The sequence below is a fragment of the Caretta caretta genome, chromosome 9, assembly GCF_965140235.1.
Source record: "Caretta caretta isolate rCarCar2 chromosome 9, rCarCar1.hap1, whole genome shotgun sequence".
In the NCBI taxonomy this organism is placed as follows: domain Eukaryota; kingdom Metazoa; phylum Chordata; order Testudines; family Cheloniidae; genus Caretta; species Caretta caretta.
Window position 1 is genome coordinate 1,507,548 of NC_134214.1, and position 256,942 is coordinate 1,764,489.

Genomic DNA, 256,942 nt, shown 5'->3' on the forward strand with positions numbered 1-256,942 from the left:
GGGGACGGGCAGGGAGCCTCTGTCCCAGCAGCTATCTGCAAATCAGAAGAAAATTCTAGGAGTAACAGAGCATGGAAAGGTGGTTTCCATCTCCTGGGCTGCGCTGTGTGGGAATAGCCAGCAAAGATGAGGGATCGGTTTAGCCAAGACAAACTCCCATTTCTGCCACTCATTCACTGCGGGTTGGACAAGTCATTTGACCACCCCGTGCCTTAGTTTCCTCATCTGTAAAATGGTGGGAGAGCTATTTACCCTCCTGTGTAAAATGCTTTGAGAGTCTCCAGTGTGATGTGCCAAGCAATATTATTAAAAACACTGCACGTTTTAAAGCCCCTACGCCCACATCAGAACAGTCCCCCAAACACGACACAGCCTGCTTCAGAAGCAACCTGCAGGGGAAAGAACCCACATAGCAGAAGATGGGTGCAAAGAGGAGTGAGGAGCCAGCCCCAAAGGGTGCTGGGAATGCACCCAGAATGCCTTGGGCCCAAAGCACCAATTCCATTCTCCGCACCCCCTGCTGGTTAAGTGAACGTTCGTTGCTCAGCCATGAGCCACGTGCTTCTGTTCTGTGGTGGTGCCGTTTTTGTCTCCTCACTTTTTTGGAACTAAAGATCAGAGCAGCTGCTTAAAGCTCCGCTCCGCCTGCTCCATCCAGGAGCGTGCAGCTTGCCCTGACGCACACCTCCAGGAGGGCAGGCATGCGGCTCTCTTTGCCATGCCCTCGCTCAGTGTGGGCACTCCTGTCACTATTTAGTCTCTTGCCCCCTGAATTGTTTTGCTGCCTCAATGAGTTTTTGTTTGTTGTAGTTATGGAAAATCCCCCGGTTATGTTATTTGCAAAGCTGCAGCTCAGACTTCACCGCTGTGCGCGATCTGGGCAAGACCAGTGCAAATGTCTGTCCCTGAATGACCAGGAGGTCTAAACCTTCCCACCCTGCTCCCCCAGGGCAGGCCTGCTGCATCAGAAGGGGCTGGTTTCACAAAGCCCCATTTTAGAGCAGAACACTGTTTCAAAGAGGGATTTAAAAGAGGACAGAGAAAAGCGGAACAGATTCAAGACTCCAGACTAATCTCCAGGGCATGAAGCTCAGGGAACCAAACTTATTATGGACATTAGAGTGGAGAGCATGCTTATAAAATTCTCAGATGACACTACACTGGGAGGGGTTGCAAGCACTTTGGAGAGCAGGATTAGAATTCAAAACAGCTGTAACAAAGTGGAGAATTGGTCTGAAATCAACAAGATAAAATTCCATAAAGACAAGTGCAAAGTACTGCACTGAGGCAACTCCATAACTACACAACGGGGACTAACTGGCCAGGGCCAGCACAGCTGGACAGGATCTGGGTGTTCTAATGGATCAGAACTTGAATATGAGGCAACAAAGTGATGCCGCTGTGAACAAGGCTAATATCATCCCAGGGTGTATTAACAGAAGTGTCATATACAAGACTGTGACTGAATGCACCCCTGTATTCACACCCTACACACTACTGGAATACTCTTTGTACAAAATATGCCTTGTGAGGTATCATTCGAATACTACTAACTCACTGGTCAATAACAATACCATGATGAAAGGTGTAGTAACATTCTATGTAGAGTTATAAACTTAAGCCGAAATTGGGTCTGCAATGTGGTTACCAGACAAGCCTGGGGAAACCAGTTTCTCAAAGACAAAGGACAAGCTGTTGCCTCTAGGTGTCATCAAAGCTGATGGGCCACCACCTGTCAAGTGGCCATTCTTTGGCAAGGAAGGGGGGCGAGAACAGACACATCTGCATCTTAGCAAACAGCATGGAACCTCTTTCACGGTGAGACTCCATAACTCCAGCCTCACAGCAGGAATGAACTTTATCTCGGAAAATGCATTTCAAAAGGGGGACTGGACTATAAAGTGGGGGGCAAAACCATCTCAAGGGTCTCTCTCCCCATCCGTTTCTCTCTCAGCTAAGAAGACAGAAGAAAGAGCCTTTGGGAGCTGGCCTGAGACTTTGGGCATCAGCCCTGTTACTGGGAACACGTGGTAAGAATTTTACCTCGACCCAAGTCTAGCTTGTTAAGTTTGAGCACTAGAAAGTGTTTTATCATTATGTCTCTTGTAGCCATTTCTGACTTCAATGCCTTGTGCTTGTGCTCACTTAAAATCTGTCTTTTTGTAATTAAACAAACATGTTTTATTCTTTAATCAAACCTAATCCATTGTTGTTTGTGTGCATTGTATGGGTCACTCCCTTTCAAGTAGCAAACTCTTGGATATTTATCCCCTTAGAGGGACAACAGACCTGAAATGTGTGACCTGTCCAGGAGAGGGCTGGACAGCGCAAAACGCACATTTGGGGGAGGGGAATTGGAGACTGGGAGTGTGTTGGGGTCACCCCACAAATAGTAACCAAGGCTGCTGGGAGCCAGGATCTGGCTGGTGTTTGCTGACAGGCTCCTGGGGTCAGAGTTGCTGGACCAGGGCTGTGGCTATCCACAGTCAGGGGGTGACCTGCATGGTGGCGGGCTGGTTATGAGCAGCAGTAAAGCATCGTGACAGCAGTAAAGCATCGTGAGCAATGTTCCCTCTACTTTTTTCCATCCATGTGCGGAATGAATTTTGTTATGTACACCAATATCGAGGTGATGTGCGGATGTGCACCACCAGGAGAAACAAAAAAACCTAGATAAAATATAAATTTTTAAAAAGTTACCATAGGGATAATTACTCCAGCCAGAACAGGTTAGGCATTTTAGAACTCACTACTCAAATAATTAAATTTAAGTGTAAGAGAGAAATAAAAATTATAAAATGCATAGACCAGTCAAAAAACTCAAATAACACCACTTTGAAAGAATAAAATTACAGAGAATATATGTGCATTGCAGGAAGTACCAAGAAGTAACAACAGTAATGTGTTGGGAGGTCAGTGTGAAAGACAGAGAGTGTGCGTGTGAGAGAGAGAGACAGAGAGACATTGTGTGTGTGAATGTGTGAGAGACACGTGCTGCTCCTTTAAGTAGATTGGCACTCACCAGTCTGAAGCCTGCTTGTTCAGACACAGCAGCAGCTGCCAGCAAGCTCCATCCCACGTCCCACTCCTGAGCCCTGTCATGCCCCCGCCCCAGCTCTCTAGAGATGGGGTACAGGGGCGGGGACACCCTGACATCAGTGCCCCCCTTCCCTCCCCCCTCCACTCTGCACAGTGAGCAGGAGGCTCCTGGGAGCAGCTGGCCAGGGGCTCCAAGGCAGAGGGCAGGAGGAGTGCGGCGCGGGGGGGAGAGGCACCTGAAATGTGCAGCACTTGATAGACTGCTAGGCGGCCGCACAGCCGTGCAGCTTAGAGGGAACTTAGATTGTGAGGTCCCCCAGGTTGCAGGGCAGGGATGACACAGCCCATCTCTCGTCTGGTTTGTACCCCAGAATGTCATAAAGACACGGGAGGTGATTGTCCTGCTCTGCTCAGCACTGGTAAGGCCTCAGCGGGAGGACTGTGTCCAGTTCTGGGCCCCCCTCTTCAGGAAAGTTGTGGAGAGAGTCCAGAGGAGAGCAACAAAAATGATGACGGGTTTAGAAAGCCTGAGCCTGCGGAAAGGGTACGCATACTGGGCTTGGCTCGCTCTCAGAAAAGCACCCTGCGAGGGGACCCGAGGAGACTCTTCAGATATCAGAGGGGTTGTTATGGAGAGGACAGTGATCAATTGTAGGACAAGAAGAATGGGCTTTATCTGCAGCCAGGCAGATTTAGGTTAGACATTAGGAAACAACTTTCTAACTCTCAGGGGAGTTCAGCTTTGGGACAGGCTTCTAAGGGAGGTCGTGGAATCCCCGTCCTGGGAGGTGTTTAAGAACCGTCTGGACAAACCCCTGTCAGGGATGGTCCAGGTTTACTTGGTCCTGCCACAGCGCAGGGGGCTGGGCTTGATGACCTCTTGAGGTCCCTTCCAGCCCATCACTTCTGTTCAGTGATTGATCAGTCATCCCCTTCAGCAGGTCACACGCATTGCCTGTTCCATTCATTGGCTGTAGTTAATCCCATGCGGTGTGTTAGTGCTTTGCACATATGGAGCATCTTCCATCAGAGGAGCTCACAACGCCTCTGAAAGTGGATAAACATTGTCCTATTTACAGCATGGAAACATGGTGTACTCCCGACATTTCATGCCCCTGGGACAAGTGATTCTTAGGGCCAAGAAAGGTTTCTTATCATCAGCCACCCGCACACTTTTATCTCGCTCTTCAGGCACAGACCTGCCAGCAGGACACACCTGTGTGTACCCAGCCAAAGCTGCTGCAAGTCCCTCGATAGACAATCCCACTTCGCCGCTGCTGTGCACGAGCCGTCCTGAGAGCCCAGCTGCGCTCTGCTTGCGATGGGGCCACTAGGACCCTCACATGCAGGAGAGCAAATGGCCTTGTCGTCAGAATCCAATTTCTGACCCTGAATGTCTGCCAAGGACGTTGGCTTGTAATAACACAATGGGTGGTGACAAGCCGTTCTGTGTCCTAGCACAAGCCTTTGGGATTTGCAGTTATCTGCAGTTGGTTTTCTCAGGGGGATAATGCCCAGCCCTGCTGCTGAAGGCATGGCCATCTGGCGCGACTGTGGCCTACTGTGGCCTCATTTTCTGCGGGTTGAATTCTGGCATATCATTATCTTCGTGAGCCACGGTAACTAAACTGTTGACGTGGCCCTACACACGCTCCATGGCAAAGTCAATCTAGCAGCATTTACTGGCTAAGTTTAAAAGATCTAGTTTTCCTTTTTCCTGCCTTCTCACCCCCACTCGATGCCCTGATGATATTTTCCTGTCCTTTCTCCAAACAACGGCCTGGGGTGGGAATGTGCTAGGCCACCTTCATTTTGAAGAACTCTTTGCAAAGGGAACGCCGCTCTCCTACGGCCTCTGCCTCTGAGCAGTGTGTGCAGCAATGCACTGAGCATGGATGTGCATTTCACGCTGGGAGCCAGGCGTGGGCTGACAGCGGGATTGGGAGCCAGGAACTCCCACCGGTACTTGCTGGGGCTCTGACGCAGACTTTGGTGAGTTACCTGGGTGCACTCACAGGCAAGCTGCTCTATGGGCTGACGGATTACAGCTGCTGTGCTTACATAGCTCTGGGATCCTCTGGTCCTAAATGGCTTTGAGCACTGGGGGCAGACCTTTGGGCTGCACCATTGACATTCACTCCTGTTCATTGCCTCCAGGCCCCACTCCTGCACAAGGCTTTCCCTGAGCCAGGCGAGACTGACTTTGGATGTCAGTGTCCTGGCCAGCTGCCGCCTGCTCGAAGCTCCCCGTTCTGCGGATGATTGTGAGGAAGCTGGTGGCTGGCCAGCTCCAAACATCCTCAGGGCCCTTGTGCCCGGGCAGTCAGCCGCAGCGCAGGCTGTGGGACAGGAATGGAGCCAGCACCACAGCTGGCCACCTCCGCAGACAATGGACAGAGGCTAGACCTCCTTGAAGATATTGCCCACGATCCCAGCAGCTCTTGGCACTGACGACAGCCTGGTGCCGTGACCTCAGGCCCTCGCTGTGGAGGGGCAGGCCCGGTGCTTTTAGGGGCACTGATCCCGCCCAGTGCTGAGCCTTCTCCTCCCCTGGGGCCCGCTTCCATCAGCTCCTTGTTCAGCAACTGCTGGGCAACATGGTGAGACGATACAGGCTGCAACGCCCGCGGTGCAGGTACTGAGCTGCGACCCTCTTGCTCAGACAGCGCAGGGCTGCACCGCTGGACCCTCGTTCTAGCCCACTGGGGAGGTGGCAGGCTCAGCATGCAGGTGACGATTTGAGTCCTTGGGATGAGCTTCACCTGACAGCAACCTTGAGCATGTCAAGTGTCCCCCTCTTGCACCTGCTCCACATAGTGGGTAAGGGCCTACTACTGCTGCCAGCTAATCTGGGAACTGCTTCAGTGGAGGGAGGCCTGTGGTTTTGGTGCTGAGGGTCACAGTCTCAGGCACAGTCATGGTGGTGGAAGTGCTCTGTTGATTGAGGCATCTACCCAACCACTGGCCTGCAGGCTCAGGCTTATCCTCGGCTGCTCCCTGCACTGCACTCCCAGGTTGTTTGGTCACCAGGAAAGGATTGTTTTTACTTATGGGCTGCAGGAGACTGCACTGGTGCCTTTCCTGTGTGGATCTGGCCTGACCAGGGCCTTTGTTACCCCTTGGTTTAGACTCTTGCCTGGGACAAAGCCGCCTCGTTCAGAATGCGGCTGCCCAACTTCTGGGGGGCTGGGGTGCTGAAACCCCTCCCCAGTGTGCTGGCTGGCAGGCGACTGCCCGGGATCTCAACAGACTGCTGCATACAGGTGCCAGGTTCTCCTAAGGACTGCCCCCATCTCCAACTCCTTGGGTGGCTGGAGCACCACATCTCAAGGGGGAGCTGGTGGGAAGTGGGGCTTAGGAGCTCTCACCAGCAGGTCTGCCCCTCGTGGATTCCCTTCCTGGTCACAGGCAGGACGAGCTCTAAGTCACAGTGTTTCTAGTCTCTTCCCGCTGAGTGAACGATGGACTCCAGGGTTCCTAGCTGGCTGGTTGGTTAAAAGTTGTGGGCAGCAGTGTGTTTTGTTCATGGTCTTTGAAACGTTCGTTGATCCAATTTAAGGGTTTCACATGCACCCCGATAGTGTGGTGATGGGCACCCACTTAGGGCCGGTCTATGCTGAAGACATACATTGGCACAGCTATATCTCTCAGAGGTGTGAAAAATCCACAGCCCCGGAGCTGTAGCTCTGCTGACCTCACCCCAGCGTAGACAGCCCGAGGCTGACGGAAGAATTCTCTCAGGAGGTAGATTAACGGCAGCGATGGGAGACGCCCTCCCATTGGCGCGGGCAGCATCTACACGGAAGCTGCAGCATCAAGGGCCACTAAGAGGACTGAAAAAGGCGTGTCACCTGGGAAGGGTCCTGGGGCCATGCTAGGTTGTATTATATCAAGATCTCACTGATGTATATTCATGCTTCCTCTCCATCTACATGAGAACGACTCTCTTTGTTTCTTTCTGGCTCGCGAAGTGAAAAGCTACTTTGTCCGAACCCTCCTGGACTGATCAGTGGCCGTGTGACAAGGGGCTCTTTCCCTGATTTCTCAGGGAAGCTGAGCACCTTTCTTTATAATCACTCAGTCGCCTTTTTGATCTGTCTTGATTTTTGAGCCTCTGCCCCCCTTCCTCTCTGTGTGCGTGCGAGAGAGACAATTAGCGTCGCCCCCTCACCCAGATTTATTAAGGAACTCTCCTTCCCACATCTGCCCATCACTGATCCTCCTCCTGCATTCCAGGGACTCTTCTCCCCTCTCTGCCCTGGCCCAGGGTGGGTGCTGCAGGGCTGGAGTGGGGAACAGAGGGTCTCTCCCCACTGCTTACTGGAGCAGCTGGGCTGTTTCTGCAACATCCAGAAGTGATGGTCTACTCACAGTTGCCTACAGAGCTCCAAGGTCTTTGGTGCATCATCTGCAGCTGCAAGGCCCGTGGCCAAGGTGCTGGCCACCTCCCTTCAGCACACAGGGCCCCAGGGCACCTCACATGGAAGCACAGGAAGGGATTCCTACTGGGGGCCCACAAAGGTGTCCCATAAAAATACACCTGGACTTTCCTCCACCCCTGCTCAGGCCCTTGGGAGCGCACCCCGCCAGGCAGCACCACACACATGCAGCTAGATGGGGCGGAACAGCTGCCTTGGCCCATCGCTCGGTTAGAACGCACCTGGGCCTATGCAGGGCTTATCTGGAGTAATCCTCCCAGCAGCTGCAGGCCTGGAAACTACTTAAGGAGGCAGAAGAGTTTGCTTCTGGCAGGTGTAATTGCAAAAGGAATTAGTCATTTCTTGTGTTCATAAGGGCGGGGCAGGAGGGCTGCAGAGGACCCCCGGGCCTCCCTATGCAGAGCCCTGGTTTCACCCTACAAATGGGGACTTTGCCAGTGTGGGGAAAATATCAAAGCAGCCTGATCTGCTGAGCGGTCCTGCTTTGTCACAGCTGTGTCTGGGGGGGAGGGGCCATGTGTTGGTGGGGGCCTGGGAAGAGAGCAAGAGACTCAAACAAAGCTCACCATGACTGGCCATGATCCTGCCAGCTCCTGGGATTTTAGAGCAAGTCTGGTGATTTGCTGAAAGCCCCAGCGCCTGGCACCAAGCGAGCAGGGGAGAGGCTTAGCCTTTCTGGAGGAAAACGACATTTCCAGCGTTTGTGGGGAAAGGTGACCCCTGTGTGGCCGAAAGGCTCAGACCGCAGGACAAGAGCCAGGATTTTCACTTATTTAGTTCATGGTTTTGAAGCCAATGCCTTGACTGCGGGTAGCCTGACTCCTGATATTTGAGCAGGGGGAGGCCAGGCTGCCCTCTGCACCAGGCATCTCCAGGAGGCGTGCGCTGGCTGCGGGCGAGCTGTCTCCTAGCTGGCTGGTTGAGAGGCGAGCTCCCAGCAGTGTGGTGAGGCGGTGCCGGTGAAGGGCTGCCTCGCTCCGGAGATGAAAGGTGCCATCAACATGCAGAAAGCATTGGTGGTTCCCAGTGGGGTGAAGAGCACCTCCCTGAGGTGGCGGACAAGGCCTGGAGGGAAGGCAATTCCTGAAAGTCTCCTTAGCAAACTCCTGCCAAAGCGCTTCAGAGGTGTTAACTAATTAACCCTCACGGCTTGCCTGGGGGCTTGAGGCACAAGGAGGACAGGTGACTTGCTCAAGGTCACAGAGTGAATGGATGTTGTCACGGAGTCCCTGGGCGATGCTCTGGAACTGCTCCCCATGAAGCCAGTCAGGACTCTGGGGCAGTCGCCTTTCTGTGAGCAGCCTGTCTTCAGGACACGCAGCTCACTCAGCTTCCACCTTCCTGGGTCTGACCTCGGAGCATTCAGCATCCTCTGCCCCTCCGTGCGCTTCCCACAGCGAGTCCGCTCAGGCGGGGCTCCTGGGGAAGCCAGAGGGTCCTGCACCCCAACTTCGCAGTCAGACGTGACTCTCAGCCAGCCAGTAAAACAGAAGGTTTATTAGACGACAGGAACATGGTCTAACACAGAGCTTGCAGGTGCAGAGAACGGGACCCCTCAGCTGGGTCCATTTTGGGGGGCAGTGAGCCAGACAACCACGTCTGCACTTCACTCCATGTCCCAGCCAGCCCCAAACTGAAAACCCCTCCAGCCCCTCCTCCTCTGGGCTTTGTTCCTTTCCCGGGCCAGGAGGTCACCTGATTCCTTTGTTCTCCAACCCTTCAGCTCTCACCTTGCAGGGGGGGAAGGGCCCAGGCCATTAGTTGCCAGGAAACAGGGTGTCGGCCATTCTCTGTGTCCAGACTCCTGCATACACCTGCCCTCTAGGGCTCTGCAATGATCATACACCCTTACCCCACCCCCTAGATACTTAAGAACTGCCTAGGGGAAACTGAGGCACCCCCACACTATTCAGAGGAAACATTAAGAACAGTCCCACTTCGTCACATCTCTCTCCCCTTCGAGATCGAACTGAGTGGGGTCACTTTAGCCGGTGACCTGGGGAAGTTCGAAGCCACCAACGTTCCCATGGATGCCCCAGCATCTCTCCCATTCCTTGGTAGGAGTTACACCAGGCCCTTCCAGTTTCACGCCCTCCCTTAGGTCAGGGTGGTCGATAGCACTCGCAGGCCGCATGTGGGAAGGTTTATGCAGCCCATGCCCTTTGGCCACCCCAAGAATGTCTCCCCATTGACCATCACCTTCTGCTCCCACTGGAGGTCCGGGGGGCCTGGCCCCAGGAAACTCCACACAGACATATAGGTTGGGGTCAGGAGTGGGAGCCTGTCCACATCCCCAACCACCTGGCTGACGGAGTCTGTGGCCTTGGGACCCAGCAAGGGAGCTAGACACCGGGGCTTTTCCGCAGGGCCCCCTTGGTTCAAATCGCCAGCCTGCTCAAAGGCAGTGAGGTGGGCATCCACACCCCCCCCCTCCTTAACCAGGGGCAGCAATTTACTCTCGAGGTTCCCTGCGGAACTGGCCCCCCGGGATCTATCCCCACTCACCCCGGGGAGGTCCCCTAGGCCTCTCCACCCCACCACCGCCAGTTCATGCTGCTGCTGCTTCTGCAGGTCTTTCTCAGGCTCTCGCTGTCTCTCACAGTCCTCTTGCTCTCTCGGACTCAGCTCCACTCCCGTCCGTCTTGATCCCCCGATGGGGAACCCGATCGTGAAGACCCCCGTCTGGTCGGGGACAGGAGTCTTGGCGATGCCTGGCTCCCGCTTCAGCTGCTCCCAGATCCTGCTATAGCCCCAGTTGGGGTCAGGAATCTGTTCCTTAGAGCGGTCATCCTCCTCCAGCTGCACGATGAACTGTGCTTTGGTGAACTTTCCAATGCTCAACCCTCTCTTTTTGCACAGGGTTACAATGTCCTCCTTAAGGAGACGGTGACAGGCCATCACTCCGCTCCTCCCAAGTTGTTGTGGACTCACAGGCTCCCCACGGTTTCCAGGGAGAACCCCTAGTGTGCCAGCCCTTCTCGAGGTCACCACCTCTTTGCCAGGGTCGAGCTGCAGACTCCTCCGCCCCTTGGACTGCTCGCTGCAATCCCCAGGGGAACCCTGTTACTGCACAGTCCTTCTAGCTGGTCACACACTCCCAGGGGTTAACCGCCCCCCGAAACCGCTCCTCTCTGAGCCTTCAGCAGGCCTGGTCCTCGGCAATCCCCCTTCGTGTTACTGCTCCCCAGTCACTTACTGCAGGAAGCGCCATCCACGGGGTGCAGTACATCCCACCGCTGCCACCAGTTGTCACGGAGTCCCTGGGCGATGCTCTGGAACTGCTCCCCATGAAGCCAGTCAGGACTCTGGGGCAGTCGCCTTTCTGTGAGCAGCCTGTCTTCAGGACACGCAGCTCACTCAGCTTCCACCTTCCTGGGTCTGACCTCGGAGCATTCAGCATCCTCTGCCCCTCCGTGCGCTTCCCACAGCGAGTCCGCTCAGGCGGGGCTCCTGGGGAAGCCAGAGGGTCCTGCACCCCAACTTCGCAGTCAGACGTGACTCTCAGCCAGCCAGTAAAACAGAAGGTTTATTAGACGACAGGAACATGGTCTAACACAGAGCTTGCAGGTGCAGAGAACGGGACCCCTCAGCTGGGTCCATTTTGGGGGGCAGTGAGCCAGACAACCACGTCTGCACTTCACTCCATGTCCCAGCCAGCCCCAAACTGAAAACCCCTCCAGCCCCTCCTCCTCTGGGCTTTGTTCCTTTCCCGGGCCAGGAGGTCACCTGATTCCTTTGTTCTCCAACCCTTCAGCTCTCACCTTGCAGGGGGGGAAGGGCCCAGGCCATTAGTTGCCAGGAAACAGGGTGTCGGCCATTCTCTGTGTCCAGACTCCTGCATACACCTGCCCTCTAGGGCTCTGCAATGATCATACACCCTTACCCCACCCCCTAGATACTTAAGAACTGCCTAGGGGAAACTGAGGCACCCCCACACTATTCAGAGGAAACATTAAGAACAGTCCCACTTCGTCACAGATGTCAAAGCTCGAAAGAGAACCCAAGCATCCAGACTTATATGTCCTTGCTGTAACCCCTCGATCGCAGAGCGTCTGTAAACCAGCCACCAGAACATCTTTGGATGCTTGTGTCGCCAGGCTCCGTAGCACGTCCTGGTGAGCAGCTCACTGGCCCTGCTGTGGAGTTGCCTACAGCCCAGAGGCACCGAGAGACAGGGTGGGATAAATACTCCTGCATCGTGCCGGCACAGGGGGCCATTAGCTCCAAACAGGGCATACGGGGGTTGGGAGCCTCGCTGTGGGGCAGAGGTAGCCCTGGAGGAGGAGCTCAGGGAAGCCAGGCTTGGGGAATAAGGTCAGAGCTCCTAGTAAAGCCAAACCTGTGTGTGTGTGTGGTGGGGGGGAGTTTGGATGCTCTGGGCCTGGATCCAAGAAGGGGCTCAGGTGTTCCAAAGCCCAGCATCGTGGCACCGAGTTTTTAGGGGCCTAGATAACCACAGGAGCAGACTGTAATCCACCCAGCTGAGCGGGGCTCCCCAGCGGGGCAGAGACAGAGCCCTTTAGAATGGGATCCACAAAAGTCAACAGGCTTGGCTGGTGGAAGCCCCTTAAGCTAGCCAATGGGAGTTGCTGACCGACTTGGGGGTGCTAAGCCCTGCCCCTTTTGCAGAGGTCGGCACCCACATCTGGGGAGGAGCCTGGCTCTGAGCCATGAATGGAAACCTGCCCCTGGAGCCAGGCAGCTCGCGTGTTTCTTGTGGGCATGAGGCAGGCGCTTGCCTGGCTCCACGCAGAATGGCTGGAGGAGAGGGAAGAGGCGCTGGTTTCTGGTGCCCATGGGACAGCTTTTAGCCCAGTGGTTGGGATGTGGGAGACCCCTGTTCAAATCCCGTCTTCCCCTCAAGCAGAGCAGGGAATCAGACCTGGGGCTCTCCCGAACCAGGCAAGTGCTCTAACCCTGGGGCTAAGCTGAGCACCAGCAGCAAGCACCTCCTCCTGCTTGGGCAGCAGCCTGATTTACACGGGGCCCTGGTCCAACAGCAGCCTCTGAGCACACCAACTGGCTCAGGCCCCGCACGCAAGACAGGCTAGTGACCACCCACTTCCCCAGTGGGTGAATTAGGCAGGCCCCGGGCCTCCAGGTGCTAATGGGAGCAGCAGCGCGTGACCAGGACACAGGTGCCGGGGGAGCTTGGACCGTGGTCACTTGGGGCTGAGCGAGTGTAGGGGCCGGCGGTGTCTGACGGGAGTTCTGTGGATCGCAGCAAAGCCTGAAGCTGGGACTTAAGTGCCTCGCGCCCAGACTGAGCACTAAGGTTCAGGGGGAGAGAGAAGGGCTTGGACACAATCAGCTACAGACGCTGCAGCTACTGCATCATAGTCTGCATCGTATTCAGAGGGTGATCTCAGCCCTGCTGCGCTGGTGGTTTTCTCGCAGTGAGTCCACTGGACTGTGGAGAGGTCTCCCAGGATTGGGAGGGGACTTAGTGACTGAAATCAAGACTGGACCAAGCACTGGAGAGAACCTGGGGAAAGGGGATAGATGTAGGCAAGACCGGTGAAGGACTACGATGATCCTGCATTTACCACCCCCCTCCCCTTCTTTTACCTGGGGTTTGATTCAAAGCTGGCAGAATTTCAGCCCAGAGGAAGCTGTAACTACAGTTAGCTGTAGGATGGGCCTTCATGTTGCTCTGCAATAGCAGTTTAATTATTACTGCGCAGGGAAGACTGTTCTCTTTTTGCCCAACGCATTCTGTCCTCCTTTCTAGGAACACCACAGTCGCTGACTGGCAACACACTGAAAATGCCGCCAGAGTTCATGAGACTGCTGTGCTTTGAAAGCCTTCTTCCTTTTTACTCCCGTCCAAATCCCTGAGGAGTTTTTTCTCGCCCTGCCCAATCCCCTTTCAAGCACCCAGGAGGGGCTTCTCTCAGTGAGCCGTAGAGGAAAAATCTCTTTCTGTGAAATTTGCTGGTAGAGATGAACCTGCCTATATGGGTCTAACAGAGAACTCATTTCTGTCACAACCCTTCCAGCCTCAGTTTCTGTATCTATCTATGCTCAATTTTGGGGGGCAGCCAAGCTGAAACCCTGTCCTCCTGATACTTCCTCAAGTGGTCTTTAGGGGTAATTTCAATTTAGTCCTGGGACCCAACTATATCCTGTACCCCACTTCATTTATTTGGGCTGGGATGGGATAGACCAGCGGCTCAGTCTCAACTTTTCCAGACAACTGTACCCCTTTCTGGAGTCTGATTTGTCGTGCGTACCCTCAAATTTCACCTCACTTAAAAACTACTTCCTTACAAAATCAGACATGAAAACACAAAAGTGTCCCAGCCCCTCTATTATAGAAACATGTCTGACTTTCCCATTTTTACCATATAATTATAAAATAAATCAATTGGAATATAAACATTGTACTTACATGTCCGTGTATCGTACAGAGAGCAGTAGAAACAAGTCATTGTCTGTATGAAACGTTAGTTTGTCCTGACTTCGCTAGTGCTTTGTGTGGAGTAAGTTGTAAAACTAGGCAAATCTCTAGCTGAGTTGATGTAAGCCTGGAAGAGCCCTGCCTACCCCCAGGGGTACCCGTACCCTGGTTGAGAACCACTGGGATAGAGTCTGTCCCAATGTTTCTCCAGATTAGGGCTCCAATCCTTTCTCCTTGGATTGTTGAACCAGACCAGGGTGCTGTCTTCCATCACAGAGTCTGATCATTTTACCAGATGCTAGCCTCCATTTTCTCTAGCTAAATGGTGAGATTTTTCAGTTTGGGATTGTAGCGTATCTGTCGTTCAAATGATCTAGCCCAGGGGTGGCCAACCTGTGGCTCCGGAGCCCCATGCGGCTCTTCAGACGTTAATCTGCGGCTCCTTGTCTAGGCACCGACTCCGGGGCTGGAGCTACAGGTGCCAACTTTCCAATGTGCCGGGGGGTGCTCACTGCTCAACCCCTGGCTCTGCCCCAGGCTCTGCTCCCATTCCACCCCTTCCCGTGCCCTCCCCTGAGCCTGCTGTGCCCTCTCTCCTCCCCCCTCCCCCCCCAGCCTCCTGCATGCCATGAAACAGCTGATCGGGAGAAGGGGGGAGGCGCTGATCAGCAGGGCTGGGAGGGCTGGGAGGCTTTGGGAGCAGAGTGGGGGTGCTGACAGTGGGCGGGAGGTGCTGGGAGTGGGGAAGTGGGGAGCTGATGTGGGACTGCTGACGTATTACTGTGGCTCTTTGGCAATATACATTGGTAAATTCTGGCTGCTTCGCAGGCTCAGGCTGGCCACGCCGGTCTATATTCTTATGTCCCTCTTCCAGAATACCGTACAAGAGATGTGTTGGGGTCCTTCGCTCAGAGCCCAACATGAGGAGTGCGGGGTACACATTGTCCTCTCATTGACTGCTGTGTATGCTGAAAATAGGCCTCAAATCTTTCTTGTTTCATGCTTTCAAACCTCCTTCAGTCACTTTTGGATAGCAGCAGGGTGTGGTGAACTGACCCATGACGTGTGGCTTGGTGGCTGTGCACTATTCTCACTAGATACACAGCAGCAACATCCTGTGGTGAATGAAATCCTGGCCCTGATTTCGATACATGGGTGTAGTTGTGCTCTCTTGAATTAAAATTCTAGAAGATGAATAGTGCAATGTCAAGGGAAAATGAGCCCTGCTCTTCTACTTTCTCCATTAGCAGCTATGGATGGAAACCAGCTTGAGAGCATTGTTTGCAATCTCCTGCCAGGACAGAATCGAGTTACTTCCTCTGTCAAGGATCATCTGTTAAAATGATACCTCTCTGGATCTTGGCCAGCAGGCTAAACATGTCAGCAGTAGACATTAAACTGGGAAGTGGGCGATGGTAGAGGGTAGCAATTTTCTTCCTGGCTGCACAATTCCCCTGCCAGACTATTTATCGCCTTTACTGGTAGCAAGAGATGGAGCTGGATGACTTTATTTTCAGACTGGCAAATGGCACAATGTTTGTAAAGTTCACTGTGTTACACCTCTGAGGCCAGTGCAAAGGATCTCTCCGGCATTAGATACTGCAGTTATTCAGCACATATTTCTTTCAGCAAGCACATGAAGATATTTATCTCCTTCTGTTATAAGGGGTGTGTGTGTGAGAAACAACAAGAAACTGCAAGAAACACTTCCTAGGAGCAGTGTCTGAACTAGGAAAGGTTTCAGAGTAGCAGCCGTGTTAGTCTGTATTCGCATCTGATGAAGTGGGCTGTAGCTCACGAAAGCTTATGCTCAAATAAATTTGTTAGTCTCTAAGGTGCCACAAGTACTCCTTTTCTTTTTGTGAACTAGGAAAGTTTCAGGAAGGGGAATTTTATCCCTGTAGCATGGGGAATGTGGTCTGAGGAAAATTCCATCCAGGAAAAAATTTAGGAAATGGATGCCACTTGGTATAGTCTAGTGCAGCGGTCCTCAAACTGTGGGTCGGGACCCCAAAGTGGGTTGCGACACCATTTTAATGGGGTCACCAGGGCTGGCCTAGACGTGCTTGGGCCCCAACCCCACCATCCAGGGCCAAAGCTGAAACCTGAGGGCTTCAGCCCTGGGTGTCAGGCTCAGGTTACAGGACCCCTGCCTGGGACTTTGGATTGGTCCCTGCTGCCTGGGGCGGTGGGGCTTGGGCTTTGCCCCCCGCCCACACACACCTCGGGGGCAGGGCTCGAGCGGTCTCAGGCTTTGCCCCTCCCCCCCCCCCCCGGGTCATGTAATAATTTTTGTCAGAAGGGGGTCATGGTGCAATGAAGTTTGAGAACCCTGGTCTGGTGTATTCCAAAGGCAAAACCATGCTCTCCAAAAGCACTGTTATAAAGTCATCCTTGGTGGGAATGGGGATGGTTTGACACTAGCTATGGAGAGGAATGATCTCTGTTAGAGACAGCTAAGCCCACTTCCCCACCCTACTGTCCCCTTTCAGCTTGAATACTGCATGGGGAAAAATGCAGACAACGGTTTCCTCAGGCTCAGCCACGGTGAGTGCGTGTCTTCAGGAGGTTGCTTCAGCAACAAAGGCAGTTTAATGCCATTCAATAAAATGAAACCACCACCCTGCATTGTGTGGGTCCTGCATGTCCTGGTCTCGTAAGGTTGGTGGTGAGCATGGTGGGCGTGCAAAGTACAACAGGTCAAACTCTGTGCTTACAATGGGATTGCGTGGGCTGTATGTCAGCATGGGAGCTGGCTCAGTGGGTTTGTGTAGCTTGAAGTCCAAAAGAAAAATGAAGCCCCTTAGTGAAGAGATGACTGGGTACTCCCTCTCTGGTGGAGGTGACCTTCCCACCACCTGCTTCCTGGATAATTACTAATCTGGGCGATTGCCACAGCCATGGTGTCTCGCAGATAGTAACTAGGAAACACAACAGCCCGGGCAGGTAGCTAAGGGTACGTCTATACTGCAGCTGGGAGTGAGCCTCCTAGCCCAGGGCCACAGGTTTGTGTGAGTCGGGCTTGTGCTAGGGTGCTAAAAATAGGGGGGTCGCTTGGGCTGGAGCGTGTGCTCTTGGCCTGAGGAGAGGGGGTGAGCTTGAGCCTGAGCAATGTCTAGGCAGCATTTCAGTGTGCTAACACAAGGCCTACTCGTGTGTGTGGGCCTGGGCTGGAGGCGCTCTCCCATGCAGCGTAGACATGCCCTAAGTTCTTACAGATGGGGCACTGAGAAGAGAGGTGACCCTGGGTAACTTAACCCCAAGGGAGACACCGGCAGAGCCGGAGCCGGAACTCAGGAAGTCATGAATCTCAGGCCCCTGCTTAATCCACTGATCAGCCCTTTCTACGATACAAAGACAATTCGGTTTTCTAGTGAAGTGGTGCCTGAGGCTGACGGAGACTGCATTAGAGTGTGTTTCAAGGCCCGGGGTGGGGGCAGGAAGACTGGAAGGGGAGGCTTAGGCATAAGAGTCCAGCTACGTGGGGACTGTCCATGCAATCAGTAAGTGAAAGGTCCTGGATCTAGAAGGCTGCGTGGGTGACACCAGTCCTAAAGGCTACTTTATTTAACTACGGTACAAAAATGAAGATGTAGAGTATATATACAAGGAAACAGTGTCCAAGAGCCGCGCGTGTGGGATTATTGGAATGGATGGAAATAAAGAAAGGCACAATGGCATTACAGTAGCAGGCTGAGTGGGTAGGTAGATGCTTAATAATCGACTGTCCTGTTTGTATAAAAACTAGTTAGGATTACACAACCAGCCTTAGTCAGCTGACAAAACCTTTTAGCTGTAGTAACTATAATCCTTCTTGCTTTGTTCCTTCCCTACTGTTAAAACCACAGCAGGTATTTACCACGGGGGGTGCAAGAATCGTTTCCATGACCAGTGTAGGTAGGGATGGCTTTTGATCTAAGAACTCTGTGAAACTTTGGGGATCCAGCATTTTTCCATTGAAAGCAAATTTGCTTTGCTTGAGCAAATTTCCTCTGCAGGAGTTAAACCACTTCTCGGCACCTGGCACTGCATTACGTTTTTAAAATGTGCAAAACTGGGGCATAAGCAAGGCTCACTTAGGATTATGTTTGATGCCTGAGCTGTCTCTAGGCCCACTTTTTTTTAATCATCTGGAAATGTCTAGGATAAATGGGTCCCAAGCCCTTTTAAGCTAATCAATAATGTTGCAGGACTGCTGCAAAAGTAAGGGTCAGGTTCCATCCCCATTACTCATGTGGTACCCATTGGTACTGCCCATTGTGAGTAAGGTGTGAGAATGTAGCCCATAATAAGGTGCTTCGCTGCTTGAGTGTGGGTGGCTGCATCAGTCCCCAAAAGCAAGGGGACTCCCAGACATCAGGGAATGGGGCAATGTTATGCCTGACAGGCCTAATGCTCAGCAGTCTGCCTGTGCTGCCCTCTCACTTGCTCTTGCCTCATGAATATTCAGTTATTTCTATAAAGCAGAATAGCTTCAACAGGCAAGAGTGAGAGACCTGTCGTCCCAGTTTCAGGGTAACTGCCCATGTCTCTCCCCCCGGCCCCCACACACTTTGTGGTGCACTCCAGATGTGTCCACTCACGTCTCCAGCTGTCACTTGTCTCTGGGCAGGGACCCTGTCCCTGCCCCACTCCCTTAAAACCAGGGCTTAAAGGGTGCACAGCCCCCTGCCTTACCCTAAAGGCTATCTTACATTAGCCAGTCTGCCTGTGCTCTCTCTCTCCAAGGATAATCATAGAATATCAGGGTTGGAAGGGACCTCAGGAGGTCATCTAGTCCAACCCCCTGCTCAAAGCAGGACTGATCCCCAACTAAATCATCCCAGCCAGGGCTTTGTCAAGCCTGACCTTAAAAACTTCAAAGGAAGGAGATTCCACCAACTCCCTAGGTAACCCATTCCAGTGCTTCACTACCCTCCTAGTGAAAAAGTTTTTCCTAATATCCAATCTAAATCTCCCACACTGCAACTTGAGACCATTACTCCTTGTTCTGTCATCTGCTACCACTGAGAACAGTCTAGAGCCATCCTCTTTTTCATAATGACCAGGGTGTGCCAGCAACTGCAAGTTACCACACAGCTCTTCCAAAGCAAAATACATTTATTCATAGGACAAAAGCATCATAACAGAAACATATATATAAAATCCCTACACAGTTACTTAACATACCAGAAATCAGCCATTTTCCACAACTCACCTTAATTAACCCCCCCCCCCCGCCCCCATGGATTTTAGTTCCTGGAGGAGCTGTGGTATCCCTCCCCATGGGATAAAACACAATCATACATCGTTGGGATTATTAGTACCAAAACCCAACCCCATCCTTCCCCAGAGAATCTGCTAATTCTCCAAGCCAACAGCATGCACTTTGGGTATTACCATGGTACGAATAGCTGAAGACCTCAGGTGGTGGCCTGTTGTTTGTGCCAGATATTGTGCAGACAGGAAGTTGCAGTACAGTCCCTGCTCTACAGAATGTACAATGTGACCTAAGACCTGACACTACAAGTCAGTGTAACAAATACCAGCAGGGAAGGGGAAAGTGGGTAATGCTAAGATCACACTCTTCCATAGGCTGGCTACAGCATAGGCATACTTTGATAGGCCCAAGTAGTTTAAAAGCTTTTTAAAAAAAATGAGTAAATATGAGCAAACCCCATTGGACCTCTCCCCAGCCGCTAGCAATTTCCAATAGGCATCATGGTAGAAACAAGTCTTGTGGACTGGCTTGAGTGGGGAGAAGGTGGTGGCTTTAGAGGAGGGTATTCCATGTGCAAAGGACACCGAGAAAGAAAGCGTGAAGACACAGGCCTGATCTTGTTTATTGTCTATTCTCAGCAGCTCCTGAGAATGGGGAAATCACCTTTTTTTTTAAAGCTATTACGAAGCGTAGCTATTTAAAACTTTGTTCTAGTTAATGGAGTAGTGAATTCCCCCTTCCACTATGACTGCTTATAAAGACATGTGACCTATTAGATATGCCCGTGTTCTAACAGCAATAACTATCAAGACTATTTTAACCTAAGAAGAATTGGGTGTCAGGATAAGGGCGCGGGAGTCAGGGTGATATGAAGGGGCAATGTCTGGCATCTCTGGGTATTCTGTACAATTTACTTTGTTGCTGTGATTATAAGCTGTTCTGGCAAAAAAGCAGTAATAAATCATTTAACAATTCAAGATTTTCCAATGTGGCTTAAGGAGCATTATAATGAGATTTTAAAGACTTGTGTTTTTCAGTTGTACATGACCTCTTTTTTTAAACAATAAAACTGTGATTGTAAATTATTCATTTGCATTTTCACATGGGATATGCCATATTCCTTCATGAATGCAAGTGGCCTGATTACATCTTGACCATCAAATTCCACATTTTCCTAGGCATTTTTCATCTGCACTCACTCCCAGGAGGATGTATGAATTTCCAGTATGTTTCACCCAGCGCCTGATATCATAGAACATTGCTGTTGCCAACCATGGAGCCTGAAAGACACAGCTGATAGAAGGTTCCATTGTTATGGTTATGTGCAAGGGGCTTAGCTCAGGAAAAACAATTGGGGTATTGTGGCCCCACATCTGACCCTCCCCCCTTTTTAGTTATGGAAAAAAGTAGAGTCAGTCATCTCAACAGAACCACTTTTCTCCCCTCCCCCCTTTTCACTGGATCCTGCCAGGACTTCTCTGCTGGTCTCAGGAAGTGCAGGAAGTACGCAGGGATTGGGCAGGTTGTGGAGCAAAAGGGGACAGGAATACACATTGTTGCCTTGCCCCCTGGAGCTTGTATAGAAAAGGCAATACTGCCTTGCAGTATGGGGCTTTTTAAGGAGGGTCCCGTAGGCAGCTGCAGCCAGGGGAGAACCTGGTAGTGCAGTTCCAACAGAGCCACGTTTCCACCGACTGAGACGAGACCATGGCCTCTGGTGCATCCGCAGGCCTGTCTGATTTGGAGGGGGGTCACATGGCCTATTCTACGCAAAGGAGTAAACCCCGCCCCAAGACGGACTGATCAGGCAGGAGCCTGGTCCACTTTTGGATGCCACCAACTAGACTGCAGGGGGCAGACCCCAGAATCTACCCAGAGCCCCGGGATATGCTCAAGCTCATCCGTACAGGATCTGACCCTGGAACAGCAGCTTTCAGTCAGACTCCAGCACCCCTGCTCAGGACAGGAGACACTAACAGGTGTCTGAAACGACTGAATTTTTTTCATATAATTCTATCAGAAGAGGCATGGCAGGATGTGCTCACCTACAGCCTGAAAAAAGTTTGAAAAAGTAACACGTGTATTTTGCTTTACTCTAATTTATGAGTATTTGAGTGTTTACTTGGTATAAAACTTGACAACTTGTTACTGATCTCCTTGGGTGCCGATATAAGTTATGATCTGAGGTGTAATAGGGTCCAGGCCTTACAAATATTCTTAAGGCCAAATGATTTTTCATATTGCAGTACCACCTAGAGGCCCTGAACACATATACAAAAGAGGTGGTCTCTGCCCTCAGAGTTTACAATCTAAGTATGAGACTGTGACATACCAGGGTACAATCCAGACCAGTAGGGTGGGGGTGGAGGTGGTTTGGTAGCCCCTGCCCTTACAATGCCTTGCTGAATTAGCTCCCACCTGGGCCGCTCACAAACAGCCTTTCAGCATGCGTGCCACACCTTGAGTGTCTGTGTGTAACTGCAGTTTGCCAGCCACTCCTGAGTTACATTCTGACTCTCACCAGTCTCGGTTATACTGCAGCGTGACCCCAACACACCCCAAGTATTAGATTTCCCCCCAGAAATGTATGTCCTGTACTGCCCAGTCCTCTCCTGGAAAATACAAGTTACATTAAATCTGTTATTCCCTTTAATAGAATAATATGCACAAAACTTGCCATTCCAAATGGAGTTTCCCAGACACTTCAATTTAAACACACTGGATTAGATAAAACAAGTTTATTAACTTCAAAGAGATTTTACGAGAGTGCATGTAATGAGGCATAAAAGTCAGAAATGGTTAGAAGAAAAATAAAGATAAGACGTTTATTAACACATAACTTAAACTATATCACATTCAAGCAAAATTTCTCACCAGATGCTTTCTGCAGTCTGACTCACCCAACCCCATAGGTGAGGGGTCCTTCTCTAGAGTCCAATGCTTTCTTCCTTGGTCACTTCAGGCGCAGTGAATGCGATGGGCAGGGAGAGGGTGGGGGGGGGGCCTTGGGGTGTTTGTCCCTCCATTTTATAGTTTCAGTCCCTCTCCTGAAAAACATTCCCAGCTGGACACCAGGAGACAAAGAATCTATATGGAAGAATGTTCTCTGCTGCTTTTCCCCCTCACCGGTTTGCGCTTTGTTTCCCTTTCTGCTTGATGACTCTGTTTACTGCTTAAATGCAAATTAAGCAGAGTGCACTTTTTTTTGTTTAGGGCAGACCTGTTTGCCAACCTCAGGTTGGACAGGGCTCTGGGATTTAGAACATGCATTGTTAACACCATACAGTGGAATCTTATAACTCACATACAGTGTTGCCACAAACATATTTTACCAAGACAATAATGATCAGAAAATTATGAGTTTTCAAACAATACCTTACAAGGCATACTCTGTACAAAAATTATTACAATAATGTGTGAATACAGGGGTACATTCTGTCAGAGACAAGAGACAACAGGTGGATAAAGGCAGATGGGGGACCACAATAACAATGAAACATCATTTGTCAGCATAAGCAGTGTGTGCAGTGTGCACAGCCCACTGGCAGCCTGACCATTGTCTTACGGCATGCTAGTGCGTTCACCAGGTAAAAGACAACGTTGTGTGTGGGAAAGCTGGAGTTGATATATAGTCTATGAATTACCTTAGGGGAGAGAAAGTACATTTCCGGGAGGAAGAATTTTTATTGTTCTGTAAGACGGACTGGCCAAGATAATTCACAAGTAAGAGAATGCTACATTTAAAGGAACTTGTGAAGGGTATGGTGACAGACAGTGACAAGATTAGGACTGGTCTGTGTAGGGAAAGAGCCAAAAAGAACTTCCTGCATGGAAAGCATATTTAGGAACAATACTAAATTTAAGTAGAGAGACTTGAATCAATTCAGATTATTTACAGACCAGATCCAGATGGGAAAGTGTGTGAATCTACGATCATAATATCCAAACCCCGAGCAAAGGATATTAGAGAGATAGGTGGAACGTGGTCCCACATCTGGTCTATAGGCAAAATTCCACAGCAGATCATCTCTGCCTTTGTAGAGACGAAGGATGGCATCACCAGACCAGGGCAATCGCAGAGACACAGGCCAGGCTCCCCATACAGAGTCTACAAGGAAAAGAAAAGCAGAGGTCACCGAGCATCCGATGTATGTTCCAAGCGAGGAAAGGGAACGAGAGGCAGAAAAATCACAGTAAAGTTGGGTGTGGGTGGGGTGAGAGAAAAAAAACCTTAGTGCAGGGGAAGATTCACCAAGCAGAAACTCCACAACACTACAGTGTGGCATGGAGATGGCCAGCCGGAGCCTACACTTTGCTCAGCATGAAGGTGGCAGCTAAAGGAAGAATAGAAAGTCACAAGAACCCAGTTTTGTACCAGTGTCTCCCAGGGACAAAGAAGTGTGACAGCTCTGAAGGCTTTTCCTTGCAGTCTGAAAAGATTCTATCATCCCCAAGTGGGGGCAAAGCAGAACAGTCAAGGTCAAAATATTATATGTAGAACAGTCAAGGACGATACTCTTCCTGCTCTTTATGCTATGCCGCCCCCAAACGCCCCCTCCCCCATCCCAGACCTCCCCGTGCCGCCCCCCAACACCCCCTCCTCGATCCCAGACCCCCCCGTGCCGCCCCCAACGCCCCCTCCCCGATCCCAGACCCCCCCATGCCACCCCCCAACACCCCCTCCCCGATCCCAGACCCCCCGTGCCACCCCTACAGCCCCCTCCCCGATCCCAGACCCCCCCGTGCCACCCCCCCAACGCCCCCCTCCCCGATCCCAGACCCCCCCGTGCCGCCCCTCAATGCCCCCCTCCCCGATCCCAGACCCCCCCATGCCGCCCCCCAACGGCCCCCTCCCCGATCCCAGACCCCCCCGTGCCAGCCCCCCAACGCCCCCCTCCCCGATCCCAGACCCCCCCCGTGCCGCCCCTCAACGCCCCCCTCCCCGATCCCAGACCCCCCCATGCCGCCCCCCAACGGCCCCCTCCCCGATCCCAGACCCCCCCGTGCCACCCCCCCAACGCCCCCCTCCCCGATCCCAGACCCCCCGTGCCACCCCCCCAACGCCCCCCTCCCCGATCCCAGACCCCCCCGTGCCGCCCCCCAACGGCCCCCTCCCCCATCCCAGACCCCCCGTGCCGCCCCCCAACGCCCCCTCCCCGATCCCAGACCCCCCCGTGCCGCCCCCCAACGGCCCCCTCCCCCATCCCAGACCCCCCCGTGCCGCCCCCCAACACCCCCTCCCCGATCCCAGACCCCCCCGTGCCGCCCCCCAACGGCCCCCTCCCCCATCCCAGACCCCCGTGCCGCCCCCCAACGCCCCCTCTCCGATCCCAGACCCCCCCGTGCCGCCCCCCAACGCCCCCGTTCCGCCCCCTCCCCCACCCCAGACCCCCCCGTGCCGCCCCCCAACGCCCCCTCGGAGCCCCGCGCGGGGGGCGGGGGGTGTTTCCGGCACCTCCCCCCGCGGGTAACGGGCTGACGTCACGTCCTGCCCCCCCCGCCCGCTCCGGTGCGCGGAGCCGGTTGGAAGCGGTTCCCGCCCGCGCGCTGCACAGGAGCCGGCCCGCGCGCGCCGCCGCGGCCATGGGGCTGAGCTAGGGGCCGCCGCGCCGCCGGGTGAGTCTGCGGGGGCGCGCGCGGGGAGCACGTGCGGGGCGGGTGGAGCCTCGCGCCCGCCCCCGGCCCCGGCCCGGCCCCGCGCGGCTGGGTGGGTGGCTTCGCGGGCCGCCTCCGGCTCGGGCTCGGGCTCGGGCTCGGGCTCGCCGCCCCCGGGGGCCGGGCCTGTCCTGTCCTGTCCGCGGGCTCCCGTCCCCAGGCGGGGCCGGCCCCGCGCGGCCTGTCAGCGCCCCGGCGCGGGAACACCGAGCCTCGGGCCCCGCCGGGGTCCGGCCCCCTCGCCCCTGCCCCGCCGGGGTCCGGCCCCCTCGCCCCGCGGCCGCCCCTCGCCTCTTCCCCGCCGGGGTCCGGCCCCCTCGCCCCGCGGCCGCCCCTCGCCCCTGCCCCGCCGGGGTCCGGCCCCCTCGCCCCGCGGCCGCCCCTCGCCTCTGCCCCGCCGGGGTCCGGCCCCCTCGCCCCGCGGCCGCCCCTCGCCCCTGCCCCGCGGCCGCCCCTCGCCCCTGCCCCGCCGGGGTCCGGCCCCCTCGCCCCGCGGCCGCCCCTCGCCTCTTCCCCGCCGGGGTCCGGCCCCCTCGCCCCGCGGCCGCCCCTCGCCCCTGCCCCGCCGGGGTCCGGCCCCCTCGCCCCGCGGCCGCCCCTCGCCTCTGCCCCGCCGGGGTCCGGCCCCCTCGCCCCGCGGCCGCCCCTCGCCCCTGCCCCGCGGCCGCCCCTCGCCCCTGCCCCGCCGGGGTCCGGCCCCCTCGCCCCGCGGCCGCCCCTCGTCTCTGCCCCGCGGCCGCCCCTCGCCTCTGCCCCGCCGGGGTCCGGCCCCCGCGGCCGCCCCTCGCCTCTTCCCCGCCGGGGTCCGGCCCCCTCGCCCCGCGGCCGCCCCTCGTCTCTGCCCCGCGGCCGCCCCTCGCCTCTTCCCCGCCGGGGTCCGGCCCCCTCGCCCCGCGGCCGCCCCTCGTCTCTGCCCCGCGGCTGCCCCTCGCCTCTTCCCCGCCGGGGTCCGGCCCCCGCGGCCGCCCCTCGCCTCTTCCCCGCCGGGGTCCGGCCCCCTCGCCCCGCGGCCGCCCCTCGTCTCTGCCCCGCGGCTGCCCCTCGCCTCTTCCCCGCCGGGGTCCGGCCCCCGCGGCCGCCCCTCGCCTCTTCCCCGCCGGGGTCCGGCCCCCGCGGCCGCCGCCAGACGCTGGGCGAAGCTCGTTGACTCGAGCCTGAAGAGCTGTCCCGGCTGCGGCTCCCGGCCCCTCACCTCGGGGGTTTCTTGCTCCCTGCCTGCCCCGCCCCGACTCTGAGTTTCGGGATCCTCTGTCCCGCCCTCGGCGTGTCCACACGGCCTGTGGGCCGGGGCTGCGGCGGCGCTGCGCCCTGCCCGAGCAGACCAGCCCTGCGGCCGGGGCGAGCTCTCCCGGCCATGAAAAATAACCAGCCCTTGTCGGGCTCCCGGGCCAGGGGCGCGGCTCCCTCCCGGCCCTCGAGCGCTCTGCCTGCTGGCGCCTCTCAGCACGAAAACTTCTGTCACTCGCGGGCTTTTCCACACCCCTGAAAGACTACAGTTTCAGCTTCAGTCACGGATGTAGAGCAGTCCTAGGCTATGTTGATACAAAGTGTTCTGGTATCAATTTAAGAGGGTCCACTTGGGGGCTACACTGATTTAATTAAAACAGGTTTTTTGTTCAAACTGAGTACCGTTTTTGTGGGTAGTCAAGACCTGAAGTGCTTACATAGTCTCCCTCATCCTGAAGGATCACAAACCATTTTATAACTGCTGCATGTTCCACTTCTGGGCTGAAACATGTCTTTGATAACCGTACACAGTAACACCTCACCACAATTTAGGACGGGCAGTGAAGAAAACGATGTCCATTTGAAACTTCCTGGGAATTTCAGGTAGGCAGAATGTCATTAGCTAAAGTGAGATTTAGCCAGGGCTTTAGTTGCTTATGCTCTTTTGCATAGTGTCAGCTGTAGCTCACGAAAGTTCATGCTCAAATAAATTGGTTAGTCTCTAAGGTGCCACAAGTCCTCCTTTTCTTTTTGCGGATACAGACTAACACGGCTGTTACTCTGAAAACTGTTGTTTTAGTGACCACAGGGGTCAAGACTTTGCTTTTACGTCTCATTCCAAAAGCATCTCGCTGCAAATCTGGCACTTCTAACCACACAGTACTCCTAACATCAAGCACAGACACTAATTCAGAGGGAAGAACACCACTTCCTGCAGCCCCTTCCATTTTCCCCATCCAAGGACTGCTGAAGAAGCTTGACCATGCTTTTTGAGGGCTGATAAAATCAGAACTGGAGGTGGTATTCAGCAGCAAAACCCTGAGGAAAACTGCTCTGATAGTTTGTGCTCCTGTGAAGTGCTTTTCAGAATCAACAAATTCAATCAAAAGTACGAAATAGCTACATGAGAAACACAAATTTGAAGAATGCAGGCTTCAGTAACACCTTGGTCTTTCAGCAGCTTGACACAGCTGTTAATAAATGTAAAATGTTTTCAGTTTCGCCAGTGTCATGAGTTCAACTACATCTATTAATTATTAAATGACTGCACTCTTAACTAGGGTGGCCAGATGCCCTGATTTTATAGGGACAGTCCTGATATTCGGGGCTTTTTCTTATATAGGTGCCTATTACCCCCCACCCCCTGTCCTGATTTTTCACACTTGCTATCTGGTCACCCTATTTGTAACCCCAGATATAACCTGCATTAGTGTCTGGCTCACTCCTTGTAGGATAACTAGTATTCTCATTAACAAATCCCTTGAATTTTCCTCCTTGATAAAACCTCCCCTTTACGTATAACTGCAGCAGTACTGCCGCTTTCCTATGACATCGGGGACATTCTTACAGCTCAGTAAACCTGCAGTTTATTCCTAGGCAACTGTGAGCTGATAACTTTTGCAAGAAATGTATTCCATGTAAGGAACCTTCACATGTGTGTCAGTTCTGATAGGGTATGGTTCAGCTGAGTTTAAGAACTTAAAAATTCACCTGATGTTCAGGTTTTCCAGTTGTATTTAGACCTTTCATTATTTTCTTGTATGTTTTCAAATTTATTTAAAAGCATCTGTCCCAACTGGCTCCTAGTAGTTATGTAATTGAAGTAGATAATCATGGATGATAATTCCAAACTATAATGACTTAAATTTAACAGACTAAATCCCGTTAGCAACAACACAGCAAAATAATCTCTCTCAAACATCCACCCTCTATCCCTCAACCCATCTCTTTGGCGAAGGCCTGGGAATGAGCTTGATGTGAGTGTTGCAGCATCTTCTGAAGGTCAATAAATCAACGTTTTGTCAGACCGTGGAGGAGATCATGTTCAAGCATTGAGGACCCTCCAAGGGAAATGCCCAGCCACCAGCACTTCAAACAACCTCTGCTATTTGGAGTTGTTGCAGTATATCACAGGGCAGAGAGAGGCATTAGCTAGGTTCCAAACTATTTAGGGTTTTATGTATCTAAACTAACAATCTAAACTCCATCAGAAAACTAATTGGAAGCTAGTGGACTCATGGAGCACTCAGTGTGCTCTCACTGTGGATGGCCACTGGGCAGGCATGCCACTGCATTCTGCACTAAAGTGTGCCAAACATCCATACAGCAGAAGCTTAAGATGTTTGTATCTGAATAGTTCTCTCATCTTTTCCATTTTATTTTTCAGAACAAATGGCAAATCTTACTCTGAATTCTTGGATAGTATCTTCAGCAACTGAGACAAAATTGTCTTCTATTTTAACTCCTTCAATCCACTCATTTGCTTCTTTCCCTTCCTTCTCTGTAGTTATGTTTGGTAATCACGAGTCAATCACATATCTGGATTATGGATCAACAACTTTCACATTTACTACCTTTATAGTCTGAAACAACCACCAAGTGAATTCAGCATTGTGAAAACTGAAAAACAAGATGAGCTAGGTAGCTTTGCACAGAACCATATTATCAGATACCCTGTTCAACTTCCAGAAGTTCCCAAATTCTAGAAAGCCAAGGCCCCTCACAAGTTACAGCTTTACCTACTGCATCCCCCCACTCCACATGAACATTCAGTGATAGTTGGTTAACCCACTAGGCATGCCTTTGTCATCAGTAATGACTCCATCCATTTCCTCTTCTCTTCTGGGCTTCTATCTACACAGTTCTAAATCTTTTGTTTCCTCATAAGCAAAAACAGGATCTTGATGTTTTATCACTTCCCTTTTAAGTTCTTAGACTAGTTAGTTTTTATTAATAAATTAGGTTCTAATTTTTGTTTCTATTAAAAATAAAAAGATTTCCAATATATAGTCATGTAATTACTTCAGAATGTCACAGAAGTACTAACAATGAAAAAAGCAATAACATCCCCTGAAAAAATCCACTGTGCTGGGTTTTTAACAACATTGCTACACCTAATAATAAGTTCTATGCTTAGTGATTGTAGGATCAGATCATCTGATCATAGTTATCCAAGTCTAATGTTTTAATTGTTTTTCCTTGTGGTTTATTAAAATATTATATCTTGAACACTGAGAAGTCTGGTCCAGTTGTTGCGTAGTTCTAGCAAAAACAGCTGCTAAGGCATCGATCACTTTGTATTGTCAGAGTCGCGTAGTGTTTAGCCTCATAACTTTCTTAGCCCTGGTCTACACTGGGGTAGGGGGGGATCGATCTAAGTTATGCAACTTCAGCTATGTGAATAACTTAACTGAAGTCGATGTACTTTGATCGACTTACCGTGGTGTCCTCACCACAGTGAGTCGACTGCTGCTGCTCTCCCGTCGACTCCACCTCTTGTGGCGATGGAGTCGATGAGAGAGTGCTCGGGGGTTGATTGATCACGTCTAGACCAGACACGATAAATCGATCCCCCCGGATCAGTTGCTGCCTGCCAATCTGGCAGGTAGTGAAGACATACCCTTGGTTTGCCAGTGCAACTGAAACGGTACATTTCAACTATTATTGTAATCCCCCTGTTTTTATTGCAGGGGACTCAGCTGCTGGATCTAGTCTGCACTGAATTTTGAGACAGGTTAGCCATGCTTTTCTGTGAACAGCTGCATCTGAAAGCATTGCTGCTTTTCTTCAATTACCTTTTAGAATAAAGTTGACTTTTATAAAACATTGTCCTCTCTATGGTAGATGATGAAATTACTTTTTAACTTGTAAAGAACAGCTGGCCACATCTGTGTTACTTTTTTTTTAGCTTCTTGAAGAGTTAGGTGCTGTAAATTGCAATTACTTATGCTGCTGCTGTTCTGAATGTATGGATCTTTACTCTTTTCTTCACTTTGGGTTTATCTGCACTTGACTTCTTTACCTAGGCTGAGCCCTAAAATAATGCTCAAACTTCTGAAGAAAGGAATAAATGTTTGGGGACTTTTCAGGGTAGTTTACTACCCTGAGTTAATTGGCAATCAGTCCATTTGAGATTTTTTTTTTAAAAAAAGTCTAGTGTAGACATATCCTTCAAGAGCCAAAGAGAGGTATTTCACTTGTGAACTTAATGATATCTGGTTTAACTTCTCATTTTCTGCTGATAATTCTGTAATCAGCTAGGATCATCTCTCCCTTTTCCCCCTGTTCCTTTTGATTGTTAAGGTGGCATGCTTGTGTATAATAGATGTCTAGCATTTTGTACAGTATTGTGCCTGGTCTACACTAGAAAATTAGGTCCGTTTAACTATGTTGGACAAGGGTGTGAAAAATGCGCACCCCAGAGAGGTGAAGTTAAGTTGACCTAAGTCCCCGTGTAGACGGCGCTAGGTTGACAGAAGAACTCTTTCGTTGACCTAGCTACTGCTCCTCGAGGAGGTGGATTACTTACACGGATGAAGAATCCCTCCTGTCGGCAGAGGTAGCGGCTATACTGACTCACTACAGCGGCGCAGCTGTGCTATTGTAGTGTTTTAGACAAGTCCTCAGTGTACCACCTATGGGGAGGAACCTCTGTGGCTGTTTAATAGCACACAGCAATGCCACCCAACAGTTTAGGGCAGCAAGTGAAAAATGCTGTACTAATAACAATACTGAGCACTTCAAAAAGTGGTTAGGCATTATAATATCTGTGTTAGATGGGGACGCTGCGGCACAGAGGGGCTAAATGACTTGCCCAGGGTCACGCAGCAAGGGGTGGAGCTGAGAGAAGAACTAAGGTCTTCTCTCAGTCTAGTGCCGTATCTAGTGGCCCATGCTGCCTCCTGTTACTTGTATGCTGCCAGCTGTATATGAAGTGCCTTAAAAATAGGTAAGAAGGCACAGACTCCTTGTCTCAAAGAGCTAAACAGTCTAGCTAGATAATGCAGAAACATAGGAACGGTGGAGTGAGAGGTGACAGAAGCAGTCTTGTTTAGAGATCTGCTCAGGTCTAATTTTATAGCCCAACCCAGAAGCCGACCCAAACTTGACCCAAGAGTGTCGAGTGTTTTCCGAACCCACAGGACCCAAACCTTTGTCAGCGCTGCTGCCGCCTCATCCTTGCGGCTTGGATTGGTGGGGGCTTCCTGCTCCCTGTGTCTGTGATCCATCTCTGGTCACCTCCTGGGGTGTCATGGCCGTGGCTGCATGCCCCGCTTCTGCCGGATGCTGTTGCTTTGCTGAGCTTTGTGTGCTGTGGAGTGAGAAGTGTTGTCACTCATTGGCACGCTCGCTCTGCAGCACACAAAACGCGCACAAAGGTGGGTGGTAGTTGGCAGGAGTGGGGCACTCAGCTGCCGCTGTGCTGACCTCCCCAGGCAGGAGGAGATTAACAGAGATGACTCACGGGAGCTCAAGAGGGTCAGGTTATTTTCAGTTCTGACCCGACGCTAGTATGTTTAAACAGTGAAGTTTAGAATACATTTTGCCTTGGTTTTTTAATATTCAATAGCAGTTGCAGGGGAAATTTTAGGAAGGCAGAATGCAATTACCAAAATAGGAATTTGGTTAGCATAATTTGTTAGTCTCTAAGGTGCCACAAGTACTCCTTTTCATATTAGGGTTAGCATTTTTAATCTTGTGAAAAATTCCACAGGATCTGGACCTTACTTTTTCTTCTTATAGAGAGCACCTCTAACAAGACAGTTACCCCAGTCACCTGGCTTGGACACCAGTTCAGTACTGATTCAGAGAAGACGCATGCATTGCTGTTTTTATTATTTGTATTATCATAACTGTACAACCAGAACAAAAGAGAGTTCCTGGCCAAAGATCAGGTCAAGTCACCAACACAATTTCTTGTAGAAACTGATTTTCCTTGCAGGTCTTCTCTCCCAGTACTGAGCTGGGCTGACCCTGCTTAAGCTCTGAGATCATGGTCCAATTTAATAAATGGTTGTAGAATACACCTGTTGTACTAACTTCAAGAAGTCTTCACTCCCATCTGGCACTAGAAGTAGTAGAAATTATAGTGTTGGAAGTATGAACCATGTCACACAGCCAACATAGTGTTGAAAAAGCCAAAGGTGTTGAATTGTTCATTTCCCTATCCAGTCACCAGTGCTCTAGCTTCTGCTGCTCTGGAAGTTGTTGGTTTGGGGGAAATGTCACTTTCCATGTACACTCTTTCTTCCACTCGGCTTCCATACTACGCGTTTCTAACTCTCATGCTTCTCATCCATTTCTAGTCCCTTCTATTTCACTGGTTACTCAATGTTTTTGGCTTTTCCAATGCTTATCTCAACAACGAATAAACAAATTGTTTTAGAACATTAGTCTGGAAGGTGAGGTACAGATTTTTTCAAGTGGAATAGTAATTTGTCATACCTATCTTTTGTGCACTGATATTGCTAGGCCTTTGACTTCCTTAGGTTCTTGTATGGCCCCGTATTGTAGTATCTGAGTGCCTCGGAATGTTTTAATGTATTTATCCTCCCAACATCCCTATGAACTAGGAAAATGCTATTCTCCCCATTTTACAGATGGGGAACTGAGGCACAAAGACACTAAGTCCCATATGTTTAAATGTGTTTAGGCACCTAAATACCTTCAAATATCTGGACTTGAGTGATTTGCCCAAGGACACATAGGAAATCTGTGGTAAAGCAAGGAGTTGAACGTGGGACAATGCAAGAGCTGGGCTAGCGACCTAACCACTAGACCACCCTTCCTTTTCTGGAGGACTTCAGATCCTCGTGATGCTGCCTCTTTGTCAAATACAAAAAGGAGTTAGATTTTACAGTTTTGCTTGGTTAAAGTTCGTTTTAGGAAGTAGATCTAAGCTGGTACCGCTAGAAGCACTGAATTCAACAACTTGTGCTTTATCAGATTTAAAGAAAACCCAGGGGGAAATGTTCTGAAACTTTCCTTACTGAATTTCAATCTGCTTTGACTTTCTTTATGTTAGAGAAAAGTAGAAAAAAAACATACTTCAATACACTGTAAAAGGAGGCACTTCTTAAAGCAAAAGCAATTTTCCTGAAATTAACAATTCAGGAAGAATTGTCTAAAGATTTACTTCCATTTCCATGATTAGCTTGATTTCTTTCCACTATCCCACCCCGACACACACATTACGTAGCTACTGCTTAAGTACACACTACACTCTTTAAAGCAGTCTCTGAGGCCACAATCATGCAAACACTTGAACTACGCCCAGTAGTCAATTAAGTGTGTATGTTCGGGCATACCTACGCTACAGATGCTAAGCGACACAGGTATGGAGCTGCAGCTGTGCCGTTGTAGTGCTGGAGTATAGATGCTTCCTACGTTGATGGAAGGGGTTTTTCCGTTGATGTAGTTAAACCATCTCTCTGAGAGGTGATAGTTAGATGGAATAATTCTTCCATCGACCTAGCCGTGTCTACTCTGGTGGCTAGGTCAACCTAACTACAGCACTCAAGGCTCAAAAATTTTCACAGTGCTGAGTGACATAGCTAGGCCGATCTAATTTTTAAGCATAGACCAGGCCTAACTATTTGGAGGATCAGGGCCTTAGACTGTGAGCTCTTTGGGGTGGTGACCTTTTTTTACTACAAATATGTAGGGTGCCTATTACAACTGGTCCTTGAGATAAATCTGTATATGCAGTTGACATGGTAGGTCTTAAAAGTTTAAATAACCTTTCCCCGCCCCCCAACTAAAACCTATTGATTTTGTAGCTAGTTACCTAATAGTCTTTCCTAGATAATTGTGTTTGAATGTTGAAAATTGTATGCTGAAGTGTTTCCTGTTTCAGGTTGTTGTACAGTAAGATAAAAATAAAGAGTTTCATTGAGGAAAAGCTACTTCCTTTGTTAAGTAACCTACATATCCGAGAATAAGGATCAGTTGATGTTAATCTGTGACTCTAAGTCCTCAGGGCTGTGGTGGGGAGAGATGCCTCTCAACCAGCCCTGGACCTGCCGTGGTGCCCCTCCCCTGGCCCTGGCCCTGATCCAGCCCGCCCAATGCTCCACTTCACTTGCACTGCATTTGTCTCTTCTCCGGACCCTTCTCCGTGCTCCTATGGGCCCTCTGGCCCAGGGCTTCTCTCCATCCCGCTCCTCTCTCAGCCCCCGCTCTCCCTGTCACTGGCAGGCAGCCGGAGCCTGAAGTGGTAGATCATCACTGGCGGCCTAGACCTTGGACGGACCTGCTGTGGCCTGGGGAGAGGAGCCCCAGCCCAGCTCCCCTCCCCACCCCCCCGACCTGCTGCAGATGGGGGTAGAGGCGCCCCAGCCCAGCCCTGGACCTGCTGTGGGTGGGGGAGAGGAACCTATCCTGTGGCCCTAGCCCCAGTGCTGCCGCAGTGGGGAGAAGCATCCCCCCCCCCCACCAGGTGCTGCTGTGGGGAGTCCTTTCTCCCCGCCGTAGCCCCCGGCCAGCCTGCACCCTAAACCCCTCACCCCAGCCTGCACCCCCAGCTGGAGCCCTCACTCCTCCTGCACCCGAAACCCCTCATCCCCAGGGCCCACACAGCCAGCCGGAGCCCTCACCCCCAGCTGCACCTCAACCCTCTGCCTCATCCCTGAGCCCCCTCCCACACTCCAAACCCCTCAGCCCCACCCCCCGTCGCATGAATTTTGTTATGTGCACCAATATGGAGGTGATGTGTCATACATCACCTCCATATTGGTGCACATAACAAAATTCTTTCTGCACATGTGTGGGAAAAATTAGAAGGAACACTGCCGTAGTTATATTCTGCTCGCAACTCTGAAATAGTTCAGTCCTAACAGAAACTCAACTCTAGGCTGTGAGCCCAGCAGAGGAAAGATACCAGTAACAGAGTGTACATGATGCAACAGTTGGGGAGAATTACTGCTTAAGTTTCTGCATTCATTTAAAACTATTTTAAGAATAACTTATTGGAGTGGCTTACCTAATTTAAAATTGTGTTTTGAGTGATCCGTATGTCAAATGCCAGAGGCCTATGTGGTCATAAAAATACCTAGTTTTGTTACTTCTGATTCATTCACTTTTAAAACTGTTCGCATGATCCTTAATTCTCTATCCTTTCGAACCTTCCTTCTCCAAAAAAAAAAAAAAAAAAAAAAATCACAATATATGTCAGTGGCCTTTTATTTAGTTGAGAAGTAAAGTGACTTCACAGTAATCTGTGCTCTTAAAAAAGCACTGAATCAGAAAAGCATGAAGTGTGTTTATCTTTTATGGAGTGAGAACACAGAACATAAGAATGGCCATACTGGGTCAGACCAAAGGTCTGTCTAGCCCAGTATCCTGTCTTCCGACGGTGGCCAATGCCAGGTGCCCTAGAGGGAATAAAACAGAATAGGTAATCATCAAGTGATCCATCCCGTCGCCCGTTCCCAGCTTCTGGCATACAGAGACTAGGGACACCATCCCTACCCATCCTGGCTAACAGTCATTGATGGACCTATCCTCCATGAACTTATTTTTTGAACCCTGTTATAGTCTTGGCCTTCACAACATCCTCTGGCAAGGAGTTCCACAGGTTGACTGTGCCTTGTGTGGAAAAAATACTTCCTTTTGTTTGTTTTAAACCTGCTCCCTATTAATTTCATTTGGTGACCCCTAGTTCTTGTGTTATGAGAAGGAGTAAATAACATTTCCTTATTTACTTTCTCCACACCAGTCATGATTTTATAGACCTCTATCATATCCCCCTTAGTTGTCTCTTTTCCAAGCTGAAAAGTCCCAGTCTTATTAATCTCTCCTCATACGGCAGCCATTCCATACCCCTAATCATTTTTGTTGCCCTTTTCTGAACCTTTTCCAATTCCAGTATATCTTTCTTTGAGATGGGGTGACCACATCTGCACGCAATATTCAAGATGTAGGCGTACCATGGATTTATATAGAGGCAATATGATATTTTCTGTCTTATTATCTATCCCTTTCTTAATCATTCCCAACGTTCTGTTTGCTTTTTTTGACTGCCGCTGTACCTTGTGGATTGTTCTCTGAAAACATCCACTCAATGACTCCAAGATCTCTTTCTTGAGTGGTAACAGCTAATGTAGACCCCATCATTTTATGTGTATAGTTGGGATTATGTTTTCCAGTATGCTTTACTTTGCATTTATCAATATTGAATTTCATCTGCCATTTTGTTGCCCAGTCACCCAGTTTTGAGAGATCCTTTTGTAGCTCTTTGCAGTCCGCCTGGGACTTAACTATCTTGGGTAGTTTTGTATCATCTGCAAATTTTGCCACCTCACTGTTTGCCCCTTTTTCCAGATCCATTTTGAATGTTAAATAGGACTGGGCCCAGTACAGACCCCTGTACAGACCCCACTATTTACCTCTCTACAGTCTGAAAACTGACCATTTATTCCTACCCTTCGTTTCCTATCTTTTAACCTGTTACCAGTCCATGAGAAAACCTTCCCTTTTATCCCATGACTGCTTACTTTGCTTAAGAGTCTTTGGTGATGGACCTTGTCAAAGTCTTTCTGAAAATCTAATTACACTACAGCCACTGGATCCCCCTTGTCCACATCCTTGTTGACCCCCTCAAAGAATTCTAGGAGATTGGTGAGGCATGATTTCCCTTTACAAAAACCATATTGACTCTTCCCCAACAAATTATGTTCATCTATGTGTCTGACAGTTCTGCTCTTTACTATAGTTTCAACCAGTTTGCCTGGTACTGAAGTCAGGTGTACAGGCCTGTAATTGCCGGGATCACCTCTGGAGCCCTTTTAAAAAATTGGTGTCACATTAGCTATCTTCCAGTCATTTGGTACAGAAGCTGATTTGAATGGTAGGTTACAGACTACAGTAAGTAGTCCTGCAATTTCACATTTGAGTTCCTTCAGAACTCTTGGGTGAATACCCTCTGGTCCTGGTGACTTATTACTGTTTATCATTTTGTTCCAAAACCTCCTTTAATGACACCTCCATCTGGGACAGTTCCTCAGATTTGTCACCTAAAAAGAATGGCTCAGGTTTGGAAATCTCCCTCACATCCTCAGCAGTGAAGACTGATGCAAAGAATTCATTTAGTTTCTCTGCAATGGCCTTATTGTCTTTGACTGCTCCTTTAGCATTTGCTAAACTTTTGAGGTGGTGCAGGACCTTATTCGCCTGACTGCACTGCCTTCTCCACAGAAGGACGAGGCACCAGTGATAACCCGGCCATCTATTTCATCTAGGGACAAGCTGGTGATGATGTCACACAGCTCCCCATCTCCGCTGCGCCACTCTCTGCTGCCGGCCGCTCACATAGGGGGACCGCACCAATCTCCAGAGGCCTGGCACTGCTCATCGGCACCACCCGGTACTGCTCCTCCATGGTCTTCCTTTTCGGAGACCTCGGAGTCTGAGGAGGAGTCCTATTGTTCAGATAGGTCCAGCGGCAGGAGGTCTAGATCTCGGCGACAATGCCAGCCTTCTCCAGCGCCGTGGCCACCTCAGTGGCAACCACCAGCTCAGTGGCCCTTTTGGACTCGCTGGGACTAGCATCAAGCCCAGGTTTAGTGCCAGGCTTTGAGATCCAGGTCAACGTTGGTCGTGTCAGCATCCTTCGCCCTCTCGCAGGAGCTGGCACCAGAGATGATGCCAATGCCTCTGCTTGCCACTCTGGACTCGGCACCGGCAACCACCTTGGCGCTGGCGATTCAGCAGCCCAACGAACAGCATGACCCACTTGGTTCTGAGGGCAGTGTCCAAGGCCATGTGCTGGTGCTCTCGCCCTCATCCTCCCCAGATGAGGCTGTTACAGGCACTTCAGTGGCCCCGGCCTTGGAGGACAGCAGGGTCCTGCAACTGTTGTTGTGCATGGTGGCCAAGAGCCTGGGGATCCAGGCAGAGGCGCTGGTAGAGGATTCCGATCCCGTGGTGGACAGGTCTCTGGACTTCCTCATGAAGTCCAACAGCCCATTCAAGACCTACCCTTTGAAGGTCAGGCCCTATTCTCTGAAAAGACTGACAGGAGACTGCACAATTTAAAAGACTTGAGGGCCACCCTCAAGCCCCTGACCATACATCCTCCCCGCTACACAGCGTAGGCATTTCAGACCGCAGCCTCCTCTGCCGTTTTACCAGCAAAACCGACAGGACGGTTCCCGGAGGAGGAATAGGGGCTGCAGGAAGAGGCTGCATCTGTCCTCAGGCCAGGGCTCTGGCCAGACCAAGCCTCCCTTGTGCCAGAAACAGGCCTTTTGAAGGCGCGCACAAGGACGGCACACCAGCTTGGGAACTGGATCCATCCCGCCTTACCTTCTCATCATGACTATCCCCTTTCTACCCTGCGTTGGCCTGCATTACATTGGACTGCTGGGTACCATGCACGGTAGAAAGGGGCTGTTTGCTCCAGTTCTTTGCCCTCCTGCCCTTCCACCCCCGTTCCCCGTCCTCCTTCAGGGACCCTCCGCATGAGCAATTCCTTTATACAGGAGGTGCACTCGCTCCTCTTGCTGGGAGCAGTGGAAGAGGTTCCTCAGAAGTTCAGGGGAAAGGGTTTCTATTCCCAGTATTTCCTAATACCAAAAGCCATGGGTGGGCTAAGGCCCATTTTAGACCTACATGAACTCAACAAGTTCATAAAGAAACTCAAGTTCCACATGGTCTCTCTGACCTCCATCATCCCTTTCTTGGATCCAGGGGACTGGTAAGCCATCCTCGACTTGAAGGATGCGTACTTTCATATAGTGATAACTCTGCCCCACAGAAAATACTTCAGGTTTGTGGTGAACAGCAACCACTATCCATTCATAGTCCTCCCGTTCGGCCTGTCAGCTGCACCTCGAGTGTTTACCAAGTGCATGGCAGTCGTGGCCAGGTTCCTGCACAGGCGGCAGGTACAGGTGTTCCAGTACCTCAACGACTGGCTCATCAGGGGCCGCTCCGGGCCTCAAGTGGAGGCACAAGTTGACTTCATAAGAGTGACATTTAATGAACTGGGCCTTCTTCTGAATGAGGCAACATCACTGCTGTCTCCGGTTCAGAGGATAGAGTTTATAGGGGCAGTGCTGGACTCAACACAAGCCAGGGCATACCTCCCGGAAGCGAGGTTTCAGGTCCTCGGTGACATCATTCGAGGTCTCAGGCAGTTTCCCACCACCACAACAAGGAATTGCCTGAAACTTCTAGGACACATGGTTGCCTGTACCTACATGGTGCAGCATGCCAGACTCAGACTTCGACTCCTTCAGTCGTGGCTAGCATCAGTGTATTGTCCAGTCTCGGACAGCTTGGACAGGATTGTAACCCTGCCTTGTCCTGTTCTTGATACTCTTCTGTGGTGATACTCTACTCGATCCACAGGTGGTTTGTGCAGGGATCCCCTTCACCAGCCCACAGCTATCTCTCTCACTAGTGACAGATGCTTCAGCCTTGGGCTGGGGACTTGGGACTCAAGGCCTCTGGTCTCAGGCGAATCTCACTCTCCACCTCAATGTCAGAGAGCTGAGAGCGGTGTGCTTGGTGTACCAGACTTTGAGCCCACTTAACAGGGAGATATGTATCAGTATTGACAGACAACACCATGGCAATGTTTTATATCAACAAGAAGGGGATGCATGCTCCTCTCCCCTGTGCCAGGAAGCCCTCATGCTGTGTGACTTCTGTGTAGAGCATTTGATATACCTGCAAGCATCATTCCTCTCTGGGGTACGGAACGAGTTGGCGGACCATCTCAGCAGATTGTTCCACAACCACGAGTGGTCTCTATGCCCAGACGTCACAAACTCAAACTTCCATCGGTGGGGATTTCCCCAAATGCATTTGTTCGCCACATGACACAACAGGAAGTACCAACAGTTTGGTCCTTCCTGAATCACAGCCCAGGCTCCATCGCAGATGCGTTCCTCCTTCTGTGGGGAAGCCGTCTCCGCCCATTCCACTCGTTCACAAGGTACTTCTCAAGATTCGGAGGGAATGAGCTTCGGTGATATTGATAGCTCCAGTCTGGCCCTGCCAACACTGGTACACATCGCTTCTGCAAATGTCTGCAGACATTCCAGTCACCTTGCTGCTCTTCCCAGACCTGTTAACTCAGGATCGTGGCTGTCTCTGGCATCCGAACCTCGAGTCGCTACATCTCATGGCATGGAAGGTCCATGGCTGAACCCGATGGAGCTCTCCTGCTCGGACCAGGTTAGATGTGTCCTTAGCAGTAGGAAACGCTCCACCAGAGCTGCCTACCTTGCCAAGTGGAAAAGATTTTCAGTCTGGTCAGCGCAGCATCATTCGTCCCTGACGCTCGCCTGTATGCCACTCATACTGGATTATCTTCTCCCTCTCAAGCAGCAGGGGCTATCCATGTCATCAATAAGGGTTCAGTTGGCTGCCATTTCTGCCTTCCATCCAGGTGCAGAGGGTTGGTCAGTCTTCACCAACCCTATGGTCAGCCGTTTCCTCAGAGGTCTTGACCGGCTATATCCTCACGTCTGGCAACTGGTCCCAGCCTGGGACCTCAACCTGGCCCTTTCCAGACTGAGGGGGCCACCTTTTGAACTGCTAGCGAGGTGCTCCCTGTTCTACCTCTTGTACAAGGTGGCATTTTTGATGTCAATAACCTTGGCCAGGAGAGTGTCTGAGCTAAAGGCCCTAACATCAGAGCCCCCTTACACCATGTTCTACAAGGACAAGGTTCAGCTCAGGCCACATCCAGCTTTTCTCCTGAAGGTTATCTCCCAGTTTCACATCAACCAGGACATCTCCCTCCCAGTGTTTTATCCTAAGACTCACTCGAGTGGCAGGGAGCAGAGGCTTCACTTGTTGGATGTCTGCAGAGCACTAGTCTTTTACATCAAGAGAACAAAGCCCTTCCGAAAATCCATTCAACTATTTGTGGCTGTGGCGGACAGAATGAAGGATCTTCCTGTCTCTTCTCAACAAATTTAGTCATGGATCACGTCCTGCGTCCGAGAGTGCTACAACATGGCAGGGGTGCCTGCCCCCTCCGATCACTGTGCATTTCACCAGGGTACATGCCTCTTCAGCTGCGTTCCTGGCTCAGTTTCCTACCCAGGAAATAGGCAGGGCAGCGACATAGTCCTCCATACACACTTCCACCACACACTATGCGATCACCCAACAGGCCAGAGATGATGTGGCCTTTGGTAGAGTGGTGCTCCAATCAGTGGACAACTCCGACCCCACCTCCTGAAGTTGGACTTGTGAGTCACCTGATTGGATTTGACATGAACAAACACTCGAAGAAGAAAAAACGGTTACTCACTTTCTCGTAACTGTTTTTCGACATGTGTTGTTCACGTCCATTCCAATACCCTCCCTATTATCCCACTGTCGGAGTAGCTGGCAAGAAGAAACTGAAGGGGGGTCGGGGCGGCAGGGCCGTTATTGGGCGCAATGAAGGCGCGACTCCAGGGAGTGCCCAGGCCAACCCTACGGGTACTGCTAGGGAAATCTTTCATCTGTTGTGTACGTGGTGTGCACACACCTGATTGGAATGGACGTGAACAACACATCTCAAAAAACAACAGTTACGAGAAGGAGAGTAATTGTTTTTTAGAAAGATTGAAAAATAGATGGATTTTTAAAAAAATCCATGTATAATTTTAGTGTTTCCCCAATGTGAAAGTCATGCTCTAAAATTGGACTTTACAGTATTCTAGGGATCGGAGCCTTATTTTTGTTAGAAGATGGAGGATAACTTCTCCTTACCTCTCAAAGTATATTACTAAACAAAATTCATTGCTCAGGATGCAGAGTCAATCACATACTTTCTCTCTGCTGGATAACTAAAACTAATTTTATTTACAAAACCTAAACAAGAAATGCAGGTAAATATACCTTATGGAATTTTGCTAGTTAACCATTCCAACCCACAGAGACATTGAGACCCCACTCTTGTGAAACCTGAGACCAAAAAATCCCTTCCAGAGCCAATAGATCACCTGTGCCAGTAGCAGATGAGAGAGGCAAAAGAGGGTACTAATGTTAGCCCTTGTTTGGAGATGAGTGGAGAGAATTGTGCAGCATCCAAAATCCTCTGTGTCCACAGCATGACCCAATCACATGAGAGAAATGAGACCTCACACAGACAGTTGAACAATACTGCTTGTATTTCTTCTGCTCTTGGACAACTTGCACAGGTGTTAGAATCAGGAGACTATATCTTCCACCCTTCCCTCCTGGCCAAGGCTGCTTGTTAAGTAATTTTAGTTAATGCGCACTCAGTTGAGCTGTCTCCACGTGATGCAGAAGTTGAAAGCGAATTAACTGGCCAGTTAATACATATTCTGTAATCTACTTTAAAGTGTATTAAGATTGTTGTGTTTTGAGTTAATGTGGACTAATGTAGTTGCAGAGATGCATGTGGCTGGAACCCAATACACAGATATAAAACAGACTGCGCAATAAATGGCTGTAATTGTTCACGTTATTAATGGATGATGAGTCTGACATGTACCGGCTCAGGTGTAAATTAAGTTGAGTGTTCCTTTGGAGCTGACCGATTCTCTACAATCTTTTGGCATGTACTTTGGGATAGCAGATTGAACCTTTAGTATGGTCTAGAACAGCCTTTTATGGGACTTCAGTAAGACTATTGGATGCAGCCTAGCACACAGATCTAATGTGAGACATTTGATTAGTTGTGCCCATTAGACTCCCTTATAACTGACTGGTAATTAGTGGCCAGTACATCATTGCTGGCAGCATTAGATGTGCTGGACCCTGCAGCGTGATCCATGGCAACATCTGCAGTCGTCAGAGATACAGAAGGTGGTCCAGACAACAGTTGAGGACCTCCCTTTTGAAGGTTGTGACCTGTTTAATGCAAAAACAATGTAACTCTGTACTCTCTGAAGGATTTGATGGCCACTCTGTGATCCTTGGGAGTCTGTATGCCAGCTCTTAGGAGAAACCTGGCTGGGTCACAGAGTTACTTGAGACAGTAGCTATCTACCTATTTCAATGCAAAAAGATTCCTGGAACCATGAGGAAGAAAGAGAGGTTTCAACAAAGGAGGCCTTCTGGCTGTTTGCCTGCAGGTGTACAGCTGCCCATCTCACTGCAAAATTGATATAATCATTGAGAGCGGCACAGAGGATTTGGAGAATCTTTACCTTCTCTCTCTCTCTCTCTCTCTCTCTCCCAACCCAAAATTGTTGGCAAACAGATCATTCTCCTATTCTGACCTAATATAACTGTCAACTCAGCCCCTGACATTACCTGTCTCACCCACTGGGATCTCTCAAATGAAGGTTAGAGCCTACATCCAGACCCAGCTTTGTTGTATCTGGCAGAGTGGATGCTGGCTGGTTAACTATAATGAGAAGAAGCTGCTCCGCTGAAGTCCAGCATTTATTGTTGCAGCACTGGAAAGACTGAAGTAGGCTGACTTATGCAGCCAAATGGAAGAGGTTTTCTATTTAGACATCTCAGTGCTACCTGTTTCTCCTAGGGTTTGTCTATATTGCATTACAAGCCCAGAGTTTTACCTTGCTTCCATCTGCACACAAATGTCACTAAATCCAGGGTTCAGATTTGGGATCCCAGAACTCCACAGAAGTGGAGGGTCTGAGCCTGAGTCAAGCTGGGACCCAGGATTCAAGCCTTATTGCTTTGCAGTGTAGAGACAGCCTCTCTGGACTCATGCTCTGGGAATCCACCAAAAAGTATCCCACAATCCCACAGATCAACTTTCTCTGTCCTTTGGACAGTCAAGTTTGGCAGACAGTCATGTTTTCCCACGCTGCACCACAAAGGGCTGGAATGGCCAGATTTTGGGAGGCGCTAGGAAGTCTGGGATATGGGCGGTGGGACTTAGGCTCTTATAATACAGTGTAGAAGCTGGAGCCCCAGTTTGGGACCCAGGCTTCAACAATTCTTAACTTGGGGTTACAAATGAGAGTAGACTTCTCAAGCCCTAAATTAACAAACCACGGGTTTGCTAGCTTGAGATTTACTAACCCTGGCGTACATAGCAGAGTAGACGTACCCTAAGAGACCCTGATTCCTGGTATTCTGGACTGTCTGCTGTCCCTACTGAATTCAGGGTTATCCGTCAACACCATGTGGGTACACCTAGTAGCATCAGCACATCATTCCACTGCTCAGGATTACAACATAGTTCCCGTTGCTAGATTCCTTAAGGGAATCCTTCATGAGTTTTCCCCGTTCTGAGAGCCCCCCCCCCCCTGAGATTTTTAATGTAGTTTTATCTGGGTTAATGGGTTCTCTTCTTGAGCCCCTAGCAATGTTGTCACTACTATATCTATCAATATGGCCTTTATTATTATTTATTATTTTTTAAGCTATACGAACCCATTCAGAGTGTCCGAGAAGTACAGGCATTTACGGCTGGTCCCCCTGACACGTTTGCGAAGGATAAGGTAGTCCTTAGGCCTCATCCTAGGTTTTTACTTAAGATTGTTTTTCACTTTCATTTGAATCAGATAATTCACCTGCTCATTTTCTTTGCCAAGCCCCACTGCAACTAAGGGAAGGCTAAACTACCCACCTTTGGTGTAGTTAGGACTCCTGACAGAACAAAGCCATTCAGGAGTTTCCCCAGACTGTAGCATTTGCAGGCAGAGGGAAAGACTGACTAAACGGGTTCTTAGTTGCCTTAAATCGTTCTACGAGTTAATGTGACTTTATCTCTTAGACAGGTTAAAGCTTACTCCACCATGGGTCAGGCAGCTTCTGCGGCTCTCCTCAGAAACACATCAATTTCAGAAATCCGCAGGGCAGCTACATGAGGGTTAATTCACTGTTTCACACGGCATTATTTCCTCCTCAAGATCTGATGCCTACTTTGGCAGAATTATCCTCTAATCAATATGTAAATACACACAAGGTACTCACCTGCTGTCCATGAGGTTGCTGTTTGTAAGTCATCAGAAGTGGAGTATGTGTGGCCAGTCACTCAGAGAAGAAAACTGTTACTTACCCTACAGTGTAACTGGTTTGAAATGTGTTGCCTGCATGTATTCCAAAACCCGCCATTCTTCCCCACTACAACAGTCCAATAACACCTGGATTCTGTATTGGCAAAGGAACGGAGGGACAGTTGGGCTCATTATGTCCTTTAGTGATGGTGTGCAAGCTGAGCCAAGCTGCAGGCATGAGCCCAATAAATACTGCTGGCCAAAATAATTGGATTTGGTGTACATGTGCACAGAGTGGACAACATGATCTCAAAGAACCACAGTTATTGCAGGTAAGTAACATTTCTTTTAGGTTTGGTATTAATAGTAAATCTGTAGAGCTCATGCCATAGTGGTATAGTGTCCCTTAAAGATCTGGGACGTGTGGATGTGCAACTGAAGGGATGGTCAGTTCCTAGTGTCTCATCAAAAATGAGGAAAAATACTCTATTTTAGAACAATTTGCCTTGCAAGTCTCATAGTTTGTTTCTTTTCCTTTATTCTTTGTTAGGGACATCTGCCTGTGTTGTGGTTTGTTTGTTTTTAATGGAATATTTCAGTTTTCATGATGTAGTTGGTGGTATTTAACAGGTTTCTTTTTCCATGGACATGCTTACTTTCTTGCATCAAAATATATGGGACAATAACTAGAAAGTTACAGAAAATACATGCAGCTTTTCTTGTGTTGACTTGCAAGGACCAAATGTTATCAGGAAGATATCAGAAATTCCTGTCTGTAATCTGAGTTTATTACAAAGCGCTGTCAGACACTGTTACAGTGCAGTCACTTTAGCACTTACAGTATTCTGTACAGAATATTGTATTCTTTTCCCAAGGAACCGCAGTGATGGAAAAGACCTACTATGTCATCCAACCAAGCTCCCAAAGGGATAATTCATTATTTGTTTGTATTCTAATAGCACCTGAAGTCCCCAACCAGGACTCTCCTTCATGGGTCATGTTTTTACCCTTCATTCAGATCATCCAATGGTCTTGATGAAGGGAGTGTAGAAGCTATTTGTGTATTTCTCTCATGTGAAGGATGTGTAGATCAGTGTGCATCTTATTTTTAAAAATAGCCTCCAACTTAACTTTGCTCAGGATTTCAAGTGCTCAGCACCTCTGAAAATCAGACCCCAGATAACTCAAGTTGAGAATAACAAATAGAGGTGTCCAAATATAGAGGTTGCTTTTGAAAATTTAACTATGGATTGGTATCCCTGGGTGAATAAGTTATTAATGTGGACAGCAGAGAAAGAACCTTACTGTCCTCTGCGCTTCAGACTGTTTTCAAGAAGAAAATTTTTTGTTCTAGCAGCAGCAAAGGAATAAAATTCCATCTTTAACAGAGCCCATGTGAAGAGGAATTTCTTTCCTCCTGCACACAAGTTTTCTAAAGTTAGTTAGCCTTAGAACTACAAAATCCTTATATTAGAGCAGTTAATATTTGTAAGGACAGTTTCACTACGTACACATTTGAGTATGAGGAAGAATTTAAAAGAAGTGGAGTTGTGATTAATAGCTCTCGTTCTGAAAGAAATAACTATTCCAGAGCTGAAACTGAAGGGCCCCTTACCAACTGTAAGGATTCACTAGTTTGGTGATAGAAACTGCATCAAACTCAGACTGTTAATAATTCAAGTTCTGAAGTTTTAATATTTCAGTTTTACAAAAGATGATTATTTGCATAGCATCAACAGCATGAGGTACTCCACAGATGTATCCACTTACATAAATAAACAATGACAGAAGTCAGATTTAGAAATAACCGTTTAAAGGTGGGGATGAAATGTGAGTATTCCAGCAGGTTTCTGTTAGGATTTAATTCCAGCTGGCTGTAAAATCTAAGGCTTGGTCTGCATGAGAAAATTAGGTCGGTTTAACTACGTTGGTGAGGGATGTGAAAAATCCACACCCCTGAGCAGTGTAGGTAAGCCGACATAAATCCCTACCTAGACAGTATGCATCCGATGAAGTGAGCTGTAGCTCACGAAAGCTTATGCTCAAATAAATTGGTTAGTCTCTAAGGTGCCACAAGTACTCCTTTTCTTTTTGCGAATACAGACTAACACGGCTGTTACTCTGAAACCTACCTAGACAGTGCTAGGTCAATGGAAGAATTCTTCTGTTGACCTAGCTACTGCCCCTCGAGGAGGTGGATTACTTATGCCGATGGGAGAATCCCTCCTGTCTGCATCAGTAGTGTCTACACTGAAGTTCTAGAGTGGCAGAGCTGTGCTGCTGTAGTGTTTTAACTGTAGGCAAGCCCTAATTGTTTAAGATGAAGGATAAGTTACTGTTATGAGCTGGGTGAAACCCTGTTATGGGTTGAGTTAAAATCACATTGCGATTGGGCGTGAATGCCCCTTTCAGTTAACATACCTATTAGGATAGATTAATCACAGCCCCCTCCTAGGACAAAGCTTTTGGACTCTGTGTGTGTGTGAGTGTGTAAACCTTGGGGCTGTAAGCTAAGAAACTGCTCCATTGGTTCTTGTTTCCTCCTCTGTTTGGAGAAGCAGTGCTCTGTACATTCCTTGCAAATAAAGAAGATTGCATAAAAGAAAATATCAGATTCCGTCAATTTCTACTGCCAGCTGCAACATCCCAGGGCCTTGGACTTTGACTAGCTGGTTGGGTGAAAAAGGGGTAATGTTACTTAACTTATGAAGCAAATCCAGATTTGTATGACTACTCTGAATAACTCAGAAGCAGCTAGATTGACCATGGCTTGAACCTTGGCAGCAATGTGATGGCACTGAGGGTAAATTTCAGGATGATGAGTCAGATCTGTGTTCTCTTCCTGTCTGTCAGAAACTTGCACTCTGGACATGTACAAGTGACCTTTTCCTCAGTTTCCCCATCTGCAAAATGAGGCTATTTTCCCACTTCATGGGGCTGTTGTGAGGCTAAATTATATAGTCATAGCCATATACATTCCTGTAAATAAGTAAATTGTCATCAGCAGCAATCTCTCAACTGATTTATGGACTGGTATTTCAGTGGCTTTTTACATACAGTAGAACCTCGGGAATGGAGGTTGTTCATGACTCTGAAATGTTTGTAACGCTGAACAAAACGTTATGAACATTAGCTGAATACAGCTTTGAAACTTTACTATGCAGAAAAAATGCTGCTTTTAACCATCTTAATTTAAATTAAACAAGCACAGAAACAATTTCCTTACCGTGTCATTTTTAAAAAAACTTTCCCTTTATTTTTTAGTAGTTTACCTTTAACATAATACTGTATTTTCTTTCTTTTTTGGGCGGGTGGCTGGGTTGTCTCTGCTGCTGCCTGATTGCATGCTTCCAGTTCCAAATGAGGGGTGTGGTTGACTGGTCAGTTCATAACTCTGGTGTTCGTAACTCTGAGGTTCTACTGTAGTTTGTTTGCTTACATTTAAAGTCTAATGTGGTGGTGGTGAAAGACAAAGGGGGTAGCTTCAGCTAACAAGCACATAAACTGTGTGTAACTTAAACTATATAAGCCTACTAGTTTTAAAATGTATAACATTCAATAAAATGACTGTTTACTGATGTTAAAAATGAGCTATCATCACTAATTCCCTTAACATGTTATTTGAGGGCTCAGTGTGCTAGGCGTATATTGAAAAGACAGCCCCTACCCCAAAGAGTTTGCAGTCTAATTAAGGTGAACATGACCCACACTTCAGGGTATTGAGATATCTTTCATATACTTATGTTGCCGGCACCCAGTGCCAGAGGCGAACAACAGCAGGGGTTCGTTGCCCGGTGTGCGTCACCCAATAATCACAACGGGGTGGAGAAGCAGAAAAGTTTATTTGTAGCTGCAAACAAGGTACAGGGAGAATAGAATCTCAAATCCTGCACACAGAGCAGGAAGTTACACAGGCTTTTATACATCCTTTCTTCAGCATACTTATCCAATAGCAAGCTGCCCTAAGTATCCATATAGCCAGCCAATCCAGTTACCAGCTAGTTCCCTTGTTCTCTGTACCATCTGTTAAACCATACATAAAGCTGCTTTATTCAGCATTGTTCTTCCATATCTGCCCTGTTTGGCCTTGCGGGGGGGGGGCGCGCAAGGACACTTGGGCCTAGTGTGAGGGGGCTTCATCGACACTTGTGGTCTTCCATCCCCTCAAGTTACCTAGTGGTCATGCCCAGTGTCCCCAACACTTAAATTTAGATTACCTTGGTTTGAGTGGGTAAAGCATTCTCTTAATGGTAAATGTAAGAGGTTTTACTAAAGTTAAAAACTTGTTTTCAGGATTCTAGAACAGAAAAATAGGGCATGTTTAAAATCAACTAACACACCATATAGTAAAACATATTACACATACTGTAATCTGTGCAAAAAAAGTCTTTTACTCATCTTTCAGATTTGAATGCTGTGGTGTGGCTGTGTGTGTATTATAGTACCGTGACGTCATCATTTAGAAAATATACATTACATTTACTAGTACTGAAATAACATTCTATAGAACATATAGGAAGCCATGTTCTTTCTTCCCCTTGGAGTTTATGATCTAAATGTCAACAGCAAAACTACAGTTATCAGTTATTGTCCCTGGTTGTTTATCTTGTACTCTTTGTGATTCATGATGGATCTTCTGATTGGTGCAAATTAGTGAGGCTTTACGGTATTTTAACAAAACTATTGCGCCTCCCTAAGAAGTCTGAGCTGTGGATATCTTTGTTTCTAAGAGTTAGTGACATCACACGTACCATAGAAAAGAGAACGCAAATGTGGGAGGGAGGATTAAAATCACACCTGGTACCATAAATGTATACGAAGTATTTTAAAACATCTGACAGTTTCCAGGTGCATATTCCTTTGAGAGGTCATCTTTTCCTGCCTTGAGTTTATAGATGGCTAAGGAGGGTTTGGGATTGCTGCACCCTCTCCATTAACTTTTTTCTTTAATTTTTGAGTCCTTCTGTTGGATTTTATTTTGTTGAAACTAATGTGAATCCATTGACTTCACTGGAGTTCCTTCAGATTTATACCAAAGTATCTGAGCTCAGGATCTGTCCAATAAGTTCTTTAAGTTCAAATGAAAAATTTAAAGTTCTCAAAATGACACATTGTGAACGACAGCTTGTACACCGAGAGTGACAAGTCAGTTCATTTATTTTCATCAATACTGTTCCAGCTGATTACAATTGTTAGTTTATCTGTTCACTTGTGGAATCAGATGAGTAGGTTTAAAAATGTAGTATTTTAGCATCACTACTGTTTTAGATTGTAGTTGGATTTGTATAACAAAACCCCAACCTCTGCATTCCAAACAATAAATTTGTTAATGCATGTCAGTTTATAAAATAGGTGTTACAATCGACTAGTTCTTTCAGACAATTGCATTTGGTACTTGTGATGGTTCTTTGCTTTGGCAGAGAAATCAGGATGTCTATGGCTCACATATTTCAAGATCTCATGGAGGTGCAAATTTTGTCTAAAATCTTATTGGAATACCACACTAATTAATTTTTGTAAACTGTGCCAATGTCCTTTAGAAAATTACAAACCAGTTTTGTTTTCAGCAGTGACTTTGGTTTACCTTATAGGGTATGTCTATACAGCAGTTAAACACCCATGGCTGCCCTGGGTCAGCTGACTGGCTTGCGCAGCTCCGGCTGTGGGACTGTTAAATTGCTGTGTCGACATCTGGGTTTGTGCTGGAGCCCAGGCTCTCAAACCCTCCCCCTCACGGGATCCAGAGCTCAGGCTCCAGCCAGAGCCGAACGTCTACACAGCAATTTTTAGTCCTGTGAGCCTGAGCCCTGTGAGTCTGAGTCAGCTGACCCTGGCCAGCTCGGCCATGCCACGAGTCTTTTACTCCAGTATAAATGTAACCTAAGGTTGTTTGCCTGCTCATCACAGCAAACAAGATTGCTTCCATAGTACAGATTAAGAGATCACTGGCAGGTGTTTGTATCCTGATGATTTGTTGCCAGTGACCCAATGTTCTTATGTGATTGCTTTCTTAGTATTTGATATTACAGTAACTAGCTGCTGCCTGGGATATTTTCAGTGTATAGTGGGGGTGCCCACTAGAGGGCACAGATGGCTTTCTTTCTCTTCACTTCTTCAAAACAAAAAAAGTGTACATTCTTGGAAATGATTTGTAAGATTAACTCATAAAGACTTGAGTCACACTTTGTGATTACTCTGTGCATAGATTACCAAATAATAGTATACCGAGAGTCAGTAGTACATACAGAGGTACAAATCTCCCTGAAGGGATATCATCTTAAACTTCTTGTTGCCTCAACAGTGGATGCAGTTGTGAGCACAACTTATTCAAGGCAATTGGTGACATTCATTACAAGTGGTCCTTGTCTCATAGCATAACTATTGGAATTTTCAGAATGTGTTTTGTAAATAGATATTTGTGTTTGTTTCAGAAAAAGAGGTGAGGACAGCCAACTTTTCATTTTTTCTGGAAAGACTCTCCTAGTTGATATTAAGAGGGATGTAAATCTTCACATTCTTAATACTGATGACATAGACCATATAACAGTGTTTCTATACTTGGCGTTTACTTTGGAAATGTCACCTGCCCTCGCCTATGGAAAGTTATAGGGGTAGGGGATATGTGTGTGTGACTTTTTAGTATTCCCTTCTCTCTGGAAACTAGGAGTTATTTTTAGATTATTTTTAATAATGGCCTCTTGTGGCTGTGACACTTGTTGATCTGCAACTAGTTGGTCCAAAATTTTTGTTTTATCAAGATAATTTTAAATTAAGCATTCCCTTGGAAGTACAACACTTAGTATATTATATAGTGATGTTTTCTTTAAAATCCTTTTACAGTAGGGTAACTTAAACAATTTTAAAGCTAGAAAATTAACAGCCTTTCTAAATATTCGGGAGCCTTGTTTCAAAAAGACAGTTGCTCTCTTGTATGCAGTGTTGTTGTAGCCATGTTGGTCCCAGAATATTAGAGACAAGGTGGGTGAGGTCATATCTTTTATTGGACCAACTTCTGTTGGTGAGAGAGACGAGCTTTTGAGTTTACCCAGAGCTCTTCTTCTGGCCTGAAGAACTGTGTGAACTCCAAAGCTTGTCTCTCACCAGCAGAAGTTGGTTCAATAAAACATATTGCCTCACTCACCTTGTCTAATTGCTGTCTTGCACATGAGAGCACCGATATTTAAATAAGAGAAATAGCTTTTAACAGGAGTTTATGTGTACATTCCCATGGAAGCCTGTAGATACAAATAGATGCTAAAATACTGTCACCTTGAGTGGTCCCTTAGAATATGTGTTAACTACTTATGCTAAGTTGTCTGTTCCGTCTTGTATTTAGCTGTGACATCTCTGTACCTTTCCTGGACCTGAGGAAGAGCTCTGTGTAGCTTGAAAGCTTGTCTCACCCACAGGCTTGACATGCAAATGAGGTGGTATGGCTATAGGGAATTAAAGCACAGGCTGATGTTCAGCTGGTACTTTGAGCTTGTTTTGATATCTAGGAAGGAGACTTTTCATCACTAGATCATTGGTGTAAATCCAGACTAGGTCAGTGGCAAGCAGAAATGAACTCATTATCTGCAATTCATTTCCTAGTAGATTATTTTATACAAAAACTAAAAGCATCACTGTCACATATGGTATGTTGGTGACTCTGAGATGAATGGGCATGAGAATGTCTCAGTATCTCATAGGTTCAAAAATTCATAGCGTTTAAGGCCAGAAGATCATTTAGTCTGACATTCTGTACAGGGAGTCCTCGGACTTACAATACAATCAGTTCCTCAGAATTGCGTTGTAAGTCAAAACCGCTTTTCCAATAGGAATCAATGGTATGAAGGGGGGATTGGTTTCTGAACTAAGGCTTGATACACTATTTTCACCACAGTAACCCAGATTTTTGAACTAAATGAATTATAGATGACTAATGTTGCAAAATCAGTGTATTTACTGTACACTGTATTTTGTAAACAGCATTCCGATAAACATATAAACTCACATATGCTGCTCAGAAAGCCAGAGAAAGCCTCAGCCAATCACTGTTCAAGCTTTCTGATTGGCTCTCGGCCCCGAGCTTAGCCAGTCAAAAACAAGTGGCAACCCTACCCGGCAAAAAGCTTCCCTGCTGCCTCAAAGCCAATCAGAAGCGACCCCTTCCCGCTCCCTCCCAGTACAGACGCTCCCCGATTTACACAGTTGTTCTGTTCTGGAACGCCTTGCGTAACTCGAATTGTGCGTAAGTTGGAAAAGTATACCCAACCACGCCCACCCCCCCCCCCCCGCCCTCGAAAAAACTCTTATTTCTAGCTTACGGAACTTTTTCCGTAAGTGCGGATTTGCATAAATTGGGTCTTGTGTAACCCGGGGAGCGTCTGTATAACGCAACTAGGAGGTGATTTCAAGCGAACTTATGCAAATCAAGCATCGTAAGGGCGAAACAAGCGTCGTGGGGGCGAAACGGGCAGTCAATTGAAAAGCGTCGTGTCATCTGACATAAATTGGGCATCCTAAATCCGAGGACTCCCTGTATATCACAGGCCATTACATTTCACCCAGTTACCCCTGTATTGAGCCCAGTAACTTGTGTTTGTTTGGCTAATTCAGATCTTCCAGAAAGGCAGAGATGGAGAATCTACCACTCAGTGGCTAATCAACCTTGCAGTTAAAAACTTCTTATGGCTTATTTCCGGTTTGAATTTGTCTGGCTTCAGCTTCCAGCCATTGCTTTTTGTTGTACCTTTTTCTGCTAGATTAAAGAACTCTTCAGTACCTAGTATTTTCTCCCCATGAAGGCTCTTAGATACTGTCATCAAGCCACCTCTTAGTCTTCTTTTTGATAAACTAATCAGATCGAGTTCTTTAAGTCTCTCACTGTAAGACATTTTCTCCAGCCCTTGCATCATTTTTGTCACTCTTCTTATCCCCCTCTCTAATTTTTTAACACTTTGTTTAAAATGTGGATACTAGAACTGTACCCAACATTCTAGTATCGGTCTCACCAATGCTGCATATACAGGCAAAATCCTGTCCATATTCCTACTTACTACTTCCCTGTTTATACATCCAACGATCACACTAGCCTTTTTTGCCACCTGGTATTGGGAGCTCAGGTTCTGTTTGTTCACTGTGGTCCCTCTTTCAAGGTTTTTCAGGTAGGCTTGACATGACCTGTTTTCTGTAAAACCATGTTGACTGGCATTAATTATATTCCTATCCTTTCATTTGTTATTAATTGAATCCTATACAATCTTTTATAATTTGCCCTGTCTTAATATCAAGCTATTTGCCCTTTTAGAATATTGTGACATTAGCTCCCTTCCAGTCTTCTAGAATTTTGCTGATATTCCAAGATTTATTAAAAATATTCATAAGTGATACAGACATCTCCTCTGCCAGGCAACTGAGGGGGGATATGATAAAGGTCTATAAAATCATGAGTGGTATAGAGAAAGTAAATAAGGAAGTGTTATTTACTCCTTCTCATAATACAAGAACAAGGAGCCACCAAATGAAATTAATAGGTAGCACGTTTAAAACAAACACAAGAAAGTATTTTTTCATGCAATGAACTGTAAACCTCTGGAACTCCTTGCCAGAGGGTGTTGTGAGGCCAGTACTATAACGGGGTTCAAAAGGGAGCTGGATAGATTCATGGAAGGTAGGTCCATCAATGGCTATTAGCCAGGATGGGCAGGAATGATATCCCTAGCCTCTGTTTGCCAGAAGCTGGGATTGGGTGACAGAGCATGGATCACTTGATGATAACCTGTCTGTTCATTCCCTTTGGGGCACCTGCCATTGGCCACTGTCAGAGGACAGGATGCTGGGCTTGATAGGACCTTTGGTCTGACCCAGTATGGCCATTCTTATGTTCTATGCCAGTTCTGTTAGGATTCCTGGGTGCAGGTTATCCAGGGCTGCTGATTTAAAAATCTTTATCCCTAGTAGATATAGTCTAACTTCCTCCGTTACTAATGGACTGGAAAATACATCATCATTCCGCTTCTTTCTAAATACAGGACAAATATTTATTGAACACTTCTGCCTTTTTTTTCTTTTTTCTGCATTATGAACAATTTTACCATCTCCATTTAGTAATGGGCCTATACCATTGCTACAATTTCTTAATATAGTCTCTTATTGCCTTTCAGTAATGTTGAAGTTGGATAACTCATGAAGCTGAAGCTAAAAATTTAATACTTGGTTTGTTTTGTAAAAATTATAACATTAAAACAAATCAGATTGGTACGTTTTGTAGTTTTAAAGCTATAAACATATGAAGTTGGCAAGTTCACATGTGCATGAGAGGAGAGGATAAAACTCGACATCCCTCTGCTGATTTAGTCACTTAACAAAGGTAGCCATTAAAATTTTTAACTGTTCAGTTATGATTCAAGAAACTTTCATAAGATCCAGGGTCAAAGCAAGCAGTGCTCATGGGCTCCACGGATTAAAAAAATGGGGAGGAGGGGGATTTCCTTGTGTGTACGTGTGGTTGGTTTTAGACAGCCCCAGGAACGTTTAAGGAAAAACTGTTGTTTTTCTACGTAGTTAACCTTTGGAATTTAAATGTGATTTCTTAACGTTTGATCCCATGACATTTACTCTGCCACACTTCACATCTGATGGTGGAGAATAATGCATTTAATAGGGAAGAGAGGAACAGAAATACATATGTCTATGCTGTGTCGGTCTCAGGATATTAGAGAGACAAGGTGAGTGAGGTAATATCTTTATCAGACCAACTTCAGTTGGTGAGAGAGAGTTTTTGGCAAGCAGAAGTTGGTTCAGTAATAAATACTATCTCTATATATGTCTAAGCATTTGGGAACAATCTAACTTTAGGAATTTTTAGCTTTGAGTGTTGGATTTCTCAACCACAGATCTGCATTAATATGTGACTGTCTGCAGTTTAAAATAGTAAAAATATGAGAGTTCAAGAACTGCAGGTGATAATTAGATACTTCCCCAGTTGATAATACTATTTTTGTTTTTCCCAAGTTACTTTTCTAACAAACGTTAGCAAGTTGTTGTTAGGTACGGTTATAGTTAACAGTAAAAGTTTTTGAAACTGAAGATATGCAGGCAGATACACTAGAAATGGGTTTTTCAGTACAGCATTAATTATAGAACTTTGTTTAGTTATGATGTGTATGGTTTTGAATGTAACATAGGACATAAAATTATCTTGACTGTGGCATGTATTTTACTATAAACATTGAAATCTCTATTGCAGCCTACAGACAAGTATAATTATACAAAGAATACACTTTACAAATATAAACACAGTTTTGGTTTAGTATATGTTGGATACAATGGTCTTCCTTAAGCCTAAGCACAGAAACAAAAGCCTGCATTATTATAACAGAAAGCCCAAGATGGGAAGTGATAAAATCGGTATTGAGTAGAGGGCTTTGTTAAAACTTAGCTGGTGTACTTGTGAAATTTCCATGTATTCATTAAATTCTTATGTCATTCTTATTGTTAGGGGTTGGTTAGTTGACTAAAGCGTTAAGCTTTGTTTGCCGTGACAAATTATAACCCCAACTCCTTTCAAAATGTAGTTGGAAGATTCTGAACTTGAATAGTTCTTACAAATTGTATGCATTATCAAATATTTATTCTACATTATGGAGATAAAGAATGATATTTAAGGGTGTCTATCTCCCTTAAATCTCCTTCCTTAGAGGTTTTTAAGGTCAGGCTTGACAAAGCCCTGGCTGGGATGATTTAACTGGGAATTGGTCCTGCTTTGAGCAGGGGGTTGGACTAGATGACCTTCTGGGGTCCCTTCCAACCCTTATATTCTATGATTCTATGATCTACAGAAGAAATGTTGCAGAATTATAAATGGCAGGGCCTTAAATTTCTGTAAAGATGTATTACTCAGTTTAGAAATGTCTTTCTGTAAGAGTCCCATTTGCTCTCTTTATTTTAATTTAATTATTTTCTCTGGAACTTGAGACAAAAATCAAGATGTTAAAAACAACATTTTTTGTAATGCACCGTAAACAAAAAAAAAGGCATTTAATTTAAATTTATAACAGGGTATATTGGACTGACATTGCACCTTTTGGCACTAGAAGAGCATCTTCTGAAGATGAAACATCACAGGAATTTCAGCTTCTTGTGATAAGGAATATAATGGAAGTGAGGAGAAGATGACCTCTAGTCCTAGATCTGAAGTTTCTTGAACGTCCAACCAGGAACACTTACTTTTCTCATACAGTATAGTGGACATCCACTGATACTGACCCTATGGAAATAGCATTGGAGCATTGGTGATCAACTCTACTTCAAGTCAGAGCAAAAATTCTGGGTTAGACATTTGTACTAAAGGAGTGCTGCTTGGAGAAGGCATGAGGGAGGTTTTGGAAACAGCTTTTCCTTTGCGGACATCATAGGCAAGGGATTTGAGGAAATTGACAGGTCCCATAAAAGAGAGTGGCTACAAAGAGAAGGGGCATGTGGAATCCAAGTTTCAGTGAACGCTTTTTAAAATATCTTTTGGTATTGAAGTCCTACCACGTGCAGTTCAGAGTTTGTGTGCAACTGTCATATAATCAAGCCTCCTTAGTTTAAAAGGAAAAAAAAAAGATTTTAAATTTAGCTGCAGGCTCTGCCAGCTATTCCAAAGTCAGTTAATAGGGAAAATAGGCTTCTTTTTACTTGGAAAAGATGCTGTATAGTTCTTTTGCAATATAGTTTCATAAGATTGTGTTTGCAAATGTTTCCATAGTCTGTCTTCGGGCCTTATGTTTTTTCCTTTCACCCTCTTCCATGATTCTGTTGTGCAACAGTTTTTAATAATAAAACTTGACAAAGGTTTTGTTTTATGTACCCAATTCTCCATCTGTCCTGTATGTAGAAGGCCCACTGGAATTCTGTGTCTGCAGGATCAGGCAGTAATTGCTGATAAGTTTTCTTTTCTTTTCTTTTTCTTTTCTTTTCTTTTAAACAGAAATTAAAAAGAATAGTCACAAGAGTGAAATGCCTACAAGCTGCATGGAAATTATTTTAAAAATACCATAATAGAGAGACAAACTAAATGTATACCCCAAATACAAAACAAAACAGTAAGAGGACCAAAAAAATGCCACCATGGCTAAACAACAGAATAAAGGAGGAAGTTAGAGGCAAAAAGACATCCTTTAAAAATTGGAAGTCAGATCCTACTGAGGAAAATAGCAAGTCAAATATAAGTAGGCAGGCCAAAAAAGAATGTGAAGAGCAACAATTTGTGTGTTTTACTAATCAGGAATTTTTTTTTTTAAAGTACATCAGAAGTAGGAAGCCCATCAAACAATCAGTGGGGCCACTGGATGACCAACGTGGTAAAGGACCACTCAAAAAAGACAAGGCCATTGTGGAGACACTGAATGAATTCATTGCATGGGTTTTCATTGCAGAGGTTCTGAGGGACATTCCCATACCTGAACCATTCTTTTTAATTGACAAATCTGAGGAACTGTCCTGGATTGAGGTGTAAATAGAGGAGGTTTGGGAACCAGTTGATAAACTAAACAGTAGTTAGTTACCAGGACCAGATGGTATTCACCCAAAAGTTCTGAGGGAACTCAAATATGAAATTGCAGAACTACTAATTGTGGTATGTTAGCTATCACTTAAATCATCCTCTGTACCGTATGCCTAGAGGGTAGCTAATGTAATGCCGATTTTTAAAAAGGGCTCCAGAGTTGAACCTGGCAATAACTGGCTGATAAACCTAACTCCAGTACCAGGCAAATTGGTTGAAACTATAGTAAAGAACAGAATTATCAGACCCTAGATGAACATGATATGTTGGGGAAGAGTCAACATGGCTTTTGTCACCAATCTATTAGAATTCTTTGAGGATGTCAACAAGGGTGATCCAGTGGATATAATGTACTTGGGCTTTCAGAAAGCCTTTGACAAGGTCCTTCACTGAATACTCGTAAGCAAACTAAGCAGTCATGGGATAAGAGGGAAGGTCCTCTTGTGGATCAGTAACTGGCTAAAAGATAGGAAACAAAGGGTAGAAAGAAATGGTCAGTTTTCAGAGTGGAGAGAGGTAAATAGTGGTGTCGCCCATGGGTCTGTACTGAGACCAGTGCTGTTCAATATATTCATAAGTGATCTGGAAAAGGGGTAAACAGTGAGGTGGCAAAGTTTGCAGACAATACGACATTACTCAAGATAGATAAGTCCAAAGCTGACTGCAAAGAATTGGAAAGGGCTCTCTCAAAATGGTGAGTGGGCAACAAAATGGCAGATGAAATGCAATGTTGATAAATGCAAAGTATTGCACATTGTATGTATAGTTGGGATTATGTTTTCCAAAATGATGAGGTCTAATTTAGCTGTTACCACTCAAGAAGGAGATCTTGGAGTCGTCATGGATAGTTCTCTGAAATGTCTGCTCAATGTGCCTCAGAAGTCAAAATAGCGAACAGAATGTTAGGAACCATTAGGAAAGGGATAGATGATAAGATAGAAAATACCATAATGCCACTATATAAACCTATGGTACACCCACACCTGGAATACTGTGTGCAGTTTTGGTCACCCCGTTGCCAAAAAGACATATTAGAATTGGAAAAAGTACAGAGAAGAGCAACAAAAATGATGATGGGTATGGAACAGCTTCCAGTGGAGGAGAACTTAAAAGGACTGGGACTATTCAGCTTAGAAAAGAGATGACTCGGGCGGGGGGATATGATAGAGGTCTAAAAAAATCGTGAATAATGTAGAGAAAGTGAATAAGGAAGTGTTATTTATTCCACATAACATAAGAACTAGGGGTCACCTGATGAAATTAATAGGCAGCAACTTTAAAACAAACTTAAAGAAGTGCTATTTCACACACTGCACAGTCAGAGCATGGAACTTTTTGCCAGGGGATGTTGTGAAGGCTGTTGCCTGATTCTGTAGTGGTTATTGATTATTATTGATTTCCAGTTAATTACTCATTAAAGAGCTGGGGACTGTAGGGTTCTAGGCCCAGAATCAAGGTTATCAGGTTCAGTGTCTGGTTGGGAACCCTCATGTGCACAATGGAGACACTCACACTGAGGACAAAGCAAAACTTTGCAATTTTATTAGTACAATTAGTAAAGACTCAAATGTTCCATCCAAACCACATAAAAAGATAGCAGTAGTGTAGAGTTAAGGTAGTATCTTGTTATAATTACTTACATATGTTCACACCCTTTCTTGGGGATTTGGTGGTAAGAGACGAAGGTCCTGCTATGTCCCTGGCATGCCAAATGAATCTTATGGTCCAAATCTCCCATTTAATGGTGGTCTGACCTATTACCGGGACTAGGGGTTGTTATGAATATTCATAGAAATGCCCAGCCTCCTTTGTCCATATCTAACTTCCTCATCCTAATAATGTTGGGGTGTCCTTATCCTATTGGTTAGTATATTAATGATCTTAACCTATTATTGTATAAATCAAATCATTCCTAAGGCAAGTTCGTGGTTAAGCATCTGTCAACCTTTCTGTCCTAAAATATCCAGGCCTTGTATCCGTTCAGTGTTTCTGCAGTTACCTGATATCATTTTGTACAGACTGCTGCCTCGAGCCCCCCAAAGCACAATGTTCCCAGTTCCCCAAAACTCAGAGTGACTCTTGGGCCAGGTATTTATGCTAAAGTTCATCGGCCTCAAAGCCTTTTACTAACTGCTTAAGTTAATGTGTTACAGGATATAGGCCTGTAGATATCTTGCATTACTGTTAAATAAAATACTAAGTTAGCTCTATGGGCTGCAAGGCCAAAGGTATAAGTGGGTTAAAAAAAGAATTAGGAAAGTTCATGGAGGATAGGTCCATCAATGGCTGTTAGCCAAGATGGACAGGGATGCAACCCCATGCTCTGGGCGTCCCTAAACCTTTGACTGCAAGAAGCTGGGACTGGACAACAGGGGATGGATCACTCAGTAATTGGCCCTGTTTTGTTCATTTCCTCTGAAGCATCTGCACCAGCTGCTGTTGGAAGACAGGATACTGGGCAAGATGGATCATTGATCTGACCCAGTATGGCCATTCTTACGTTCTTATAAATAGACTTTTCTAAAGACTGTGGCATTGTATTAAACATTTCACTATACCTAAATGGATGATGTTTTTGCTGCTGCTAGAAACTGCATGTGCGATGACAATGTCCTTAAGTGAAATGCCTTTATCAAATACATTAAATAAAGCTGTGTTGTGTGCTATCTGGGACGCTTGGCCACATGAGACATGCATGCATAGTGAGTGTATCTTGTTTGGTAGTGAAGGAAGTCAGAGGTGCAGTGCAGACCCTCTTGTTACTGTGGAGAAGTACTCCGGTAGCCAGGGTGGAAAGAGGTCTTCATACTCTTCGTGCCTGTGTTTGGTTTTTGTCGGTCCTGTTGTAAATAAGGGTGACACGCTAACTTTTCTATCTTGGAATCTCTCACAGATCTGGCAATATTACTGAGACCTGATTGGATGATGACAAAGGCCTTGTTCTGGCTGAGGCTGGTACCAGCTAAATATTTGATCCGCTGGCCTTGTGCAAAATGAAATGGTCAGGAAGTAACTGATACATATTTATTCCAGATGCCATGTGCAAGTTTGCAAGCCACAGAAACTAGTTCGTTGTTTTAGCACTGTCCATTCCTATTTTCCTTTGGTTAGGATCTAAATTTATGCTTCTCTTGGTCAATAGTCAATGGAGATGATAACACCAAATATGAGCCCCAGGAGGATAGGGGATGGGTTGCAGAGGATTGCAATGGACAATAGGAATCAAGAGGACTTGCGGCCAGATGGAACAGGGGATAGACTGGAGAATCGCACCATTGCCAGGAAAAGGCAGGTCTATGTAGTCGGGGACTCATTACTGCGAAGAATAGACAAGCCTGTAACAAGAGCTGATCCAGAGAACAGGAGGGTGTGCTGTCTGCCAGGTGCTAAGATACGGGATGAGGACCTGAGGCTGAAGAGGATCCTAACGGGAGCGGGAAAGAATCCATTGATTATCCTTCATGTGGGAACAAATGATTCAGCTAGATTCTCGCTGGAACGTATCAAGGGAGACTATGCCAGGCTGGGGAAGACGCTTACGGAAATCGAGGCTCAGGTGATCTTCAGTGGGATTCTGCCTGTTCCTAGAGAAGGGCAACAAAGGTGTGACAAGATTATGATGCTCAACAGATGGCTCAGGCAGTGGTGCTATAAGGAGGGCTTTGGGATGTATGGCCACTGGGAAGCATTCATGGACAGAGGACTGTTCTTTCGGGATGGACTTCACTTGAGTAAGGAGGGAAATAGACTTCTAGGATGGAGGATGGCACAACTGATCAAGAGAGCTTTAAACTAGGAATTCGATGGAGATGGTTGGGAGATGTCCAGGTAATCTCCACACCAGATTTTCTCTTTGAGAGGGAAGAAAACGAAGTAAGAAAGGATACAGCCATGGGTAGGAGAATGGACATAAGGTGGAAGGGCAGTGTACATACCAGTCTAATAGGTAATATTGGATATAGAATGACCGTGCCTAATCGGGTAAAGAATGTGAGCGAGGCCAAACAGCAAAAATTAAGATGTTTGTACACTAATGCGAGGAACCTAGGTAACAAAATAGAGGAACTAGAGCTACTGGTGCAGGAAGTGAAACCAGATATTCTAGGGACAACAGAAGCAGGGTGGAATAGTCGTTACGACTGGAGTACAGGTATTGAAGGGTATGTGCTGTTTAGGAAAGATAGAAATAAAGGCAAAGGTGGTGGAGTAGCACTGTATATCAATGATGAGGTAGACTAAAGAAATAAGAAGCGATGGAATGGATAAGACAGAGTCTGTCTTGGCAAAAATCACATTGGGGAAGAAAACTACTAGAGCCTCCCCTTTGATAGTGCTTGGGGTGTGCTATAGACGGCTGGGATCCGATCTGGATATGGGTAGAGACCTCTTTAATGTTTTACTTATGGGAATTGTGTGATCATGGGAGACTTTAACTTCCCAGATATAGACTGGTGGACAAGTGCTAGTAATAATAATTGGGTTCAGATTTTCCTGGATAAGATGGCTGATGGATTCCTTCACCAAGTAGTTGCTTAACCGACAAGAGGGGATGCAATTTTAGATTTGGTTGTGGTGAGCAGTGAGGACCTCATAGAATAAATGGTTGTAGGGGACTACCTTGGTTCGAGCGATCATGAGCTAATTCAGTTCAAACTAAATGGAAGGATAAACAAAAATAGATCTGTGACTTGGGTTTTTGATTTCAAAAAGGCTAACTTTAAAAAATTAAGGAAATTAGTTAGGGAAGTAGATTGGACTGAAAAACTTGTGGCTCTAAAGGTGGAGGCGGCCTGAAATTACTTCAAGTCAAAGTTGCAGAAACTATCAGAAGCCTGCATCCCAAGAAAGGGGAAAAAATTCATAGGCAGGAGTTGTAGACCCAGCTGGATGAGGAAGCATCTTAGAGAGGTGATTAAGAAAAAGCAGAAAGCCTACAAGGAGTGGAAGATGGGAGGGATTAGCAAGGAAAGCTACCATACTGAGGTCAGAACATGTAGGGATAAAGTGAGAAAGGCCAAAAGCCATGTAGAGTTGGACCTTGCAAAGGAAATTAAAAGCAATAGTAAAAGGTTCCAGAGCCATATAAATAAGAAGAAAACAAAGAAGTGGGACCGCTAAACACTGAGGATGGAGTGGAGGTTAAGGATAATCTAGGCATGGCTCAATATCTAAACAAACACTTTACCTCAGTCTTTAATAAGGCTAATGAGGATCTTAGGGATAATGGTAGCATGACAAATGGGAATGAGGATAAGGAGGTAGATATTACCATATCCAAGGTAGAAGCGAAATTCAAACAGCTTAATGGGACTAAATCGGGGGGCCAGATAATCTTCATCCGAGAATATTAAAGAAATTGGCACATGAAATTGCAAGCCCATTAGCAAGAATTTTTAAAGAATCTGTAAACTCAGGGGTTGTACCGTATGACTGGAGAATAGCTAACATAGTTCCTATTTTTAAGAAAGGAAAAAAAATTTTATCTAGTTTGGCATCTGTAATATGCAAGGTCTTGGAAAAAATTTTGAAGGAGAAAGAAGTTAAGGACATTGAAGTCAATGGTAAATGGGACAAAATACAACATGGTTTTACAAAAGGTAGATCGTGTCAAATCAACCTGATCTCCTTCTTTGAGAAGGTAACAGTTTTTTTAGACAAAGGAAACGCAGTGGATCTAATTTACCTCGATTTCAGGAAGGCATGTGTTAGGGTTCCACATGGAGAATTATTAGCTAAATTGAAAAAGATGGGGATCAATATGAAAATTGAAATGTGGATAAGGAACTGGTTAAAGGGGAGACTACAGAGGGTCACACTGAAAGGTGAACCGTCAGGCTGGAAGGAGGTTACTAGTGGAGTTCCTCAGGGATCGGTTTTGGGACCAATCTTATTTAATCTTTTTATTACTGACCATGGCACAAAAAGTGGAAATGTGCTAATAAAGTTTGCAGATCACAGAATATCAGGGTTGGAAGGGACCTCAGGAAGTCATCTAGTCCAACCCCCTGCTCAAAGCAGGACCGATCCCCAATTAAATCATCCCAGCCAGGGCTTTGTCAAGCCTGACCTTAAAAACTTCTAAGGAGGGAGATTCCACCACCTCCCTAGGTAACGCATTCCAGTGTTTCACCACCCTCGTAGTGAAAAAGTTTTTCCTAATATCCAACCTAAACCTCCCCCACTGCAACTAGAGACCATTACTCCTCGTTCTGTCATCTGTCATCTACCACTGAGAACAGCCGAACTCCATCCTCTTTGGACCCCCCTTCAGGTAGCTGAAGGCTGCTATCAAATCCCCCCTCATTCTTCTTTTCTGCAGACTAAACAATCCCAGTTCCCTCAGCCTCTCCTCCTAAGTCATGTGTTCCAGTCCCCTAATCATTTTTGTTGCCCTCTGCTGGACGTTTTCCAATTTTTCCACATCCTTCTTGTAGTGTGGGACACAGTACTCCAGATGAGGCCTCACCAGTGTCGAATAGAGGGGAACGATCATGTCCCTCGATCTGCTGACAGTGCCCCTACTTATACATCGCAAAATACCATTGGCCTTCTTGGCAACAAGGGCACACTGTTGACTCATATCCAGCTTCTTGTCCACTGTAACCCTTAGGTCCTTTTCTGCAGAACGGTTGCCTAGCCATTCGGTCCCTAGTCTGTAGCAGTGCATGGGATTCTTCCGTCCTAAGTGCAGGACTCTGCACTTGTCCTTGTTGAACCTCAACAGATTTCTTTTGGCCCAATTCTCTAATTTGTCTAGGGCCCTCCGTATCCTATCCCTACCCTCCAGCGTATCTACCTCTCCTCCCAGTTTAGTGTCATCTGCAAACTTGCTGAGAGTGCAATCCACACCATCCTCCAGATCATTAATGAAGATATTGAACAAAACCAGCCTGAGGACCTACCCTTGCGGCACTCCACTTGATACCGGCTACCAACTAGACATGGAGCCATTGATCACTACCCATTGAGCCCGACAATCTAGCCAGCTTTCTATCCACCTTATCGTCCATTCATCCAGCCCATACTTCTTTAACTTACTGGCAAGAATACTGTGGGAGACCATGTCAAAAGCTTTGCTAAAGTCAAGGAACTACACGTCCACTGCTTTCCCTTCATCCACGGAGCCAGTTATCTCGTCATAGAAGGCAATTAGATTAGTCAGGCATGACTTGCCCTTGGTGAATCCATGCTGACTGTTCCTGATCACTTTCCTCTCCTCTAAGTGCTTCAGAATTGATTCCTTGAGGACCTGCTCCATGATTTGTCCAGGGACTGAGGTGAGGCTGACTGGTCTGTAGTTCCCAGGATCCTCCTCCTTCCCTTTTTTAAAGATGGGCACTACATTAGCCTTTTTCCAGTGGTCCGGGACCTCCCCCGATCACCATGAGTTTTCCAAGATAATGGCCAATGGCTCTGCAATCACATCCACCAACTCTTTTAGCACTCTTGCATGCAGCGCATCCGGCCCCATGGACTTGTGCTCGTCCAGCTTTTCTAAATAGTGCCGAACCACTTCTTTCTTCACAGAGGGCTGGTCATCTGCTTCCCATGCTGTGCTGCTCAGTGCAGCAGTCTGGGAGCTGACCTTGTTCTTGAAGACAGAGGCAAAAAAAGCATTGAGTACATTAGCTTTTTCCACATCCTCTGTCACTAGGTTACCTCCCTCATTCAGTAAGGGGCCCACACTTTCCTTGACTTTCTTCTTGTTGCTAACATACCTGAAGAAACCCTTCTTGTTACTCTTAACATCTCTTGCTAGCTGCAACTCCAGGTATGATTTGGCCTTCCTGATTTCACTCCTGCATGCCCGAGCAATATTTTTATACTCTTCCCTGGTCATTTGTCCAATCTTCCAATTCTTGTAGGGTTCTTTTTTGTGTTTAAGATCCGCAAGGATTTCACTATTAAGCCAAGCTGGTCGCCTGCCATAGTTACTATTCTTTCTACACATCGGAATCGTTTGTCCCTGTAACCTCAAAAAGGATTCTTTAACATACAGCCAGCTGTCCTGGACTCCTTTCCCCCTCATGTTATTCTCCCGGGGGATCTTGCCCATCAGTTCCCTGAGGTTGTCAAAGTCTGCTTTTCTGAAGTCCAGGGTCTGTATTCTGCTGCTCTCCTTTTTTCCCTGTGTCAAGATCCTGAACTGGACCATCTTATGGTCACTTCCTCCCAGGTTCCCATCCACTTTTGCTTCCCCTACTAATTCTTCCCGGTTTGTGAGCAGCAGGTCAAGAAGAGCTCTGCCCCTAGTTGGTTCCTCCAGCACTTGCACCAGGAAATTGTCCCCTACCCTTTCCAAAAACTTCCTGGATTGTCTGTGCACCGCTGTATTGCTCTCCCAGCAGATATCAGGGTGATTGAAGTCCCCCATGAGAACCAGAGCCTGCGATCTAGTAACTTCCATTAGTTGCTGGAAGAAAGCCTCATCCACCTCATCCCCCTGATCCGGTGGTCTATAGCAGACTCCCACCGCAATATCACCCTTATTGCTCGCACTTCTAAACTTAATCCAGAGACACTCAGGTTTTTCTGCAGTTTCATACCAGAGCTCTGAGCAGTCATACTGCTCCCTTACATACAGTGCAACTCCCCCACCTTTTCTGCCCTGCCTGTCCTTCCTGAACAGTTTATATCCATCCATGACAGTACTCCAGTCGTGTGAGTTATCCCACCAAGTCTCTGTTATTCCAATCACATCATAATTCCTTGACTGTGCCAGGACTTCCAGTTCTCCCTGCTTGTTTCCCAGGCTTCTTGCATTTTTGTATAGGCACTTGAGATAACTTGCTGTTTGTCCTGTTTTTTTTGTATGAGACAGGAGCCCTCCCCTTTCGCGTTCTCCTGCTCATGCCTCCTCCTGGTATCCCATGTCCCCACTTACCTCCGGGCTTTGGTCTCCTTCCCCCGATGAACCTAGTTTAAAGCCCTCCTCACTAGGTTAGCCAGCCTGCTTCCGAAGATGCTCTTCCCCTTCTTCGTTAGGTGAAGCCTGTCTCTGCCTAGCACTCCTCCTTCTTGGAACACCATCCCATGGTCAAAGAATCCAAAGCCTTCTCTCTGACACCACCTGTGTAGGCATTTGTTGACTTTCACAATTCAATGGTCTCTACCCAGGCCTTTTCCTTCTCCGGGGAGGATGGACGAAAACACCACTTGCACCTCAAACTCCTTTATCCTTCTTCCCAGAGCCACGTAGTCCACAGTGATCCGCTCACGGTCATTCTTGGCAGTATCATTGGTGCCCACGTGGAGAAGCAAGAAGGGGTAGCGATCTGAGGGCTTGATGAGTCTCAGCAGTCTCTCCGTCACATCGTGAATCCTAGCTCCTGGATGACACAAAGCTGGGAGGTATTGCCAATACAGAGAAGGACTGGGATATTATACAGGAAGATCTGGATGACCTTGTAAACTGGAGTAATAGTAATAGGATGAAATTTAATAGTGAAAAGTGCAAGGTCATGCATTTAGGGATTAATAACAATTTCTGTTATAAACTGGGGATGCATTTCTTGGAAGTAACAGAGGAGGAGAAGGACCTCAGAGTATTGGTTGATCACAGGATGACAATGAGCCGCCAATGTGATGTGGCCGTGAAAAAAGCTAATGAGGTCTTGGGATGCATCAGGCAAGGAATTTCCAGTAGAGATAAGGAGGTGTTAGTACCGTTCTACAAGGCACTGGTGAGACCTCATCTGGAATATTATGTGCAGTTCTGGTCTCCCATGTTTAAGAAGGATGAATTCAAACTGGAACAGGTACAGAGAAGAGCTGCTAGGATGATCCGAGGAATGGAAAACCTGTCTTATGAAAGGAGACTCAAAGAGCTTGGCTTGTTTAGCCTAACTAAAAGAAGGCTCAGAGGAGATATGACTGCATTCTATAAATATATCAGAGGGATAAATACCACAAAGGAAGAATTATTATTTAAGATCAGCACCAATGTGGACACAAGAACAAATGGATCTAAACTGGCCATCAGAAAGTTTAGACTTGAAATTAGACGAAGGTTTCTAACCATCAGAGGAGTGAAGTTCTGGAACAGCCTTCCAAGGGAAGCAGTGGGGGTAAAAGACATGTCTGGCTTAAAGACAAAGCTTGATAAGTTTATGGAGGAGATGATATGATGGGGTAGCCTAATTTTGGCAATTAATTGATTTTTGACTATTAGCGGTAGATATGCCCAGTGGCCTGTGATGGGATGTTAGATGGGGTGGGATCTGAGTTACTACAGAGAATTCTTTCTTGGGTGTCTGGCTGGTGAGTCTTGCCCACATGTTCAGGGTTTAGCTGATCACCATATTTGGGGTCGGGAAGGAATTTTCCCCCAGCACAGATTGGCAGAGGCCCTGGGGGTTTTTCGCCTTCCTCTGCAGTGTGGGGCACGGATCACTTGCTGGAGGATTCTCTGCACTTTGAAGTCTTTAAACCATGATTTGAGGATTGCAGTAGCTCAGACATAAGTTAAGGGTTTGTTACAGGAGTTGGTGGGTGAGATTCCGTGGCCTGCGTTGTGCAGGAGGTCAGACTAGATGATCATAATGGTCCCTTCTGACCTTAAAGTCTATGATTCTATGAATAGGCCACTGTGGCCTATAAGGGATTTCACGAATGGGTTTTCTGCTCTGGTGTCAGAGGTGCTTTGAAGTATTAAAGGATCACTGTCTGTTTTATTCCATACCTGTATTTTAGTGTCCACACTGGTGGCTCTGTATAAATACTGTCAAGCTCTCACTTCTTTAAGCACCTAATTGATTTTGCTTAAATGTTTAGATGGACTCATTTTATTTTAACATGAAAATACATTTTATTTTTTTAATTCTATACCACATTGATAGGAGGTGCTTAATTTATAAAGTTAACATTCTAGTATTGGAAATATGAAGAAAACCTTACTTAAGTTAGACACACTTTTAACACTCAAAACTTCTCATGAAGTACCTTTTAGTATAATTTACTTTCATGTTGTCTTCCCAACTCCCTCTCATCCCATCTCAAGTGTTGTACCAGGTGTCCTTCAAGGGGCTCTATGCTCCCGTTTGTGGGATTGCCACTGGTGTGAGTGGCAGAACCTGCTTCTAAAGCCATTTTCCGTGGGGTGTGCAAGCACTCTCATGCTGCATTTTATGCCATGACCATGATATAGTGATTGCGAAAACCGGTTTCTGAGAAATGTTGTGCGGAATAGTCTTTCCCTCCTTTAAGATTTAATGGCAACTTTCCTTTGCTAGCTCCCACCCTCCATCCCAGCCCCCATGAAGTTACAGAACCACAGATTTGGTTCAGCAGCTTTACCGCCTTTTCAGGTGCAGCCTAGCATTTTGATCTCTTTTAAGAACTTGAATGTGGGACTTCCAGAAGACCTTTTACCACAGTCAACCCGTTATGCCAAAGATGCCATCTTTGGATGCTCATGACTGCCTTTACTTTGAACTTGACATCCATTTGCAATTTTGAATTTCACAAAAGTTTGAACAGCCATCGTGGCATAGGAACTGAGCACTAATTAGTTTTTTGCATATGCATTAGTTTTTTGCATATGCATCCATTTTGCTGCAGGTCCAAATTTTTTCTGTCTCTCAGTAGGTCTTTCATTATATGTTTTTATATAATGTACTTAGTTTGCTAAAACTGTCCTCAGATATTTGCAGTAATCTTATGGGACCTAAACAGGAATAAAATCTCATAATGGCTGTTTGTAGCATTTGGTAGCTGGTGGTAGGTTACATATTTTGCAGGAAAGTAGTCAGAACCATGTCTGAAATTCCTACAAAACTCAAGAACATCTCTACTTTTTGTATTACACCTCGAGAAACATATTCAGTCCTCAATATTTGGAGCCTGTCCAGTCTCTAGAATACTATCACTTACTAGAAATCTGCAAGACTTTTAATGACTTCATGTCCTTGGCTCTTGAGGAGTGTTGCTTTCAACACCTGGACACCCATCAGTTTGTTTTATTCAGAACCATCCTGTTCTTTATGTTCATTAAGTCTAGGAGTAATTCTTTAGCTTTCGACCTCTGCAGCCAAGAAATGTGCCAGTTCTCCAACAGCTGGAATACACTATCATGTCATTGCTTTCCTCCCCCATGTTTTACTGAATTCAGAAGACTTTTAAAAACCTTCAGGATACCAACATCCTATTGAATCCATTTGGATCCAAAGGCAAGGATGGACCAGTGGTTAGGGTCTCGTGATCTCGGCCTTGGGACTCTGGTTCAATTCTCTGCTCCACCACAGTCTTCCTGTGTAACTTGGGATAAGTCAGTTAGTCTCTCTGTGCCTCAGTTCCCTATCTGTAAATGGAGATGATAATATTACCATACTGAACAAGAGTATTGTGAGGATAAATATATTAAAGATTGAGGTGCTCTGATACTTCAGTAATGGAGGCCACATAAACACCTTAAATCATCCCCCTCCCCACGTTTAGAAAGAGATCCAAATCACATTCAGTGATCCCATTTGAAAACACAGCTTCAGCTATGATCTCTATACTGATGACTCCATTATGGACCTGTCTCCTTCAATCCAAACTAAGTTGTTGGTCTATTTTTCTGACATCTCCTCGTGGATGTCCAGACATCAGTTAAAGTTCAACCTGCCCGAAACAAGAGCTCTTAATCTTTCCCTCCAACATGTCCTCCCTCCCTCTCTCCCTCCATTCTCAGTCACCATAGACAACATCACTGTTCTCCCTGACTTATAGGCCCGTAATGTGGTTGTTATATTCTACTCTGCCTTATCTCTAAATCCTCACACCCAGGCCTTGTTTAAATTTTGCAGCTGCTTTCTGCATAATACACCGGACCCTCGCTAAAATGCAGGATTTGGGATCCATGCGCGGTACCGCATTAACGCGGGGACCTCATTAAAATGAATTCCAATTAAAGTAATTAAATTTGGGATTCATGGCCGTGACTGCGTTATATGCGAATTTGCACTATGTAGACGTGTGTTCTAGTGAGTGTCTGGTGTATCTCTAAAGTCTAGTTTTCTCTCACTGCCTGCAAAGCTAAATCTCTCATTCATGCCTTCATTTCATGTCTTGATAACTGCAACATCCTTATGTTCAATCTTGACAAATCCAGTCATTACCTCATTTATAGGCATTCAAAGTGCCGATGCAAATAAGTTTCCTCTCTCATTGCTTTGACCAGATCACCTCCCCTTTGCGTCTTTCCACTGGCATTTGCTTCTCCTCTTGAGTCATTTATGTGCATAGGCCCTTCATGTCCTATCCCCATCCCACCTCTCATCTTCTATATGTTAGCAAGACATCAACCCCTGCTTCTGCTCTGACATCGATGCCAGCCTAAATTACCCATTTGTTGAATTTTCAGACAGGCATCTTCATGCTGTCTCTCATGCCACCTGCTGTTCACGGGAGAGATTTCCCGTAAACATTCACAAAGCCCTCTACTAAAAAGTATCTCCTTAACGTCTTTGACATTACGCTTACAAAAAAAACTTGACTATAGTTATTTGCAGCATTATTGTAGCTATGTTGGTCTCAGGATATCAGAGAGACGAGGTGGATGAGGTAATATCTTTTATTGGACCAGCTGCTGTTCATGAAAGAGACAAGCTTTTGAGTTTACACAGAGCTCTTCTTCAGGTCTGGGAAAGGTACTCAGGGAAGATCTACACTTAAACGGCTGCAGTGGTGCAGCAGCAGCAGAGTGTTAGGGAAGACACTACTATGCCAACAGGAGAGCTTCTTCCATCGACATAGGTTATCCATTGCTGCGAGAGGCAGTAGCTATGTCAAAGGGAGAAGCCCTCCAGTCAACATAGCACTGTCTACCCGGGGGATTAGGTTGGTATAACTGTGTGGTTCGGGGGTGTGGCTTTTTCACACGTATGAGCAATGTAATTATACCAGTGCAAGTTTATAGTGTAGACCTGGCCTCAGAATGTCACAGCTAAATACAAGGTGGAACAAATAAGGAGTTAATGCATGTTGTAAGAGACCATTCAAGGTGCAGTGGGCAATTAACGCCTCCACAGTTGTAGGACAAGGGAAGGTTAGTGGGTTTTAGATAGTTGTAGTGAGCCATAAATCCAGTGTCTTTATTGAGTCCATGGTTTTGTCATCTAGCAGGGTTATGAATTGAAGCTCCCAGGCTTGACTTTTGCAGGTGTTGTGCAGGTTTCCTTTGAGGATGAGGACTGAGAGATTGATATGGAAGTAATTATTTTATGGAAATTTTTCACTCAGGGGTAATATAATGTTTTTGTCTTATCTCATTTTTCTGTGTAAGTTCATTTGAGAGCATAGTGCCAATATTCCAGGCAGGACTGAATCTCCATTAGACAAAACTTAAAGAAGAGAATGACCTAAATGGCCACCTTTGAATGTTCCCTTAATAATATTCCCCCTTTTCAACCAGGTGACCATGAATGATATCACTCTCCTGAGGATAACACAGAGAGATAAAGAATGGATGTTGCTTGAATGCCAGCAAACACCGGGACCATACGCTGCCATGCTTCGTTACGCAATAATTCCAGACTACGTGCTGCTGGCTTGCCGTGGTAAAGTGTCCTACCATGGAGGACGGAATAAGGCTGCCCTCCCCAGAAACCTTTTGCAAAGGCTTTGGGAGTACATCCAGGAGAGCTTCATTGAGATGTCCCTGGAGGATTTCCGCTCCATCCCCATACATGTTAACAGACTTTTCCAGTAGCTGTACTGGCTGCGAATACATCCCAAGTCTTCAGGGCAAATTAATCATTAAACACGCTTGTTTTTAAACCGTGTATTATATTTACAAAGGTACACTCACCAGAGGTCCCTTCCCCACCTTCTAGGTCCGGGAGCCCGCCTTCGGTGGGTTGGGAGGGTACTAGATCCAGGGTGAAAAATAGGTCCTGGCTGTCGGGGAAAATGGTTTCTCCGCTTGCTTGCTGTGCTTCAACCTCCTCCTCATCTTCCTCGTCCCCAAAATCCACATCCCTGTTGCGTGAGAGTCCATTGACAGAGTCCACACACAGGGCTGGGGTAGTTGTAGGGGCACCCCCTAGAATGGCATGCAGCTCATCATAGAAGCAGCATGTCTGGGGCTCTGACCTGGAGTGGCTGTTTGCCTCTTTGGTTTTTTGGTAGGCTTGCCTGAGCTCCTTAAGTTTCATGCGGCACTGCTGCGCGTCCCTGTTATAGCCTCTGTCCTTCATGCCCTTGGAGATTTTTTCAAATATTTTGGCATTTTGTCTTTTCGAACGGAATTCTGATAGCACGGATTCGTCTCCCCATACAGCGATCAGATCCACTACCTCCCGTTCGGTCCATGCTGGAGCTCTTTTGCGATTTTGGGACTGCATGGTCATCTGTGCTGAAGAGCTCTGCATGGTCACATGTGCTGATCAGCTCGCCACGCTGGCCAACCAGGAAATGAAATTCAAAAGGTCGCGGGGCTTTTCTTGTCTACCTGGCCAGTGCATCTAAGTTGAGAGTGCTGTCCAGAGTGGTCACAATGGAGCAGTCTGGGATAGCTCCCGGAGGCCAATACCATCGAATTGCGTTCACACTATCCCAAATTGGACCCAGCAAGGTCGATTTCAGCACTAATCCACTCGTCAGGGAGGAGTACAGAAACCGGTTTTAAGGGCCATTAAAGTTAGGGAAAAAATGGCTTCGTAGTGTGGACAGGTGCAGGGCTAAACCAATCTAATGCTGCTAAATCCGTTTTAACTCATAGTGTAGACCAGGGCTAAGTGGTGGTTGGATGTCTAGTACTGCATAGCTGTCCGCTAGGGAATGGAGCGATTGTGGCAGCTGTGATATTTAAGGATTTCACAGATGATTTTTTCCCCCCCCTGAAGCAATCGATGTAATGATCAAGCGTATGGTTTCGTCTGCTGTAGGGTGTCCAGTCAGGTGGTTCTTTTTTCTTATGACTGTTCATAGGGACATGGTGGTTGTGGGTGGTAGTGTCTTTGTTGTGAAGGAATTCTTTGAGGTGGAGTCAGTGAAAGAATTCTTCTAGTTCTCCACATATTAGTATGCTATCCGGTTCTGTGGTGGGGCAGAAGTACTGTTTGTTTGAGAGAACAGATAGTTCAGCTCTGCTGAGGGGTAATCTTGGTAAGCTGATGATGTTGCAGTGCCATGTAATGTCCATGTGCTGAGTCCCAATGTCATGGTTTCTCCTGGAGATGCTGTACTGTAGGTTGTGGAGTTGTTGTCGTTGTTGTCGTTTATGTTTTTGTGTTGCATGGCTGTTATCAGGGTTTTTTGATAGTTATTTTAGGTTTACAACAATCTGTAACATACTAACCCTTCTTTGTCCTATGACTTAGAGATGTTATCTGCCAACTTCATCTTGAATGGCCTCTTGCAACATGTGTTAAGTTCTTATTTGTTCCACCTTGCATTTAGCTGTGACTTCCATCCCAAATCCAACTTGTATTGAGCTCCACTTCCATCCCAAATCCAACCCCTGGCTATTTTCCAATTACCTTTCTCAGATCTAAAGAAATAGCTATGTTTATGCTCAAAAACTTCTCTCTTTCACCAACAGAAGTTGGTCCCATAAAAGATATGACCTCACCTACCTTGTCTCTCTTAACGATAATTAGACAGGTGGTGTTCTGTGACACCTCCCCCCCCCCCCGCTTTTCTTGCTGACCAGTATTCTTGTTGTTTTGTGCTCTGCCTGTGTGTCATAGCCACCTATTGTTTTATTTTTAGGTTTAAATAGGTCGTCTGTTATTACATGCATTCAGCCACGAACACAAGTTAATACCCCTGCCTTTTGGTGTTCCTTTAGAATCTATTGACAGGTTTCAGAGTAGCAGCTGTGTTAGTCTGTATTTGCATAAAGAAAAGGAGTATTTGTGGTATCTTAGAGACTAACAAATTTATTTGAGCATAAGCTTTCGTGAGCTACAGCTCACTTCATCGGATAGTAACTTGACTTTTATATGTTCTATGAAAAGTGCACTTCCAGCAAGCACAGAGTCCTTTAACACCATGCTGGTTTATTTCTGACTCCTAAGGAAGAGTGCTTTGTAACCATTTGAATTATGAACGCCAGTTTTTGCAGCACTTTGAAGGTCTTCCTATTCAGGCATTGATCAAGCCAACTCCCATTTACCTCACTACAAGATCTAATGGGTTTCTAATTGGGTGTACCATGGCCATGTCATTGATTAACTTTTTTTACAACATTTTTGTGGAGCAAAGAATAATAAAAAATATGTATTTTTCGACTTCACCTGTGCCCACTGATGAGTTGTGTGTGTGTGTGTGTCTTGTATTGTGTACTTAGTCATATAAAAATGTTGAGCTCAAAGCTGCTCACTGTAAATACAAGGAAGGGTTTGGTCAGAAGCATAATATCCTATATGTGTGTAGCCATGCAGATAACATCAGGGCTCATGCATGCACATGAAACTACGTCCTAGGACCCTAGTGAGCTGTTGTACTGGTTTGAATAGAGTGAGCTGTACCAGCAGTCTGGTGGCTGGAGGCATATCCTCTGTACAAATCCAATTAAAGTTTTTCAATTGTTCCCCTTCCCTCCCTTCCCCCCCCGCCAAAACCCCCCCCATAAAAAAACCCAAACCCAAGCAGTGCCAAGTGTTCTGTGATATTTTAATCTTTTGATAACACAGTTTGAAAAGCCCTTGGAGACTTTTTTAGATTTTAGACAAAATAGTTCATTGGCAGGACTTCCCTTGTAGATAGGGTCTCGGTTATTAAGAACTGCATCGTGGAACTTGTGATAACAAAAGCATTTGGAGTTGACGGTTGATAGACTGCTACTGGTAAGAGAAACTTTTTTTTGTTACTTAGATGTTGTTCCAAAGATCTGTGAAGCAGTTGAACAAAAGATGTTTAAGATTTAACTACTTTTTTTCACCATTAAACTAAGAAAATAAAAATACTTACATAATTAAACAGACTAAGAAGGGGATGATATTGGAGGATCTATAGTAAGTAGACCTAACTACATGGCAAAACACTTCAAACAAACAAAACGACACCCCCCCCCGTCCCCATACTGGTGTCTATGTTGCTATCTTAGAACGTAGTATTGTATACATCAAGGCACTGGGAATGTCTCTCTTCAAAACTTCATTCTTTCCTCTTATGTAGAGATACCCTTCCCAAGATTAGGGGTTCTCTCATTTTCTCCTACCATTCTGCAATTTTCAGTGAGCTTGGTTTTTCCAGTTCTTTAACTTATGGCAACTGCTCATGCTTTCAGCAGAAACTTTTTTTTTTTAAGGTTTACTCATACGGGTGACAAATGTTCAGCATTGTTGACTTAAAATCCTTTCCATACAGAATTGTTACAGATGTTCTCTAAAAACTATACAAAATCTTAGAAGGTTGATTTAGAACCAAAGGAAATAGTCTAATAATGGTCCTCAGGAATCTCATTCATTTCTAAATGAGTAAAAAAGTGTTTTTGAAATGTATAGTTTTTTATATTTTTGTTATGTGTCTAGTTTAAAAATATGCTGCTTTGTTACGTTGATTCTAGCAACTTTCATCAAGTGCTCTCTTCAAACAGTTATGCAGTTAAGTAAGAAAAATCTTTGTTATTTATACTATTTGAATGTTTGTAGCTTTCAGTTATTTTATTATAAATTGCCATACTGGCCAGTGATCTTTCCGTATTCTGTCTACAGCCAAGGTTGAAATCTGATGCTTCAGAAAGTGTTTCACCCCATCCATCCACCCCCAGTAATGCACATAATTTTACTATGTGAGAACTTTCTTCCTGACCCCAGTTGATAATTATTTTTTGTCCTGAAGAATGGTTACTAGGCCTTTTACCTTAATTAGTATAACTGCAGATGTCATTTATATACTGCCTTAATCCTTTTTAAAATCATACTGCTGAACTTGAGGTCAGTGTATTTCAAAGGCTGGTTATGTGTTGCACAATCATTATTTACTTCTATCTGTTTCGAATGTGTTGCCTTTAATTTTCAAGGGATAGTTTAAGCAATATTGTCCAAATGTCCTTTTTTATACCATTCATGATATTGTTTCTCGCTTGTCTTCTTTCCAAATTTTCATAAGTATAATTCCATTGTCTTTTAATCTTTGGATGAAAGGTTCCCTTTCCCTATATTTTGTTGCTCATCTGTTTATACGTTCCATTTCTGTTGACTCTCTAAAGATGAGGTGACCAAAACTGCACACTCTAGTACAAAAGAGGAGGGTATCATTAACTTACATAATGGCTTATTTTCAGTATTAGTATATTAAACAGTTTGCCTGTTACCATTGAGCTGTCCAGTGATACCTATGCTTATCTCCTGAGGATGCAATTAATTTGGAACCCATCTGGGTACACAAGTGGTTTAAATTGTTCCTTCGAATTAGCATTGCCTGACCTGTTTCTGTGTTGAATTTCATGTTGCCTATTTGTCTGGTTTTGATGGATGTTTGCAATCGAACTATGCCTGTCACAATGGTGACTCGGTGAACAAAAATTACATAAGCATACAAGAAATCAAGATAGTATTTTCAATTTCTTCCTGCATTGTGGTTTTTTTGTTTGTTTGTTTTTGGTCTTTTTCATACTTATTTTACCATGACTTCTCACTTTCCTTTACTGCTGATCTTGGGCTTCTGGTGGGAGTGAGGGTATACAGAAGGAAAGGCAAAGAGAGATTCAAACAAAGGTGGAAGACCTTTGGAGAGAGCTGGAATCATTCTGATGTCCGGAGTTCCATACCTGTGAGCCAGCTATTGAGACAACCCAGTCCTCTGCTCCTGCCAGTCTTGTTCTTGCTATGGGAGGTGCTTGGATACTGTGGTGATGAGGACCATATAAGTCCTTAGATAACTGTAACCAGGGCATGAGTTAGGCTGGTACACAGCGGCATGGCCTACTAGCACTTCTCTCAAGCTGCTTTGTTCTCCAGGATCTCAGCTTTCATTTCAAAATGAAGTATTTTAAAAAGGCACTGTTATGATTATTAATGAAACTTTGGAAAAGTGAACAGTATGTCTGTTGAACTCCAGCAGTAGCTCTGAGAGGGGTGAGCTGCTTCCTTTCTTTCAAAAGGAGTTAACTCCAGGCAAGTGATACGGTAGAGTTGGACCCACTAAATTTCAGTGAGTGTTGGGTGCCTAACTCCCTTACGCTCACTTGAAAATCCCAGCCTTACACATCAGCATTGTTAAATATTTCACCGCTCATTTCAAAATGTGGGAGGAAGGATCACATTATGCAGATCAGCATAATGTATTGACATTTTTACTGAGTGGATGGGTTATCTCCCTACAAACAAGAGGAGCTAAGGCCAAGGAGGCCAGCCCAGAAGAGCATGTGGCTATATTGCTGAGGCACTAAACTCATCAGAGGAGAGCTGAGCCTAGAGAGCCTGCATGATTCAATATTTTGAATTAGTACATAGTCTGAGTGGTATCAAGTGGGCAGAGTTTATTTTGTGGGCAGACGTTGAAAGAGTGCCAATATTTCTCCCCTCCACTTCCATCGCAAAGCCAACCCCTGACTATAATTACCATGGCTAGTCAGAGAAGCGATCCTTGACGTAGCCAGAGCTTTGCATATTAGAACTTATACTCCATGCTGAACAGAACGTTAAGGACAGCATGTGGAACACTGGGTGATATGTACAGTAGAACCACGGAGTTATGAACACCAGAGGTATGAACTGACCGGTCAACCACACACCGGAACCAGAAGTACGCAATCAGGCAGCAGCAGAGATTCTCCCCCTCCCTCCCTCCCCCCCGCCAAAAAAAAAAGACAAATACAGAACAGGACTATATTAAAAATAAACTACTTTTTAAAAAAAAAGGAAAGCAGAATTTTTCTTCTGCATAATAAAGTTTCAAAGCTGTATGGAGTCAGTGTTCAGTTGTAACTTTTGAAAGAATAGCCATAACATTTTGTTCAGCGTTACGAACATTTCAGAGTTACGAACAACCTCTATTCCCGAGGTGTTCGTAACTCTGAGGTTCTACTGTACTGGTTGAATGTGTTGCTCAGGAAATGAGGTAATTGTATTAAAAATTATTGCTGGATCTAACAATATGAGTATAATTGTGGCCCTTCTGGTGTTCCTCACAGTATTTCCTAATTTTGACTAACCCTAACCCCACTATTCAGCCTCTCCTCTGTGTGGCTAACTTGTTAGAACATCACTGATTATAATAAGGAGATTGAGATATCTCAGTGTTTACTCTTGGCTTTTCCTAACTCTTCTCTTATAGCTCTGAAAGGATCAGGGGTTAAAACTGATCTGTATCTCTAGCCCTATGGTCACCGAAGTTCCTTAATAGCCTCTTCTGAGAGACTTTTATTTGGTGATTTACAGTTCACTGATCACCTTGCTATCTTGACAGGTTTCAGAGTAACAGCCGTGTTAGTCTGTATCTTGGTGAATCACAGATAAAAGCAAACATTAGTTATACCTGAGACCAGAATAAAAGAAAGGACAGGGACAGTTTTCCCCCCAGCTTTCCTCCTGTTCATCACAGTTGTTTTACATGAAGTTGCACAGGATGCAAATTGGGGCAAAATTTGTTCATTTGGATTCCACTATTTAATGTGTTGATAGATTAGTGATCTAACAAAGCAAAGTAAAATGGGCAATAGGACAGCAGATGAAATGTAGCACAGTAAAGTGAAAGTTAATGGTTGTTAGAAGGAATTAATTAAAATAATCATCCACTCTGATGGGTTCCAAAGTAGTTCCCACCTCTCAGGAACCTTTGGTTTGGCAGATGCACAAGATTCAAGTCCTTGTAACACATAGTTAGATTTTAAGGCCAGAAGGAACGACTGTAATCATGTCGACCAAACTCCTGCATAACACTGGCTATAGGACTTCCCTGAATTAATTCCTGTTTGACGTAGAGCAGATCTTTTAGAAAAACATCCAGTCTTGATTTAAAAATTGCCAATGATGAAGAATCCACCACAACCCTTGTAAGTTGTTCCAGTGGTTAGTCACCCTCGCTCTTAAACATTTGCACCTTATTTCTAGTCTGAATTTGTTTAGCTTCAACTTCCAGTCACTGGAGGTTGTTTATACGTGTGTCTGCTAGACTGAAGAGCCCATTAGCAAATATTTGTTCCCCAAGTAGGTACTTGTGAACGATGATGTGAAGTCACCCATAACTTACTTTTTGTTCAACTAACTAAATAGGTCGAGTTCTTTGAGTCCATTTTAAGGCAGGTTTTCTAATCATTTAATCTCATGGCTCTTCTCTGAACCCTCTCCAATTTATCAACATCCTTCTTGAATTGTGGACACCAGAAGTGGGCATAGTATTACATAGTGGGTGCACCTGTCCCTAATACTGAAGTAATATAACCTCCTTACTTCTTCTTGGTAGTCCCATGTTTATGCATCTAAGAAGTGCATTAGCCCTTTTGGCCACAGTGTCGCACTGGGAGCTCATGTTCAGCTGATTATTCACTATGAGCCTCGCCCCCCATCCCCACCCCAAGGCTTTTTCAGAGTCACTGCTTCCCAGATAGTCCCCCATCCTGTAAGTGTGGCCTGCTTTCTTTGTTCCTAGATGTATGACTTTCTATTTGGCTGTATTAAAATGCATATTGTTTGCTTGTGCTAGTTTTCCATACAATCCGGATTGCTCTGTATTAGTGACCTTTTCTCTTCATTATTTACCACTCCCCCAGTCTTTGTGTCATCTCCAAACTTTCAGTGATTTTGTTCTCTTCCAGGCCATTGATAAAAATATTAAATAGCATAAGCTAAAACTGAACCATATGGAACCGCACTAGAAACACACCAGATGATCATTCCCTATTTATAATTGCATTTTTGGACTTAATGGTTAGCCAGTTTTTAACCCATTTAATGTGTTCCATGTTAGTTTTGTATCGTTTTAGTTTTTCAATCAAAATATCGTGCAGTAGCAAGTCAAATTCTTTACAGAAGTCTAAGTGTATTATGTCAACAATATTTTAGCTAGTGTCTTATTTTAGTGTTACTTTGCAAGACAATTGAAGGCCTTGTTCTGTACCTGGGCTTTAGACTTTAAAAAGGCTTTTGATAGATAAATTACCATGAAATGTTAAATTTAACAGATTATGTATATTTGTGCCTTTTTGCCTCGTTTGCACATTAGTGCAAATTAAAGTTTGAAATGAGGAATTGAGAATATTCGGAGGAGAATATAGTCACTTTGTATCATGGCTAGAACGCTTTTAACAATATCACATTTATTAATGTTGCCCAGCTTTGTAGCAGAGGACTATATTGGCAAGATGCTAGGAACATAAGCGCTTAAACCAGTTTGATACAATTTTTAATTTGTGTCTATTTGTATTCACTGTGATGCATTTAGAATAAGTAAAACATATTAATAAAACTATTCTTAAACTGTCGCTACTTGCTTTTTCTTTGCTTTCTCTTTCTCTCCACATCTGCCATCTTGTTTCTCATGTCATTTTTTCTCTCTCTCTTTCATTATGCCTTTTATTGGGTTCCCTCAACTTCCTTTTTTGTGGGGGGGGGGGAACACTCTTCCTGTTCGTGCTGCTTTCCTTTATTCTCTTTCCTTCTAATCTTGACTCTCTTTTCTCCATGCTGTTGATAGAGCCAGCTGAACCTTGGCATTTTCCTCAGGTCCATGGCTGCCTGAAGACCAAAGTGCCTTGCTCTGTACCAGGGCCATGATTGGCAAAGAGGGGAGCTGATCCATTACCACAGCTGCTATTTGCAGGTGTCTGTTTCTGTTGATTTCTATGACTTATTTGTGCAGCAGGGAGTGGAGCAAGCTTCCACTCCCTGCTTTTGGAGGGCCTTCAGATTCCAGGAGCTGCTTCCTCTGGAGCACAGCTAGCGGGAGGGGAGATGTAGGGGGAGAGCAGCTGGTAGTGGTGAGATGAAGGAATTTTATCTGCTTAACATTAGTTCATGCTAGGAAAGTTTTGAGGACACACTACTTGTACTAACTGTTTGAATATTTGAGGTTGTGTCCTGGTCCCGCAAACTCTTATTCACATGAGTAGTTTTTACTCAGGGAGTTCCATTGGAAATAGTTGACAAGGTTTGCAGAATTGAACATTTAATTTGCAAATTGCAGCAGCTTTCTGGTATTTGACAGGGTGAGGGCATGTTCATGTATTTACATTGGAATGCATATATTTATTGTTGTGGGTTCTGGTGGCTAGACAGCATGGTATGTGCATATTTGTATTAGTAAAGAAGATAGAACTTGTATGAGGGAGTAGTTTGTTATATTTTTATTAATTTTTAAAGTAACAGTCTTATTTCTGAAACAGGATTTTCAGTACCAAAATGAAAACGGTGTATCAGCATGCTTTGCCTTTTTTATTACTTTTTTGTCTGCCTAACAGTATAATAAAATACTTTGTTTATCTGTGCCATGTGGTTTGTGGAATGATTCCCAGTTTAAGAATTTAAACTGACCCAGTTTTGCAAACAGATATGCAAATATGAATAATCAAATTCCATTTATTCCTCTCCCCCTCAGTGCTTTCTCGGTGCCATTTATTCTTCTGCCCCTCAGTGTTGGCAACTGTTTGCTTTGGCTGGAGCTGTAGCCCACAAAACCTTAGGCTCAAAGAAATGTGTTAGTCTCTAAGATGCCACAAGTCCTCCTGTTCTTCTTGTTCTCATCAAGGATCGGACTCTGCCGTCGGGCACTGACACTGATAGTGCAGCAGAGTAACGTGCATGTTTTGTTTAGGGATGGAGCAAGTTAGTTCCAGCATGAGAAATGGAAATCTTTTCTCATGACTGCTGTGAACTTTACTGTAAACTATAATTCATTACGTACCAAAAACTTTTCTGGTTATACAAACTGATTTGAAAAAAATCCTGTGACTTATCTGTGGTGCGTACATAAACTTGCATTTGACATGTGTTGTTATTCCAATGTTCAGTTTTGTTAGAAACCATTCATTAATTTAGGGCATTTTTTACTAATAACATTTCGAAGATGTTTTCCTCAGTTAAACAGACTTCAAAATTAATCTGCCGTGTAGTGAAGAACGTGCATGTGACAATTTTAATAAACTCAAATACCTGGTTTTAGAGAGTACTTTAACTGTTGTGTACTCCATGGAGCAGTGGTGTGCATCTGAAATTAAAAAAAAAAATATGTAAAGTCAAACTAGAGTAATAGAAATTTACGCCAACAGTTCGATTTTAGTTGGTCATGTGAAAATGTCAGTTTAGCAGTGGAATGGGAAATTGAGTTTGTCGTATTTGTATTTTTATGACTGGAAGCATTTTTAGCAATGTAGACACCTTGAATGCATGACCAAAGTAAGTAGTCCAACTGGACTTTTAAAATTCATATATTTTTATTAGGAGAAATCATTTTAGCTCCACAGTGTTCTGCAGAGGCCTGTCTTGTGCAGCCATGTCAACGAATTGTGCCAAAGCATAGTTTGAAGACAAATGGGGACACTCTAGCTCTACAGTACACTAGGTGTTAATACACTTTTCTGAATGATTTGTTTGTTGAGATTCTGCTTCCATTGGAACTGTGACAACTAATATTGTAGAAAGAGGTTACTTACTTGGTTCAAACGAATGTGGGAGGACATTGACACAGTTATTCAGCTGACTAGAAGTGATGTTTATTTAAAAAAAGGATAATAGAGAAATTATTTTTAATCTTTATTTCTTAGTGAGTCTTGTATTATTATCTAAGAACCTGATCCTGCAAAGAGTTCCCTGCAGATGGACTCCTGCACCCATTTGGGTCTCAGTTGACTTCAGTGGTTGTCTGTGTTGGAACATGGGCTCCCTGCACTGTTCTCCATGAGGGATCAAGGCCTAAGCATACAATAATACATGTTCTGTTATAGGTGGGGATGCAAGCACTCCCAATTAATGCTGCCTGATGGTTCCCTTCACCCTGTTTTCAGTAATTTTTAACATTGCCAAACTTTAACCATTTGGGTTGATATTTCAGCTAAAATGGTTCAGTCATTTCCGAGAATGAAGCTAGGGAAAAACATGGTGTTTTGCCCATACTAAAAAATTCCAGTGACCTTCTTTGAGAAGCTTTTGCACCCTTATGCTTAGGAGCAGTGACTTGAATTTTGGCCGAGAGGTAGCCTTTGTGGCAGGGATATATATGCCTTTTGCCTTCTGTCAAGGTTCCTTTCCCCACTCTGAACTCTATGGTACAGATGTGGGGACCTGCATGAAAAACCCCCTAAGCTTATTTTTACCAGCTTAGGTAAAAACTTCCCCAAGGTACAAACTATTTTACCTTTTGCCCTTGGACTTTATTGCTGCCACTACCAAGTGTCTAACAAATATATAACAGGGAAAGAGCCTGCTTGGAAACGTCTTTCCCCCCAAAATCCTCCCAAACCGTACACCCCCTTTCCTGGGGAAGGCTTGATAAAAATCCTCACCAATTTGCATAGGCGAACACAGACCCAAACTCTTGGATCTTAAGAACAATGACAAAGCATTCAGTTTTCTTACAAGAAGACTTTTAATAGAAGAAAAAGTAAAAGAATTACCTCTGTAAAATCAGGATGGTAAATACCTTACAGGGTAATCAGATTCAAAACATAGAGAATCCCTCTAGGCAAAACTTTAAGTTACAAAAAGACACAAAAACAGGAATATACATTCCATTCAGCACAACTTATTTTATCAGCCATTTAAAAAAACAGAATCTAATGCATCTCTAACTAGATTGCTTATTAGCCCTTTACAGGAGTTCTAACCTGCATTCCTGCTCTGGTCCCGGCAAAAGCAACACACAGACTGAGAGAACCTTTGTTTCTCCCCCCTCCAGCTTTGAAAGTATCTTGTCTCCTCATTGGTCAATGTGGACAGGTGCCAGCGAGGTTATCCTAGCTTCTTAACCCTTTACAGGTGACAGGGTTTTTCCTCTGGCCAGGAGGGATTTGAAGGTGTTTACCCTTCCCTTTATATTTATGACACCTTCCACATGAAAATCTGCCCAAATTTGGCCAAGTGATAAGTTTTTGAAACATCGCAGTTCACACATGCTCAATTTTGACTTGCTAGGGCTTTGCGGCTACATTCACTGAAGATTCTCTCTTCACTGGACATGCTCCAGCCTAGGGCTGACTTTCACTGCAATTGCAGTTGGGGCTAGGGCTGGGCATAGGAACTGAGAGCAGGGCGCCTCTCGCCTGCTACTCATGCCCCCTACCCCCGGCAGTGTGGAGGGAAAAACTGCCTCATTCAAATGCAGAAGGGGCAAGAAATGGAAAGGAGTGGGGTGGAGAGAGGTGGGGAGAGGGGGCAGACACTGGCACTGCCTGGGCAAGGGGATTGGGACTGAGAGCTGGTGGGGTGAGGGAAAGACAGGGAGCAAGAGAGGGAAGCAGTTTGATGAGAACTGGGAACCCATGTGGGGTGAGGAAAGGAGTTGGAGGGGGCAGATACAGATGAATGCTGGAAAGGAGAGAACTGGGATGGGCTGGGCAAAGAGACTGAAAAAGGAGGGAGATGGGGAGCCAGTGGGGCTGAGGAATGTGGGCAGGAGTAACTGGAGGCTGGGGTGGAGAGGTCCATCTCGCCCAGTGTCCTGTCTTCTGACAGTGGCCTGTGCCAGGTGCCCCAGAGGCAATGAACAGAACAGATAATCATCAAGTGATCCATCCCCTGTCGCCCATTCCCAGGGTCTGGCAAATCCTGCCCATCGTGGCTAATAGCCATTGATGGATCTATCCTCCGTGAATTTATCTAGTTCTTTTTTGAACCCTGTTATAGTCTTGGCCTTCACAGCATCCTCTGGCAAGGAGTTCCACAGGTTGACTGTGCGTTGTGTGAAGAAATACTGCCTTCCATTTGTTTTAAACCTGCTGCCTGTTAATTTCATTTTGGTGACCCCTAGTTCTTGTGTTATGAGAACCATGCCAGCAGACCTTGGGCATAAAAAGGTTGGAGACTACTGCTATGCAGTTTTTTCCACACTATCCCTTGTCATAGAATCGTAGGACTGGAAGGGACCTCGAGAGGTCATCTAGTCCAGCCCCCTGTACTCCTGGGGAAATAATCCTATGGCCACTACTTCTCCAAGCCACTTCTCAATTCTTGATGTCTGGTGTGTACCCTGCAAGAAACTGTCCATCTTTTATGGCTAGGATGAATGTCCATTGGATAGTTAATATTTAATTGTAAAAGAGAGCACCTTTCTAATGAGACAGAAACATCAATGTGGGCACGTAATAAACTCACATAACTGTGTGACCAAACTACTGTTACCCTTGTCACCCTCGACTTTCCACCTTCTCTTTTGTTTGTTACTCACTTCTTGTCTTTTTTTGAGTCTGGAAATGGTTTGTCTGGGCAGTGACTGTCTTTCTGTATATTTGTTCAGCACCTAGAGTGGTGTGGGGCCCTTGGGTGCTGTCACAATATCAAAATAAATAAATAAATAAAAATAAGAATTTCTAATTCTTGTGTTCTGTTTAGTACTGCTCTCCAGCTGTGCATTTCCATCTCCATAAGAATCTAAAAATACAGTTCATACTAAGGATATATAATGGTGTGTATGTTTATTGAGGTGCTTTAGTTTTGATGTTGGAATATAATAATAATAAATTAAAATGCAGTTAGAGGTTTCAGCCAATTTCAAGTAGAAATTAAAGGACGGCTTTATGGCCAGGGCACTGAACTTAGAGTGAGGATATTTGGGTTCAGTTCTTGGTTCTGCCACAGATTTCCTGTGTGACCCTTGGGTAAATCATTTAATCTCTATATATCTTGGTTCCGCATCTTTAAAATGAAGATATTTTCATACGTTACAGGGGTGTTGTGAGAATAAACTCACTAATATTAGTGAGGCATCTAAGTGGCTAGAAGTGCATTTTTAGTTATATCTGTTTCCATTTGTCAAATAATAATTTATAGACTTCTAGACTAAGATTGGGTTTTGAAATATTTTTTTAAAGTTAACTATTTTAGTGGACATTTTTGTCTATTGAACAGCAAAATACTTTAACATATACTATGGTCACATATTCTGTTAAGAATTAGATGAAAGCAGGTTGGGTGTCCGTGCATTTCATGTACATGCATGTTGTGAATGTAGTTATGCCAGTGAAACATCAAAAGTTAATGCATGTGCACAGTAGTCAAAATATGGCTTCAACTGGGTTTTTTTTAATACTTCTTTTGCTAGAGGTCTTCCGGTATCTGAAGTTGAGAAGTTCCACATCTCAGTAAACATGGAAAAGGAAGAAAATAAGACTGTCAATACAGGCGAGGAGGATGAGATGGTAATCAGTTTTACGGTCTCGTTTCACAAATTGAAGAAAATGTTGCTTTTCTGTTTGGGGCATATTGCTTTAGGCACAGTCCTCATGAGCCCCTTCTGGAATCATAGAGGACTAATCTTGGGGTACGAATTTCCATTTATTCAAACTCCTAAAGAGGGTATGAAGAACCAAGCAGATCTGTACAGCCAAAACTCTAACCAGTCCCACAGCGTAGTTTACTTCTCAATACCCTTTGAAAGGAAAATTGCAGTGAAGTGTTTCATAAAAACAAATTGTGGCCCTGCTCCCTTGTGGTAGGGAGCCTGGCTAGAGCTGTGGGCCTGGTTGTGCTCTGTGCACACACTTGGCACACTTACCCAGATGCAGTTCCTGTCCCAAGAGTATGGTGACCAAATTTCCCAAAGGGAAAACGGGACACTGTGTGGGGCTAGACTGACCCAACCCCCCCGCCCTTGTGAGGGGCTGGCCCGAGCCACTTGCCTGAGCGCGCCTGCTCCCCGTGCAAGGCTGGGGCTGGCGTTGCTGCTTGCCCGAGCCCTGCATCATTCTCCCCCTTCCCCCGACCCCCATCCCCTGCACCCGGGGCTGGCATTGTAGCTCAGCCCCACCCAGCATGTTCCTCTGCATCCAACTTTTTTGACAAAAGTGAGCATTTGTCCCATTTGTACGTGTCCCATTTGCATTGGTCCCGTTGGCACTTGCCAGCTGATCACGTTGGCAAGAATAAATGGGACAAACACCCATTTTTGCCAAAAAAGTCGGGATGGCTGGAACAGGGCTTAAAGAAGGGACTGTTCTGGTCAAAACCCTAAAAAACCCCAACCTTTTGACGAAAATAAATGAGTTCTAGCAATTAGAGTGTGATGATGTTTCAAAAAGAGATTTTGCAGATACCTTTAGGTGTTAATATTTTCATAAATGTGAATGATGCTGGTGGGTCTCAATGACCGCTTCCATTTTACTGATACTACAGAACAGGAAATTTGTTCCATGTAATATGAGACAGAGGAAATACCGCTCAGCATCTGAAAGTTTCCTTTGAGTTACTGCACGGAAACACTCAGCGAAATTTTTGTGCCTCAGGCTGTACCCAGATAGTGATAGGACTTACCCTTGATTGTTAATTTATTATCCTAAGAGGCACTTCATATTTTTGTGTAATTTGTTCTTCATTGTAACAAGAGAGTACTCTGAATATTGCTTCCTACTAGGAGGTGAGTGGACTTTCTCCAGTTGCCACAGTAACTGCTGTCTTTGGAGCGTGGTTGGGGTTTTCTTTTTGGCTGTGTCTCATGCTAGTGTTTCACCAGCTGTACATAAGCGTTACAGTGGGTAGCCCTACTTCCAAAACAATATGTTCCCAAGTATCATTTGGGTGAGAAGTACCTTCTTACGATTAGAGGCTTGGCTGTATTACATTTTAAGATGAAATAAGAGTAACGTAGTTCATTCCTTCCTCCCATTCCCAACTACCCCCTTTTTATTTCCTCCCCAGAGAATGAAAACCATTTGTCAGTCAGCCTGATTTAAATCAGCAATTTAAATCATGCATTAAATCTCCAAGTAGACAATGTTGATTTAAGTCCTCGATTTGGATCAACTTCTACTTGTTATTTTCTAAAGAAGATGCTTTTTCATTGATTGCATAATAACTGTTAAAACATGCTAATTTACAGCTAAATAGAGCCTTTACACGAGATTTGGTACATCTTTTTGCGGCCTGGGAGGGTACACTATAACTATATACGTTTACTGAAGCAATTATACAGCTTAATATGTTCAGATTATTATTAATTGCACATTTTAGTATGTTAGAAAATGGTGAATGATATGCTATTTTATAGATAATTAACCTTTTGCTCATGATTTGTGTCAAGTTGCATTAGGATGGTAACTGAAATTTAAGTAAACACCCAAAACAGCATCTAAAATTTATTTTTATTAAACAAAACAAGCCCTTACTACAATACATGACCTATAGTGCCCTATCTATAAAGCTTGACCTAAAAATTAGATGTTTTACCTGTGATTCTTTCTTCATATAGAAAAGCAGTCTTTAACTCAAAGATTTTGATAGAGGCTCATGTATTCAGCATATTTTTTTATTGTTTTAAGATATTTTAGTAAGTTTAGGTCTTAACATATTTTATATTAAATTCAGATGTCATTTTAACAGGTTTATTTTTAAAAACTATGCAATTTAAATAAAATAAAAAAGAAGATTTAAATCAATTTTTTTTTCAAAAAATTATCAATTGTATCCACCCTAGTTTGTTGTCTGATTGTGAGCAGAAAGAAGAATAGTAAACTGTTCACAGCTGTTGTTGGGGCGTAGAGCAGGCTTGCATGCCATGTTCCCTTACATCTTCAGAACCATGGACCAGAACTGGGTCCTTAAAAACTAAAGGTTAGATTGTAACGTAAGTTTCCCTGCATAGCTGCCTCAGGAGCAGTCTGGGGAGGAGTCTGTTTCTGTATTGCAGTGTTTTTAAATTGGTGTGAATGTAGCACTTCTATGGGTTTTAATGAGTCTATGTGCATCGGACTGAACAAAGCAGTTGCCACACTATAGTAAATAAACTTTTTTGAACCCTCCCCCTAGCAAAGAAAAGGAGGAAAAACCTTTGAAATATGACACATTTATCTGCCACAGTTTGTAACCGGTTACTACTGAATTTTTCAGCCAAAGCAATTAAGGATATCTTTGTTCATTATTTGTTTCCCTGTTTCCGTACAGGAGATTTATGGTTATAATCGGTGCCCCTGGAAGCTAGTTTTAGTTGCTATAGGGGTGCTTTGTACTGGTGGCTTCCTCCTCCTCCTCCTCTACTGGATGCCTGAGTGGCGTGTGAGAGCAACATGCAAAAGGACTACACTTAAAGACTGTGAAGTGGTGCTACTGAGAACAACTGTAAGTTTGTACACTGAATGTGCTCTAGTTTTGTGAATGCAGTGATTGAACAGAAAAGTTAGAGGTAGTAGTTATCAGCTCTTGGGCTAGTGATATTACTTTCTTTGCATCACGGTTTATAAATAAATGATGGGTGTAGTTTGCCAGTTGTAAGCAAATTGAAAACTTGAAGGAGGCTTTGGGAGCCCTGGAGCTGCAGCTGCTTCAGAGGCTGTGGGGGAGAGCAGCGTGGCCGGAAGCGGAGAGACTCTGGCGCCACCTCTTCCCTTCTGGCTCTGCTGGCTGTGCTGCTTCTCCTTGCCCCCTCTGTTGGGGGGCAGGGGCATGTCCAACCTCTCCCTCTCTATACCCGTTCATAAGCCAACCCCCTTCTCCAATGCTTCCCCTTTTTTACCAAAAAAATTCGCCTTATGAATGAGTATATTCAGTAGTTTTCTTTTGTATAGAAGATTTCAGGAACTGATCAGACCTAGGTTTTGGAAGGCCGTGAGCTGAGGCTGTTGATGCACTGGCCTTAGAGTTTTGTATAGCATAATATAGAGGTTCTCAAGCTACCGTCAGTGGTGTGCAGAGCAGCTTCTGTCACAATGGTGCAGCATCCATCACGCATCTAACAGTAATGCTTTCTTCTAGTTGTGGCCCTTGTTCAGGACTGCTGGGATTTCCAGCAGTTTTTTTGCTCATTTCTAACCCTTAAGAAAGCTCTGGACCTCTTTTCATGTCTGTCTTTCTCCAATGTTTCTTTGATATAAATTCAGCAATGAACAGTTGTGCAGATAACACCAAATTGGAGAGATAGTCTATATGGAAGAGGACAGAAGTAAACTACAAAGTGACATGGAGAGGTTAGAGCATCAGGGATTGCAGGTTATGAGTGGATATCTGGTATTAATTACTTACTTAAATCAATGTCAAGTCCTGTAGAAAGGAAGAGGATATAAACAGGAGAAGTGCAAAACATGGGGACAAAGCTGTGCAACACCATCTTCATATTAAAGCAAGATTATTGCATCCATTCTACTTATTCCCACATATATTACATACGAAAATGTCTCTGGCACTCCAGGGGCTAGAAGTAGGTGTTATGGATCCCATTGGGAAACTGGAAATTTCCCTCTTCCAATGATATAAAGCTTGTGTATAGAAAAGCTTGTTACGACCCAAGGCTAGATCTTGCTTGTCTTGGGCTTTGGTCCGGTGTAATTTTAGGGAAGATGCCATGTTTTTCAGGATGAAGTTTCTCTGGCAGATTAATTTCAAAATAAAATGGTACCTGCTGTCTGTTAATGAATTTTGGAAGCTAGAATAGGGCCCAGAGTAGTAGGTTTCCTGGGCAGGAGGAGGCAAACAAAGGTGTGGAGTGAATTTATCACATAATTCTGCAATTTATCACATGGCTTTGTCACTTCACATGGACATTGTGACGGGTTGGGCCACAGAAACCCCCTTTGTGACTGCCACCTGATGTGCTGAGACTACCTCTGAGCCTGTTTTCCCGGCCAGCTTGGGACGTCAGTGCCCTGCCTGGATGTCCCAGACACGCCAGCCTGCTGCAAACACAGACCCAGGTCTGAACCCTGTCCCCCAAAAGCTGCAGGCTTAACTGAAAACAGCTTAAGAAGTGTTCCTGTATCCAGCACTCAGATACCCAACTGCCAATGGGGTCCAAACCCCAAATAAATCAATTTTACCCTGTATAAAGCTTATACAGGGTAAACTCATAAATTGTTCGCCCTCTATAACACTGATAGAGAGGTATGCACAGCTGTCCCCCCCCTCCTCCCCAGGTATAAATACTCTGGGTTAATTAATAAGTAAAAAATGATTTTATTAAATACAAAATTTAGGATTTAAGTGGTTCCAAGTAGTAACAGACCGAACAAAGTACATTGCCAAGCAAAATAAAATAAAACACGCAAGTCTAAGCCTAATACAGTAAGAAAGTGATACAGGTAAATCTCACCCTCAGAGATGTTCCAATAAGCTTCTTTTACAGACTAGCCTCCTTCTAGTCTGGGTCCAGCAATCACTCTCACCCCTGTAGGTACTGTCCTTTGTTCCAGTTTCTTTCAGGTATTCTTTGGGGGTGGAGAGGCTACCTCTTGAGCCAGCTGAAGACAAAATGGAGGGGTCTCTCAGGGCTTTATATAGTTTCTCTCTTGTGGGTGGAAACCCTCCCTCCCCCTGTGTAGAATCCCTCTACAAGATGGAGTTTTGGAGTCACCTGGGCAAGTCACATGTCCATGCATGACTTAGTTCTCTACAGAACGGTCCCTGGAAATCTTAGATGTGGATTGGCTTCTATTAAAGTCTATTGTCAGATTAAGTGTTTCTTGATTGGGCACTTACTGAGAATAGTCTTTGCTCAAGAAGCTGTCCAAATGCTTCACTGAGGCTACTTAAAATCAAACAAGTACACAGCCAATATTCAGAACTTTGAATACAAAAATGATACATGCATACAAATAGGGTGAATATATTCAGTAGATCATAAACTTTGCAGAGATATGTTACATGGCACATGTAGCATAAAACATATTCCAGTTATGTCATTTTTACATTCATAAGCATATTTCTATAAAGCATTATGGGGTGCAACGTCACAGACATCACCTCCACATTTGGGAGTGCTATGCATGTATTTATTAATCCCCCCACCCCATACTTTTAAAAATTAAGGTTGAAAGTTTTTGCAGAACACTCACAAAAAATGCCATAATTTCTATACAATATATGTTATACTTCAGAATAGCTCAGAAATAGGAAAACATGGAGATGAATAGTTAAAGGGTGCGGCCGTTTCACTCATGCCGTTCCTTCTGTGTTTCCTATCCCCTATACAAGTGACACCTCCCCACTTAGCGTAAACCAGTCCCCCTTGTACTCTGAAATAATAAATTATTGTGGAATTTATGGAAGAAATACCATGCCATTTATTTATAAAAAACGAAAGATTTCAAAACTAAGTCTGAGGGTTCACTAGCACACACCAGAGCTTTGAAAGTTTTCTGCTAGTGTTACGTGGAGTTAGAGTGGTAAAATGTTTTATAAATAAAAGGGAAAACCTTGTCCTTGGGGTAATTTGTTATCAATCCCATGGTATCTTTCATTTCTGTAAGTATATGTGGACCTTGCTAATTGACTTGTTTTCCAACTGACATTGGTACTTATTAAAGAAAAGAAAAATGTCCCTAGGTTCACTTTTATGCATCCTTACAAGGTATTAAACAGTATTCTGCAATTTGTTTCTCTGTTAACAATTTTTTTCTTTGTTAGGATGAATTCAGGATATGGTTTTGTGCAAGGATTCGTATTGTGCTTTCTCGGGGAGACAACCCATTACAGAATCCTCAATCTATTGAAGACAAAGTTTCAAATGGCCATAGTGATCATTTATGTGAAATCCCTGCTGAAGAGAATAGAAACGACCCAAACAAATATTCTCCTGTAAGTGGACCTGTGGTATCTGAATCCTTAATCTTCAAGGCAGCTATGAAAAGAATATATATTATGCACACAGTACAATACATGTGACCTGCTTAGACTGCCAAAGAGGTCAGTTGGTTGAGGTAGGGAAATGTGCTCTTATATTTAAAGTCACAAAGTATAACAGATCTTGTGTGTCAGTATATTGTGGGATTAATGAAAGAATAAGACTATTGAAAAGTAAACTATCTTGTATAAAATATATTGTCAGTATAGCAGAGAGCACACAGGAAACATTTTGTATTTCATTTTTAAAACTTATAGTGTACCTAATTTAAGTTCAGTTTTGTTATAAATTTTTAACAGTGATACTAAATTAAATAGAAATCAGGTGTTGAACAGTGCCAGCTTAATACCTAAAGGCATGTATTTGCCTTACAGATTCGCTATTTCACACACCACAGCGTAAAATATTTCTGGAATGATGCAGTCCAAAGTTTTGACTTCAAAAAGTAAGAATACTTCTTTTTTACCCTTGCCTTGCAGAGCAAGTATACATATTTTTTTGGTAGCCATAACTGTGTTCCCAAAAAGCTTATAAAAATGACAGTATTCCAGCACTGTTTTCCAATTCTGTTTTCTTGTGAATCTTTCTCTGGTTTGAGCCTTTTCCATCTCCCTAATGAACTTCAGGACTTTCTTGATTGCTAGCAGGGGTCTTGTATAATCCACTGACTAGCACACCACATCTCTAAGAGTATAGTTGATGCCTGGGGCTGGCCTGTGCCAGCTGACTTGGACTTGCAGAATTGGGCTGTGGGGCTGGTTTATTGCAGTGTAGATGTTCCAGCTCTGGTTGAGCCTGGACATCTACGCTGCAATTAAATAGCCCTGCGAGCCCAAGTCATCTGGCATAGGCCAGCCATGAGTTTTTAACTGCAATCTAGACATACCCTAAGAAGGCTTGGTTTGTTGTTGGGGAAGGGGTGTAGCCTACTGATGTGTTCTGTGCCCCACTATATGTGTGTTCCTCCTTCCCGGCCCATATTGAGCCATCCTGCCCTGAGGCACTGCTGGAGTTGGTGAGAATTCTGCATGTGAAATGTGAGCAAGCTTAGGTCCTCTGTCTGGATCATGGGTCTAGGTGCTCAAAACTCTCTCAACCACTGTTCTGAATGACTTCCACTTCCTGGGATCACAGCATTGGGGCCTATCACTTCTGAGACTTTTTATTTACATCTTATTTTGAGTAGAATCTGGTTGTAAATACCTTAGCGATAACTCTGTTCTGGTGCCCTACAGAGCTGATAAGAGTAATTTCCTCTTTAATTTGAGTTAAGTTAGGAGAATATTTCTATAACTTTTGATTCCTGGAGGGTGTGCTCTTGAGTGAGTCCACTCTGATTTACTTCTACGTATCCCCTGTGCTCTAGGTCACCTGTGACTTTTTTGTAGTGATCTGCAGTCTAAATTAGAGATGTAGGGGGAAAATGTAGAGGTCAAAGAGAGTAAGAGGGAGCTTCACTCATTTCCCAAAGGCAGGCAAGCCTGTGGATGCAAGCTGTTTCAGAGGCCCAGCATTAAGTGACATTTCTTTTTTTTTTTTTTTTGCAACTATTCAATATAGAGCTCACAGTGGAAGAATACCCACCTCCTTATATTGCTGTTCAGTCAAGTCCAAAGCAGAGGTAGGGAGGGATTTCACCCCAGTGGCCAGTTATCCAGCTCTCCATAAATGTACCCCAGCCATTCCGCATTAATCCTGCTTCTGAGCTGGAACTCTCATTAATAATAGAACGCGGTATGAGATTGGTCTGAAAATCGTTGACCTAACAGTGCTTCCAGATAGAGTTACAGCCCCAGCCGCTCTTACTGAGCGTTATTCACTCCACCGCCTCCCTTATTCAGTATCAGTGCAGAAGGCATTGGAGTTCAAGAAGAAAGTTACCAATGTCAGGCCCTGCAGACAAGCTTTTCCTTTCATGCTGAAAGGCAAAATGAACACATGGTCCCATTTTTCCACTTTCCAACAGCAGCTTGCTACAGTTAGCAAAAATAACGAAAATCCCACTATTAAGGAACTTTGCTACGTAAGTGAAAGCCTGTCAGTCATATTGCCCCACAAACACTTCTTGCTTTCTAAAGAAATCTGTAAAAAAAAGTAGCATGAAAAGTTAGCAAAACCACTACATCAGAGTACAAGTAGTGATAAAACTGTAAGGAAACTTACTGTCTTTTTTGGGGACAAAAATATATATCTTGGCTAATTTCAATTGTGTGCAAAGATCTTGTAACTGGAAGTCTGTATTCAATCCCGAAATTTACCTTAATTAGAGGTAATGTGGCAGGAATGCCTACAGGTAATTGCCCAGCACTTTGCATTATAGGACCCTATTTTCCGTTGCTTGCAGTTTGCCAGACTTAAACTGCTCAGGGTGGATTTTCCGTGAGAGATGTCTGCCTCAGGTGTGGGTGGCAGTTTTTGTTTGTTTTTACTTTCAACTAAAACAGGTTCATCTGTTTCAGACAATGAGATTAGGGGAAATAATTTTTTTCCTCCTCTGTTAAAAATCCCGACAAACAAAACTGCCAGTTGTTTGATTAAGAAGCTTTACCTCTTCCATGCTTTGGAGCAGACATATGAAATTGGCAGAGCAGGCCACCTGTGTGTCATGGATGTCTTCTGCTGTTTCTATGAAAAAGCCTCTGAAAAATCTGTTTGCATGTGTTTAGAAGAAGTTCGTTAGAGGTTGGCTGCTAAATTCTCTGAAGATTCCATCTGTGCCGAACGTACTTCATCCCTGCACAGCTCCTACCTGCCGAACTGGACTGCGCATATGCCATTCCCACAGAGTACATTAGGGTGCTCCATCCCCGGGCTTCAGGAGCTGAGTAGGGTTTCTGTGCAGTTGCTCATCCCATCTGCCAGGACTGCTGTGGCACTAGGCACAAAAACTCTGTACATGAGACTTTCTCTCCTGTGCTCTGGGAGTGAAGCAGGGTTGTGTAGTGAACGAGGTTGTTGTCAGTGTAGGACCCCTGTCTCATTTGTTGCACAAGTTGGAAAGTGCATAGTGAATGTGGCAGGGAATTGCAGGAAGAGAAAAGATGGCATTGTTGTTAAGGCCTCCCTTGGGGAATTTAATTCTATCCTGGCCTCTGCCACAGAGTTCCTATGTGATTCTGGGCAAGTCACATCAACCAGAATTTCTCTGCTGGCCACCATGTGTTCCTCATTTTCCTTGTACCCAACTTAAGACGCCTGGGGTCATATTTGCAGCAGAGCTAAGCGTTCACAACTATATATGAGGTGCATGGGAGCTCTGCTGTCCAACATATAAAGTGCTATAAAATGCTAAGTATTTTGAAAAATCAGGCCGAAGGCTTCTTAAATTGATTGTCCAAAATTAATGGACACTTTTGATAATTTTGGCCTTAATCTCTGTGTCCAATTCCTCATTTTGTACATGAGGAAACTTACCACCTCACTTCACAGGAATGTTGTGAAGATAAGGTCATTAATCTTTGTAAATAGGTAAAATGATACTATGAGCACAATAGAAAACCCATGAGGAAACTAATAATTCTGTATTTAGGGTAGTGTTTGGATGATGTGCAGTAAATACATGGGGCCACACACTGAATGATGAAGATAAAAAGAAATATTGAATCCATCCTGTGCACTGAATGAGGCAGAGGCCCTGTGGGAAAATTGGTATGTCATATAATTTAAAAATGAGTCATATGCACAATGGGGTTGAGTTAAGGTTGTATGTGGGGGTAGAAGGAAACAATGAGACAATATTAGCCAGCAGAATGGGCTGTGGTTTCTCTGTACCAGTGGCTGTCAATTTTTGTAGGCCTTGTGGAAAAGAATTTTAAAGAGGGATTTGAATAATAATTTATAGGTCAAACCTAATCAATATCATATCCATTTTATTAAATGCAAATTAATTCAATTCTTGCCTGTTTTTTTTTGGAAGCGTCCAATACTCGTTACACGGGTGTTTAAAATAAAACTTTAAATTTAAAAATAAGTGATGTAAAAGCAAAGGGCAGATGTGACCTAACCAAGCAGTGAATTCAGGGGCCTTCTGCTCAGTCTTTAATTTATCTTATTGATACTTGCAATAAGTAGGCAAAAACGAGTGGAATGACATTCATAAGGGACTGTTTTTTAATATTATTCTTGTATAATGCAACTTAAACTTCTAATAAAAATGTCTGGTCTTTACAGTTCCTAAGCATCTTAATGGGATATTTTAAAAAAGGATATTAGCTAAGAAGCTTGATTCTGAGAACTTGTTTAATTTCTACAATTATTTTAGGGGACTGGATGAGTCTACTTCCTGCTCTTCAATTCATAATGAACATAGTACAGGGTTGACGAAGGAGGTGCATGACTACAGGTAATACAATATTCAGACTAAAATATGAATGTAAGAGATGTCAGAAAGGTACATTGTTATTAGATAGCTGTGTTTATGGTATTTCTCATAAATGAATAAAATTAAGTGTGATCAGTGTGTGTGGTTTGGATGTTAAACTTCCCTTCAGAAGAATACTTTACATGTATAGCCTTGAATTGAGAAATCATATTAAATTTGAGTGGTCTCCTTTGTGGTTGCTTATATCAGCATTGAATATAGATAGAAATGTTTTTTTTCTAGTCTCTTAAACTGTGTTCATGTCAGATCATTTTTTCAGCAATAGTATTACCATTAACAGTGGAATCAGCAGTGCCTATTGTCTTTGAAAAATAAAGGCTTTAATTGCTTAATTCCTGGCAGGAAATTCTTGTGATGCTTAATCATCTTTTCAAATCCACAAATTGTCAAAAGATTCAGAAATCAATTGCGAATACAATAAGCTGGGTAAGAGATATGACAGGGCTGTTATGAGCTAGCGAGGTGAAGGTGATAAAGTTGGGAGGAAACTGGGTTTGGTGAACACAATGGAGCAAAGTGTATATATCTAGGAACAAAGAATCTAGGCTGTGGTAACAGAATGGGGGACTCTATCCTGGGAAGCAGTGACTCTGAACAAGATTTGAGGGCTGTGGTGCTGTCTCAGGGCCCTTTAAATCTAGCCCCTTTTCCTGGGCTTTTAACCTAGCCGTGTCCCCTTTTCAGGGCTTGGGACACTCCAGCACTGCCCGGAGCGGGAACCCAGGCCCACCCACTACTCAGGGTCTCAACCCAGGGACCTTATACACAGCAGCCACTTAGTGCTTCCTTTACTTGATTGCTGCTACATTCCCTAGGCCTCATCCCACCTGACCTCTTTACTTCTGTCTGGTACCTTAGGACTAGAGTTCTCAGAGCCTCTCACTCCCAGGTTTAGCAAATGCAGCCCATTGAGCTCCTTTGACCACATAGGAGCACCCTTCTGGTCTCAGCCAGGGACTGGTCCTTTTATCTGAGCCTGCTGGGCTCTGATTGGCTGCTTCCACAAGGCCCATCTAGGTGGGCCTGGAGGACCCATCTCCGCTGCTCCTTCCTGGGATAGAGTGTGGTGGGACCTTGGGGCCTCCAGCAGGTGCCTCAAAGTGCCTGGTACACCCCATCCCACTTATCTTCAGAAAAACAGTAATTAATAAATAGGAATTTTGTTTCAACTTCTGACTTTTAAGTGTATTTTATAAGATAGGTAGGGTGTTTGCCCATTTCCAGTCCTCTGGAATGTCACCTGTCCTCCATGAGTTGTTGATGATCGCCTCAGCTAGTTCCTTAAAGTATCCGAGGATTAATTTTGTCAGGCCCTGCCAACTTGAATATATCTAACTTATCTAAATATTCTTTAATCTGTTCTTTCCCTATTCTGGCTTGTGTTCCTTCCCCCTTGTAGTTAATATTAATTGGGTTAAGCATCTAGTCACAATGCACCTTTTTAGCAAAGACCTGAAGCAAAAATAGGCATTAAACTCTAAGCAGACTTCTTGGTGTCATATTAGCTTGCTTTCCCCATTAAATAGTGGACCTATGCTTTCCTTTGTCTTTCTCTTGCTTATAAGAATATAAGAATGGCCATACTGGGTCAGAGCAATGGTCCATCTAGCCCAGTATCCTGTTTTCCCACAGTGGCTGGTGCCATATGCTTTAGAGGGAGGGAGCAGAACAGGATATTTTGAGTGATTGTTGCCCTGTTGTCCAGTCCTAACTTTTAGCAGTCAGAGGTGTAGGGACACCCAGAGCATGGGGTTGCATTCGTGACCATGTTGGCTAATAGCCACTGCTGGACCTATTCTCCATGAACTTAATTAATTCTTTTTTGAACCCAGTTATACTTTTGGTCTTCACAACATGTCCTGGCAATGAGTTCTGTGTTGTGTGAAGAAGTACGTCCTTTTGTTTGTTTTAAGCCTGCTGACTGTTAATTTCATTGGATGATCCCTGGTTCATGTTTTATGTGAAGGGGTAAATAACACTTCCTTATTTACTTTCTCCACACCAGTCATGATTTTATAGAGCTATATGATATCTCCCATCAGTTGTCTCTTTTCCAAGCTTTAAGGGTCCCAGTCTGTTTAATCGCTCCTCATATAGAAGCTGTTCCATACCCCTCGTCATTTTTGTTGCTCTTTTCTGTACTTTTTAGAATTCTAATATCCTTTTTGGAGACGGGGTGACCAGAACTACGGGCAGTGTTCATGGTGTGAGTGTACCACAGATTTATGTAGTGGCATCATGATATTTTCTGTCTTATCTGTCCCTTTCCTAATGGTTCCTAACATTCTGGTAGCTTTTTTGACTGCTGAGGCACACTGAGCAGATGTTTTCAGAGAACTCTCCACAGTGACTCCAAGATCTCTTTCTTGAATGGTAACAGCTAGTTTAGATCCCATCATTTCATATGTATAGTTGGGATTATGGTTTCCAATGTGCATTACTTTGCATTTATCAACACTGAATTTCATCTGCCATTTTGTTGCCCAGTCACCGAGATCTCTTTGTAACTCTGCAGCATGCTTTGGACCTAACTATCTTGAGTAAACTCTTCTATTGTAAACTCCTAATGTATTTGTAGAGCCTCTTCTTATTGCCTCTAATGACCCTTGCTGGGGTAACTCATTTTGTGCCTTAGCCTTTCTGATTTTCTTCCTGTGTGTTTACACTATTCTTTTGTACTCATCCATAGAAATTTGTCCATGTTTCCACTTTTTGTGTGATTCCTTTTGATTTTCAGGTCATTAAAGAGCTCCTCATGGAGCCATATTGGCCTCTTACTGTCCTTCCTATAAAGAAAAGGAGAACTTGTGGCACCTTAGAGACTAACCAATTTATTTGAGCATGAGCTTTCGTGAGCTACAGCTCACTTCATCAGATGTATACCATGGAAACTGCAGCAGACTTTATATACACACAGAGAATATGAAACAATACCTCCTCCCACCCCACTGTCCTGCTGGTAATAGCTTATCTAAAGTGATCAACAGGTGGGCCATTTCCAGCACAAATCCAGGTTTTCTCACCCTCCACCCCCCCACACAAATTCACTCTCCTGCTGGTGCTAGCCCATCCAAAGTGTCACTTTGTTTCAGCCAGGTTCCCTTCCACCTTCAGATTCGCAACCAGTTCCTCCCTGTTGGTCAGCATCAAGTCTACAATGGCTGTCCCCCGGCCACTTCCTCCATCGTCCGAAAGAAGTCCCCAGCACATTCCAAGAACTTACTGGACATGTGTTTTGCCATATTACTTTTCCAATAGATATCTGGGTAGTAAAAGTGCCATTATTACCAGGTCTTGTGTTTTGAATATTTCTCTTATTCTAGAAATGCCTAATCCGCCATATCCTGGCTTGATCCATAGTAGGTCCCTATCATGATGTCGCACCTGTTTTTCTCCCTTTTATCTTCACCCAGAGACTTTCAGTTAATCTGCCCCTCAGTTCTTTCGGGACCGCTGAACAGGTGTATATATTCCTGCTGTGTAAGGCAACACCTCCTCCCTTTTGTCCTTGCCTGTCCTTCCTGAACAAGCAATATGCCAGTTATGAGATTTATTCCACCAAGTCTCTGAGATGCCAGTTAAGTCATAATTTAGCTTGTGTACTGAGACTTCCAGTTCTTCGTGTTTGTTCTCCATATTCCTTGCATTGGTGTATAGACTTCTAAGATGGTGAGCAGTTTCCTGCAGAGATTTCCCTCTTGTTACTCCTATGACCCTATTGTAAATTTCCATTTCTCCTCCTCCTCCCCTGCTTCCAACCCTCTTCAGGGTCACCTATTTTAATACTTACCTATGGGCTTTTGTCAGCTGGCCCCTCTGCACCGAGTTTAAAGTCCTCATCGCTAGATTGGCTAGTTGATGTCCCAAAAGGCTCTTTCATTTTTTTGTCAAGTGGACAAAGCAGTCCTCCTTCATGGAAAAGCATCCCATGGTTGAGGAAAGTAAAGCCCTCCTGTCAACGTAACCTGTGTAGCCATGCATTCATCTCCAGGATGTCTGTCCCTGCCTGGGCTTATGCCTTCAACTGGCAGGGTGAATGAGAACATCACCTGAGGTCCAGACCCTTTCATCCTCATTCTCAGAGTCCTGTAGTTGTTTTTATCTGCTCAGGGTCATCTCTTGTGCATGTGGTGTTGGCAATGACATCACACTTACATGTAGCTTGCTATCCACTGTTATCTCTAAATCTTTCTCTTACTATTTTCAGGTCACCGTTCTTTGGTTTTGTATGTGTTTTTTCTTCTCTACAGTTCTATGTTTTCATGTAGCATCACATATTATTATATGTAGATCATTATCTTCATCTCTTCAGGTCATTTTGTGTTTAGGGTTTTTTCTGTTGTATGCTTGGTAGCTCTCAGATTTTTTTGGCATCACCAGAAAATTCAGTTGTGGGTCAACGTATATCTAGATCATAAATACCTGAAAGTTCAAGGCCTGCAGTGTCTCCTCCAGACATAATTTTTTTTCTACTCACTGCTGATACATTTGTCTATTATTCATCCTCACCTAGCATTTAAAAGGCTATATTGACTGTGTGAAAGACAATCTAACACTCTCAAATGAATGGGAAGATAAAGTGCTGTAAAATAATTGAGGTTAAAATAGCAGTAATGTGGTATAAATTATCTACAACCAGAGAGCAACTAACTTTTTGGCTCTCCCTCCATACAGAAAAGTATTCTATGGAGTAAATGAAATTGCCGTGAAAGTGCCTTCCATTTTTAAGCTTCTGATTAAGGAGGTAAGAACTTTTTTTGATTTTAAAAAAAAGTACTATATAGAATTAATAAATATTTGGAGTGTCACTGAATGTGTGAGAGGTTTCAAATGGGGATTATTTTGTATAAAGTAAATTTTAGCCCTTTTCTTCACTAGTGAGATTGACCTTAATATTTCTTAGACTTCCAGATCAGGGAGCGCCAACAGCTGCAGGCTTTGTGGGGCCCAGAGGCCAGTTCTGTAATGCTCTTGTTATTTAGACTCAGATCATGTCAGGGCTCTATAGAGAGAGTTACAGAGCAAAACCCATGCTGCGTCTGGCCCTTGCCAGGTCTCTCTACTCATGAGCACTAAATATACTTGTCACAAACTGTAAACGTGGTAAAGACTCGATAAGAGTATTCACCAGATAAGTGAGTCTAAACTGCATGTTTATCTTCCATTTTTTTTTGTATCTTCTCATGGAGGTACAAACAAATGACTAGAGTTGTTTTGTTTTATGGATAATGTGGTTTTTAAACTCACTGAGCTAGCAGTTACTCCTGAAGTTTGGGCTCCTTAGGAAAATAAACTTGCCAGACCTTCAGCTGTGCAGTTGTCTGGATACCAGTTCCCTTGTTAGTCAAGTTAAAATTATCTTTTTTTCTTGAGGCTGCTGTTAAGTGTTCAGTATCATTGGAAGTAGAGATAGCAAAAGTTGGAGAAAATGTTTTGGCCAACTTCTGCTCTTACTTGCACAGGCTACTCCCATTGACTTCATTGAGAACCGTTTGCCTTTAGAATTTGGCCCTTTTTAAGGAAATCACTCTGTGATTTTGTAATTTACTCTGGCACATGAAGTGAACTGTTAGTGGAAAACAGGACGCACATAGGCAAAACTTTGAAAACGTTTTGTAAGACAGAAGGAACTGAAAAGCCTAAGTTTCTCCCACTGAGAATAAGTTGAATTTATTTTGGACTAATATAGGAGAAGGGTTACATTTGATGTAACCTTAGTATGTTTTTTTTCTCTCTCTCAGGTTCTAAATCCGTTTTACATTTTCCAACTGTTCAGTGTGATATTGTGGGTCACTGATGAATATTACTACTATGCATTAGCGATTGTGATTATGTCTATGATATCCATTGTTAGCTCACTGTACACCATTAGAAAGGTAAGTTCAAATTAACATAGTTGTCATCACAAATATGATTTTTACTAGAGTACACATTTCAAAATCATTCCCTGAAAACCCTACTTTAAAGTTTTTAACTTCATTGTGTGTGAAATTTTGAGATGAAATTGACTCCAAAGAACTTAATATTTAAAACAACAAAACAACCTCCCCCCCCGCCCCTCCGGCTTTTTTTTTTTTTTTTTCCAGAAAGGGAGATAAGACCATTTAGCTATGTTTAAAGTGTATAAGAATCCTTTACCTAAAGTCCTTCACATGCTCTATGCTGTGGAGATACTGTTTACATCTGCAAAAATTTACCTAACTTATGTGGATTAGTGAGGGTAAGAGAATGGTCCAAGTTATGAAAGTTGGATGCAGTCAGACCTAGAGTTCCTGGGTGCTTGGATTTGGTTTCTCAGTTTGACCCCCATAAACAGATATACAGAGGTCAAACTGAAAAACATGTGGCCTTGGGGTTGGGTCGTGTTGAATGTTTACCTCCTGTTGGCCAAAGGGAGGAATGACACTACAACTCCTAGTTCAGTCTTATGGTTCATTACAACACTTACAGATTACTTGTTGATACTGGTTGCTCCACCTTGTGTGGACGATTCCTCAGAAGAGAGAATGAAGGGGGTTGAGCCTCAGCACTGTCACACAGTGAACTGCAAATCTGGTGATCCACTTTCAGTGCAGAGATTGGGGTTGCAGTTTACTGAAGTTGAAATTAATGAGATTATCATTTAGTTTGTGAGACTCTGAATTCAGAGTCAGGAAGTCTTGACTGAAGACAGAACTACCTTGGAACCATTTAAAAGCAATGTTCAATAGTTCGAGGTCAGAGAAGACTTTTGGCTCTTTTTTTAAAAGAGCAGCAATTAAAGTTCACAATCAAGCTCTGCATTTTTAAAATGTATAGAAATTAGTGAGGATGAAGTTTGCATTAGAATTAGAGCAGAGAGAATAATTCATTTTTCAGTTTGGGAGCTGAATCGAAAAATATGATGATAAAAAAATCAGTTCGGGTCAATCCAAAATTGAAATTTTTAGATTTCTGACTGAAACAAGAAATGCCCCAAAATTAATTTTGATTTTTACTCCCCAGGACCTGAAGCTGCTGAGTTAAGAGCTATGAAACTGACAGTGTCAGTTTCACTCAGCAGCAGAGGGCTCCTGCAGCTCTGGAGCAGCCCTGCCATGCCCAGCTAGGGACACCAGGACTCCAGGCCTATGGCTACACTGCAATAAAACACCCCCAGCTGATTGGGCTCATGGGGCTCAGGCTGCAGAATGGTAAAACTGCAGTGTAGACATTTGGGCTCCGTAGACGTTCGGGTCCTGCGAGCCCAACCCGGCCGTGGTGTTTTATTGCAGTGTAGCAATACCCTGGAGTCCAGAGTTGGGAATCTGGGGCTTCCAGGATTGTCAGGGAGTGGGGAGCCTTGAAGCCCTGGCATGGCAGGTGTGCCCTGAGCCACAGACCCTAGAAATGCCGAAGTCTGCGGCTCTAGGGCAGTTCCCTGGTGGGTCTGCCCTGGAGCTGTGAACCTGGCAGCACTGGGGTCACCAGCACCCTGCTGTGGAAACACTGCCTTGGATTTGCTGAAATGTCATTGAATCCAAATATATTGGGTTCAGCAAATCGGCGTTTTCTGATGAAGCAAAGTTTCATCAGAAAATTTCTGATCAGCTTTAATTAGCATTTGTTCAATGAATTTGCACTCCCTCTCAAGAAGCCTGGGTAAAAATATGGGCCTTGCACTGCTCCTTAAAGTTTGACACATTCCAGGTTTTTTGGTCCAAATCCATTTCCTAAAATATTCTATATGAATGGGTCCCATAGTACTATGCAGTTCAAGGTCATTTAAAGAAGCTTATTCTGTGGCATGATAGAGTATGAACCTAGAACATGCAGTGTCAACTGACAGCTCTCCGTCACACCTACTCTAAAGAACTCGGAGAAGAACCCACACCACAGTTTACCCAGGAATTTAAAGATATCATCAAATCTTTCCCCACACAACCCCAAGAGAAACTCTACAAACTCATTCCCCAAGAACCCACCCCAGGGACCTTCTACATCTTTCCAAAGACACACAATCAAAGAAACCCCGGCAGACCCATCATATCTGGCCACAGCACTCTTACTGAAGGAATGTCAGGACTCATAGAAACCATCCTCAGACCACTCATCACACAAAGGGCCAGCTTCCTCCAGGGTACAACCGACTTCCTTCACAAACACTGCAACATTAACAACTTCCTTCAGAACACCATCCTCACCACCATGGATGTCACTTCCCTACACATCGATATCCCTCACAATGACGGCATGACTGCCTGCCTCAAATATTTACAAGACAATGGACAACCCTCAGTTATCCACCCCAAACACAAAGCCAAACTCATTCATTTCATCCTCACCCACAACAATTTTCCATTCAACAACAGTCACTGTGTCCAACCCATGGGTACTAGGATGGCTCCCAACATGCCAACCTCTTCATGGGCCACCCGAAGAGGAATTTCTGGACAAATGGACCACAAAACCAATGACGAACCTGAGGAACATGGATTACATTTTCCTCCTCTCGGCAGACAGCTTAAACTCCCTCATAGATTTCCACCACAACTTCAGCGATGGGTGCTGGTTGCTCAAACTCTCTCTGGAGCACTTCCACATGAGCATCAGCTTCCTGAACACATCAGCAAGCTACAACAATGGAACCTGACAGACAACGATATGTAAGAAACCCATGGATCACCACACCTCCTTTACAGATCCCATAACCACCTCAAACACACCAAGGAATCTGTTATCTACAGCGTGCTCAGATACCACAGAATTTGCTCTGAGGAGAAAGTCCAGGATATACACCTTAACACACTCAAAGCCACCTTCACCAAACAAGAACACTCCACAAGAGAAATAGATCACATCATGGAATAGGCCACCAAAATACCCCAAGAGAACCTGCTTCAGTACAGAAATAAAACCCTCTCCTTCTGCACACTCCTACCACAACATGCTGGAACCCATATAGGGTATCATCAAACAACTACAACCCATGCTCGATGGGGACCTGATCAGGAAAGATTTCTTTCAGGAACCTCTACTTCTGGCCTTCAACCGACCCCCCAGCCTCTCCAAGCTCATCATCAAAGCAAGCTCCTCACAGACCAGGAAACACCAACTCAAAGCGGCACCAGACCCTGCCAGAACCGATGCAAAATCTGTGGTCATATGTCCACTGCCTCAATGCTCAACACCCCCCACAAGACATCTTTCGAGATCCATGTGGCTTACACATGCTCATGACAACATGTGGTATATGTTATCCAGTGCACTAAATGCTCAAACAACAACTATGTGGGTGAACCCAGACAATCACTGAGCTCTCTAATAAATTCTCACAGGAAAATGATGAAAGACAAAAATACCCTATCACCTGTGTCACTTCACAAAGTGATCAATCTATATGTGATCTATCAGTCCTAGTCCTCAAAGGAAACTTGCACAGTACCTTTGAAATACGAGTCTGGGAGCTTGAATTCATAATCCTGCTAGATACTACAAATCATGGACTGAACAGAGACACTGGATTTATGGTTTATTACAACAATCTATAACCTACTAACAACCTCCCCCCCCCAGCTGCCACCCTCCCACTTCCTTTAACACTTCCCCAGTCATAGGGGGAAAGAGCCACTTCACCTTGAACAGTCCCTTGAATTACGTGTTAGCTCCTTCTGCTAACCTTAAAGAGCTCTGTGTAAGCTTGAAAGTTTGTCTCTCCCCAACAGAAGTTGGTCCAATAAAAGATATGACCTCCCCCACCTTGTCTCTCTATGGATCTAGAAGACTGTTAATGCTTCTAATTAGTGACTTGTTCTTTTCCCCCCTTCCAGCAATATATTATGTTACATGACATGGTGGCAGCTCACAGCATTGTCAGAGTTTCTGTCAGCAGAGCGAATCAAGGTGAGTTGCCCTAGTTGAAAAGATAAATCTAAAACTGGTCCTTAATGAATAGTTAAAAATCAATACAGGTCATTGCGTAGTTCTATATGATTAAAGCAATTGGGTCCTTGTGATCTCTTAGCAACATTGCTCAATAAAAGGGGTAAGTGGAAGTTAAAAGTTGAGAAAATAATCTACTTGAGTGTCTTCTTCCAGATGATCAGCTCAGTATTTATGCTGGAGCAGATCTAGACTAGCCCCTCGTGTCTCTCACCCATTTTCTTTTATCTACCTCTCCATGCATATAGCGAACATTGCAATATCCTACTTCTGGCCTAAGGATAAAAATAGAAACCCCACAGGGAGATATTTTTTAGTACCTTTCAGTAAATCAGAGCCAGAGCTGTAAACTCCTTTGGCAGTCACATCTCCAACTATTGCAGGTTCTGCTGGCATGGTTCTCATAACAGAAGAACTAGAGGTCACCAAATTAAATTAACAGGCAGCAGGTTTAAACCAAACAAAAGGAAGTATTTCTTCACAGAATGCACAGTCAACCTGTGGAACTCCTTGCCAGAGGATGTTGTGAAAGCCAAGGCTATAACAGGGTTCAAAAAAGAACTAGATAAGTTCATGGAGGATAGGTCCATCAATGGCTATTAGCCAGGATGGGCAGGGATGGTGTCCCTAGCCTCTGTTTGCCAGAAGCCGGGAATGGGTTACGGGATGGATTACCTGATGATCCCTCATTAAGTAACCGGCCTACCTGTTAGTCAGTGAGGGGGGCAGGGAAATAATAACAGAAAATGTGGAAATGACAGAGGTGCTTAATGACTTCTTTGTTTTGGTTTTCACCAAGAAGGTTGTTAGTGATTGGAAGTCTAACGTAGTGAATGCCAGTGAAAATGAGGTAGGATCAGAAGAGGCTAAAATAGAGAAAGAACAAGTTAAAAATTACTTGGACAAATTAGATGTCTTCAAGTCACCAGGGCCTGATGAAATGCATCCAAGAGTATTCAAGGAGCTGACTGAGGAGATATCTGAGCCAGTAGCGATTATCTTCGAGAAGTCGTGGAAGACGGGAGAGATTCCAGAAGACTGGAAAAGGGCAAATATAGTGCCCATCTATAAAAAGGGAAATAAGGACAACCCGGGGAATTACAGGCCACTCAGTTAAACTTCTGTACCCAGAAAGATAATGGGGCAAATACTTAATCAATTTGCAAACCTCTAGAAGATAATAAGGTGATAAGTAACAGTCAGCATGGATTTGTCAACAAACAAATCATGTCAAACCAACCTGATAGCTGTTTTTGACAAGCCTTGTGGATGGGGGGACGTGGTAGATGTGGTATATCTTGACTTTAGTAAAGCTTTTGATACTATCTCTCATGACCTTCTCATAAACAAACTAAGGAAATGCAGCCTAGATGGAGCTACTATAAGGTGGTTGGAAGACTGTTCCCAGAGAGTAGTTATCAGTGGTTCACTATAAGGTGGTTGGAAAACTGTTCCCAGAGAGTAGTTATCAGTGGTTCACAGTCATGCTGGAAGGGCATAACGAGTGAGGTCCCGCAGGGATCAGTTCTGGGTCCGGTTCTGTTCAATATCTTCAGCAATGATTTAGATAATGGCATAGAGAGTATACTTATAAAGTTAGTGGACGATACCAAGCTGGGAGGGGTTGCAAGTGTTTTGGAGGATAGGATTAAAATTCAAAATGATCTGGATAAACTGGAGAAATGGTCTGAAGTAAATAGGATGAAATTCAATAGGGACAAATGCAAAGTACTCCACTTAGGCAGGAACAATCAGTTGCACACATACAATTTGGGAAAGGACTGCCTAGGAAGGAGTACTGTGGAAAAGGATCTGGGGGGTCAGAGTGGACCACAAGCTAAATGTGAGTCAACAGTGCAACGCTGTTGCAAAAAAAGAGAACATCGTTCTGGGATGTATTAGCAGGAGTGTTGTAAGCAAGTCACGAGAAGTAATTCTTCCGCTCTACTCTGTGCTGATTAGGCCTCAGCTGGAGTACTGTGTCCAGTTGTGGGGACCACATTTCAGAAAGGATGTGGACAAATTGGAGAGAGTCCAGTGAAGAGCGACAAAAATGATTAAAGGTCTAGAAAACATGACCTATGAGGGAAGATTGAAAAAATTGGGTTTGTTTAGTCTGGAAAAGAGAAGACCGAGAGGGGACATGATAAGTTTTCAAGTATGTAAAAGGTTGTTATGAGGAGGAGGAAAAATTGTTTTTCTTAACCTCTGAGGCTCGGACAAGAAGCAATAGGCTTAAATTGCAGCAAGGGGAAGTTTAGGTTGGACATTAGGAGAAACTTCCTAACTGTCAGGGTGGTTAAGCACTGGAACAAATTGCTTAGGGAGGTTGTGGAGTCTCCATCATTGGAGATTTTTAAGAGCAGGTTAGACAAACACCTGTCAGGTATGGGCTACATAACACTTAGTCCTGCCATGAGTGCAGGGGACTGGACTAGATGACTGCTCAACGTCCCTTTCAGTTCTATGATTACCTGGTCTGTTCATTCCCTCTGAGGCACCTGGCATTGGCCACTATTGGAAAACAGGATACTGGGCTAGATGGACCTTTGGTCTGACCCAGCATGGCCAATTCCCATTCCCCACCTTACGTGGGGAACAGGAGTCTTGAGCTGCCTTAGGTTCCTTGTGTGGCAAATTGTTTATTGTATTATTTCTGAGGCACCCATCAGTGTAAAATCAAGGGTCCATACAGAGTGTTAGTGAATCATTAGTTTAATCATTTTAAGTCATACTATTCATAATAGAAACAGCAGCATAATTGCTGTAGCATGGGCCATGGCTGTTATATCCATGCAGGATTCTGTTCCTGGTGCTGATTTGCAAGACTTTACAGTTGCAGAAAAAGAGCTTGTTCTTAAATTCTTGCCTTACTTCCAGAAATAGAAGAGATCCTTTCCACAGACCTTGTGCCTGGAGACATCATGGTGATTCCATCTAATGGGACAATCATGCCCTGTGATGCAGTACTTGTCAGTGGTACTTGCATCGTAAATGAAAGCATGTTAACAGGTGAAGTAAAATTTACATCCTGGATGGCTGAGCTATATGGCTAAAAATGCTAGTTGATAAAGTTATGTCATTGTTCTTTTTCTGAGTTGCAACTTACCTTGTCAGAAGGAATTTGTTTACATACCCTGAAATGTGTATTTTTATAATGTACTCAAGACAGTATTGATAGTATTTATACAAATCTTGGCAATATTAATGTTATTTAATAAGCATTTATATTGTGGTACTGCCTATAAGCCAACTAGATCAGGGCCTCATTATGCAAGGTGCTATTCTCTTTATTTGTATAATTAAAGGGGTAATGAGAAGGTGTCTTCATCTCACTGTTCTTATTTAGCTCTCTTTTATTTTCACTGTGTTAGTTAAAATAAGCATGTTTCTGTTAAGTAAGGAATCTGCAAGCTGAGAGTTTAAGAATTCTCAAATGTAAGGTCCTAAAATGTGAACTGTACTAAAAGATACGTCCGTGCAAAGCTTTTGGATCGCCTTTCCTTTCGGCAAGATAAGTGTTGGTTTCGAGCTGGGTCATGTTTAATTGCTAGGCATGATAGTATTTTGGTTTTGTTTATAAGTGTTGAACTTGCTACATGAATAATTAGCAAGCCAATGATCAAACCTGGGTAAAGGTGGGTTGAGGGAGATGTGCGAGCACAGCTTACTAAGGGGAGCCTTGCCTGTATCCAGCGACTCTCTACAGCAACGGGTCGATGTATTGTGTGACGGGTTTTCACTACAACCAGCGGCACTTTTATGTTTTGCTACCCGATGCAGCGATTTACAGGAGGGAAGCCTGGGAGTCAAGACTCTTGGATTCCAGGGGAGGTCTAGAAGGTTAAAGAATGGGATAATGGGAATTAGGATTCCTGGGTTCTTTTCCCAGGTGTGTTACTGCCTGGCTGGGTTAACTTAAGCAGATCACTTTACTTCTCTGTTATAAAATGGGGATACCACTCACTATTATAGAAAGTGCTTTGAGAGCTGTGGATGAGATTATTATTTGTATTTGATTTGGACGAACTGAAGAGCTTTTTTTCCATTTAAGGTGAAAGTGTTCCTGTAACAAAGACTAATCTCCCAAATCCTGCAGAAGACCCAAAAGCAATGGGAGATGAAATCTACAGTCCAGAAGTACATAAGCGACACACTTTGTTCTGTGGGACCAATGTCATTCAAACCCGTTTTTATACTGGAGAACGAGTCAAAGCCGTAGTTGTGAGAACAGGTACAAATTTTAATTGTTCTAACTTATTTGCATACTGTTTGATTTTTATAGTTATGTCTATCTGCTGCTTTCTACCTTTTGTCAGTTAATTTAGCTGTATTAAATAGATATTTGCTTTAGGGAATAACAAAGTTACTTCTAAAACTTTTTTACAATGGTACTTGATAATGCCTTGCAGGCTATTGAGTTTTCAGCACTGACAAACCAATTAACCATTAGAGTCAAGGGATTTAAAACATGCCTAGAAACATTTGCAGTAGCATTAAACTCAGTTTGCAGTGTTTTTGCTCAAGAGTGTGTTGTGTCTATTTCTTTGAATTTTTTTTCTTTTAGATACACTGGCCTGTCTCTCACGTTGAAGAAGTAAATATATTTAAAAGGCAGTCTCTGCCCAAAAATGGCAGACACCTTGTTGTATATTCACTAGCTTTATTTATAAGACTATACTTAGTCATATTAATATTCTGGATTACAGAGCTATTAAAGTAGTGGGAAGTATCATTTTAAAACTCTGCATAGGATTCCCCGAAATAGCTGTCAGTGTGTTGCAAGTCTGTTCCTTAAAAAGAAGCCTACCTATAGACCTATGCGTAAACCATAATTCTAGACAGGAGAGCTAGGTTTAGCTTGAATAAAACACTGTGAGCTTTCTAAAGGAGTTTCCCAGTAAAATCATTAAACCCCTAACAGCTTTTCATCAATGCCTGAATAAGATGCATGGATAGATGATTTTCATTTTTAATATAGGCATGGACTAATCATCTTCTATTCTAATCTTACTGTTGTGTGTTTTTTAAAAACATCTAACTCATTTTTTTCTGTAGTTTTATTTTAATCTTATTTCCTTTCTATTTTATAGTAGTTTTTTTCTAGTGGACATATGTTTGGACTACTATTAAAGACCAAAAATTATTTTCAAAAGACAAATTCTGATAGAAACACTGCATATGTTCAGTTTAAATTCTTCTTTTCTTTCTGATTCATTTTATTTTTCATTTTCATTGATTTCTGAGTTCTTTATGTAGTGGAGGGTTGGAACCTGAGGAATGTCAGTGCAGATATGTTAAATGTAAACATTCTTAAAATTATATATCGTTTTCTTTCTGCATGTAAAATATGTAGTCTACAAATAACCTCTGGCAAAGGAGCCCAGTAGTCTCACTTCCTGCCTTGACTTCAGATTAAAGGCAATATCGTAAATTGCCCTTCATCATACTGAGGTCTGTAGACGTTCATAGTTCTGCATAGTCCATAGTTTAAGTACCATGTTAATTCAAGTAAAACCTAGCTTTGAATTCTTTCAGAAGGGCCTCAATGTGGATATACCAATGTCCAAGCCAAAAGGTCAAGTCTCTGTAGTATAATTTTACCAGGAGCAAGTTGAAGAAAAGGACATTTTGTACAAATCCTAACATTAAATGCTTTGTTAGGTCAACAACCTTATTCCAAAAAGAAAAGGAGTACTTGTGGCACCTTAGAGACTAACCAATTTATTTGAGCATGAGCTTTCGTGAGCCACAGAGCTGTGGCTCACGAAAGCTCATGCTCAAATAAATTGGTTAGTCTCTAAGGTGCCACAAGTACTCCTTTTCTTTTTGCGAATACAGACTAACACGGCTGTTCCTCTGAAACCTTATTCCAGACTCACAAGGTCATAGAGCAAAACCTTGGAACTTCATTCTGCCTCTTATGGAATTATCCAGATTGAACCCCAGCCAGGAAGTGTCCTTATACTTTCTGTTCATTAAACAACTCCCAAGAGCTACTGTCTCTGCTTAGATACATTTTTTAAATTAGGAGCTTTCTCAGATTAGACCCAATATTGTTCTTTTAATTCTGACTGGTAGTCCTGTCATAGCACTCATTCCCTTAATATGTTCAAGAATATTATTTATTTTGAACATCAAAGTCCAGTTCCTAGAAGTTCTGACAGTGTCAGGCCGGAGAAGTCAAGTCTCATGTATTGAGATCTGCTATGTGGACAAATGTCCACAAGTTCCTAAATTCACCAGATTTTACATATTGGCCATCCAGTGTTTAGCCAATGCCATTTTTGGGCAGAATTTTTCTCCATGCATTAGGGCCCAGGGGTCACGGGTTTCTTTTCTCACTGCTGGGATGCCTCATTGTGGCTGCATCTGGGGAATAGCTGTGACTGGTGTGATGCCCCCTTCTGTCTCTGCTCCTGGAGCAGCCCCTCTCATGGTCCAGGAGTTAGTGCTTCCTTTTTGAGAGTTGGGATACTCCCTCTTCATGGCTTGGCCTTCGAGCCAGGTCCCTATGTGTCTTCCCCCTTCTGAGGTATCAAAGACTCTCTGTAAGAATTGTCTCAGGCAGTCTTCCAGATCACTGCCCAGACTGTGACACGTCCCCCGTGGCTGATAGGGGAACCTGGGTCTGCTCTCTACTACAGGTTCCAGCTCAGAGACCTTTGAGTCAGCGGCCAAAGTCTTGCTACTGTTTCCCTCAGTCTTTTCCTACTCCACCCCTGCCAAACTTCCTTCTGCACCACCTTCCTCAGGGCCAAGATCCCAGGGGTTCCGCTTGTTTTCTCCTTTTCCCTCTCTAAGCCCAGAGAATGACTACAGGCTTCCATGCTGCAGCCTCCTCCTGCCCTTGCTAATTGGCCTTATACCAGCCCCCTCCTGCTCAGCTGGCCTCCATCCTCAGTCAGGGATTGCTTATCAAACCTAAATGTCCCTCAGATGTGACCTGTCAGGTTACTTAATGCCTCTTGGGCCACATTTACCCTTTTTGGGCTATCATGTGGGGCCCACACTCCATTATAGAAGATCAGGGTTGGAACGGACCTCAGGAGGTCATCTAGTCCAACCCTGTGCTCAAAGCAAGACCAGTCCCCCACTAAATCATTCCAGCCAGGGTTTTGTCAAGCCTGAGCTTAAAAACCTAAGGAAGGAGATTCCACCACCTCCCTAGGTAACCCATTCCAGTGCTTCACCACCCTCCTAGTGAAAAACTTTTTGCTAATATCCAACCTAAACCTCCCTCACTGCAACTTGAGACCATTACTTCTTGTTCGGTCATCTGATACCACTGAGAACTGTCTAGATCCATCTTCACTACAAGAAGGATGTGGATAAATTGGAGAGGGTCCAGCGAAGGGCAACAAAAATGATTAGGGGTCTAGAACACATGACGTATGAGGAGAGGCTGAGGGAGCTGGGATTGTTTAGCCTGCAGAAGAGAAGAATGAGGGGGGATTTGATAGCTGCTTTCAACTACCTGAAAGGGGGTTCCAAAGAGGATGGCTCTAGACTGTTCTCAATGGTAGCAGATGACAGAACGAGGAGTAATGGTCTCAAGTTGCAGTGGGGGAGGTTTAGATTGGATATTAGGAAAAACTTTTTCACTAAGAGGGTGGTGAAACACTGGAATGCGTTACCTAGGGAGGTGGTAGAATCTCCTTCCTTAGAGGTTTTTAAGGTCAGGCTTGACAAAGCCCTGGCTGGGATGATTTAACTGGGAATTGGTCCTGCTTCGAGCAGGGGGTTGGACTAGATGACCTTCAGGGGTCCCTTCCAACCCTGATATTCTATGATTCTTTGGAACCCCCTTTCAGATAGTGGAAAGCAGCTATCAAATCCCGCCTCGTTCTTCTCTTCTGCAGACTAAATAATCACAGTTCCTTCAGCCTCTCCTCATAAGTCATGTGTTCCAGTCCCCTAATCATTTTTGTTGCCCTCTGCTGAACTCTTTCCAATTTTTCCACATCCTTCTTGTAGTGTGGGGCCTAAAACTGGACACAGTACTCCAGATGAGGCCTCACCAGTGCCGAATAGAGGGGAATATCTGCTGGCAATGCTTCCCTGCTGCAGAAAGGGTTAGAGGGTAACCTATTTCCACTCAGGTTATCTAGTAAGTTTTGCACTGTAGTAAGACTTGGTATCAGATAACAAGCAAGGATTGTCTAAGTCACTTTAGAGCCCATTCCACAAGGGCACAGGCAGCTTCTGGAGCTGAGTTCATACATTTACCTCTAATTATGCCTTGGTTCAAGCTTCCGTATCGGAGGCCAACTTTGGCAGGGCTGTCCTGCTGTTACTTTGAAAATAAGACGACTCCTTCCCACCTCCAGGTTTGAGATAACTGCTTGTTAGTCATCTAGAGTGGAATCTCTGTGAGCAATCGCTTGAAAAAAGAACAGTTACTTACCCTGCAGTAACTGTGGTTCTTTGTGATGTGTTGTCCACACAGATTCCATGGCTTCTTCCCCACTAATTCAGAATCCTTTCCTTTTGGAATTCTCATTCATTAAGGAACTGAGTGGCTACTGAGGCCACCCAGCTACGGTGGACACAAGGGCAGGTGGAGTGCAGGCATGGCCCCAACAAATACTGTTATGTAAAAAGAATCCAATCTCACGTGCTTATTAACCCGTGCATGCCTAGAGTGGAGTTTGTGTGGACAATAAATCTTGAAGAACCAGTTACTCTAGGGTAAATAACTGTTCTATGTGCAGGATTGCAGCTAAAGTATAAAGACTATCTGAGTGAAACATTGATAAAACTAAATTTGCTCTTCATCTTTTTAATGATTCAATTCTGGAAGTCAGAATTTGCAGATACAGCATGCTAATAGGTTTAGCACGTACAAAACCTGAGGATCAAAAGACTAGCTCAGGATTTTAGTCTCTCAAAGGCTTTTGGTGTATTATTGTATGACATTGCCATTGTTTGCACTTTTAATCTGATACTTTAAAATCCCTCTCATTATAGGCTTTAGTACATCAAAAGGACAGCTTGTTCATTCGATACTGTATCCAAAGCCAACTGACTTCAAACTCTACAGAGATGCCTACATGTTTCTGCTGTTCCTTGTGGTGGTGGCAGGTGTTGGGTTTCTTTACACAGTTGTCAATAGCATACTAAATGAGGTATGGTTACCATCTCTCCATCACCCTACTAATTTATTTTAACTGTAGAGGCTGATCTGTGTTTTGTTAGTAGGGCTGGGTGAGCTTGTGCAAGACAACTTTCTGCAAATACTAAGTCTAATTTTTAAATGAAACCTTTGTGGCTGCATTTGTTTTCTGTGAATGTTGTAGCAGACAAATTTACTGACAGGAATGTTCAGCAAAAAAGCAAAATTTAAGGGAATATTAGAGGAAAGTGAAATTTGAATTTATAATCACAAGCATTTGCACCAGAATACTGATTCTAGAAGTTACTGTGATCCAGAGAAGAAATAGGATACCATGTGACTTATATCTAATCAAAACGAATTAGTTATTGCATAGGCAAAACCTATTACACAGAAATGAGCTACATACCAAGGAGCAGTCATAGAAATTATTTGGTGAGATTATAGAAAATACAAATTTATCAAATTTGTTGCACATTATTCACTCACTTTAACTTTTAACTAATGTATGGGGAAAGATACTAAAGGCTTAAAAGTGTAAACCTTTTAGTACTAGATTGCTAAAATTGTATTGTGCAAGTAAAGTTTTGCTAACTTTCTGAGCACAGCAGAAGCTACCTGTGATAATCCAGGAAGAGATGAAAGGAGCTTCACCTCTGAAATTTGTAGTCCAATACTCCCTTAAACTTAATGTACTAAGGAGAGACTGGTGAATCCTTTGAACTCTGGATTTTTATTCACTTAGTGTACTTTCTTTAACTCTAGGTTCCTGCTCATATAATAATCATTGAGTCTCTTGACATTATAACCATCACTGTGCCGCCTGCACTTCCTGCTGCAATGACTGCTGGGATCGTTTATGCACAGAGACGGTTGAAAAAGATTGGTATCTTCTGCATCAGTCCTCAGAGGATAAATATCTGTGGCCAGTTGAATCTCGTGTGTTTTGACAAGGTTAGATACATTTTAATTCTTTTTTGCTGGTTATTGGCTGGGAAGTGTTGTGTGCAATTTTTAAAAAGCAGCAGTTATAGTTGTGGATACAGTGGCATTCGTAATCATGATTTAAGGGCTAACTTGTTAAAATAAAAAATTTCTATTCCAATAGTTATAGATCCTAAGTGAATTCGTTGGTGGTAGATGCTAAACATAGAAATAACCCTAGCAAATAGTTAAAAATGTGAGTGGAGTGTTACTCTCAAAGCTCCAGACGCTATTTTGTCAATAGTTCCAAGAAAGTGTTGTGTGGAGATTGGGTCCAAACTGAAACTGTCTGATGGCCCCCAACCTTCAAGAAAATTCGGATTCCAACTGTGTAGCTTGGCCTCATTTCTCATTTAACTTTATTTAAAATGAAAGGCCAAGCTAATACGTTTAAGGTTGTTCCTTTTGTAGGAATAGGCACAATTAAAAGTCATAAATAGTGCAAGTAAACACAGCTAGTCTGTCTCTTCCTTTCAGCTAGTACTTAATCCAAACTTCTTTCCCCTCTAAATTTTTGTCCTTAAACTGTCTACACAACTGTTTTATTTCTGTTTGGCAGATGTATTCAAAATGGTGTGTTAACGCTGTATAAATAACTACTGCCACTGCTAACGGTTTAGTGCCGACCCTCCCTCTCCAGTTTGGGCTGTTGCTCCTTTGTCCATCTGTTGTCGTTTTCACTTAGAATTCTACTTAAAGGTTTAAGAATTTCCTCTTCCAAAAGGCCTTGTGAGCTCACATAATTGAGGGTTGAGCGGCTGTGTATTCCATCCTGTCCCCATGAGCACAGATAGCTGTAGTTTTTATTACAGACACTGAGCAGTGAATACATAGCACTGGGCCAGTGACATAGTCATATAATTCTGTTTTACAAAATGAATGTTTCCACAAAGCCATATGCAGTTATCAGCAGAATCCATGAGGAAATGTGCTCTTTTTTTTTTTCTCTGTAAAGGTCAGTTAATAAATATCAAATCTGTATTTTGGCTGGAAGGAAAAGTGCAACACTTACTGCTCAAGTGTAACTTTGTTCATTTTCTGCTAATATTTCTGCTGTATCCACTGGCACTTTTCAGAGCCTGCCTCGGCTCTGAAGGCTTTCCCTGTTGATACTGTTTTATTAATTTGTTTTTGTGGTAGACTGGCACTCTTACTGAAGATGGCTTAGATCTTTGGGGGATCCAAAGAGTGGAAAATGCTCGGTAAGGACAAATGTGCTGTAATATTTGCATGGGAGAGAAGTTTGGTTTCATTATTTGTGATTGATATGAGAGCAAATCTGTAACTGGCACTCAGAGACTACAGTGATGAGCATGATAGAAGAACCTGTATAAAGTAGAAAAGAAACTGCGATATTTTCTGTTCCTGAATGTGCACAAAAAAGTGTCTAGAAAGGGGTACATATCAAAATGTGATTAAGACTTGGTGAAAAGTCCATGACACTTTCACACAGCTCTAAAATGTGGGTTAGCTAGCTGAGGTGGGAGGAACCACAATGGAATTATGAACAGAGCACAGAAACCATGCAAACCATGGCTGGGATGATTTAGTTGGGGATTGGTCCTGCTTTGAGCAGGGGGTTGGACTAGATGACCTCCTGAGGTCCCTTCCAACCCTGATATTCTATGATTCAAAATGATTTGTGAGCTTGGTCTATGCACTTGTTTTTGACTTTATTATCACTGGCTGATCAGGCTGTTTTATCTGAGTTAGCATGAACTTGATTCAGGCAACCCACTTTTACTTCCTGTGTAGACAGGCCCCATGTGAAGTTACAGGTGATCAAACCAGAGGTGGTTGACTACTTAAATAGTGGGGATGGGGATTTCAAAGAAGCCTAAAGGGTGTACTTGCCTGTATCCCATTGAAATTCAATGGGAGCTGGTTGCCTAACTCCCTTAGGCTCTACTGTAAATTCCAGCCTGGAGTCTTAATCCATTCCCTGTGTTGTGTGGAAAGGATACGCTTCAAAAGGCTTGTGTATCCAGTGTTCTGCTAATATAACCCTTTGGAATTATCTCATAATAAACTATCGTCGCACAAAGCACATCATCACTTCATTGGCTTTACTGTGTTCTGTGTTAGTTTCCTTTTTCCAGAAGATAGAGCTTGCAATGAGAGCCTGGTGAAGTCTCAGTTTGTTGCTTGCATGGCAACTTGTCACTCACTCACAAAAATTGAAGGAGTGCTTTCTGGGGACCCGCTTGATTTAAAGATGTTTGAAGCCATAGGATGGGTAAGTCCATTGGTTCTTTCAAGGGAATCAGCATTTCTAAGTGCAATAATATGAAATGTCACATAGTCATATGATATATGATCTGTTATATGCTTCCTCAGATTGCAAGATTTAAATTCCTAGGTGTGCTACAGTACTGGAGTGTCACTCTAAAGTGAGTGTGTCAACACAGAAACTCATGTTTTAAAAATACTTATTTCTCATACTGAAACCTAAATTATTGAAACTGAAAGAATTCTTAATATCTAATTTACTTTTCTCCATCTTGGGAGTGTGGGGTCAGTTTCTGGCACAGTGTGTGCACCCTTTTTTAGCTAAAACTTTTGAAGGGACCTTGGTCTATCTGCTCTTTCATTGGTATTTAATATTGTTGATTCTTAATAGAAATCCTGTTGAGAAAGATCAGTGCTCTTGATGTTGACTACTGGAATTTTTGTTGTTTTCAGAAATATAATTGTCTGATGTAAAGTTAGTTAATGAAAGAAGTGAATTAGGTGTTGTTTTCATTTAGATTCTTGAAGAAGCAACTGAAGAGGAAACAGCTCTTCACAATCGAATAATGCCAACCGTGGTTCGACCTCCAAAACAGCTTCTTCCAGAATCCAAACCTGCCACAAATCAAGAAATGGTACAAAATATCAAAGCAAATATAAACCTCTGTTCTGCACGCATTTTGTTCTTTAGCTTATTAGAGGAGTTAAGAATGGATGCATATTCCCCATGTATTGTGGTCCTGCAGATCTAATCCTAAACAGGAACAGGACTGGTCACTACTTCTAAGGGAAAATTTAGGGAACACTTGGGTATTGCAGGAGTTGGTGATTGGGTAGAATGCACTACTCCCTTTGACACCAAATTAATGCATCAGTATGATGATGCTCTGACCACTTCTGGTCGTTTTAAAGATACTATGATGCTTTTTGAAACAATTAGGTACCCTTACCTGGTAACTAGTTTGCCTCTGTATGCTCCCCATGTAGTAACTGCAATATTCTCTTCTTACTTCCTGTCCTTAGGTGTTGAGTGGAGTTGGGAGTGCATTGTTAAACTCGTACCATGTTTCACAACAGGGGTCTGCATTTTAATTCGTATAACAGCGCTGAATTTATAGCAATAAGGAATAATACTTAGCAATTCTCTAGCACCTTCAATCCATGAGTCTCTAAGGGTCTATGGAGAGGGTCCCAGAACCCAACCTCCAGCCTGAGCCTGGAAGTTTGCACAGTAATGAAACAGCCCTGCATGCTTGAGTTGGCTGGCATGGGCCAGCCACAGGGTTTCTTTGCTGCATAGACATACCCCAAGTGCTTCTCAGCCTCTAATGAGTTACACCTCACCACCGTCTGTGAGGCAGGTAAGTTTTCTCCCCATGTGGAAGAACTGAGGCACAGGGACACATAGCACCGCTGTGGCAAAGCTAGGAATAAAATTCTTATCTACTGATGCCAGGCTCATCCTTTCACTGTTAACCCTATTTGTGAAGTGCTTTGGGATCATTTGGGGTGAAAGGCACTATAGAAATGCAAGACATTAATATCAAACTTATTAAGCCTAATTACAATGCAATGCCATTTAAATTGAAAATCTATCTTGTGGATGCAACTGGCATATTATATTCTTCAGGTGTATTACTGATATGATACATACCTGATAATAGCACTGGAAATACAGCTTGGAAATGAAGCTTTGTAGTAGATTGTTAGAAACAAAGTTGTTTTTTTTTTTTGGTCTTTTTTAGGAACTATTTGAGCTCTCGGTAAGTGTGAATATTTTTCCCTTTCCTAAGGAAATGGCTTTAAAAAAAATAAATAAAGGGGATAGATATGCCCAGCAACTCTCCCCCTTTGTTGTCTCTGATCAATTATACAGGCCAGTTATGAGATTGGAATTGTACGTCAGTTTCCGTTTTCTTCTGCTTTGCAACGCATGTGTGTAGTAGCAAGAGTGCTAGGGGAGAAGAGAATGGATGCTTTCATGAAAGGTGCCCCAGAGGTGATTGCCAGTTTGTGTAAACAAGAAACAGGTAAAGGAATAAACTGACTTTTCTCATAGAGTTCAGATGTGGTATGGGAGGTTTTAATAATTTTGTAATTGACTTTTTTTTTTTTTTAAAGTTCCTGATGATTTTGAAACCATTTTGGAAGACTACACTAAGCAGGGCTTCAGAGTTATCGCTCTTGCTCACCGAAAATTGGAATCAAAACTTTCATGGCACAAAGCCCAGAATATTAACAGGTAAGAGGGGCTACTTTTAATTGAGAACTAACTTATTTAAGACAATTAATACTAAAACATGCACTATTTACATTCTTTGTACTACTTGAATCGCCTGAAGGTTGCTTATTTTGGTTTTACCTAAATTACATCTACTGTCTATCTCTTTCTTCTGTGTCTACTCACCTGCAGTACTGTGCAGTGGGGTTGATATCCTGGACATTGGGCAGAGAAGCCTAAAGCAAACAAATGACTTTTGGTGATAAAGTGTGTGGTGTGGAACAGCCCTGACACTACAATGTACCATAACTGTTGTGTTGTGAAAAGAAAAGGAGTACTTGTCTTTTTGCGAATACAGACTAACACGGCTGTTCCTCTGAAACCTGTTGTGTTGTGGTATCTGATGCAGGTCAACATGACAATCCCCACTTTCTTCACTCTGATGATATAAGCATATTTATGTAACAGAAGGTAATGCGTCCATTAAAGAGTCACTGGGTATGGTGTTCCTCACAACAACCAAACATGGAAGACATAATGGGGATTGTGAACCTGATTCTACACACTGTTGCACAAGGTCTGCACCCTGTTTGAGTAAGGGAGTTACAGCAGCTCAAAGCTGATGTACCAGAATAGAGAATCAGATTCCATGCTTCAGATGTGGAAGAATCAATAGAAGTAACTGAACATTCACGAAAGATGCCAGTGTCTTGCATACTTCCATGTTTTTCTGTCACAAAAGTGACAGAAGAAAATATGGAAAGTATGGTAGATCATGTGTCTATTTAGAAATCTCCAGAGCTTTGTGATCATTTTCATTTATTACCTGCACCTTTCCATGCAAGCTGCCTGGGAAAGTAATTAAAGTTGTGGCTTTGAAACAAAGACACAAAATTGGCTATAATTCTAATGACTTTCAAAGTATTCCATAAGATGCGCTCTTTGTAAAGCCAAAATTTAGTTTAGAAAGTTTTTCTCAGGGAAGAAGCTAGACATTGATATTTTAAAAAAAGTTTCTTATTCTTCTTCGAGTACTGTCTCTGTGGGTGCCACACGTCGGGTGTTTGTATGCCTTTGGAGCCCTTGATTGGAGATTTTCCATTAGCAGTGTCCGTTTGGCCCAGACGCGGTCTATACAGCCCTGTGCTGCACACTGCAAGTATATAGGATTGTGTGGGTGAACCGCCCTCCATTTCTTCTCTACTGCCTCTGCCTGAGACAGGCTCTAGTGTGTCCACCTTTTGCATGCCTCAGGGTGTTTTGTAGTTGATCTGTAGTTGGTTTAGTGTTGGTTAGTTGCTGTTAGTATAGAATTAATTAGACACTAGTGAGAGTTGTGGGTATTTCCCTCTCTCTTCCCCCCCTTTTTTTTCTCGGGAGCTCATTTGGCCTGGCTGGCATGCCTGCCTTGCCAGGTTTCAAACACTGCCTCTCTTGTTGGGAGGCTATCCCAGTCAGTGATGGCCACTCTAAGTGTGTCTGTTGCTTGGGAGAGTTCCAGAAGGGTAACTTCTGCCTGGCTTTCAAATCCTAGAGCACAGAAGAATTGGGAGACCAAATTGAACCTTCCAAAGATGGAATGCTCCCTTCAACCTGCTTCTGAGTAAGGTCAGCAGATCCCTGCATACATCTGTCTCCAGACAGACCCAGTGCCCCTTCAACTTTGTCCCAGGTCTCCCACCACAAGAAGCTGGCTCCCAAAAGGCCTCAATCCCCTGCTAAGTCTGCGGTGTCAGTCTTGGACCTCTCGACTCAGTACCGTGGACATGAATTACTCTTCTTCCAGTACCAGTGGGGGCCGGGAGATGCCAGAGCACTTCGGAGCATGGCACTAGCAGGCCCCGGGGTACTGTGTGGAAGGACAGCAAGGCCCAGGGCATGTACTCCTCTAGAACAGCACCATCTACATCAGACTTCTTAATGGTGCCTTCACGCTTGGCTCCATAAGCACGAGCAAAGCCACAGTGCCAGACACTTTTGGCTCCGGTGCCTACATGCTCGAGATCAACAGTACCATCCACCTCTTCTGCTATATCAATAACCCATTTTGCACAGGAGGAAGTCTGCTACTGCCAGGACTTGTCAGTGTTAGGCAAGTCGGTGTCCCCACGGCTTATGTGTACCGAACAACTCTTGGTACCTAGACCCTGGTGTCTGGATTGCCATTGCTTCCCAGTACCACAGGATTCTCTGCTGTTTTCTATTGGGGGGCCCTCCATTGGAGGACATTGAGGAGGGTGAAGGAGACATTCAGTCAGTCTCCCACTCTCAGTGTGGGGTTCCGTCCACATCGTTACAGGAACCCCTACTTCAACAAGGGTTCTTTCCCCATCAGGGATGGTGGGATCAGTCCTGGGTACCATCCCCTCTGTTATGTGGGCGCCCCAGTGGACATGCTGGGATTCTTGGGCAGTGTATAAGCAGCAATTTGCCAGACATCTGGCTCCATTGCACTGGGAGATGAGTTACACAGTCTCCTCCACCAAACCCCCAACATGAGGAGACCTTTGAAAAGCAAGAGGCAAGGACAGACAAAGGCTACCCCTCACACTCCTATTTCGTCGTCATCTCCGGACAATGCAGTCATGGCTCCGTCACCACCGATGGCCAGCGATTTTCACCAGTTCCAGAACCTTCTGAAGAAGGTGGCTGACACCCTCCAGCAACCTCCTGAGGAGGTTAAAGACTCACAGCACAAACTCCTGGACATTCTACAGTTGGCTACACCCACCTGGATTGTGCTACCCATTAACGAAGTGCTTCTGGATCCAGTAAAGACTGTAGGGCAAACTCCTGCCACCATCCCGCCAACTGGTAAACAAGTAGATAAGAAATATTATATCCCCCCACCAGGGACTTAAAATTTTTGTTTTCCCATCCCCCATCTATTTCCCTGGTGGTGGATGCCATAAATGAGAGCAGGGTAACCAGTATTACTCCAGGTTTACCCCTTATGATAAAGACCAGAAGAGATTAGACCTTTTTGGCCAAAGGCCTATTCATCCGTGACTCTCCAATTTCATATTTCAAACTATCAGTCAGTTTTGCAGTCTTTATTGCACATCTTCCACAGGAGCATAGAGAGCACTTCCAGGCCATCATTAAGGAGGGTCAGTTATTAGCTGGAACCTCTCTCCAAGTGTCCTTACGTACCCCAGACGCTGCCACCAGAACCATCTCCACAGTAGTTGTCGTGCAAAGGGCATTGTGGCTCCAGCTGTCAGGGTTCCCAAGAAAGGTTCAGAATACTGTTGAGGACCTGCAGTTTGATAGTCAGAAGCTCTTCTTGGAAACTGTGGACAAGTCTCTGCACACGCTGAAGGACTACAGAGCCACAATGACGTCTCTTAGGAACAAGAGGAGATTTAGCAGGTCTCAGACTGCACAGAGACTGTGCCGAGTCCAGTTCTCTGGATTTCACAGAATCACTGAACCCTCTTGAAAGAGACAAATTCCAGAGGAAAAGAGCATCCCAGCCCCTTCAGTGAGTACCCAGTTATCATTGAAACAACACTTTGGGTTGGTTGAGGGTTGACTCCTCCCCCGCCTCCGAGTTTGCAAGCTGCAAACTTTTGCCACCACTTTTGGACACTTTTTTGCCATTAGCACCTTTCCCTTCTGACAGGCCTGGCAGTATATTATAACAGACACGTGGGTCACGGAGGCTCTAACATCAGGCTATGTCATCCGCTTCGTGTCCCTTTCTCCCTCCCACCCTTGTGCCCCCTCCCTCTTCTGGGACCCCTCTCACAAGACTACAGATTCAAGAGGTAGACTCGCTCCATCATTTAGGAGCCACAGAACTGGTCCCATCCCCTCACGGGGGGGAAAGGGTTTTACTCAAAGTATTTTCTCATGCCAGAGAAGGACAGAGAGTTGAGACCAATCTTAGAACTAAGATGACTGAACAAATGTGTAAAGTCTCAAAAGTTCAGGATGGTGACTCTGGCAGTTATAATCCCTTCTCTAGAAGCGGGAGAATTGTTTTTTGGCTCTCACTCTACAGGACACCTATTTCCATACAGCAATACATCCCACACAGAGGAAACACTGTGGGCCAGGATCATTTTCAATATCAAGTACTTCCTTTTTGTCTCTGTTCTCAAAGGATCTAGCAGTAGTCGCTGCTTACCTTTGGCAAGAAGTAATTTGAGTTTTCCCATATCTCGATGACTGGCTACTCAAGGGTTGATTTTACAAAATGGAACTAACTTCCCCAGACAGCCCCTCCCTCCCCCAACCCGATTTGGATCTCCAGCTAAATGTAAAAGAATGCGCAGCCCTATATGCCCTTGTGCGTGGCACGAGATTGTACAGTGCAGATGCGTGGGCTAAACAGACAGAAAATCTCCGATCAAGGACTCCAGAGCTGCACAAGCACCCACGGGGAGACGCACCTCAAAGAGATGCAGGTACTGCACACAATGAGTGACTTCTTTTCCACTTTTGTGATTACGTTTTATTTTTCCTTAAATAAATAAACTAATTAAAAATGAACAGAAATTATTTCTCAGATCACTTATGAGGCTGAATCTTTTTATTATTTTTCACAATTAAAAATAAAACCGTTCTCTTTGCTTTGCCAGAATAGCAGAGTCACGTTGTTTTAAAAAAACGTCCATCCTACACCAATTAGCTGTAATTTTTCTGAAAATGATTTCCCTTGTTCTTACAGAGATGCCATTGAAAGCAACATGGATTTTATGGGGTTAATTATAATGCAAAACAAACTAAAGCAAGAAACCCCGGCTGTACTTGAAGACTTGCATAAAGCCAACATTCGCACAGTCATGGTCACAGGTTAGAATATAGTTAATCCAACATTTTGGGAACAAATAAATGTATTGTTTTGAAAGGGTATAATGCTTTTTCCCCCATCTATGTGTTCTATAGTCTATGTGGGTTGTTATATTTAACATCCAGCATGCAAAGCTGAGTTGTATTTAGTTTCTCTGGTCCAAGTTCACTCTCTTGTATAGAAAATGTTTGATATTGTACAGAAACAAGAAGAGAAAGGGACAATAACATTTCTGCTTTTGGTATCTGAGGAGAGGAAGTATGATCTTGTGACAACCCACAAGACTAAGAGCCAGAAGATCTAGATTCTGTTCCTTATTCTGTATACTGTATACTCCCTGTGTGGCTTGGGACAAGTCGTTTAACTGATCTGTGCCTCAGTTTCCCCATCAGTAAAAGGAGGGGTGTATAGGGGTATGAGGCTTAGTTCAGTAATATGTATAAAGCACTTTTGAGATGCTTGGAAGGAAGATGCAATGGAAATTCACATCAATCTGAGTTGTGCTATTTGTTAAAAATTATGCATTTATTTGGGGTGAAAAAAAGAAAAAAAATTAAATTGTTGTATAGATGTACCAAAATTCTACCTTACTGTAATAATATCCAAGAGTGAACTGTGAACAATGCTGTGGTGATTCTGTGCTTGTTCCTGTGGTTGATTGATAGTTATTTTGATTGAATTAATTGATCTGACCTGTAGTCCTTCTGAATAAGCCTTCCTGCTCCACTGTATTTCAGTAGAGTTAAAAGTGGTCTGTCCATCTGCCTCTTTTTCATTGTTTCTCCAGGAATATTTCTGTTTCTAGCTTTTACATCTTGGTAGGTATGGAGTAGACCTGAGACTTCTGCTGCCTATGAAAATGGGTAGTGGACATCTTGCAGAAATTAAACTCAGACACAGAAGATACCGTACCAACTGACATTACTACCCTGGAAGAGAAAAGGGAAAAGATTTGGTTGTGAAATAGCGAAGTGGGTCACTCAGGGTTAGTTTTGTGAGGTTTGCGCAGACTAGAATGATACTGCAACTGCTACGCAAGGAAAGCTAGAAATATAGTTGTAATTTAAAATGTTTGGCGGATTAGTCACAAGACGCAGAGCGCAGAGACACAAGTAGATGGAAATGTGCATATATAATTATATCAGGTTTCAGAGTAGCAGCTGTGTTAGTCTGTATTCACAAAAAGAAAAGGAGTACTTGTGGCACCTTAGAGACTAACCAATTTATTTGAGCATAAGCTTTCGTGAGCTACAGCTCACTTCATCGGATGCATAAAAGTGGAAAATGCAGTGAGGATATTTTTATACACACAGACCATGAAAAAATGGGTGTTTATCACTTCAAAAGGTTTTCTCTCCCCCCACCTCACTCTCCTGCTGGTAATAGCTTATCTAAAGTGATCACTCTCCTTACAATGTGTATGATAATCAAGGTGGACCATTTCCAGCATGAATCCAGGGTTTAACAAGAAAGTCTGAGGAGCGGGGGGAGGGGAGGAAAAAACAAGGGGAAATAGGTTACTTTTTATAATGATTCAACCACTCCCAATCTCTATTCAAGCCTAAGTTAATTGTATCCAATTTGCCAATGAATTCCAATTCAGCAGTTTCTTGCTGGAGTCTGGTTTTGAAGTTTTTCTGTTGTAATATTGCAACTTTCATGTCTGTAATCGCGTGACCAGAGAGATTGAAGTGTTCTCCGACTGGTTTTTGAATGTTACAATTCTTGATGTTTGATTTGTGTCCATTTATTCTTTTGTGGAGAGACTGTCTGGTTTGGTCAATGTACATGGCAAGGGGGCATTGCTTGCACATGATGGCATAGATCACATTGGTAAATGTGCAGGTGAATGAGCCTCTGATAGTGTGGCTGATGTTATTAGGCCCTGTGATGGTGTCCCCTGAATAATTATATATTGTCCTAGAATGAAAGGTGCTATATAAATGCAGGGACAAAGAGTCAGGACCTGGATTTTATTGCCTGCTATATGGCTTGCTTTTCATATGACCTTGCATAAGTCACTTTGGGTCATATTTTTAAAAGGATGCATGCTTCCTAAGTACCCCCAAAACAAACTGTATACCCTCTGAAACATGCACAAGACTGTCAGGGCTGTATCTCTGTCCCCCCACCCTCTTCTCCCCCCCAGTACAATGAAATGGATAATAGTAGGTATTTAATAATCATAGAAGATCCGGGTTGGAAGGGACCTCAGGAGGTCATCTAGTCCCACCCCGTGCTCAAAGCAGGACCAATCCCCAACTAAATTATCCCAGCCAGGGCTTTGCCAAGCTGGGCCTTAAAACCCTCTAAGGATGGAGATTCCATCACTTCCCTAGGTAACCCATTCTAAGTGGTTCACCACCCTCCTAGTGACTAGTAACCTAGTTTTTCCTAATACCCAACCTAGACCTCCCGCACTGCAACTTGAGACCATTGCTTCTTGTTCTGTCATCTGCTACCACTGAGAACAGTCTAGATCCATCCTCTTTGAAACTCCCCTTCAGGCAGTTGAAGGCTGCTATCAAATCCCCCTTCACTCTTCTCTTCTGCAGACTAAATAAGACTAAATACCAGGAGGTACAATATCATGATTGTCTGCGGATTTTAATTGTTGTAAGGAAGTAATTGATGCCAGTGAGACAGATCTGCTGCTCCTGCTATTTAAAGCAGGTTTTAATTAAGTATGATCCTTTCCTGATGATCATCTATATTGCCATTTGTTTAATGAAACCCTTTTTTTACTTTACTTGCTTAACAGGTGATAACATGTTAACTGCTGTCTCTGTGGCTAGAGACTGTGGAATGATTCTACCTCAGGATAAGGTCATTATTGCTGAAGCACTACCTCCAAAGGATGGGCAAGTTGCCAGGGTAAACTGGCATTATGCAGATACCTTCACAAAACGCACTAATTCATCACCAGCCATTAACTCACAGGTAATTTCTGTATTGCTTTATCTCGACAAGTGTTAGCATGAGTTTAATACTAGGTTCGCTTATTTCGTTTCCTTAAATTATTCTAGTACATAGTTGTACAAGTCATAATAAATGCACTACTTAACTTACCAAGGAAAATGCAACAAAATGCGATCCCATAAGTACAGCACAATTCTGCCATTCACAATGTGGGGCTGGCTTAGAACTGCAAACTGTTTCAAGAAACAAATTCCTATGATTTGATCTTTCACTGAACTCTGCTTGATTTAATTAACAACTAAAACTCAGAGTTGATTCATTTTCAGTCTGGAAAAATTGTCTGAGACCATCTGAGGAAATCTGGCTCAGATGCACTCAGCTGGCCAGCAGGGTGTGCCTCTCTATTGCAGAAGCTGTCCATTGGCCAGCACACCGAAATCCTAACCCTTGGCGTAGTTGGGAAGCCATCAGCTTTACCTGTGGCAGAGCAGCCTCATTTTAAGGCCCTTAGTGTAAACTACACCTGAGAGAGAGATTGTAATGATAGTAATATGTATACTGCTGTTCTCCTCTTCACACCACTGTGCACACATTAAAATCATGAAATTACATTGAAACAGAACTTTGCTCTTGAGGGAACAGATCTACTCAAGTGCTGGGTTTTGTCCTCTTCGGGGGAAAAACGTAAATATATTGAAACCTGTCTCAAAGACAACAGCTTTACTGAACACTGGCCTGCATAAAGATACCACCCCAAGATATATTATACCGTGTTAAATTGCCTCCATTTACGAGCTTGATCTTATTCCCATTTGAGTCAGCTAAGGAAAACCCCATTTGTCATCAGTGCTGCAGGGGAGTGTCCTGAACGACCACCTTTCCAAAGCAGCAAAACACTGCCCAGTTGCAGAGACCGGCCCCAGACACAGCAGCATCCTCACATGTGAGACCTGTGACTCCATGTCATTTGTGCCCGGGGGCTCTGCATGCTCTAGTTCCGCTTATTGCGTTACGTTTTAAAACACCAACCTGCAGTAAAATATCAAGTGTTACTCCAAACACATGTTAAAAACATAACTGGTAGAATGGTGCTGCAGCTGCAGGCGACTTTCATACATCAAAAATCTGTTTTTATTAAAGGGCTCGTTCTAAAATATTTATTTATAATTAACTGTGTAATACACCGTAGAATTTTTGCTATTAAATAAGTGTGATTTAATCTTACAAGGTTTCCTGCACCTCAAATTAAAATTCTCAGCAACCTTTATTAAACCTATATTTCCAAAGATACTACTTCTGTTGGTCCTTTGTGTAGTGTCTTGAAATATAAAGAATATGGGTAAGTATATTATGACTAAAATCACCAAAGTTCCTTGTTTTGATACAGGATATTCCAATTAAATTGGTCCATGAAAGTCTTGAGGGCCTCCAGCTGACTAAATACCATTTTGCAATGAATGGAAAGTCATTTGCAGTGATCCTGGAGCATTTTCAGGACCTTGTGCCCAAGGTTAGTAACCTGACTGGTGTTTGGCCTTTTGGAGGATGTGCAGATTTTGCACTGTGACTAATGCTGGTAAGAAATCTGTTGTCTTTCAGCTGGTGTTGCATGGCACTGTATTTGCCCGCATGGCACCTGATCAGAAAACCCAGCTAGTGGAAGCGTTGCAAAATGTGGAGTGAGTATTTGTTTGTTTCTGAAAACGTTGTGTGTTTAGTGTGTGAGAAAAATGTTCTTAGGTGAAAACAGAGCATTTTACTGTTTGAGCTGTTTATATTTAGCCTGATAAAAAGGCTAGACTATGAAATCTTAGTTGGCTAATCGGACCGTTAATAGGGCTGTTTCCAAAATAGTGTCATTTTTCAGAGGACTGTGAAACACAGTTTTTTTAAATAGCTGCTTTTTCAGGAGGTTGCAACGGAAGGATTTAATTTGGCACCGCATCAATTTAGCCTAAATTGACCAGTGTGTTTCTGAGGCATAATCAAAAATCTTGTTACTTGGTTTAGGATGAACTGTTCAGTAGAAATTAACTGAGGATCTTATTAAACAAGTAAATATTTATGGGATGAATTCTGTGTGTTCCATCATTCATGTCCCGTCAAATTGGCCCCTACTTTTTCTTTGTTTTTTAAAGGGGATTAGCCAAATGGCTGGTTTACTTTTGCCGCTGTATTTTTTTTCCCCTGATGTAGGTTTTTCTAGTTTTAGTGATAGTTTCCATCTGATACCTTAGAAATAATTTGTTGAAAAAATATGTAATAAAATATTGCAAGATGCACCTTACCCAAGCTCTAGAGGCAGCATGGTGCAGTAGATGAAGTATGGGAAAGGTGGTCGCAAACTTCTGAGTTTTAATCCTGGCTATGGCATTGTCCATAGCTTGCTTCTTGACCTGGGGCAAGTCACTTAACTTTTCTGCCTCAGTTTCCCTATCTACATAATGATAATAGTAATAATCTGCTATCCTGAGGATTTGTTAAAGTCTGTACAGCACTTGGAAAGCGTAAGGTTGTATAAAAGTGTTCAGTATAATTGGAGTTAAGTATTACAGTTATGGAATGAAGTAGAATGCTGACACTTGTCTGGTTTTTATAGTTACTATGTTGGCATGTGTGGAGATGGTGCAAATGACTGTGGTGTAAGTACACTTCTATTTTGTTTAAGGAGCTATTGTCACATTATTGTGAATTGTAAAGCTAAAAGATTATTAAAAAATCTCTAACTATCCTCATGATAACTGGCAGGCACTGAAGAAGGCCCATGGTGGTATATCACTGTCTGAACTTGAGGCTTCTGTGGCATCACCATTCACCTCCAGAACCTCTAGTATTTCCTGTGTGCCAAACCTTATCAGGTAACACACCTCAGAATTTTCAACAAACGGTTTTGCATAAGTAGATGTGGTTGATAGAGCACGGTGTGCCTTGCAATATCCTACATGCCAGCAATATGAAATCAAAGCAGTGTGTGCCTGTTTTTCTCCATACACAGTTTAACTTGCTGTTTGATATGAGAGGGGCCCAGTTTGGATCCTGAGGATCAGACATAACCCGTAATGTTTTTCGCTTTTAGTAAAGGCACTCTGGGAGTAATGTATTGTATTTCCACAGAATGATCCCATATGTTTTTATCCCAATTTTTGTCCATGTAAAATTAATTTCTTCCTTAAAGTTGTGAGTGAGCCTTTAGCCATCCAAAGTAGTCTGAAGGTATATTAAATGTCCTAAGAATTAATTGATTTTCTGCCATTAGAAATCAGGATTAATTTTTTGGAGTTTACGGGCAGCTTTAACAACAATTCTAATATCTGTGCTCTTGGAGAGAGACCATTCAGGACTGAAAAAGCTGTGGTTTGTGCCACAGATTTTGTTCATGCCCTGAAGTGCAGTTCTGCTCCGAAGAGTGACAGTAAAGGAGGCACTTGGGGTTTCATGTTTGTCTCAATGATTGCTGGACCAGATTTACTCTGTTTACATTTATAAAGGTGTCTCTTTCTAGGTGTTGTCAGTCCCTGCAAACTTAACCTGGGGTCTGAGAGGCAAGCAATGTTCTTTCCTGCTTGTGCATAATCACCAGCACTAAAAATTCTTCTGGCAACTTCTGCCCTTGGCGATAACTTTGGGGGAAACCCATTGAAGTTTCAAATGGAGATGCTGAGAACTGATTTTTGTCCCAGTAACTGGAGCTTGGCTAACAACTTTCCTGATGCACAAGCCAGAATAGAACCCGGTTCGGTCTACTGCAGCTGTGCAGGTCTGTGATAAGTGCTCAGAAGTAATGTAAAAAGAAAAGGAGGACTTGTGGCACCTTAGAGATTAACACATTTATTTGAGCGTAAGCTTTCGTGAGCTACAGCTCACTTCATCGGACGAAAGCTTACGCTCAAATAAATTTGTTAGTCTCTAAGGTGCCACAAGTCCTCCTTTTCTTTTTGGGAATACAGACTAACATGGCTGCTACTCTGAAACCAGAATCATAGAATCATAGAATATCAGGGTTGGAAGGGACCTCAGGAGGTCATCTAGTCCAACCCCCTGCTCAAAGCAGGACCAATCCCCAATCAAATCATCCCAGCCAGGGCTTTACCCAGAAGTAATGTGTGTCCCCGAAGTCAGCAGATGGGATTCTGGGTGCTCCCAGAGAGCATGTCTGTTGAGTAAAAAGGTGCCACCCTAGAAGAGAGGTGCATTTTAATTTATTGATTGGTTTTCCAGTAAACCTTTTTAAAATTAAACAGCATCAAGCAGAAATGTGGTGATTCTCTGTAGATGGCTTGTTCACAATTGTGATCAGCTAGCAAATGTATTCTCACCCCCCTCCTCCCCTTTTTTTTCTTTTCAGTTTCTTTTCATGTTTCTGACCTTTCGATCTTTAGCTGAAAATATCTCACTGCGTTGGCTATTCTGTTCAGTGCTAGCTATCTTTTTGCTAACCAGGCTATAATTGTTGGCTTAAATGGCTTTAGTTATATGGATGTATTTGTTTTTACAGGGAAGGCCGTGCTGCTTTAATAACTTCCTTTTGCGTATTTAAGTTTATGGCTTTGTACAGCATTATCCAGTATTTCAGCGTTACCCTACTATATTCTGTGAGTATTTGACAATATAGCACTTGAAACATTATTAAATATAATTCAAAGGGCTTAAGATAAGCAAATTAACCTCTGGCTGGTGCAAATTAATGTACTGTCAATTTCTTTGGGAGCTTGGTGATTATGGTAAGATTCATCGTGTCTTCGTTCTCTAGATAATGTATATAATGGTCATCGAAAAATATTACAATTTTGCCTTTGATGACTAGCTAACTTTACCACGGTATTCACAGTATTTCATAAAAAGCAAAGGAGTACTAAGAAAAGGAGTACTTGTGGCACCTTAGAGACTAACCAATTTATTTGAGCATGAGCTTTCGTGAGCTACAGCTCACTTCATCAGATGCATACCGTGGAAACTGCAGCAGACTTTATATACACACAGAGAATATGAAACAATACCTCCTCCCACCCCACTGTCCTGCTGGTATGAGCTGTAGCTCACGAAAGCTTATGCTCAGATAAATTGGTTAGTCTCTAAGGTGCCACAAGTCCTCCTTTTCTTTTTGCGAATACAGACTAATACGGCTGTTACTCTGAAACCTGACAGTATTTCATGTCCTTCTCAGTAGTTAGTATAAGGAATACTGTGGTAACATTTTCTGTTTGTTAAAGGCAAAAAAACCAAAATCAGGTTATAACGGCTCTCAGAACTGCTGTGATGGAGGTATGTACCCAGAGAGAGCAATAAAATACTAAAATCTAACAGAACGTGTAGAATGAAGACCTGTTTTTCCATTGGTTACCATGCCATGGTAACAACAACTACCAAAGGAACGGTACTGTAAACAAAATGGCACGTCAGTAATGACATACAACTGGAGACAGAGCAACTGGAAGATACTGAGTTGTGGGGAAGAAAATGGGTTGGGTGTATTTTGGCAGAAATGACCTAATTTAAAGGCCCTCAGTGGAAATTCCTTCCACTTTAACTGTTGGCTAATTCACCTCTGTATCTTTAATTCAGAATACCAGTTAGTAGTAAGGGAGTTTTGGAGTGGCAGCTTTTGAGCCATATGCTATGTGATTAAATTATTGGGATTTTCTGGTATAGAACCCTTGGGGAACTTCAGGGTTTAAGATAGCCTTTGTTTGCTGGGTGTAGGCAGCATTGTAATCTACTCATTTGGCCAAAGAACAACTTACACTTAAAAACTACCTAGAAATTGATTTGAATCTGCATGCTTTAGTGTCATACAGTACATTGGTACCACAGGGTTTGATTCTGTGCACAGTACTCCTGACTCCCACAGACTTTGGACACTCACCCATTGTTTATAAAGTTTCGGTGCAAGTATTCATGTAGATGAATTTTTTTAAAAAGCTGTAAAATGAGTAATATTGTCCTTGTGTTTTCTGTATAGATCCTGAGTAATTTAGGAGATTTCCAGTTTCTTTTCATCGATCTGGCAATCATTTTGGTGGTTGTCTTTACCAGTGAGTATTGTGCTGAATTACTTCTCATGCTTTGCTTGATTAGCAATCAGCTGTTTAATTAACTAGGAAAAAAGAGCAAATGTGTGTCTCAGGCACATACTTTTTAGCATCTTGTTAAATATTCCTATTAACCATCAATATGACTTGTGGTTTGGTAGCTGTAAAGGCTCCATCTCAAAAGTATGAGTCAACTAAATGATAAAGTACACACATTTCTGACAGGTGTCCCCCTGCATCTTTCTTCTACAGTTCTGCATGTAGCTATAGTATAGGAGGGAGATGGGGTTATTTAAAAAAACCCCGAAGGTAAAAAACCTGTTACTTCTTGTTTTAAATACCATTGTTCATGTAAATGGTCTAAATGTACATTGTTAGTTATGTCTGCCATGCCAGTAAGTATTTTCCTGGTTGTCCTTGGGCAGCCACAGGTCTCTTGTGGCCCTTGTGCTTTTTTTGTGTGATTTCTGCTTTCGTTCAGTAGTTACTGTTTCATTGTCAGATGTTCTCCCAGTCTCTGCGCACTGGGGATGGGTAGGAGAAGGGACTGACCTTCCGCCCCCCCCACCCCGCCTCCCACCTGACACACACCAGCAGGCAAGGGCACAGGAACCTCCTTCTCTCCTTCCCTTCCTATCCCACGAGAGAGAGATGCCACTTACGTCGGTCGCTCCTTAAGGGAATGTAGGAGAAAAGGGTGAACAAACCGTGGGAATAATCCCCAAAACAGTGTATGAATTAGAAAATCTAATGCTGAAGTATTGCACTAAATCAGAGTGAGCTCAGGTATGTGACGTGTCACCACACAGAGTTGATTAGCAGTCATGATGTCATGAATGCAGCTTTTGGCAGTACAGTGAGGCTGAAATTTGACCAATAGCGAGTAGGCATTATTTAAAGAGTTACGGCTCATTTCATCCAAAAGATCATGGTGCGATTACACTTTGTTGTTTACATTTTCACAAGTGGATTTTTTTTTATGCACAAGAGATTACAGTCTCACTTGTGCTGTAGGCATATGTATTTATCCACACTTGTAAAGCAAGCAGATAGTGATTAGCTCAGGGGATTTTAGCAGAATTATTATTGCTCTTGAAATTGAAGTATACTGTCTCAAGACAAAGACCGGGAACCTGTAATTGCTGCTGATTTTTACAGGTGCCATGAAGATGGGAAGGCTGGTCTACCTCTGCTGCTACTCTGGCCCCCTGTTCCTTGGCTGCCCTGGGTGCCACAAGGCTGGGTTAGCCAATGGGAGGCTGGTTTTCTCCATCTCTGTGGCAGCAGCCTATTGAGATGCTGCCTTGTGCAAACTGATACACATTACTAGGACTCAGAACCACCAAAGCAATTTGGGACAATGCAAATATCTGAAAGTCTCAAGCAGAACATTCTGAAGCTTTGTCTAGGCTACGAGGTAGGGGTGAGAGTCCCCGGGTTGCGTACACATACTTGTACTAGCTCTCATCCAGCCTGTTTGCGTATAAACAGCTGTGTAGTCATGGTATCCCAGAGGCATGGCTGAACCAGGCCAAGTGCTTACCCCCCAGTTTTAGGCAGCTACTACTTGTGCTAACGTGGCTACTTATCCTCTTGTGAGCCCAAGGAGAGCTAGCGTGGTATGGTACGGGAGCAGGGGAATCATACCCAGACCTCCTAGCGTACACATAGCCTAATTCCATAGAAGTTAAACAAAATAATACTTGGAAATGTGCAGATTATAAACTCCTTGATTTTCTTTCTCCCAATACAGTGAGTTTAAATTCCGCTTGGAAGGAGCTTGTTGCACAAAGGCCACCTTCAGGTCTCATCTCAGGTCAACTTCTCTGCTCAGTTCTGTCTCAGATTATCACCTGCCTGAGTTTTCAAACCATAGGATTTATTTGGGTCAAACAACAACCCTGGTATGAGCCCTGGACCACAACGTCAGAGTAAGTTGTACACTGGTAAATACAGAATATGGTAACACTGATTAGGAGGAATGGTTTATAAATATTTTAATGCCCTTTGGTAACTAGCAAATTCCAAGGTGTCTTTCACATGGCAACTGGCTAATGGGCAGTTTTCCTTGCCATGGAAGGAGAAAAGGCTTCTGATTTCTTGGAATCAAACTACAACGGGATTCTTGCCTTGAGTGGGCCTCAGCTTGCCCTGACAGCCTCTTTCACAGAACTGGAGGTCTCCCTCTTCCCTGCTGCCTGTAAGATTCATGTGGGGACCGTAGGGAAAGGTGGGGTCATGTCAGATGATCAGGATATGGTGTGTGGAAGAATTGGCAAAGGGTTGGGGATGCTGCAAGGTGAGCAGAGAGTGAGAGATGATTTGCCCTCTTGGAGGAAGACGAATAATCTTCTCATGCTCAGGAAGTTACATCAGGGCAAGCGGCCTAATGGACTTCATTTTGTCCGGGTTAGGAGAATTAGTGAAGCGTGTGTTATGGGATTGGGATGCTAGAGGTGAAGTACAGAAGTTTCACTGAGCTGCAGTACCACCGTGTAGAACACTACGGTACCATATTCTAAGGGTTTAAGATAATGTACTGGGGGAGTTCTATGACCCCCTTATAAGGAATGGCTGGAGGGACCACAAGAGACCATCAGAGATGGACTATCAACGTTTACATCACTGTGTGGAGGGTGGAAAGGAAGGGAAAGTAATCATCTTTGTATGATAGTCTGATGTGCTAAGATAGAGTCTTAGCAATTACTTCCAGTTGTTAATGTTAGTAGAAGTGGGTCTGCACTGGAGCCCTGAACTTCAGAGCAATTTTCAGATCCAACCTTTTTCTGCTCTGTCTAGAGAAGTTCTATCATCCTGTTATGAAGCAGCAGCATTATCTGTCCTATCACAAAGAGTCGTGTTTAAGTAATAAAATAGGAGTTAGAATTCAAGGTTTACAATGAAGCTTGTTTCAAATTTGCTTTATTTCATATGTACACAATTTTTTGTGTGTAACTGCTCAATGCATACAGTGGACAGTGTTCACCTGTGATAACTTTGTCTTGCAGCTAGTTTGTGTACCATATCAGTGGCGTAGAAATAACGGCTACAGGCCGTTATTTATACCAGTCTCGCTTTGTTTATTTTTCAGTTTGTAAAATTCACTTACTGCAGCCTCTACAGGCAGTAGAACAATAAGTCCTATACAATTTGTATCACTAGCTGACACAATGGAAACACAGAAGAATTCAGAACTCAAGGGGCACAAAAGAAACTCCAGTTCATGACCTCAGTCATCACCTGACACAAAGGCCTTTCTGAATTACTTCATTAACGGTTGTAAAATGTCTAAAATATACCCACCATAACCTCTGTAGCCATTTATACTGGAATTATTTTCACAATAAAGACAAGGGTAAAACTTACTGTAACCCTCCACTTTGACTCCGTGTTGAATGTTCTTCTGCATTGCAGTGCATGTAACTTATCAGCAGCCACAAACACCAGCTCCTCGCAGCATGAGAATGAGACTCTTCATGATGAGCACAATATCAAAAACTATGAAAACACAACAGTGTTCTTTATCTCCAGCTTTCAGTACCTCATAGTGGCAATTGTCTTTTCTAAAGGGAAGCCCTTTAGACAGCCTTGCTACAAAAATGGTAAGTCTCTTCTCATTATATACAATTCCTCTGTATTTTTCTAAGTAAGAATCCAGATTACAGGAGGCATGTTTTGTTCACTTAGCACATTTGTTTAGGTGCAAGTTGTGCTGCTTTTTCAGTAACAGATTTGCTGCTGCAAGAATGTGGGGTTCCCCCAAGAGAAGAGGGAGGGGATAGTTTCTCAGGTGAAAATAGATGGGGCAGTATTATAGAATAGTCAAGATTTCCTCTGGGAATTTGGGAAGGTTAATGCAGAAATTCTCACGTGCTACAAATTTTAGCTTTTTTTCCAAAGTAAAATGCATGAAATGTGAATGGTATGCTCTCTCTGGGAAAACCACCTAAATACAGTCATTACCACTGTATTGAATGAGGTTTCTCTATTGACTCAATGATTTTGGTAGCAGAATACTCCTGCATTCCACTGCTGTTTTGTTTAAGACATGGAATAATAACATTTTTCACTTCTTAATCTGTGGGGACTGTGTGCTTGCTGCATACACTAAAATCTGCTTGCTAATATCCTTAAGATAGTTTTATGTGTTTAGAAATCTCACATTCAGATTTTTTAGATTTAGATTCAGGTGCTTTAATGTTTTTCAGAATTCTGAAAGATTCTGGTCTGCATTATAGGTCTCAAAACTTACATTTTAAATATGGTCTTTTCTTGGGAGAGCAAAAAAGTGTAATCTAAAATCTGTAACTTTTTGTTGTTAGGGCAGTGGTTGATTTGAACTCCTGTAATTTAGTCATTTTATATTTATCTAAAATTATGTGTATGGGTTTATATTGTTTTAGAAGGTTAATGGAGAAAAAATATACATATACAGTTAATGAAGTAATATATACACGTGTGTGCACGCACACTAAAGTGAAATGAGGATTATATCCACCATTGCAATGTGCTTTCAGGTTTATATTCTGCTGTTGTGAAAGGGGAAAACTTCTTGTAAGTTAAGTGTCACATAAGATGCATTGTTTTTATAAATTAATGAGAATTAACCAGATGTTTAAGGTGGCTTTTTTGCATATACAATAAAATCATTGCAATATAATTTTACAGGAGAGAAATCCAAAACTGTTTAATGTAATATGTACTTGTATATGGTCTACCGATGAAAAATACATTTTGTGAACTATTGTTTAGGGGTTATTGTAATAGATATATATGCAAAAGCTAAGAGTGACAGAATGTTTAAAGTTGTATTTCTCTTTTTCTTTTTACAGTTCTGTTTGTTATATCTGTGATAGTTATTTATATCTTCACATTATTCATCATGTTGTATCCAGTTGAATCCATTGACAGGTTTCTTGAGGTAAGATTCAACAAGCAGGTGTATACACTTTATACCTCATAAACTAAGTTGGCTGGTTTCTCTTCCAGTCTAAAGTTCCCATTGGATAGATTGAAAGTTAGAGTTCAAATTCTACCAGAAGGCTAGCCTAATGAAAATCTGGCATATACCTATAGAGTCTGATGAGAACCAGATATAAATTTGGTCTCACCATTTTTAAATTTTTATTAAAAAAAAAAAATCCCTTTCGATCTAATTAATGCAGAAGAATCATAGAATCATAGAATATCAGGGTTGGAAGGGACCCCAGAAGGTCATCTAGTCCAACCCCCTGCTCGAAGCAGAACCAATTCCCAGTTAAATCATCCCAGCCAGGGCTTTGTCAAGCCTGACCTTAAAAACCTCTAAGGAAGGAGATTCTACCACCTCCCTAGGTAACGCATTCCAGTGTTTCACCACCCTCTTAGTGAAAAAGTTTTTCCTAATATCCAATCTAAACCTCCCCCACTGCAACTTGAGACCATTACTCCTCGTTCTGTCATCTGCTACCATTGAGAACAGTTTAGAGCCATCCTCTTTGGAACCCCCTTTCAGGTAGTTGAAAGCAGCTATCAAATCCCCCCTCATTCTTCTCTTCTGCAGGCTAAACAATCCCAGCTCCCTCAGCCTCTCCTCATACGTCATGTGTTCTAGACCCCTAATCATTTTTGTTGCCCTTCGCTGGACCCTCTCCAATTTATCCACATCCTTCTTGTAGTGTGGGGCCCAAAACTGGACACAGTACTCCAGATGAGACCTCACCAATGTCGAATAGAGGGGAACGATCACATCCCTCGATCTGCTCGCTATGCCCCTACTTATACATCCCAAAATGCCATTGGCCTTCTTGGCAACAAGGGCACACTGCTGACTCATATCCAGCTTCTCGTCCACTGTCACCCCTAGGTCCTTTTCCGCAGAACTGCTGCCTAGCCATTCGGTCCCTAGTCTGTAGCGGTGCATTGGATTCTTCCATCCTAAGTGCAGGACCCTGCACTTATCCTTATTGAACCTCATCAGATTTCTTTTGGCCCAATCCTCCAATTTGTCTAGGTCCTTCTGTATCCTATCCCTCCCCTCCAGCGTATCTACCACTCCTCCCAGTTTAGTATCATCCGCAAATTTGCTGAGAGTGCAATCCACACCATCCTCCAGATCATTTATGAAGATATTGAACAAAACCGGCCCCAGGACCGACCCTTGGGGCACTCCACTTGATACCGGCTGCCAACTAGACATGGAGCCATTGATCACTACCCGTTGAGCCCGACAATCTAGCCAGCTTTCTACCCACCTTATAGTGCATTCATCCAGCCCATACTTCCTTAACTTGCTGACAAGAATACTGTGGGAGACCGTGTCAAAAGCTTTGCTAAAGTCAAGAAACAATACATCCACTGCTTTCCCTTCATCCACAGAACCAGTAATCTCATCATAAAAGGCGATTAGATTAGTCAGGCATGACCTTCCCTTGGTGAATCCATGCTGGCTGTTCCTGATCACTTTCCTCTCATGCAAGTGCTTCAGGATTGATTCTTTGAGGACCTGCTCCATGATTTTTCCAGGGACTGAGGTGAGGCTGACTGGCCTGTAGTTCCCAGGATCCTCCTTCTTCCCTTTTTTAAAGATGGGCACTACATTAGCCTTTTTCCAGTCATCCGGGACTTCCCCAGTTCGCCACGAGTTTTCAAAGATAATGGCCAATGGCTCTGCAATCACAGCCGCCAATTCCTTCAGCACTCTCGGATGCAACTCGTCCGGCCCCATGGACTTGTGCACGTCCAGCTTTTCTAAATAGTCCCTAACCACCTCTATCTCCACAGAGGGCTGGCCATCTCTTCCCCATTTTGTGATGCCCAGCGCAGCAGTCTGGGAGCTGACCTTGTTAGTGAAAACAGAGGCAAAAAAAGCATTGAGTACATTAGCTTTTTCCACATCCTCTGTCACTAGGTTGCCTCCCTCATTCTGTAAGGGGCCCACACTTTCCTTGGCTTTCTTCTTGTTGCCAACATACCTGAAGAAACCCTTCTTGTTACTCTTGACATCTCTTGCTAGCTGCAGCTCCAGGTGCGATTTGGCCCTCCTGATATCATTCCTACATGCCCGAGCAATATTTTTATACTCTTCCCTGGTCATATGTCCAACCTTCCACTTCCTGTAAGCTTCTTTTTTATGTTTAAGATCCGCTAGGATTTCACCATTAAGCCAAGCTGGTCGCCTGCCATACTTACTATTCTTTCGACTCATCGGGATGGTTTGTCCCTGTAACCTCAACAGGGATTCCTTGAAATACAGCCAGCTCTCCTGGACTCCTTTCCCCTTCAAGTTAGTCCCCCAGGGGATCCTGGCCATCCGTTCCCTGAGGGAGTCGAATTCTGCTTTCCTGAAGTCCAGGGTCCGTATCCTGCTGCTTACCTTTCTTCCCTGCGTCAGGATCCTGAACTCAACCAACTCATGGTCACTGCCTCCCAGATTCCCATCCACTTTTGCTTCCCCCACTAATTCTTCCCGGTTTGTGAGCAGCAGGTCAAGAAAAGCTCCCCCCCTAGTTGGCTCCTCTAGCACTTGCACCAGGAAATTGTCCCCTACGCTTTCCAAAAACCTCCTGGATTATCTATGCACCGCTGTATTGCTCTCCCAGCAGATATCAGGAAAATTAAAGTCACCCATGAGAATCAGGGCATGCGATCTAGTAGCTTCCGCGAGCTGCCGGAAGAAAGCCTCATCTACCTCATCCCCCTGGTCCGGTGGTCTATAGCAGACTCCCACCACTACATCACTCTTGTTGCTCACACTTCTAAACTTAATCCAGAGACACTCAGGTTTTTCTACAGTTTCGTACCGGAGCTCTGAGCAGTCATACTGCTCCCTTACATACAGAAACATGTGTTTAAAACCCTTAACACTTTCTCAACAAGATACTGTAGAACGAGAGGTAATGCTACCTAGTGCACTCTGCAGATAAGCATTATCTGCCCTATCACAAAGAGTCGTGTTTAAGTAATAAAATAGGAGTTAGAATTCAAGGTTTACAACCAAGCTTGTTTCAAATTTGCTTTATTTCCTATATACACAATTTTTTGTGTGTAACTGCTCAATGCATACAGTGGACAGTGTTCACCTGTGATAACTTTGTCTTGCAGCTAGTTTGTGTACCATATCAGTGGCGTATAACAATTCTCGTCATTATCATCATCAATGCAATTGTATCCATCTTGGTGGAGGTAAGTAGCTCAGATTAACAAGTGGGTTTTTTTCCGTGTAGCCTTTTCCTGGGGTACAAGTACATCCTATATAAAATGCTGATGGAGTCCAGTTATGTTTGTATTTCTAATGTATTTTCAGGCAAGGTTAAGGCCACAAAGTTTAAAGTTTCATAATACAGATAATTAATAAAATAAGAAATAATGTGAATAATTGAGTTAAGCATTGTTATTGAATTCAGCGTAATGTACAGCACCAGTGAACTATGTTCAACACAGACTTCTGACATTTAATTTTTTTTTAGGGTGTGTGTCACTATCCTTATGCTGGGTCACAAGTGTGACTCATAGTTTAACAGTGGAAGGGACCATTAGATCCTCTAGTCTGACCTCCTACACATCACATTAAATTTCACCCAGTTACCCTTGTATTGAGCCCAGTAAATTGGGTTTGGCTCAAGCATATCTTCCAGAACTACTTCAATCTTGATTTGAAGAGATCAAGAGACGGAGAATCCACCACTTCCCTTGATAATTTGTTTCAATGGTTAATCATCCTCTGTTAAAAATGTGTGTCTAACTTCTACGTTGTGCTTGTCTGGGTTCCATTTCCAGCCATTGGCTCTTGTCTTGCCATTCACTACTAGTGTAAAGTCCTTTCATACCTGGTATTTTTTCCCCCGAAGGTGCTTACACACCGTAATTGTCACCTCTCTTCTTTTTGATTAGCTAAACAGATTGTGCTCTTTAAATATCTCATTGTAAAGCATTTTCTTGAATCATCTTTGTGGCTCTTTTCTGCATCATCTTCAATTTTTTAAACGTCATTTTAAAAATGTGGCCACCATAAATGTACGCCATATTCCAGTATTGGTCTCACCAATGCTATATACAGAGGTAAAATATCCTCCTTACTCCTGCTTATTGCTCCCCTGTTTATACATCCAAGGATCATATCAGTCCTTTCTTCCACAGTATCACACTGGCAGCTCATGCTCAGCTGTTTGTCCCCTAAATCCTTTTAGAGTTGCTGCGTTCTGTAAAGATAGCCTGTATTTCTTATTCCTAGAGAGAGAACTTTGTATTTGGTTGCATTAAAAGCTGTTTCGTTTGAATGGGCCCAGTTTACCAAGTGACCCAGATTGCTCTCTAGGACTGTCCCGTCCTTATTATATACTACTCTGCCAATCTTTGTGTCATCTGCAAATTTTATCAGCAGTAATTTTATATTTAGTTCCAGATCATTGACGAAAATGTTGAAAAAATTGGGTCTAGTACTGATCCCTCTGGAGCCCCACTAGAAACATCCCATTTAATAATTATTCCTAGGACCCTACCAAATTCATGAAAAACGCATCTTGGATAGTGAAATCTGGTCTTTTGTGTGCTTTTACGCTATACTATACAGATGTCACAGGGAAGACCAGCGTTTCTCAAATTGCAGGTCCTGACCCAAAAGGGAGTTGAAGGGGGTCACAAGGTTATTGTAGTGGGGGTCGCAGTAATGCCACCCTTACTTCTGTACTGCTGCCTTCAGAGCTGGGCCGCTGGAGAGCGGTGGCTACTGACCGAGGGCCCAGCTCTGCAGGCAGCAGCGCAGAAGTCAGGGTGGCAACACCGTACCGTGCCCTCCTTCCTTCTGTGCTGCTGCTGGCGGCAGCGCTGCCTTCAGAGCTGGGCTCCCCGCCAGCGGCTGCCGCTCTCCAGCTGCTCTGAAGGCAGCGCCGCTGTCAGCAGCAGCGCAGAAGGTGAGAGTAGCAGTACCACAACCCCTCCTACAATAATCTTGTGACCCCCCCTAACCCCCAACTCCTTTATGGGTCAGGACCCCTAAAATTACAACACCTATTGAATTTCAGATTTAAATAGCTGAAATTATTAAATTTACGATTTAAAAAAGTCCTATGACTGTGAAATTGACCAAAATGGACCGTGAATTTGGTAGGGCCCTAATGATTCCCCATTGATGACTACTTTTTAATATCTGTCAGTTAGCCACTTCTTAATTCATTTAGGTTGTGTTTTATTGATAGTGCCAATTTTAAAATCATATTTCCATCCTTTAATTCTTTATCAGTTGAATCCCATATCGGCTTTGCCATTATTTTACCTGAGTTTGATGTCAGGCTAACTAGTCTGTAATTACCTGCATCATCCCACTTGTCCTTTTTGAATATTGAGACAACATTAGCATTCTTCCTGTCTTCTAGAATTTCCCTGGTGTTCAAAGACTTGTTAAAAATGTACATCAGTGGGCCGGAGATTTTCTCAGCCAGATCTTTTAGTACTCTTTGGTACAAGTTATCCAGACCTGCTGATTTAAAATTATTTATCTCTCATAGATATTGTCTGACATCCCCCTTCGTTTGAAAGTACTTCTTCATCCTCATGTGAAACATCATCTTCCTTTCTCAAATACAGAACAGAAGAAATTATTTAGCACTTCTTTTTCTGCATACATTTCATTATTAACAGTTTTACCATTTCCATTTAATAATAGGCCTGTACAAATGCTAGGATTTTTTTTTTTGTTGCTAATTTTCTAAAACTCCTTATTGTCCTTAGCGCTGCTAGTGTTTTAGCCACAGAGTTTTCCCTGACATCTTTAGCTTCCCTTATCAATGTTCTGCACTTCATAACTTCTCATTTATATTAATTGCTATCTGCTTCCCTCATTTGCTATTTGTTGTTTGTTGCTTTTTTATTTTGAACTGCTGATGTACTTTGTCACTGAACCAGGATGGGCTTTCAACCAAGTTGTCATGTTTCTTGATTGTAGCATCATAACTTTTTGCCCATCTAATAAACTTCCTTAAGAACTCCCAATTTTCCGTCACATTTTTCTATCTAAAATTTTCCTCGCAATCAATTTTGCTCTATTGTCCTCAGCTTTGAGAAATTAGCCCTTTTGAAGCACCAAATATTTACATCACTGGTTCGGACTGTCCTCTATTTGCTCATATTAAATGTAATCAAGTCATGAGCAGTAGTCCCTAGGCAACCACCAACTTCCCAGTCCAGTGATTAATTCATAGTTCTGTCATAATGAAGTCCAAAAGCATTACCTCATTGGGTGCAATACCCTTTGTGTTTAAAAAATGATCATCTACAATTTTTAGAAACGAATATGTGTTTTGTGATTGGCTGGAGGAGATCTCCAGTATGCAGGGACAACTCTAGCTGTAAGCAAACTAGGCTGCTGCCGAGGGTGGCTGATTTGGCCAGTCCTCCCTCAATTATGATGGAGGGGTGGCCGGGCCAAATTTGAGTGAGTGGCATTGTGACCTAACGCACAAGCATGCAACACCACTCGCACAAATTTGGGCTGGCCACCAAATCTGTGGTCGTGATTGTGGAGCAGCCAGGCCAAATCTGCGTCCTGAGGCCAATGAGGAGGGGAGCCGCACACGGAAGTTTTGCTGAAGATGGCAGATTGTCTTGAGCGGTCTCTGCCGGCATGTGTCTCCCACGCTGAAGAACCCCATAACAACACAACTTTTATTTCCACATGTTAAAGACCAATATTTAAGGAGGAATAACTCATCCTGTTTGCTGGTTTGATGTTCTGTAACAACAGATCCTCCATGGAGCCCTCCTGGGCTTTGTTAGTTAGCACATGGATCGATATGCTTTCAAGAGCCAATGTCTCTGAGTTAACAATAACTCTGAAACAGGTAATGGTTCCTTTAATGTAATATCGGATCCTCCCCTCCCCCCTTTACCCTCTTTGTCTGTCCTAAACAGGTTTATAACCTGTGATTTTAACCTTCCAATCATGTGCATCATCCAGCAGATTCCAGTAAAGCCACTTATCTAAAATTTCTTCTCATCAGTGAGAATTTCCACTTCTTCCTACTTTTTACCTTGACTCCTAGCATTGGTGTATAAGCAATATGCTCTTCACATTTTCACATCTGTTTTAATTTGTTAATGACACACTGAGTTTGAGTTAATACCGCATTTGCCCCCTTAGCACCTGTCCCTTGTCGTAATACCGCATTTGCCCCCTTAGCACCTGTCCCTACCCTCTCCCCCTCATCGGCTCCAGTTGGTCTCGAAGCAAGATGATTAGCTGCCTATTTAGCTGCCATGATTAGCAGATGCATGCTGGTCCCATTCATATAGCTCTGTCTCCCACTGGAATATGGCCCAGTCCTCCACAAATCCAAACCTTCAGCTTCATACCAGTTGCACTGTCTATGGTTCACATCCAATATTTTCTGCCTTCTGTTGCTTGTGGGACTGGAAGGCTCTCCAAGAAGATAACTTGGACGTTCCTCCTCTTCAGCTCCCTTCCAAGATCCCTGAAGTTTTCTGCAATCTGTGGGATGCCATAGCTTTGGAACCAGTGTGTATCCCCACCAGTGGAGACTTGCCAGAAGATTTAATAACCCCATCCTTCTTGCACTTACATTTCATATTTTCGCCCTGGGGTGACAGCATACCATCCTGCTCTCCTTGTGTCCTTTGCTAAATTCTGTGTCCACTCTTCATATGGAGTCACTGGTGAGGATTGTTTGCCTTCTAGAGATAGGTGAAAACCCTGTCTTTATAGCTGCTTGCTTCATAATGCAACGGTGCCCATGAGGCATGTCCCTTTTAGCTTTCTGTTCTGTTACTCCGGAGACAGGTTCCTCTGTAGTTGCTTCACTGTGTACCTGATACTGAATGAGGACTTTTAGCTGGGTTGAATACCTCCTGGTTTTCTCTCTACTCTTGGTCAGTCCATTTCTTTGGTTTCTGTTCTTTCCAGTTCTCCTTTCACAGACTCTTCCCCTTGTCGTGTCTGTAGTAGTGATTTCCAAATGTGGTTGTCAAAGAGGTGTTGAAACTTGTGCTTCCAGACCACGTATTTTCTCCTGCAGTATGGCCACCAGCTTGCATTCATGCACTAGAGATCGATTTGGTCTTCTGACAGAAAAGTAAACATAGCATGTCTGAGGCAGGACACAGTTGTTTCCTTGTGGTCCATGTTAGCTACGTGGAGTAGAGCTATACCTTCAACAGAAGGAGCCAGGCTCCCTCCAGAACTCACCAGCTTGTCACTCTTATTTGCCTACCTCAGGAGTTCACCTGGCAACTGACTATATACTAAGCTTCACTGCTCAGCTCTACCCGCTCTTTAGCAAGCCAGGGTTAACCTCTGACACTTCAAACCCTGGGTCTGTTCAAAGACAACAGGGTTACAGCCACACTGCCCTCACTGCGACACAGACAGACCTGTCTCACCTAGCCTGGTCAGGGGTCCACAGCCCAGCCACGCAACCTTCCTGGAGAACAGACAGACCAAACACACCACTCACCAGTTTCCTCTGCCTCTGAGCACAGCATCCACACCTATGCCCCCTGAAACCTAATAACTAACTTTGGACTGTGATCAACACTGCTAAATATATACCCAAAAGATCAGACTAATCAGAATGCAAAATATGATTTGAGAAAAGAATCTTAATTCAAAGCTTCCTTAGAACTTGCAGTGCTTATTGGGGATTCTTAAAATAGTAGTGTCAAAACTTGTTTTAAAAAGAAATCCTATTTGTGTAAATGCAGTTGTCATAATTATTGCAATTAATGTAAAGCATTTATTCATGCTCTTAAAACCCTCATGTAAGCACTTAAATACTGAAGATGGTTTCTCTCTTAAATACTGATTAAAATAAATTTTGTGAAATGAAAGCTGAGTTTAGTTCTGCACTGAGCTAATTATGCCAACATCACCGTTTCAGATTTTATTTATATGTGCACACTAACAACAAATGATCATTAGTCTTTTTAATTCTTCCCACTCCCTGCAATGTCTCACAGAATATCCTCCTTGACATGATCCTTTGGAAGATTGTGTCCAGTCGAATTAAACAAGGGGAATATCGCCTCGCCAGGCTCCAGCCACCTCAGGTTGGAGACCAATATTTTGCTGCTAATCATCCAACAGTATGCAGATTAATTTAGTTTTTTATCATGCATTTTGTAGTGGTTTCTGGGTGTGTTTGTTTTTCTGCTTGTATAAACCTGTTTTTAAATAATGTCTTTATCATCTTTCTGTAACTTTACAATTAAAAGGGATTTTAACAGAAGCATCTTTAAATATTATTATAAACATGTCCTAAGCAGGTAAGTGTACGTTAAGAAGTTTAGCTTCACTTACAGGACTTGAGAAACAGTGTGAGGCCTCTCTAATTTTTCCATTGGCTTGTTTTTTCACTCCAAAATGACACACTTAGAATTTCAGGGACTAACGCATGCAGTGTCACCAGTGTCCATCCCAGACTCTTAGTTGTAGTCTGCATGTCAGCAGATCAGTAGAGTGGGACTAGAAATGTCTTAATTCTCATGAAAACCGGGTTCTTAACTCTGGGTTTGATCCAGCTCCCAGTGAAATGAATTAAATTGACTCAGAAGGTGTTGGAGCATCCTCTGTGTGATCAGTAATTTATGGTACATACAAACAAAGGGAAACCAAATGAGACATGGTAAATTACTACTCCTTCTTAAGCTTTTTAAGCTGGTGTTGGCAGCTCCTCCTCCTCAAGAGATAGTCAACAAACTGCATTTGGTACCACCCAGAGGCTACAGTCTATGGAAAATGCAGTGCAGTAAAACACTGCTGGTTTGGTTATTCCCTTTAACGCCTCATAGCTTTTGCCTGCCTCTGGGCAGGGAACCGGCACAAGGCCCAGCCACTGCTTCAGTCAGAACTGAGCTTGATTGTGAGAAAGTCCGTGGTGCCTAGGGTTCTGCACGGGGGTAAATCTAAGCCAGGGAGCATAAGGGCAATCACTTATATGTATATCCACCAGCACGGCAGTCACACACAGTAGCTGAGGTAGACTGAGAAATGGGAGGAACCAAATACCTGGAGAATGTTAGCAGTGTGTTTGTCTATTTATTCCAGTTAGTGCAGTAACATTTCTAAGGTTTATGTATTGCCTATTTAGGATGAGGGGAGTGAGGAAGACTTTTAAAAAAATAAATAAACACGGTGTGATTTATGCGTACATACTAGGAGATTGCTTCTAATTCACTGTTTTGCATGCTTTTTAATAGCACACACTGTCAGATAGGCATGGTTAGTTTAAATTGCGTACTGCTTATTGTTGGTTGGATACTGCTGAACAAACCTGTGTATGTGTAAAATATTTAGAGGGTTTTTTCCCCAAACTTGGGCATCAAACAGACAGTTACATCACAAGAAGTGTTTTCAGGCCATTACTCCTCAATTGTATACTTTGGGAGTTGACTAGTTCCTCTGAAACCGTGCAGTTATAGGCAGTACTGTGAGTGCTTTGGAATGTGCATGAACGGGATTGCAGATGCAGGAGACCTGGATACTATGATGCAGAATCTTCTTTTCTCCTCGCGTTTGTACCTTTTGCTGCCATACTGCAGAAGAGGGAGTAGGCACAGCCCTGTATGTAGATTCTGCACCACACTGTCTTGATCCTATATAATGACAACAATTTCTAAATGAGAAACTAAAACAATTCATAATGAAAGTCTGACTCATTTCTGATGTCTCATTGTAAAATTTCTGATGTGGTTTTAAAGTATTTTGCTCTTGGCAGCCTGGTTTTCATATCTGTTCCTTTCCCTGTCCCTTCTGCAGGAGGCTTTGGATCGCTGGAGAGGATGCTTCCTTTCCTCCCTGTTTGGCTGCAGAAAGAAGATTCCAAAAGCCAAGTACATGCACTTAGCTCAGGAACTGTTGGTTGATCCAGAATGGCCACCAAAACCTAGAACTACTACAGAAGCTAAAGCTCCAGCCCAGGAAAATGGTTCATATCCAATAATCACTATAACATAACAATGAATCTCAGTGGTATGTTTCTTTAGCAGTATTCAGAGCTATGTAATTGTATGGCTTTATTTAGTATTGCCGCATATTAAGTGTTCTCCTAGTACAAACATTTCTGGTTATTTTGTCTCTGAATACAAAGTTCAGAGCTGGACATCATACAAATTATACATCAAAAAACATTGAGCTAGATGACGTACAACAGAAGAAAAAAATTTTTACTAAATTTTGAAGCCTCACTTGCCCAAAGTGAGCTGTATTTAAAGGTTTAAACTGCAGGGCAGTTAAATAGGGTCCTTTGAATATTTGGGGAATGTTAATATTTGGTGGTAATTGTTCCACCCTGTGTACCAACAGCAATGTGAGCATAGTGTGCTGTCTGACACAACCTTTTCACAGCAGTACTAGAGACCCATAGAAACCACATGGAAAGGGTTGTCAGTTATTTCTTCACTTTTTATGAGAAAGCATCATGACTGTAAGGTGATCCTGGAGTTTTAGTGTGTATCCCTCCTATTTCACATGGACTAAAAACAAGTTCATACCTAGTAGTGCAAGAGAGTTTCCAGCTGTTGGACAGGTAATGGTTTGGACTTGCAGCTAGTCCTTAAGTCTGACCCTGCAGGTACTGGGAATGCAGTAAAAACCGTGTGCTCAGTCCCTAGGAGGAAGGAAGCACATTACTCTCAAATGAGCTCTTACCCTCCTCTTCAGCTAGTCGTAGACTGCAGAAGGACAGGTTGTTGGGGGTCTTTGAAGAACCTAGGCCAAATAATTCTTCTTCCCTTACATCTCACTTCTGTTGCATTTAACTGACTGGTGGCTCCATACGCTCTCTGTGTCCAACAAAGGGATTAGATTACTCTTAGCAGACCAGGTTTTATTGGTGTTGTGTGAGCGATTTTTAACACTTTTGCACCAGAAAGGCCAGAACTATCACTAGGAGGCAGAAAATGGTTTTCACATGCCCTTAGCATTAGCAAATATTAATCCTGGACACCAAGGGCTTATAAATACCAAAGGATTGGTCTACCAGTGTCTTAATTACCATGTAGTTGTGTGCAGCAATGTTAAGATGGAAACAGATGAGCCAAAATCCAGGTCTTGTTATAAAATGATCGGGCTGCCGTGGATTTCTCTCTTTTTAAACCTTTTGCAGCCAGTGGTGCCATGAGTACTTGAAGTGCGAGTGCAGTTTCATGGTGAGGTGGTGCCAAAGAGCACTGTACTAGGCCACAAGGGAAATGAAATCGCAAATATGAGACAGCAAGCAGCAACAACTTCAAAAATACTGGGTTTTAGAAGCCTGTCAAAATGGGTAAAAACCCAAAGCCTTTGGCAACCAAATAACAGTAAAACCTTGAGGAAAAACTCCTACAGTCAGTTCCTTTGCTCTTTTGAAAGAATAAAAAGTGCTGAGATTTGGACTGCCCTTTTTAACTCCGTGAAATAGACTGATCTAAGCAACTCTGAACTTTGGGAGAGGACACCAGAAATCCAGATCTGACCCTTACACGAAAACTCCTCTAGGATTGTATGTGGGGCTGAATGAAACCTGTGGAAATTACTCCACTCTAGGGAGTGGTCTCCTGCTATAAAATCCTGGGGGGTAGCTTGTTACGTTATCTAGGGAGGATATCATTCTCTAGGGTTCTTCTGTAAGAGGAGTTTTGCAGCTCAGGCCTATTTCCCTTGTGTTTTCGTGTATGGCAATATCCTCCTGCCTGGACAGGGTTGAATGTGCCATGCCAACCTTGGCATTAATAATTGGGGCATAAATGGTTTGGAGGGTTCTTCTAGGACTGTGAAGATTAGCAGTTACGTTAACAGTTACACCTCATGAATTAATGGGTGTACTATCCCCTATGCCAACTGACAGCTCTCTTCCTGTTTTATTTTGGGACGGCATTTACCAGCTTTTAATCAGTAGTGCAGAACAGAATTGTCCTTTTCCTGCCTTTCGTACTGTTGAACTTCAAACAATATTTGTAACTTTAGAAGAGTGTAAAAACTGGATCACTGTTACTGATGTTGCCACTGTTGAGTCTTTGAAATATCTCATTCATGTGGAATTGGGGCGGGGGAGACGGGGGGGGGAATATTGCTAGCTAAGTGAATATTCTTGATATCTCCCCTTTATAGAAAATATTTTACTTTAGTGGAAAGATTCCATGAAGCTATGCATCTTGGACCTTGACGCTGTGACTTACGACCACATCCTAGATTTGTTTAAATGTTAACTTACGGGGGGTTTTGAGTTAGTTTCATTCATTTTGACTTGCTTGTTCAGTCAAAAGTGAAGAGGAAAATGTGCACGTGGTCTGCGTCTTTCAAGTACTGTTGCTTAGTGCTCTTCCCCCAAACTGCTAATCAGTCTGTCCTCATTCAGATGTTAAAGTCAGTCTTTCATTTGTGATGATGATATTCTGTGTACCAGCCCATTAGAAATATCCAGATAATAAGGAGTAAATTACTTGTAGAGCAGTGAGTTTGTTTAAAAAGTATTCTAATTTTTTTAATTAGGGCCAAAATTGTCAAGTGTGTCCATTAATTTTGGGTGCATGGTTTGTGAAAAGGCGAGCATGATTTTCACTGGTCCTGAGCACCTGCAGATTTCTTTGACTGCAGATGGAATTCTGGGTGCTCAGCACCTCTGACAGTCAGGTGCTCAGCACCTCTGACAGTCAGGTGCTATGTTCTTCAAGTTGGGCACCAAAATTAGTGGATGCTTTTGACATCATATGACTGAGCAGCTAGGGTCTTTGACCAAGAACAGTTAGTTATTGTTCAGAATAATAGATCAGCTGTCTTTTTTGGGAAAAAAATCCTTTTAAACTTTTCTTTTTGTTGCAAGGTTTTGTACTTCTGAGGGTTCAAATACAGCCATGGAAGTAGGCGCAGCTCCTACTGAAGTCCCTGGGAATTGCACCTTCTTACCTCAGGGCAGGGTTCAGCCCTATTTGCCTGTATATCACTTTGAAAGGAAGATGTGATTTTTTTTTGAAGTGTACAGAAAGATAGCAAACTAGATCTGGCCCCAAATTAGCAAGTTCAGTTCATACGCTGAAGTAAGTTGGACTTCAGAGTTTGTGCTTAAAAGAAACCTTCTGTAAATTTGTTCTTGAAAGCTAATGAATTCAGATGAACAGAACTATTTAGTGGGCCCTACTAATTACTTTTGATGGTCTTTTTTCTTTCTATTATATAATTCAGCCTCACACTGAGGAGTTTGATTCAGATTTTCTTATTAAATTATTTAAGTGTATACAGACCTAAATTTAAATCTGTATACATCTTACTTCAGTGTGTTAGGATTTGTAAATATGACTGATATAAATATTATTTATGCACATACTTAAAGGAATGGTCTACCCAGGAAAGCAATTGTTAAATAATAAATGTAACTTTTAAATTTGTTTAAATAAATAACCAGATCTTTAACATGTGTATCCCTCAGGGTTGTTTTTAAAGTTCTCCTTCCCTTCAGATACAACTAATGGCAACTGTAGGTTTCCTACATTATATCACTAAGTCTGCTGTAAAATGACCTGCAAATAATGCTTGAGTAAAAGTGGCGAAGCCAGCCACAAAGCAAAGATTATTTTGATTAATTTGTAAACTTTAAATTGGGAACTTTTACAATTGCACTTTCAGTTTTTAAAATGGTCACCGTTTTTATTCTATTTATTTTATTTCTTGTTCTGTGTTTATGAAGATTGTGCTGAATCAGTTCATCTGAAATTGGGTAAATAATCCTCTACTGTATTATGTATATATTAACATTAAACACATGCAGGATGCTTTTTTATGCTGCAAGTTTTTTAGTATTTTCCTTGGTCATCTCAACATTCAAGATTTAGGAAGTGCTTTAGAATTTCTCCCATGAAATTTTGAATGATAAAATTAGATTTTTATATGTCTGAGGGAAAGGGGTGGTTTTCTGACAATTTTTAGAGTCCTGGATATGTTAATTTTATACAGTATAGCTTCAGGTTTTTACAGCTATTTTCAATGAATTGCAGCTTGTTTGATAATTGTGAACCAGAAACTACTCTTGGTTTCGGTGATGACTTCCTTGAATCTAACAAAAATAGAAGGCTCATGATTTTAGTGTTCTCTGGAAGCTCACCTTCCTCTTGTTTTTAAAAAGCTAGTTTAAATCAGAAGTGACTCTGCATCTTTATATTTAAAACCATGCACTGCTGCTCTAGAATGGTACCAGGTGTCAAAGGGGCACACATGCGTCACTGTACATTGCAATTGTAAATAGCCTTGTAAAATCATTTTTATGATTGAAGCTATTTGAAATAAAAATGTAAATGAACAGCGTGTACTTTCATAGCTTTTGTTATTTGTGTACAGGAATGTTTCTCTAATTCCCTCTGTCACACATTTGGGGCTCAATTCAGAGCCCACTGAAATAGATAAGAATGACGCCCATTGGCTTCAGTGGGCTTCGGCTCAGCCCCATCTCCATGCACTCTTGCTGAGTAAGGGGCATGTGTGCGCATATACACACACCAGATTAATATCTGGAAACAGTGACAGTGACCTCAGTCTTCCATCATGGATTGATGAAGGCCGTGTTGAGGCTGTAACTTGTACCTTACGAAGGGTAGTGATGCATTTCTGCTTCATTATTGAGATCTTCCCGTGCTGCTTCCTTGCAGCATGGTGTGCTGATAGCATTTCTTCTAAGGTGACACTTTCATTTCTTGCCAGTCTTCTGCCTGCAAACAATGTTGTTCCTGACACTATCATATCTATCCTGCTCTGCGTCTGGAAACATCACTTCATGAGTGAGGCTGAGACCCTTTCCATACTGCAGTATGGAAATACATTTAAATATTCCAGGACAAAGAACTTTGTTTAAGAAAAGTTAAGGTAGAATGTGTTTGAGAGGGGTCCAGCCAACACCCAAAAGCTTGACCGGTTTTTTAAAAACCCAGGCACAAACCTGGATCCAAAACAATATTTTATGAACCTTTTGCTTTCACCAAGATCCTTATGGACTTAAGTTTTTGTTGCAGACAGTTCATGGAGGCAAGGGAATTAAACTGTGGAGACACAGAAAGGAGGTAAAAAGTGCCCAATCTGGATTGCTTAGTCTAAGTCTGGAGCAGAAAGGTGCCCGTTCCCTACTGGTGCTGCCACGATTCTAGCTCTGATGCAGAAAAGCCTTGTGATGGAGAAGTGGCTGGAACTGAAGGACCTGGTTTCCCTTTTTCACTTACACTTTGGCAGAAGTACAGGGGATTTAAAAATAAATACATACATGAATCTGAGACTGATGTTCCTTTGGGTCCACTACAAGAGCCTGTATATCCAGTTATGTATTGGACAGGTGACATAAGCGAGACATTCTGCTGCTCTTGGGGATGTATTTCTCCACCTTATTCATGATGGGGGATGGAATAAAGTATTCCGGCTCTACTCAGACTTCTACTGGGCTGGTGGGGCACTGTGACAGGGTTGGGCCAGATGGCTATAGGAGAGTCTTTTGTTTAAAAAATTTAAAAAAAAATTTTTTTAATCAGTTCCAAACCCTTACAGCTGGAATGGTGTACACTGTTGCTTGGGGGGAGGGATAGCTCAGTGGTTTGAGCATTGGCCTGCTAAACCCAGGGTTGTGAGTTCAATCCTTGAGGGGGCCATTCAGGGATCTGGGGCAAAAATTGGGGATCGGTCCTGCTTTGAGCAGGGGGTTGGACTAGATGACCTGCTGAGGTCCCTTCCAGCCCTGATATTCTATGATTCTGTGATTCTTAAATGACAGCAGAAAACAGCTCTTCTCTGGTAGTGAAATCTCTCCCCTTTTCACTTCCATCTTATCACAAAAGATGTAACAGTATTTGTACCACACATTTTCAAACTGTATATTCAAATAAGACAACAACACAGGGTCAGTTTTACTTTATGCATGCAAGTCACATGGAATTTAGAGCAGTTGCCTTTCCTTTTTTGACAAAAATAAACTCCAACCATTTAATAAATGGGAGAATAAAGAACATGTGTTACCAACTACCTGAACAGAGTTTATTACATTAGTTATCCAATTAAGTTTTAACCACAACTGAATTGGAGAGTAATAGAAGGCAGATATATTAGCCCCAGGCTAAGTAGGTCCCTTTTCCCTGGGTAAGGTAACAGGGAAGGTTCCGGAACAATCAGGAACCTTCTGGAGACAATTAAGACAGGCTGATTAGAACACCTGCAGCCAATCAAGAAGCTGCTAGAATCAATTAAGGCAGGCTAATCAGGGCACCTGGGTTTTAAAAAGGAGCTCACTTTAGTTTGTGGTGTGCGTATGAGGAGCTGGGAGCAAGAGGCGCTAGGAGCTGAGAATGAGAACGCGGACTGTTGGAGGACTGAGGAGTACAAGTATTATCAGACACCAGGAGGGAGGTCCTGTGGAGAGGATAAAGAAGGTGTTGGGAGGAGGCCATGGGGAAGTAGCCCAGGGAGTCGTAGCTGTCGCACAGCTGTTCCAGGAGGCACTCTAGACAGCTGCATCCCACAGGGCCCTGGGCTGGAACCCGGAGTAGAGGGCGGGCCCGGGTTCCCCCAAATCCTCCCAATTCCTGGTCAGACACGGGAGGAGTCGACCTGGACTGTGGGTTCAGAAAAACGGCCAAGCTGAGGGCTGCCGTGAAGCTCCAAGGCGAGCAAATCCGCCAATAAGCGCAAGACCCACCAAGGTAGAGCCAGAAATTTGTCACAGGCACATATGCCACACTTTCTGGTAGACCACATCCACACTGACCACAGCTGTCCTCCCTTTTTGAATGCAGGTTTCTATGTGTATTCCACTGTGGGAATGCATGCGCTCCATGCCCCTGGGGTCAGAGAATTTTTGAAAGCAGTATTTGTTGCTCTGTGCATGTGCCTTTGCCTTCCTTGATGAGTCCTTACATAATTTAAAGAACTCCGGTGCCACGCTCTGCTCCACGGGAATATATACAGCTGCCCTAAAAGGGAAGTATCACAGGCAGCCTTACAAACCTAGACCGGCGTCTCAATAATTATTTCACCAGCAGTCTTATGACCCTCCTGGTAAGAGACAGGGTACAGACCTCTCGTTTTCCTTCACCTCCCATGCCTACAGCACCGTCTCAATCTTATCCCCCCAGTAAAAAGATATTTTGTGACAGGAACTCAAGAGCTGCAAACCATTTATGATGCCTCTTCGTGACCCCCACATACCCTCTGGGGGTTGTTCAGTACTCTAGTTCCACAACTAGAGTGCCATAGCAGACAAGTGGGTATTAGATATCATCTATCCCAGCTATGTGATCGAGTTTACTTACCTACCTTCTCCAAAACCTGCATTCTCACGAGGAATCCCTCTTCCAGCAAGTAACAATACAGTGCGCACCTCTTCAACACCAAGGAAAAAGTTTTTACTCTACATAGTTCCTAGTCCCTAAAAAGTTGGGTAGTTGGAGACAGAGATGTATCCTCGATCTCTGTAATCTCAACCACTTTATTCACCAACTGAGATTTCACATGGTCACTCTGGCATCAATACCCTATCCCTGGAAAAAGACATATGGTTTACAGCTCTTGATATGAAGGTCACGTACTTTCACGTGGATATTCACCCCATCCACAGGCATTTTCTCAGATTCATGGTGGGCCCTGACCGCTTTCAATACACGGTCCTCCCATTTGGCCTCACCACTGCCCCCATGGTTTTTACCAAGATCTTTCTGGTAGTAGGAGCTCTTTTCAGACAGAACGGCTTCACTGTTTCCCTTTTATGTTGATGATAGGCTTCTTGTTGCCAAAACATATCAGGAAGCCTATGGGTCAACCTCATCAATGCTTCAACGACTTACTTCCCTAGGAGTCAGTGTGGACTTGGAAAAGTGTCCTCACTCCATGCAGACTACAGACTTCATAGGGGCCACTCTAGATTCGGTCATGGCAAGAGTTCATCTCCAAAGATTTTGGATCTTGGATTTTGGAGTTCATCTCCAAAGGTTTTGCACCAGGAGTATGCTAATAGGTCAGGTTAGATCATGTTATAGACAACCTTTGAGTTCCAGTCAGAACTTTGTTTTCCTTCTGGAGCCAATGGCTTCATGGACTTATGTTATCCCAGTTGCCATACTTCACCTACATCACCTTCAGACATAGCTCCAGAGAGTGTATTCACCAGTCAAATACAGCGTGAATACCTTGGTAATAATTCCGTCCACAGTAACATCTTTCTTGATGTGGTGGAAGGATCCCCATCAGGTATGTGTGAGCGTCCCCTTCCTATTATCCTTGTCAGACAAAATGATCATTAGTGACCCCTCTCTCTTCAGCTGGGAAGCCCACATGGACAACCATACGGCGCAGAGTACTTGAATGTCCCAAGAGACCAGGATGCACATCAACCTTCTGGAACTCCAGGCAGCATGAGAAGCTTGCAAGGTTTTTCTACAATTCATCCTATCCCACCATGTCCTCATAATGTCAGACAACCTGACAACTGCCTTTTAAATCAATAACCAGAGAGGAGTGAGATCAGTCCCCCTATGTGTAGGAGCAGCCACCCTGTGGTGTATCCGGAATCAAAGCACCCTGTTGGCAGCTTATTTTCCAGGAACTCAGAATGTGTTAGCAGACACCCGCAGCAGGTATCTCTCCATCAGTTACGAGTGGGAGTTGCATGATTCAAAATAACATTTTTGTTCAATGGGTGGCCCCTGATCAGGTTCTGTTTTGCCAACTGAACAAGTGCAACATAGGTTGCTCCAGAGGAGCTCTTTGACTATGCCCTCAGAGCGATGCTGTCTTTCTCCCCTGTTCAAACCATCTGAGCATGCCTTTCCTCCCATACTGCTCCTACTTTGGGTCTAACAAAGTCACGACAGGGTACAATTCATCTCCATTTCCCCCCAATTGGCTCTCAAATCTCCTACAACAGTCATCTCATCATCCACTCATCATCCAGGCCTTCCCTGATCTCTTGATCCAGGAGAAACGCAGGATCAAGCATCCCAACCTCAAAGTACTTCATCTCATGGCTTGGATTTTGGATGGGCATCAACATTGGAACATTCCTGATCAGAAGCTGGACAAACAACCCTTAATAATAGCAGAAAGGGCTCCACTAGAAAATGCTATTCAGCCAAATGAAGCGTTTTTCTGTCTCGGCACAGCAGAAACATCTCCTGAGTCAGCAGATATTCCCCTATTTTGGACTATCTTCTTTCTCTCACAACAGCTGGGCTATCCCTTGGTTCTATATGAGTCCACCTGGCAGCAGTCAGTTCATGCCATCCGCTGTCAGGTGATTATTCAATTTTCATTCACCCATTGGGGAGCAGATTCTTAAAGGGCCTGATCAGAATTTTCCTGCCAGTAAGAAAACCTACTCCTCATTGGGATGTAAGCCTTGTATTTCCGGTACTCACTCCTTTTGAGCCTTTAGGTTAGACATGGAACATGTAGCTATCAATGAAAGTTGCATTTCTTGTGGCCATCACCTCAGCTGGAAGGATGGGTGAGCTGGGAGTCCTAGTGGTGGATGTGGTACACACTATATTTGATAAGGCCAAATCTCTTTACAACTACATCCAAAGTTCCTCCCCCAAAGAAGTTTCGGAGTGTCACATGAACCAGTCAGTCCACATATCTGTTTTTTCTGAATCTGCATGCATCTGAAAAATGCATCTGAAGAAGAGCAGAAACTTCATTCTCTCAATGTATGCTTTTACCTTCTATTTGGAAAGGTCAAAACAAATTAGAAAATGACCTACATTGTTTCTCATTATAGCAGAATGAGTCTGAGTTCAAGCTAGATCCTCCCAGAGGATCCTTGAGTGGATTTCAGGCTGTATCCTGTTGTTACTAGTTGCTTCTTCCTCCTGATGGGGTGAGAGCTCATTCTACAAGAACACAAGCAACTTCAGTGGCCTTGCTTCAGGAAGAGTCCTTACTTGACATTTGCAAATCAGCTCCTTGGAGTTCCATCCATACGTTTGTGAGGCCTGGTGCTATAGTGCAGACCTGCCCACTGATGCTTCCTTTGGGACAGCGGTTCTCCAAACAGCTCTGCTGCCTGCATCTTCACACTCTCCCCCTACTTGAGTACTGTTTGTCAGTCACCCACAGTGGAATGCACAGAGGGACCAGCACTCAGAGGCGGTTACTTACCTTATAGTAACTGGAGGTTCTTCAGGATGTGTGGTCCATATCTATTCTGCTGTCTGCCCCACGCTTTGCTTCGGCTCTTTACTGGATTTGCGGTAGAAAAAGAACCAGAGAGGCAGGCAGACTACGCCGCCCTTTAAGCCTTTGGTTGGAAGCGCAAGGAAGGCAAGGGCACGGGCAAGGACCAATGGACACTGCTGGCAAGAATTCGCCAACTCCAGGCACATGGCACGCATGCATAACCACTGTGGAATACTGATATGGCCAACACATCTCCAGTTACTGTAAGGTAAGTATCCTCCTCTTTTGTCCCAAAGCATATTGCTTGTAGAAGCCCTTTGGGGGGTTTGTGTGTAAATGGGAGCTGTGGGTATGGGGAGCCTCTGAAGATCAGTCCACTTCTCTTACATGACTAAATATGAATTTAACTGTTGGCAGTGAAGTTAAAATAAATTCTGGCTTTTGCCTTTAAAATACCACTCATTTTTGCATAACTATAAGTTGAGGTGTTATCTTGAGGATGCATTATGCTGTCAGCCTTCCCATGTAAAATGCAGAATCATCTGAGTCCTCACTTGTCTCCTGTACGCTTACTCGATGCCTCTAAAATGGCTCCTTCGCCTCTAAGGTAAGACTCACGCAGCTATTTTTAGTTTAATTTTAGTTTATTTTATGTAACATTTGGCTGAGGGCTGGGTTTAGAATGTGCACAGGACAGTAATTCAGAATAAGGTAGATAACGTTTTATTGAATCTGGTATATTTGATTTTCGAATAATGTGGGTTCAAGTCCTGGTGTGTAAACTTGTCAGTCTGACATGTTCATGTGCTGAATTCCTGGCATTCCTGTACAACACACTGAGAAATCTTAGGAACCCAGGAATTGCTGCACTAGGTCAGACCCAAGATCCGTCTAGCCCATTGTCCTATTTCTGATGGTACCCATCACCGTGTGTTTCAGAAGAAGATGCAAGAATCCTGCAGTAGGTGGAAGTGGGATAATTGCCCCTCAATTGGTCTTGTCCTGATTCTCAACAGGGAATGGCTTAAGTCCTGAAGCATGAGGTTTAATGTCCCTTACAGAATTTTCAGCATAATTAATTATAACAACCCTGGATATTCTTGTTTTCCATATAAATGTCCAAGCCTGTTTTGAATCTTCTGACATTTTTGGCTTCGATCCAATCCTACTCTGCTTTCTGTGTCATGGCCAGCTTTTGATCCATGAGGATGCTTTGCCTCTCACCCAGTGATGAGATTCTTTAGCAGGCTTTTGTGTGGGATCTTAGGCCCTTGCGGGGAGGGGGTGGGTTCTGAATAAATTGTCAGCTGGTTTTCCTTTATGTGCTTCTTTATTGACACAATCAAAGAATTCTAGGATCCTACTTGTGACAGAGTTTTCTTTTGCAGAAGGCGAGCTGGTTACACCCTGTCAGATCAGGAACATCCAGGTGTTTTGTTAGTGTCTGTACTGATCATTTCAAGCAGTTTTCCAGAGGCAGATGTAAGGCTTACGGGTCCATAGTTCCCTGAATCTTAGAGCCTTTTTAAGCAGATACAACATCTGCTTCCCTTCAGTCCCCTGGAACAGTGACTGTTTTAATGAATGATCTGATGTTCCTGTTAGCAGCTCAGCTGCTTCAGAATTCTTGGATGGACCTGCAGGCCTGATGACTTATTGCTTTTTAAATTATCCGTTTGCATCAGCAACTTTTCTTCTGTCATCTCCGTCTCTGAGAGTAGCTCAGAGCAGGACCAGGATAGGAATCTCCCAAACATCCTCTGTGATGAAACATGATGCCAGGAAATTATTCAGCTCCGTCAAAATGTCCTTAACTTCCTTAATTGGCCCCTTTTAACCTTGCTAAACCAGCCACCCCACCTTCCGCAGGCGGCCTACTTCTTATGTACTTAAGACTTTTGTTGTTCGTTTTTATACTTGTAGCTATTTGCTCTTCTAAATTTATTTTGGCCCTCCTAATTTCCCTTTTACTTAATGCCTGCTGTACTTATGCTCCTATTTATTGGCTTCACAAGAGTCAGATTTCCAAATTTTGAAGGATTTATTTCTGGCTTGATTAGACTCTCAAACCTTGCCATTTAACCATAATGGTTCATTAGTTACCATCCTAATTCTCTATGTCAGCGATGTGTGTTCTTCTAAGATTCTGTTATTATTGGGGGTGGAGGGGGTGGTTAAGTATATTCCATGCCACTTCTAAGGATTTTACTTCCTTTACTTGTAGCATTAGGGCCTTTTTGACGAACCACATTGTACTGAAATCTCGTTTTGTAAAGTTTAGTACCACTGGTACCTTACCTCCCCCTTGGATGTTGAGTCTAATTATATTATGGTCACTATTACTTACTGGCTCAGCTCCTGTTACTTCTTGAATTAGCTCCTATATATTACTTAAGGCTAAGTCAAGAATATCCTTTCTTGTGTGCTCAGGAATTAGCTGTTCCAAGAAACAATCATTTGAAGTGTTGAGAAATTGCTTCTCTCTACTTTGTGCTGTTGTACCATTTGATCAGTTTATGGGTGAGGTGTTGAAGTCCTCCATTATCATCACTGTGTTAGATTTTGTTGCCTCTTTGATCTCTCTCAACAGTTAAACTCCTACCCAGGTATGACAGAATCTAAAACCCTATTGTGCTTCTGCTAATACATACATTGCACAGCTAATTTCCAAATGTTAGATGACCTACAACTGGAAGAGAAATTTCATATAGCTGTATAGATGTGGAGGATGGCTTACGCTGAGCTGTTTGGCCATATCTGTAAGAGTGCTTGTTTTGTGTGATGATGATAAAAGTTGTAATCTTCAAAGAAGAGCATGCTTCAAAGAGCTTTAAAATATTAATAGTGATCACAAAATATTGATGATATATGCTTTTATTGTGGTTGACTAATACAAATATGAAAAATTAAAGATGATAAATCTTTAGTCCTCTGAACTTAGAGAGGAGCACCAGGATTGCCATCCATCCGGCCTTTACCCAGACAGTCTGCTTTTTGGCTTCTGTAACCAGGTACCATTTACAGTTGCCAGGTGCCTGGTTTTTGACAGGAAAGTCTGGTCGAAAAGGGGACCTAGTAGTGTCCAGTTAGATGTACTGACTGGGCCCCCAAAGTCCTGTTACCATGGGGCGAGGAGAGGCGCTGGGTCATTAACCTGTGCCAGCCCCTGCCCAGCCGGGGCCGCAACCTACCTGCAGGCAGGCTCCTTGTCAGGATGCAGCAGCTCCCGTCCCAGCCCCAGAGCAGAGGGAGCCCAGCTGGGGGAGAGGGACAGAGGCGGGAGATGGAGACGATCTAGCAAGTGATTGGGGGTGAGGAGGAATGAGCGACAGGGATGGGGCCTTGGGGGAGAGGCGGAGAAAGGGCAAGGTCTGGGGGAAGAAGCAGAGAAGGGGTTGGGCCAGGGGGAAGGGGTGGAGTATGGGGCAGGGTCTTGGAAGGGTTGGGGACTTGGAAGGGGCGGGGCCACTGGGGGTCCGGTTACCAGCAATTAGAAAGGTGGCAACCCTGGTGAGCACCATCAAAATGCCTGTAATCAAATAAAAGAGTTTGGGGAGTTTTCATCATAATCCAAACTGAAGTTTAGTACATGTTTAGGTTTTTGCTAGTCATTCACACAGTAAATGTTATGATTAGTACAAAATTATTACAAATATGTAAAATGGAAACTGAATTCTCTGGTGCTAATTTATAACTGCTCATATTCCAGGCACTTCAGCAAGGATGTTGGTTTTTCGTTTAGCTGTAATCATCCATCTTTTCCTTCAGCTGAATGCATCCGTTTGCCCTGAGAAATGCGAGTGTATTCTGAAAGATGCCATCCGTTGCTCTGGTCCCGGTATCGAAGACCTGGCATCGTTAGGTCTGCCTACCAACATGACACACATTCTAATAACAAATACTAAGGCAACAGATTTGAAGGACAAAGTCTTTTCTGGAATGACAGTGCTACAGCGTCTCATTCTGTCTTCAAACCAGCTTTTCCTAATTTTGCCTGGAGCTTTTAAAGGCTTAGTAAAGCTGAAGACCCTCAAACTGTTTGACAACAAGTTAACTCAGCTTCCCACAGGAGTGTTCGGTGAAATGATGGACCTTCAGCAGTTGATCCTTGAAAATAATTTGCTGAAAGATATTGAGTGGAGCCTGTTTGACAAACTAGTCAACTTGCAGGAGCTGTTTTTGAACAAAAACCATCTGACAGAGCTTCCTGAAGGAGTGCTAAGAAACCTCGCCAAGCTTAAACTACTGAACTTATCCAGAAACTATTTGGCAGCCTTGCCTAGAAATATATTTAGCACATTAACCAGACTTGAGAAGCTCGCTCTGTATATGAACAGGCTCAGTTCAATAGACTCTGGTGTGTTTGATAACCTGAGAGAGCTGCAGGAGCTTCTTCTGCATTCAAATGGCATTCAGTCCATTGCCCCAGGCACGTTTCACAATCTCCTTAAACTAAAAAGTTTAACTCTCTCTCAAAATAAGTTGCAGTTGTTACCTCATGGGCTCTTTCTGCATTTGCACAATTTGACTAAATTGACCTTGTATGGGAATCCACTGGGATCCCTTCCAGAAATATTGTTTGGAGAAATGAGGATTCTCCGGAGTCTGTGGGTATATGACACCAAACTCTCAATGGTGCCAGATTTTGTGTTTGGTAATTTGACAAATTTAGAGCTACTTGTGCTGACTTTCAATCCTGAGTTAAGTGTTCTCCCAAGGAACGTGTTCAGTGGTCTAAATGAACTTCTTACTTTGTCTTTGCATACAAATAATCTCTCTAGTCTCCCGGAGGGCATCTTCCAGGGTCTGCAGAAACTTCAGGAGATTTCCCTTTTCCATAACAGGATTGAGGTTCTTCCTAAAAACCTCTTTTTATAATCTCAATAATCTCCAGGCAATTTACCTAAATTGTACTAGCCTGCAGTCTCTTCCTGGAGACTTCTTTACCTCTTTACCCAAGCTGCAAGAGGTCGTGCTTGACAACAATCCTTGGAAATATGATTGTCAAATTGCTGAATTCAAAGGGTGTCTCCAGAGGAATTTAGACAGTAAAAAACAAAGACAAAGTAAAAAATGTCACGTTCCTAACTTGTGACAGTCCCGTAGCATTAAGGAATATTTCTCTCTTGTCTCTACCAGATGATCATTTTCACTGCCCCTCTACCACAGCCCTTCCACACCACACACTTGAGAGCTCCACGGGTTCCCACACTTCATCTTTTCTTGTCACTGAATACTTGCCTTTTACTTGGAAGACCCCCACAGCTTCTGTGTCCGTGACACATACGAACACCCCCTCGCTACCTCTGTCTGCTGCTCCATATTTTACTGATTCCACCACTGAAGACGTCGGGCCATCTGAATTTCACCCCACAGAAACTCCAACCCAAACTCCCACCGGCATAATGAGAGAAATCAACGGAGTAAGAGAAATTGTCTCAACCACTGCCACACCGGTCAGTGGATCACAAGACCATCTAAGTGCTCGGCCATTTTTTAAATTTAAAGTTCCATATAGTCAAACATTTTTGTATCTCTGTTTTGGCTGTAATAGTCCAAGTTTTAACTGTTGTGACCACTTTGTACGTGCTATATGAAGTCAGGCGGCTTGCACACTGTAGCAATAGCCCTGCTCAATCCGTTGTACTGGTGAGAATTTTACGTAGGGTTAGGAATGCAGATTTAGGAGCTCAGTACTAATGTAACATAGAGGGTTAGTTGCATTACTGGGCACAGGCCTTACATTTCGGACATTACAGATGTCATTCAAAGTATTGTGTTGCAGATCTTGCGTAGCGAGCACTGTAAACAGAAGACTGTGTTTGTATCTCAGCTGCACAGCATTGTACATTGAAAATGTACTTTATGTACTGTGTATTTTATAGTATTTACCTACAGTAATAGCCCCAGCTTTAGCCAGTTTTCTAGCTTTTTGAAGTGCGATACACCGTGGCAAGCAAACTAGTTATAGCGATTGGGTATAGAGTTTGGCCATCATGCTTAACTACTAATACTGCTGTAGAGAAACAGACTAATGTAATCGTAAGGATTTTTCAATTTGTGCATAGAATCATAGACTATCAGGGTTGGAAGGGACCTCAGGAAGTCATCTAGTCCAACCACCGGCTCAAAGCAGGACCAATCCCCAATTTTTGGCCCAGATCCCTAAATGGCCCCCTCAAGGATTGAACTCACAACCCTCGCTTTATTTGGTTTCAGCAGTTTGCAGGATAATTCTGTACCCTCAGTTACATGTATTATTTTGGTGGTTTTAAAAGAGAGGCTCCAGCTCAAACAGAAGTTATGGGCTTGAAGCAGGAATGGCTGGGTGAGGTTCTTGACCTGTGTGATGCAGACATGCTGGAAGTAGGGTGATGGGGATGCGGCAGCAACCAGCAACCCATGGCTTGCAGAAATAATAGCAACCAATGTGTTGTTTCCATCACAGACAGGGTTAACAGTTTGGTTCAATGGCTCTCCGCACGCCCACTATACAATTGTTCCCCTGGCAGGAGATCAGACTAGATTATCATATGGCCCAGCCTGGCCTTCAAATTGTGTGTGTTTGGGAAGGACTAAACTGCATGGTTAGAAAATCCGTGTCCTCACTGGGCTTGCAAATGGCACCTTAGATTGCTAAAGATGAAAAATTTGTAAAACCTGACGGTGTTCATCACTTCCAGAGCGTGTTCACTTATTGGACATTACTCTGCTTGGACAATGGAAAATAAACAAGTCACTTTCCTTTGTTTCTAGTCAGTTTTATTTTCTAGTGATCTGCATTTGCACCCTACTGCAATGTCTAAGAACACAATAATGGGACCAAAGGTCCATCTAGCGAGGATCCTGTCTTCCGACAGTGGCCAGTGCCAGGTGCCTCAGAGGGAATGAACAGAACAAGGCCATTTGTCACTCAGTCCCAGCTTCTGGCAATCAGAGGTTTAGGGACACCCAGACATGGGGCTGCATCCCTGACCATCCTGGCTAAGAGTCATTGATGGACCTATCCTCCATGAACTTATCTAGTTCTTTTTTGAACCCAGTTATACTTTTGGCCTTCACAACATCCCCTGACAATGAGTTCCGTAGGCTGACTTGGAGTTGTGTGAAGAAATACTTCCTTTGGTTTGTTGTAAACCTGCTGTCTGTTCATTTCATTGGGTGACTCCTGGTTCGTGTGTTATGGGAAGGGGTAAATAACCCTTTCTTCACACCAGTCACAAGTTTATAGACCTCTATCATAGCCCTTCGTACTCATCCCTTTTCTAAGATGAACAGTCCCAGTCTTTGTAATCTCTCCTTGTATGGCAGCTGGTCCAGACCGCTGATCCCTTTTGTTGCTCTTCTCTGTACCTTTTCCAATTCTAATCTCTCTTTTTGGAGATGGGACAGCCAGAACTGCACATAGTATTCAAGGTGTGGGTGTACCATGGATGGATATAGTAGCATTGATATTTTCTGTCTAATCTCTTTCTTTCCAAATGGTTCCTAATGTTCAGCTTGCTTCTTTGACTGCTGCTGCACGTTGAGCAGAGATTTTTGGAGCACTATCCACGTTGAGCAGAGATTTTTGAGTGGTAACAGCTAATTTAGACCCCATCATTTTTTATGTATCGTTGGGATGATGTTTTCTAATGTGCGTTACTTTGCATCTATCAGCATTGAATTTCATCTGCCATTTTGTTGCCCAGTCACCCAGTTTAGTGGGATCTCTTTGTAACTCTTCACAGTCAGCTTTGGACTTAACTCTCATGAGTAATTTTGTATTATCTGCAAATGTTGCCACCTCACTGTTTACTCTTTTTTCTAGATCATTTATTAATATGTTGAACAACACTGCTCCCAGTTCAGATCCTTGGGGGGACCCTGCTATTTACCTCTCTCCATTCTGAAAGCTGACCATTGATTCCTACCCTTTGTTTCCTGTCTTTTAACCAATAACTGATCTACTAGAGGATCTTCCCTCTTATCGCAAGACTACTTACTTAAGAGCCTTTGGTGAATGACCTTGTCAAAGGCTTTCTGAATGTTCAAATAAACTATATACATTGGATCACCCTTGTCCACATTCGTTGATGCCCTCAAAGAATTGTAATGGAATTGTAAGGCATGATTTCCCTTTACGAAAGCCGTGTTGACTCTTTCAAAAATATTGTGATCGTCTTTGTGCCTGACAATTCTGTTCTTTAATGTAGTTTTAACCAATTTGCCTGGTACTGAAGTCAGGCTAACCAGCCTGCAATTACCAGGATCATCTCTGGAGCCTTTATAAAAAATCAGTGTTACATTGGCTGCTCTCCAGTCGCCTGGCCCAGAGGCTGATTTAAGTGACAGGTTACATAGCACAGTTAGTGGTTCTGCAGTTTCAGATCGGAGTTCCTTCAGAACACAGGTGAACGCCATCTGGTCCTGGTAACTTCTTACTGTTTAATCTATCAGTTTGTTCCAAAACCTCCTCTAATGACACCTCAACCTGGAATAGGTACCACAGTGAGGCAACATAGCCTTCCCTGCCCTTTCCTCAACTTGTGCGTAATAGCAGTGGTCTTGCTGATGAAAACAGGCTCATCTGTGTTTAATATGCCTTGTAGTACAATGTGATAAACCCCGTCAGAGTGGGAGGGTTGGGTCTGTTTTGTTACAGCAAGTGTGGATCTGCCTGGAAGAACCATGAACAGAAGCAGCAGAGTGGTTTATTGCGGTGCGTTCAAAGAGAAGAGGGAAGACCATGTGAAACTATGTCTCAGTTGTTTCCAAGCTAACGCACACTGAGACTTCACAGGCTGCTACCATACATGTGGATTCCTGCTTATGCACGTTTTTATGAGCACTTGGTGTCAGATCAATTCTGCTACCTGTCATATCAATATTATACTGCAAATCTACTTCTAATCAGGAGAGAAATGAAGGGAGGCTGCATGTATGTGAGAGGCAATTGTCCTGCAGACAAGCAGGGGCTACTGTTCCTTCCTGCCATATATATTAGAGAGGGGCCCCAAATTTCAGGGCAGTGGGGTTTGATGAAAGGAGTTGGATCCAAAACTGGCAGGAGCTGTCTCCTCCAGAAGTGGATGCATCGGAAATCTTGCAAAAACTATTTGTGCAAGATTTTGGCCCAAAAAGGCAGAAGTCTCATGGGAACAACATGTGGAGAGATTTCCATACTTTGGTCCTAGTTTGGCCTCAAGCCCTAAGACTAACCTAACCCTAATCCAGACCTGAATCCAAGTTCATGCATAATGACCAAGTTCCAAAATTCAGCCCACCGGAGGCTTCAGCTCACTGCTGCACAGTCAGACATTAACAAAGAACGGCGTGATCTCCTTTCATCAGCTGGCACCCTGGATTTCACAACAGGAACCCTGGTACAAGGCACTGCGGTCAGTCAAGAGATAAGAATAGAAGGCGGGGGGGGGGGGGGACGAACGACCCATTCCTCTCCCATGCTGATTGCCGTGCTTCGTTCTGGCTCTGACAGTTACGACCCAGTGCCAGAGAAGGGCTGAGCTGCACGGTACAGCTCCTAGTCCAGACCTCCTAGAGTGTGGAGATGTGGGGACTTGCCTAGGGCCCAGACAAGCCAGCCTGGTTCCTGGGCAAAGTGAAGGCTGGACTTCGGGGCTCCGGGCAGGAGGGGAACCTAAAGTCAGTTGTGTGTCAAGCTGCTCCCGCACAGGGAGCTCCTCGGGGAAGGTGCCACCGCTTTAAACCCGTGGTGCTGCTCTGGGGGGGCACTGCCTGGCCCCCTGGTGGTGTTCACCCCAGACATAGCCACGTGCAGGGTAAAGGCTTTAATTCTGTGCCCTGGCGCCTGTGTCAAGGGGTCAGCTTCTTTCTCAGGCCTGATCCGGCATGGTGCTGAGCCCCCGCAGCTCCAAGGGTGACCGGGGACCCACTCACGCTCCACGGGTGCCCTTGTGGCCGGTGCTTAGCCAGGGTCGCTGAGCCTGGTGCTGGGGCATCTGCTCCCCACGGCTGACTGGAGCCATTTCAGCCTCGTGGCTGCACACTGCTACCAATAGAGCCCTGCCTGGGGATGGGGCGAGGGGGCGGCAGAGAAACTTCACAGGGGGGTTCCTGGCCCCACCCTCTCCGCAGGCTGCTGTGCAGCAAAGCCCCATCGCCTGCATGCCCAGGCGGCCTCTGCCCCCCCGGGGGCTGGATTCACCCCTCAGGGGGGCGCACATGATGCATAGGACCTGGTGTGCAGTGTGAACTTCACGCCCCAGCCAACTCCTGCTGCACCTGGGATCCCTGCAAGCTGCTCTGCGCCCTGTGGTGCCCGCTCGCCACCCCTGCTCCCTCTGCGACAGCCCTGGGCTGGACCCTCGCGTGCTCTGGTTGGCACACAGCTGGCCCAGTGGGAGGAGCAGCTCTGAAATGTTGCATTGGCACGCAGGGTTAGGCAGCATGCTTGCAGCACAGAGTAATCACAGCTGCTGCTCTGTTTCCCCCGTCTGCTCCCAGGCGCTGAAACGCTTTCCAGCTCTCCACGAATTTACCCAGAGAGAAGGTATTAACTCTAACTCTCCTCCCACGCCCCTTGCTTCAAGCACATCCCTGCCGTCTGCCAGGCTGCCCTGGGACTAAGGCACCCTGTGTTTCCGTCAGCCCTGCCAGCTGCTTTCCCTCCTAATCCTTCCTCAGCTCCAGATTCTCCCCACGGTCCCTCCCATGCCTACCTGGTAGATCTTCTCTGGCAGAGCTCTCTCGGGCTACCCCCAAATTTGCGGGGCTCTGTTCATGGTGCTCTCCCTTTCCTCCCACCCACCTCTGAAGCATTCAGTGCTGTGGTTTTGGGTTAAATGACATGACACAATTCGCGCCATGCAGTTCCCTGGCCGCAGTGGCCTTTTCCGTTGGCTGCATCTCTGCGGCCCATCCTTGGTCTTGTGTTGCCACCGCACTGCAGGTTTGCAAAGTTGAAAGTCTAAAATATTTCCCGCTACAACAGATGAAGCTTGAAAATCACTGTGCTTAGGAGGCCATCAGCAAGGAGCCGGCCCAGCAACAGGAGAAGATGCATGTGTTGGCTAATGTGAACGACAAGGGATATGTAAAGAGCTGCAGAATTCACCGGCTGAGGTCTTGAAGGATTAGATGTGTGATGACTCTGGGCCAGTGCATCTCTCCTGGTGAAGTTACTTCAATAGCAATGCAGGAGCCAAGGCACTTCCTGGTGGTAACAGATTGGGAGGAGCTGATGGAGGAGGTGCAGCCAAGGGTCATTATTCTCATTGTTTAAAAACTGAAAATGATCAAGGAAATGAAGTGAGAGGGAGCCTGGCCCTGGGACTGCTGCGTTCCAATCCCAGTGCTCACAGCTGCCTTCTCAGGCCTGGAGAAAGTGGCTTTCAATTTTAACCTCTCAAACTCGGGTTCCTCCTCCCCTGCCATACGGGGGCAACACTCTGAAGCTGGGAAGTGCTGTGTGAGTGCTAAGGGCTGTGTGACGAAGTGGGACTGTTCTTAATGTTTCCTCTGAATAGTGTGGGGGTGCCTCAGTTTCCCCTAGGCAGTTCTTAAGTCTCTAGGTGGTGGGGTAAGGGTGTATGATCCTTGCAGAGCCCTAGAGGGCAGGGGTCTGGACACAGAGAATGGTCGACACCCTGTTTCCTGGCAACTGATGGCCTGGGCCCTTCCCCCCTGCAAGGTGAGAGCTAAAGGTCTGGAGAACAAAGGAATCTGGTGACCTCCTGGCCTGGGAAAGGGACAAAGCCCAGAGGAGGAGGGGCTGGAGAGAGTTTCAGTTTGGGGCTGGCTGGGGACGAGGAGTGAAGGGCAGACGTGGTTGTCTGGCTCATTGCCCCCCAAAATGGACCCAGCTGAGGGGTCCCGTTCTCTGCACCTACAAGCTCTGTGTTAGACCATGTTCCTGTCGTCTAATAAACCTTCTGTTTTACTGGCTGGCTGAGAGTCACGTCTGACTGCGGAGTTGGGGGGCAGGACCCTCTGGCTTCCCCAGGACCCCGCCTGGGCGGACTTGCTGTGGGAAGCGCACGGAGGGGCAGAGGATGCTGAATGCTCCGAGGTCAGACCCAGGAAGGTGGAAGCTGTGTGAGCTGTGTCCTGCAGACAGGCTGCTCCCAGAAAGGAGACTTCCCCAGAGTCCTGACTGGCTTCATGGGGAGTGGTTCCAGAGCATCGCCCAGGGATCCCATGACAGGCTGGTACTGGCGGGTGGGCTTTTCATGAGGGTGATGCAGTTTCATTTGTTGTGGGAAGGGCACTCGTATTTCGAGCGTGTGCCAGCCAGCCACATCACCTGAATCGCCTCGTGGCCACAATCCCACTCCTCAGCTAGCCTGCCACCGCGCCTTGCCATGTCCCTCTGGGATGGGGCTGATCTCCACTTGCTGTCTGCTCTGTTTACAGGAGAATGGCCAGAGCTGGGAGCCGGCACCTCCTGGCGCCTGATCTGTGCTCGGACACTGGTTTGCTCTGTGACCCTGGGCTCGGGGCTCCCCTCCTGGGTGCTTCCCATTTGGAAAAGGGAAAATAACACCTCACCTTCCTACCTGTGGGAGCTGGAGGCGGGGGTGGGAGCCCATTGTGTCTGATGTGCTGCCTGGTCTGAGGGCTTGGTGGTTACAGGGTGGATGGGGACGGCTGCGTTTTAAACGCCCACCCCCACTTTGGTGGAGCAGGGAAAGGCTGATCTGGAACAAATCCCAGGCTGGCAAAACTCCAGTGAGCTGCTTCCGCTACTCCAACCCATGAGCACGGGGAGGCCCAAGGTCCACCTCCACCTCCCCTGCAATCTAGTTTTCCATTCATCTCCAGCCCTTGGACACATCTCTTCCGCTTGGGATTATCTCTGCAGCATGACTTGGCTGGGATTCCCGCATTCCTTCCTCGGTGAACACGGCCCTGGGGCCCTGGCCAAAGCCCCATGTTGCTGACGCTGCTAGGTCCCGTTGGTTCCCGTTACCTGGGCTCAGTCGGGGCTTTTCCAGAAAGGGGGTGGGGGTGGAAACAAAGGTTTGGACTTTTTATAAACCGTCACTTTCCTTCTGTTAACTCAGTGGAGGTCTGAACTTTATCTCACTCATCTGGGCAGCTGATCGCTCGCTGACAGAGAACAGGCTGCAGATGTCTTCCTAATCCGAACATGGTTCACAGCTGGGCTGTACTTCCATCGTCATCTCCGGGTGAAAGAAACAGCGATGCTCCCTTTTCCCCGGGGCTGTTGCTAAGCGCTGTTCAGCTCAGTCATGGCTGTATGGCCCCCGCGTAACCGTGGCAAGCTCTCCCTAGGACAGAGGCCCTGACCCCTTCAGAGGGGGGTCTCTAGTCTTCAAGCAGCAGCTGTAGCGTCCTGGGTGCTGTAGGAGAGACCCAGGGTGACATGGGGGCAGAGCAGCTAGGTTTCCCTCATGTGGTGCTGTGACTTCGTGTGGCGTGTGCTCGAGGGTGCAGAGACCACGGCTGGGGCTGGATCTTTGCACTCTCGCAATCACGCAGGAGCCAGCCACAGTCTAGGCCTGAACAGACATCAAGAAGGCCTGGCATGGGGGGAGCAGGAGGCTGGTGTCTGGGGACCAGGGACCCAGAGTGCCTGGTCTAGGTAAGGGGGACAGTGCCTGGGTGGAGGGGGAGTTTTCCATTTATCAGAGGTATAAATGGCCCCTTTTCTGCAGAGTCTGGGCACCTCTCCCTCTTTACTGCAACTCCCTGGGAGGCAGGGCAGGGCTGTCATCTCGGCATGTGCAATATTGGGGAAGCCATGGGGTGTTGGTACCTGGAGAGAGACCCCCTGAGATGGCTGGTGAGAGTGAGGTCAGCTCGCTGGAGGCCCTGTGGTGCTTGCGGGGGGCAGACGGTTTCCTCTGTGTACTTGTGTTTCCCTCGTGCGCTCCTGGAAAGCGATTCCAGGTCAGGTCTGATGACAAGACCCGCTGCTTGGAGACAGGCCTTGCCCAGCAGCTGGGGTGCCCGGAGGAGCCGGGCTGGGAGCAGAGGGCGGTGAGGCGAGACTGGAGCGGGGTGGCACTTGGGGCGCGCTCGGTGCTCTCCCCAGCTCGCGTGTGTCGTGCTTCAATCCCATGGGGAGCAGTGGCCTGTGCTAACGAGGTTTGTTCTGCTCTCGACAGGTTCCCATCCCACCTCATCCCTGGGATCCGAGTCGCCGCTCAGGCGAGCCTTACGCGCCCCGGCTGACGTCTGTCCCATAGGGGTCAGCCGCCCGTCCTGTGCCGGGGGCAAGGGGGTGTGCGGAAGGGGGGCGCCTTGGAGATCAGCACCGAGCCCCTGAGCTGGAGTCACTGCTCTGGGGGGAGCCGGCGGGGGGAGCGACCGGGTCTGATGCCTTGGGGGGGGAGCGGAGCGGATGGGTCTGACACCCCGGGGGGGAGCCGGAAGAGGGAGCGGACGCACTGCCGGGCCCCATGCTGGCTGGGAGTTTCCTCAGACCTGGGCCAGCCCCTCCCGTGGCACAGGACACGGTGCCGTTTCCTCGACACGCGAAGGACCAGCGAGGTCCGGGCTGAGTAATCTGGCCTCAGAGGCTGATGTCGTCTCTCGCCCTGGACGGGGAGGGGAGCTGGCTCCCAGGCTGGCTGGGTTCCCAGCAGACGCTGCTGTCTCACTGCCTGGCTGCGGGTGAGCACGGCCGGCTGCTTGGCAGCTGTGTGAGAAACTGGGGCCGGGGCCAAGGCCAAGCCCACGGAGCTGCTAATTTTAGCTGTGACTCTGATTTTCCAACCAGACAATCTCTGAACAGTGCCCCGGAGCCCTGCCGCCCCCCAGCCCCGCACTGACCAAGGGAGCTGGGCGTGCAGCTCTGGGGGCAGCTCTGCTACCCGAGGGCAGAACGAGAACGGGCCTGTCCGAGGGGGAGCTGGGACTTGCCCCGCGCTTCCCCCTGCCCCCGGCCATGGACAAGTCTCTTGAGTGCTGGGCCTGCACAGGGTTCCCTAGGCAATGGCTGGGCTGGCCCCAGGGCTAATGGCGCCATCGGGGGCCGGGAGCTGTTTAGATAGGAAATCCGAGACCGTCCCTGCCCCGATGACACACGCAACCAGCAGGTCCCAAGCGCATTGGCATGAGGTGGTGATCCTGAGTGTGTGGGGGTGGCAAGCGGGATAGGGGCTGGGGGAGCGTCCCCTGTGACTGGCACACGGGAACACCCAGGCTACGGGCGCTGTCATGGGGCATTACCTTTATTCCTTGTTAATGCCTCGAGGCGTGTCCTGGGGTGGTGGGGAGGGGGAGTGGGGATGGGGAGGGCCTGTGGGGCCATGGACACAGGGGTGAGGCTGCTGGGAGAGGTGAGCATTTCCGGGGGGGGAGGGGGATTGGAGGGTGCCAGTGGGGAGGGGCTGCTCTGCTAAAGAAGAGTCTTGTGATGGGGAGGGAGGGACGTGTGCCTGGGGCGTGGGGGCAGGTTTGAGGCCACTCTAGGCACAGGCACTGGGTGCGAGGAGGTGGCAGGACATCGGGGGCACGGGGCGCAGGGCAGCCGCACCCCGGCGACGGTTGTGGAACAGCTGCAGTCTGGGCACGGTTATTTCCCTCCCCAGAGCAGCTGGCTCCCTCCCGGGGAGCCGGGGTGGACGTGCCTGCTGCAACGCTCCCCAGGCACCTTGCCCCACTTCCTGTTCCCTCAGCCGCCTCCGCCCCGTGACCGTGGCGTGGAGCCAATCTCCTGCTTAGCTTCCAGGGGTGCTGGAGATGCAGGACCAGTGAAATACTGCGGCAAGGCCTGCTGTCTTCCCACGCTGAGCAGCCCCTGAACCCCCACCCCAAGCCCCGCCACGTCCCCTTTCCCACAGCAATCCCACCCCTTCCTCTGCCGTGGCGTGTCTCGTTCGGATTCGGGGCAGAGAGCACATCCTCTCTGCAGCATGTACGAGACAGGCAGAGCACCGCACCCCTCTTGCGGGCTCGGGCAGCAGCCAGCCCCACACAGGCCTGTCAAAGGCTATTAGCCAGGATGGTCAGGGACACAACCCCATACTCTGGGTGTCCCCAGCCTCTCACTGGGACTGGGCGACAGGATGGCTGACTTGATGATTCCCTGCTCTGTTCATTCCCCCTGACGCACCTGGCATTGGCCTCTGTCGGCAGACAGGACACTGGGCTGGATGGACCTTTGGTCTGACCCAGCCTGGCCGTTCTGTTCTTACGCTCACATTGTGTAAAGACGCTGCTCCGGGGAATGGCAGAGGCGTGTTGGGGGCTGCTGAGAAGGTGCTGCCTGTCTGAGCCCCAGTACCGGTGGGTGCCGAAGGTTAGCAACATGCCTGTGATCTGCTCACGCTATCTCAGGCCTAGAGCAGAAAGCCATCGCAAACACGCAGTGAATCCATTCTCAGCGAGGGATGCTCGGAGTCTGGGGCTGGCCCCTGATTTTGAGGAGCAGCATCTGGTGGTCCCTGGCACTCGCCACATCTGAAGAGTGAAAGCGGCAGTGAGGAGAACCTGCTCGAGCCCTCACGGGGACACTCGGGGCTGGGTTCTGCCTGGCTGCCACGTCTTTTCTGGAAGGGCGGCGTTGGTTTCCTTGTGAGAGGAACCCCCCTGAGCCAGACAGCAGAGAGCTGACTGCCCTTTGTAGCCTGGCGAATCTCCTGGGGCAGCCTCCAGCTCTTAATGCACTGCCGTTTCCTGGCTTAGTTGTTCATCAGTGTCCTGGCTTGTCCGGAGAGGAGATTGTTCCCTACACGCTGCATTCCCTTTTCAGCGCTCAGCCTGTTTTTCAGCAAGAACACAAACTCGTTCTGCGCTGTGTTAACTGAGCCGCACCTAGGGCGTGCAGACGATAGGTCTACACCGTGTTGGCCAGATCTCAGACCAGATCCCAGTGACCGCAGTGCGAATTCTGCGTGAGTGGAAGACTAAGAAAAACTGAGTAAGGGCCTCAGGATTTGACCCTATTTCAATAATTTCAACTGGATGAGGGAAAAATCCGTAGTCATTGGTTATTTTTAAAGGCTAGCGAGTTGTTTTAGGCAGTCTTAGTCTTGTCCTAGGTCAAACAACAGGCTCAGAGCATTACACAAAACAGATTTGCTTTGAAAAATGTTTATCTCATCCTAAACTATGTGTGTATGCTCATCCTTGGCACTGCCTTTGTATTCTAGCTATGCGGAGCACATCCCACATCAGTCCCTCTTAACATCCCAGAGGGCTGTGCAGTGAGCTCAGGCCTGGGGGCTGGGGTCCCCCGAATTCTATTACTGACTCTGCTTCGCCTTTGGGGTGTGTGGCCGAGGGCAAATCACTTCCCTTCGCGCTGCATTTCCCCACCTGGAAAATGGGTTTACCAGTATTTATGTACCTGCCTCAAGGGCTGCTGCGGTGAAATGAAATCAGCTGCAGTTTGCAAAGTTGAAGGTACAAGATGCTTATTACTGACACAAAGCGATGCCAGCCCATGCACAAGGGCAGTGCTGTGGGATCTGCGCAGAGGGTGAAGGACAGGTTATTGTTTTGGCTGAGTGATCACTCTTTGCAACCACGGCGCTCATGCTACAGCGCCCCAGACGGAGAGCTCCGGGCTCGGGCGCGGTGTCTTAGGGTGTTCATTGTGGCTCCTCCGTCAACCCCTGATTAAAGATGGTGCCTGGTCAGGGCCGAATTAACCTTTGGTGGGCCTGGTGCCAAACATATTTGTGGGCCCCCCACAGGGGCAATGGAGCCTGGCGCAGGAGGGTCAGTCCCCAGAGCAAGGGGCCAGTCAGCGGCAATATGGCACGGCAGGGGCAGCCCTGCTCCGCCCAGCATGAGGGCACTATTTACAAACCAGCAGTTGCCAGATGCACGATGGCCCGCCCAGCCCTGTGCTGCCAGCGTGCCCCTTCCCCTCAGGGGTGGGCCCATGCCATGCCACTCAGCGCCCCTGCCCAACACCAGAACAACCCCCCCCCCCCCGATTCCCTATGGCCAAAGCCCCCCCGGACCTGCTATGCCCAGCGTCCCCCCAGACCCGGCCACAAATGTACAGGGCCCAGCACCCCACACAGAACCCCCACTCCCTAGTGCCCCACCACACACACATCTTCCTCACCCCCTCACAACCCATCACCCCTCCCCCCCCAGCCCTCTAGAGACCCACTCCCCCACGCCCTGGCTCCCAGCCCCACTCACCGGCCTGCTGGGAGGCGACTGTGTCTGCCGGGCTGAACCGCCAGTGCAGCCAGAGCTGGTCCCGGGGCGGGGAATCGCTCCGGCCCCTCGGAAGCGGCGTGATCAGCCCGGTCAGGGCTTGACCCTGCCCGGCTCCGACAGGACCCACTTACCTGGAGGAACCCAGACAAGCCCCCACCCCACCCCCCGACTGGCCAGGCTTCTGCATCAGTCCCAGGTGGCTCGGCTCCGGGGAGACAGGCGGGGGCCCCATTTTTTTAAGGGTTGGGCGGCAGAACAGGCCAGACGCCCGGTGGAGAAGGTAAAGAGGCTGCTCGGTTTCAGCCTCACGTAAGCCGTTTGGGCGTCTCAGCCTGGAAAGCGTAACTAAGCATAACTCATCAAACGGCTGGCGAGCTCTGCCTGAGCAAAGCCCCAGGAATGGACCCGCGCGCAGGCTTTGAACAAGAGTCTTTGTTTCAGTTGGTGTCATCCCAGAATCGCCCAGCTCCCATGGCAGGGTTCTCAGGGTGAGCAATCACTGGGCGTGCTGCATGGCACAGCTTCAGGGCTGGGTCCTAAGTGGGTGCCTGGGGCCGGAGGTGCACTGGGGTCCGGCCAGGGGGCAGGGAGAAGCTGGCAGGTGGGGCCACGGGGTAGAGAGGAGCCCTTGGCCGGCAGGCCAAGAGGAGCAAGTGATGGGCGGGGGTGGGAGCCAGCGGGCTGGCAGGGCCTCGGGGCGCAGGGCAAGCGGAGCAGGCCAGGGCCCCTTCTGAGCATGGGCCCTGCTCCCTGGAGCCACTGGCACCATTGTAAACCCGGCACTGGGCCTGGTGCACAGATCCCAGAAGAAGAAGAATGAGGGGGGATTTGATAGCTGCTTTCAACTACCTGAAAGGGGGTTCCAAAGAGGATGGCTCTAGACTGTTCTCAATGGTATCAGATGACAGAACAAGAAGTAATGGTCTCAAGCTGCAGTGGGGGAGGTTTAGATTGGATATTAGGAAAAACTTTTTCACTAAGAGGGTGGTGAAACACTGGAATGCGTTACCTAGGGAGGTGGTAGAATCTCCTTCCTTAGAGGTTTTTAAGGTCAGGCTTGACAAAGCCCTGGCTGGGATGATTTAACTGGGAATTGGTCCTGCTTCGAGCGGGGGGTTGGACTGGATGACCTTCTGGGGTCCCTTCCAACCCTGATATTCTATGATTCTATGATTCTATGATCCCGAATGGGAACGGACCTGACTATGGAAGTGGAAAGGTCTCCCTGCTGCAGAAGAGTCCCCGTGACATCAGCCTTGTCTGTGCTGGTTTTGTATAACCCTAAAATCCCCACCACGGTGGCCATGGATTCACTGGCGGGAGCCGCAGGGCGAGCACTAATGCAGCCGAAGTGCTCGTGGCCGCTGGGGTTTTATCCACTGTTCTCTAGGCTGCCAGTGAACAGGGGCAGGCAGCCTGGTGATCAAACTGCCAGTGGCTGCAGGAGTCCTGCGTACACAGTGCTCTGGCCGTTACTCGTCAGCTCTCGTGACGGTGGGGAACAGCTTCGGGTAGACACAGCTTCAGCCGCTGACGTGCATCTGTACCTGCTTGCTGTGCTGCAAACGTTCAAAACAAAACAAGGGGTGACCTCTTCTTTGAGATCCATTCCGTGAGGAGCAGTTCAGGTGGGAGGTCTGGAGACCTTCCCTTCTCCACGACCCCATCCGCTGTCAGGCTTGCCGTCAGAGCCAGAGCCGTACTGCCTTCAGAGAGTCATACGTTCTGCGACCAGAAGAGACCATTGGATCATCTAGTCTGAAGTCCTGCGTAAAAGACCAAGTGCACCTTCTGTGCTTAGGAAACTCCAGCTGGTACCGAATGCTGTCGTTCGGCTCCTCAGCAATGCTGGCTACTGCCAGCACATCGAATCATAGGACTAGAAGGGACCTCAAGAGGTCTCTCGTCCAGTCCCCTGCACTGAGGCAGAACTAAGTATTATCTAGACCATCCCTGACAAGTGTTTGTCCAGCCTGCTCTTAAAAATCCCCAATGATGGAGATTCCACAACCTCCCTAGGCAATTTATTCCACTGTTTAACCACTCTGACAGTTAAGAAGTTTTTCCTAATGTCCAATCTAAACCACACTTGCTGCAATTTAAGCCCATTGCTTCTTGTCCTGTCCTCAGAGGTTAAGGAGAAAAAATTATCACCCTCTTTTATATCACAAACTTGTACCTATCTAAAGACTGTTATCATGTCCCCTCTTGGTCTTCTCTTCTCCAGACTAAACAAACCCAATTTTTTCAATCTTCTCTCCTAGGTCATGTTTTCTAGACGTTTAATCATTTTTGTTGCTCTTTTGACTTTTCTCCTATTTGTCCACATCTTTCCCAAAGTGCGGTGCCTATTTCTCCATTGAGGCCTTATCAATGGTGATTAGAGCGGAAGAATTACTTCTCGTGTCTTGCTTACAACACTCCTGCTAATACATCCCAGAATGATGTTCGCTATTTTGCAGTTGTATTACAGTGTTGACTCTCATTCAGTTTGTGATCCACTATAACCCCCAGATCCCTTTCCACAGTTCTCCTTCCTAGGCAGTCATTTCCCATTTTGTATGTGTGCAACTGATTGTTCCTTCCTAAGTGGAGTACTTCGCACTTGTCCTTATGGAATTTCATCCTAATTACTGCAGACCATTTCTTCAGTTTGTCCAGATCAGTTTGAATTTTATTCCTATCCTCCAAAGCTCTTGCAACCCCTCCCACCTTGGTATCGTCCGCAAACTTTATAAGCATACTCTCTATGCCATTATCTAAATCATTGATGAAGATTTTGAATAGAACTGTATCCAGGATAGCTCCTCGCAGGACCCCACTTGATATGCCCTTCCTTCTTGAGTGTGAACCACTTATAACTACCCTCTGACTATGGTTTTCCCATCAGGTGTGCATCTACCTTCTAGGAGGTTCATCTAGGCTGCATTTCCCTAGTTTGTTTATGAGAAGGCCATGTGAGACACTACCAAAAGCCTTATTAAAGTCAAGATATACCACATCTCTGCTTTCTCCCTATCCACAAGGCTTGTTACCCTGTCAAAGAAGGATATTAGGTTGATTTGACATGATTTGTTCTGGAAAAATCTATGTTCATTCTTACTTATCACCTTATTATCTTCTAGGTGCTTACAAATTGATTGATTATTTGCTCATTATCTTTCCAGGTACCAAAGTGAAGCTGACTGGTCTATAATTCCCTGGGTTGTCCTTATTTCCTCTTTATAGATAGATACTATATTTGCCCTTTTCCAGTCCTCTGGGATCTCTCCTGTCCTCCACAAATTCTCAGAGATAATTGCTAATGGCTCCGAGATGTCTTTAGCCAGTTCCTTAAGTATTGTAGGATGTATTTTGTCAGACCCTGACAACTTCAAGACATCTAACCTAAGTAATTCTTAACTTGTTCTTTCCCTATTTTAGCTTCAGATCCCACCCCGTTTCCATTGATGTTCACTAGTTAGTCGTCCAGTCACTGCTAACCTTTCTGGTGAAAACTGAAACAAAAAAGGCATGTAACACTTTGCACATTGCTGCGTTTTCTGTTGTTGTCTTTCCCGCCTCATTGAGTAGCCTGTCCTTGGTCGTCGTCTTGCTTCTCATGTATTTGTAAAATATTTTCCGCTTACCCTTTATGTCCCTAACTAGTTTAATCTCATTTTGTGCCTGGGCCTTTCTAATTTTGTCCCCACATACTTGTGTTGTTTTTGTATATTCATCCTTTGTAATTTGACATCACACCTGTCCTTGGCTCGCTCCTCCAGCTTCACACAGAAGAGTGAATCAAGTTCATGGTCTCAGCCCTCATCTTCGAGGGGCCAATGTCCTAGCCCCTGGGTAACTAAAAGATCGACTAAAGCTCTGGGATGGAGACTGGTCAGCAGCTCTGCTCCTCTGGCCCAGTGGGGCTTTATACAGCATGGGTAAAACGTGTCTGTGTGCAGGAGAGAGAGCTACCTCAGGGCTGGTCCCAGGCTGTGGAAGGAACACCCCCAGGAACCAAAGACCACCCCAAGCTCTCCACCTTCCTTCCAAGGGCTCCTCTGCTGCACACACTTCTGCCCGAGGGAACAACGTGTCAGCGATTAGCTGCATTGATTAACGCACGACTGAAAGGCGTCCAGATACTGCAGTAATACAGTGTGGTGTAAAAAGCGACACAACAGATGAGAGAACCTCAGCCAAGGATTCCTGCCTCCAGCCCATAACTTCCGGTTGAGCCAGAGCAGATCTTTTAGAAACTGACATCCAACCTCGATTTAAAGGTAAGGCTTCAAGTTCTGAAGAACCCAGGTCCCAGGTAAATTGTGTCGCATTTCAGGACTCGCCTCCTCCTGCAGGCGCTTGTCGAAAGCAGCAGATCTCGGCTGGTGGGGCAAGAACCAAAACTGTGTCACAAGGGAGTACCCAGCAGGTCATGGGCCAGCAAAGGATGAGTGTTACTGTGTTGAAGGGCGGGTGGGTGGCTGAGCCCTGTGACTCTGCATCAGTTGGTCTGATCCTTCCTTCTGTTCAAGGGGTCTGAGGGAGGTGACTAAGCTCCTACTGCAGCAAACCCTCGTGCGTGTAAAGAGCCCCGAATCCAGTGGCAGGGGACGGGGGAAGGGGCTTTAGATGTACATGGGATAATAGAGAAGGGAATAGCCACTGAAGGGAAGCATGTTCCTCTCTGGGGTGTGTGTGTGTGTGTGTGTGTTTGTTTGTATGTGTGCACTGATACAAACATCTTTCTGTACATCATTCACTGGGGGATGGCACTGGAAACTCAGACATGTTTGTTCATGTGGCAATGAGCTAAAGGTCTTGGATTCCATTCAGGGGCCGGGTATGCACAGAATCAGCCCAGGCCTTAATTAAGAGGAAACTCATTTTTTTAAGGGATTGGTCGGCAGAACAGGCCAGACGCCCGGTGGAGAAGGTAAAGGCTGCTCGGTTTCAGCCCCACGTAAACAGTTTGGGAGTCTCAGCCTGGAAAGTTAATTAAGCATAACTCATCCAAACGGCTGGCGAGCTCTGCCTGAGCAAAGCCCCAGGAATGGACCCGCGCGCAGGCTTTGAACAAGAGTCTTTGTTTCAGTTGGTGTCATCCCAGAATCACCCAGCTCCCATGGCAGGGTTCTCAGGGTGAGCAATCACTGGGCGTGCTGCATGGCACAGCTTCACGGCTGGGTCCTAAGTGGGTGTCGTCTCCTCTCCAAAGGCTGATGCTCTCTGAACTGGGGTTTGGCCTGGCACAGAGACTGGAGCGCTGGCCGTGAGCCTGCTGTCATGGGCTGGCTTTAGTTGTCTTTGAACTGAGGTTGGGGGCACCCCCAGGTCAGACTGGACAGGCAGAGTGGTCCTCTCCCCAACGTAGTGCAGATGTGGCATCTGGAGGAGATGCCATGGCAGTCTGTAGCCTGCATGTGTTTGCAATTCCCTGGCGCATCCTGTCTGACAAGGCCAGGGACTCAGCGGCTCCCCCTCAGGGGGTGATGGGACCAGTGACCCCAAGATTCCAGGCAGCCTTGAGGGGAAATGTTGCTCCCCAATAGATCTGTGCCAAGCCAGCTGCAGAGAGCTCTCCTCCATCCTCCTGTACTAGCTCAGTGACATCCGTGGCACCGGTGCTGGGTGAATTCTTGGCTGTACAGAAGCGCTGCGTTTAGCTCCAGGAATCGCGCTCTGGGAAAGCAGCTGCCTCTCTGAAGTGGCTCTTCCTCTGCAGCATATGGCTTAAAAACAATGTACTTGTGCTCTTTGACTCATTCCCTTAGCAGCGTGTCATCAACCCTGGGTGAGAGGAAAAGCAGTCCGGTCACTTCACCTGAATGGGGGAGCTCTCGTGGTGTGGAGGGGAAGCTAATGGCTCACCCCTGCATAGCGAAGCCTCTTTGTTGATCCAAGGTGTTTCCTGTGTCAGCAGGGAGGGAGTGTGAGGCTCAGATAATTGCAAGAGTCCACCTTGTCCACCGAGGAAAACAGGAAGAAGCCTGTAAAAACAAAACCCTCGGAAATGCCTTTGTCAAAGAACCCACGTTGGAGCCTCTCCTCCTCCAGACATTGAGTGTTTGTATCAGCCCTTGAGGCATAGAAAGGGATGGGGACTCACCCTCGTCCACAGATGGAGCCTGTGCTCAGGACACTAGCCCACGCAATTCTGTCCGTTGGATGGGGGCAGGGACGAAGGCGCCCGGTTTATCCCAGGATGGCAGAAGCGCACTCCTTTATTGCATGGCTGTCATGAGTACGCGTGTGTGCGCCGGGGGCTCCGTGCCCTTGGGTATGTCTGTGTCCTGCCGTCTTGCTCTGCACCAAGCCCAGCTGTTGCCTGTGAATGAAAAGCTCAGTACATTGTGCAGTGACTGCGTGTGCCACGTCTCCTGCCGTGAGTCTGGCACTGCTGTTCTCCCGCGCTCAATCTTCCAGCCCCTGCTACAAACACTCTGGTCTCTCTTGTACTTTTCAGTTTCTTCGGAGTTTGACTAGTTCTTCCCCTCATTCTGTTTTTCTGCCCTTGGTCCCATTTCTCTTCAGGTGACTCCCCCCCCGCACCCCTGCCGTTCCTCCCCCTCCTGCCCGTTTATCTTGCAGTGTCTACTTGTTTCTCTATCTGCGGCGCACACGTGCTACATGCAGACAATGCAGCTAGCTGTCCACGTGCAGCATCAGGATTAGCAGCTGTGGCCACCCCATGTCGAGGAAAAGAAGCGAGTCCCCTCACGCAGCCAGAAGAAGAGGCCAGGCGGGCCTGAGCAGGGGCCATCATTGCTGAAGAGCAAACTCAGGTCCGTCTTGGTGGTGAGTTCCTGTATCTCAGTGTGATGTCATGGCTTTGTGGTGTTGGCCTGACTGCCAGGCCATGGCCGAGGGTTGCCAACTTTCTAATTGCACAAAACCTGCCCCGCCCCTTCTCTGAGGCTCTGCCCCCACTCACACCAGCCCCCCTCCCTTCATCGCTCGCTTTCCCCCACCCACCCTCACTCACTTTCACTGGGCTGAGGCAGCAGGTTGGGATGCCAGAGGGGGTGAAGGCTCTGGCTGGGGGTGCAGGCTCTCGGGTGGGGCTGGGGATGAGGGCTTTGGAGTGAGGGAGGGAGCTTAGGCCTGGGGCAGGTGGTTGGGGTCGGGGAGGGGCGGGCTCTTGGAGGGAGTTAGGGTGTGGGAGGGGATTCCGACCTGGGGCAGGGGGTTTGGGGGGCGGGCTTCAGGAGGGGGTTTTGACCTGGGGCAGGGGGTTCAGGGTGTGGGCTCCCGCTGGGCGGTGCTTACCTCAGGTGGCTCCCGGTGGGTGGTGCAGCAGGGCTAAGGCAGGCTCCCTGCCTGCCCTGCTCCGCGCTGCTCCCGGAAGCAGCCAGCAGGCCTGGTACCTAGGCGGAGGTGCAGCCAGGCCACTCTGCGCAGTGTTTGTGCCCGCAAGCACCGCCCTTGCAGCTCCCATTGGCTGTAGTTCCTGGCCAATGGGAGCTGTGGAGCCGGCACTGGGGGCAGCATGCGGCCCTTCCCTGATCACCCCTGCGCCTAGGGGCCAGACATGCCAGCTGCTTGCGGGGAGCCTGCCTTAGCCGCCCTGCGCTGCCAATCGGACTTTTAACGGCCCGGTCAGCAGCGCCGACCGGAGCTGCCAGGGTCCCTTTTCTAGGGAGCATTTCAGTTGAAAACCGGATGCCTGGCAACCCTCAGAGGCACAGCCGTGGTATACGCTCGTGGGTGGCAATGCAGCGCTGAGCCGGGCGAACCACAAGCTTCACAGCTGCCTCCGTGTCGCAGCTGGAAGTGCCTCGTCCTTCTGACCCATCACTCGTGTGCCCTGTGCGGAGCCCGGCTGGCTGTTCTCAGGGGCCTGGCTGGGCTGGCGGGGAGAGCCTGTGGGATCCGGCCCCGGAGCTCACCCCAGGCTGCTGGTTCCATCACGACGCAAAGCAGCACAGCTGGGCTCGAGGGCCCAGGCCCCCTTCGCCTCAGCAGGGCCGTTGTCCAGGAGTGGCACCGTGTGAGCTGGCCTGACCCAGCACACGAGCCTGGAGCTTTGCCCCGACCGGGACTCTGGCTGCAGCCTGCACTTAGTGCTTAGCTCCAAATCTGCCCCGTAGTCAGCGCCTCGCAAGCCAAGCGTGGCCTGAGGCCCAGGCCACGTACTGCATAGAGCCCCACATCGCCCTGCTCTTCAACCCCCCAACACACACCAGCCAGAGCTCTGTCCCTCACTCCCCGCCCGGCCAGGCGGAGGGTCCGGGCATTGCCTAGTTGCTTCTTGGTACGGGGGCCGGGGGCAGTCACCAGAGGCCGTGGGGCCAGGTGTGTGCTGGGGACTCACCCCGGCTGCTGGGGCCAGAGGCGGAGCTGAGCAGGTGTTTGTTGGGGGTTGTTCTAGGCCCATGGAGCTGTGGGGAGAGTGTGATGAAGCCGGGCATGTGGCTGTCCCGTGAAGCCCCAGCCCTGTCCCCCTGGTCCCCGTGGGGCGAGCTGGACCAGGGCTCACATGGAAGTCGCACGAGGCTGCCTGGCTTTGGCGGGTCAGAGTGGGTCACTCTCAAAGGGCTTGGCTCGCGGCCCAGCGCCCAGGAGCCGCCTGAGGGGCCCCGCTGCGGGGGGCTGGCCTGGAGAAGCAGCGCGCCCTCGGCTCTGTGCTGCTGCTCGGTAAGTGACCAGCTGTTTCTCCTCCCTCTGTCACGGGGGGGATGGAGCTGTCCCCCAGTGGGGCGCATGCTGTGTCAAAGCCGCCGATGGGGAGGGGCAGCGCTGACGGGGGGTTGCAGCTGGGAGGCAGCAGCCCTGGGCTCTGTTCCCTGCTGTATCCCTGTGTGACCTTGGGCAAGACACTTAATTTCCCCGTGCCTCAGTGTCCCCATCTGAGAATTGCAGCCCCCTCCCTCTGTACAACGTGCTGAGGTCAGCGGGGAAAGGCGCTGTCTGAGCAGCTTGAGACTCTGGTAATCATCAGCCTAGCTCCCGCTCTTCCCAGGTCTGTAGGCTGGTCCCGCATATCACTGGAGGGTTGTCTGTGATCTGTTGGGGGGGGGGGGGGGGAGCTCTCCTCCTGTGACCTGGACCTGTGATCTAGGCGACATCTCTGCTGTTGTAACATCCAGTTCTCGGGGCTCGCTGCTTCCCTCCAGACAAAAGCATCAGGACTCTCAAGGATTAAAATATAGGGTTACATGACAGCTCTTCAGACAAACGTTCCGCTCGTTTTGGGAACATCAGGAGGGAAATAGTCCCAAGGTTTTTCTATTCCAATGATTTCTCTAGCCTCTGACACTGCCCCTTTGCTGATTCATTGATTTGGACAGTTTAAATACTGGGAGGGGACACGGCACTCTGCTCACACAGCAGCACTGGGCTTTCTGCTGCTTAACATCTCCCTGGCTCTGCAAGGTCTGAGCAGCAAGACACAGGGCTGGTAAGTTTTTTTAATTTATTTTGTTGAGAGCTCTCACTCGAGGCTCAGTGCGGCTCTTCAGGGACAGGGCTGAGGGACATCAGTGTGTTCATCCAACCCTCCAGTTCTTTTAGCAACTCTGAGGGTTTGCCTGGCAAGGGTTTGTTCTTACCCAGCAGACCAGTTCTAGAGAATTATTGTGAGATCAGAAATATTTAGATAAGAGGAGTAAAAATCAAAGCATCATAAATAATAATCCATAAAGAATGGGTGAAAAGAAAAAGCCAAGTAAAAGTTTCAGAAGGGTTGATTGTTAAAGGGAAACAGGGTGTGTGTGTGTGTGGGGGGGTGTGTGTGTGTAATATTCAGGCACTTCATTTGTGCAGTGGTAAGTTCTTGTCCTGACCAAGACAAAGGAATATAATAGTTTTCAGCTGGTTTTAATTAACTGGTGCTTGAATCTTTCAAGTTCTCTTTAAAGGGTGTGACACGAAGAGACGGTTTGATGTGCAGAGTGCTCGGTTAAGTTTATAAGCTGCTTGAGGTAAACAAAATTGTTCTCAGATGCAAACTGTTTCCATCTGTAAACCAAAAAAAATGTGATGGCTTTTTAGGGATTTTTTCCCTCTTGCAAGCAAATATTTTCCCTGGCAGCGACACAGAGAGTCCAGTTAGCGAGTCCTCCCCGCTCCACTTTGGGACGCTCACCCAGCACTTAGGCAGGTAAAGGGGGTGTCAGTTTGAGTTACTGGAGTCAGGGGTCAGAGCTCCTGGGAAGCTGCCAAGGGCTGGTGATTGAGTCCTGGGCAGCAGGAGAGGGGAGCAAACAGCGAGTTTCCATTTCTGCCCTGTGTGGACCAGCGCCACTAAGTCGAGTTCTGAACTGATGGGGGTTGGATGGGGCTGTGATAGCATCGGGGCCGTGGCTCTGTTCCAGCGACGGGTGGGGCCAGTGGAGGTGAAGGTCACGAGCCCAGCGTGGGAGGCTAGGGGCTCGGGATGGATGCTGGGGCTCTGCAGTGCCCCCCGTGGCTGAGAACGGTTGGGCTCCAAAGGGCACCTGTCTCCTCCCGCACCCTCCCACCCAGGTGTGGTGGGCCGGGCTGCTGCGAGCCTCACGCAGACACCTCCTGCCCCTGGGGCAGGGTTTGCCGGGGGTCTCTGGACCCACGTAAAGAGCCAGGAGTCCAGGCGTGCGAGAGAAGTGCAAAGCGGCACCATGATTACCCCAGTGCTCACACCCGTGCGCGGCCCATACCCTGGCACCACGCCATCGTGCCAGGCCTTCGAGAAACAGTCTCCACCGGGCTGCCTGTGCTCCAAGTGCCCCCTCCCCAGGAGCGGGGGCTGAGCGTAGGCTCCGTCTCCGCCTGGCCGCACATTGCCGGGAGGAGGCTGCCTTTGATCACTTGACTCTCTCTCCAGCGGTTTCGGAGAGGCCGGCCAGCCTCTGCTGTCCGGCTGCAGGCTCCTCAGCGCACCACAGCCCGGGGGAGCTGCTGTCCCCTAGGGAGCCACGGCTGCCCGCCCCTCTCCAGAATGCCAGCTTTAGGCCTGTCTCACGGGCGTGGCTCTTTGGGAATGGCCTCCACGGCCACAACCCGCCGCATCTGATCCGCGCTCCGGGGCTGGCCGCTAGATCTAGAACAGACAGAACCGAAATGGCAGCTCTCAGCTGTGGATGGCCTTTCTGGAGCCGCTGAGCCAGTGTTGGGGCCTGGGTGCTGGGACCCCATGTGTCTGTGGGAGGTGGGGGGTTGTGCCCTCCTGGGCATGCGTCTGCCAGTTTGGGCTCACTGCTCAGCCCCTCGGCGGGGGCGGGGGGCACAGTATGGTGCAAGAAGGGGCATGTCCTGCTCCTTGTGGGCTCAGAAGCCAGGTGCCCCCATTGTGTGTTTCATCCCCACCCACCCTGCAAAGGCAGGATGGCCCCACAGCCCCATCTCCGCACTCCTCCCCAGGAAGGAGCCAGGCTGTCCTCCAATACCAGGGTCCAGCCGGCACCGAGGCTTCCTCTCCAGCAAGGCCCGTGATGGCCTTCCTGGTGAACTCCCTCTGGCAGCTCTCAGTGCTGCTGCTGCGTCAGTCAGGTTTGGGGGCTCTGCAGATGGGGCAGGCATGTCCCCTGGGGACGGCCAAGCTCCTATGTATGTGCCCTGAGTAGTTGGCCTGCGAGCCAGACCCAGGCCCTATTCTGAGAATGACTCTAGGACCCCTGTGCTCCCGGCCCCAAAGGGCAGAGTCCCAGAGCTGCCCTGCCTTTCGCTGGCCCGAACAAACCCAGGGAGATAGAAAAGGGGGCTGGCCCGGAGAGCATCCTGGCAATCCGTCAGCAGGCTCCCTCCCACAACCCAGGGACACCATCCACCTGGCCCACAGCACAAGCCGAAGAACTTGCACCAAGGCGTTTCCTTTGTCTCCCCAAAGGGCTAACCCTGAACAAAGAGATGCTTTCTGGGAACGTTAGCAACGGTTCCAAAGAGCCTGGCACTTAACATGAGTCACAACTCGCCCCGCCAGGACTGCACAGCGCCTGGAGGTTCCTGTCCTGGCATGCAGCGGAGCTGCAGTGAGTCTGTGAAAGCATCCCCTGGGCTCTGTGCACCCGGTGCAGTGAGCCAGTGGGGCTGACTGGCTCGCAGTGAATGTGCAGTGGCTGGAGTCATTGCAGTTACCGGGGCTTGTAAACAGGTCCAAAGCACAGCCCAGGGTGTAATTATGCCTGCTCAGCAGCCCTGCAAACGCCAGGGCTCAGAGTTTCCAGTCATCAGTCTAACCACCTCCGTTTATTGCCATCAAGCACGCAGGCCTGGGGGTCTGTGCTCAGCACTGCTTCTCCCCAGCGGCAAGTGCCACAGAGATGCTGCTGTGGCAGAGGAAGCCGCAGGCTCATTCCAGTGGGGAACCGGCTGGACCGTGCAATTAATGCCGATTATTGTTGCACATGCAGTGGATATAATTAGTTCAGCTCCACTAACCATTTGAAGAAGGAGGGTGCTACCTAACTGCCCAGTATTCTCGTTCGCAGCTTTGCTCACCTAATTGTCCTGGGGTTTGGCTGAATTTCTTAAACCCTGAATGGATGCCAGGAACTGCTGGTTTGAGTTTTCCACTGGGTTCTGCTCTGGAGACTTTCCAAAGCTGGTTCCAGCTGGAACAGCTCGCGAATGCTGCTCTGCTGGAGCACAGGAAACCACGCTTGCAGCCCCTGGGGACAACGCAGGAGCAAAGCAATTTTCAGTTTTGTTGCAAAAAGTCTGTGAACGCTTCTAGTAGCTGTGGTGGGGTGCAGGGGCTGCCGGGCTGCGTGTGAGACACTGGTTGGCTTTGCTCCCAGTTTGTTCTAGCCTGCCCTTTGTTTGTCCAGGCTGACACTCAGAGATCCCGTTCCCATCCCTCGGTTGGGTGGGAGGTCTGTGCATCCTCAATGGGGTGGTCGAGCCCTCCAGCCTGAATCTTCTCCAGGGAGAGGGGCTGGCTCAGGGAAGGAACTGTAACTGGTTTTAGTAACGTGTACAAAATTTGTACCACAGAGCCAAGCTAGGATCTTCCGGCCCCATTTCCAGCCAGCTAGGCCCCATGGCACTACATTTCTGAGAGTACAACTCCCACAGAGTAGCACTGATCGGTCCAGGTGCATCATGTGGATTTTATACTTCCTGTGGATGCATCGGTCATTGGCCACTGCCAGCAGCCCCAGGGCTAGATGGGCTATTGATCTGTGCCCATGTGCCAGCTGCCATGTGTCTATTAGCATCTTCCCATTGAACCCAGGGTGTGAATGTGTGTGCCCTGGTCCTTGCTGTGGGCGAGGGACTCCTGGCATGTTGTCACCCTGGGAATGGGGAAACTGGCGCACCCTCGCCCCAAAGGCCCTGTTCCAGCTGGAGCGGTAGTGGGAGAACTCCCTGTCGCAATGTCATCTGCCTCGGCGTCCCTGCGCACACGGGGAGGCGGGGGCAGGTCACGGGCGGGGCAGCTGGAGCCCAAAGATGTTAATAAGGGAAGTAGCGTGTTCTAATGGTTAGAACCAGGACTGGGGACCTGGGCTTTAACCCCACCGCTCCCACAGACCTGCTGGGCCCTTGTGCCAGTCACCTCCCCTCTCCACCCCTCAGGCCCCCCTGTGAAGTGGGGGTAACAAGGCCCACGTCTGTAAAGCCTGCAGACCCTGCAGCCACGTGCTCTATATCTGCTAAGGGCTTATCACCCTTTGCTCGTATAAATGTGTCTTGGGGGCTCTGTGCATTTCACCCAGATTAGACGGTTGCGTCTAATCTCACCCAGCCAGTGCAGGGCATCTCTGCTTGAATGCTAGTTTCCCAGCTGGTCACGGGTTTCCTTGGCCTGTTCTGTGTATTGTACGGTATGAAGCTGCTGCATTCCTTGTGCCGTAAGATCCACTCTCTGGTGAGGGGATTGATGGCACTAGGGACCTCCAGCCCGCCTGACATTCTTGCAGCTGATGGGAAAGCATGGCAGTTGAATTCTCTTTGTTTGTTTTGCTTCCAGGCCCCATGGAGCTGACAGGCTGGGTCCCGCTGCTCGTGGGGTTTCAAGTCCTTCGCTTGGCACTTGGTCAGTGTCCTGAAGAATGTCAGTGCTCCAAATCCGCCCAAGTGGAGTGCTCAGGACCAGTGATCACGCAACTTCCCAGCCCCATCCCCGCGAATGCCATGAGCCTGCAGATAATCAACACCCACATCGCTGAGCTGGGTGACGTTCCCTTTGGCAACGTCTCCATGCTGATTGCGCTGAGAATTGAGAAGAACGACCTGTCTCGGATCAGCCCTAGAGCCTTTCAGGGCCTGGCTGCCCTGCGCTACCTCAGCCTGTCCAGCAATAAGCTGCAAGAGCTGCCCGTGGAGCTCTTCCAAACCTTGGGGAAACTAGAATCTTTGCTGCTGTCAGGCAACCAGATCCTGCACATTCAGCCCTCCCACTTTGCCCAGCTCAGCAACCTCAAAGAGCTGCAGCTGCACGGAAACAACCTGCATTCCCTCCCGGAGGGGGTGTTCGACCGGCTGCCCAGCCTGACCAAGCTCAACCTGGCCAAGAACAGCATCACTGCCCTTCCGGCCAAGGCCTTGCGGAGGCTGCCGAGGCTGCAGGTGCTCAGGCTGTACGAGAACCAGCTCCGTGAGATCCCTGCAGGCGCCTTCGACAAGCTCCGGGAGCTGCAGGAGCTGGGGCTGCACCAGAACCAGATCAGGCGCCTGTCAGCCGGGCTCTTCACGCACAACGGCCAGCTGCAGAAGCTCTTCCTGTCCAACAACGTCATAGCAGCTCTGCCCCAGGGGGTCTTCCTGCACCTGCCCGAGCTCTCCAAGCTAGCGCTCCATGAGAACGCGGTGCGAGACATCGCCCCTGGGGCGTTCGGGCCCATGCCCAAGCTGAGGGAGCTGTGGCTCTATGATAACCAGCTCACCACCCTGCCAGACTTCGTCTTCAGCAACCTCACCCACCTGCAGCTGCTGATTCTGAGCAGGAACCAGATCCGCTCCATCGCCCCCTTCGCCTTCCAGGGCCTGAGCGAGCTCCTGGAGCTGTCCCTGCACACCAACGCTCTGCGCACCGTGGACGGGGCGCTCTTGCAGGGCCTGCCCAAGCTGCAGAACGTCTCCCTGCAGAACAACCGGCTGCGCGCCCTGCCAGGGGACCTGCTCCGGAATGCCACGGGGCTGCTGAGCCTCCAGCTGCAGAACAATTCCCTGGAGAGCCTCCCCGCCGGCCTCCTGGATCCTCTGGCCCAGCTGCGCCAGGTGAAGCTGCACGACAACCCCTGGCGCTGTGACACCAGCATCCTGGCGCTGAAGAACTGGCTCCGGGTCAATCGGCTAAAGGTGGGGGACAGCCCGCCCCTGTGTGCCCTGCCACTCCTCGTTAGGGGTGCCCCAGTCGTATCGTTTGATGAGGGGCACTCCTCCCCAGGGACCCCTTCTGGGGCCCCGACGTACGGACCGAACCCCACCTCCTTCGGTCACCCAGAAACGTCGCCCTATGCCCATCCGTCCAACCAGGCTCCAGAGAAAGTGCCACCAACTCCCCTCGGCCCCTCGCTGGCCAACCAGCCAGGCGCAGGGACGGAGCGTGGGTCCCTGACCAGGCCACCAGCCATCCCTGGCGTCGCCCAGGAGAAGGGGCTGTGGGGCCTGACTCGCACTCAGAGCGGGGTGGTCGTGGCTGTCATCACGCTGGGCTGCCTGGCTGTGCTCTGCACGCTGGTGGGGCTGGTAGCGTACAGCTGCCGGAAGAGGAGCCAGCTGGTCCTGATGCGGAGGAAGGGGCAGAACAAAGCGTAAGCTGAGCACCGTGAAGCTCTGTGCGGACTGTGTTGGCTCTGCAGAGCCCCCCGTGCCCCGCCCCCTCAGGGCAACGCAAGCGGGTGTGGGGCTGGGAGAGGGGGAGGATTTCAGTCCACACGCTACCAGCCGGGCCTTGCATCGAATATAGCGACTGAGGCTAAATCGCCTTCCTCACAAATTGACCCAAACCTCCTCACCCCGCCCTGTAGGCAGAGCCTGAGGCCTCTTGCCCCCACCGCATCACCCTTGCCCTCGGGGGTGCCCCCATGGGCCCAGCCTAGGCACACAGGAAATAGCCCCCCCCTGCCCCCATGGGCTCTCCGTGGCCTGCCGCCCCATGAGTGGCACAGCTCCCCCATGCACTGTGTGGTGGGGTCAGCCTGGGGCCTTGGATGTAGGCGAGAGGCACCAAACGCTGGCTTCCTCCAGCAGCTCTGAGGCAGAGCCATGGGCGTGTGACGAGTTTGCTCAGTCAGTCCCTGGCCCTTCGTCCCTCTCACTGTCCCAGCTCCGTCACCTGCAAGGGTCCAGGGCTCTGCTGGGGAAGGGCCGGGGGCCTGATGCTCGGCCAGGCCTCTGAGCTGCCCCCACCCCAGCGCCATGTGTGCAGGGATCCGCTGGCCATGGCCCTGCTGCCGGGACAGGTGGGCACGGGGTGCCCAGAGCTTTGCGGAGCGGGTGCGTGCGTGCGAGCTGGGCCCTGGCAGGTAGCGGGGTGCTCAGTCACGGCGGAAAGGGGAGTGCTGAGCGGGTGGCCCCGGAAGGCAGAAGGAGAAGGGCTGAAACCCTTCACCCTGCCCTTCTGGAGCCCAGCTCTCCGCCGCGCCTGGGACCAGGGCTGCTCCTGGTGGGGCCTGTCTCTAGGGCAAAGCGAGTCTGAGCGGCGTGAAGCCCTGAGCTGTGTGGGACCCCCCGGGTTCTGGGCCTCGTTCCCCAACCCAGGCTGGGGGCGGTGGCTGAGGGGTACGGACCCTCTTGCCGAACCACTTTCCCTTTAAAATTTGCTAAGTTGAAATGGCCGCACACTGCCTCTGCTGGGGCTCGTGCCCAGCCGTGACACAGGTGTGTTGTGGCAGTGTGTGTCCATGGGGGTGCCCCGTCCCCCCAAGCTCCCGCTCCCGTCAGCCCTGAGGCAGAGCTGGCCATAGAATCAGGCTCCAAACCCACGAGCAGCTTGCAGAACCAGTCAGCCCAATTCAGGCAAACAATTGTACTGCATGGAAACTCAGGAAAAACCGGGCCCAATCCGAACGCCTGGTGCCCTGGAAATGGTGCGGCCCGAGGTCTGGGCTGGATCGGTGCATGTCTGCCGCGCAATCAGCAGCGGGGCGCGTCCCTGTGCTCCCACACTGCATGCTGTTCATTATGGAGCATGGACCTTCCTGTTTTTTCACCTCTCACCACCCATAACTCTGACCCCCACAGCAGTGCCCAGTGTCTGCCTCTTCCCTGATCCCTATGGCACGACACCCTCCCCGCTGCCATCCCCCCATTTCCAGTATGGGCTGGAATCCCTCACTTATCACGGCTCGAGCCATCTCCCCACTCCGGAGCTGACCCCACTGCTCATCGTGCTGACCAGTATGGTCTCGTCGTTTCCTTGTGCTTCTCCATTGACCTGTCTGTACTCACCTGTTGTCTCTTGGCCAATACTTAGAATGTGAGCCCCGTGGGCCAGGGACCCTCTGTTTGCTCTGCATTTGTACAGCGCCTTGCACAATGGGTCCTGGCCCAGGGCTGGGGTTCCTAGGTGCTACAGCAATATGAAGAATAAGTGACAATAAATATCACTGACCCAATCAAACTCCCCTCTGTCTGCTCACTAACATCTTCTCCCACCCTCCAGACACCGGACTCTGAGAGCCGCCTGCCATGAGGCCCCAGGCAGCGGCATCTATCCCACCCTCTGAAGCACACGGTGACTGACCTGGCCTAATAGCTCCCTTGCTCTCATGGTCAGAGACTCCTCTGACGCACTCGGGAGAGTTGGCGGGGGGAGGAGGGGGGGCTTGGTGTAAACTGGTAAAACAAAACCTCCAGGCCCAGAAAGCAAGGGCCAGAGCGTGACCCTGGCGACGCTGGCTGTAAATCCAGGGTAACCCCGCGGACCTTACTGCACTCACTCCGGATTTACACCTGAGTCACTGAGGCCAGACTCTGCCCCGCCAGGCCGAAGGCTCTGACATGACTGTATCTGCAGTGGGCGTTTACTCCAACGCAACTGGGAGTGGCAAGAACCTCTGCCCAACCTGGGAAAGAGCCCAGGCTGATGGCTGGCGCTGCCCCAAGCCGGGGCTGGGCGTGACCTGTCAGCCAACGGCATAGCACAGTCAGCTGTGCTCCCTTTCCATGCCAAGCATGCCCCCCACTCCTCTGGCACGGCTTCTCCCCAGCCCCGGCCTGGCTCAGTCTCTCCCCCTCATGCTCTGGCCGACCGCTGTCAGCGTCCTCAAACCACAGCCCTTCGCCTGTGCTGTCATCCGCCCGCGTTGCTGGAGCTCCTCCTCGTGTTCACAGCGAGGGCTGAGTGTGCTGGCCCTGCTCTGGTCAGCTGGCATTAGGAGCACCTCATCCCTGCGTCCCGCATCCATGTAACTCTCACTTCCCAGTGCTGGTCTCTCCCCAGGGTGCCCCCCGCCCGGCGAGTGTACTCATCACGGCCATCTTTGCGTGTCTGTTGCCGCAGGCCGAGGGACACGCACGCGCCCCGGGGCGGGTTTCCTGCGTGGCTAACAAGAGTGCAGCCCCGTAGTGCACTGCACGTAGCTGCCCAGGCTGGGGCCCGCTCTGCTCCCATGCTGGGCACCAGCTCTGCTGCAATTTGTCAAACAAAAGTCCCCTGGCCTGAGCAGTGATTTTTGTTTCGAAGCCAGATTCCCTCCCTCATTTTAGTTTCAAACCCTAATTATGGCTAAAATTCTGGCGGGGCAGGGGGGTTGGCTAACTGGAAAGCATTGGCAGTGAGCTGGGGGACATGGGTCAGGATTCCCCTCACTGCCCTCCTCCCAGGACAGGTGTGACGCTCTGCTAGGACACCCAGACCCGTAAGCCGCTGTGTTACCTTTGCCTCAGCAAGGGTGAGCTTTGCTGTGACTTAGCCTCTGCCATACCCGTCTGTCCACCCCTCCACCTCAGGACTCTGCCAGACTTAGCCTTCCTGGTAACACTCAGTGAACCCCGTTCCCGAGCTCCCCGGAGATGCCTCTCTGCAGAGTCCGGTCTCTCTGCCAGGAGACCCACAGAAATGACCCACGGCTGCTGTCTCCAGAGAAGCAGCCGTGTTAGTCTGTATTCGCAAAAAGAAAAGGAGGACTTGTGGCACCTTAGAGACTAACCAATTTATTTGACCATAAGCTTTCGTGAGCTACAGCTCACTTCATCGGATGCATCGGATGTCTCCAGAGAGACAGTACACACGCCAGCCTGTTTGGCTCCCTGCGGACTTTCTCGTTACTTCAAAAGAGCAGCATGGAGACGGCTGAGAGTACAACTAGTACGTTCCTTAGTAAAGCTCAGAGACTGACGTGATGATAAGCAGAGATCATAGAAAACAGCAAATGGTCACAAACAAAACCAAACAGGCCTTTCAGTGTCTGTCTGTCGCAAGCTACCATCTTCCCTCAACAGCTGCCTCGCTGCCATCAGGCCACCAGCATTTCCCGGCCCTGCATCCACCACTCCCGGGTGCTGTCCCCTAGGCGACTGGGGGTTCCCTCTCCGTCCTTTCAGCGTCCCGTGACGCGTGGAGAGGTAGGCCCTTGATAACGGCTTCTCCCCTGCTGCTTGTGCAGGCTGCAGGCTGTGTCCCTCCCAGGCTGGTGAATTTGGTTCTCCAGGTGGCTTAATCGCAGTTTACCTTAGACGTAAATGTCCTTCCATTGTCTCTGCGCTCACTTTACCGGGGAGACGCAGGCAGATGAAACACCGTTCCTTTGTCTAGGACAGGCTGGTATACCCATTGCCTCCAAAACCTACGTACAGAACACACTTCCAGCATACACACGCACACTTCGTTACACCCCAGCTGTGGAGACGGCATGCACTGACAGGCAGGCGTAGCATGTCACCAGGGGCGAGACGGTGCTTTGCTTGATACACTTTTAAGGTCCAGAAATCCTGTATCCAGTCAGGTGACTCAATTGCTTATCCCCTGGAGTGCTGAGCCCCGGTCTCTCCCTGCGGTGACTGGCCCCTGATTGGCACCCAGGCCAGTGGGGCAGCTGAGCCCCTGTGTGGCCCTATCACTGTGGCGGCCCGCTGGGAAAAGCGAGCCCAGCGGTGTCGCTATGGAGGTGCCGTGGCAGAGCGGACACCAGGCTGGATCCGCCTCCCCACCAGGGTCAGCAAGGCCTGCTGTGTCCAGCGGGCTTCAGCCCTGGGTGGGCAGACGGCACGCTCACCACTGTCCCATCCACAGGGGCTCTGCCGGCTGAGACTGCAGGGGGTGTGTGTGTGTGTTGGGGGGGGGAATCAGGTCACGTCCCAGCTGTCCTGGCCATCTTTGGGGTTGTGCTGGCTGCTTGCAGGCGCCCCCCTTCCCTTGTGCCACAGCAAACCCTACGTTCCTGGTGGCTGTCCTGCCCTGGCTCTGTGCCAGCAGGAGGCCACTGGCTGGAGGAGAGCATGTGTGGATGGTGCCTATTGGCGGCACTGAAATATAAAGGGCCAGATTCCCCCTCCACACACCCACCTCCTCCTTCTCACTCACACCCTGGTGTCCGTCAGGACTGACCCGCACTGGGGTCAGCACAGTTTTCTGGGGAGAAAAACTGGTGTAAGAGAGGGGGAATGTCTTTATTAAGCCTAACCAGGGACCCCACCACTGGGTTTGCTTGCCTTGAGGCTGACACAAGACTAGCCATGGGCACCCCTGGGAGCTCTAGGGCACTGACAGGGAGAGGGTGAACGTCCAGCCACGGAGGCCTGTAAAGAGCCCTGTAGCTCTGTATGGCCCAACTCCTGCTCACCTGGTGATTCCTGCCCCAGCACCTTCCTGTCAGGTTTTATTCAGAGGAACGCATTTGGCTGTGCGAAACCGCCTGCAAGCGTGTGAAAACGCACCGTGCCCGTTCGGTTCCAGTCCTGCCTGGTGTGTGCCACGCCCTCTGCGGTCGACACACTGAGTGGCCGTGTCACTCCCAGAGCGCGTGGGGCCTTAGCCCGCGCGTGCGAATAACCTGGCAGTTATTTTCTGGTCCTTCGACAAGCGTGCTGAACACACCGCGCCGGCCGCTGAGCGGCTGTGGCTCAGCGTAACCCCATGGCCACGGACGGCAACGGGGACACGCTGTGGTGCCCCAGCTGAGAACCTGCCGCAGCACCCTGACAGGTGCAGGAGGCGATTAGGGTGACAAAACTCAGGTGTGTGGGCTTGGCTGACCCAGGGGCAGGACCTGGGCATTTCTAGCTCACGGGGAGCCAGTGCCATGTGATAGCTGTGGGGCGGGCCTGTCTGAAATGGGTCAGAGAACGCCATGCCAGCCCCGATGAAGAATCTCATCACCTTTTGCTTGCACCAGGGTCGTGCTGGAATAGTGCCCTCGACGTCAGCGGTGCTACGGCTGACTTGCAGCAGCGTGAGCGAGTGGGGACTCACCGCACTGCTCCTCTCGGGCGCTTCGTTAGACCCGGGAACTGAACTGTTAGGCGTGTTATGGGGCAGCTGCGGGTTTCACCGCGGGGCAGAAAGTACATTGAGCCCAGCACAGCTGAGAGGAAGTGGTTGCTTCACGTTAACTCAGCTGACAAAGTGCTGAGTCTGGCTTTTCTTTTTCTGCTTCTACAGCAAGAGACGCTTCCGACCTTCCGTGGCCCAGTCTCACCCCGCAGAGAGCAGGAGCTCAGAGGCACTTAAAACAACCCACCGCAGCCGGGGGCTTAGTCTGGCTTTAGAGAGCCAGTTGCTGATGTGACTATGACAGAAGTGACTGAAAACGATACGTTTCGTACAGTAGCAGCTCTGGGCATCCAGCCAGCCAGTGACACCTGTACAAGAACCCCCCCTTACCAGACGACGTCCTCAGGTATGCGACCATCTCCCCGCCAGCGACCCCCCAGATTTACTAAATACAACATCCAGCCCCCCTGCTAGCTTGGGCAACTGTTTTCTCTTGGCCCTTGAGGGGGGTCCTTTGAGCGAGGACTCACTGACAGGGCCTGGGGAACAGGGTGTCTCTCTGGCCATCTCACAGCTGGCCAAGATCTCTGCTCTCCCATGCCAAGCAAGCCTGGGGGCTGGATGTGAGGCTAGCCAGGGGCCCCAAGGGCTGCAGGAAGCAGTGCTGGCTGATCAGGAGATGGTGGTTGTCTGTCTGAACTCTGACAGCGTGCCCAGTCTGGCCCTGGGGACTGCACTCTGGAAGGGATGCCTTTCGGATGAGATGTAAAACCAAACCCTCAAACCCTTGTGGTTTACGAAGAATCCCGTGGAACTTTCTGCAAGATCATCAGTGTTAGTGCTAGATCCTGTCCAATTCCTAATGGCTAGGGACGGGCTGAGCTGTGCGGTTTAATGTTGATGGGGCCGAGCTGTGCAGTTGTTTAAAAGGCCTTAACAGAGAAGCTGGGGTGTGGCCTGGATCTGAGCTTCCCCAAAGCGTGTGCGGGGTTGCAGTTTGCATCTGGATTTCTGTCTCTAAGGGGCACATTCTGCACCCCTCTCATTTCCCCTTTGGTAGCAACAGGAGAAGTTACTGGTCACTTCCTCCCCTAAAAGCTCTGGGCGGTGTTCTTGTGTCAAGCAGCTGCTGCATTCCACCCCAGTGGTGGCTGCTTTTCAGGCGTGGGTGAGAGACCCCTTTACTATGCAGGCAGTTTGTAAAAAGCTGTGAGATCCTCCTAAATGAAAGGTGCTCGATAAGCATCAGATTTTTATATTCTACCCACTTTGCTAGGTCCATTCTTGAGTGAGCTTCATTAAAGACAAGGGGGAATTTAAAAGCGTAGCTGATCGCACTCTAATATTTTTAGTAAGTGCTGATGCTGGGTGTTCCAGAAGCTGTCCCCCGCTCTGGAAAGTGCCTTTGTTTTGGGGGAGCCGGTCAGTGGTGGTGGTATGCTGCTCTTTCGTTTACTGAGAAGCAACGTGTTTATCTCTGTTCACACCGACACACTAAATCTTTTCAGAGCGCTCTCAGGACACAGGATGTTGATGCTAAGCAGAAATCACTGGCCCCACCCAGTCTGAAAGTACTCAGTCAGCTGGCTCCATGTCCCTTTCAGTAAACATGTTGCTATTTGAAGGGGCAAGTCCCTCCTGCGAGGAAATGGAGGAATCGCGCCCGCTGCCTGGCTTGGTTCGACGGTAGGTGTCCGCATTGTCACTCCTCTCGGGTGCTAGGGATCCTGGGTTTGTTGGCAGGAACGGGGACTTTTACAGCTGCTTTTGGCTTTGCATGAAAAACAGCTTGGGTAGTACACCTGAAAAGGGTGGGTCAAATCCAGCTCTGTTGCCCTGGTGTAAATTCAGAGTGTCTCTAATATCATCAGTGGCATCACTCTAGGTTGACAGCAGTGCCGTGGAGAGCAGAAGTTGGCCAGATATCTCGTCGGTGTAACTAGTGCACGCTTTTGGCTACTGCAGATAAGAGCTGTGTTCTGGAGGCTGCTCATTGCTCGGGCGGTCTGAAATCTCTATCGCTGTCTGATTCCATATAGACTAGGACTAGTCATCGGGACAGTAAAATGTCACCCAAAGTTGGCTGCAGCTATTCAGCTCACCCAGTATGGTCTGGGAAAGGGAACAAAGGTTCACCTGATAGCAGGCGTTGTGCAAAACTCAAAGCTCACCACGTATTTTCAGGTTGGGGAAAATATGAAATGGTTGGTGGGTTTGTCTGAAATGTTAACTGGGTTCTATAAATGTGAGAGGCGCTTCCTAGAGACTCCTCCTTGTCCCTCTTTCTGGCTGGGCGTTGTAGCCGTGAGAGCTAGGGAGTTACAAGGGAGTATGTGCAAATCAGGGCATTGTGTTTATACTCTTGGCAGTGCACATACAAAGTTAGGCCACTTTGCCTGTGCACAGACACACCCCTACAATCTCACTAAACCTTTGATGCTGAAGTGTGACTTGTGCACCTACTTTGCACACGCACGCTGCTACACAGGTGTTCTAAATCCCTGATTGTGCACATGCATGGCAAAGTAAGTGCCTTTGTACACCAGCAAACCACAGATTTCCAAATGCATACAGAATGGTACTGGCATAAAGCAGGCGCGTCACTGAATGTGTGCAATGCATGGAGACCTGTTTACATAAAACCAGGCCTAATGGGGAAGAGTCTCATCTAGCCTAGGTTGGCATCTCTCCATTAAAGTCACTGGAGCTATGCTCATTTACACCAGTTGAGGATCTGGCTCACTAACCCTGAAGTTTGTTAGACACGTGAGTGTAGACCAATTCTACAGAACATTCCTTTACTAAGGGCCGGGTTATGAAGTTATGTACGTAAGAGCGACAGGTGCCTTGGCGCAGAACAGGTATATTCCTAAACCTATCAAGTGTCTGACTGTGTCCTCCTCAGATGTGGTAATAAACTCCAGTTAGACGTTTACTTTCGCCCCCCTGAATCCCTCCTGCTCCCCACCCGTGCACGTTAACTAGCCGTGAGGCCTAATCACTCTTCACCACTGATTTCAAACATCAGTGTCAAGTGCACACTTGTGGGGCCAGGCCAGCTCTGTCCCCCCGGTGTAAATCTGCAGTGAGGCTGCTGACTCAGCGTAACTCGCTAGTAATTCCCCTGGTGTCACCAAGCGCAGCGTCTGGCCCGTTCAGCAGTAGGCCTGAGGGATCCTTCTCCCCTCCTGGCACAAAGCCCGGATGTGGTTCTGCTCCCAGCCCAGCACATGGGTCTAATAACAAAGACTGCATGAGCAGGCGGCCACGGAGACGTGGCAGAGACAAACCCCTCTGCTTAGAGGAGAGGGGCAGGTCTAGGGTGGGCGGGGTCCTGGGCCCTGAATCACAAATGGGCGCTGGCTGCTGCCCTTAAAGGTGATAAGCCAAAGAAGACTTTGACGGCACCAGTTGTGTGAGTGGCTCAGAGCAATCTGCGAAATACTGAGCCTAAGCCTGCACTCGGCAGGGCTGAGAACTGGGCCACTTCCTTGGGTGCCTCCCTCTGGGATCACAAGCCCAACTGCAGGCCCCCCACACCCCGAACCGCTCCAGCCACTGTCCCTCGGGAAAGGCCTCACGATGGCTCCATGGCAGAACAGGGACTAAACCTCGTCTTGCCCCTGCTTCAGGCCTGTGCTCCTGCCGCTGCGTAGCCGGGGGGACCTAACCTGCCTCTCATGTCACTTCCCAGCAGCTCTATCGGGATTCCCGCCCGTCCCCCCAAATCCCGCCTCCCCCACCTGGCTGGAGGGAGCTGCCTGCAGTGGGACCACTGGAGTGGGGGGCTGGTGTGCAGGATTGCGACGTGGGGCCACATGCAGGAGCTGGGCACCCAGTGGCTGCCAGGTCGGGGGGAGGCTCCCTGCCGAGCTGCAGGGAGAAGATTTTGGGTGAAGGCAGTAGATCCCCAGATCTCCGGAGGCAGGGATTGTTGCGGGAGAGGCACTGCCCATGGCTGTACCATGGGGAGCCGGTGGAGATCCCTAGCAGCCTGCCCTGCCCCACGGTGGCAGAGGTGAGACCAGCCGACCTCAGACCAGACAGCTGTCACCCAGAGCAACCTTTGCCTTAAAGGAAACCCTGCAGCCTCTGGTGAGCTCCCGCTTTCTGTGACTTTTCCAGTCCCCCCCGCCCAGCCTGCAGCCAATGGCATTGCCGCGGAGCTGGCGGGGGCCCGGTGCATCTAGAAAGGGGCTGTGCCAGGGGCTATTGACCGGTGTGTTTTTCTCTAGTGCAGGATGATGCTTCCCAGACCCCTGCTGCTGTGTCTCCAGGGCCTGCTGCTGGGCAGGTTTACCCAGGCCTGCCCGCCCCCCTGCCAGTGCTATGATGGAACAAAGGTCTTCTGCTCCGGGGAGGAGATCTGGGACATCCCTGAGGGCCTGCCAGGCAATGCCACTCAGCTCTTCTTTGTGGAGACCTCCCTCACCACTATTGGGAGCGGGCTCTTCAGCAACCACAGCAGCCTCGCCAGGCTCGTTTTCCTTAACAACCCGAGCCTGTCCCTGGAAGCGGGCGCCTTTGGGGAGAGGCCCAGCCTCACCGAGCTCGAGGTGTCAGGCAGCAATTTGTCAGCCCTGAGCAGCGAGGCCTTTGGCAGCCTGCTGGAGCTGTGCAAACTCTCCCTCACCTTCAGCGCCCTCCGAGCCCTGGAGCCGGGGCTCTTCAACCGCACGCCCGGCCTGGAAGCGCTTCACTTGCAAGGGAACCAGATAGAGGCCCTGCCCCCCAAGATCTTTTCCCCGCTGAGGGAGCTGAGGGTGCTCGACCTGTCTCACAACCCCATGGCCCAGGTGCCCGACAGGCTGTTCGACCCGCTCGCCCGGCTCCAAGTGCTGAAACTGAGCAACATCAGCCTCGCCCGCCTCCCACTCGGCACCTTCCGGCGCCTGAGAAGCCTCCAAGAGCTCTCCCTGGACAGGAACGCGCTGGCGGATCTGCCCCCGGGAGCCTTCTCCGGGCTCACCCACCTGCGGAGGCTGCAGCTCCAGCACAATGCCCTCACCGGCCTGCGCCCCTACATCTTCTCCTGCCTGCCGAGCCTGGACTTTCTAAACCTGGAGGGCAACCGCCTCTCTGCGCTCCCAGCCGGCCTGCTCCGGGGCACGCCTAAGCTGAGCCAGCTCTTCGCCGCCTCCAACCGGCTTGAGACCATCCCTGAGGGGATCTTCAGCAACCTGTTAGAGCTGCAGAGCATCGTGCTCTCACACAACCGGCTCACTCACTTGCCCGCTGGGGCCTTCAGAGACCTCTCCAGCCTCACCACGCTCCAGCTGGACCACAACAACCTCACCGCCCTGGCCGGGGACACCTTCCACAACCTCACCAGCCTGGAGGTGCTGGACCTGACTGGGAACCGCCTGCAGGCGCTGCCCGAGGGGATCTTCGACTTCAATGACTACCTGCTCGGCGTGGCCATGAAGGACAACCCCTGGGTGTGTGACTGCCGGCTGGCCTCTCTTGCCAGCTGGATCCGGACCTGGTCTGCGCCCCTGAACTCTCAGACCTTCTGCGCAAGCCCTGATCACTTAAAGGGATGGGCGCTCCCAGCTTTACCTCAAGAGCAACTGGTGTGTCTGGCTGCTCCAGGCCAGGCAGACTCCTCCTTGTCCCCGGGAGAGGCAGAGGCAGACCGGGCCCCATGCACCTACAGTGACCCCGAAGGCACCGTGCAGCTCACCTGTGATGCAGCCGCATGCCACCGGCTAACTGTTCATCTCCCTCCACAAGGGGCCTCGACTGGCCAGGGACCGGCCTACGATAGCGACTGGGTCTTGAATTCCAGCTGTGGCAGAGTGAGGGTCTCGGTTGCCATCCGTGCAGAGCCAGGAGGGACGGCGAGAGAGGAAGAGGCTGTTTCTCTCAACCCCCGTTCTGAGCCCTAGACCGGAGCTCTTCCCAATGGGCTGGTGCCATTAAAAGTCACAACCGGAGTGATGGGTTGCTACTGTTCAGGTCATTTGTCCCCTGCTCTGTGCCTTTATTGTCCCCGAAGCGCTGTCTGAGAGCGGGGCATTGTTACGGGATTACGTGCATCCCTGTGTATTGGTTGTAGCTCAAGTTTAATTAAACGCTATTCCTAGTTCAGAGTTTCCCACCGTAAAGAAAGTGAGGCGGCTCCCAGGGTGAGGCTGCCTCCCCCGTTCCGGCGGTGCACCCCAGGGCAAAGGGGCGTCCTCGCAATCACCAAGATAAATACATGCAGGGCTGCAGTTACCCAGGGTGTCCCTCAGACACAGCAGCAGGGAGGGGCCTGATTCTGACCTCACTTCCGCTGGTGTCAGCTGGGAGTGAATTATTGAATAGCCAGGCCCAAGGCACCAGCTCCAAAACGCCAGAGTATTTATGGTCTATAGCAGCCTAACCCAGCAGGGATGAAGGACAGAGCAAAGGGTTGGGAGGGGCACAGAGATGGGGTGGGGGGTTCAATAAGCAATCCTCCTCTCGTTTGCTCAGCGCTTCTGGAAATCAGGCCCTGGTCTTCAGCTGGGACACAGAGGCCCCCAAATGAGTGGGGGGGTGTCATGCTGTCTGGAGCGGTTCACGACCGTTTGCATGAAGCTTGGGGCCAATTGAGAGCCAAGACCCCAGACTGGCTGCATGTTCTACAATTCGATTTCACCAGCTTGGTAACCGATGTGAACACCTGAAGCAGTGTAACCGTCTTACCAGACAGTCCCCTTGGGCACTCCGGTCTGTCGTGCCACCCAGGCAAGACTCAGGGATAAATAGTCAGTTATACCAAGGATGACACAATATTCAGGTTGCTCCCAGTCCCAAAAGACCATTCACTTACCCCAGGTCAATTTGTATCAGAGACCTCACACCAAAGACAGCGCTGGTAGCCCGTCCCGTAATAAACTAACTAGGATCAAGAAAGAAGAGAGTTAATTACAGGTTAAAGCAACAGCTGTACGTACACCAGTGAGTGTCAGTCTGTGGGCTCGTCTGCACTTGCTGCCTGCTGGAGCACTTAGTGAAGATGCTACCTACGCTGATAGGAGAACGTCTGCCATCGGTGTAGTTACTCCACCTCCCGAGAGGCGGTAGCCGTGTTGGCGGGAGAAGCCCTCCCATGCAGGTAGCGCTGTCTGCACCGGGGGGATCACAGCGTCGCTCGGGGGGTGGATTTTCCATGTAGTTAAACCGACATGAGCTGGCAGTGTAGCCGATTCAAAAGGCGACAGGGTTGTAGTAATCTGGCAGTTCAAACCGTCTCCTAGGGCTGACCCTGGCCAAGCAGCAGGGCATCTCTTTGCTTATGTCTACGTAAGGGGACTGTTGCCCCCTTACCAACATTCAGGGGGGGCGTTTTAGTTGCTAGCTCCCTGTACTAAAAAGGGGGAAGGGTCGATGGGGAATCAGGACCCGAGACTGACAGCCCCCAGGAACAAAGGGGAGAGGCCAATGCTCCAGGTCAGCCTGAATGACAGGGCAGGCCGGCTAATCGGGGAGTCAGGAGGCCAGGGAGGTCCCGTCCTCCGTGTGAGCTGGATTTGCCTGGGTCAGACAGAGTGGGGCCGAGCTAAGGGGAAAGCAGGAGGCCAAGCTGAGCTGTGCCAGATCCAGAGGGACCAGACCCTGTCCTGGGAGCAGAGCTGCAGCCCCAAAGCCAGAGGCGCAGCCCAGAGAGAGCAGACCTGTCCTGGGAGCGGAGCTGCAGCCCCAAAGCCAGAGGGGCCAGAAGAGCAGCCCAGGGAGCAGGTCAGTGCTGGGAGCAGAGTCACAGAAGCAGCCCAGAGAGAGCAGACCTGTCCTGGGAGCGGAGCTGCAGCAACCAGAGCCAGAGGGGCCAGAAGAGCAGCCCGGGGAGCAGGTCAGTGCTGGGAGCAGAGCCGCAGAAGCAGCCCACAGAGCAGACCCTGTCCTGGGAGCAGAGCTGCAGCAACCAGAGCCAGAGGGGCCAGAGCAGCAGCCCAGGGGGCTGGAGGCAGAGCAGCAGCAGCAGCCCGGCAGAGACCGAATGGTGCAGCTGGGGCTGGAGCAGTCCGGAGCTGGGTGCGGTGAGCAGCTGGGAAGAGCGAGGGGGACCCTGGGTAAGTTTTCAGGGCTTGGCATGAGCTGTTGCCTGGTCTGCCAGCGTCACAGGGGCGGGGGAGGAGTATTTGGGGTACACAGAGCAGATTGCCCTATTGTGACAGTGACGTCCCTTCTCTGGAATGAAGGCTCTGCTGTACGTGGGCTGGACACCCAGAGGATCTCCCCCTTTGTCTGTGCACAGGCTTGGGATGGAAGTGACAGCAGTCACGTGGGGCCGGGACCCAGTGACAGCCAGCCCTGTGCCAAGGCCTCTAGCTAGTCACCGGCCTTTGACTGACAGATGGGGGGGCGGGGAGCCGCTTTGCCATTGAGTCTCCCCTGAGCGTTGGTCTGGTGGGGGCTGGTGTGCTGTGCAGGGTCTGGCCAGGTGAGTGATGCTCTTCTCCTATGTCATATACTTAGCGTTTGTCCTTTCAGAACTGTCCACCCCCTCAGCCCCCGCTTGGTGACTTCCCTCGCCGAGGTCACGCCTGCAGCTGCGGCTGGCTGGGCTGGGGAGCAGAGGACACCAAAGCAATTTGTCCGTGCTCAGTGCATTCCTTGTCCCAGAGGTTATTTGAGAGAGTCTGTGGTGCCTTCCGCATGCAGAGCAACCCCTCGCTCAGGCTGAGAAACCACGTCTATGAGGCAGGAAATCTCCGTCCGAGATCTGTGTAGAATCATCCCGGGGTAGGACGCTTGCCTGTATGGCTGGCCGGGGCAGCACGGGGTCGTGTCCCGGGCCCTCCTCCCCCCCGTCCCTGTTCCCCCCCCGCACAGGGCTTTGCTTAATTCAGTAATAAAAACTACAGGCTCTCTGGGGCAGGGCCTGTCCCTGTGCTTGTACAGCACCTAACACCCTGGGGTCCTGGGCCATGGCTGGCTCTCTTCAGCACTAAGCTAATACAAATAATAACAAGAAAGCCCTCGCTCCACCCCCTCCCCCTGTTTTTAGTGCACTGCACTGGCTGCCTAACCCGGCCCCGGAGGGTGTGTGTACCCTGCAATCCAAGGTGTGAGTGCAGCCCGGCTAGACGTACCCTGCCAGCTTTACCCACGCTAGCGAGCTAAACGCTATCGATCCGGGGGTGCAGGCTCCAGCAATCCCAGCACATCCCCAGGTGGGCTCGTCCAGCCGGCATCTCCAGTGCTGTCTAGCTGCAGTAGCCCAGGGAAAGCTACCCAAGCGGCAGTCACGCCTCTGAGTGCAGCATGACAATACCCATCGCCTGGAGGGAAAGGGCGGAGGGTGGCTGGACAGGGGACTGGTGAGGGGTTATAACCCTTTCACCGGCTGCTCCCCAGCGCCGATGCTGTTACCACCTGTTGGCTGGTGTGAAGTGAGCTGGTCCGTCCATGCCCGCGTGTTGCCCAAAGGAGACAGGGACCGGGCTAGCCTGGTGACCGTAGCCTGGGCCCCTCCAGAGCCGGATGGCGCACCGCCGCTGCCCGCGCTGTGGAAGGAGCTCTCCGGTTCCCGGGGCCACCGGTCCCATTCACTGCAGTCGTGCCACGTTCGCAGGGAGGGATTTTTCAAAAGAGAGAAAAGTAGATACAAGTATTGTTTCTCTTGGGCAGTTCTGTGCTCTCCGGCCCCACGGGCCCCAAGTCTGGTACTGGGGTCCCACTGCACCAACTGAGAGGAAATTGTCCCCTGCACGGCTGCTCCCCCCGAGCCCGGCTGAGCCCCCAGGCCATTTCCAGCCCTGGCTGGGCTGGGCCATCTGTAGGCAGGTCAGTCACTGATGAACCGAATCGCGCTTTATTGATCTACTGTTCCTAGTTCCCTGGCTGCTGCCCCAGCCCCCTGCAGCCTCAAGTCCTGCCAAGTGAAGCCCAAGCATGTGGCGAGTGTACCCCTGCAATCCGGATCCCTCCCGCTGCGAGGGTTGGGTCACCGGGAGAGGCTGGTCTGCACCGGAAAGTCAATTTGGATTAAGGCAGGTTGTGAAGTGAAAACTCCACTGGTGACTCCAGAATAACGCCCCCGGGTGACAAGCTGGGGAGGAAAGTTATTCAGAGGCCTGTGCTGCAGCGCCATCTCATGGCCCAAAGCAGGGGGTGCCGCTGAACTGGAGCCCAAGGATCGGCCCTAGAGACATGGGCACCCAGCTCCCCGAACAACGTCGTCCGCGGGCGGGAGGGAAGCCAGCCAGCACACTCTGGCTAGAGGAAAACCTGTGTTTACACTCTCCCCATGGGGTGCGCCTCCCCCAGTTCCTTCTCCGCTCCGGGCTGCCCCGCCAGGAGGGCAGTGCGGCGAGGGAGGGAGCTGCCTGGTGGACAGCCACCATTGCCCTCCGAGCAGCTGGGAGCTCCCGCTGCGTCCTGGTGCTGTGCCCTCCAGCCGGGCTGCAGACTCCCTGGGGTGCCCTGGCCCCTCTGCCTGCAAAGTTATAACTGTACCGCGAGAGTTAAACCGCTGAAGTGACAGCGACATAACGCCCGGCGGGGACCCTCTCGTTCTGCACAGGAGTGATGTGTCCTGGCCTAGCTTAACGCCCTTCCCAAGCGACCTCAGATGAACCGGAACAAGCCATTTACACCAGAAGATGAGCGTCCCCACACAGCGGGGTGCTGCTGTAACAATAGCGGTTTAAATCCTGCCCTCCCTTAGGCTGGGGACTGCCCCACGCAGAGGAGCTCTCCGAGGCGTGGGTACTGTGGCCACTCAGTGACCACTGTGTAACTGGCTAAATGCTGGTGTCCTGGGGCGTGTCCACGCTGCACCGGGAGGTCTGACTGCAGCACACGGACCCCGCCCGACCTAGCTAGAGCAAAGTCAGCTCGAGTAACCGCAGCAACAAAGCCGCATGGGCGTTGGCTGCGCGGGTATGTGCCCAGGGTCCCGGGCAGGAGGGGCCCATGCACCTGCCCATGCTGCTGAGGCTTCCCTGGGTTGTTACTGGATCTGGCTTTGCTCTAGCTAGCTCGGGTACGTCCACACGTGCTGCAGTCACACCTCCTGAGAGCCACGTGCACGGCCCCGAACGCCAGCCCCTGCGCTTTGCACAGAGCACGTTCCAGCCAGGAGTTGCCTGGCCCAGCCTGCTCTCCGCACCCTGCCCACGCTGGGTTACTAGGGTGCTTCTGCCAAGGACTCACTGCTGTGGGGCAGCAGGGCTCCTTTACCCCAAACCCACAACCTGTCCCCTCGTTCCGCACTACCTGGAGTGAAAGGGCCACAACATCTGTAAACACCCACAGCCCATGGGGGGTGAACTTTGTGGCCTGGAGGTAACTGATCCTAGATTTGATCTCAGTCAGGGCTGGCTCATGAAATCGTGAGGAAATTAACAAATATTGCAGAGCAACAGAAGCTTCGTTGTCAGCAGTCTGACTGAGTTCCAACTCCTACCAAGGAGGTGTGTTTGTCAGGGAGGGGCGGCGGGGGTGGACCAGGACACCTTCCACCCCAGGTTCTGCAAGCAGGGCCCCTGGCTGGCTGTCGCACCATTGTTCACTGTTAGCGAACTGGCGTTCATGCAGATGTAGGCTTGACTCGAAGGGAGCGCTGTCTGGGCCAGGAGCTGAGCCGGTGTAATGATGGTGCGGGTCACACAGCTGTGGTTCTAGCAGGGAAGTACTTGTCTGTCCTAGAGCAAGTCTTGACCTTGAACTCTTCTGTTGGTTGTGATTCCATAGGCTGCCAGGTCCATCACTCCTGAGCCGCTCTTTGTGCAAACCAACACGTTGGCTATAAGATCAAGACAGTCGAGGTTGGAGCCTTTGTTAACTTGGAGAAACTTGAGGAACTGGAAATCTCTGGTGCCAGGTTAGAGGAAGTGGCTGTTCGTACCTTTGAAAATCTGGCAAGCTGGAACAAACGGGACCTAAGCCCGTCAGATCAGACAGATCCAGAAAGGGCTGTTTAATGATCTTGCGGACGTAGAAGAATTTCATCTGAATGTCCGTGAAATCCCTTCTCCCCCTCAGGCGTATCTGACTCATTTCTCAATCTCACATTCTCACCCCTGGCTAAAAACGAGACCCTAGCTCTGCCCAGGGTGCCTTGAGCAAACTCTCTTGGCTGAAGGTTCTCAGACGCTCCGAGAATGAGCTCGTCGACCTCCCCGATGGAGTGCTGGGCGATCGGCCTGGCCCAGCAGAGCTCGGTCTCCAGAAGAACAAGATCAGAGCATTGACCGTCATGCTCCCGAAGAAGCTGCCGAGGCCGGAAGAACTGCTTTTGGACAAAACTGGATCGGGAGCCGCCCACCCCAGGCTTTCTTTGGACAACAGTTGAAGCTGGTTCAGACCAGCTTAAAATGCTTCCTTGTCAGTTGGCTGCCAAGGGAGCTGGGTGTGAGTCAGAGCAGGTTGGCACTATCCCAAAGGACCCCTTCATCAACCTCATGTCAGCCCGCAAGCCAACCAGCAGCCCTGCCCCGGGAGCTTCCACCAGGCTCCAGTTAGACACGAGCGAACCCTCCCCTCGAAGAGCCGTGGTTTTGCTGCTCTCCCAGATCTGAAAACCCGCAGTCTCTGCAAGAACTACACATTCCCGTGGGGCTCTCTGACTCTTGGGGCGAACTCAGCTCCGTGGATCTGAGTGATCCTTATCAATAAGGATAAGTGCAGGGTCCTGCACTTAGGACGGAAGAACCCAATGCACAGCTACAGACTAGGGACCGAATGGCTAGGCAGCAGTTCTGCGGAAAAGGACCTAGGGGTGACAGTGGACGAGAAGCTGGATATGAGTCAGCAGTGTGCCCTTGTTGCCAAGAAGGCCAATGGCATTTTGGGATGTATAAGTAGGGGCATAGCGAGCAGATCGAGGGACGTGATCGTTCCCCTCTATTCGACATTGGTGAGGCCTCATCTGGAGTACTGTGTCCAGTTTTGGGCCCCACACTTCAAGAAGGATGTGGATAAATTGGAGAGAGTCCAGCGAAGGGCAACAAAAATGATTAGGGGTCTGGAACATATGAGTTATGAGGAGAGGCTGAGGGAGCTGGGATTGTTTAGCCTGCAGAAGAGAAGAATGAGGGGGGATTTGATAGCTGCTTTCAACTACCTGAAAGGGGGTTCCAAAGAGGATGGCTCTAGACTGTTCTCAATGGTATCAGATGACAGAACGAGGAGTAATGGTCTCAAGTTACAGTGGGGGAGGTTTAGATTGGATATTAGGAAAAACTTTTTCACTAAGAGGGTGGTGAAACACTGGAATGCGTTACCTAGGGAGGTGGTAGAATCTCCTTCCTTAGAGGTTTTTAAGGTCAGGCTTGACAAAGCCCTGGCTGGGATGATTTAACTGGGAATTGGTCCTGCTTTGAGCAGGGGGTTGGACTAGATGACCTTCTGGGGTCCCTTCCAACCCTTATATTCTATGATTCTATGAGGCTTCCTGGAGGCGTGACGGTAACCTACGCTGTCCGCAGACCTGGGTTCAGCGCCTAGAGCCTACTGCAGTGCTGTGCACAAATCCAGATGATCCGGGAGGGAAAGTGAACAATTGGTTAAAAAAGAGACCAGTTAATTTGCTTAACCACCATGCCCATTTCAACTACTTTCACCGCCACTTGGCCATCCACTTCCATCTCCGCTTCCCCAGAAGCGATCGCTACATTACTAGCCACAATATTCAGCCTGGCTCGGAGGCTCCAACAACTGAACTGGTTGCCAAGATGGTGCCACCATGCCAGTGCCATCCATCCCGAGAACTGCCACCACACTGGTTCCAACCACAGTGCTGGAGACCACCATGGCCATGCAGGCAACTACCGTGATGTCAGCACCATACATAATGCGGGAGGCTGCCTCCACCACATGCCAGCCCAGCCATGCTGCCGGAGGCCACTTCCAGCACACCGGTTCCAACCACGCCCCTGGAGGTGACCGCCACCGCCCCAGCCCCAAGTACAACACTGCAGGCAGCCATCACCAGCATGGAGCCAGAGGCTGCCACCACCGTGCCGGCCCTGACCGCGACACCAGAGGCCACCGCCATGAATAAATCTGCTACCTCTGTTAGTACAAATGTACCATCTGTCCTCCCTGCAGCCCTTGAGCACCATGACACCTGCGTTTGAAGCCACTCCTAATGAATGGTCTACAATATCCCGAACAGCTGTGGATCATCGCACGCCTCTTAGTACCTCCACAGCCAATGGGTTCACCTCATTCCTAGCTTTACAACCTGCTTGTCTCTTGGCTATAACCGCAAGCCTTCTGGCTACCACCACCAGGCATCAGCATATTCTGGGCACCCGCTGCATTCCCCACACCTGTGATCATGCCAGCCCACAGCCAGGACTCTAGCCCTCCTGTCTCCACTCCTTCATCCCCTTCCCAGCTCCATCCTTGGGGTTTCCAGCTGAGTTCCAGTTATAGGTCTTGCCAGTTGTCTCTGGGGCTGTATTTGTCTGAGCTTGTTGTGGATATCTGCCACATCGCCTTTTGGGTAAGTTTGTGTTTCTCTTCTATAAAGCCACATGCTATAAAGATCAGCCCTTTGCACCTGTAAAACTGGCTAAACTGTAACCCAGGAAAGAAAGGCTATAGTGCAGCCCGGCCAATATCTCCTTCATTAAATCTCATTGATTCTGGTGTAGAAAACTCAAAAGCATCAGGAAGTGGGGTTGGCTCCAAACACCTCTGACCTTTGAGGAAGTTTGGATCCAGATCTAAACGTCACATCTGGCCCCTGTGTGATTCATCAAACGTCAACGTTCCTTGAGTGCAACCAACTCGCTCATCACAATTCACAGAATATCAGGGTTGGAAGGGACCTCAGGAGGTCATCTCGTCCGACCCCCTGCTCAAAGCAGGACTAATCCCCAGTTTTTGCCCCACATCCCTAAATGGCCCCCTCAAGGATTGAACTCACAACCCTGGGTTTAGCAGACCAATGCTCAAACCACTGAGCTATTCCTCCCCCCGTTCAGGATGTAAATAACTTCCAACAAAAAAAAATTCGGGGGGGAAACCAAATTTGTGGTGCTAGCCAGGAAGTTTGTGACGACACGGTGACGGTCCCTGAAACGAGGCACATTTCAGAGGTATGCCTGTGCAACTGTAGGCCAACCCCACTGGCTGGGGCTGGTGGCACTGAGATCAGAATCCAGCTCTGTGTTTGCCAGCTTCAGGTGAACACGTGAGTGAAACTGCATGACACTGCATTTCCAGATCTGTTACCCCTTGTCTGGCTGGTGACTCAGGAGAGGAGCTGGCAAAGGGCTGCTTTGTCTCTTAGCCTTGCTGCGCTCCAGTCACCGTCTGCACTGCAGAGGACAGACAGCTGCTCACAGCAGACACCCGGAGAAGGCTGATACAGGAAGGCTGAATCTCGCCATAGTGACACCATTATGAGTCTCTCCGGGCATGGACCCATGTGTGGGGGAGGTGGCTGGATACAGAAGAAATAACACAGAGGTTCTGCTAAGTGCCAAGGCTGTTGCCCTAGAGGCTGGTGGCCGAGTCATGAGCGGCAGAGAAGCTGAGGAGTGGAGTGACGGGCTAAGGGGCAAGACCCCAGAACCCCAAGTACTTCACCAGCAAACTGAGTGGTCGTGAGCCCAGCTTCCAGCACCATTCATGTCTTTCAGAAACGTTGTCAGGGCCCCAGGCAAGGATTCCACGTGGCTGGTTTCTCCCCGGGAAGGCCTTGGAGGTAACTAACCTGGGCCTCTAGCCCCTGCTCTCTGCACCCATCTCCACCGGGGAACGGTTCGTGCTCTTGCGCTGGGGCTGCGGGGGTGCTGGCTGCGGGCGAGAGCCCTGTCCATGCTTTGCCAGAGGCACCACTCGCTTTCCCCTGCCCTCCAGCTTCCCAATTACAGCCACTTGCCCTCTCGGCTTGACCCTCTGGCTGGCTGGTCAGTGGAGCAGGAGCCCAGGGCCTTGTGTTCCTGAGCTGAGGAGGTAGAGGTCTGTGTGTGGAGTTGGGGGGTCCTGGCTTCAGTCCCCACGGATGGGGGTATCGCTAGTTGCAAGATGCTTTGGGGTTGTGACAAGTAGGTGTCTTTACGGCTGCCTTGTGACTGCCCCCTCCTGCGGCTCTGCTGGGCAGCGGGGGAGTCAGAGCGGCAGTGATCAAACAGTTCACCACCTGGCCCGACACCCAGAACAGCAAATGAGCTCAGCCCCCGGCCCCCTTCCCACATGGGAGAGACACGGGATCAGCTGTGATGCCATCCTAGGGCACTCCACTGCGTGCCGCTGTCCTAGCCCTGTTGCCTGGCACAGTCAGTGAGGGGGGCAGCGGGTCCAGGCACAGAGCGCAGCCAGGAGGGAAAGACCAAGTTAAACGGAGACTGGCGAGCACCCTGTGAGTCCCCCAGGGGAGCCCTAATTCCCCCAGCCTGCCCCCTCTGCTGTCTCCTCCCCCGCCCCTCCCCAGCCACCTCCCCCACACAGCAGGGGATCCTCACGCAGGCTGGACGGAGGGGAGGCTGTGCCTTGGCCCAGACCAGCTGAGCTGGGCTTTGCCCGGGGCCTCAGGCAGTCTTCGCAGGCGTGTAAATAACAAGGGCAGCCCAGTGCTCAGCCCATCACTCGCTGACACCGGCCTGCTCCGTCGGTGGAGCTAGACCCTAGATTGCAAGAGACCCTGGGGCAGCTCGGTCACACTGCAGCCCCTTTAAACACGGCCCCCCCGCTGGAGGATAGTGCCCAGGGCTCTGGGTGTCACAGAAGGGGGGATGGCTGTGCCCATCTTGGGCTCTGGGAACTGAGTCCATCTGCCCAATCCTCCAGCGCCCACCCTCACGCTGGCCATTGTGGTGGGTGTCTCATCCCCCCACATCCCCTGGTGATGGGAATGGGGTTTGTGGAGACGGAATCTCTGCCCCATAGAGTGTGCGCACAGCTCATCACTGAGAAAACTGGCAAAGGCGCTAAGGGAAAACAAGACTGCGCTGATTGATGTCAGCCAGGTTGCTGGGACTGGAAATCTTCTGACGGGTCTTTCTGCAAAGAGTCGCTAGATGGCACCAACCGATAGCCAGTGATCTTGCTTCACACCGCCCATGGGCTACTGAAAGTTTGATGCTCCAGCTCCTCACTAACCAATAGCTTTACACTGCACCTTGCACTTCACTTAGCAGCAGCGAGAGGGAATGGCTGCACGAGCTGGAAATAGAGACTAAGGACTCTGGAAGCACTGGCAGAATCCACCAGGCTGGGATGGCACAAAGTAATGGGCAGTTATTGGGACAAATTCCTTTGGGTGGCTCTGGGATTCTCTACCACAGGCAAAATGTCAAACTCATTGCCACAGCTGAGTCTGAAGGACTTTTCCCCCTGTTGGTCCTGGGGACTATGGGGCACGGAGGGAGTCCTGCATGAGTTCAGCTTGGGTTTATGCCACGCAGCACGGGAGTAAGGGAGGCTGGTGCTGAGCTTGGCTCTGATGGGCCTTTGCCCATTTTAATCTGCTTTCTTTTTCCTTCATTTCTAAACTTCATTTGCCTGAGACAGCCCATAGAGATTCGTGAGCGTCCACCCAGAACTAGGTATTTGCATTGCTCTGGTGCACTTGATTTGTGCTGTTTCTGACAAAGCTGATCATCTTCTTTGCCTCTGACAATTGAGCTCCCAAGGGACAGGACAGGCACACAGGGTTCGAGCCTGCTCCCGTTGACTGTAGAGGGCTTGAGCTCATTGTCTTGGTTTCCTTCTTGTTACTGGAAGACTTGAAGTGTGGATTATGCAAAGAGCCATGCCTCAGGGCAGCTCCCCAGTCACAGCAAACCCCACAGGGCTCTGTGTTCTGTCCAACTTCCCCTGCGCTGTGTTACACGACAGACCAATACTTGGATGTCTGAGCTCCTCTCTCTCTCTCTCTCCTCAGTTTCCTCTTCTCTGATATTAAAGTCGTCCTTATGTGCCTCTGCTGCCTTGGATTAACCCGGTGACCAGACAAATGCTTTTATCCCAAGGTCTTTCTCCTTGTAACCTCCTGCAGTGGGTTCCTGTTCCTCGTCTTCTGCTTGAATGCTGGGGTCCTAAACCAGAACTTGCTGGCAGAAAGCTGTGAGCACCCCTGGGTGGGAAGTTTCCCCGACACAATGGCAGAGCGAGAACAAGCATCTTTTCCTTTAGATTACTCCCCACCAAAAGCAAACAACAAACCCGCCACCTCTTTGAAATGCTGCCTGACCAATGTGCTGCCTGGAGCTGCAGTTTGGCTGGGGACAGGCCAGTTTGTTCAGCTACAATAACTGACCCGAACCTTCCCCAGAATCTCCAGCTGACTCCAGCTCTCCTTTGAACTTCAGAACAAGTCTGGCCAACTGTCCTAATCTCCTGATTTCGGACGTGTGTCCCCGTCTCTGTAGTCCTGGGCTCCCGCTCACAGCAGAAAGGTGCGTGCCAAACTACCACAGAGTCTGTCATGGGGGTTGCCCTGGCCTAGCAGGAAGTTGCAAAGCTGTCACTAGGAAGTTGTTCCCATGAGATCTTTAGTCCAGCTGCTGACACAAAGGGTTCAGGTAGAGCTGATAAGCTCTGGATAATAAGTGTGTTCGCTCTGGAGCTGTTATGCCTTCATTTGCAGTGTACTGCACCTTTAACTCTCTAAGAGCTGATGTTTACAGAGACAGGGAGCCAGTGTTTTGTTCCGTTCAATGCAGCCTGTCACAGAGGGGAGAGACACATTGTGTGTTCTCCGCTGGAGAGTTCAGTGTTGCTAACTCTCAGTTTTATCATCAGTCTCACAATAGCTTTTTTTACAAGTCCCAGCTCCTGGAGTGAAGTGAGTAGGTGAGAATCTCAGCTTCTCTTTGAAAAACAAAGCAAAATGTAAATTTCAAGCCCTCATGATTGCAGCGAAAAGCTTGAGAATGTGAACCTTAAAGGCTCAAACCAGAAGGCAAATAAAAGGACTGAACATGTATTATTGATTAAAATCTTATGCTTTTTTGGGATCTGACTCAAGTTTTTTGAATGCTTGGTGTTGGCAACATTGTGACTTTATTTTTATTCTTTCTTGTTCTGTTGTTCTCAGTCAGAAATAAATCATTGTGACTGAAAGTATCTGTGCATCAAAAAAAACAACAACAACAAAAAACCAGGTGAGGTTTTTGCATCCGATTCAAACTGAGCCACGGCTCTAAACATTGTAGAGGTTCCCTCACCACTAGTTTTGGATCCAGAGGTTGAAAAGTTTCTGCAGCTTTCTGAAATGTCATCCCAATGTGGCAGGTTTCAGAGTAGCAGCGGTGTGAGTCTGTATCCGCAAAAAGAACAGGAGAACTTGTGGCACCTTAGAGACTAACAAATTTATTTGAGCATAAGCTTTCGTGAGCTACACTCACTTCATCGGATGCATGCAGTGGAAAATACAGTGGGGAGATTTATATACACAGAGAACATGAAATGGTGGGTGTTACCATACAGACTGTAAGGAGAGTGATCAGGTAAGGTGAGCTGTTACCAGCAGGAGAGCGGGGGTGGGGAGGGAGGGGGCACCTTTTGTAGTGATAATCCAGGTGGGCCATTTCCAGCAGTTGACAAGAACGTCTGAAGAACAGTGGGTGGGGGGAGGGGGGAAATAAACATGTGGAAATAATTTTACTTTGTGTAGGTTTCAGAGTAGCAGCCGTGTGAGTCTGTATCCGCAAAAAGAACAGGAGGACTTGTGGCACCTTAGAGACTAACAAATTTATTTGAGCGTAAGCTTTCGTGAGCTACAGCTCACTTCATCGGATGCAACATCGCTGTAGCTCAGGAAAGCTTACGCTCAAATAAATTTGTTAGTCTCTAAGGTGTCACAAGTCCTCCTGTTCTCTTTATCCCAATGTGGGGATAGCTAAGAGGACACAAAGCAGGAGAAAACAAACACAGCTAGCCAAATATTAAGGAAAGAAGAGCCTGGCTTCCCACTGTCTTCTGGGTTACTCAGAGGGGAGAGGCAAAGTTAGACTCAATCCACGTTTTGAGCAGAATAGGATACAGAGCACACAACTCCTATGTATCCAGAAACCTGACAGTGCTTTGTGTTAGACTGCATTAGAAATGGGCGTAGACCAAAACTCTTAGAGGGGACACCACTGAATATTGGGGTGTTTGTTCTCTCTTTATAATGAGCTCAACCAAACCCCCAGATCTTTACATCCTTGGACTTTGGAAAAGTCTGGATCCAGGTTTGGAGCCAACCCCAAACTTTTCAGCTCAGGCCCATTTCATGCATCAGTGCAGTCAAACTCTAGGTTCCTGGTCTGGTCCCCAGCTCTGAACAGCCTGAGTGCTGGGATGTTCAAGATTCATGGGATCGGGATGTTGCAGCCTGAATTGGACGTGTTTTTCTCACGGTCCTTTATACCGTGGGAACAAGGTGGTGAGAAACGAAAACTCCCCTGGCTGTGCAATACAGCACATAGTGCTGGCTACCGACTGCCCACACACGGCACCCTGTGACCGTCGCACAGCTTGGCCCCGTTAGGACTTAGCACCGTTTGCATAGCACGGGGGCAGCTCAGCTGTTAGTTCGCTGTGAAGGTGCACCAGGTGCAGGCTTTCGATGGCATGCTAGTGAGGGATCTGCGAAGCAAGGACTATGTTTCCCATCTCACCTGTCCCCGCTGCACTTCCCTTTCCCCTGGCCAAGGGGAAGGGTCCCGAATCAGGAAGGGACGGGGTACTTTGGGGAAGTGGTGGCTGCATGGCTTGCCAGGAGCTGCCGAAAAGCTGGATGCAGCAGGAAGCCCCAGGAGCTGCACCCAGAGCTGCCTGTGGAACAGGCTGTGGCTGCCGGACATCACAGCTGGCAGGGAGCAGGTCTGTGTGGCACTCACTGGGGAGCAGCAGCAGCTGGGCAGGGAGCCAGGGCAGAGGGGTCCCAGTGAGAGACACTGACTGAGCCTGGCTTGGAAACCCACCAGGGCGTATTTGCTTGAACAGAGACAGGCCTGGAGAGGGCAGCTCAGGCACTAGGCTGAAGAGCCCTGATGCTCGGTTGGGCTGCCCCAGGGACCCCAACAGGAACGGCTCTTGCTGACTTTGAACTGTGACTATTTTAGCCTCTGTGTCTAGGATATCTGCCACTGCCCCTTTCCTGCCAGCCCTAGTGAAATACTCTCTCCCTCAGCCCCTTATCTGAGTGGTTACTGGGGCCTCCCCATGGCCTAGCTGCTGAAGGGCCTACAGTGGTACACCTGGCATGCTGCTGGCACCCTGGGCGTTTGGTGTGTACCAGCACTGACCAGCAGCCATAGTTACCCTGGCAAAGTGCCTAGAGCTTATCCCGTGCCTTGTGTTGTGTTGTGTTGCATTGCTGCTGAAAGAGAGCAGGGCAATGTCTCAGCAGAACTTGCCTGCCCTCAGCAATGTGGGGGAAATGCTCTAGAAGGAGCAGAACGTAGCTCTGTGTTAGTTCGCTAACCCTGACTGTAAGTTTGTGCTTAGAGCTAGCATGGTGTTTCAGGGCCTGCAGCTGCTCACCGGAGCCCCAACGATGTCTGTAAAATACTGTAGGGAAAAGTGGGGCAGCCGCACATCTGCATGGGATAGAGAGAACTAGAGCCCCGGGAAGGCCCGTCACTCAAGGTAATGAGAGACAGATGTGGGATGGGTGTGTTTTTCCTGGCAGGCCATATGTACTCTGCTTAATAAATGCTTTTGAAGGGATGAGATTTTACAGGGTTCTGGGGAGCAGAACCCTGGACATTTCACAGGTGAGAGGGATTGGTTTTGATTTGCAGATACTGGCTGGCCCAGTGCATTTTCAACAGGGCAGCACTCGAGGCTGTGAGTAGCGCAACATAATCACATCTTTAGAGACATTAAGGAGTCTGGTGGCACCTTAAAGACTAACAGATTTATTTGAGCATAAGTTTTCGTGGGTAAAAACCTCACTTCTTCAGATGCATAGAGTGAAAGTTACAGATGCAGATGTAAATAAACTTTCACTCTATGCATCTGAAGAAGTGGGGTTTTTACCCACGGAAGCTTATGCTCAAATAAATCTGTTCGTCTTTAAGGTGCCACCGGACTAATACGGCTACCCCCTGATACTTTAGGGACATTGAGAGCCACAAAGCACGCTCACCTTCTTATTAATTATGTCTTATTAGCACAGTGTGGCCTGTGGCTAGCAGTGCACATTCTAGGGTGTATGGGCTGCCCTTTTCTGCAGATCTGTGTACTTTTCAGAGGCATGTCCCGTCCGTCCCCCCCCACACCCCCCACGCACTGTTTGGCAACTGAGCAAAATCTTTGCAGAGTTTTGTCCTAGAGCCGGCCCTGGGTAGGGCTAGGGCCAGAGCAAAGAGAAAAGTGAGCACTGGCATGGAGGGGCGTAGCTCCCTCGCTGTACTAACCTCCAGTGTGTGCCCTCTTGCTGGACTCCCGTTCAATCTCTGTGCATCACAGGTGCTGTGGGAACGCCCCGCCTAGCGCTGCGTGCGAGGCGAGTGACATCCGTGTGAACAACCGGTCACCCTGACATCCAGCCTGGACTAGATAATGGAGCAGCTGAGAGGGGACTCGACTAATAAAGAATTAAAGGAGGCTATTACAATTAATGCCCATCAGCATGGGGGTTCATGGAAAATAGATCCCGCCGGGCGAGCTTGATATCTCTTTTCAACGAGATGTGACGAGTTTGGCTGGTAAAGGTGAGAGTGTTGGTGGAACAGACGTAGTGGCCTGCAGGGCATTGGACTTGGTAGCACGTGACGTTTTGATTAAAAGACTAGGATGATACAAAATCAACATAGCAGACGTGGAATGGATTAAAAGGTGGCTAATAACAGGGTTCCAAATGTAACTGTTGATGGGGAATCGTCATCGAGTGTGTGTGTTTCTTGTGGCATCCTGCAGAGATCGGTTCTTGGCCCTGTGCTATTTAACATTTTTATCGATGACCTGGTGTGATGTTACTGACTTGAACTGGGACCATATAGAACATTGTTGCAACCAAGGCCCTATGGTGGCACCAAATCTTGTATAAAGGGGGTCAAATGAGGTGTCTAGGACAGGGTTGTGGTTTGCTGGTTGTGATTGTGCTGTCTGTGTGTGTGTGTCGTTTTTGTAGTTGAAGTTATGAACGTTGGCTCTGTTCTGTCTGTAGTTCAAGCTTGTGCTGTGCTTCAGGGGGACGCCCCAGACAGGTTGGGGTCAGCTCTGCCTAGCCTGCTGGGTGGCCCATTAAGGACCATCAGCGACACAAGTGACCCATTGAGAGAAGGCAGACACGCCTGGGACAGACAGCCAGGCATGCAGGGACCTGCCTAGGGACAGAACTCTGAGGTGTTTCCAGGCAATGGGGTGGGCAGCTTGTCCTTGGGACACAGACAGCAGAGACCACATGGCAAGAGACTATAAATAGCTGCTGCAGCTTCTCCATTTTGTCTTCAATCCTGCTTCTGCCCTCTGGAGGGACTTTACTACACTGAAGCTTTGAACCAAGGACTGAAAGACCCCTCCCAGCTGGGGATGTTCTCCAGAGACGGGATTTGAACCTGCAGTTTAATCCATCACTGCTGCAAGCCTGAACCAAGAACTTTGCCATCACTGTATGTCATTGATTCCATTGAACCAATTCTAGCTCTCGTCTCTATCTTTCTTTTTCCTTTTATGAATAAACCTTTAGATTTTAGATTCTAAAGGATTGGCAACAGTGTGATTTGTGGGTAAGATCTGATTTGTATCTTGACCTGGGTCTGGGGCTTGGTCCTTTGGGACCGAGAGAACCTTTTTTCTTTTACTGGGGTATTGCTTTTCATAACCCTTTGTCCCCATAATGAGGGGCACTGGTGGTGATACTGGGAAACTGGAGTGTCTAAGGGAATTGCTTGTGTGACTTGTGGTTAGCCGGTGGGGTGAGACCAAAGTCTGCTCTGTTTGGCTGGTTTGGTTTGCCTTGGTGTGCATAGGAACCCCAGCCTTGGGCTGTAAGTGCCCTGCGTTAAGCAATGTGTCCTGAATTGGCACTCTCTGTTGGGTCCCGCCAGAACCAGCATCGTTACACCTGGAAGGAAACATAAAATCATCACTGATAAAGTTTGCAGATGACACAAAGATTGGGGGAGTGGTAAAGTAAATAACGAAGAGGACAGGTCACTAATACAGAGCAATCTGGACTGCTGGGCGCATGCAAACAATGTGCATTTTAATAGGACTAAATGTATATGTATCCATCTAGGAACAAAGAATGTTGGCCAGATGTACAGGATGAGGGACTCTATCCTGGGAAGTCATGACTCTGAAAGAGACTTGGGGGTCATGGTGGATAATCAGCTCAACTTGAGTTCTCAGTGTGATGCTGTAGCCAAGAGGGTTGATGTGATCTTTGGCTGCATGAACAGGGGAATCACAAGTAGGAGCAGGGAGGTTATTTTACTTCTGTGTTTGGTCTGGGTGCAACCGGTGCTGGAATCCTGTGTCCAGTGCTGGTGTACACAATTCAAGAAATACTGGAGAGGGTTCAGAGAAGAGTCATGACAATGCCTAAAGGATTAGAAAACCTGCCTTATAGTGATAGACTCAAGGAGTTCAATCGATTTAGCTTAACAAAGAGAAGGTTCAGGGCTAAGTTCCCTGTAAGCTATGCGGCCGCGCAGGTGTTCTGGGCTGCAGCGGGGAGAGGCACCTCTCTGGTGGCCCCAGCCCCGGACCTGCCGCGGCAGGGAGAGGTACCTCTCCCCGCCTGCCCAGGTGCTGCTGCGGGGAGAAAGGGCTGCGGGGGGAGTCCTCTCTCCCCACCGCAGCCCCGGGATAGCCTGCACCCCAAAAGTCCTCATCCCCAGTCCCACCCCAGAGCCCCCACCCCCAGCTGGAGCCCTCACCCCCTCCCACACTCCTACCCGCTGCCCCAGCCCTGAGCCCCCTCCTGTACCCTGAATGCCTCATCCTTGGCCCCCCACCGCAGAGCCTGCATCCCCAGCTGGAGGCCTCCTCCCACTCCCCCCCGCACCTCAACCGTCAGCTCCAGCCCTGATCCCCCTCCTGCACTCCGAACTCCTCAGCCCCACCCCACCCCTACACATCACCTCCATATTGGTGCACATAACAAAATTCATTCTGCACATGCATGGGAAAAATTAGAGGGAACACTAGTTAAGGGGTGACTTGATGCCAGTCTATAAGTATCTACATGGGGGACAAATATTTAATAATGGGCTCTTCAGTCTAGCAGAGAACGATTTAATAAGATCCAGTGGCTGGAAGCTGAAGCTAGGTGAATTCAGACTGGAAATAAGGCATACATTTTTAACAGTGACAGTAACTAACCATGGGAACAATTTACCAAGGGTTGTGGTGGATTCTCTATCACTGGCAATTTTTAAATCAAGACTGGACGTTTTTGTAGCAGATCTGCCCTAAGAATTATGTTGGGGCAGGTCTCTGGCCTGTGCTGTACAGGAGGTCAGAGTAGACAATCACAATGGTCCCTGCTGGCCTGTGTGTCTATATGGTGTCATCCACAGCTGGCTTTTTCTCTGGAGTGGGGTGGAGAAGCAGCCATGCCCGTCACATGGAAACAAGGCTGTGGCAGGCCCTGTGCTGAAGGGTGGTGTAATGCAGCATGGATGCCATGCTGAGCCCTTGTCCACAATCACGCTGCGCTGTGCTGATGTGTTCTCTGGCTGCCACTCTGCCGCTACCTTCCGATCTGGTCCTACTGAAGCACTGCTGAGTGCAGTCAGGCCACCTGAAGCCTGTCTGGTACAGCAGCGATCCTGACGTCTTCACATGTAGATCCTCTGTAGCTTATTGATGGAAACTGCCCTGCCAATACATTGTTCCCAACCCGTGTAACCCCAGCAGGAACAGGGTTGAATCCTGCTCGCCTGGCTCCGGTGACTGCTCCGTAGCTCTCCTGAATTCCCAGCAAAATGTTTTTTTCTTTCATAAAAACATTAGAATGGCCAGGCTGGGTCAGACCAAAGGTCCATCTAGCCAGTATCCTGTCTACTGACAGTGGCCAATGCCAGGTGCCCCAGAGGGAAGGAACAGAACAGGGAATCATCGAGGGATCCATCCCCTGTCACCCATTCCCAGCTTCTGGCAAACTGAGGCTAGGGACACCATCCCTGCCCATCCTGGTTAATAGCCATTGATGGACCTCTCCTCCATGAACTTATCTAGTTCTTTTTTGAACCCTGTTGTAGTCTTGGCCTTCACAACATCCTCTGTCAAAGAGTTTCACAGGTGGACTGTGAGTTGTGTGAAGAAATACTTCCTTCTGTTTGTTTTAAACCTACTGCCTATTAATTGCATGTGATGACTCCTAGTTCTTGTGTTATGAGACGGAGTAAATAACACTTCCTTATTGACTTTCTCCACACCAGTCGTGATTTTATAGACCTCAATCATATCTCCCCTTAGTCATCTCTTTTTCCAAGCTGAAAAGTCCCAGTTTTATTAATCTTTCCTCATACGGAAGCCATTCCATACCCCTAATCATTTTTGTTGCTCTTTTCTGAACCTTTTCTAATTCCAACATATCTTTTTTGAGATGGGGCGACCACATCTGCAAGTAGGGATTTATCTAGAGGCAACATGATATTTTCTGTCTTATTGTCTATCCCTTTCTTAATGAGTCCCAACATTCTGTTCGCTTTTTTGACTGCCACCGCACATTGAGTGGATGTTTTCAGAGAACTGTCCACAATGACTCCAGATCTCTTTCTTGAGTGGTAACAGCTAATTTAGACCCCATCATTTGATATGTATAGTTGGGATTATGTTTTCCAATGTGCATTACTTTGCATTTATCAATATTGAATTTCATCTGCCATTTTGTTGCCCAGTCACCCAGTTTTGAGAGATCCTTTTAGCTCTTCACAGTCTGTCTGGGACTTAACTACCTTGTGTAGTTTTGTATCATCTTCAAATTTTGCCATCTCACTGTTTACTCCCTTTTCCAGAACATTTATGACCCACTTTCTACTTACTAGGGTCCTACTGTACTTTCAGTAACAAATGTGGAATTTTACCCTGACCTGCAGTGTAGGTTTGACTATTCAGTCCTGGGCCAATACAGTCTTGGGTTCATGTACCTGAAGACTCATTAGAGCTAAACGAGGGGCTTTATAGGTCAGGGCCCCCCTTCGCATGGCATATGCCGCTTATTTCCACCCCTTAAATCAGGAAGGGGAGAATTTTCAGAACTAACCAGGTGAATTGGCACCTAAGTGCCACTGAAAGTCCCTCTGATGATCCCTGGATTAGGATTCCTTGCATCACTTAGTGGTTTGAAAATGGCACCTGTCATCGTTGTTATAGCAAGGCATTTCTGTGGGACACCCTGAGTGTCAGACAAGTGAGATTTGCCCCTGCATCCGCACTACAAGAATATTAGTGAACTCTTCTGATACTGGGACCGCTGGTGGACAGGATGCGCGTCCCTTTTTTAATGGTTCAGTGGTTACGGGTTTTACCCAGCTACCAACTGGCCACTGAGCTCACGTGAACTGGAGTGCAGAGATCAGGGCCACTTTGCTACATGTTGTCTCAGGGTCTGTCTGTGCTAGGAACATGACAGCAGCACAGCTGCATCACCGTAGCAAAGACAATTCCTGCGACAGAAGGGGTTTCATTGCCATAGTAAATCCACCTGTCCAAAAGATGCGAGCTAAATTGACAATCCAGCCACCTACCGCTGTCTGCACTGGGGCTTGGGTTAGCTTAAGTACATTGCATAGGGTGTGACATTTTCCGTGTCTCTAAGGAGGTAGTTAAGCCAACCTAACTTTGTAGTGCAGAGCAGGGCTAAAAGCGTTCTGTATTTTGACTGATGTGGCTGAATGTCACGCTTGCCACTGGTGAGATTGGCTCCTGATGGCAGAGACGCCTGCTGGACAGCCTGTCATCCGTTCACTGTCAGCCGCTGAACAAAGCCAGAAACGTTCTCAGCCTTTCAAAGTGCTTATCTGCAAAACAGATTCATTCTGACCTTGCTTCCAGAGCTGTTCCATATGTGGAGCACTCTGCATGGCTATAATAACACACCGAAGAAAAAGGCCCCTCTCTGGCAGTCTTGCTTCCCTCTGAGAGTCACGCTGTTAATTTATGAGAGAGGCCAGGGCACTTCATGCAGCTGCCAGTGCCAGAACACCCAATATAACATGGCAAAGAATTCGGCCGATGACCAGGGTGGAATCAGGACCATACTGAGCTCAAACAAGCCTAAGGCAGGGTGTCTCCAGCATGCACAACTCTGGGTCATCTGGAGCCACTAACTTTTTGTTAGGTTTCAGAGTAGCAGCCGTGTTAGTCTGTATTCGCAAAAAGAAAAGGAGGACTTGTGGCACCTTAGAGACTAACCAATTTATCTGAGCATGAGCTTTCGTGAGCTACAGCTCACTTCATCGGATGCATACCGTGGAAACTGCAGCAGACTTTATATATACACAGAGAATATGAAACAATACCTCCTCCCACCCCACTGTCCTGCTGGTAATAGCTTATTGTTGGTCTTTTTTGATCCCCAGAAAGGAAAACTGGCTGCAACGTGATACCACCATCAGAACCAACAACTCTGGTGCTAAGCCGCATGCCCCTGAACTTGCCGTAATAATGGAGCATGTGTAGGGTTTGGTGTTGATTTCACGTTCGTACGCTGTATTACAGTTCCTGTCATCCAGAAGAATCACAGAGCACTTACGCACTCAAAGCGTGGTGCAGCCACCATGACGCACACCACGGAAATGCAGCTGCCGCTGGGGCAGAGCAGGGCAGAGTTTAACATCGCTTATGGTACAGCCCTTTCAGCTGGAGTGTTGCTGGCACAAGGCCTGCAAGGGCAGGCCACAGGAGAGGCAGGATACTTTGTCCAAGGGAAAGCGCGGGAGGAATTTCAGGGAGGCCGCGTGTGATTACTCAGCGTGGAGTTTGGGCAGGCTCAGGAGCTAACACCCTGCGCTCGCAGAAAGCGAGAAGGACAGCCTAGTGGCATGGAATGCCGTGGGCCAGACCCTCAGCTGGTGTCAATCGATGTAGTTCCATTGAATTAAATGTACTTATGAGGTGGCCCTGTGAGTTTAAACGAGCTGTTTCCACGGTATTCGCTCACCAAAGGGTTTGTGCAAAGCAATGCCCGTAATGAACTCAACTAAACAGAAAGCTGCAGCTTTCTCCTCTCCTCCTCCCACAGTCCTGCGCCGGCTTCCCAGAGGGTCGCGTTCGCGGGCTCAGCCCTGGCCCTCGGGGGGCTGGGCCTGGGCCCTGGAAGAATCTGAAGCGCCAGGGTGAAGGCCGTGGTTGACATCTCTGCTCCTCGGGCACAGGGGAGCTCTCTGCAGTCAGAGTAAAGCCCGTCTGGGCGGCTGTGCCCTGCCCTCAGGTACAGAGGCTTTCCCCTTAGCGCAGCTGTGTCCCATCCCACTGTGCGGCCCCGTGGCTACCGCAGAGGGACAGGAGTGGCTGACGAAGGCCTTACCCTACAGCGCGTGTGGCTGGCGCCTGGCTGCGGGGACACCACGGTGCCCTGCCTCACGCTGCTGCGGGGCGTTTGCTGCTGAAAAGGGGCCAGGCCTTGCTCTGGCAGTGGCAGGTGCTTCTTGGGTTCATCTCAGTAACTTTCTGCCCCTCTGGCCCGTTCTGCCACGTTTCCTGTCCATGCTATCTGGCCAGGGACCAGAGAGCTCACAGGACTGGCAGTGGGTCACAGAGCCCTGCACGCCTGGGCTGCCAGTCTCGATCCATCCCAGGCTGCAGGGTATTTCTGGCTGAAGCCTCTTTGGGAGGCCCGTGTCAGTGTCCCTCATCCCCCTCCCCATGGAGAGGGGTCCACATCACGTCAATCTATAGTAACCGGGGTCCATGTTGGTAATCTCCCCTACGGAGCCCAGCGCTCGTTAGCAATAAGACTTGGACACCTCATCAGTCCTTCTGGAGCAGAATGGGGGCCTGCTGGCAGGGCCTGCTCCTCCCCAGTGTCACCCGGACCCCTCAGTGCAGCACCTCGCCACCCGCCCTGGAGCCACTTGACAGGGCTGGTTTTAGTGTGTTCCCCGCTCATCAGTCCAGAGCTGGACCCCCCACCCTCGGGCCACTGCCCACATGCTGGTGAACGATCGCTTGCTCTCTGTATGGCAGGATGGAGTGCCAATCTTGCCGAGGTGGCCAGAGATATTGGGCCAGGCTCTCTGCCCCACTGCGTTTGCTTTGCACTTCTCCGGGGCTGCAGAGCAGACAGGAAGCTGACCTAAGTGGCCCGCTTGTGCATCCTCTGGGAACAGAGAAATCCTCCCCTGGTCAGAGCTCGCCCTATGCCATACCCCCGGGATCCCAGCAGAGGGACCTTTGGGTGTAGCCAGAGCACTACTGCCCTCCAGCGATCCCCAGCAGTCAAATTGGGGCTGGAGAGCGGGGCGTGGGGGCTGCTCTAAGCTGTGCCAGGAGATGAGCTGGCTGACGCAGCCCCAGGCTTGGGGAGGATACAGGGGGAGAACAGCCGCTTTGCTCCCCCCAGCACACACCCTGGGGTCCTGGGATCCAGTCCCTGGAAAGTGGACCGGGGGCCCTGTCGATGGTGACAAACAGGTCCTGCCACCTGTCTGCTGGCTGCTTCCTGCCACACAGGAACCAGCCGGTGCGAAGGGTGCCGCGCTCCCTGCCTGCACTGTGCCCTGCTGCTCGCTCCGGAGGCTATGAAATAACAGGCCTTTCTTGTGGCTGATAGAGATGGGTTGAACACCTGCAGGTGGAGATTTTAAAATAACCCTGAGCCCCCCGGGCGGCTTGCAAACCCAGGCCTTTACCTCGCAAGTACCGCCCCCCCGCCCGCATTAGCCCACCCCCTTGCTGCGCCATCCCAGCCTCTCGCTGCCTCGGCTTCCTTTCCGAGGGGTCTGCTCATAAAAATCTGCACAGATGCGCCCGGCTGATGGCAGGCGGCGGCTGCCTGATGTGGTTGCGTTGCTCCTGCATGCCGACCCCGTCAGCCCCGCCGTTCTGTAGCGAGGGGCGGGGGCGGGAGGGTGGACGTGATGTTTACCAGACGAGCTCGTCTGCGCTCCTGTGCCGGCCCCGGCAGCGGTGTGAGAGAAGTGCCGGGCGGCCCCCGGGGCCGCTGTGCTCTAGCTGTGCCCTGCGGACGCTGCTGGGCGGCCCATGGGCAGCTGGCAGGTTGTGCGGTCCGGCCCCCTCCTCCGGGCCCTCAGCTGCTCCCAGGAGCGTCCCGGCGGCTCGCGGCCAAGGTGGCCAGCCGTCGGGGCAGCTGGCAGCCTGGAGGACCTGGTCTCGCCGCCCCAGAGCGCAGGAAAGGAGTCCTCCTCAGGGACCGGCCCAGCCAGCGGGAGGGGAACACGCAGGGGAGGACCGGGAAGGGAAGTGGGGCTTGGGGCCTGGGAAAGGAGGAGGTGACTGAGATGTGCCTCCCGGGAGGAAGAAGCCTGCAGGCTTGGTCTCAAGGTGGTGGGGAAAGGCCCTGCTCCCTGCACTCTCCCCGAGTAACAGCCAGCCTGCAGAGGTGAAGAGTCAAAGCCACAGACAGAGAGGGGCTGTTTGCTGTTCAGTTCACCCCGGGACACAGCGTGTGATGTAACCGTGCGAAGCTGAAGCCAACAATCACGCTCCCCGCACGCTGCTCTGTCTGCAAATCTGGCCTGCTGCATGCCTGCGACTCGGTAGGGCCCAGTTCTTCACACCCAGGCAGCCCCGGGCGGGGCGGCCGGTACCGTGTTAGCCACAGGCATAAGTAAATCCTGGGCTGAACTCATAATCAATGAGCTGTTGATCGTGTCTGTCTCTCTAAGGCCTTTCTGATACTCCCGTCACTACAGCACCCACAGCCCGGTGTCTACATGAGAATCGGGGCAGCGTAATGAATCCCAGGCCACAAACCAGGCTTGTCCCACCAGCAGCACAGCCAGGGAATGGAGCGATGTCAGAGATCCAGCCATCTTCTTGCACTGCTCAGCAAAGATCAGTGGATGTTACCAGTCATGTTTTTGCTATTTACCCCCTCAGTCCCAGCTGGCAAGAGCGAGCCTCCTGGTTTCCCACAGCAGCTGCCTTCCTGTCCATGCTGGGGCCCGGCTCGCCCATTCTCTCACCACCAGCATGCCGCACTTTTGGAATTAGTGGGCTAGATCCTCAGCTGGTGTCAACACAGACTTTCCGCTCTGCCGTCAGTGCTAACGGCCTCCTTGTATTCCATGCACGGGGGCCGGATCCCCCACTCTGCCAGTGCTCCCTGCTCGAGTCTGGATCTGGAATTCCACGCCCAGGCAGTGTCCAGCTTTCATGCATGTGCCAGTCAAGGCTGGATGTAGTTCACGCATCTCTGCTGTAGATCAGCCGGAAGTTCTGGGCTGGGTGCAGGAATGGCTGGTGAGGCTCTGCCCTGGGCGATGCAGGAGGGCAGAGGAGATGATCAGAACGGTCCCTTCTGATCTTGACATCTATGACTTGATTAATTATTTTTATAAAAATGGAGGGGCCTCCTTTGTCTCGGTCCCACCAGTGTGAAGCAGGAGCAGCTCTGCTGATGTCAATGGAATTACGCCAGTGTAACAATGGGGCGCGTGAGAGGGGACCCAGGCTGTGTGTGATGTTCCTGCTGGGGAAAGGTACCAGACTGACAGCCTGAAGGTGTAGGGGTTGGTTCCTGCCTGCCTAACACCTTGTCTTGTCCTTTACAGCTGTGTGGCTCCAGATCCTTTCCCAAGCTGCTCTTTAGCCCCGCTCTTTCGGCAGCGTGTGAAAAGCAAGAGAGCAAAAGCAAGGCCTCGTGCCAGGAGCAGGAGCCGGAGGAGCGGAAGTTGCCTGTTTGTTTAAGGTGCCGGCGAGTTATGTCAGTCCGCTGCCTGTTTGTATTTCTTTAGAATGTGCATGGGCGAGCGGAGTATATAAAGTCCCTTCATTGTGCTGGGGGAGGGTTGTGCTGTTTGAAGCGGAGGTGAGAAAACACAGCAAGGCAGATGGAACCTGCTTTTGTAGTGAAAGGTTTTTTTCGGCTATTTATGATAATTAGTGGGAAATGTTCCTCAAGCGTTTCAGATGATTCTGTAATGAAGCCGGGCAGAATGTTCTGGCTTTGTTCCTTTGGAACCATTAAAAATCCCCCTTCTTTGGCTTCGTTAATGCAATGCTGAAAAGGCACAATGGAATAAAAGTAACTCTGGGCAGAGTGGAACGCCCCTTTCCCCCCCTTCTATACAGAGACCTTTATAGCGGAGATTTTCTGGGTTATAAACCTCAGTGCTCATAATGTTCATGTGAACACAGCAGAATCCTGTTACTAAGGTTATCTGGCATCTCTAATGTGTATTAGCGCAGCTAAGATGGGAAGCCCACAGACGTGCTCAACAGAAAACAAAAGACGGAATTAAAAAAAAAAAGGAGCAAACGTGATGCAAAACGCCATCAATCAATTTTTGCAAAAGTTGCTTTTCCGAAAGCGGTTGTGGCTGGGCAGATACAGACAAGACACTGTCTGGTGTCAAAGATTGCCACGCCTTGAAGGAATGTAGAGGGATTCCTTATCTGGGCAGATGGAAATATAAAGTCGGCTCCCAAGGAAATTCTTTTAGAAGTGTTGAATCATTGCTTTCAACGGTCCAGATCCTGTCCTGCTTACTCGTATCAAATAGTCCTTTACTCTCTGAGTAGTCCCACTGGAATCGGAACAGACTAAGGGACTAATGTGAATAAGGAGGGTAGAATCTCTCTCTCTGTAGCTGGGGGGTGATGTGCCACTCTGGTTTCATCATTATTAGGGAGTGAGAGCTGGTTGATTCTTTTCTTTTCTTTAGCAGTGGGATTATCTCTGGCATAAATGATCAAAAGAATGTCCATCCCCATGATATAATCCCATTGCCATAGACCTAGTAGAGTTATTTCCCCCAGAGAGATGTGTAAAGATGATACGCCGATTTAAGATGGGAAAAAGGGGAAATGCCAGTAGCTTTTAGCAAAATGATCAAGGTTTATCTGGACAAGCAGGATTTCTTTCTTTTCTTTTCTTTTCTTTTCTTTTCTTTTCTTTTCTTTTCTTTTCTTTTCTTTCTGCAATGGTTGTAACTTGTAGCAGGGAAGTGCTGGGCTCCTCAGCTGGGATGACATGGGAGGTTGCAATGGAGAAAGTTTCTTCCAGATTCTAGGTGAAGGAGGATAAGAAATTAGGAGAGTGGGATGGGAAAACGGAACAAAACTGAAGCAAGAACCTGTATTCAAACCGCTCCAGACTCTGGGATGTTTGAAACTCATATCTCGGTCTCAGTGTTGTAGCTCAGACCCTTGGATAGCATGTGTCAGAACCTGGCCCAGCCCTCCTCTGGGACATCCAACCACTGGTCCCCACATGCCTTTAAGCCTGGGGTCTGGGCAGCGCCAGCTCATTGTCCCTAGCTCTTGGTCTCTGGGGCTCAGACCAGACTCGGACCCTTTTCTGAGCCCTTCCTTGGGATGCCGGACTCCACAGTTCAGCTGCCCCCAGGTCCTGGGACCAGTGCCTCAGACCTTTCCCCCAACCCCAGTCACTTACTCTCCACCGGAGCTCCACCCAGCTGTGCGCATTCTGGGCTTCTAGGTTAACCCCTTTGGGAACACTGTGGCCGGAAGGTGAGGAACATAGGCTCAGCCAAGGGATTTCTCAACTGCAGACACTTCACTCTTTAAAAAGCAGTAGCGAGTTACAGATCTTGGCAAGATAACCAAAACCCTGAGACACACTCCCTTCCCCGAGCCTGTGTTCAGCCCTTCTGCGAGGCCGTGTCAGAGCTTCAGGCTTGGCAGGGTCCATCCTGCCTGCTCTCTCTACAGCTCACTCTTTTTGCATGTGGACAGCCCCACTCCACAGAGAATCTCCCGCTTCCTAAATACAGAGCAGCAGCATCCTGTGATTGGGGCACTAGCCTAGGACGTGAGAGACCTGGGTTTGAGTCCCAGCTCTGCGAAACGCTCCCTGTGTGACCATGGCAAGTCACTTAGGCTCCTAAATACCTTTCAGTTTGGGCCTATCTCTGACTGATTTCAATAGGAGTTAGGTGCCTAAATACCTCTGAGGATCTGGGCCTAAGTCTCTCTCTGCCTCCATTCCCTGTATGTCCAATGGGGTTAACAGCACTGCCCTGCCGCACGAGGGTGCTCTGAGGATAATGACATTAAAGATCGTGAGGTGCTCAGATACCCTGGTTGTCGGGGGTCAGATAAGCATCTTAGATAGCCTCTATCCCTTTTTGCCATGTACCCAGGGCGAGAAACCCCAGCCCTTCCCCCCCTCAAGCTTCTGCATAGAGAGTCCCTTGTTTCATTGGGTTGAGCCAGCAGATGAGACGATCAAAGTTGATGGCTCTGGATTGCTCTGGGGTGGCTTCTCAGTCATAGCCATGTCCTGGGCTGGGCATTATGAGGTCTGGAGTGCATTATGATAACCTGCCTTCAACAAGGTGTTCATCACCTAAAACAAAATGGATGTCCAAATCCAAAATGGAGGTTACAATACAAAATGGAGTTCACAGTTTGACCCAGAGGTACCCTGCTCTGTCATAATATGAATTTGTAATTGTGATCAATTTTAGAAAACAAAATCATGCTGAGGATGGCTCTCATGGCAGGGTCTGATCTGGTGTTGATACAATGCCTCTAATACCGAAGGCTCCCAGAGCACTTTACAGACTCTTGGAATTGTTTCACTGAACAATGAAATTTAGCCACCTCTAAGATGAAACATAGCAACTGTTTGCTGGGTTCCGAAAACTCTGAAAAGTTTGGGTAACCCTGCTAGTATCCCATGTAATTACTCAAAACCCCACAGAGAGCAATGCTTTTGGAGAAAGCATGTCTAGAAAGATAGCAATGTAAACATCATAACCTAGCTTTGTAAGAGAACGGTCTCCCTTCCCAATGTGGATTACATCTGGGACCATTTTAGACTTTAGAACCACACCACACCGTGCCCTGTATTGCAGAGATACTCTGTTTTCATGATGATTGGACCTGACTGTGCCTGGCAATACTTGAAAACGACCAGGAACAATGAGGCTGCCTTAGCGTTATTTCTCTGCTTCTGGGAACTCATCGGCAGAAGGACAATGGACCAATTACTACGTAAAATGTGCAAGTTCCTGAGGAGAGGTTAAGGGCTGGGAGCACAGCTTCCTTTGAGCTGGCTCTGCGACTCCATGTCATCTGCCCCTGTCCTTAATCAAGTTATCGTCTCAACCAATGTCTGTGCCAGCGGGCCCCGTCACTCTTTTCAATGAGGAAAAAAACTGCAGACAAATTTCTAGCAGCAGGAAGTTGGAGCTCTCCTGCCTGGCTGGATGAAAAGTACCTGTAACCTCTGCACGGCCTCCCCGCTCTCTCATGCTGAGAGATCGCTTCAAGTTAGCACCACGCTGGTTTTGGAGCCCGTCCTTTCGGGCTAGCCGGGGAATGGGCTGGGGAGACCCTTTGAGTGAGAAGGCTGTTATCTTCTCCTAGATAATACACTGAGTGCAGTGGTAACCACACAATGTGGCCATCTGTGTCTAGGCTGGCATTTGTGCCTCAGGTTTTTGTTTGGACAGCTCCTAAAGTTCCCCTTAAAGTGTGATGCCCATTCTGAGACACAAGTCAATGAAAGCAAAATTTTTGTGGGCAAGATCAATGGGTGAATGATAGATTTCCTTTGAAGATGCCCCTTCCAGCATGTCCGGAAGATCAGACAGTTAGAACTGGGCCAGAGCTTGAGAGGTAGGTAAATTCTATGGGAGTCTGAGAGATGAAGTGACTTGCTGAAAGTTGGCTGGTGAGTCCATCCATCTCTCTGAAGTACCCATCTATGTGATAGTTTGTTACTGAGGTCATGGGGGGTCAGGCTGCAGACCTAGGAACAGAACCGAGAACTCCAGATACCACTCGCCTTATACCTCTCCATACAGGCCGGCTCCTGCCCCTCAGACGGGAATGCCGTGGGAAGCACGGTGAAGGGCCTGGCTCAGCTGGGCGGGTGATCACCACCATGCGGACGAGGTAGGCATATTCCCTCTCCCTCTGCCTCTTTTTGGCCTACGCTTGCTTTCCAACAAATTATTTCTATAAGCTCTCGCCAGCGGCCAGGGACAAAAGCTCAGGTATGGAGCCTCGGCGTGCTCCTGACCTTTCACATCCTTGGACAAACGTGCAGCAAGCAAGAGAAGGCAGCACAAAGGGGACCCCAAGCTGGCTGGAGCTGTGACCCTGCCTTGCCACAACTACCTGCTGCTCCAGACAATGGAGCCCACAGACCAGGGGCCTGCCTTCCGCAGCGATGAGAAAGGACCCGAGATAATAATGAGCCCCGCTACCACTGCTCTCTTCAGAGAACCGAGTCAGCTCCTTGGGAAGAAAAAACCCCTCTTGGATAATAAAGAAGTAACAAATGAAGAATAAAAGCCTATAGAAGACGTCTTAACCCAGCCAAGAAAAAAATGTCAACATCTGTGGGGCTGTCTGCAAAAACAGACCAAACCCCTAATGAATCCCCTCTAGAAAAGGCATTCACTCGAGGAAAGGCAAAAGGCTACATTTTTCTATGGAGGCATAAAGATTTTGATGAATCTGCCCTTTTTCTTTCCAGGGCAGTTGAACCAAGCACTACCGTTCATCTTCAGCTTTATTAAAGAATTGGGGGGTGGGGAAGGGGGAGGAGAAAGGAGCAGCTTGATTGGGAAGTTTATGAGGAGGGTGGATTTAGGGAGCCTGCATAGATGTCTGCACATTGAGGCGAGGAAGAAAAGCAACGGGTATTAGAGAAAATACTGTTTAACAAGAGTTTCTTTAGACAGCCCATTTGCAGAGAGACTGGCTTTCCAATAAATGTAATCCTCTTAGCACCGACTTAAACGTGTGTGTACAAAACAGGGAAATAGAATATGAATGGAATAGTCGCTTTTGCTAAAATACTTAATAAAAAGACAAAAGTTCTTTATTTTGATCTTCAACTCCAATTCGGGATTGGGACACAGCAGCTGTTTGCTCAGAAGGCTGTTAAAAAAAAAGAAAAGAAAAGAAAGAAAATAGCTTTCCAAACTCACTCTGCTGTGCAGAACCTTTGGTTATAAACCCACTGCTTATCTGCAAGGAAAACAAGCCTTTATGCAGCTTCTATGTTTTCTGAACTATAATCTAGTAGCTATATTTTTTTTAACCTATGGAACTTCAGGAGGAATACTTGATAAACAAATCACATTCCTGGTGGAAATACACATGTAATTTTCTTGTACATCTCTTGGGGCTTTTTTGTTTTTTTTTTTAATCTGTTTTTTTTATGCACAATAAGTACTTAGTGATGTCCCCAAACTAGAAATATTAAATCTTCTACCAATTCACTGAGATTTTAGAACCGGTGTTTCTAAACTGACCAGGGGTATCACCCAGGTATCCTCTCAAATTCCTCTCAAATTTTGCTCACATTGTGCTGTGCTGAATGGAGAACTACATTATGACTTTGACTACCATTCTAAATATAAACTAATCACAACATAATTTTCACTGGGAGAGTGGACCCATTTTTTGAGTGAAATGGAGCCAAAATTTACAGATTTTTCACAAACAAAAATTATGAAATTGAAATGCAAAGGCCTTCCATTGAGCAGCCGCTGTTTTAACTCTAAGGAAATTCTCCTGAACAAAACAAATACAGACACCCTTTTATCTAATGCTGATGCATTTATGCAAACATAGGCACTCTTTAATGCTTTGAGAAGATGTTTTATGTCACAAATGCAGATCTCAAAAACAATTGTATCAGCCTGTCTAATAGAGCTGTTCATTTGGGTGCTAGAGGACATCGTTGTTACAGCCGGTAAAAAAAAATTTCAGCTGAACACTTTTCTGTCAGAATATGCTGTTGGACGGAAGTCAAAACTTTTCATGTCAATTTCAACAAAATTTTGGCTGAGAAATCTTGAAACAATTTGAATCAAAGTTGTGTATTTCATTGTGACTTCAACAGCTTGTTTTGTCCTAATTTTTCAAACTTTTTAAACTTCTAATTTAATGTAAATTTGCTGTAACACTGAAACATTCGTATAATACAATACAGAATATTCTATATGCAAAATATTGCACATAAATAAAGTATTAAACATATAATACACTAATTATATATTTAATAATTTGTTTATATGCAATATTTAGTATATAGACTATTCAGCATTGTATTATATGAGTGTTTCAGTGTTATCAGAGAAAAATGTGTCAACATTATCAAAACAAAATATTTCAATAAGGGCATTTCAATGTTTCCGAATCGGAATATTTTTGAATTTCCATTCTGCAGTCAACTTCAAAATTTTAATTTTTTGTCCCAACTCGAGAAAAAAGGGAATTTCAGAATGTCAGAATTTCCCTCGTGATGGAAGCTCTGTTTGCCAGCCCTTGTAACTATATTGGGGCAAACCTGATCAGGCCTAATAGCTCGGGATTTGCATCGGTGTGGTTCTTCCACATTGGTGTGTTTAATCCCTCAGGTCCCATTTAAGAGGCTAAACTAGCAGGAGAGCTGGTCTTCTCACGGGGCTTCTGTAACCCGTGAGCTGCAAGATGACGAAATGACAATGAGTTGGATTCCTCTGTCACAGCAATGTGAATCAGGAGTGAGCCAATGGAGCCCATGTGAAATTAGTGCAAATGAGATGACAATCAGGCCCAATATCTCATGTTATTCTGGCCTTATAAATGGCATGCAGAAACATAAACAAGCACAAGTACCCGAAATATGAATTCTAGTCCCCATGTACATTCCTAATTAACAGATCAACCAGCTCATGAACTGCACCTTCCCCCAGGAACTTGCTTGCCACCTTGGTCCTTAAAGCTTATAGAATTAACTATGGGAGCCACCTTAGAAGCTTATGAGAGTGCAAACATGTGATGGGGGCTGACTGACAGGGGACTAGGCTACGAGGCATTACCCAGAACCGCTGGGGTGTGGCTTGAGGGGCATCCGGTGCTTTAGGTGGTGCCATTTTTCTGAAGTCCTGCTGGTTCTTTCTGTAGGCCAGATGGTGAAATATGGGAAGGTAACCTGGAAAGTAGCCCTGTGGGGTCACTTTCTTCATTGCTGTTTTTACTCTCAGCTTGCCAGCCCCAGAAACATTGTTGGGAATAAACGACTCTTCGTTGGTGCTGGTGAGTAACCATCAGTGCATCGGTTTTGTTTCCAGACCGGCCAATGAATATTACTGCAAAGGCTGGATCTCTCTTTGGGTGTGTCTGTGCCATGTAACTGGGGAGAGAAATCTCCTCTGGACTGTCTCCAATTTGTCCTCATTTTTCTATAGTGCGGTGCCCAGAACTGAACACAGTACTCCAGCAGAGGCCTCACCAGTGCTGGGTAGGGAGGGCAATTACCTCGTGTCTTACACACAACACTCCTGTTAATATGCCCACGATGGGGTGCCCTTGAAGGGGTCAAGATGGCTAGCTAGGCCAATTAACTCCCAAGGCTGCACCTGGTGGAGGAGCCAGGGAGCAGGGATTAATTAGAGGAGGCTCAGCTGGAGGGGAACAGGAGGGGCCTGGATAAAGCTCAGTAGTTGAGAACAGCTGGGGGGCTGCAGGGGAGCAGTCTGCAGTCACTCCCTGGGAGAAAGGAGGTGTGCGACTGGCAAACCCAGAGAAGGGGGAGAGCCAGAAAGGTAGGAAAGGCTCAGGGGAAAAGCAGCGACATATAGGATAGTGCGGACCTTGACTGCTGACAAGAGGGTCCCTGTGCTGGAAATGGGAGTAGACGGCTGACCTGGGTTCCCCTGAGAGCCACTGGGGACATGGCACAAACCAGGCAATGGAGAACGGACAGCCTGGGGCAGTTTGCCCTGAAAGACCTTGATACCCCAGAGGGGAAGGACTATAGTGACCTGGCTGGAGGGCCCAGGCATGAAAAGGAAGCTGCATCTCCTGGAGCAAGAGGGGCCACAGGGTGAGAGACATCAACACATGGAGAGACCAGCATAGGAGGGCACAGCACGCAGAAGGAGCTAATCCCCAGGGCAGCCAGGAGGAGGCGCCCTAGAGGTGAGTGAACCCCATGAACACCCCAGAATGATTTGGCCTTTTTTGCACCTGCATCACATTATTGACTCACTTAATATGTGATCCATTAGAACACCCAGATCCTTTTCAGCACTACCATCTAGCCAGTTATTCCCCATTTTGCAGGTGTGCATTAGTGAAGTACATTGCACTTATCTTGATTGAATTTCAGCTTGCTGATTTCAGATCTGTTATCCAGTTTCTCAGGGTTGTTTTGAATTCTTGCAACCTCTCCCAGCTTGATGTCATCTGCAAATTTCGTACACAAACTCTCCACTCCATTATCCAAGTCATTAATTAAAATATTGACTAGTCCAAGAGCCAGGACTGATCCCCTGTGGAACCTCATTAGATATACCCTCCCAGTTTGACAGCAAACAATTGAGAACTACTCTGAGTACGGTCTTGCAACCTGTTGTGCGCCCACTTTATAGTAATTTCCTCTAGACTGCGTATCCCTTGTTTGCTTATGAAAATGTCCTGTGGGATTGAGCCAAAGGCCTTACTAAAACCAAGATTCATCACGTCTACTGCTTCCTCCCTAGCCACGAGGCCAGTAACCGTGTCAAAGAAGGAAATTAGTTTGGTTTGTGTAGCAGGGTCGCTGCAGGGCCCTCTTGGCTCCTGCCCCTGCTGTGCTGACAAAGTCACTCGGAGACCCTGGAGTTCAGTAACCTCTGGTGGTGGTTAGTTACAGGTTGTGCGCCCATCACCTTTTCACCATACACAGCTTGGGTTGTAGTTAGTCTGTACTCAGGTGGGAAGAGCTATCGCTCTGCTTCCACTCCCTCACTCCCCCCATGGCTGCCTTCCTCCCAGCCCTTTATATAACCCCCAGCTCATAGGGCAGGCAGCTGTCTCCCATTCACCAATTAGGCTCAGGTTTTCTGTAGCCAGCTCCAATTTACTTCCCTTAATGGGAGCTGGCATGACAGAGGGCTGAGTCAGCAGTTCTTGCCCAGCTCCCTGTCACAGTTTGGCATGATTTGTTGTTGACAAATCCATGTTGGCTATTCCTTAGTACGCTATTATCCTCTAGGTGCTTATAAATTGATGGTTTAATAATTTGTTCCAGTATCTTTCCAAGAATCAAAGTCAGGCTGACTGGTCTATCATTCCCTGGTTCTTTTTGTTCCCCTTTTTAAAGATGGGTGCTATGTTTGCCCTTCTCCAGACCTCTAGGACCTCACCTGTTCTCTGTGAGTTCTTGAAGATAATCGCTAACCATTCTGAGATAGTTTCTTACTTGTCCTAGAGTGAATTTCATCAGGCTCCACCAACTTGAATACATCTGGAATATCTAAATATTCTTTGACATGTTCCTTCCCTATTCTGGCTTGTGTTCCTTCCCCCTTGTTAATATGAATTGTGTTAAGTATCTAGTCACAATTAACCGTATTAGTGAAGACAGAAGCAAAATAGGCATTAAAGACCTCCGCTTTCTTGGTGTTATCCATTATTAGTTCTTCTTCTTACTAAGTAGTATACCTACGCTTTTCCTTTGTCTTTTTCTTGTTACTAATGTATTTATAGTCCCTTGCTAGGTGTAATTCATTTTGTGCCTTAGCCTTTCAGATTTTGTCCCTATGTGCTTGTGTTATTCTTTGTGCTCCTCCTTAGCACTTTGTCCGTGTTTCCATTTTTTGTAGTATTTCTCTTTGATTTTCAGGTTGTTAACGAGCTCCTCATGGAGCCATATTGGCTTCTTACTAGTCTACTGATGTCTCCCTTGCATCATGATAGTTTGCAGTTGTGCCTTTAACATTTTCTCGTTGAGGAACTGCCAGCTCTCCTGAACTCGTTTTTCCCTTAAATTTCCTTCCCATGGGACCTGCCTACCCATTCTCTTAGTTTCAGTGCTCGCTTTTTTGAAGTCCGTTGTCCTTATTCTGTTGGTCTCACTCCTTCCTTTCCTTAGACTTATGAAATCTATCCTTTCATGCTCACGGTCACCCAAGTTCCTTTCCACCTTCAGATTTTCAACCAGTTCCTCCCTGTTGGTCAGAATCAAGTCTGAAATGGCTGTCCCCCGGCCACTTCCTCCACCACCTGAAACAAGTAGTTGTCCCAACACATTCCAAGAGCTGGCCAAGCCTGTCTCAGGACGGAGAGAGACCAGGTGCCAAGGTGTCGAAGCCACCAGAGCTCATATAGGTACTGAGAGTATGCCACTGGTGTCACACGAGGGTACCCCGCTCCCCTCATTTTACGCTTTTCCTGCTCAGGTCTGGGGTGGGAGGGTACCCTACCTCACTCCTTGCACTGCCCATTGATGCTGACTCTTGTTACGGGCACATCTGTGGCCACTGCAGTGAGCCTTGACCTCTGCCAGTCACAGGGTGGCATGTGGAGCCATCACTGCTCCTTGCTACACTTCCTGCTGCTTGCCTCTTTCTGACTGCAGGATCTTGGTTTCCATTTGCTCCTTTTATGCAGACTTGGCCTCCCTCATACCCCAGCCACAGGATCAGGCCCGGGGTCTAGCAACCATGTCCACGGTGACACGCTTAGCAGTTTGCATCGTGCGTCCCTCTGGCAATGCTAGCTTTGGTGTATCTCTAAGGCAAACTGAAATACAAAGGGCCAAATTCAAGCTCGGGGTAAACAAGCCCAACTCCTCTGAAGTCCAGGGAGTGGCACCTGCCTAATTAGCACGTGTTTCTTATTCTGGGGTGTTTCCCTCAAAGTGGCTACGCTCTGAGGGTGGCAGGTCCTGTGCCTACCACATGGCCCTCATCCCGAGGTTACGGGAGGGCCGGTGTCAGGTGTTCCATGGAGAGAGAAAAGGACTTTGCTAGGTTCTGTACTTCCTTAGCTCCCCCGGCAAACCCAGGCCTGGCTCACCTGTCCCTCCGATTGCACCGGTACACGCGGCAGCTGCCCCTCTGGTGCAGCGGGGGGGCTGCAGAAGTTGGGAAAAGGGTAAGTGGGCTCCGCTCGCCCCCGCAAGTGGCTGCTGCCCCCAGTGACTTGCCTCTCCCCCCTCCTGACTCCATGCTCTCTGTGAAGCTGGGGGCTTCCTCACTGGGCGGCTGATTCCTGATGTCAGTTACGGCTTGTCCCGTGCTCCGGGCGTGGGAAATGCGAGACACGTGCTAAGTGGCGTTTAACAGGTCACAAAGTCTGGCAGTCTGAGAACCCTGTTTATTCGCCCAAGCCAGACCCTCAGCTGCTGTGTCTCAGCTCAGCTCCACCCCAACTCACGGCCTAGCCCCTTCCGTCCCGCACTGCATGCGCAGTACCAGCAAGGGGAGGGGCTGACCGAGCTCATTGTCTGGCTCCAGGGATTTTAAAGTGCTCTTTGCAGCCTATGGGAAACATTTTCAAACTGGCAGCTGCATTACAAAACCAAGCACCTTCTTTATGCTACATTATGGCAAGAGGGATCACCTGGGTCAGAGACATGAGTCGTGTTGGGTTACCTGGGCTGTTCCCAGGCTCCAAGATAGGACCGTTCCGCATGTTCCCCAGTGCTTTGCCAGTCAGGTATTGGGATTCCCACCTTGCACTGGGGAGACTGTTCTGCACTCTAATAGATCTGACTGTGTGCCCAATCCTGCCTCCACTGAAGTCAATGGGAGTTGTGCTTGGACTTCACTGGGAGCAAGATCTTGAGGACTGAGAGCTGTGCTTTCTACATGTGTCGGCAACGCACCATGCACCCATGTGAAGCTGCAGAAATAATACCAGCAAGCTCACTGTCGGTGAGGATAGCCAGCCTGGGTTTCCCGTTACTCATCCCCAGGGAGTGAACGTCTCCTGCTCCAGTGCTCCGATTCCGGGGGGCTGAGTTACCGCAGGATCTCCATTCCCAGCCTGGGGCTATGGCACACGGCTGGGCAGTTCTGATTCCATCCAGCAGAGGCCAGTGGCTTCCATACCGTCCACTCCCGCCCGCTCACTGCACGTGTTGTGGGCCCCCTTTAGGAGCATATGTCTGAGACCCTGGCTGCAAGCGTCCGTCGGAAAGCCAGACGTTCGGAGGAGAGGGTGTTTCCGTCAGCCATAACCCCTCCCGCGGTGGCATTGCAGACACAAACCCAGCTGAACAGCACAGCTGTACCGTGTGTACGATGTGCCGTACACCACATACCATGTGTGCGTCAGCCCGGAGGTCTAGTGGGGAGGGAGTAGCTGGCGTTTGCCTTCCCCATCACATCCTCCTTGCGGGGGCTGTGAGTCAGGCATATGACACTGTTTGCCCCTATCCTCCTATTCTGCGTGGTTCATTAATAACTCAGTCCCTGCCGCAATTCCCCTCCTGTGACAGCTCCCAGCAGATTCGGCGCAGTGGGGGGAGACTAACCAGAAGCAAACCCACAGTTAAAAGCAGAACAGCGTAGCATCTTGCATCCATCTCAGCAGCTGCCCACGCCACATGGCAGACCAAGGCACAGCTCAGAATTCCCACCCACTGGGGTGTCTGCGAGGAGCCAGACGCTGCTGGTGCCTGCCACCACGGCGCAGAAAATCTCGTCCTCCACTTGACATTTAAAAGGCAGAGGGAGTGACCGCTCCTGGGCTGCAAGAAAGGCATGCTGCCACGCTGCGGCCACGCTTCTTTCTTCTGCTTAAGAAAAGCGGCAACCGATTTCAAGAGGGAAAAAGGCCCTGGTGTTTGCTGAACTGTGGTGGAATTAACGCTGCCCTGCTTAGATCTTCTCACCTTCCCTCTCTGCCCGGCAATCCCTGAGCCCCAGTGCCAACAACCCCCTGCCTGAATGGAGCAGCCTGCAGAGGCTGAGCCATGCTGAGACGCCCCCTCCCAATCGGGTCCGAGCAACCATATCTTGGCAGTGCTCCTGTGGGCTCTAGGAAGCAGGAATGTCTGACTCCAAAACTGCTTCTCATGCAGCAGCCCAAAAGCTCCAGGCTGCCTGGGCAACGGGCTCTGCTAGACCCTGGGCTGGCCTGCTGGCTCCTAATTCCAGAGGGAGGGATCCCTGGGACCTGGCCCCGCACGGCACCGAGCCCCACAGGGAGGTGGGCAGGAGCTGGGGGAGCTCAGTAGCTGCAGGAGCTGCGGCTCCTAAAGAAACGCTAGGGGCAAGTCATCCTGGGGCTGAGAGGCCATGGGGTAGAGCCCCGTGTGCGCTGCTTGGCCAAGGGCGGGAAAGCCGTGACCCCAGGGGCCTTCCCCAGGAAGCTCTGCTGTAATGTTATCTCACCTCCTGTCATTTCTGAGCTAGACAGACAAAAAATGGCTTTAAACCTAGAGACAAGCTGGAACCAGCTCCCTTGAACTGTGGGAAAGTTTGGATCCTGGTCTGAACATCCTGGCTGGATTTCTCTCTCCCGGATCAAAATGACCCTTCCACAGATTTTGTGGCTCAGACCCATCTCTGTGTAAACCCCGTGTGACCAAATAATAGCTCATGCTAGGCCCGGTGACCTGACTGTGTCTCGTCTGCCTGCTGGGTGGGGTGGCGGTGAGGGTGTGGGTTTATTTTCAAGGGAACATGCCGAAGCCAAGGGTTTTGTCAGCCAGCTATGCCGTGGCGAGACACCAGCACACACTGTGCTTCCCAGACACACTCCCCCAGCCCAGAAGGGGGCTTGTGGGCTCCAGTGCAGAGCTGGTTGGAAAACGGGGTTTTTTTCCTGCAGAAAATTTCAATGTAAATTAAGAAAAAAATAGGTTTCAGAGTAACAGCCGTGTTAGTCTGTATTCGCAAAAAGAAAAGGAGTACTTGTGGCACCTTAAATTGGTTAGTCTCTAAGGTGCCACAAGTACTCCTTTTCTTTTTAAGAAAAAAATAGTTTCCTTTAAAATTTTCTGCAGAAAATTTCCACTTTTTGTGAAAAAAACACAAATATTTTTGGCGAAAACCCAGAAGTGTTTGGTTGTTGGGCAAAACATTTTAAATGAAAGCTTCATGCATTCTGTGCGAAGCAGATATTGTTTTGCAAAACATTTTGTCTTGTCGAAAATCCATTTTGCCTTTGGAAAACGTCTGACAGACTCGTTTCTCTCTGCCGCAGTCCCTAGGCAGCAGCTCTCCCCGAGGCACTAAGAGCTCTGCCGCAGGCTATGCAGGTCCTTGAAGGTAGCTCCCTGCACAGAGGACAGGATGCGGAACGGTGCTGAGAGCCCCCTGACGTCTGTGCAGGATTGGCCCCTGGAGATGGCTCACGCTGCAGGATTCAGATGTGGGTTTTGAACACTCAGAAGTTGAGGAGTGTTTGGATTCAAGGTGTGGATTGTGGCCTCGCTCTCTCACTATCAGACGAAACGGAATGTTTTTCAGTCCCATCAGTTTGGCACGATTGAAAAGCCCCATTAAGATGCAGGCTGACTTGCTTGGAGCTTCAGCTGGCCACGGTTTAGTCCTGAACTACATCTGCGAACAGCTAGCGAACGTGGCTTCAAGTACGTTCGCCTGCATCTCAGCGGGGCTTGTCGATCATGTTAAGCTAACTCAAGTGAGTGACAGCGTTTGGAAAACATACCCTCTTTGCCCGACAAGACCCATGCTCCCAGACCAACGCGATCTGGGCCAGGCCATGCTCGGGTGCTTGCCTGAATGTTTGCTGAAAGTGGTATTATGTGTGAAGGTCACAAGGAAGATTTCCTGGTTGTGTTTTTACCAAGGGCAGCCTTACACCAGCTGCGTGGCTAAACCCTGTACAGTCACAAAGCTGATTTTAATTCCCATGGTAGGGAACTTTTTCAAGCGCATAGAGCTTGTCCTGCTCTTCTTTAGCTACATGACAAGTTGATTTCGCCCCTAACATGTTTCATTTAGACATCAGTAAAACCTGGATCCAGATTTCAAACACCTGAAGGCAAAGGGCACGTGGTTCAGGCCTTTATAAAAATAGAGAGCAGTTGGCAACATTGGATCTAATGCTGGGTTCCCTTTTCATGAGTCTCCCACCTACTTCAGTCTTGGGGGGGTGGGATGTTGGATTCTGGCCTGTCTAGAATTTCAAGCCCTGTCGTACAGCCTTGGGTCTCCTCGCTAGGACTGCCAGAGTGCTCCGAGAGAGGGACCAGGCAGGGCAGCTGTCTGCACCACTCAGGCAGTTTCACATTGCTCAGTGCGGATCTCTGAATGGAGTCTGGCTTGTGGAGGTGGAGGGGCTCCTGTGCGGGGGTGGAGGGGTGCTGACTGATAGGGTCAGGGCAGGCCTGAGAGGGGGCCTGGCTGTGTCAGCTCTGGCAGTGAAGAATAGTTGGCCAGCTGCCCACCCTGCCTTGTTATCTGACCTCTAATTCCTTTTTATTCCTGCTGGGAAATAAAGCGGCTGCTGTGGAGAGATGTTGCTGCAGGCTAGAAGTGCTGACTGAGAGCGAGGGACCAGCCTCGTGCCAGGTGATCAGGCAGCTCAGGTGCCGCCAGCCACGGGGACGGCTTGAATCCTGAATATCGGGCTTGTGAGGAAAGGTTCTGGGTGAGGGGCCCTGGGCACACAGTCATCTATTCACCCTCAGCACAGGGAACGCCAGAGACCCTCCCCTGTCGCTCCCCCTTCCTGCCTTCAGGCCGGAGGATTCGGGCTGGCCTTAGCTGAGAGCACCAGCTAGTGCTAGCTGGGTGGGGAGATTGTGTGAGGTGAGCGCCTGTTCTCTGGGAACTGGACTGAGGCCACCGAAGAGCCACCAGCCTGTAGGGACGACTGTCGGGACTGGAAATAAGAACAGCCAGACTGGGTCAGACCAATGGTCCATCTAGGCCAGTGTTCTGTCTTCCACCAGTGCCAATGCCAGGTGCCCCAGAGGGAGTGAACAGAACAGGGCAATGATCCAGTGATCCATCCGCTGTCGTCCAGTCCCAGCTTCTGACAGTCAGAGGATATGGGACTCTCAGAGCATGGGGCTGCATCCCTGACCATCCTGGCTAATAGCCATGGATAGACCTGCCCTCCATGAACTTCTCTCGTTCTTTGGTGAACCCAGTTCTACTTTTGACCTTCACAACATCCCCTGGCAGCGAGTTCCACAGGTTGACTGTGCATTGTGTGAAGAAATACTTCCTTTTGTTTGTTTTAAACCTGCTGCCTGTTAATTTCATTGGGTGACTCCTGGTTCTTGTGTTATGTGAAGGGGTAAATGTGACATTATGCCCCATATTCTTCATAGAAATATTGTTATAATATGAATATGGCATAAGTAAGATATGTTTTATGTAAGATGAGTCATGTGAGATATCATTGGAAATTGGAGATATCATCCAATTTGTATGCATTTATCATTTCTGTATCTGAAATTAGAAATATTGACTATGTAATAATTACAACTGTGTTTTCACCTGGGGAACGCCCACCAGACAATATGCAAATAGCCTGGATGAGCCATTAGGAAGGGCAATAGGACTTTGAAGATACTAATCTCCCTCCTTCCTGGGAAGTTTCCTGGGATACTGCTTTGACACTGCTGGGTCAGGTGATCCTGTCACCTAGTACTGACATCATTTTGGACTTCTGGTATTTTTCCACTGGAAGGGGGAGGCGCACAAACTAGGAAATAAAGGATTCCTGCCATATGTAAATGCTATTTAAGGCTGGGGAGTGATTTAATCTTGATTTTTCTTCACTGCTTCCCTGACCAAGAAGGAAGACGGCTGAAAACACCTGAAGAAACAAAGGAACTTAGCTGGGAGGGGCAGGGGCTAGGCCCGGGCTGGGAATGGTGTCTGTCCCATGAAGGATATACCTGGAGTTTTAAGCTGCAAGCAAGAGCTGTCTGTCCACAAAGAAATTCTGCAACCTGCTTAAAACAACATTTAGGGTGAGAAGTTATTATTTGTAGCCAGTATTCTTTAGTGTATCAAGCTTAGTTTGTGTGTTTTGTTTTATTTGCTCAGTAATCTCCTTTGTTCTGTTTGCTCTCTCTTATAATCGCTTAAAATTTACCTTTTGTAGTTAATAAACTTGTTTTCTGTTTATTCTAAAACCCAGTTTGTGCAATTCATAACTGGGGGTGGAGGGTGGGAAGGGGACTAAAAGCTGTGCATATCTTCCTCCACATTGAGGGAAGGAATGAATTTCATGAGCTCATGCTGTATATAGATCCCTTTCCGGTGCAAGACAATATCATTTTGGGTTTACACTCCAGAGGGTGTGTGCTCCAGAGTGCTGGGCAATTCCCTGAGCCGAGTCTTCCCACACAGAGCTGATTGCAGACTGTGCGATTTGACAGCTGGGTGTGTCCCTACCTGTATGTGTGTGCAGCAGGACAGAGTAAGGGAGCCCAGGCTGGTGGAGCAGGCGGGTTCAGTGGGACCCCAATACATAAGGTGGCACCCCAGAAGGGGGGTCCAACCCTTCACAGTAAATAACACCTCCTTATTTACTTTCTCCACACCAGTCACAATTTTAGGACCTCTAATGTATCCCCGCTCAATCGTCTTTTTCCTAAAATGAACATTCCCAGTCTTTAATCTGTCCTGATAGGGAAGCTGCTCCTTATTGCTAAGCATTTTTGTTGCCCTTCTCTTTTTCTAATTCTAAAATATGTTTTTTGAGATGGGCTGACTAGAACTGCATGCAATATTCAAGGTGAGGCTGTACCATGGATTTATATAGTGGTATTATGATATTTATTGTCTTATTATCTATCCCTTTCCTAAGGGGTCCTAACATTGTTACCTTTTTTGGCTGCTGTTGCAGAGAACTATCTACAATGACTCTTTCTTTCAGTATCCGATGAAGTGAGCTGTAGCTCACGAAAGCTTCTGCTCAAATAAATTTAGAATCATAGAATCATAGAATATAAGGGTTGGAAGGGACCCCAGAAGGTCATCTAGTCCAACCCCCTGCTCGAAGCAGGACCAATTCCCAGTTAAATCATCCCAGCCAGGGCTTTGTCAAGCCTGACCTTAAAAACCTCTAAGGAAGGAGATTCTACCACCTCCCTAGGTAACGCATTCCAGTGTTTCACCACCCTCTTAGTGAAAAAGTTTTTCCTAATATCCAATCTAAACCTCCCCCACTGCAGCTTGAGACCATTACTCCTCGTTCTGTCATCTGATACCATTGAGAACAGTCTAGAGCCATCCTCTTTGGAACCCCCTTTCAGGTAGTTGAAAGCAGCTATCAAATCCCCCCTCATTCTTCTCTTCTGCAGGCTAAACAATCCCAGCTCCCTCAGCCTCTCCTCATAACTCATGTGTTCCAGACCCCTAATCATTTTGGTTGCCCTTCGCTGGACTCTCTCCAATTTATCCACATCCTTCTTGAAGTGTGGGGCCCAAAACTGGACACAGTACTCCAGATGAGGCCTCACTAATGTCGAATAGAGGGGAACGTTCACGTCCCTCGATCTGCTCGCTATGCCCCTACTTATACATCCCAAAATGCCATTGGCCTTCTTGGCAACAAGGGCACACTGCTGACTCATATCCAGCTTCTCGTCCACTGTCACCCCCAGGTCCTTTTCTGCAGAACTGCTGCCTAGCCATTCGGTCCCTAGTCTGTAGCTGTGCATTGGGTTCTTCCGTCCTAAGTGCAGGACCCTGCACTTATCCTTATTGAACCTCATCAGATTTCTTTTGGCCCAATCCTCCAATTTGTCTAGGTCCTTCTGTATCCTATCCCTCCCCTCCAGCGTATCTACCACTCCTCCCAGTTTAGTATCATCCGCAAATTTGCTGAGAGTGCAATCCACACCATCCTCCAGATCATTTATGAAGATATTGAACAAAACCGGCCCCAGGACCGACCCTTGGGGCACTCCACTTGATACCGGCTGCCAACTAGACATGGAGCCATTGATAACTACCCGTTGAGCCCGACAATCTAGCCAGCTTTCTACCCACCTTGTAGTGCATTCATCCAGCCCATACTTCCTTAACTTGCTGACAAGAATACTGTGGGAGACCGTGTCAAAAGCTTTGCTAAAGTCAAGAAACAATACATCCACTAACTTGTTAGTGTCTAAGGTGCCACAAGTCCTCCTTTTCTTTTCTTGAGTGGTAACAGCTAATTTAGACCCCATCATTTTATACGTATAGTTGGGATTATGTTTTCCAGTGTGCACTACTTTGTGTTTATCAACATTGAATTTCATCTGCCATTTTGTTTCCCAGTCTCCCAGTTTAGTGAGATCCTTTTGCAATTCTTGGCAGTCAGTTTTGGACTTAACTAGCTTGAGTAATTTTGTATCATCTGCAAACTTTGCCACATCGCTGTTCTCCCCCTTTGCCAGATCATTTATGAATAGGTTGACCAACACTGGTCCCAGTACAAATCCTTGGGGGACCCCTATTTACCTGTCTCCATTGTGAAAACTGACTGTTTATGCCTACCCTTTGTTTCCTACTTTTAACTAGTTACTGATTCATGAGAGGATTTTCCCTCTTATTCCATGACTGCTTACTTTGCTTAACAGCTTTTGGCAGGGGACCTTGTCAAAGGCTTTCTGAAGGTTCAGGTGCACTGTATCCACTGGATCCCCCTTGTCCACATGGCTGTTGACCCCCTCAAAGAATTCTAGGAGATTGATGAGGCAGGATTTCCCTTTGCAACAGCCATGCAGACTCTTCCCCAACATATTGTGTTTTTGTGTCTGATAATTCTGCTCTTTACTATAGTTTCAACCAGTTTGCCTGGTACTGAAGTTAGATTTACCAGCCTGTAATTGCCAGGATTGCCTCTGGAGTCTTTTTTTAAAATAAGCATTACATTAGCTATCCTCCAGTCATCTGGTACAGATGCTGATTTAAGCGATAGGTTACATACCACGGTTGGTAGTTCTCCAATATCTTATCTGAGTTCCTTCAGAACTCTTGGGTGAATGCCATCTGGTCCCAGTGACTTATTACTGTTTAATTTATCCGTTTGTTCCAAAACCTCTACTGACACCTCAATCTGGATTTGAAGCAGCAAACTATATTCACATTGAGCAGAACTCAGTGCTCTGGTTTGCAAAAGTATTTGTGAATCCATTTTTTTAAATTGTGACCAGCTCTGGTGAGATGCAGAGATGTTTTCTGAAGTTTCGTTGACAGGTGCACATAAAATTACAGCTGTTACATGCATGGCAGCATCACGGTGCTTGTCAGCCTCCCAAGGTTGTGTTGGGATATGCACCCCAGACGTTTGAAGGCTTCTGCATGCATGCACTAAACTGTCTACACTGCAAGATTGGGCTTGGGAATCTCGCAAGAATGGGCTTTCTCGTGAGCTTTCTCCTGGGCTGGCTGGAAATCCTGTGGGAACCCTAGAGCCCCGTGCTGACTGAGTGTTGAAACAGTCACTGCTCCTATTGTAGTGCAGTGTGCTCTGGTCAGTGTCTGTGCTGTGGGCAGCAGCTCTGGCTCAGTGGATTGGCTGCTTAAGGACGCTGTGTCCTGCCGGTATCTACGTGATGAAGGTGCGTTCAGAGCCCTTACAGCAGTGGGTAAAGACCTGTTTGTACCTGCTGCTGACCCTGCCTGCTTTGGCAAGTCTCTGCTGAGTCTGGGCTTCAGAGCAAAGGCTGGGCTGGTGGTTAGGGATCAGGACTGGAAGGGAGGAGATTTGGATTTCTGGCTTGGCTGTGGGTGGACTTGGGCAAGTCTCTTATGATGGTCTGTGTTGGCTCATGTGATGTGCACCAGTGCCCTCTGCTGGGCAGAGTGGGAGCTGGGTCTAGCTAACATAACAGCCCAAAGGCTCTGGGCCCCTGCCGTGGGAGCACGAGGAGCCTGGGTTCTGGTCCCACTGTCTCCGGGAAGTTCCCAGTGGCTAGAGTGTGTGGCACACCGACAGTCCGAGGGGCCGCGCGTCTGTTACCGTCGGTGCCGCGCAGAGGGGTGAAGCGAGACCATTCACAGCGCGTGCTGCTGTTCAGAGGGGGTGGGCTGCATGGACCAGATCCGGTGCCCAGCCAGGTCAGTTACGAGGCTTCCACTGTGTGTAGCGGTGCGGGAGTGAGCTCTGCAAAGACAAATCGTAATGGTTTTTAGTTGAGGGCCCTAGGCAACTGCCTTGTCCTCACGGGGTCTAGGGTGCAGCTGGCCCTGTGCCAGCAAGTCGCTGTTTTGTTGTTAAAAGTGAAAAACCAATTTGCCACCAGCAGAAGACACTGAATCACCAGTTGTGAGAGGAGGAGAAGTGGAGTTATTCTCCGGGTCTGTCATCGCCTCCTCCAGACCTTAAAGGCCCCTTTCCCCACTAAGTGAAAAACTAAACAAAGAAGGTTTATTCCCAGCAAATCACATCTACTTTTCTGGAGATCAGTGGAGCACTTCTGGCTTCGTATTGCTCTGAATGGGAATTTGAGATCTACTCGGGTTAGCGACAGGGCCATTGTTCTTCAGCATAAAGCAAAATTGGTTTGTCACATATTTCCAGCCATCACAGTAAGTCAATGAAGTTGCTCGAGCAAGGCAGACACTGAGAGCTAACCAAACAGAAGAGAAGACTGAGATTTTGTTGACAGTTGCTATTTTTCCCCACTCAGCCAGGCCCTACGTCCAGGGCACATCTTAAAACGAGCCCAAGTGCGAGAGGACACCGGTGGAAGGTGGACGAGGCGGAGAGTTCAGCTGTTGGTGATGTGCCGGCTCAGTTTGAGTTTGCTGAAGAGGGGCTGAGGAAACGTAGCAGCTCTTAAGACAATAGGAGCCTTTTCCCCTGTTTCTCTTCCACATGTTGGGTTTTTTGTAGGTTTTTCTAAATGTGACAGCAGGCTGAAGTGAGCCCTTTGGCTTCCTAGCTGATGATGTTCTTCCCAAGGTCTTTGTGTAAAAGGCACATGTTTTGCACAAACAGCATCAGTATTTGACAAGGGAACAACCCAGTGTACAATCCAATAAGCCCTTGCATCCTTCGATGATAATGCTTACAATATGTGCATTGTTTCAGGGCAGGACCAACAAATAACTCATGTTTTATATAAATGAAGTTCTGTGTCCTTTGCTAATTAATACCTGGGACCAGCCCCTGGATTGGCAGGTTTATTACTTCAAGGAAGCAATGCAATTTCTTAAAGAATCTCATTGCCAATACAATGTTGCTAGCT

General features: G+C 47.3%; 4 protein-coding genes and 1 long non-coding RNA gene across 16 annotated transcripts; 4 read left to right on the top strand and 1 right to left on the bottom strand.

Moving 5' to 3' along the window:
• Window positions 1-21,874: 21,874 nt before the first annotated feature.
• Window positions 21,875-23,623, bottom strand: LOC125642763 (uncharacterized). The gene is made up of 2 exons (XR_007358500.2): window positions 23,309-23,623; window positions 21,875-23,186 (listed from the first exon to the last, which is right to left on the bottom strand). It is a non-coding gene; the product is annotated as an uncharacterized LOC125642763 (long non-coding RNA).
• A 936-nt stretch (window positions 23,624-24,559) lies between these two features.
• ATP13A3 (ATPase 13A3) lies at window positions 24,560-156,840 on the top strand. Of its 11 annotated transcripts, none has more exons than XM_075132021.1 (34): window positions 24,571-24,694; window positions 72,777-72,921; window positions 87,506-87,602; window positions 90,340-90,513; window positions 93,790-93,960; window positions 94,381-94,451; window positions 98,268-98,348; window positions 103,062-103,131; window positions 104,129-104,263; window positions 108,176-108,248; window positions 111,168-111,299; window positions 112,342-112,521; window positions 117,258-117,415; window positions 118,168-118,356; window positions 119,527-119,588; window positions 120,472-120,622; window positions 121,134-121,250; window positions 122,361-122,378; window positions 122,492-122,645; window positions 122,737-122,857; window positions 127,512-127,636; window positions 130,396-130,574; window positions 131,941-132,063; window positions 132,153-132,232; window positions 133,153-133,195; window positions 133,302-133,411; window positions 135,049-135,145; window positions 136,513-136,585; window positions 138,336-138,513; window positions 139,997-140,184; window positions 141,415-141,503; window positions 144,665-144,745; window positions 150,530-150,619; window positions 152,328-156,840. In XM_075132021.1, exons 3-34 carry the CDS (start codon window positions 87,552-87,554, stop codon window positions 152,523-152,525), a joined length of 3,762 nt encoding a protein of 1,253 aa, XP_074988122.1. In that variant the 5' UTR covers window positions 24,571-24,694; window positions 72,777-72,921; window positions 87,506-87,551; the 3' UTR covers window positions 152,526-156,840. The 11 variants fall into 11 exon arrangements, with proteins under 11 accessions (XP_074988120.1, XP_074988122.1, XP_074988121.1 ...); XM_075132020.1 differs by lacking the exon at window positions 72,777-72,921 and adding an exon at window positions 81,950-82,075; XM_075132022.1 differs by lacking the exon at window positions 24,571-24,694 and adding an exon at window positions 55,468-55,559.
• On the top strand, window positions 152,453-170,736 carry GP5 (glycoprotein V platelet). Its single transcript, XM_048864534.2, is given in 5 exon segments — window positions 152,453-152,540; window positions 166,393-167,552; window positions 167,554-167,733; window positions 167,735-168,219; window positions 168,221-170,736. Coding segments are annotated over 5 exon segments (2,001 nt in total). The 5' UTR covers window positions 152,453-152,527; the 3' UTR covers window positions 168,384-170,736.
• A 19,064-nt stretch (window positions 170,737-189,800) lies between these two features.
• LRRC15 (leucine rich repeat containing 15) lies at window positions 189,801-198,264 on the top strand. The gene is made up of 2 exons (XM_048864531.2): window positions 189,801-190,176; window positions 194,668-198,264. Exon 2 carries the CDS (start codon window positions 194,673-194,675, stop codon window positions 196,455-196,457), a length of 1,785 nt encoding a protein of 594 aa, XP_048720488.2. The 5' UTR covers window positions 189,801-190,176; window positions 194,668-194,672; the 3' UTR covers window positions 196,458-198,264.
• Window positions 198,265-202,247: 3,983 nt separating this feature from the next.
• Window positions 202,248-208,167, top strand: CPN2 (carboxypeptidase N subunit 2). 2 transcript variants are annotated; one of them, XM_048864533.2, is made up of 3 exons: window positions 202,248-202,483; window positions 203,586-203,763; window positions 206,313-208,167. In XM_048864533.2, the coding sequence occupies exon 3, from the start codon at window positions 206,319-206,321 to the stop codon at window positions 207,963-207,965; it is 1,647 nt and encodes a 548-aa protein (XP_048720490.2). In that variant the 5' UTR covers window positions 202,248-202,483; window positions 203,586-203,763; window positions 206,313-206,318; the 3' UTR covers window positions 207,966-208,167. The 2 variants fall into 2 exon arrangements, with proteins under 2 accessions (XP_048720490.2, XP_048720489.2); XM_048864532.2 differs by having other exon boundaries at window positions 206,318-208,167.
• The last annotated feature ends 48,775 nt before the right edge of the window (window positions 208,168-256,942 follow it).

What these genes read in the sequence shown, in the direction of transcription:
- CPN2 (XM_048864532.2), top strand. Translation starts at nt 203,669, where the DNA reads ATGTCCCTTTCAGTAAACATGTTGCTATTTGAAGGGGCAAGTCCCTCC. An exon ending in CTGCCTGGCTTGGTTCGACG is followed by an intron (nt 203,764 to 206,317) that starts GTAGGTGTCCGC and finishes TCTCTAGTGCAG; the next exon opens with GATGATGCTTCCCAGACCCC.
- ATP13A3 (XM_048864476.2), top strand. Translation starts at nt 55,483, where the DNA reads ATGCATTTAATAGGGAAGAGAGGAACAGAAATACATATGTCTATGCTG. An exon ending in CAGGATATTAGAGAGACAAG is followed by an intron (nt 55,560 to 87,505) that starts GTGAGTGAGGTA and finishes TTCTTTTGCTAG; the next exon opens with AGGTCTTCCGGTATCTGAAG. An exon ending in ATCTCGTGTGTTTTGACAAG is followed by an intron (nt 118,357 to 119,526) that starts GTTAGATACATT and finishes TTTTTGTGGTAG; the next exon opens with ACTGGCACTCTTACTGAAGA.
- LRRC15 (XM_048864531.2), top strand. Translation starts at nt 194,673, where the DNA reads ATGGAGCTGACAGGCTGGGTCCCGCTGCTCGTGGGGTTTCAAGTCCTT.